At 35.7% G+C, this 288,358-nt stretch overlaps 2 protein-coding genes across 2 annotated transcripts; one reads left to right on the top strand and one right to left on the bottom strand.

Moving 5' to 3' along the window:
- The first annotated feature begins 94,054 nt into the window (after nucleotides 1-94,054).
- LOC149578155 (uncharacterized) lies at nucleotides 94,055-267,237 on the top strand. The gene is made up of 9 exons (XM_089827706.1): nucleotides 94,055-94,708; nucleotides 130,113-130,174; nucleotides 164,846-164,900; nucleotides 184,189-184,287; nucleotides 184,540-184,626; nucleotides 186,465-186,581; nucleotides 264,147-264,239; nucleotides 266,570-266,600; nucleotides 266,860-267,237. The coding sequence occupies exons 1-9, from the start codon at nucleotides 94,613-94,615 to the stop codon at nucleotides 267,096-267,098; spliced, it is 879 nt and encodes a 292-aa protein (XP_089683832.1). The 5' UTR covers nucleotides 94,055-94,612; the 3' UTR covers nucleotides 267,099-267,237.
- LOC149578156 (uncharacterized) lies at nucleotides 190,528-191,702 on the bottom strand. The gene is made up of 3 exons (XM_089815236.1): nucleotides 191,311-191,702; nucleotides 191,041-191,193; nucleotides 190,528-190,955 (listed from the first exon to the last, which is right to left on the bottom strand). Exons 1-3 carry the CDS (start codon nucleotides 191,522-191,524, stop codon nucleotides 190,528-190,530), a joined length of 795 nt encoding a protein of 264 aa, XP_089671362.1. The 5' UTR covers nucleotides 191,525-191,702.
- Nucleotides 267,238-288,358: the final 21,121 nt, after the last annotated feature.

The raw sequence follows: 288,358 nt of genomic DNA, 5'->3' as shown, positions 1-288,358 counted from the left end.
AGAGTGATTTGGAGGTATGTTTGACTTGAGTTGACTTTTAAAGAAAAAAAAGATGATTTGGGGGAAATATTGACATGATGAGATTCTAGTAATAATTTCATGCCAAAAGGATAGATTGCACAAGTGTTCAATCGCATCAGTCCCAAAAATTTAAAATGTGATTTTGAGTTGTTTATGAGTGTCAGATTTCATTTTTTATCCCAAAAATGGAACAATCAAATTAGCTAGTGGGTGAACTTCATGCCAATTAGAGGAATTTGAAAAATTAGGTCAAGCCCCGAGTAAGGCCCCAAAAGGTTATTTTCAAATTGTTTACACTTTTGTCTCTTGTAGAGAGGAGCTTTGAGTCATTATGGTGGTCCTCGAGCATACCCATTGTTTTGAGCGATCCAAACATCACAATCAGCCAACAAAGTACAAACCACCAGTAAGTAATAAAAAATGTCCTTGTTGATTTGAATTTGTCACATTGTAGTCAAAATTTTCATGTTTTTTGCCATTTAAATTTTCTATTTCGTTGGTTTCTCACAGAAAATCTCATTTTCTTGAGTGGACCTATGAGAAAAATCACATGAGACTTTGCTAGAAAGGCAAAGCCTCACCTTAAAAGGGGTCAATTATTGCCTCAGAGACACCCATCAATCATGCTAGATACCCTAGAATAGGGTGTTCACTCACATTGGCCATGAGAAAGCTTACATAAAACTGGTTTCTTGCTCACCTATTTAGGAATTCTCATGCGAGTGTTAAAATTAGTTTTTAAAATGTTATTTTCTCACCTAAAAACATAGGCTTAAATGCAGAGCTTAAATAGAATATTTTCATGTTTCAGATAGGGTTTTAGGGTATCATAGAATGTTTGTAGATGAATGGTGCATTTTTTTTCACTCATTTACATAGCATTTTGATTGATTGAGTACTAATTGTGCTATGTTATTTAATTGGTTGTTATCACATTACTTAGCCATTAGAGGACAAGTGAGACTAATAGATTTCACCAAGGTGGCCCATCTAAATGCATTGGGTTTATCACATCTTTGTGAGGTCCTAGATATTCAAGTGAATCACAACCTATTGATAGCACCGATGAAGTGTTTCCATGGTGAGATGAACACCTTCTACTTTACATAAAGTGACTTGATCATGACACTTGAGGATATCTACCAAATTTTGCAGATTCTTTTTCATGGTTTATAGATTGAGTACAATGTCCAATTAAGACCTAAGGTGTTAACATTGAGGCGTATATTCCAAGATGGCCTTATTATGGGCAGAACCATCTCATGTGATGGAGTTATGGGCGAGTTCATTAGCTAGCTTAAGTTCTAGCAATGTTTATTGATTTCTATTTGATGCTAGATAGAGGACAACATGGATTGGAGTATAGACAGGGTAGGATGCTTCAACAGATGTTGGATTAGCCAGCTTAGTTCAAATGGGGCTAGTGTATGGTGGTGCACATATACCATGAGATGCATGGGATCACCTATAGAGAGGCAAAGAGCATGACAACTAATGATTTTGCTATTGTAAGTTCTTCATGTCATCTGGATGATAATCACAACCAGGAGAAGATTTGTGAGGTAGTCTTGTTGAGCTCTGATGAAATCTTAGATTTGTTGGCTCGTGATTTTGAAAAGCAAGTGTTTCTAAGGATCTTCATATTTTCAGTCATAATGTTTCTTCATTCAGTCAAGTTACTTCCCCAAAGTTTTTTGTGGAAAGTGAGGTAGGATCCAAACAACCCTTATCAGATTTTGGAGGTGTAGATGACAGTACCTCAAATGTCTCTGCACATGAAGATTTGCTAGATGTAGAGAATGTTAATGAAGGGAAGTTTAATGTTGTTTTAGATTCTTTTTATGTTGATCTTGTTGAACATTGTTTTGATGTTTCATATGATGAAGAGGAAAACAATGAATATTGTCAATCAGGTTATAGATTTTCTTCATGTGCTGATAAGTCTTGTAAAGATAGGTTCAAAGTTTATTCCGACATTCAGTTAGATGAAGAAAATGATTGTGATCAGCATAGTTTAGATCAGAACTTTCAGAATGAGTTTTCATGCTTGGTAACTAATCAGTTGTTTAATGAATGTGAAGAGGTCTCAGTGAAAGATAAATTTGATCTAGTGAATGACATTACTGTGAGTAGGCAACAATCAGATTTCAATATTCTTCACATCCGGAGACACAAGGTGAGTTGCAAGTTTTTGGTACATGCAACTTGGTGAATAATGTAGAATATGAAGTTTTTATGTTTTCGATCAGCATGCATGAATCATTGTTGGATTTTGATTCTCAGTTTAGTTTGTTTAATTATGAGCATGCTGATTTTTTTTCTTGTAGTGAGCATGAGGTAGAGGCTAATGTTGATGTATGTATGCATTATGAGAATGAAGGAAGTTGTTTTGTTTTGCCAAGTAATTTCTTTCAATATGTTGATCTGATTGGTGAAACAAAAGAGAATGAGAATCATAGTTTACCTCATGAAGATGTAAATGAAAATCAAGTATATGACAAAGGTAAAAAAATTTGCTAAGTTCGGTGGCCCGGGGGCACCATTTGTACATAGTAGGTGTAGTAGTTTTTCGCTTTCAATAAAGCTATTCAAGAGAAAGTTTTTGAGTTCGAGTGTGTGGTCTACTTCCCCCAAAGATCTAAAATCTTTCCATGCCCGCAAGGGGCATGCATCCCTAGACAGAGCCACTGTTGGCACTCAAAATTGTAGCCATAATTTTGAGCACCATTGAGAAAATCAACCCCTATGAATACTTTTAAGTGCATATGTACCTGGCTGTCCCTTTCAGGCTTAAGAGGTGTTCAATGCTTCTAACACTTTCCATTTAGTGCACTTACCTGTTCCATGAAGCTAAATTGAGATTTCGAGCCATTTTGTGAAGTCTCATTTTGAGCTAGTTGCAAATCTGCATTTTACCCTTAGTGTCAAACAGCAACAGGAGGCCTTGTTTGCATCTGAATATCTCACACCCAGAAATGTTTTGTGACCCACCCCTTTGGGGGTATCTAGTGCCCATACCCAAGAACCTATGTTTCAAATTTTGGGTCATTTTCAGTCTGTTTGACTAGGTTTCGAATCCCTCAAAGTTGGTCATTTATTGTTTTGTGCATTTGTGTAGTTGTTCACATTTCTGGGAAGCCCTGTTTGACGTGCTATAATTTTGACCCAGTTTACCAAAATGTTGAAATGCCTTTTGTGTTGCATTGTAGACATCAGGGACTTGTTTTTTTTTTAGTTTGAACTTATGACGAATCCGTTTGATTAGTTTTCAAACATGATTCCAAACGCAATTTCTAAAGTTTTACTAGTGTCAGCATTTGAAGATTGTTTAGTACCCCTATTCAAGACATCATAACTCAAAACTCGTGATTGGTTAGATCAAATGGATTGTACCACTATGTAGTACTCTAAAAATACTCTAAGTGTGTTATTTTTTATGTCATGATGAATCCATTTGTACACTTTTCCAGGTCAATTCCATTTACAAAAATCAATTTCTTGTCATTCTTTCCAGTTAGCAAATCCAAGTAGCCCACTTTGACCGCTCGCCATTTGCGTCTTGTTATTCATCATGAGCCCAAATCATAGATCCATAATGTCCACATGATAGAGAACCAACATCCCAATTTTCATTTTCCCAATTGCCCATTTGCCTAGTTTTCAAAGCCAAATCCGAACCCAATTTATTGCTTTCTGACATGTTTTCTTGCAGGCAGTTCTAAGAGGTCAACTTTGACAGCGAATATCTTTTGACCCAAAATTCGTCATGAGATGAGATTCAATGTGGTACAAGTATGCAGAAAAAAGATTCAATGTGCTAGATTTTAGAGCTCGATCAGGTGTTTGGATTAGTTTTTAAGGCCAGTTAAAGGACCTCCTGGCACCAAATTCACAATTTGCAAATAAGTGGTAAATCGAGTTTTATTTGAATGATTCGGTGATTGAACTTGATTCTAATCAGCCTGAGGTGATGAATGGATCAGTTTGCTAGTTTAGTTGTTCAGAAACAAACAAAAAAAATTAGCCGGACCCACTTTGGAGCCCGACTAATTCATCCAAAATTGACAGGTTTTGAGGCAAATAGAGGATGTTTTAAAATTGAAAATTTATTCACAGTTAGATAAGAGGAAAGTGCATGTAATCAGAGAAGCAATATAAAACATCTGTGTCCTGAGTATCATGAGATTTTAAGATGCTATAAATGGCAACAAAGGGGCTTCACGACAAAGCAAATATAGAGTTTGTTTGCAAAAACATTGAATAAGATGTACTTTTGAGAACTGGATTTGAGGTTTGAAGAGATTAAGGAATGGTAGGGAGTATGATGAAAGTACTTGAAAACTACGTATCTCCAAGGCATTCCTAAATTTCAGATTCATGATGTAGAAGCAAGTATTATTAATATATTGGGTGAATGCAAAGTATGAAGTTGAGTGACTACAATTGGCCATTGTGTTTCAGAATGCCTCTAAGCATCTATGTTTCCTATTCATATTGAAATTTTAATCACAGAGCTAAAAACTTTTCACGACAATCCATGGCTTGAGCAAGAAGATGCCCACATCAAGCAATTGAAAGGAGATTCCCACGCAGTCAGAAGACAAAGAAGCAACTTATGCATATAGGCCACGGGCAATAGGAGATGTAGAACTTAGAGTTGGAGATTTTATAGCAAGCTCAAAGCAAAAAATGTGTGAATGAAAGGCACAAGAACATGCCAAGCAGAGGAGGCAGCTATGATGAAAAATGCAGGTAAAAGTGTATGAGAAATGAAGGAGATCTACGCCCATAAACAGGTAGCCACATGCCATAAGAGATGTACCATGTAGCAAAATAGGGGATCTAAAGACCCACTATGCATGAAAATGAAGAGGTCAATGCCAGTAAAAAGAAAATCTCCACGCAAAAGTAGAGTAGAGCATGGCTTAGAACAGTCGTAGTTCATCATGCAAAGCGAAGAGTAAGCTGCCAAAGAAGAGTCGGCGTATAAAAAGAAGAACCCGCACGTTCCCACCCCCTACATTCAAATTAAAAAGGCATTCAGATCCAAGGCGATTTCCATTCTTAAGCATGGCAGTAGATTCATCCATGAGCATCACAAAAAAGGGCCACTCATGCAGCCATACAAGAGGCAATCTTAGGCATGAGCAGCAAGTATAAAAAGCATCCCCACACTTTTAAAACAAGGGAAATCCATACAAAGCCTATGTTTTGCATAAAATAGGAATAGTAGTTGGAGGACATTGAACAGGGACAATGAACACAAGCAAATATTGAGTGTAGAGATTGTCTTCCAAAGTAAAACCGTTGCTTTCCAAATAGTACCCCGCTCTCCAATCTCAAGCTTCGAAGTCTCAGGCATTTGGAGCATGAAGTCATTTATCCCACATTTCTTCGTGGGTGGCTCTTTTAGTTTTTTAAATACAACTCCAAGTATAAGCTGAAATGTCTCAAAGACTGGGCCATTTGAAAGGCAAGGCTACCTATTGAGGTGGGCCCCGTGCATTGGATATATGGTAGTTGGCGGTGATGATGTCAAAATTTTAAACGAAGATGGAACCCTGATGACATGGTGCCAAATTCTAAGATGTACTCAGATTGCTCCATGTGGACGATCCAATGATCGTTCCTATCTCTCCAAGCAAAGATGCTCGCAAGATAACCATAGTGAGGTAGCGACAATGACATGGCACGTGGTGAGGTGGCACCGATGTGGATAGGTAAGGTAGTCAAAAAATCTCGTCAAAATTTGGTGGTAACCAAGTCGCCACCGAAAAAATTGAGAAATTTCGGTGCTTGCTTGAAAATTTGAAGAATTCGGTAGCATATGAGGTGGGTCCCACCCAGTCATCCAATGGCTAGTCCAAATATGACATGTGGCATCAGTATAGATCAAAGCCAATGTCAATAAGACAAGTGGCATCACCTGATTGGTTGAGGGAATATGAGGAGAATATTTTAAAATAAAATATCTTTGTGCACGTTCATTCAGATTTGAAAAATTTAATGTTAAAAATTTGATATTCTATAGTTTGAACTATAGAGCTAGTTTAAATTTTTCAAATTTTTGATCTTTAATGTAAACTTGCCACAGAACTATGAACAAGACTCAGAAATTCAGACAGCCATAACAGGGACATTTTTTTATCAAAAATGGTCGCTCCAATATACCATCAAAACTGGCAGAATCCAAATTTTACATTTTTGAGGTCAATTTTTGTACAGGTGTTCACCAGTTCATGCTATAGGTCAATTTGTGATTTCTAGGGCATTAGCAAAAAAATAAGAAAATTTCAACATTGGTCATCAAAATTGGTTAGAGGGCAGTTATGAAGACTATTTGAAGCCAAAATGTGGTAAAAATAAGCTGGAAAAGATTATGTTGCATTCTAAAGGCCATATTCAATTGATTTTTCACTTTTACTGTGAGTTCACCTTGGCATCAAAAATCAGTTATGATGATCAATAAAATATCTCAAATATTTCTGCCTTGTAGAGACCAAATGATGAGATTTGATTTTCAGTTACAAAGAGAAGGTAGAGAGAGGCTTTTTCTACTTCTTGGGAAGGAATTTTGAAGGGACACTTGTCATCTCCTGATCAAATCCAGGATTTTCTTCTTCCTATATCTATCTTTTTCTTTCTCTTTGTATAGGTTCCAATTTTTTGGAGAAAAAATCACTCACTACTGTGATACCAAGTCCTGGTTCCAGTTTTTGATGTGTTCCCATGACTATGACACTGTTCTTTCAACATAATTCTTCTTCTATGAATAGCATTAGGAATGTTAATACAAATAGTTCAGATCTGTTAGGTATTTCCGTGTTTTCATTTTCATACATATGACTGTATAATTTCAAGGAAATAATACAAAGAGCAGAGGAATTTCATTAGTTTCATTCTGATTCTTGTCTCCAGTCTCAGTGAATTTTCAATGTTTTATGATCTTTGAACAAAGAGCTTAGGTCATAGTTGTAGTCCCTTAAGGCTATATGTTGTTTTATTTGTTCTTATGACTCAAGGAGTTATGTAAATGCTTCAGGGAATCAACAGGGTTGCAAGTTTATTGAGAAGGATATCATGTAAGAATGAGATTCAGATTGAACATGGATGTCTATTTACAAGGTGAATGGATAGATCATATATTTGAAGATGCAAATCAGTCTCAGATATCTATATGTGTGTTTTTTTTCATAGATTTGCCCAATGGTTAAGGCACTGATCAGTTTATAGGATCACTAGGTCTTATTGATGCATATTTGAGGATTTGTTGAAAATCAACATCAATAATCAAACGTTCTTTCCCTTTCATGTTGAAGGACCTAAATGTTTAACCCTCACTCAACTTATGAGATCCATAGCTTTGCATTTAGCTACTGTAGATATGTGCCATTTCATGAGTTATTAGGAGATATAAGGGGTTTTCATCTACAGTAAATAGATTCAGGGATATGTTTTGCACTGGTACAATATCAATTGAATCTCAAGTCCACCCACCTAGGTTTTGTAGAGCCTGAAGTAGAAGAAGGGTCTAGCCTTATAGTTGGCCTGATGTTTGAAATGGCATATTGAAAATGGGAGTTAGCTGCCCCTAGATATGTCATATTCTCATTGGGATAATTGAAAACCCTCTAGCATTTTTAAACACCAACACTTCATTCATTGAAGCCTTTGGATTGGATGGAGTCACGAGCCAACCTGTAGATTGGGAAGATTTGCAGAATAAGTTCAAGAGAAATACCAAGGCCTACATTGGGAAGTCTATGTTGTAGCATATTTGTATGAATTTAAAGAGGGTGGGTGATTACCCTAAGAAGGTGGAAAAAATGATGCCTTTGGACAAATTTTAAAATTACTTTGTAAAAACAATATATGGTGTCCACAAGGTGGTTGACAAAGATGGATCAGACATGGTATATGGAGTTGAATTTATTATTTCTAGATATGTGCAAGACTCCTATCATGGGGGGAGTATGATTATGTTGAATAAATTTTGGAGGTAATGAAAGGAAATATTGCCCTGGCTCAAAGTGAAGAGTTAAAAGATTTCAAGTTTCATCATTATTCACTGTTGATGCACTTGATCCTCTACAAGAATATGGGGTATGTGAGCTCTAATTTCATTGATCATATCATTGATGCAAATGGAGAGTTGCTAGTTCAGTTGTAGACATAGGTATGGGATAGTGGTTATCATTTTTTAGATTTTGTTTCACTCTTTAATAATTTTAGTATTGTGATAATGAGAATATTAGATCTAGGTTATTTTAGGGCACCTAAGATTTTGAAAAGTCTATTGAGACCAACCCTACTTCTCGAGGGTAAAAGATTAGACCATAATTGGGGATACATTTTCTTATTTCCAACTTTTTCCTTGATGAGAGTATATGGTTGTCCCCAACCACCCCACATATTACCAAAGTTTATTCCCCCTAGGTTGGTTATAATGGAATTCATATGGTAGTTTTTTATGGTCAATAGGGAGTATCTAGGGCCTAAAGTGCATAAAGGAACTTTATAATGTAGATGTTTCAAGGTGGGGGACTTTTCAATTAGAAAATAGGCCATGGATCAAATCATTCTTTCCTCCACCACTACAATTTGTCAATTGGTCCCTACAGGATGTATGATCCTAACAATTGAATGAAGGGAACCCTTAAAGAAATTAGGAATTATGTGTTACCAAGTACCAAGGAGCTACCACATGAAGATGTTATTCCAAATATAGTTGTAGAGGGTGAGGCAGTTGGTAAACTAGCAAAGTTGGATAATGTTTAGAGGGTAGATAGGGAGATTAAGAGAATCGATCCCAATTTCAAGGGATTTTATTTAGATATTCCTATCCTCAAAGGATTAGGAAGATGTTCATTGACCATGTTGAAATCATGGCCAAGATGCTAGAGGGACCTATCGGAGAAGAAGACAAGGTGTACACAAACAACCTTGAACTTGATGAGACTCTAGAAATAGAGGAAGATGATGCTCACGAGGCATCATGGGACACAAAATGGAATACGAGATACAAAGTGGTCCATATCCCTACAGAGTTGAAATATAGGACCCTACAGATTTTACTAGGCAATAGTTAGTATTTTGCTAACTTAAAGCAAGGTTATCTCTAGGATAGAATTAATGCAGCTAAGAACACACTCACAGACTTGGAACTAGTAGCAACAAGGTTGGATTATAGGATCATTCAAGCCCAATAATTTAGAGAGGATGATGAATTCATCAAATAGACTAAGTTCAAGAGCTTTTTGTATAAGTTAAAATAAAGTGAGTTGGTCCTAAGGATGAAACTAGGAAAATCAGATGAGCAAAAGTTGGAACTGCTTGATAAGCTACAGGCGTATGATCTTGAGAGTGAAATCATGACTCTAGAAGAGGCAAGGGACCTTATATAGAGGAGTGGTATGGTGTTAGTACTTGGATGGGATTTGGAGCAAGCATTTATGCTTGATGAAATAAGAAGACAGGATAATGCCATCTCATATGAGGCACTTGGTGCTAATGGATTGCAAAGGGGAACTAGATTCAACATAGATACAAAATATATGGTAGTTTGGAACATGGATCCATAATCAAATAAACCAAAGCTAATGGATGTGCATAGCACAAAATAGGGTAACATTATTGTGTGGACTTTGTAGGGTACCTCTAGTATAGAAATCTCAAAGGCCATGAAGCATTTCTCGTTCATGAATGAGGCTAAAGTAGAAGAGATTGAGACCAGATATTCAAAGTCCATACATGATTACATTGATGTAAGAAAGCTCTATGAGGATGAGCTTAGAAAGGGCCATGTGTATAAGGAGAAAATTGCAGAGCTTGAGGCTAAGGTCTAAGCACTAGAAGCTGAGGTTGCATCTCTTAGAGAGAAACTTGTAAATGTAGAGTAGGTCATTGCTAAAGAATAGAGACAAGAGCAGAAAGATTAGGAGCAACCAACCAAGGACACAACTGAGGCCCCAACACAAATAGATGGTTTGCAGGTAGAAGATATAGTAGAACCTAACAGAATGAGCATTGATGCTCCACCAACTCAGCAAGGAGATAAGGTAAGGACTAGTCCTTAAAAGTTTGATGATCCATATGGTTGAGACTCTAGATATTATATCACAACAGGCTCACAATTTTTATATTTCTTTATAAAGTGCCAAGCAATTTTGCAATGAACGACTTTCATGGCTATCACCCACATTCAATTTTTGGGTCCCATATACATAGTTTTTAGAGAGTCTCATTGTATTGATGGATAAAAAGCCAGATTTTCCTGATAAGATAATCACAGTGAAGGAGGGCTTAGAGTTAGTCAAAGAATTAATTGGCTTCTTCACTGGTAAATTACAATTTATACAAGGTAAACTGAAATTTTTATCTAAGGGAGTATAGCCCTATATACGACCAATTTTGGATGCCACCAGTACAATGAGGGATTGGCAGGAATGGTCTGATTCCTTTGGTACCATTATGACTCAGGAGGCCATTGTGGAAATTTTTGAAGATAGCTCTGATACCCCATATAATAAATTGATTGACTCCCTATTCGAAGTAGAAATAGACCTAAATAAGATTTATGTTAGGTCTAAAGAAATTATAGATTCCAGGTAGACTAAATCCACAAAGGACCTAGAAGAGGTTAGAACTATAGAGTGGCCGACCAAGTGAGAGATCTATGTGTGGGAAGCGGTGGGAGAAGTAAAGACCTTGCCGACAGCAATTAGCTAAAACATTATTAAGGTTAAAGGAAAATTAGAGATTAAAAGATAAGATCAAATACATTGATCACTTTATCAGAAGGATAAAACTCTCATAAATAGGCCTATCAAATTTTGAAACTTTTGAGGAAGTGGATGATAGAAGAAGGCAAAGTAGAGTAAAGATAAAGTTGCTACAATCAAGTGCCACTTGGTGACTTTTCAACTACCCACCTAATTTTGGATTCAATGTAGGAGAATGTTTTTTGTTATCTTTTTGTTTATGTCTTTCCTTTCTTTTTTCCATTAAGGTGAAGACATGTGTCTTCCCATCTATAGCTTGTCGCAATTAAGGATTTCCAAGATGAGAAGTTGTCGTCAAAAGTTTGTACATTTTTCAATTTATGTTATTTTACAGTTTGTCCAATCTTTTGTGATTGTATGAATATGCTCAAACTTGTGAAATTGAGAGAATAATGAATATGAATGATCAAATGGCCAAGTTTTGAGTTATACTATGAGTCTATATCTAGTGTTGTATGCATTTTCAAAGGAAATTAATACAAGAGAGAATTTATGCATATCTATGTATATGAGTTTTGTCTTCTTTCTTACTTATTTGTGATTTTGAGATTGAAATGGGCAATGTTCTTTCAGTTTATTACAATTTAGATAGATTGAATGTCTCTTGTTGATTGCATTTAGTTCAAAGAATTAACTAATTGCTTTCAATAAGAGGTAAATTTTTTAGTATATGAGAGGGATATGATAAAAATGAAGTTCACAGTTCACAATTGACAAATATAATTACAAGTCAGTTAAATAGGTCCAAGACTACTAGTATTGACTCTATATAATGATGGATAAGGCATTGATCACTTAATTTCAGTTGCAAGTTGATAATTTGTATAACTGCAAGATATATACATCAATCAAAATCAATTTTCCATTTCAAGTAATGAAGAACTAAAGTTGTTGGTCAGCCATTATTTGTAATTACTTTCCTATTGATTAGAAATAGTCATTGTCATCAAGAAGTTTATTACACATCTAAGAAGAAGATTATGACCATTTTTCTCCTATAAGGGATAAATCTTGAAAATAAGAGTATCATAACATTTACCAAACAAATTCCTAAGGTTTTCCCACCTTGGCCCTATAGAGACTAAAGTGAAGGGAGTATTCATATACTCTTTTGAAGTTGGTCTAGAAGCTAGGACTGATCATACTAAATATAGGATTTGGCTAATCCTTAGGTTGGTTTTTGTCTTATGTTTTCCAGTATTGGGTTTAAGGTACCTAGTATTCTAAAAAAGAACAAGATGGGCATGGGAGTATATCCTTGTTACTAGACCCATTTGTGAGGACCTTTGATAGCCCTAGGAGCCATATATAGGGGAGATATGACCCAACCCACTCTGGGTAAGATAGATCTATGGAGAGCACAAATGGACAATTTTATATTAGTGATATGACAACCTTGCAAGGAGATAGAGGTCTAGGATGATGCCAAAGCACAACTTGGATATATATTTATGTCATATCCATTGATCAACTAGTTTATCTCCCACATTGAGAGGTTATCACTGGTGCATGTGTGGAGGTAGTTTGGTTGACCACATGATATCTCATAGGAGTACTATACATATGTCTTCTTCACCAATGAGGTGAAGAAATGGTGGTTGTCAAGATTAGATCATGATAGATGTGTGGGGTCTCACCGTTGCTAAGTGGGATCACTTACCAAGAGTAGAGGATAGTGGGGTCACTTCCAAGTATAGAGAATGTTTTTCCACACATCCTTTTTCCTAGGTTCATAGATCTAGTAGGAATGGGAGTATGATTACATGGAATTCCAATAGTAGTGCTAATATAGCAAGCGATAGGAGCTCAGTAACAACCATACTAGGAGGGACCCCAATAGAGGTTATATAGGTCTCGATTCTTACTTGGGTGATGAGGATAGATCTAGATGCTGGGAATAGTGGGGGATCAGCACAATAGAGGTCTCAAGGAGAGATGGGAACCTTAGGTGAGTTAAGGGAGACGTCTAGAGGTAATGTGTTGAAGATCCTTCTTAGTAGGTAGTGCAAGAGGAGTAGCAGTAGGGGAGAAGTGATGGGGAGATGTCAGACTAGCCTTCATAGGGCCCACTCATAGGGGAGACTTAGGATGCACTTTGGAAAATGTGGGAGAGATTATAGACAACTCAATGTAAGGTGGGAAAGCTACATATACAAATTACAGTTTAGGATTCTCATCTATCAAAGCAAGATAGAGAGATCTAGGAGCTGAAAGAGAAGCTAGAGTGATAATGAGATGAAGTGTGCCATTAGACTACCTAGGTGATATATTGTTTTGCAACATATGATGTAGTGGTTCTCAAGGTAGATAAAATGCCCCAATTTTTGGAGTATGCACATGGTTGTGAGGGTGTGGCCCCTCTAGCAAGAGCACATGTGGCACCACCTCCTCCTCCTCCCAATGATATGTGGGAAGGGTGTAGTTAGCTCACTCTATTCATATCAAATTTTTTGATTTATATCATGTTGTATTTGATGCATAAGCACCATATTTGTATCATTTTGAGACATTGTCATTGATAGTGCTCGAATAACACATATTTTTGTACTAGCCCCCATTTTGAATTTGATATACACTAGAGCTTATTTTGATATCATTGCATGACATGTATCCTAGATGTTAGATGCTCCTTTTTATGCAAATGTTATGGATGTATGGGTTACTGGTGTAGATGATATGAAACATATGTATGTCTATGGATGCAATAGATGAGATAGAAATGTTTGATTTATTATATTTTTCTTATGAGATGGATGCATAATGAGATGATTTACTTTTCCCTATGCATGTGTGTGAGGTGAGATGTAGATGTAAATGTATATGTAAATGTTTATTTGATGTGCATGTTTTTGGAAGGATGTAAATGCAAAATGTATGATACTTATCATATCATGTAAATTGTCTTGTTTGTTTGTTTATGCTAGATGCTCAACCAAAGTTTTTTTAAGATCAAGTGCAAGGATTGGATTCTTGTGCAATCAAGATGAGAATGTAACATGAAATGGGGAGTCTTTTATCTCTCAACTTGGAAAAATGCAATCAAATGAGTCACTAAAATTATGCCATATTGCAAATCTAAGATGAAATGCAATCCTATGCTAGATGCAATCCCTAGGACTTGGTTATTGAACCCATAAGATATAGTTTTCATCACAGAGAATTTTGTTAAAGCCACAAGATATCGTACAACCTTTACTGATATTACTATCATGAGAATATGAATATGCCATTAGTTGCAGGTTTATCAAAATGAGATGTAAGCATTATGGCACAAGAAGCCAGAATGACTAGAACATCAATTCCTATTGATTTAGCAAGAAAACATAAGCATCCAAGCATAGATGTTAGGATGACAAAAATATTTCTTATTTGCAAGCACACCCAACATGCAAGAGATCCATATTTACTATACCCATAGTGACCTATACATTCTCAAGATGAGCATCCATATTTACTATAGCATAGAGAATTAACTCAAATAGACAAGGAGAAGAACCAACCTCACTAAAGTTTCCATATAAAATGAGTCAAGGTAACATGTGATAGAGGTTCTTATAGTGGACATCCCTTTTATGTGGATTCTTCAAATCATTGGAACTAAACTAGAAAATAGAAAACAAAGAAAAGATCATGCCTCTAGTCCTTGCTCCTTTAGTCAAGATATAAATCCTAGAGTTTCTCGAAGGGGAATGAAAAAGTGAAAAAAAAAACCACACAAATAAAACCTTAACGTAGTTCACACAATTTTCAATTTTCATTTTAGTTTTAGTGGATTGATGTTAAGTTGGAAGTTTACAATGTTCATTAGAAATCCCTTTAGTAAACAAACAATAGTAGGTAGACTTAGTTAGGGCAAATGATGATTGACGCACAAGAGACTCTCTAAGAGCATATGACATTTCTCCCTAGACTAGTTAGGTCACCCCTAAAATATGACTAGTTTCAATTCATGTGGGTACAAGCAAGGTTTGAAAGATAACTAAGAGTGTATGCATAAGTGAGAGCAAAAAACTAAAGTAGGAAATGAAAGAAAAGAACAAATATACAAGATCTAGGAGGTGCACCACTAGATGAAACATTGTGAAGAAGAGGTGCCTATTTACTAGGTTTTCACCTTCCTAGTAGAGATTCCATTTTTGCTACCATGATGTTTGTTTGCTACGTTTTCATCAATTACACTTTTTCTTCTTTTTAAATTTTTTTTGGTATTATCAAGGTGCCTATTGCTAGGTTTGCACTAGAATAATAGGATTTTTCAAGACCTTTTCCATTTTTTAAGAATATTTAGACATTTTGTAATATTTAGGATTTTTTTCAGGACATATAACTATGTACAAAGAGCTTTTGAGAATGTCTCAATTGTAGAATATTTTTAGGTGAAGGGTGTTGATGGACTCCTTGAGTAGTTTTGTTTTAGTAGTTGAGAGTTGATAAGCACCTTATCTAAACACTGTAGTGACGATGTACAAACCAAGCTAGTTTGGCTCAAACTTTCCCTTTTGTATAGTATTGTTGATTCTTTGGATTTTCTCTTAGGATGAGATAACCCACTTGGAAGTCCTATGGTTTGATTTTATTGTTGTAACTCTTGGACATCATCTTTTGATAAGATCTCAAATAATTGAATGCCACTTGTTAACATTCATCCAATAGTTTTGGCTCTTGTAGCCAAGATGTTTGATAGTCATCATCAATGATGAGGCCTTTCAGAGAGACTTGCATAGTAGGAATATCGACCTCATTTGGAAGCACACAATTTTCTCTATAAACCAAAGAAAAGGGCATTACCTTAGTAGGTGTTCTAATGCTTGTTGTATAAGCCTAGAGAGTAGGATTGATTTGAAGGTTCCAGTCTCTTCCAGATTTATTGATTATATAATGTAGGATTTTAAGGATCACTTTATTGGATGCTTCTACTTGTCCATTACCTTGAGGATAATAGATGGAAGACCAATATTGTGTGATTTTAAACTTTGAGGATAGCTCTCTCAGACCATTGCTTTTTAATTTCCTCTATTGTTAGTCATGATCAAGGAGGGTATACCATACCCACAAATGATGTAGTTGAGAACGAACATAGCCACAGTTTTACCATTTGCTTCAGTAAGAGGGATTGCCTCTATCCACTTTGTAAAGTAGTCTGTAGAAGAATTAAATATGAACTTATGTCCATTTGAATAAGATAGATGAACTTGACCCACCATATCAAAGGCCCATTGCTGGAATGGACAAAGTGTGACAAATGGAATTAGTTCCCTGGCTGGAGCATGGATCAGATTTTTGTGAAGTTGGCATTGTTTTCAAGACTTTGCATATTGAATTGTCTCTTTCTCCATTTCTAGCTATTAGTAAGAAGCCCTAATAAGTTATTGAGCCAATGTCAGGCCATTTGAGTGGGATCCAAAATGCCTTCATGTACCTTAGGTAATACATGCTTAGACTCGTTAGGTTCTAGACATCTAAGGAGTGTTCTGTCTAAACCTCTTCTACACAAGTTGTTAGCTATGATGATATACTGTGAAGCATTTTGGATAAGGTAACATTTTCATTCCGAGTTAGAGTATCTAAAACAATTTGGTCATGCAGGTAGGATGATATATGATGGTAGCGAGATGATTCATTTCATATGATAAAACAAATCATCTAGGATTCAGGAGAGTCATTACTAGGGTAGGGTAATGTTTCCACCACAAACTCATGTTGGACTTTATTTTATGACATCTAGAGCATGCAAGCTAGAATGTCCATGGCATCAACTTCCTTGTTATCTACTCAAGGAATATGCTGGAAAGTGACATGTGCAAAGTAATTTTTTAGATCATCAACCATTCTTTTGTAGGGCATCAATTTTTCATCCTTTATTTGATAAATGGCATTGACCTAGTTAATTACCAGTTGTGAGTCTCCAAATATATTCAATTCATCCACCCTCTTTTCAATATCAATCTTCATTCCATTAATTAAGGCCATGTATTTAGTGATGTTATTTGTACAAGGGAAAATAATATTGTATGCCTTAGGTAGAGAGTGCTTTTGTGGTGTGATGAACAATATTTTAGTCACCTAATCCTTGTTGAGTGAATGATTAATTGAAGAAAATAGTCCATTTTTGGTGAGTCAAAAGAAGTATGGACTCATCAGGGAATTCAATGTTCATTGGTTGGAAACTTTACAATGGTACCTCTACCAATTGATCAACAATTTCTCACCCTTTGATGAATTTCCTTTCCACATACTCGATGTCAAACTCACTCAATATCATGATCCCTTTTGTGAGACTTCTTATTAGACTAGCTTTTCTCAGTAGATATTTTAATGGACCAATCTTTGCAATTAGTCTTGTAGTGTGAGCAAGAATGTAGTGTCTCAGCTTCTTGGAAGTGAAGACAACTACCAAATAAGCTTTCTCAATAATAATCTAGTTCATCTCATATAAGATCATTGTACAACTAATGTAGTATAACACTCATTCTTGTTATTTTGTTCTTCCTATGGTAATAGGATACCCAGGGATGAGTTAGTTGTAGAGATGTACAAACTAAGTAGCTTACCATGAATGGGAGGCATTAGTATAGGTAGATTGGCAAGAGATTGCTTGATTTGTGTTAATCACCTATCACATTCCTTGTTCCAATTATATTTCATACCCTTTTGCAAAGTATTAATGAATGGTTGTGATTTATCTACTAGCTATGAGATGAACTAGTGAATAGAATGAAGTCTACCATGTAGTCCTCTCATCTGACTGATATTCCATGATGGAGGTATTTCAATATAGCCTAGACCTTTTTAGGATCCACCTCTATGCCTTTTGTAGAACTAATCTATCCTAGCAATTTTCGTAATAAGACTATGAACACACACTTCTTAGGATTTAGCCATAGACTAAAATTTTCCATGTGATCCAACATAGGGCCAAGGTTCTTAAGATGAGTGTTTTATTGCATGCTCTTAGCTAGAGTATCATCAACATAATCTTCCATTTTTTATGCAATATTGTGAAAGATTTTTATGATAACTCGTTGATATGTGGCATCAACATTCTTCAAGAAAAATGGCATCATGTTCTAGTATAATATTCCCTATGTATAGATGAATGTTATCTTTTTTTGATCTTTCAACACAATTTTGATTTTGTTATAGTTAGAGAAACTATTCATCAGCGAGTACATCTCATAGCCAACTATCATATCGACTATCATGTCAATATTAGGTAGTGGAAATTCATGCTTTGGGCATGCTTTTTTGAGATCCCAAAAAATAGTATAGACCTTAATAGGCTTGTCATGTTTAGAAACTGGTACTATGTTAGATATCCATTCAACATAATCGATGGCTTGAATGAATCAAACTTTTAGTAGTTTTTCTAGTTCAACTTTGACCAAAAGTGTGACATGGGGATGCATCTTTTAGAGGTTCTATTTAATAGGTTTTATCCCTGGTGCAATCGACAAGTGATGCATGATAAGATTAGGGTCCAAACCAAGAATATCTAAGTATGTCCATGCAAAGTTGATCATCTTTTCCTGGAAGAAGGAAATGAACTCTTCTTTCTCTTCAGCCAACAATGACTGTCAAGATGTATGATGTGTGGATGCCCTTCATTATCCAAGTTTACTAGTTGTGTTGGTTCTATTAGCAATAATGAGAATTCCAGAAAATGATTTAGAAGTGCATCAAATATCCCATCCTTAGGCACCTCAAAGAGGTTTTCACCTTTGGATACATCTTTTATTTTTACTATTTTAGGCTTTGATACTACCACAATATGGCTTTCACCATCAGAGTGCCTACTTTTTGTATTTTTGATTATATGACCTAGATAATTGATGTCAACTTCAATCATATTTACACTGTGTTCACCAATGGAAGACATTACCAATTCAATAACATTTAGGTAGTAGGCAAGAGCATAGTTGGTCTAGAACACAGGGACTTTTCTATATATGGTGTTTGAATTCTAGACTATTAGATTGGGATAGGTGAGTGCAGGAGAAGTGACTGGTTTGAGTGCATTTACAATATAGTCATCAAAATCACGAATAAGTAGGTTGAGACCTAGCATGATTTTTTCTAGAGGTACATTTGAATTCCTTTGAGTCCTAACATCATTAACAGAAGAACACTGACACTAGTAGAGTTAGACTCATTAGATCAAACCCTAGACTACACCTCTACTTCAAGCTAGTTTTCATATGTGTGTATCATGTCTACATCTTTATTAGAAGTTGCATCTAGGAGAGAGTCAAACTCATATTCTTGAGAATTAGTGCTACATGGAGGGAGATTAAAGTATTATTTGGTAGTCATGGGTACCCATTCTCCACTTTTAGTGTCATCTTGGTATTTTCAACTACCCTATTACTGAGAGTGTGACTAGACTTGCATTGTTCCAATTGATTTAGGGAAGTGACAGTCATAGTTTTAGTGCAATCACTATTAGTTTTAGTAGTACTAACGCATGGTACAAAGTCATCAGGCTCTACAAAGAGTGTAGAAAGCTCTAGTGGAATAGGATAAGGAAAGTTATCCTCATCATTAGAGTTTTCCTCCTAATTTCTAGACTCAGACTAATATTTAGGTTCATGTGGACTATTAGAGCCTAGTATGAATCTATTAATCCCCAAATAAAAGGGTACTTTCTTGAAGCCTAGGCCTACTATATCATGAGGTCATCTAGATGTGGCTTCTATTGGATCAATTAGACCTTTTTCTTACCCTTATAGGACCATTAGTTTGATCCCTTGTCTACTTTTAGGGATAATTTCATGAGATTGAGTTGTGGTGTCAGTTGGGACCTCTTTCCTATATAACCAAACATAAATGGATTTTTTCTCATCTTCATCTTTAAAAGGTGTAGTGGGTTGTACAAAAGTGTCATCGAATATAGTCTTAGGTGGTATAGCAAAGGGTCTCTTCTTGTTAGAAGGTCTTCTATAGTAGCGAGGAGATATAGGAAGAGACATTAGAGATAGTATTGGTTCCATTAGTTACTCTCCCATACTAGTTTCTTTCAACTTGAGAGTCTTTCCCATGTCTTTGAGTTTGTCATTATGGTGTTCAACGGAATCTGATTTTTTTGGAAAAAAGCTATCAATAGGTTTAGTAAGCATGTTGCAAGTGTAGCTAGTATTAGCAGGTATTGTCACTTTCTCTCCTATAGGTCCTACTCTGATAGACAACACAACAAGACCCTTGGATTTTCTCTCTTCCTTATTATAAGATTTCATTGTGATTTTCTTAGGAGGATCAATGGACTCTGCCTCATAGTCTAGTTGAGTAAGAAAACTAGAAAAACATATGTTAATACTAACACCATTATTTTCAAGCACCCAAAAGATACATTTATGATGGACAAGTAGTAAGGTGAAGTCAACTGACCCACCATGGATTAAAATTGATTGAAATCAAGATCCTTAGGTATGCTAGCCTCAGTGAGAGCTTTGCCAAGAATATGCCTCTGAGATGGTGAGATTTTAAGCAATTCAAAGATGGCTATTTGAGCTTTAGTTCATTGTAGCTATTCAAGAATTTAGTTTTGTGTTCTTGTTGATTGGACCAACAATAGTTTTGTCTTTAGGTTGTTTAGTTTCAGATGTAGAAGGCTTAGGGCCTTTGATCATTATCTTGGCACAGGACCATGTAACAACATTTGTGCAAAATTATGACTATCCTTGATCAGATTTGAGGGATGCAAATTCTCTAAGGATGAATGGAGTCTTTGGTTTTGCATTGTCACTTTTCCCTTTGATTGTGATAACATCATAGTATTCAAATTCTATAGGTTCAACCATATTAATCATGTTGTCATCATTGGTATATGTACAGTTGAACTTGTTTTTGTTTTTTAGTTGAGATGTTTCTCCCTTTTCATATGGAGGGAATGGTTCCTTGAATAAGTTATGATCTAAGTTTTTGTTGTGTCCTTCCACAACTACATCATTGTGATCAATGAGGTCTTGAATTTTGTGTATCAATTGGATGCATTTTTTAATCTTGTGACCTTTGTTTTGGTGATACTCATAACATGTGGTTTTGTTCCACCATTTAAGTCTTGGTTATGGGTCATAGAGACAAGGTTCTATAGGACTAATGACCTTGTTAACCACTTCAAGTGGTTCATCCAAGGATGTGTATTCACGTTTGGGTCTGGAAACCCAAGATGCATTTTTAGACCTATTTTGAGAAGCTTTAGTATCTTTGACAACTTTCTCAGTGGCTTTACACACTTGAATGCTATTCATAAGGTGGTTTTATGGTCATAGTGTCCACCACCCCATCATTTACAATGCCCTAATTTTTTGTTAATGTATTTTGTTTTGTCTTTTCTTGAGTGATACCCTTGTTTATTTCCTTTGTGTAGGGTCAACTCTCCTTTCTTGACCATGAAATATTCTACATGGGCACCTTGTTTAATCATTTCATTGAGGTTGTGGGTTCTTATATCTGTAATTTATACCCAAAATTAGGTAGAATATTATCCATGAAGATGTCAAGTTTCTCATTCTTAGGCATCTTTCAAGAGTATTTAGCGTACAACTATCACCATATTTGTAGAAAGTTTAGGAATGGATCTCATGTTCATTGCTTGAGATTGCAAATATCTCTTATGTTGACTACATGTAGTTATGAGAATAATGTCGGATGAACATGTTGATAATTTTATTATGTTAGATTGTGGTGACTGATCAAGAAAATACTGTACATACTTCATAAATAGTGGGGTTCAGGGCATCGCCCCGAAAAAAAAATTTTGGGCAATAGCCAACATGGTAGCCGACATATTATGGCCGACATATGGCTGACATGTTATAACCCTAAAGTGGTTTAATACTTGTATAAAAAGGGCTTAGGGTTGGGTATTTTTAATAATGTTGTGATACGAAATTGGTTCTTGCAACAGTATTGAGCTATAAGGGATTACGGTTTGTAATCAGGTTGTAATCACTGGATTGTAATAAGATCGAACTTGCTATTTGGTGGACGTAGCCCAGGGGTTGGGTGAACCACGTTAAATCTTGGTGCCTTGTGTTCATTTCTGTGTGTTCTATTTTATTTTTTTGTTATTGGTTATATTTGCATGTAGTTTTTATTTTTGTCCGTGGTTTATCCTAACAAGTGGTATCAGAGAAAGGTTGTCTTTCAGTTATCCTCTGCAGGAAAGTCTCACGGTTAAGTGGGAGTCTCACAGTTGAGTGGGAGCGGTGGCAGATGAGGGTAAGTTGAGGGTTGACAGGTTTAATGGGCAGAACTTCCAGTTATGGAAGATGCAAATGGAAGACTATTTATATCAGAAGGATTTATGGAAGCCGTTGGAAGGAAAAGCCAAGAATCAGGGAACTATGTCAGAGGCTGAATGGGATATTTTGGATAGAAAGGCACTCGAAAGCATTCGGTTATGCTTGGCACCATCGGTGGCATTTAATATTACAAAAGCAAAGACGACAGAAGATTTGATGAAAACCCTAGCGACACTGTATGAAAAGCCCTCCGCTTCAAATAAGGTATTTCTCATGAAGCGTTTATTTAATATGAAAATGGCAGAAGGTGGATCTGTTGCAGATCATTTAAATGAGTTTAATACTATTACTAGTCAATTATCTTCTGTGGGTATCAATTTTGATGAAGAAATTAGGGCTCTCTTGATTTTGTGTTCTTTGCCTGAAAGCTGGAATGGCTTGGTAATGGCGGTGAGTAATTCTGTTCCTGGATCTAGTACCCTAAAATATGATGATGTGATCGGTGTTATTTTAAGTGAGGAAACTCGTAGAAAATCCTTAGGTGGATCTACATTAGGAAGTGCTTTAAATGCACAAAGCAGGGGCAGAACGACTGAAAGAGGAAGTAACTCTGGAAATCATGGGAAATCAAGAGGAAAGTCAAAGGGGAGGAGGTCTCAATCGAGAGGACCAAATGATTGCTGGTACTGTGGGAAACCAGGGCACAAAAAGAAAGATTGCTGGAATTGAAAGAAAAATGAAGGAGATAAATCAGATGGAGACAAGGAGGCAAATGTGGTAAGTAACAAATCCGAAGAGGATACTTTGCTTTTGTCTTTAGAGAGTGTTGATGATTCATGGGTTTTAGATTCTGGTGCTTCATTTCATGCTACACCTCATAGAGGTTATTTCATTGATTATGTCCAAGGGGATTTTGGGCTTGTTTATTTGGGGGATAATGAACCCTGTCAAATTGTTGGAAAGGGAAAAATTAAGATTAAGTTGCAGAATGGGAATCATTGGCTACTACATGAGGTAAGACATGTTCCAAAATTAAGTAGAAATTTAATTTCAGCAGGGCAACTTGATGATGAGGGTTGTGTAGTTACTTTTAATGATAAAAATTGGAAGGTTTCAAAAGGTTCCCTTGTAATAGCAAAATGTGTGAAAGAAGGCACCTTATATCTTTGTACAGGTCATATTGTTCCTTCTACTTTGATTGTTTTAGAGAAAAATGAATATTCAGGAACAATTACTGCAGTTGAGTAGAGAGAACAAATAGCTGTTGTAGATTCTAATACAGCGTTGTGGCACAATAGACTTGGGCACATGAGTGAGAAAGGTATGAAAGTACTTCATTCAAGGAAAGTTTTACCAGGTCTAAAATGTGTGAATATGGATTTCTGTGAAAGTTGTGTGTATAGAAAACAAAAGAGAGTGAGTTTTGTAAAGACAGGGAAGGAAAACAAAAAGGAGAAATTAGAGCTTGTGCATACAGATGTATGGGGACCAGCCCAGGTATCTTCCCTTGGTGGCTCTCATTATTATGTTACATTTATTGATGATGCAACTAGAAAAGTATGGGTTTATTTCCTTAGACAAAAATCTGATGTATTTCAAACTTTTAAGAAATGGAAATGCTTGGTTGAAAATGAGACTGGTAAGAAATTAAAATGTCTCAGATCTGATAATGGTGGTGAGTATTGCAGTCATGAATTTGAAGATTATTGCTCCACTAATGGTATTCGTAGACAAAAAACTATTCCAAGGACTCCACAGGAAAATGGAGTGGCTGAACACATGAACAGGACTATAATGGAGCGCGCAAGGAGCATGAGGTTGCATGCTGGGTTGCCCTTACACATGTGGGCGGAGGCTGTCAATATTGCAGTATATTTGATTAATAGAGGTCCCTCTACTCCTTTGGGCTGTGGTATTCTAGAAGAAGCATGGACTGGTAAGAAGGTGAGTTATTCTTTTCTCAAGACCTTCGGTTGTGAAGCTTTTTCTCATATAGACTCTGAAAATAGAACCAAGCTAGAAGCTAAATCAAAGAAATGTGTCTTTGTTGGATATGGCATTAATGAATTTGGTTATAGGCTTTGGGATTTTGAAAATCTTAAAATTATTAGAAGTCGGGATGTCATATTCAACGAGAAAGTGTTGTACAAAGATCTGTTGCAGCAACATGAGAAGAAAGAAGATGATTATGTAGTGTTGGATGATACTCCAAAAGCTGATGTTCCAGCCATTCCTCATGATGTGCAACAACTGCAACAACAAATACCACACACACCAGTGAATGTTAGACAGTCAACAAGGCAAATTAAACCTCCACAAAAGTTTTCTCCCTCTTTGTATTCTATTTTACTTACTAATGCTGGTGAACCTGAAAGTTATGATGAAGCTGTGTAGGTGGATACTAAGATTCAGTGGGAGTCTGCAATGAAAGATGAAATGGACTCTTTGCTGAAAAATAAGACATGGGATTTGTGCAAGTTACCTGCAGGTAAAAAGGCTTTACAGAATAAATGGGTTTACAGGTTGAAAGAAGAGGAAGGAAGTAAGAAAAGATTTAAGGCCAGGTTAGTTGTAAAAGGATTTGCACAAAAAAAGGGAATTGATTTTGATGAGATATTTTCTCCTGTTGTTAAAATGACTTCTATTCGTACTGTTTTAAGTCTTGTGGCTACTGAAGATTTGCATTTAGAGCAGATGGATGTTAAAACAGCCTTTCTTCATGATGATTTGGATGAAGAAATATATATGGCTCAGCCACAGGGTTTTGAGTTCAAAGGTAAGGAGAACTTAGTGTGCAAATTGAAGAAAAGTTTATATGGCTTGAAGCAAGCACCTCGGCAGTGGTATCTGAAATTTGACAGTTTTATGCATAAGCATGGATATAATATGTGTCATTCAGATTACTGTGTTTATTTTAAGAGGTTGGATGATGATAGCTACATTATTTTATGTTTATATGTTGATGATATGCTTGTAGCTGGGTCTAACATGGATCATATTAAGGGGCTAAAACACCAATTAGCACATGCATTTGCTATGAAGGATTTGGGGGCAGCAAAAAAAATCCTTGGTATGAAGATTTGCAGAGATAGGAAGAATAGAACATTGATGCTATCTCAAGTTGATTATGTTGAGAAGGTGTTGCAACGTTTCTCTATGGAGAATGCTAAAGCTGTCAGCACACCTTTACCTAGTCATTTGAAATTGACTAAGGAGATGTGTCCCAAGACACGGGAAGAGGAGGATAAGATGTCCAAGGTACCCTATGCTTCAGCTATAGGAAGTTTGATGTATGCTATGGTATGCACTAGGCCAGATATTGCACATGCAGTGGGAGTCGTTAGCAGGTATATAAGTCATCCAAGATTTGAGCATTGGAATGCTGTCAAGTGGATTCTCAGATATTTGAAAGGAACATCCAATAAGTGTTTACACTTTGGGGGCTCTACTACTAATTTACAGGGCTATGTTGACTCAGATTTGGCTGGGGATATTGATACCAGGTGGAGTACTACAGGCTATGTCTTTACTGTTGGTGGGGCAGCCATGAGCTGGGTTTCTAGGTTACAGAAGATTAATGCTCTCTCCACTACAGAGGCAGAGTATGTTGCTGCTACAGAGGTAGCCAAGGAGATGATATGGCTTTAGTTCTTCTTGGAAGAATTGGGACATCCTCAGAAGGATAATTATTTGTTCACAGATAGTCAGAGTTCCATTCATCTTGCTAAGAATTCAGCTCTTCATTCTAAGACCAAACACATACAGTTGCGGTACCATTTCATTCGGTCAGCTTTGGAGGATGGACAGTTAAAGCTGGAGAAGATACATACCAATGACAATCCAGCAGATATGTTGACAAAGGTTGTAACAAGGGAGAAGCTGAACTCCTCTTCAGCTTTGGTTGGTCTTTTAGACTGAACATGAATAAAAGAACAGTAGAGTCCAGGATGGTTTGATCTAGTGGTAGTGGTATTGCTACAGGATCAGTCTCCAAGTGGGAGATTGTTGTTTAGTGTGGAGCTTGATCAGTCCCTAAGTAGGAGATTGTTAGATTGTGGTGACTGATCAGGAAAGTACTGTACATACTTCATAAATAGTGGGGTTCGGGGCATGCCCCGAAAATTTTTTTTTGGGCAATAGCCGACATGGTAGCCGACATGTTATAACCCTAAAGCGGTTTAATACTTGTATAAAAAGGGCTTAGGGTTGGGTATTTTTAATAATGTTGTGATACGAAATTGGTTCTTGTGGCGGTATTGAGCTGTAAGGGATTACGGTTTGTAATCTTGGTGCCTTGTGTTCATTTCTGTGTGTTCTATTATTTTTTCTGTTATTGGTTATATTTGCATGTAGTTTTTATTTCTGTTTGTGGTTTATCCTAACATATTAAAGGCTTTGATTCTAGTGGTTTACCTTGAGAACCCCTCCATGGTCGGTCCACCCAAACCTCATGGAAATTGGTGCATGAGGTATGTTTGTTCACGCATGAAATATATGGATAAAGTACTAAGCTACCTCAAGTGATCTTGGGGATTGGAAGTACCGAGGCATTTGTTGTATTTTGGGAGTTCAACTCCTTTAGGAAAAGGAGGCATGAATAAATCCTTCTCCAAAGGAAATAGACAAATGGTTTCTAGTGTGAATTATTTTTTAGGTTTATCTTTTTCTGTCATCATTTGGAATAGTTGTTCTTGCATGATTTGGATTTGTTTCTGCAATTTAAATTTTTTAGTTTCTTCCTCTTTAATGACTATAGTTTCTACATCAAACTTTGAGGGCAATTTGACTCCTTTAGCAAGCTCAAGAAGGTATTTCTCTTTCTCCTCTTTCATTAGGATTCCATCATCTTCCTAAAGCCTTTTCTTGTTTGAGCTTGCTCTATGTCTTGTTGGGTATGTTTTCCTCATCATCACCTAAGATGTATTAATATTGATGTTTGTCTTTATCAGTCCTCCTATTTTCATCTTAGTTTTAATCTTTATTGTGTTCTCCCCTCTCTTGGTTTGGATATTCCATATTGTTTCTATGCAAGATGTTAGTGTGTAGATATTCACTATGTGGACATTCAGTATGCTGAGATGTCATGTTCAGATGTTTAATGTTCAGATTTGTAAGTATAGGTATTCTACTCATAGTGGCAATGTAGAGTTTTGGAGATGATTCTCTAGACTTTCTTGGGGGTATTTTCAAAACAAAGGGTTTAGAATCTAACTATAATGTGCCAAAAATGAGTGCTTGATATAAGGTCCAGCAGTAGGTGATGATGATTGAGGTGATCCTACATAGGGAGTGATAGGTAAAGGGAACCAAGAGGACCCTTCATACTCAGACTGAGTGGAAAACTTGGTATGACCTCTACCATGACTCCTACCTCTAACTCTACCTCTACCTCGTCTGGGTATATGCAAAGGAAATGAGTTCCACTTCTAGTTACAATAGACATAGACAATAATGTTCAATAGGTCTAAACCAAGATCACATGTAGAACTTCATCTCAAAGTAGGGGTAAATAATAGAAAAGTGTGATGCAAAGTTAGGTAGAGTAGTCTGCATGTTGGCTAGAATAGCTTAGTGACTATCATGATGACAAGGTATGACAAAACAATAGGATAAGTGAGACAATATGGAACAAGACTAGTTTACACATGGATCACATAGTGTTTAACCAAGTGATTCTTAGTTTTAGACTGTTACAGACACATAGGTAGATGGGTAATCTTGGGTAGAGACTAGACTTAGATGAGAGATTTGATAGAGAGATGAGAAATAACTCACTACTTTGACAACTTCTAGATAGAATCACATGAGAGAATTCTCTCTAATGCAAGATTTTGACAGCCTTGCATGAGTAAACACAAGGACTAGGTGAGGTGTTTCCTTCTCATGTGAGAGAGTGAATCAAAAAGACAAATTTGACTAGATTTTATCTATAGCAAGACAAAATCTCACAGAAGAACATATTGCTTTGTGGGAAAGAGACTAGACCAGGTTGTGTGAGTAAACAAAACATCAAGTCTTAAAATCTTGACTCACACGAGATTTTGTGGAAAAATAGGCAAGACTATGACAAGATTTCTCAGTTTTGACTAGTTTGTGAGGAATTTTGACCAAATATTTTTAAGTTTTGATATGTTATAGATAGAGTTCTCAATTTTTAGACAGTTTTGATTGTGTTTTAGAATAACAAAGTTTTTCAATTTGATAGATTGGTCTAATTGACAAGTATGACAAGTTAGTTTCCATATTTGATCAAACAATAGGGATGTGTTGCATAAAAATGTAATCAAGGAACAAACACTAAGCAACTAATGCACATTCCTACATTATCATGCAAAACCTCAAAATATGAAAGAAAGACATGTAAATGAAAAACATGAAACAAAAAAGAGTATAAACTATCAAAATACCACTATGCAAACCTCATGAAATCATCAAGTGTAGATGATTTCATTGTTGTTGTGGGATGTGGTTGCTCACAAGTCCAGCAGCATAACAATGAGGTAGATAGTAGATTCTTGAAAATGAGGAGAGGGCTCTCCTTTTATAGGAAAATGGATGGCTGAGATCGAATGAAAGATGGAGGGCTAAGATCTCTCAGGATCAATGAGGTGTCAATGAGGTGGAGGACAAGTAGACTCCACATGGATTAGGGTTTTGACCATTCAAAGGGGGCAATATGCTCACACATGTATGAGCAACCTTTGATGGTGACATGTCAATGAGGTGTGAGAAGCATGGCTTCTCACACATGTGTGAGACAACTTGAAAGTGACATGATCAAGGAGGTGTGAGAAGCATGGCTTCTCACACATGTGTGAGACAACTTGATTCTCATGCAAGAGGACAAGTGTGCAAGAGGCATGCAAGATATGAGGGGTGAGGAAAGTATGAACATCTCTCACACATGTGTGAGGATTCCTCACACATGTGTGAGAACATACTTAGGATTAAGAGGACATTAGCTAGGATGATTAGGAAAAGAAAGCATGATTAGGAAGTGGGTAGGTTTAGCAAGATGGGTTAGGTAGGCTAGTGAGGTTAGGTGAGGGTTAAATGTAGGAGTCATGTGCTCAAATAGGATTAAATGCAATATTTAATTCCTAGTGGGATTAGGAGGGAATTAATTAAGTAAATGACATACTTAATTAAAGTGAAAGGGGTTAGCATGCAAGGGGAATAGGTTAGGATTTAAATAAACTTTAGTTTGTTTAAATCAAGAAAAGGTGAACATAATTAAATAAATGTAAAATTTATTTAATTAAGTTAGGGGAATTAAATAAATAATGAATATTTATTTAATTGGCTAGGAATGGGTTTTGGACAAATTTAGGTGTCTACATTTTGCCCCTCTTTGATATAGCATTAGTAATATTATATCAAAGAAGAATAAAATATAGTGGCTGAAAGGATAAGACTAGTAGCATGATGCCCCAGTCATGGAAGGATGAGGAAGGATGATGAGGGTGGAAAGGTATGCCCCCTCAAGAGGACATGAGGGTTAGGAGAACACGGATGTTCTCTCGAAATGGAAGGGAGTTATGCTACAATGGTGTGAACAACCTAAGTTTGATATTGTACTCAACACTATGCACCAAGGTATGAGGAACCAAGATGACAATGTGTTAAGTATGTGAAAAAAAGTGGTCTAATACAACCATATGCCTTATGAAACCATGATATGGAAGATCATGATTCCTGGGACAATAGGATGCGAAGACCATGATACATGCAAAAAATGCTAATGCATACAAGTAATCAAGCAACCATGCACAAAAGACCAAAAAGAAAACCACCATTTAGCCCCTAGTCAAGCTGAAAACCCATTAATGGATCGATTCATGATGATTGATTAAGGATGGCAAAGCTAAAGATACGCGTAATGCACATCCAAGGATTGGGAAGGATGCATCCCATGATAATGATGTTTGAATATGGTCAATGGAATAATTAAATTCAATCATTAGGATAAGGTATTTAATTAAATAAAATACATTTAATTCCTTATGCCATATGTTGGAGTTCTTTCTAGTAAGGAATATATCAAGTGGATTTAAACTTGATACTAGGAAACAAAGACAAGGACAGGCCTAAGGATGAGCTAAATCCTATATTCAGCAAGGCTAAATATTAGTTTTGGGCCAACATTAATAGAGTCAGCAATACTTACTTCACTTTAGGCTTTGCAAGGCCAAGGTAGGAAAACCTAAGGGATTAATCCTATTAACTTGATACTTTTTCTTTCAAAGATTATTCCCTACAGCAAAAATGGTCAATATTTTTCTATAATTTGTTGATAAAAATTATGAGCATAGTAACTAAATACAACCAAAAAAGTAGATGCAAATAAGTGATGGCAGGCACTTAGGTTCTTGATACATTAAATGGTAAACTAATTTGTTGTTGTGAATGTTCTGCAATTAAGTGAATCATCAGTATATTCTTGAACTTTTAAATGGGCCGGTGTCTTATCTAGTGGGATATATAGATTCAAAGATTAGTAGGTTTGAATGTTTTTAATCAACTTGTGATTAAAATTTTCAACATCAACTCTAAGTTTCATTATGATTCTCATCTTTTTCACAAACCCTAAACCTTATCCATTATAGAAAGCAATTACCTAATTCTTTAAGTTAGTAGCAATCAATAAGAGATATACAACTATGTAAATTGCATTAAATTGAATGAAACTTATTCATTCAATCCCAAGATTATGGATATATGAGAAAAGAGACAAAACTCAAAGATAATGATAATTAAGGGAAAATCTTTCTTATTCAGATCTTTATACTACTAATAGAAACTCATGATACAACACAGAGACAAACCATAGGTACCAAATGTTCACCTTTTTTTTGTATTCAAGCATGCAATAACTGAACTCATTCATATAACTATAGAATAAATGGATGGACTACAAAATAATACATGACACATTAGAAATTTTTATAGATAACCAACCTCTACTCTTCATCTTGGAAATCCATATATATGATTACAAGAAGCTACAGATGAGAGAAGGACACATGTCAAAATTTTAATGGATAAAAAAAATTTGGAAGATGGGAACAAAAAGGCATACAGAATTCTTCCAAAAGATCAATTAGTAAAAGAAAAGAAATTGAGATAGTAAAAGAACATTTATATCGTGCCTTTGATTTTTCTCCTCTTTGTCTTTCATTGACCTGTATGCAAAATATCTCAACTACTTCCTACTGACAGAGCTTTAATCTCTCCTACTACCTCCCAAACATAAATTTCCCTTTTTGTGGGCCACTCTATAGTTTTTACCTCTTGCAAATCTTGACTGGCTTTGGTCCACCTAGCATCTATGACTACTTTTGATTCAACAATAAGTTTATTCAAATCTATTTCTGCCTTAAATATGGAATCAATTAGCTTATTATATGGAATATTAGAAGTATCTTCAAAAATTGATACTGTAGCCTCTTGAGTCAAAATGTTATCAAAAGAATTAGACCATTCCTACTATTCTATTTCTGAGCTATTAGCATCCAAAATTGATGGTATGCGGGGTTGTAATCCTGGAGATAAAACCTTCAATTTCCCTTGTATAGTTTGTAACTTCCCAATGAAGAAACCCATCAATTCTTTTACTATTTCCAGGCCTTCCTTCATTGTGATTATTTTATCAAAAAAATCTAGCTTCTTAGCCATGAGCACAATTAGCCTCTCTAGAATTTGAATATATGGCCCCCAAAGATTGAATGTGGGTGATAGCCATGAAAATGTCTCATTGAAAAATTGATCAACACTTTGTAAAGTAACATAAAAACTATGAGCCTATTGTGAAATGTTTTTTAAAACTTCAATTCTATGGCTCATCATATTCCTAAGGACAATTTTCCTTATATCACCTCCTTGGTGAGTAGATTGAGCATCAATGCTCATCCTCCTAGGTTTTGATGCCTCCTCTTCTCCCAAATCCATTTTTTTGTGTTGGGGCTTCAATTGTATCCCTAGCTGGTTGTTGTTGATGTTCCTGTTCATGTTCTGGTCCTACACTAACTACCTGCTCTGCTTGTATAAGTTGCTCTTTGAGAGATGCAACTTCATTTTCTAATGTTTTGACCTTGGCCTCAAGCTCTAAAATTCTCTCCTTATACACATGGCTTCTCCTAAGCTCATTTTCATAGAGCTTCCTCACGTCTATGTAATCGTGTATGGATTTAGAAATTCTAGTTTCTATTTCTTGTACCTTGGCTTCATTCATAAATGAAAAGTGTTTCAATGACTTGGAAATATCTATGCCAGAGGTGCCCTGTAGGGTCCATACAATCATGTTACCTTGCTCAATGCTCTGTACATCCATTAATTTTGGCTTATTGGAAGAAGGAGCTATACTCCAAACTACCAAAGATTTGGTATCAATATTAAAACTAGTTCCTCTTTGTACAGGCTGGCCCATAGCTCCATCGAGTCCAAAAGCCTCAATAAATGATTCTCAATAAAGAGTGCAGAGGATGGTTCCATCATTCCTATGAAAGGATTTAGTGGCTGGATTGTAACAATGAAACAGGGCCTTCATCAATTCTACATCTACAAAGAATTCTGGAAATATCAACTTAGCTAAATTCTTCTTCCATGGGTTACACACAGGATTTTTCTTCTCCCTATTATAATAGAAATACTTGAAAAGATCAGAACCATTAACTCCAAGGTATACAACATCCCTGTAGAGAGCATATGGATCAATGAAGGCTTGATCATCTATGGCATTGGCATTAAAAGAACTAGGGAAAAGTTTTGTCCATTCTTCAACAAACCTATTTGGTTTCTTTTGTCTTATTTTCCCACACTTAGAGGTTGAAGACTCTGTAGCTCCCATGTCTAATGCTTGAATTTCTTCCACTTCTTTATTAGACATCTTGACAATATGCTAGCAAACATAGGATATGGAAACTGGGAATCTGTTCTCAAAGCTCTGAAAATAACAATCTATATTGCACTGAAAACTCTGATACTAGTCAAATTATCTTTCTCTACAAATGGCGAACTCTAATTGTAAAGTAGGAAAATATTTAAAACTTAATATATTCAAATCAACATTCACTTTGCATTGGTTTTAACATGCTTAAAACATAATATCAACTATTTTGTCAACTCAGGGGAGTGTCGCCATTATTGTCCAACCATGCACCTTTTGTACTATGCTTAAAACTCATTGGTTGAGAAGTTCATTGTTGCTTCCAGCTTAGATAAGTGACTTAAAACTTAAATTTCAAAATAGGGTCCAAGATGCTATGATCATGACTAATGAAAAGACCTCTCATATTATCTTACCTTTGAAGAAACAATCTCCCGATGCTATGAAACCCTTTGAAAAACCCTTATCAACTAGTTAGAAACCATGGCAAAACCCTTCTATGATCTTACGATTCCTTTGTTGCCATGGCATCAGCACTAACCTTTTCTTTCTTCATGATCTTATGGAAAACAACTTCATGGCATCTTAGTTTAACCCTATTCATCATTTGATCTTTCGATCGCAGTCACCTTTATTATTTCGTAACATCTCTAGTTAACTTTGAAACCTCTATGATACTCTAATAAATTGTTAACTCTTTCTAATGTTGCATTGCAGACTTTGTAATTTTCATTTGTGGTCTTACGATCGTGGCTTAATCATAGCATCGGAACACATCCTTTATTACCTTGAGATCTTACGATGAACCATGTATCATAGGATTGGAGATAGCCATATGCCATGCAAAAATAGCATAAAATTAATTTTTGGTCCCACTGATCCAACTAAGCATCTAGCCGATGTATACTTCAAGATTTGATTAATCAAAGATGGATACTTGTCGCTTGTTTGATAACGTACTGTTACTTCTACTTTTCTTTTACCACCTTATGATCTCACAACCATAGGAAAATATTTCCTTCATGATCCTATGATGTTCACTACTTAATAACATTGGAACACCTCATTTCATTGTCATCGATGCTACGATGACCTCCCTTGTCATAACTTCAGAGATCGCCGAAAGGAAACCAATTAAATTTTGATACGATCATATGATACAAAGGAAATTCTATGATAAAAAAGATAGACTTTATCATTCATAATACCTCGACAAAACATTTATCTTAAGATCAGGACATTGAAAATTCCTCATCGCAATGCTTCGCTATCCCTCTTATCGTAACATCGTAGAAGACGATGTATAAGACAAAATGAAAACCTGCCTAGTTTTGAAACCTAGGGTTAGGGCTTAGACTATGATTTATGAAGATTTCTTGTAATGTGGGATAAAATTAAAAACCTAGGTCACTAAACCTCACACTTGGGACACTAATGAAAATTATTGGATCAAGGCAAAATATGCTAGGGTTTCCTTTGCAAATGAAAAAAAAAAAAAAAAAACCCTAACAATTACAACGTCAAATTCAATATTTTCACTAGAAATTTTGAAAATTAAGCTTAGTGAAAATAGGAGCTATCACCATGTGTATTAGCTAAAGGGGGTGAATTTATTTAATTAAAGTGCTAGGACTTATAATTAAAAAAAATCAATCAGAAGGTCTATTTAGCCAATTTAAGTCAATACTTAGGAATTAAATAAGATATGATACTATTGTAGATTATTGATTTCTTTTCAATTTGATACTAAGATCAAATAGAGACAAGTGGTTAGAAGTACCTAGTAAAATAGGACTTTGTTAATCAATAAATTTATGATTGTGAGACTACTACACCAAAATTGGTTTAGAATGGCTAGGTGCCAATTTTGGGGTATTATAAGCATGTATTCTCATATAGGTATAGATAGAACAAATTGCCTCTTATTTTCTCTCCTCTTACAATAAATTCACTAGTAGCACCAGAGATTTTTGCCTTTTTGTTTTGAAATTCAACTTGGTAGCCTAAACTATTAAACTGTACCACACTCAAAAGATTCTATTTCAGTCCATCAACCTAATATACATTGTCACATTTGATCTTCTATTTCAATAGAATATATCCTTTACCTTTCACATAACATGGTGCATCATTTCCAAACTTAACACAAATTCCATTATAGTATTCTAACTTTTCAAGCTTACTTGTATCTATTGTGGCTTCACAATGTATGCCCCATTTTGAGCTTGAATTGAGGACCCCCTCTTTGCTTTTAGGGTGAGAGATCCCATTCCTTGGGATGAGGCACTTGGATAGGCATCTCAGAAGAAATGGGTCTCCCTCCGAGACTAGGTTAGTCTAGGATTTCCAATCAATTGGTCCTAAGCTAGATCAGTTTGTTAGAAATTCAAAATTTCCTAAGTTAGGTAGAATGCTTGAAAATGCACAAATAGCACACATTCACCCCATCAAGGGTACACATTGTGTGCCCATAGTTCCTAACTCTGAAAATGTTCACATGTGCACCCTTAAGGACCTTTCACCTATAAATGTTGCATGTCCTCTGACATTTTGATCATTTATCTTTGCTAGAGATCTTGGAGTCACATGTGCACATATTCAGAGGTTCACACCTTGCTCAAACATAGTTTGTGTTGGCTTAGATTTAACACTTAGGGAAAATTTTAGTACACACTCATGCATATGCAACCACAAAGTGGTGTGCATGGTGCCTTATATGCACAACATGTGCCAAGTATGTATGTAAACCCATCATCAAGGACTGACCCAATGAATGTTACAGACATGCACCATGTTTGAAACATGAACTAAATGTGCATAACCTAACCTAGAATAAGGAAAAGGTCTGCACTACATGCACCTTGTGCACGTTCATAATTATGCAAGGTGCACATGTGCTCTTTTTAGGCATTGTATGCCAAATTGGCCAATTTTCACAGTTTTGTCATCCATTTCACATCAATTTGTGTCAATCGAGTCATACTAGTTAGAGTCCTTCATGCTTTCACATCAATATAGTGACATGTATCTTTCATGCAAGTCAAAATAGTATCATCCTCATCATCAATGGCGGGAAAGATAGCATCGAAATTGGTCACCTTCAAATTCCAAGGCACTCCTAAGAAATCATGGTTTGTGGACAAGAACTTAGAGGTATGAGATACAAAGATGGGTCACATCAATTGGAACACATTCCTAGTGTTGTGTAACAAGATGAGGGAAAGGTTAGAGATGATTTTGTCACTTCTTCTAAGTGGGCTAGTGAGCACAACCTCCCATCCTGTAACTGTCCAATCTTCTGAATTGATCATGACACTAGCTCACTATTATGTGCCAACAAAGAAGGTTGTAAGAAGTGTCATAGGGGAGACGGTGTTGGATATACATTTTGATAACAATGAGAAGGTCTTTCACCTACCACCAATGGACCAATTCCAAAAGATCATGTATGCATAGTGGACTGGTGGTTCAAAGAACAAGAACAAGAGGCAAAAGATATAGTGCTAGAAAAGTACCTCATTACCCAACCCCCTACTAATAAAAGAGATAGAAGGGTTGACATGACCAAGGGATACATGATAATGACATCAGCTACAATATGGTGTTATTGAGCAGAGTCATGAGACTCCTAGAGGCCAATCATCTTGAAGCATGGATTGTTCATTTCATTGAAACCATCAAGAGGAGAGGAATACTAATTGATTGGGAAACCATCAACAACAACAATCTAGATGAGCAACTCATTTTGGTGAAGAATGATTAGTGGTTTTATATGACCTCTTATGTTATGTATCTTCTGGTAGCTAGGCTAATGAATTACCTAGGGTTGGTAAAGAGGGGTAGTATGCAAGATGCCAATGCTTGGCCAATACATAGTGTACCTACAGTTGGTACAAAAAAAGCTCCCATTCAAAAGCCCAAAGTATAGGTTGGTGAATGATGACTTCATCTTTTCCATAATATGGTTCATTGAAGGTCATTATGTGAATAGACTGTCCATAGAAGCCACTTCCTAAGTACCACAAGTAGGTGCTTACTATATTCAATTGAACACATTTAAATACATCTAGGTGGTTAAGACTCTCCTACATCTGAAGAAGCTTCCTCCAATCCATCTGATAGGTTGATACCACTGGTAATAACTATGCAATTGGCCTTAACATATGATAGGGTTAGAAAGTAGCATACAAAGACATGGGGTTGGCCCATTACTATCGAAGCTTTCAAGGTAAAGTAGAAGTAAGATATTGCAACATATGAGCTAGAGTGGGATCAATATATGTTTGATGACAACCTAGTAGCCCATCCATACTTTGACAATATCAGGATGGTGTGACACCTCATGGAAAAACAATTCATACCTAATGTGACAATCAAAGATCATTAGATGAATTGTGTCAATCACTATGATGTTTGAATTAGGAAGTATTTTAGGATGAGTCTACAGTTGGTAGAGAAAGCCCTCAATTTGAACATCCCTCTAAAGATATAGAACTAACATACTGAAGATGTGTTGGATCCACTATACAATAGGGACATAATCTTTGAGGGGCCAATAATGAATGTTGAGATTGGCTGAAAGAAGAATGATGATATAAAATATAGGGCCAGGCATGTCATCCACTTAACCCAAGAATGGGTAAAGAAACCCTTTCACTTGGAGCCAATTCCAAATGTGCCAATACTAAAAGTAAAGGCCTGACCCAAGAAACATAAAGGGACCAAATTTACTATCCCAATATACTGGGAGTAGTCTTTAGTATGACTAGAGATGGTCTACAAACATGAGTGAGAAGTGGCTTACTTTTGTAGTGATAAGGCTAAGGGGAAGAAGAAAAGGAAGGTCAAGCAATAAGAAGAGGCCAAACTAGATGAATCCAAAGGTAAATAAGTGCAAGAACTAGAGAAATAATCTTAGGCTCCACCCTTGGAAACCTTGTCCATTGTAGAAGCCTCTCTATTGATGCTTAAGAGGGCTAATACTAAAATGGTGGTAGTAGGGAAGATGAGGAGGAAGTTAAAGAAGAAGAAGAGCACCTCATCCCCTCAAGTTATAAAAACTATACTTGAGGAAGAGGAGGAAAAGCAAGGGGAAGAAATTGAATACCTCTCTCTCAAGAAAAGGACCCAGTTGACTAGGACGATAGAAGAGCAAAGATGAAGGAGTGCAACTCAGACTCCTTCCATCTCAAAACATCTAATCCAACTTGGGGAGTCCATAGATTAGGAAGGGTGGAAAAAATCTATAAAAGGGGATGGATTTGATATCTTCAACCTCTTAGAGTTTTGTTTCATGCCCACTAGGGTACATCTAGTAGGTGGAGTGATAAGGGAAACACCTCAGAGTGAATCCCTAGGTGTAGATTGGAACCAATTGCTACCACTACCACAAGGACTAGTGATATTACCACCACTTCCAATAGGGAAGCCACCTTCACCTCCTTCTCATCCACTAGTGCAAGAATTTGTCCCTATGCCCCTACCATTCACTCTACTAGATAGTCAAGCAATTGGTGGGGACGATTTTCAATAGCTACACACCGATGAGGTTTTAGAGGGACAAATTTCCAGAGAGAGATAAGACATCGTAAAAAGAAGGATCGTAAACCTCTCCTCTAATAAAAATAATGGTCATACCACCAATTGAGCCACCTGGGACAAAGAAGACCTTAGAAAATAGTGATAGGGGTAAGAGGCCAAACTCTAAGAGAACCTCATCTTTAGGTCAGTATATATCCCCCATGGGTACTACTCTAGCATGGATGAAGCAAGAAGTGTTGACGACATAGAGGAGATATGTGGAATACATAGAATCCAAGGGGTTGGAGGCATTGAAGACACCAACACCTATTCAAGGTGATCCAAAATAACTTGTCTTTATCATGAGGAATCTGAGAAATGACCTAATATCACATATAGATATTCCTCCTCTGCATGCACACATAAAAGACACCTCCCCCAAAGACTACCAAATGTAGGAGGTATTACTCGAGAATGCCACCCTTGACACGACCAAATATTTGACAATAATTGGCCTCAAATAGGTATTTCAAAACTTAGATGAACATGAGGCTGAAATTTTGGAACTAAGAAAGAAGAATGCTCTTCTTTGGGAATATGTAAAGGAGATAGTCAATCTATTAGACCCTGACCAACCTTGACCATCCTAATCTTACATTAGCAACTACCCTAAAAAAATAAGCTCTAGCCACAGGACTAGGAGATTCATTTTTTGAACTCATGCCAAAGGTGGTGTTGCAATTTTGAAGATAGAAGCGTCAGAATAATTGAAGTTAATTTGAACCTTACACACAAAATTCAAAAGAATGCTAACGGGTTGGTCACAATTGTAGACCAAGATTTTGGGTTGATGGATGAAGTGAGAACTTGGACCAATAACATAGAAGCACTAAAAAGTATCAAGGATCAAAGGTATCAGGCCTTCGTGGGTGTATATATGGGAGATGAGCTCGATAAAATTGATGATTAGATCAAGAAAGTGTTTAAAAGGAAAAAAAATTATGATAATATTATATGAGGAGATCCAGAATATGGAGAATAAGACTCAGGAATAGTTTTTGGAGGCAGATAAGTATTATAGTTCTACTAGCTTGGAGATTTTGGCAGATAACTCAAGAACACAACTATACTTAATTGAAATAGTGGTACAATAATTCAGAGAAATGTTCAAAAAAATGTCCTCTAAAGATGATGTTAGAAGAATATTCAAAACTAAGGAGTTGTTAACTGAGTTGGACTCTAAGCTAGAAGATTTTGCGGAAACCAAAATAGAAATTAGTAATTACTAGCAAGTAGTGCATGGTAAATACGAGTCCTTGGATCTACCAAAGACTCAAGAGATGATTAATATTATCCAGAAGTTCAAAGAAACACATCCAAACTTCATTTTTGTACAAGGGTCACAAAACCCATATGATGGAAATTACAAATTTGACACTTGGAAAATTTTGCCAGTTTTGGTCCTACTACCTAGAGGTGTACAAAACAAAAAGGTGTGCTTTTTAGAAGGTGCACTTTTCATCGACATGCACCAAAGTCAAGATGTGCCAACAATTTTTATTAGTTACTGTGGCAATAATAGTAAACTACTTCTTATTATTTTTTAGCATCTCATGCGTCCAAATTCATTTTTTAGATAATTTCACTGATAGAGACACCTAATAAAGTCTGAGTTTGCATCTAAAGAAAACCCAAAGAATCATAGATTATCCCAAGTCTTCTATTTTCTCATCTTCTCCTTATTTAGGATTTTTTGAGTCTTGTAAAGGCCCATGCACTGTGTGATTAATAAAATAAAGAGTGCAGGTCTACTTAGCACCTAGTTAGGAGCCTTTTGTACATAATTTGCTTAAAATTATCAATTTTAGCATGTTTTTTGCAAGGAAAAATCTATATATCTGAAAATTGCATTAAGGCTGGAGTTTCTTATAAATACATGAATGTAATATGTATTTGGGGCAGATATTTTGATGCAATAAAGTATGCAATTGGTGCTCTCATTCTATGTGTAGTGTTTCTTGTTGGAATATGCATTTACTTTATGAATTTCATGTTCATGAATAGAAATGGAGCCAATGGTTTTATTGTATGATAATTCTTGTGCAATCTATTAATTATGGTGTTTTCCATTTGCTAACAAATTCCTTCTATTGTGACAAATTGGTGAAATGACCACCTTTAAGTTCTACATAGCAATTTGACTCATGTGCATACACATTTTATGGCTGCATGATTTGATGGAGTGTGAAAAATATTTCAGTTTTCATTATTCCCTTGGATGATTGCATCGATGGAGTTGAGGAAGAATTGATCCTAATTTCATTAGTTTCTACTCGATCCTTTCAAAGATTTGATTTGCATAAGTGTTAATGCTTTGGCTTATCTCCATTAGGAATTTCATTTCAACAATTTCCTTAAAAGAATCTCATTACCATAACTCTATTATTTTCTTTTGAACACTTGGTTAGAATAGGAATTCATATATTTTCATTGCTAGAATTTGCATTCATTAAAAAAATAGAAAATAGAAACAAATACATTCGTCTATGGGTTGCATTTCTCTAGGAATTGTGCAGATTAAAGTATCTGCAAAGGCCTCATTATAAAAAATTCACATTTAGCTTCAATTGAGCTACCTAGCTGATTGAAAAGAAACCATCGAGAGCCTTGGAGTTGACCAATTTAATCTACTTTTCAAGAGAGAAATTTGAAAGGATCTCTATCATTGACATCATGCAAAATGACCGCTCAACAATACCACTAGTCAAATGACGTGAGAAATCACTACTAATTACCCATTTATTATTCTTACTAACATATGAAATAAGAACATTTTCCTCAAACTCTCATCTTCATCAAATTCATATTTCATTGTAACATAAACAACTTCTTCATCATGTTCATCAAAATCACTTTCAAAAACATCTTCTTCAGCAATGTAACACAATTTCTTTCATTTTCCCTTATAGTCTTTGTTACCTTAGTTATCTCTATTGTCTCTCCTTCTTTATTTGTTGTCTTTCCTTTCCTCCTTCTCACCTCCATTAGGAAATCTTACAGCAATATGACCAACTTTGTTACATGTAAAATACATTATAGGAAGTTTGCCTTTGTATTTTTCTTTTCCTCTTAGTAGCTTTCTTGCCAATAATGCTTCTAGATCATCAAGATCATCATCTGATTCACTTTCATTTTCCATAGGCTTACTTTCTGAACTTTTTCTTCTTTTGGATCCATCAAGGGTTAGTTGAGACTTGATAGGACATTCAACACTAGAAGATGTATAATTATTAAAATTTGACAATTCAAGTGTAGTGAGTCTACCAATTAGACTGTCTAGGGTCCGATCATTACCAAGTGTACATCTCAATTCTTGAATTATAGATACTCTAATGGAATAAACATGAATTAAAGTTCTTAATACCTATTTGATCATAGCCTCTTCAAGTATGTCTGCTCTGATACCTCTAATTGCATTCACCACTTCTTTGATTAAACTACAATACTATGTAATAGTTTCTCCTTCTTTCGTTCTCATATCATCAAACTTGCCTCTCAAAATTTCAGCATTAGCCTCTAACACATTTTTGTCTCCTCCATTAATTTTTGCTAACTCATCCCACATTTTCTTTGTAGCAGTAAAATCCTTCACATCATCAAACTTAGCATAACTTAGGAAGGATGCTAGATCTATCAACATTTAGTTGTGCTCCCGCTTCTATTTGATTTGCTCAATTTCCATGGGTATAAATATTGTTGTGTATTTATTATCCTAGTAGTATACTGTAGAATCTCTCACTCTAGATAGATGCAATCTCATCAGACATTTCCATGTTGGGAAGTTCTCTTTATTCAGCATGGGTACCTCTCTCTTGTACATATTTATCTTTAGTTTAAGTACCTTCAAACTTTCCTTGCAAGCACTAAATATTTGATACCAATTTTTAGAATGATTAGAATAACTAAGACAGAGGGGCGGGGGGGTGGGGGGGGGGGGGGAGTAAATCAATTATCCTCAGGTTTAGATGTACCAATTCAACTTATAACAACTTCAAACAAATTAATCAAACACATAAATTTGCTCACCCAATATTACAATTCATCAATAATCCAACTTATTCATCTAATTACTTAGCTCTATGTTTAGTAAATGCCAAATAATAGAAACATATAATAGTAAATGACATGAAACACGAAAACAACATTCACACAAGTATGACACCAATACTTAACATGGAAACCCAATTTGGAAAAAAACACCAAGTAACATGCTACCACTTATTCACTCTTCTAAAGTGATGTCGATTAAAAGTGAACCCTATTAAAGGTTAAAAAACACATTGTTAGGTGTGAACTTGTTAAAGTATTCAATCATCCTTTTAGGAGTGGCCTTGTTATAGGGTTTTAAAATATCCCATCAGAATGTCACCTTGATTAAAGGATTTTTAATACAAATGTTAGGTCAACCTTGATTAAAAGATTTTACTACCACAATGGTTAGAAAGTAATAACTAGGTTGATCTGATAAAATACAACTCATTTTTCATGTTGAGATCTACATTCAACTCATTCCTAGTTCATTGACAGGTCTTCATCATATTCTCCATCTCTGATCTACTTGGCAATAATTTAAGTAATCTCGCTAATACCATCAACTTCTCAATTTTCTTCTCCAACTCTTGTTCTTCACTTCTATTGGCATTATGTTTTATTTGTCATTAGTGACAACACTTATTCAATTATGAATGCTTACTGAGTTCATCACTCAATTCATAGTTTATACCGAGCATTTAGTGGTTACCTTGTCAGTTTAGTAGTTATGCAATTCACATCGAGCATCTCTAAAGCTATTGAGTGAATGGGCAGTTCAGCAGTGTATACCGAGCTTACAGTGATCACTAAATAGATAATGGTTACCGAGCTTCACAATATTTACTGAGTTATCAGTTTGCACAATATGAAGCCAGTTTCTACCAAGTAATGGATATGTAGTGTTTACTGAGTAACAGCAAGGTAAACAAAGGTTTTAGTATTTACCAAGTGACACTATATCTATCGAGTCTCCAATGGTTACTGAGTTCCAAGCTACATTTTGTGATTAGTATGGATCGTGCTTCTACTTCTACCGAGTGCATGGCGATGCCAAGTAATGCAGTGGATGCCGAGTATCAGAATGTCATTGAGTCAGCTTGAAGAGCCTAAGTTTTCTACTAATTGGCTGACTCAGTAATATTTTGTTTACTTGTGTTTTAGCCAACCTTGCAATTGTAATTATTGGAATGGTATATATGTAATGTATTGTATAATTTGCAATGTATCATCAATATTATCATGGAATGTTAAGGAATGGACATGTAATGTTTTCAAAAGAGTTAATGTGAATTAGTAGCAAAGCAGAGTTTTCAACAAGTTCATTAAGGAGCAACAAAGAAAAATTAGTCACATGAGATGATTTGTACTTCAAGATCTATTCAACAATCAAGTTGTAAGTCAGATCTACTATTTCATCCTAACAGGTGATTTAGTTTTCAAATCCTTTAATAGGGTAGACTTAACAGTCTTTGTATAAATCTCCTAACATAGTGCATACTTCATTGTATGTTTGTAAAACCTCTAACAAGGTGGACCTAGTAGTCCAAATTGCTCTTAATAGGGAAAATCATCAGAAGTGGTCAATGTAAGCCCTAACCAACCAACTTTATACTACAGTAGTGAAGTTTTGTGGGTATCATCCCCACCCCAATTTTACTTTCTATTTGAAAGGTTTCTGGGTCACCAAATACTATGTTTATGTGTTATGTATGTTTATCTTTTCTCATGCATGCAATAGATTAGAAGAATGAATGGTGAATGATTCATATGGTTAAGTGTTGAATTAATTTAAAAGTTTTGAGGTTATTGAATCACCCCTCCCCTCTCAGTAACCTAGCTAGTCTTGATTATTTCCAACAATTGGTATTAGAGCTCTGTGGTTCTCAGGATAAAGTTTGACAGCTTGAGAAAAGATCAAGGACAATGGAAATATTCAGACTTGACAAAGCTATTGAGAATGAGAACCTAGATATGGAAATGGCCATAGCTCAACTCAAGGAAGCAAAGGAGCATATTTCCCAATCCTTGAAAAGAAGGAAGGAACTTGCAAGACAAATGAATGACCATCAATATGTTGAAGAAAAGATTGAAGACCTTTTCCCATCAACAAGTTCGGATGAAGCAAATGAGGCAATCAAAGAGCTCCTAGCAAAGAATGGCTCTCTGTAAGAAGAGGTAAGAAAATTGAAAAGAGAACAATAAGTTCAGTCAATAAGAATGTGTGAAATCTTGGAACAAAGGAATAAGGCAAGTGAAGACTTGGAGGTGAGGAACAATGCAAACCAAAATCAATCCCTTCAGCAAGAAATTCTTATCAATCAGCTCTCCAATGCTAATGAGGAAATCAAGAATTTGAGATCTGAAAATGAAAACTTAAGGAATGATCTAATCACTAAAAGACAGATCAATGAAAGATTGAAAGCTGATCTAATCTCTAAAAAGCAACTCAATGAAAGGATGATGAAATCCCATGCATACATGGATCAATTGAATCAACAAAGTGAGTAGAATCTTCATAGACAAAAAGGTAAAGCATTTTCCAAACAAGGTGCCCAAAGGAATCAAAGACCTACTTGCAATCACTGTGGTAAGTTAGGTCATACATCAAACAAATGTTGGAGCAATGGAAAGGAAAAATTCAATGGAAAATGCTACAATTGTAGTAAACATGGTCACAAAGCTAATGAATGCAAGGAGAAACCAAAATTTGAAGGTAAATGTCACAAATGCAAGAAACTAGGTCACAAGGGATCTGAACGCAGATCCAAACCATTCAATCTAGCTGAGAAAATTGTCAAAGCAATATTTGGTTGGGATTACAACACTTGGTGCAAATGTCACTATTGTGGAGAATATTGAAAGCTAAAGCTGATAACATTAGGAAGCAGATGAGATAGCAGTGGATTCCTAAATCTACTAAGAAGAATAATCCAAATGATGGCAATGTCACTCAAAAAGTGGGTGACTCCACCATTTCTAATTAGATTCTTCGAGAAGGGACAGGAACTTCATCTTCAAGCTATATCTTGAACAATTCCAAATGGAAGAAAGTAGAAGATCCAAATTAGTATTTCAGATACAAAAGGATCCCATGAGTTTAGTTCATACCAAGCAAGGTTGGTCACTGACTCAACCAAGCTAGGTCAGGAGCAATGAAAGTTTTGTTTGATCGTTGAGTCACAAGTTTTTACCGAGCTAGTAAGTGGATGATAGTCTGTCATGCACTACATCAGTATGGTACTTAGCATTAATGAAAAATTTTCATCAAAAGGGTATAATTTGGCTCCATTTTCACCACATTTTCAGAGCAAAGAGATTTCTAGGTGCACTCAAGCAATTCCAAGAGATTTCGAGCGAATTTGTAGCTAAGAAATTTGTTCAAAAATTTCCATCACTTACCGAGCAGCAATGGCATTCAAAAGCACCAACAACAGCAAAGGAAAAAGGGGTTCAAAGATGTTGGTTAACAGTATGGAGTGGAAAGCGTCAAATTTCAAGCTAGTTCCAGCAGTAGCGGAGACACTCGACCCTAATGGTGTGCAATCACAAATTCCACCAAAGGTACTTATGATTAACGATATCCACACTCATTTTAAGTGTTCAATTCAAGAGATAGGAACCCTAGAAATGGAAAGTGCTTTAGAAGAAATGTGTGTTGATGGCTCACTAAAATGCGAGTACAAGCACTTAGAAATAAAAGGATTGACACACATATCACACCTACCAAGAAGCTTTCAAATAAAATGGATTAGGTATATTCTTAGCCATGTACACAATGGTCAGTTATCATTTGAGCAGCCCATATTGATAACCAAAAATATGATTCACAAGATTACTAGCCTTCCCATTATGAGTAAAGCAAAATCCACCAAAACCCTAGGTCAGGATGAACTCTAGAAGAAAACCCTAGCTGAGTGGGATGGTAGAGCTTTGAATATTAGCACCATTACTGATGTGGAGTTGAGGTTCAAAATTCATGTAATTTCTCATAAGATTTATAGTTCCAATCGTTTAAATAGCATGCCATGTGAGGCAGTGGACTTAGCATTCAAAGTTGTGAAGAAAAGCATGGAATTTGACCTATCAGAGCTACTACTCAAACAACTAAACAAGAATATGGATAGCATACAGACATCAAAGAACAATCCCTGTAAATTTGCTTCTTTTTTGACGTGTCTTTTCTTTAATGTACAAAAACTCTTTCCATCCAAAGGTTCTATCGTGTGGAGAAAGGATGTTCCCATTTTGTATCAAATAAATTAGTTTATTGCAGAAATGGGTGTAAACTTTGACAATATAATGGATAATTATTTTGAAGATTTCAAAGAAATAATGAACAACAAGTTCAGGATTCCTCCTAAACTTGTTAAGGATTATAAAAATGATGTGTGCTTTATGGTAGACTACGATAGAGTATACATTTAGGTAGTCAGGCCCCGAGTTGCATGGGTAAAACCTCTTCCTTATGAGGTCAATATTGATGAAACTAGGGATATCATTGAAGCATTGGTAAATGAACTCGTAGACCCTAAGAAACCAACATTCAACACATATGATGAGGCAAAAGCCAGAATTGAACTGGAAATCAAGCTACCTCGAGCAATCAGCAAAGGCAAGAGGAAAATTGCTAAGATGAAAACTGCCACTGGTCCCTTAATGCTTATCGAGGGAAAAGGAGGGGATGAAGATGAAGAAGAAGAAGAAGAAGAAGAAGGAGAAGAGTAAGAAGCTAAGAAGGAGGCAGAGCCAGGAAAGAAAAAGGGCAGGATAATTATTACCAAGCCACCAAAGGTCTCCACAGTTGTTTTCACCAAGAGAGGCAAAGGTAAAGGCAAAGGTGAAGTTGTGTTCAACAAGCCCCAACTTACCTTCTAGGAAAGGTTGAAACAGATAGAAGAAGGATTTGGCATCACAAAATTCAAGGCTTTAAAGTTTGAAACTAGAACTAATGCCAAGAAGATGCAAATTAAGGAACTGGTACTCACCAAAATGGGAAAATGGAAGTATTCCTTGAACCAGATTGCTCCTCAGATCTCAAAAGAATTGTTAGTGAGATTGCAGCTAAGGTGGGAGTCAACTACACAGATAGTCAAGGATATTTATGAATAATCCTTGAAGAAATTATTGCCAAATCTTACTGATGTAGAAGTAAAGGTAGCCATAAGAATAATGACGGTAAAATGATGATCAAATTCCACACATGTTTGATTTTAATTAAGGATATTGAGCATGTTGTAAGAGATGCAACAAACATGTGGAAGAATATCTATCATCTGCATAAGTCTAGTGATGATCTAGTTAAGATCAAGGATGATGATGGTGACAGTGATGAAGAAGAAGATGAAAACACTCCATGTGCTACTGTTGATGTTGAATAATATCAAGCACTAAGGGTTGATGATGAAGAGAAAGAGGAAGAAGCTGAAGAGGAAGACAAGGAGGAAGAAAATAAAGAAGATGACCCAATGAAGGTTGTAGTAGAAGTCATTGCTTCCCTTCCTTACTCTCCACCTAAGCTAGCAACATCATCAGGGTTGGAGTCAACTTTAGCAAGATTAATTGCAACTACATCAAAAATATCATCTACTCCTGCCACCTCACAGCTCTAGGTATCTTCAATGGAAGTATCAATAACTTCATCTACCGAGCTACAACTGTCTTCATCAGCACCTGAGCAATCCACCTCACTAGTGTGCACAGCTGCTAGTTTCACAATTGTATCAACTTCTTCTACACCATGTCCAGTAAGTCTACCAGTTTGTTCTACAATTTTGTCTACCATAGCTTTAACTGCACTAATTTTTGTTCTGGTTAGTTCTTCAATTGTAAATATTCTAGCTTGTACATTACCTATTGGTACATCATTTTTGGGAGGCACATCAATTTTGAATATAGTTGGTACTTCTCTCATTTTTCCTCTAGTTGGACCAATTCAAGTCTTTTCTGCTAGTCCATCTACATTAACTATTGTTTCTGTTTCTAAATCCAAGGAAGTAAGCACTGAAGTAAAACCAATGACTCCTCTAAAACTTATGCTTACTAGTAAAGCAATTGATGAAGATATAGACTTCGATAAAGAAATTAGTATTCCTAAGATAGACTTGGACATTGCCATAGCCAATGAAATGAGATTGGTTAGTTAGCTTTTAGAGCAAAAGGCAAGGCAGAAGTAGCTAAGAGAAGAGAGAGATAGAGAATTCACAATAATTGAGAATGCCAAAAACATAATTACTGAGGCTATAGGTGTTGGTGTTGATCCATCTCAACACATTTTGCTACAATTAGAAGAGGCTATAAATAAGTTCAATGAGGACACTTTTGGTTAAGAGAAGCTCATTAAGAAGGCAGAGAATAAATTTGACAATAAGGTGCTTGAGCACATTACAATAAAGTAGGTAGAATTATCCACAATTTTGAGCAACCTTGAACAATCCTTTACAATTGTAACATTACCTTTTGGCAAGCTTTGTGATGTTACCAAGTATACCAAGGACATTAAGGAAAAATTGAATAAGATTGATGTGGACATGAAGGCTAGTGCTCAAAGGTTACAGCTTGACCCTAGTTCAAGCTCAACACATCACATTAAGGTGAAATTTTTGTCAGAAATGCAAGTAGAGCTACTAAGAGAGGAAGCCAGAATTAGGTCTACACTGATTGACATCCAGAATATGATCCTTCCAATTATGGAGCCAATGCAGAAACATATTGCATATTCAAAAACATTGGTCAAAGACAACAATTTTTCAATAGCAGATCATATGATTGAACTTTCTGTAGAAATTCAAGTGGCACTCTCCACTTGCACAATTTTGCAAGATAATTGGGATAAGACATTGGCTCTTATTCTCAAGCTACACTCTGAATTTCTCTCACATTCTAATGTCTCTATTTGAATACATTGTATATACCCTTTGGAATTATTGTCAAAAAAGGGGAGTATGAGATGAACAAGGGGAGTAAAGAGACTTGTGGAGAAATAAGGAAGAAAATAAATTGATATATGTACAGATAAAAGCGATGTGTATATTATGTCATATGTACAGGGGAGATATGTAAGATATGTATATACAACAGCTTTACAAAGATCAATTTTGAAAATCAAAATGTCAGTATACATAAGTTTTGGCTTATCAGTGTTTTTGTCACTAATGCCAAAGGGGGAGATTGTTGGCATTATGTTGTATTTGTCATTAGTGACAACACTTATTCAATTCTGAATGCTTACCGAGTTCATCACTCAATTCACAGTTTATACCAAGCATTCAATGGTTACCTTGTAAGTTCAGCAATTATGCAGTTCACATCAAGCATCTCTAAAGCTACCGAGTTAATGGATAGTTTAGCAGTGTATACTGAGTTACAGTGATCACCGAATAGATAATGATTACCTAGTTTCATAGCATTTACTAAGTTATTAGTTTGCATGATATGAAGCCAATTTCTATCAAGTCATAGATATGTAGTGTTTACCGAGTAACAGCAAGGTAAATGAAGGTTTCAGTATTTACCAAGTGACACTATATCTGTCGAGTCTCCAATGGTTACCGAGTTCCAAGCTATGTTGTGTGATTAGTATGGACCATGCTTCTACTTCTACCAAGTGCATGACAATGCTAAGTAATGCAGTGGATGCTGAGTATCAGAAGGTCACCGAGTTAGCTTGAAGAGTCCAAGTTTTCTACTAATTGGCCAACTCAGTAATATTTTGTTTACTTGTGTTTTAGCTAACCTTGCAATTGTAATTATTGGAATGGTATATATGTAATGTATTGTATCATTTGCAATGTATCATCAATATTATCATGGAATGTTAAGGAATGGACACGTAATGTTTTCAGAAGAGTGAATGCAAATCAGTAGCAGAGTAGAGTTTTCAGCAAGGTCATTAAGGAGCAACAAAGACACATTAGTCACATGAGGTGACCTGTACTTCAAGATCTATTCAGCAATCAAGTTGTAAGCCAGATCTACTATTTCATCCTGACAGGTGATTCAATTTTCAAATCCTTTAATAGGGTAGGCTTAACAGTCTTTGTATAAATCTCCTAACAGAGTGCATACTTCATCGTATGTTTGTAAAACCTCTAACAAGGTGGACCTAGCAGTCCAAATTGCTCATAACAAGGTAGATCATCAAAAGTGGTCAATGTAAGCCCTAACAGGCCAACTTTACACTACAGTAGTGAAGTTTTGTGGGTATCATCCCCACCCTAGTTTTACTTCCTATTTGGAAGGTTTATGGGTCACCAAATACTGTGTTTATGTGTTATGTATGTTTATCTTTTCTCATGCATGCAGTAGATTAGAAGAATGAATGGTGAATGATTCATATGGTTAAGTGCTGAATTAATTTAAAAGTTTTAAGGTTACTGATTCACCCCTCCCCTCTCAATAACCTAGCTAGTCTTGATTATTTCCAACAACTTGTTCTCCATAAATTCACAAATTTGCCAGCCAAAAACATTGTAAAACATATCCTATGCCTCCTTAAATAAACATGTTTAATCTTTTTCCACCTAAACATAACAACAGATCTTAGGGTTTGATTAGATTCATTAAATTTGTTCATCATTTTGTCCTTTTCCTTCTTTCCTTGAAAGTTCTAGAAACTTTTCAATAAATGTTTTCCTTCGATCTCTTAACAAATTTGATTCATGCATTAAATATTCCAGCTCATCAATCCTTATCTTTATGCACTTTGACAATTCTATAGATTCAACTATGTCGACCTCAAATCTTGACTCTTTCATAAACTATTAATTTGTTGACACTCAGTCGTTATTGTGTTCTTCATCTTAGTCACTATTGATCTATCTCTCCTAGCTTATATTGGCTTTCTCAACTATTATTGTGCTTGGTTGTTACTGCATTTTTCTTTTTCTTGCTCGACCATTACCAACACTTGGCTTATACTTAAGTTCCTTAATCTTCTATAGAATTATGCTTAACTTCTTCATTGACCTAGTAATATATTACTCAGTCAAACTAGTGGTTTATTCAACTTTTTGACTTATGTCTACCATCTCTTTTGTACTTCAACTCATCTCTCTTCTTCACTAAACACAACATATTATCTTGTCAAATACCAACTGATCAAGTGCCATTTTTAGTTCCATCATACACATTCTTCTTTATTCAATCACTTTACTAGTTCACCTTGTCACCTCTCTTTTCAAATCTTCTTTATCAATCAAATAATATGGAATTCTACACTGTTAGCAAATGTCTTACTAGTAAGGTTTGAAATCAATGACACCATCAAAATTGGTCCAATTGTAAAACTAAAAATATATATAATGTCATATATATTGTGTTATATGCCAATGTATATTACATTATGTGTATGATGCAAATGCATCTTAGGTACTCTGGTGATGGGGAGTTTCTTCACTTTAGAGCTTTCTTTCTCTACCAAGGCTACTCCTAGCCTACTTAGGGTTAATATTCCAAACCCCAACCTAGAGGAATCCATCACAATCCCCTTTCACCATGAAACTCGCTGAACAATTCAAGTTTCTATCCTCTACCTTTAGTTTACCAATAATGCACTTTCTGACCTAGTGTGCCACAACTCCACCAAATGCACCTAAAGGGCCAAAATCAAGTTTGGACCCTATTTTCATGGTAACTACCACATTTCATGTCATTCTTCATTATTTTGGTAAGTTTACCACACCCACAACTCCAAATTGCCTTGTTTGCCCTTATAGCCCTAAGATCCCCTATTAGCCCTCCTAGAAATAAGGAACTCACCTTAACTCATAAAAAATCTTAACAAGGCTTATTGGTGTCTTTATAAATTTTATTACTAATGACCTAAGCTTGAACATTTTCCAGGTCTTAGGCCCTTGTGGTTTCTATATAGTATGATCCCAGTCTTCCCCTATTTTGAGGGTTTTAAGAGCAATGGCAACCAAACTCTTACAAAATACTCACAACTTTGTATCAAAAATTCTTCCCTAGTATAAGGAAACTTAAAACCATAGGCTACCACTTCCCATTCAATATTGACATGTGTCAATCCACTATTCCATTTAGAACTCACTTACAAGCCTTCATTGCACCTTGTTAAGCCTTTCTTGCTTGCCTAAGGCTCACTTGTAAAATTAGACCCTTGACTACCACCAACTCCAAAAATGGTATTTAAATAGTGTAAAAATTCCATTTATTGATTCCCAAATTCCATGGATTTTCAACCATGGGAAGTCAAGCCTTAGCCATAATTATTCTTGATACACAAAACTAGACAGCAAGAATGTAAAACCTAATTAATTTTCAAGACCCTACAAAAATGAATGTTTGAGACCAAAAAAAGTATTCATAGAATCATTAAATGATCCCAAGTCATTATTCCATCCAAAATGGTAAGCTATTCAATCCAACTTCTTTAATCAATCCTTCAAACCACATTTTTATCACAAAAATGCTCTAATACAGGTGTTGTTTGTATCGGTGTACCTCCAACCCTTGGAAATGAGTTGGAAAGTTTTTAAGTAGGTTCCCTCCTCCATTCTGGCCTTTTCTTCAAGCCATAAATACCCATGTATTTCATTCCTCAAAACTATGCAAAAACTTGCTATGTAGTTTTGCAAAAATTGCAAAGTTATCAATGAGCAACTTTTTGACAACTTTTGCACTTTTGCAAACTAACTCTTCAAACTTGACTAGTTTATTATCAAACCTTCTAAAATGAACCTAAAAACCCTAAGGACCAATTTTAAACACATCTTGCCCCTTTTTAAGCATTTTTTTTCCATATTTTTCCTTATTGAGCGATTTCTATACAATTTTTGTTTATCAGGACCTAATTGTCAAAACTTGACTTGCACTCCAGAGCCTACCAATCCAAACCGCCTAAACTTATCTTGGGAATTTATTTCTAATCCTTATTTCCTTAATGGTTGGTTAGACCATTTACAAACCAAAAATGAGTTAGGGTTTCACCTTTACCCTTAGGTGCTCCTACACCATTCTCCCCCTGCAAGAAGAAGCCTAAGGTACTATTAGAGAGAGGAATTCCTTGTTGATGCCATGCTTCTAGAAATCAATCTCGAAAATCCAAGTGGCTTCAAATTTAGGTGTGTCCAACCATTTCACTAGGTTTTCTTTATAGACCCTATTCCTTGTACTCTTCTTCACTGTAGAATCCATTATCCTCTCCACCTGCAGTTGCTTCTTTTCAGGTACCTATATATCTAAGATTTCCTTGCTTAGCTCTTCTTGATACTCTACTTCATCCACCTTAGGACCCTTATAATGTATTAGGTCTTTGACATTAAATATTGGGAAGATAACCATGTCCTTGGGTAAGCCTATGTTGTAGGCATTGGGTCCATACTTCTCAAGTACCTTGCAAGGCCCAATCCTCTTCATTTGCAACTTACTAGGAATGCACTTCTATAAACTAAACTTGTTCAAATAGACCATCACCAAGTCCCTCACTTGGCATTGTAGTTCTCTTCTCTCCTCATCCTTTTTCTCCTTCAATTTTTGATTTGCCTCCATCAAGGAGTGCTTTACCTAATCATGCATCTCCTTCATAGATTCAAAAATAATAATCAACATGCCCACTAATGTTGTCATGTATTGGTAAGTCTCTTAACTACATTATGCCCCTTGGATGAGTGCCATATACTACTTGAAAAGAGGTTAACCCTATTTTTCTATTCTTACTGTCGTTATAAGCAAATTTTGCCTAAGGGATGACTTGCTTCCAACTTTTCCCATGGTCCTTGGTAAGACACCTTAAGAGGTTACTTAGGACCCTATTGATGACCTCTATCTTCCCATCTATTTGGGGATGGTAGGTAGGACTATGAGCTAGATTTCTTTGAAGCCTCTTCCATAGGGTCCTCCAAAAGTGCCCCATAAATTTGATAGCTCTATCAACAACAATGCTCCTTGGTAAACCATATATTCTGACCACCTCCTTTAAGAATAGATTGGCTATATTGCTTGCATCATGTGTAGTCTTTCATGGGATGAAATGGCTCATCTTGTTGAACCTGTCTACTACCACAAACACACTATCTAACCCTATCCTAGTCCTTGGCAATCTCATTATGAAGTCCATGTTGATGCATTCCCAAGGCCTATTAGGAATTGGTAGAGGTTGGTAGAGTCTTTCATTTGATGAAGTGTCCTTTGCTTTCTGACATATCCCACACTGTTCCACATATCTCCTTACATCCCTTTGCATCTTGGGCTAGTAATATAATCTTTCCACAAGGTCTAATGTCTTGTTAAGGCCAAAGTTTTGACTCATAGTTCCATTGTGCTTCTCTTGTATGAGATTTTCCCTCATACATCCATTTGGGATGCACAATTTTTGACCCTTGAACAACAACCCATTTTACAAGGTATATTCAAAAAAATCACTATGAAAAATGATTCTCAAATTTTTCACATTGCTTGTAGGCCTCTAAAAAATTAGTGTCCTCCTCATATAAGTCCTTGAATCCATCCAATCCTATGGTCTACAGCTTGACCTCTTGTATTGTCAGCAGCCTCCTACTCAAAGCATCTGCCACCTTATTATTGGTGTCCTTCTTGTGTTTGATGGTAAAAGTGTAGGACTAGAAGAACTCCATCCATTTGATGTGCCTCAAACCTAGTTTCTCCTGTGAATTGATAAAGCTTAGGGCTTGGTTTTCTATGAAGACCACAAACTCCTTAGGTAATAGGTAATGCCTCCACTTCTTAAGAGCTTGAATAAGTGCATAGAGCTTCAATTCATATGTTGAATACCTTGTCTTAGCCTCATTCAATCTCTCACTGAAAAATACCATTGGCCTACCCTTTTGGCTTAAAAATTCCCCAACTGTTATGTTACTGGCATCACATTCCACCACAAGTGGCTTCTCAAATCTAGGAAAAACCAATATTGGTTGACTTTCCACTTCCTTCTTCAATCTCTCAAAATTTTCATCTTTTTCCTTGGTCCATGTGAACTTGTTCTTCATGTCTCCTTTGATGGTGTCATTCATTGGTGCACAAATTTCACTAAACCTCCTCACAAACTTCCTATAGAATTGTGCTAGGCCATGAAAAATTATGACCTTAGTATTAGATCTAGGAGTAGGCCAACTCAAGATTTCCTCCACCTTGTCCTTGTCCATTTTTAGGTTCCCTTGGGGTACTACAAAACCCCAAATACACTAGCTCCTCCTTCATGAACTCACTCTTCTCTAGATTTACTATCAACTTTTACTCTTGAAGCTTCCTCAACACCATTTGTAGATGCTCCATATGCTCCTCCTTCATGAACTCACTCTTCTCTAGATTTACTATCAACTTTTCCTCTTGAAGCTTCCTCAACACCATTTCTAGGTGCTCCATATGCTCCTCCTTTGTCTTACTAAAGATGAGGATGTCATCCAAATACACAACAACAAACACTCCTATGATAATCTTTTAGGACCTCATTCATGACTCTCATGAAGGTACTTGGTGCATTGTTAAGATCAAATGGAATTACCAACTACTCATAAAGACCCTCCTTCATCCTAATATGATAATAGCCACTCTTAAGATCAAATTTTGAAAAGTACCTAGACAGTCCATTAGATCCTCTATCCTAGGAATAGGAAATCTGTACCTAATTGTGATTCTATTGATTTCTCTAGAATTAGTGCACATTCTCCACTTACCTTCCTTTTTAGGTGCTAGGAAAATTGTAATTGCACATGGATTGATGGTCTTCCTAATCAACCCCTAATCAAGCAACTCTTGGACTTGTCTTGGAATCTCCTTGTTCTTCTCTAGAGTGATCTTGTATGTAGCTTTGTTAGGTAGTGATGCTCCTAGTATGAAATCAATTTGGTGACTTATGGCTCTCTTTTGAGGTAAGGTTGGTGCTGCTCCATCACTGATTATATCTTTGAACTAATTCAATAGGCTTTGTACCTCTACAAGTATAGGTGCTCATGTAGATGGCTTCTCCTCCTTGGGCTTCACCATAATGGCATACCCTACTCCTTCACCTTCCTTCAAGTCCTTGAGAAAATCTTTCCCACTCATCAACAATGTCTTAATAGTTGCCTTCTCCACCTTATCTTCTTCCACTATGGGTCATATCCTATAGGTGACCCCATCCTTCTTGAAAGAATACTTGTTTTCCTTCCCATAATGCACTACCTCCCTATCATATTTCCAAGGCCTTCCTAATAGAAAATAGAAAGTATCCAGGGGAACCACATCACATAGGATCTTATCTTAATACTTACCAATAGTGATGTCTACCCAAACTTTCTCATTCACTAGTATGTTCTACCCTTTGTTCAACCAAGTCACCCTATAAGGACATACATGGGGAATCTTTGTCAAACCAAGCTTTTGTACTACTGCCTCTGACAATACATTATCAGTAGACCCTAAGTCTATGATTACCTTTCACACCTTACCTAGTATCTTGCAAGTAGTCCTAAATAATGCTCTTCTCCACTTCGGTTCCTCCTTTATTGGATCTTTAACCAAGACTCTCCTCAACATGAGGTTTTCACCCTTCTCTATGTCAAGGTTCACTTCACCTACTTTGAGATTTTCTTCCTCTTTGAAGCATGTGATCTTTTTTCTCTCCATAAGATGATGATGCCTTCTATGGACATATGTAGGTAGGATGCCCTAACTTGCCACAATTGTAACACTTCATATTACTAAAGTGTGAGCCTTTGTTGTTGTTCCCATGTCTACCTCTGCCACCATTGTTGGATCCTCTACCTCTATTGGAGGCTCCCCTTTGAATGGTCTCATTGGTATGCTCATTCCACCTAGAATCCCCATCGCTCATGGGTCCTTCTATTAGAATCTCCTCTTGAACCACCTCTAAAGTCTTTACCTCTACCTTTATTTTTGGAACTTGAGTCCCCTTTCTTCCTCAACTTATCTTCGACTTTCCTAGCCATTTGAAAACATCTATGCAAAGTGGTGAGACTAAAAAAGCTCAACTCATCCTAAATAAACCACTTAAGGCCATTTAAATACCTTTCCACCTTGATGCTTTCTACCTCTTGTACCCTTGACCTTAGAGCCAACTTTTGAAAATCCTCAGTTTAGGTAGCCACGTCAAAATCTTTTTGTTTGAGATTCTGCCTCTACTTGTGGATCTAAATTTCATAGTCTTCTAGAAAATAATTCTATTTTATCTTTTCTACCATAGCCTTCCAATTTGCTATTGGTTTCTTCCCTTCACTCTCTATTTCTTCTTGTACAAACTTCCACCATGCCAATGCTTGACCTTTCAATTTTGATTTTTCAAATCTCACCTTTTGGGCCTTTGTTGCCTCTCACACTCAAAGTAATTCTCAATACTTTTAATCCATTCTAGAACCACCTTTGCATCCACCTTACCATGGAATAATGACACATTTTCAATATTATTTCCTCCAAAGTCCTTGAGTGGTTTGAGGAATGGTTCTTTCTCACCAAGTGGAGGATCTGGTTGAGGTATTTCATCCTCCAAACTCACCTTCTCTTTTCCCCTGCTGAAGTCTTCATCTTGCTTAGCTTGGGTTGCATCTTCCATCTCCTCTAACTTATCTTTCATCTCCTCTATGGCCTCATAAAGAAGCCTGGTCTTCTCTTCCATGAGCTTATTTTTCTCATCTACCTCCTTTTCCAACTTTTCATCAGTAACCATCCTTGAAGATCCACTTGACTCAGTGGAATACAACATACCACCACAAGACACAATCTTATGGCTCTGATACCACTTTGATGGGGAGCTTCTTCACTTTAGAGCTTTCTTACTCTACCAAGGCTACTCCTAGCCTACTTATGGTTAATTTTCCAAACCCCAAGGTAGAGGACTCCTTCCCAACCCCCTTTTCACCAAGAAACTCACTCAACAATTGAAGTTTCTATCCTCTACCTTCAATTTACCAATAATGCACTTTCTGACCTAGTCTGTCACAACTCCACCAAATGCACCTAAAGAGCCAAAATCACGTTTGGACCATCTTTCAATGGTTCCTACCACATTTCATGTCATTCTACATCATTTTGGTAAGTTTACCACACCCACAACTCCAAATTGCCCTATTTGCCCTTATAGCCCTAAGAGCCCTTATTAGCCCTCCTAGAAACAAAGAAATCACCTTAACTCACAAAAAAATATTAAAAAGTCCTATTGGAGTCTTTAGGAATTTGATTCCTAATGACATAAGCTTGAATATTTTTTAGGTCTTAGGCCCCTATGGTGTTCATACAGTACGATCCTAGTTTTCCCTTATTTTGAGGGTTTTAAGGGCAATGGCAACCAAACTCTTACCAAATGATCAAAACTTTGTATCATAACTTCTCCCCTGGTCCAACAACACTTAACACCATATTCTACCACTTCCCATTCAATATTGGCACATGCCAATCCACTGTTCCATTCAGAACTCACTTACAAGCCTTCATTGCACCTTGCCAAGCCTCTCTTGCTTGCCTAGGGCTCGCTTCTAAAATTAGACCCTTGACTACCAACAACTCCAAAAATGCTATTTACATAGTGTACAAATTCCACTCCTTGATTCAAGCCTTAGCCATAATTATTGTTGATACACAAAACTAGATAGCAAGAATGTAAAACCTAATTAATTTTCAAGACCCTACAAAATGAATGATTGAGACCCAAAAAGGTATGCACAGAATCAAAAAATTATCCCAATTCATTATTCCATCCAAAATTGTAAGCTATTAAATCCAACTTCTTTATTCAATCCTTCAAACCATGTTTCTGATCACAAAAATGCTCCATATACAGGTGTTGTCCTTACGGGTGTACCTCCAACCCTTGGAAATGAGTTGGAAAGTGTTTAAGTAGGTTACCTCTTCAATCTTAGCCTTTGGCTTGATCCATAACTACTCATCATTCCTCAAAACTGTGCAAAAAGTTGCTATGTAGTTTTGCAAAAATCACAAAGTTGTCAATGAGCAACTTTTTGACAACTTTAGCAATTTTGCAAACTAAGCCTTCAAACTTGACCAATTTGTTATCAAACCTTCTAAAATGAATCTAAAACACATAAGTACAAATTTTTAACACATCTTCCTCTTTTAAGGCATTTTTCTATATTTTTCCTTATTCATCAATTTCTAAACAGTTTTTGCCTATCAGGACCTAATTGTCAAAACTTGACTCACACTCCAGATCCTACCTATCTAAACCTCCTAAAATTATCTTGGGACTTTATTTCTAGTCCTTATTTCCTCAATGGTTGGCTAGACCATTTACAAACCAAAAATGAGTTAGGGTTTCACCTTTACCCTTAGGTGCTCCTACATCATTTGACAATCTTGCATCAGCCAAAATTATTTCCTTTTATTGTTCACATCTGTTGTTTGAAGAATGTTTGTTGTTGTCTATATTTTCTCTTTCTCCACAGTCATTTCTTTAATGTGGAACTATCGTGGATCATGTGCCTAAGCTACAATAATTCAATTCCATTATTTGTGAAAGTCATCCTGCTCTTTGTTTGAGGCATGTTGTTTCCCTTGTAACTCGAGTAACGTATATGTTTGGTTCCAATGAGTTTTTGTTTGACATTATAGTACTTTTGCATACTTGGGAACCTCTTCTTGGATCATGTTGTTAGAAAATAAAGTCCACCAAGATAGCTGAGAGAGGGGAGAGGATGAATTTTTTATGCAATTAAAATAACTATCAATATATTGATTAATTTTGAAACATGTAAATAGTAGATGCAACAACCATAGAAAGATAACCTCACACAATAACACTAGATTTGTTAACAAGGGAAACCCTTGACCAGAGGGAAAATTTTAGTGGGAATGATGCCCACAAGATGATGTACTAATATAAAAGTTCATTGTTAAAGGATAGACCATGTTAGGAGTCAATAAAATACAATTAGTTATAAGATTCCTTGTTAGGAGACTTTGAATCCCTGTTAGCAGATTTCAACCCTATTACGAGTTGTGTCAACCCTGTTAGGTGTTCAAGGGAAGTCAGATGGACCCACTATCCAAACAACTTCCTTACTATCCTCACTAAATGATATAAGTGTGAATTAACAACTATCTAACAACAACTTATCTTTCCAAATAAAGTTCTATGTAAGCTCACTTGCCTCAACTACACTAATTTCTACACTGATCCAAAATATATTTTCATTCAAGTTGATGCAAATATACATCACATAGATATGACCGCATATCACTATTTACAAAATATTTGCATTAGATACCTATCCTTAAGGAAATTACCTTCCCTTTATACCAAGTCCTAAAACAAGTTATTGAGTTAGCCTTGAGGTTTTCCCAATTTACAATAATAATATAGGACACCCTTAAGATATTATAATATAAATTATATTACAATATTACCTCTTGTCAAGATTACAATCAATATGTCAGCTCACAGTCTTCATAATTTTGCATACAATGAACATTTGATTATTCTTTCTTAACAAAGGCATCTTCAACATGTCTTCAACCTCTATCTCAACTTGTTAAACTAGATTCCATCTTTGTTAGGAGATGAAAATCCAAACAACAATACCCCCTTTCCAAAAACACTATTTGAAAGTTACCTTCACTAAAATCTTCATAACTCTATCTAGCCTTCGTATTTCTTTATGTGCACTTAAATATAGTATCTATAAATAATTTAGAAGATCTCTTCAAGTGCTCATAAGCTAATCTTTAATCATTGAATTTCACAAATCCAATCTCTCTATGTTGTATGCTAGTCTTTACAAAATAATAAGTATGTTGACATCAATGACAAACTATTTCATGAATGCAACACATAACCATTGACTCATGTCTCTATCACTTATAAGATACTCCTTAACATGAATACCATTCCCTTTGGCGTTGATGGAAAAACAAATGAAAAATATCTAAGTTCCATGAATGCCAAATGTATCTCTTCCTCATCTTCCTTTTCTCACCCATTCATGCTTCCCATGAATGTAACCATACAGTAATCAATAAGCACAAATAAGGTGTCAATCTCCCCAATACATAAACATATTTCTTATATCTCCATCATCAATCAAATCCTCTTCATCAATCAATATACATATCTTAGAAAAGTACACATCTCTCCCCCAGAGGATAATCTTTCTCATAGAACGTTTCCCATAGAAGAAGCACCAAGCATCCACTCTAGGTAAAGAAATAGTTCTCTACTACCAACTAGACTGATATAATCTCTACATCAACTACTCAAAAGTAGGTCGAGGCATAATGCCAAGCATACCTCTCAAGTACTCAAATGTGTGCTTAACCAAAGGTTTTGTAAATATGACTTCTATTGGTTCATTTGTGCTAACATACTCCAATCTAATTTTATCTTAACATTTTTTTCTCTCAAAAAGTGATAATAAATATATGCTTTGTCTTTAAATGTAAAACTAGATTCTTTGACATACTTACAATACTTTTGTTATTACGATGTATGATAATAGGTTTAGTAAACTCTATCCCAATGTCTTTCAACATTTGCTTCATCTAGATAATCTAATTACAATTGTTTGTTGTTGATAAATACTTTTCTTATGTTGCAATTTATGAAATGAAATTCTAACTCTTTCTTAGCCAAGAAACTAATCTTCCTTCCAAGAAGAATGCTCCACCATTGGTGCTTTGTCATACCATAATCCATAACCATGGAGTAAAATCATGTGATCTATCATACCATAATCCATAATCGTGTGTGCCTTTCAAAAAGCTAAAATTATTTTTACTACTACATAATGTGTCTTTTTAGGATCTTTTAGAAATCTTTCTATAATTTCAACTACACTAGCTAAATTAGGTCTAGTATGTGTCAAATATTGCAATCCACCAATCATAGATCTATACTTTTTCTATTCAATAGTAGGGGATTCATGTTTTATAGATAACTTACATCTATTGACCATAAGTGTTCTAACAGGTTCACAAGTTTCCAATCCAAATCTATTCAATAAATATTTAAAATACTTATCTTGTGATATAAAAATACCATCTTTTTTTTATACAATATGCAATACCAAGAATTATTTCATATGGCCAATTATACTCATTTCAAATTCTCTCTTCATTTCTTCTAAAAATGTCTTGCTTCATCATTTCCTCCAAAAATTATATCATCCACAAATATTTCAACAATCAGCAGGCCATTGTCTATTATTCTCAAATATCAGTATTAGCTTTCACAAATTTCAAACTTGTCAAATACTTATCCAATATGGCATAACAGGCTTTAGGTGCTTGTTTCAATCCATACAATGCCTTTTTCAATCTGCAAATGCATCTTCTTTATCTATCAAAGGAAAACCATCAAGTTGCTTAATGTATACCTCTTCTTCAAACTCTCAATTTAGAAATGTTGATTTGACATCCTTTTGATAAACTATAAATTTTCTATTAGTTTCATATGCCATAAACATTCTTACTGCCTCTAATCTAGCAATAGGTGCAAAAGTTTCTTCAAAGTCAATTCCTTCTTGCTATAAATAATTTTTACATACCAATCTTGTTTTTTTTCTTACAACTTCATCTTGTTCATTCATCTTGTTTCTAGATAACCATTTAATTCCAACAACATTCTTATCTTTAAGTCTAGGAACCAATTCCCAAGTATTGTTCTTTTCACTCTGTTCTAGTTCTTTTGTCATAGCTTTTATCCAATAATCATCTTTACAAGATTCATCAACATTCTTAGGTTCTGATAGACCTTAGAAAAAATATTTTTCCAAAAGATATTGATTTGATAAATGTTGAAGTTGATGAAAGATCAACACCACAGCTCCCAAGAATCACCTACATGCAAACACCTATCATGGAAAGAGAGAAGCAAAAGCTATGGAGGCTAGAATTCCCAAATCCACAAATGAGACATTCTTGATGAGAAAAAAGAGAAATTGGTATAATCAAAGGTGAATGAATATAAATTAAAAAGAGATCAATCCTTATAAAAGGATATCAAAACCCTGACAGGTAACTAACCTAGGTTACATGATAATAATTAATAAAAGAATTAATTATTATATGTCCAAAGTTTAGCTTAAGTCAACTAGAGATAATAAGTGACTTAATAATTAAATAAGAATGATTTAATTAATAAGAAAGAACTTTATTACTCTGACACCCCACCTTAAGATAAACTTAGGGAGTAGCTAAAAACCTAGAAACTACTATTGAAAGCAAAAAAAAAAGGGTCCTAGAAACAAAGGTCTGATCAAGTACCCAAACACAACCAAATATCTATAAAGAGAAGAAATAGAGAAAAAACATGTGAAAAATCCTGCTCCAAAAAGAGATGGAAATAATGCTAAAAATAACTAATGAAGGAATGAAGAAGCCTCCAAACTAGGGAATATCCTAGAAGATACAAACAAAAGATGATCATGAAGAACACCACTAAAGCATGTAAAAGCTACAAAGCTTTGACAAACTGTTGATATGAAGAGCCTCCACTGTATAGAACATGACCAAATAGAGAAAACTAAGTCTGAAGAGATGATCAGTAGAAAATGGAAGGTATCTTCGTGGCCTCCAAAAATAGGAATGAAAGAATCTCTATATGGTAAATGATCCATCTCACCGAAATGCATAGGTATCCAGCCACTATAATCACCTATTAAATATGATCAAATACTAAATACATAGCTCACTCCATTGAAGCAAGAAAGTAATTGAACCAACATAACCCTCAAATAATGCTGAGAGGTAAGACATGAACACTGAAACTGAATGCAATATCTCCTGCAGAAAGAAGAACCAGGAACATTCAGAGTGCAAAAGAAGTACAAACATCTATAATGGTATGTGTCATCAACACATAATGAGGCTAATGTCATGGAAGGAACACTCACTTGACAAAGGAAGATGATGAATATGGCCAGCATGTAATCCCCCAAGGCTTTTTATAATGTAGTGTGAGTATAATAAAACACAAAAATGTGCAGGATCCTAAAATGCAATAGATAAACACAAAATGATGTCAACAAAGATCAAAAGAGACATAAAGCTGATATAAGAGATAGTACAATGCATGAAAAATCATTTGAAGTAACAAAATTGATCTTTAAACCTGAAACAACCAAGATATCCACTAGAGTGCAAACAAAAAATAAAAAATGAATAGAATGTGCCTAAAGTAGAATCTAGAAAAACAACCAACACCACTAGAAAGATCTCTAAAATACCTTTCAAATTATATAAATAATTCCCAGATCAAAGATCAGATGCTCAAGATATGTCTCTCGAAGTGCAAAATAGAACCCCTTGCTTTGACTACATAAATAGGAAACCAAACAACATCTAAACTCCAAATAACCTGCACCATCATGACAAACTTAGAAAGAGATTTTTGATGATATAAGATTTGTCAAAACATACTCCTATATGACCAAGATACAACCAAAAAACCACATATAGCTTTTTAGGACAAAATAAATCATAGAAGAGACAATTTGAAGGCCGCCAAATTTTGGCTCAAAAAATGATGATGTCAGCACCTGCAACAGGCTTGCAATATGTCAATACTTTTCTGACCTTGTTGTTGTGTCAGTACTTTGCTTATGCAAGTGTCCTTTTTGAAAAGAATAAAAAAGTTTTAAAAAGGAAAACTCTTTGAAGCAAACCTTTAAAAAAAAAAATCGTGAGTTTTTCAACAAAGCCATTTTGGTGATTTATTTTTTAAATATAAAAATAAATTGTCACTTTAGGAAGCACGCCCAGATCTAGGAGCAATTTTTTTTGCCTTACCAGTCAACTGTGTCCAAATCAGACAAATTTTATATGGAAATAGAGGTTTTGGGGTGTTATGAACCCAAGGACGAGGTTTTTTTGGGCTCAAAGTGCACCAAAAAATGTGACCCCTAGATCCAATACAAAAATATCTAAAAAATAACATATTTAAAAACTAAAGCCAAACTCTTATCAAGAGAATAGGGGCATGAAAGTCTAAAGCTCTAATACTATGTTGAAGTTGATGAAAGATCAACCCCGTAGCTCCCAAGAGTCACTTGCATGCAAACACCTATTGCATAAAGAGAGAAGCAAAAGCTATGGAGGATGGAATTCCACATCCATAGATGAGACATTCTTGACGAGCAAAAAGAGAAATTTCTACAATCAAAAGTGAATGAGTATAAATTACAAAGAGAACAATCATTATAAAATTAAATCAAAACCCTAACAGGTAACTAACCTAGGTTGCATGATAATAATTAATAAAAGAGTTAATTATTATATGCCCTAAGTTTAGCTTAAGTAAACTAGAGATAATAAGTGACTTAATAGATAAATCAATATGATTTAATTAATACGAAAAAATTTTATTACTCTAACAATAAAATTTTTCATTTATGAGAAGAGAGATTAAGGTGTCAATGAAAAAGTGAAATATCAACACTTCAAAGAGTTCAAAATTCAACGCTTGCAAAAAGTGACAACTTCTCTATTTTAGAATGTAACTTTTTAAGGGTCTGTGAAATCGTGATTTCACTAATGGCTTGAAAGATGAGCTCCAAAATCACGATTTTGGAAAAGCATTTGAAGAAGCTTTACAAGATTCCAAAAAATCACAACTTTGGATAAGCATTTGAAGAAGCTTTGCAAGGTTCCAAAAAAAATGTGACTTCAAAAGTAATCATGAGACAGAGGTGCGAAAAGGCAAAAAGAGTTTCATCGAGTTTTTAAATGACAAATCATTAGTTAAATAACTTAAAGTACTTGGATCTTATGGCAAATTGGGCAATTTACGAAGTGAGTGTAAGTGTGAAAAGTTATGGATCATAAATGGGGATTAAAATAAAATTAATTGCTTTGGCAAAAATGAGTATTTTCATGATTGAACACACAAGTGAACCTGATATTGAAGTTAGCAGCAAAGGTTTGAAGGCATTCTCAAGAAATTTCAAAAAACAAAGACTTTGAGCTTCTCTTACCCTAGATACAAGTAATTGGAAAAAATGTCTGTAAAGAAAGACCCTGGTGTCAAGGAATTAAATGAAGTGCCCATCGAGAAATTAATTTTGAAAATGTTAGAAATATTTCCTAGTTCTTCTTCCAAGGTCAAATAACTATTTTTGCTAATGAATTTGAAAATTGTAGAGATGTTAATCTTCCATTACATGGTAGACATTCGCTCTAGTATTTCTATGCAAACATAGATAAAAATAACCTAGGGACAACCCATGGAGATTAGATTTAGGTAAAATTGTGGTCCCAAATGTGTTTGTAGATATTGAACTTATAAATAGTGTAGCTAATCATTATGAACCAACTACATGGAATGTAGCCCAGTGATGCTAGTGTCAATTGAGCCACAATATGTGTCAAGAAAATTCAATGTTGATCAAGCATCGGTATCGACTGAGCAAGCTAGTTGGTGTCAAGCAAAGAGTTCTACAGTGACTAAGTGATTAAATGTTGACTGAGTGCTACAATTAAGTAATTGTCGAGTATTAATATTTTGAATGTGTAAGAAGAATCATGATTTCTAGATGACTTAGTTGATTTCTTGGGATATGGAAACCATGTTGAAGATATGATTGATGAGTTGGATAATTTAAGTCAAGGTGAGGATTAGTTATAATACCTAAGATCAAATTTGATGGAAGAGAAGTTTCTAGAAAAGAAGGAGGATGGATAGATACAATTAACTTGATGAAGCAAATCGTAAACCCTAAGATCTACAGTGATCATGAAAAATGACAAAGCCAGAATGACCTATTTAAAAAGGCATAGAGTCAATAAGAAGAGTAAGTGTGAGAGCAAAGCAAGAGAAAGGAAATTCTTGCGCAAATGTTGTTGAAGTTGATAAGTGAATTTGAGCAAGAGGTTTAAGTTTGTTGGAAGGAGAAGATTGACTACTTGAAGGGTTGCCAAGCGAGTTAAGAGACAGAGTTGACAAGGGGAACTTATCAGTGAATCAACACATGAGATAAATAGTGATCTGAACCTGAAAAAAGTGAGATGTAAATAATACAAATCAAAACCCTACTATTATCTTTCTAATCATTATAAATAGTTTGTATTGAAATACTTTTAATAAAAGGTTGACCTAAAAGCCATTAAAGGACTTAAAAATCTATGTAAATCCTTTAGCAAGGTGAAATTCTATTGGAATGTTCTAAAGTCCTCTAACAAGGCCACTCCTAACAGGGTGATTAAGTCTTCTAACTAGGTAACATTTAACAATGTGTATTATAACTTTTAATAGGGTTGGCCCCTAATAAAGCTCACTTCATAAGAGTGAAAAAGTGGTGACATGTTGCTGGTGGTTTTTCCCAAATTGGGTTTCCATGTAAAATCCTAGTGGCAAAATTGTGTTGATTGTTTTATAATATTTTGTATTTTCATGTTTTATAAAGTCTATTATAATAGGACAGTGAACTACTAGTAATTTTATTTATCAGTATTTAGTAGAGAGCCAAGCTATAGCAGGATAAGTAGAACAATAAATGTTTAATGTTTGATTTTTCAAATGGTACTTATGGACCTTGAGGAACTGATTCACCCCCCTCCCTCGAGTTATTGCAAACATTCTAACAGTTGGTATCAGAGCTTCAATTCTTATAGAAAGAAGTTTTAAGGTACTTAAAGCTAAAGATCGTGACTCACAAAAGGGAGGTACCAAAGTTCAATGAGGAGAACTTTCTTGCATGACAAAATTTGATGAGGCTACATATATCCAGTATCAGTGATGTTTCTATAAACTTTCTGGACAATGAGTATGTGAAAATAACAACTACTCCTCTAACAGTTGAACAACTAAAATAAAAGAAAGAACATAATCAGGAAATGTTGGATATTGCCTCATCCCTAAGCTATGTTGAGTTTGATAATATCAAAGAATGTGATGGTGTAAAGAAGATGTGGGATAAACTAAAGACCATATATGGAAGAGATGACAATGTCTTGAGAGATAAATTAGAGAGCCTAAGAGGAAATTTTGATGAAATGAGAATGATGGAAGGTGAGAATATAGTACAATACTGCACAAGAGTCAAAGAAGTTGACAATGCTATTCAAGGTGCAAATAGAGAAATCAAAGATGAAATAGTGATAAGCAAGGTATTGATGATTCTGCTTCCTATGTATGCTATTAGAGTTTCTATAGTACAAGAATTGAGATGTACTCTAAGTAACACTTTTATTTTAGAAGGTGTAATTGGTAGACTTACTATTTTTGAGATGTCTAACTTTGATAACTACGCACGTGCAACTATTGAATCTACTTTTAAGTCACAATTGGTTCTTAGCAAGAGAAAAGACAAACATTTGAAGAGTACAATAACAGTTTTGATGATGAGCTTGATGAACTTGAAGAACTTATTGCAAAAAGATTTCAAAGAGGTAGAGGTAAATATAAAGGTAAATTACCTCTCTTTTTTTCATGCAACAAGGTTGGTCATATTGTTGCTAGATGTCCTGACAAAGAAAACAAGGATGGAAGAAAGGAAAGTAAGTACAAAGGAAGAAGAGATGACCAAGACTACAAGAAGAACAACAATGACAAAGGTAAGAAGTCTTATTATATTGTTGAAACTGACACTGAATTTAAAAGTAATGATGATGAAGTTGTCTATGTTTCTATGAAAGACGATTCTAATGAAGATGAGAAAACTACATTAATTTCTTATGTGAACAAAAGTGATAGATGGATAATTGATAGTGGTTTCTCTAACCATATGAGTGGTGATAAAAACAAAATTGAGGATATTGGGCCATACAAAGGTGGATGTGTTAAATTTGGTAATGATATTCCATGTGTTGTGGAAATTAAAGGTACAATTCAATTGACTGACAAAATCAAGTGTGATAATGTTTATTGGGTGGAAGGACTTAACTATAATTTGTTGAGTTTTTTACAATTGAATAAATCAAGATACAGAGATGAATTTTATTACAAAAAGGCCAAGATATATGATGTTGATGGTAAGTTGATTTGAAGTGGTGATCATACAAGAGGTAACTTGTTCTATCTAGATTTACCCAATGAGGCATGTTTGTTTGCACAACAAGAAGATGTTTGGTTATGGCACAAAAGGTTATGTCATGTGAATTTTGACAATTTGATAAATATTAGTAAAATGAAGAAAGTAAGAGGGCTGCAAAAACTAAAGAATCCTAACAATGCTATGTGTAAACAATGTCAATTGGGAAAAATGACCAAGTCTAGTTTCAAGAGCAAAACATACACATCTAGTGATATTCTAGAATTGGTTCATACTGACCTATGTGAACCTATAGATGTTTAAATCAATTGTGGAGATAAGTATTTCAATATTTTTTTGTTGATGACTATTTTAGAATGGTGGTTGTGATGTTTCTTAAAGCTAAATTTAATGCTTTTCAGTTATTTATGTGGTATTTGTCCAGAGTTGAAAAAGAAACAGGGAAGACTCTGAAGTGTTTGAGATCTAATAGAGGTGGTGAATTCATTTCTAATGAGTTTAATACATTCTAAAATGATAGAGGAAGTAAAAGACAGATGTTAACACCAAGGACCCCTCCTTAGAATGGATAGCTGAAAGGAGGAATAGATAAATAATAGATCGTGCAAGAACATTGATGATGGAGAAGAATGTATCAAATAAAAATTGGAGAGAAGTTGTTAGTACTGTTGTCTATACTCTAGAAAGTGTACGAGTCAGGAAAGGTACAAATGCTACACCTTTTGAACTATGGTATGGATATGTTCCTAATGTAAAATATTTCAAGATCTTTTGAAGTAAATGTTATATATTCAAAGATAATAGGAATGGAAAACTTGATTGAGAGAGTGATGAAGGTATATTCCTAGGATATTCCACTAAGAGTAAAGCTTATTACTATTTAAAATCTAATACTAACAAAGTTTTGGAAAGTGAAAATGTGAAAGTTGATGAATTTGTAGAAATAAATGATCTTGCATGTAAGGAAGAACCTAAAGATTATAGCTCATTCATCTATGTGGATGATGATGCTCCAAACACTCCTACTGAACAAGAAAACAAAGTTGGACTTTCCTAATAGAAAGGGAATACCAAGGTGCAACAACAGGTTGTCAAGCAACAGATAATGGGTGTTGAGCAACAAACTGAAGATGTCGAGTCACAAACAGGCAATTTCAAGAGTGTAGACCTTGGACCAAAACTTGAACAAGAAAGAGTTAACAAGCCTAAGATTATCTTTCAAGATGAACCTATTGAAGAACATAGAAGGAAACCACTTGTGCTAGAAAAGTTTGTAAGAAGACATCACAAACATGAAAAATTCATTGGTGATGTTGAATCAAGTGCTATGACAACAAAAATATTCAAGGATAATACATCCTTACTTTGTGAATTTGAGCCCAAATCAGTAAAGGATGCTCTAGAAAATGAAGATTGAATTCAATAAATGAATGAAGAAATTGAATATATTGAGAAGAACAATACTTGAACCCTAGTGCCAAGACCAAAAGATAAAAATGTTATTGGAACAAAGTGGGTTTTCAGGAATAAGCTGAATGAAAATGGTAAAGTAACAAGGAACAAGGCAAGACTAGTATGCAAAGGATATGCTCAAGAAGGAGTTAACTATGAAGAAACTTTTTCTCCTGTGGAAAGATTTGAAGGAGTTAGAACTCTATTTGCATACTCAACCTAAAATAATTTCAAGGTATATTAGATGAATGCCAAATCTACATTTCTAAATTGTATACTTGAGGAAGAAGTGTACATTGAACAACCTAAAGGATTTGTGGACCCAGAAAAGAAGAATATTGTATGTAAACTAAATGAACCTCTTTATGGATTAAAATGAGCCCCAAGAGCATGGTATGAAAGATTACACAATTATTTGGTGAAGATTGGTTTTGAAAGAACAAATGTAACCTATATTTGAAGATTAGTAAGAACAATGAAGTATTGCTATCTAAAATTTTTGTTGATGACATTACATTTGGAGGAAAAGAAGCACTTTGAAAATTATTTTCTAATGAAATGAAGAAGGAATTTGAAATTTCTATGTTTGGAGGAATCAAATTCTTTGTTGGATTGCAAGTATATCAAATGAAGTTTGGTATTTTTATTATTCAGTCCAAATATATCAAGGAGATATTATAGACTTTTGGAATGGAAAAATCAAGACCAATAAGCACACCTATTTCTACAGGACATAAGTTATCTAAAAATGATGAATCTATTAATGTGAACCAGATACTATACTAATCAATGATTAGAAAACTGCAATATGTTGTTCATAGTAGACCTGATATTGCATTAGCATTTGGGATAGTTGCTCAATTTTTAGCAAATCCTAAAGAAAATCACATCATGGTAGTGAAAAGGATATTAAAATATTTGAAAGGTACATAAGATTATGAATTATATTACAAGAGAAGTAATAGATTTAAACTGAAGATATTCACTAACTTTGATTAGGTACGAAATATTGATGACAGAAAAAACACTAGTGGAGGTGAATTCTTTTTGGGAAAGAGATTGGTTTCTTGGACAAGCAAGAAATAATACTATATTTCCCAATCAAAACATGAAGCTAAATATGTGACTATTGCAGTAAACTACTCAAACATTATGTGGATCAAGCAATTTTTGAAAGGAATTAAAGAAGAAATTATAGATCTAGTGGTTATCTATTGTGATAACAAGTGTTATCAACTATCAAAGAATCCAGTGATGCACACTAAGACCAAGCACATTACTACCAAGTATAACTACTTGAGAGAACTAGTTCAAGACAAACAAGTGAAGTTAGAATATGTGTACACCAAAGAAAAATTTGTAGACATATCTACTAAAGCCTTACCTAAATATGCTTAAGAATATCTTAGAGATAAATTAGGGGTGATTCCCTTCAGCAAAGAAACTTAAGGAGACATTATGCATTGCATAAAATGTGCTAAATAGAATATCATATTCATTGATGCAGACAATTCTACTTTAGGAGATTCATAAGGTAGTAAAGTTAAGAAGAAGACCAACATAACAGATCAATCATAATCAGATGACAAAAATTAGGCAGAGATGCAAATATCTACATAATCTAGATGTATGAAGCAATTGAAGCCAAGAATGTTAAGTATCTTTGGCATTGTTGCCAAAGAGGAAGAGATTTACTACAAAGGGATAAATTCAATAGAGGAATAGAATCATGAAAGAGAGAAGAGAGATATATCAAAAGAAGGAATAATCAAAGAGGTATAGAATTACTAAAGAAAGAGAGAAACCTTAGAGGGAGAGAATAATGACAGAGGAAGAGTTTCTGAAATTACAAAGATGAGAATCAAAATGAAACTAAGGATATTGTTCACTCATGTTAGTGAAATCTTTTGGATTGTATGGCAACAAAGAGGGAGGTTGTATTCTTGTAATGCAACATAATTGATGTATTGAAAGTAATATTATAAGATGTATTAACGTGTTTCTATCAATGCCAAAGAGGCAAATTGTTGGAAACTACAATTGGACCAATTGTTGTTTTGCCTTCGATGTAAAATCTATTGATGAGACATATTGCTATCTAATCTAAATGTCATATCTATTTTGATTGATGAAGAGGATTTGAAAAGTTACTTATAACAATAACACCTACAGGAAAGGTTGAGTTATGAAAAGGAAGCTACAATGGACATATGATTAGTTAGACTTTGATAAGACAAAGTTATCATTTATATCATGATAATGTTATAGTCTTTACAGTATAAATAAAGATATACATTGATGTAAAGCTTGACCGAGAAATAGAGTAAAAGACCAAGGAATTTCGAGTGATGCTAGTGTCAACCAAGCCATAATAAGCGTCAAGCAAATCTAGTGTTGACCTAACATCACTATCGACCGAGCAAGCTAGTTGATGATCAGCCAAGAGTTCAACAGTGACCGAGTGCTAGAATTTAGTAATTTCCAAGTGACACTATTTTCAATGTGTAAGAGGAATCATGATTACCAACTGACTCAATCGATTTCCTAGGATATGGAAACCATGTTGAAGATAAGATTGATGAGTTGGATCATTTAATTCACGGTGAGGATTAGGTATAATACCTAAGATCAAATTTGATGGAAAAGAAGTTTCTAGAAATGAAGGAAGATGGACATATACAATTAACTCGATGAACCAGATCGTAAACCCTAAGATTTACAATGATCATGAAAAATGATAAAACTAGAATGAGCTATTTAAGGAGACATAGAGTCAATAAGAAGAGTAAGCATGAGAGTGAAGCAAGAGAAAGGAAATGCTTGCACAAATGTTGCTAAATTTGATAAGTGAATTTGAGCAGAAGGCTTAAGTTTGTTGGAAGGAGAAGATTGATTGCTTGAAGGTTTGTCAAGCAAGTTAAGAGACAAATTTGACAAGGGGAACTTATCAATGAATCAACACATGAGTCAAAAAATAATCTGAACCTGCAAAAGTGGGTTGCAAATCATACAGATCAAAACCCTGCTATTTTATTTCTAATCACTGGAAACAATTTGTATTGAAATCCTTTTAATCAAAGGTTGACATTATAGTCATCAAAGGACTTAACAATCTATGTAAATCCTTTAGCAAGGTGACATTCTATTGGAATGTTCTAAAGTCCTTTGACAACACCACTCCTAATAGGGTGATTTAATCCTCCAACCAAGTCACATTTAATAGCATGTATTGTAACCTTTAAGAGGGTTGGCTCCTAACAGAGCTCACTTCGAAAGAGTGAAAAATCAGTGACATGTTGCTGGTGGTTTTTTCCAAATTGAGTTTCCACACAAAATCTTAGTGTCAAACTTGTGTTGAATGTTTTATGATTTTTTGCATTTACATGTTTTAAAAAGTTTTTTATAATAGGATAGTGAACTACTAGTAATTTTGTTTATCAGTATTCAGTAGAGACTGAGCTACAATAGGATACGCATAATAGTGAACGTATAATGTTTGATTGTTCAAATGGTACTTATGGACCTTGAGTAACTGAGTCACCCCCACTCTTAGTTTTTCTAAACATTCTAACAATTTTATGTATAGGGGCCACAAAAATAGAATAATATATATTGATCATATGGGTCCTCATCCTATTAAATCCTTTATGGATTCTTTCAAGTATACTTTTTATGCATGGTCACAACTATTTGGAGAAGGCGAGAAATGAATTTTTTTGTTCAATTACATATATATATGCATACAAATTTAAAACCTTCATACCTATCTCGAGTTTGATATTTCCAATAAGATTGAGAAAACCCTTCACAATCAATTGGTTAGATGGAAGACTACTGAGTCTTTCAAGAATTATTCCCTTCATGTTACTTAATTCTCCATCAGAATGTCGGTCAATTTAGGAATTCTATGAAGTTGGATATAATTGATGAGGAAGACATTAGACATCCCATCCATCTCTGGTGCCCACTTTGGGATACACATGCAAGGTATTAGCCCCAAATTGTCTTGTCGATTGTTGATACTAATACCCAAAGTTTTGCTAAATCGAAGTTGAACTTAAACCTAGTACCTATTTATTTCAACTTCCACTACAAGCTAGCATCTTTTGCGCAAATTTAAAATCCTTCTTTCCATTTCCTCGTCAGTCCAATATGTCCATTGCAAGGAAGGAGTTGAAGTTGAAGCAAGAAAGTGTAACTTCAACTTTGACTTTGTCTCTTTTTATTCTAATATTTTCACTTGTTTTCTTCTCGCGGAGATTCAGTTAAGTAAAGCATGCAATATTTTACTAAAAGGAGGCCCCACTTCCTTGCCATGTGTCGAAGATGTAAAAGGTAATAAATGTGATAGTTAAGCGATATGCATCAAAAGTACCAGTTATTTATGGGAAAGTAAAAGTAATGATTATTTGGCATCATTAAAATGAGTTTGCATGTTGATGTGATGGAGATGATTAATGATAAACAATTGGGAAGTCTTGTCAAATAAATTCACATGTCGATATTAATGATTTTGCACACTCCATATTTGTCCTTGATTTTCCAAAATCTCATGCTTTAATTTTTTTCGTTTTCTAGTTTAATTGTCTATCTTACCATGTTGGATCCCAAAACATCAAGTTGGTAAGAAAAAAACTAGAGTGCTTGACTTAGCAAAAATTGGTGAGTGCACATTTCAGCCTCCTCTATATATTTTGTTTTCTTGCTCCTATTTTTCTTGGTTAAAGTTTTTTTATTAAGCATTTAAGTTTGTGATCCCCTATCAAGGCGACTATGACTCTTTTTTGACCTAAGCTCCTTAACCTTGAGAAGCCCTTCTTGTTAAGCTCTCTATTTGAGATACACGACACTTTCTTAATCAATTTAGACCTAACCCAACTAGTAGAAAGAGTAAAGAATGAACCAGTTGGACCCATATACCAGAGACTCACTAGTAGTGGTCTGATGAAGCTGCCACCTTTACGACTACCATAGGATGCCCAGAGTTTATTATTGAGTGTGCGAATCATTATGATCCTCATACCAGATGTGTAAAGAAGGTCACAGGTGAAATTTTGGTCAAAATTGATAGAGTTACAATCAATTCCTCCCTAAGGATACCTCATAAAGAACCCTATGAGTCATGGAATTTTGAAGAATCTAGACGCTTGTATGAAAAGAAAAAGAAGGATTATGATTCTATTGTGGAACAAACCTGGCTTTTAAGATTGATACTAGGAGGCTCAAGGTTACTCAAACCACTAACTATTGAGAATTTTATTAAAAAGATCATCGACATAGTTTTTCTGCTCAACAAAGTAAAAGGAAATGAGAATGCTTTTTATTGGGATGACTGGATGTATTTGTTCATTCAGAAAATCATTGAGGGACAAAAATTCATTAACTAGGTAGATTTGATAGCCGAAGGATTGCACACAGGTCTTGTAGGTTTGAATAACTTCTACCCTTTCTTCATGTCCTCCTTTTTGGTTTACATTTGGCTATGTATAAAGAATGGGAAGGTCTACCACATGATCCTTGGATAGAAGACATGACCATATACCAATATTATAGAAGTTTGCAAGCAAAGGAACCTTACAAAGAGTTCAGGAGGATCAATGATGTGTTTTTAGTGAGACTAGTTTTTGAGCTCCGAGGTGAAGAGAATTGTAGGATCTCTAAAGAATTTATGCAAGCTATTAAGAATTATGGTTGTTATTATATACAATTCTCTAGATTCAACTATATTAGAATTGGGGGTTTCGCTGGTGAACCTCTTAAATTGCCTTGCTATTTCCTTGATGACATTGTCCTTTCTGAAATCTGTCACCAACTCCTTCATGTCATTGATTTGTCTGAAAATATTAAAAAGACTCATGCTGCCCTATTTCCTATAGAAATCGACCACTATAGATGTCCCAATGTCAAATAGGCTATGTTGATATATTCAACAATGTCCAAATTGTGCCTCAAGTCCTACTTTGCTAGAGAGAACTTTGATTATGTAGGTTTTGCTAGGGAGAATCTAAAACATGTGTCCTCCCTTAGGCATGTTCCTCACCTAGAAGGCTACTGGACTAATTGCTCTACTGAGTTTGAAGTGAGAAAAAGATTATGGCCAAGATTGACCATAAGTCAAATACAAGCATTCAAAGTTCAACTTGACATCAACATGATAAAAGAAAATGATAATGAAGAGGTGGTTGATCCCCTATATATTGAACAAATCGAATGTCTCCCTATCCCTGAGCTAGATTGGAACAAGAGGGAAGAAGATGATTTTCTATTCTCGCATGATAGGTGTTTTGAAGAGAATAGAAAATTGGTTGACTAAAAAGATGAATCAAGTGTCAATTCAAGAAAATCCCAAAAAGCACTAAAGAGCTAGGAAATAGAAGCCTTCAAGAAAGCTAACAATGTCCTCTAAAGATGCTTTGGTGATTTTGTTGCAAGTCAAAAGGAGGTTGAAGCTAAAGCATCTATCCCTCTAGTTCAACTTAAAGTTCAACTTCAAACAATAAGCACTAAAAGAGCTACTCGTTCGTACACTCGAAGCAAGGAGGTCGTGAAAAACAAAGTAGAGAGCGGGATCACGATAAACTTGGATTCCCTATAAACTAAAGTAGTAACAGAATAGATCATTTCTCCTAAGATGTTTGACATAATAGGAGGCCAACAAAAAATGGTAGAAGGAGATAGTGCATCAATGAGTACTTTAGCTCTGATCGACAACACTGCCACACGTGGAAAGGAGCCAACGACACCTAAGTGGTTAGAGATTTATGTAGAAGAGAAGTGAAGTATGGTACCACTCTCCATGCCAATGGATGACTTGGTAAGTAAATGCCTTGGAAGGTCTTCTAAAGCTAAGAAATCAAAAATAGAGTCTCGGATTGATTTTGACAAGGACACAAGATGGTGGTTGGTAGAAATTGCCAAATCTCCACAAGGTAAGCTTCAAGAAGTGCTCACACCTCAAGATTATTAGGTATCAAAAGTACACCTGGGTAAAGACAGTAGAGTCATGGACATGAAAATATTTGAGGTGTCTAACAAGAAGATTGCATATTAGGTGTCCAAAGACGTTAAAGATAAGAAAAACATGAAGGAAGTTATGGGAAGCATGGCCCAAATGCAATTCTACATCCTGAACCAAAGCCAATCAATGAAATTTCATCCATTATTGATGTCAAGTCTCCAGCCAATCAGCAGTTATTGGATAATTTACAAAAGTGTAAAGCCATAGCTAAGTCATTTTAAGAATGGGTTCAGATTGTGTAAAATGAAGCAGCAACACAAGTGAATCTCCTTAGTGATACTCAAAAAGAAACTTCAATTGTTACTAAGAAGGTTGAATCAAGCATTGAGGGATATGAGAAAGAGAAAAGTAATTGGATGAAAGTGATATTGTGGATTGATGAAATACAAGGGTATGGCCAATAGAAGTTTCTCTCTGAATGCCTTGCAACTAGTCTTGATGATAAAACTTTCCACATGATTCGAGAATGTATTGAATGGAGAAATGAAGCAATTGCACAAGGTGTAGCTAAGATCAAAGAAACACTATTTGAGCTTGGGGTCATAGATGATATAATTCTCGGTGACCTAAAGTGGTTTTATAAACAATGTACAAAAGGAGAAGGCAATTATGTCTTACCTATAGAATATATCATCAGACAAATATAGAAGAGATTCTTGGAACTTCAAGAGAAGAAATTAGCTATGAGACAAGACTTTTCTAACATCGCCCATGTTGAAGCCATGTTGATGATCAACCAAAAGCACCTAGAGATGCACAAAGGAAAGATAGCAGAGCTAAAGAAAGAAAAAGAAGTCTGGAAACAAATGATTGCTTTTCTCAGTCTGCCACATCAATCAATTATCTCATCCTTTACTATTGTGTATGAAAGCTGTAAAGCCAAAAGGGTTGCTGCTAGCGTAGACAAAGCCCTATGACACTTGAAATCTCATAGTTGTGTGCTTTCTAGTTTTTTATTTTCTCTGCTTTATTTTAGTCGGTTAGCTTCGTTAAGTAACCAAATAACTATCTACTCCTGGCAAGGTAATTTTGGATTTCGTTATACAACCCCAATGGGTATATATATGTAATAACTGATTTCAAAAAGACTCTCTCTTAGTGGATGTAAAACTATAAATACTTTTGATTTGGTATCTACATTTTGAAAAGAAAACTTTGATTCAAATTTTGGTTGTGATAAGGAAATATAAGGTTCTGTAGTTTTATATTTTGAAGCTTTTTCTGGAATAGATATTATTGTCTATTCTATAATGATATGTGTCATTGAGGAGATTGGTCATTTGTGAAAAGGTTTACATTTTCTTATTACAATTTAAAATCTGGTTGTTGAAGTTGAGAGAATTTGAAGGGATAATAGAAAAAGTGAACTTTAAATCATTTTCATCTATAGGGATTAATCATGTGGATGATCTTGGTTATTAAATTTAAATGGGTTTTCAATCTACACATTCTTTTCATTTTTATGAATTGATTGTTTAAACTTTTTCAATATTTTTTGAAAATACTCGTTGGGAAGGTTTTCCCTCAAAGAGGAACTAATGAATATCTTTTCAAATTGGTTTTTGCACCTTATAGTATTGTAAAACGATACTAAGCACAAAATTCCTTACAGATTTTGGGAATTCCAATCTTTTAGTTTATCAAGAATTTTCCCTCTTTAAGGTTTAACATCGAAGGGAAAAATTGTTTACTAACGCAAGGGATGGTTATTTCATAGTATTTAGGGATGTGTTTATGCAATGGATAGTAAGGGTACATGGGGGAACTATCACAAGGTTGCCACAGTTGATTAAGGATATGTTGAGACCAAAAGAGCATCTAGCTAATAAAGGTTATGAGTAAAACTTGGGTGATTGGATTCTCAAACCAAAGTATTCAGTGATAAAGCTATATGGGTGTAGATAACCACCTCATATACTTCCTTTGTTCATTCTTGAAAGATTAGAATTCTTGGAGTTTATATGGAAGTTACTATGCATTGAGAGAGAAGTTATTCATCCAAGAAGAAAGGGCAACATGATGCATCATTTTATAAAGTTTGATGGATATACAGTAGGATACAGTAAGATCCAAGAAGTAATCATGAATAAATTATGGTTGAGTAGTGATAAAAGTAGAGATTATGATCCCTAGGGGCACAATGAAACCATAAAAGTTAGGTATACACCAGTTGAACATTGAAAATGACATTATTAGAAACTATGATGATTTACAAGAAGCATATGAAAGATTAAAGAAGTGAAATGTCTTGAATAAGATAGAGAATCAAAGGTTAAGTAAAGTTCTAACTCATTTCCATTTTGAAGAATTTATTGAAATCCTTCAGATTGAGAAGTGTATCAAAAACTTTGAAAATTTATAACAAGAATATGTTGAATAAGAAAAGGGAAAGAAAGTTGAAGAGGCTCAAGTTCAAGCCCTCCTACTCCCAAACCTCATGAAGAAGGGACTAGTACCCTTTTGTGGCCTATGATGATTCAGACAATGGAGGATAAACATACATTGTTAATATTCTTAGAAACATGAAAAAGAGTAAAAATGCTGAGACATCAATGTCACCTCCCAAGTTTTCTGAGAAATAGCATAACTATTATGCTCAGGCTATGGAGAATGATGAACCAATTGATACTAAAGATGAGAGGGAGGCCATTTCTTCTAGGTTCATTGAACAGGAAAAGTTTACTCAAACACAAGAATTCAAGGACTATTGGATTAAATATAAAATAAAGAACTTTGAGGATAGAAAAAGAAAAAGACTTAAAGGTGTTGACGAGTCTCAATATGCCTCAATTGTTCAACAAATGATGGATGCGATGCATTTAGATGAAATTTCATGTATTGAGGAAGAGGCTAGAGAAATGGTGAAAAATAGTGACATCCTGATACTTCCTAGTTTAACATTAAAAATGTTGTTTCTAATGGATCAAGTGAGGAACCAAGAAGACTCAACATTCATGTCATAATTTGAACCATTGGACAAAGTAGAAGGGATAGCATATGATCCCAAAATATAAACCAAAATGCATGTAAAAAATAGAAGGTAAAACCAAACTATTGGAAGGATGGAGACACATATTCATAGTGTTACCCCATGCATTGATAACCAAGTTAAAGGAGGAAGAAAATTTTCAAATGGAATCATTCCATAGGGTATTGAACAAAATGATTGTTGTGGAAGCTAAATTTACAAAGTTTGTAACATCTGTCAAAATTTCTCGAGGGAAGAGATTTGTGTGGCCCATGCATACCTAGATTTCCAGGTGGATCGAAGTCTATTGAAAGGTTCTTGAAGACACTCTCGAAGAGGTTGTGACTGATGAGGAGATAAAAGAGACATCAAACAATTTTCATATTTTTCATGTATTATTCAGTTATGCTTTTAGTTAGTAGTTAGTTTTATTTGTGAATGGGTATGAAGCTATGTTTCACCTTATCATTTTTATGAGAAAGGTACCAAGACCCTTATTTAAGAAGAAACAATTTAAAGACATAAGATCAATTTTAATATATATGATATATGATATATGATATTGATTTACAAAAGAAACAATATGAAGTAATTTTCCATTTCATGCAATTACTTGTTTTGGATACGCAATGAAACTAATACATTGTATTTCCTTATGAATGAAGTTAATAGAATGATGATTCCTTTATATCTATAATGATTTTTTTTTAAAATTACTCACATTATTCATCGTCCCTTAGGATTATACTATTATTTTGATGGATTAGAGTAATGCATGAACTTGATTAATCAATTATTTACATATTGAGTTATGGTATATGTCTAATTGGTGTCCTTTGATTAGGGTTAAATGCATTTAAACTAGGGATTACATTTATTTCTTATTTGTCCAATGGTTGATAGGGTGCACATTGTCTCTTGAGGTTTAATGATAAGATTATGTGGGGATTGACTTTATACGACCCAAATGGATTAAGGACTAATCTTTGTATACTTATTATAAGTTGATATGTATAGTTGTAGATTGGTGAAATTTTGTCCAATTTTTTTGCATAAGTTCATTTTCCAATATTTAATACTAAAGATATTCATACATTTAATGTCTCCTTGAGAAGATACTTGTCAACTCAAGAGAATCAGTTATAAAGTCTGCATTATTAATCTTCAAACTTTCCTTAAGGAACATTGATATAGTTACAACCACTTAGGTTTTGCACAACCTAAAGTGTGGAGATTGAATAAGTTGTAATTTAGTCTTCTTCATTAGCCAAGATTATGTTGATATCCCCAACATCGAGTAGGAAAGGATCATAGGAATCCAATCAACAATTTTGAGAACCAAAGATTGGTGACTCTATTGGGGATAGTTGCACACAATTCAGATAGTGAATTTACCCAAAAAATTAGTTTCATAGACTAGAAAATAAGTTTTTACACTTTGTTGGAGGGAGGATCCCAAAAGACCCAATATTTTTTTTCTTAAAAAGTGATGACTCTATTCAAAAAATTCAGTAACCCAAAGGAGTAAAAAACCTTGTTATGTATACACAACAAAGAGAACCATTGATAGGTAATGGTATTAGACCATTAGATCTAATAAAATTTATTTATAAACGAGACAGATTATGTTCAACCTCGATTAATAATGTACCAAAGTTTTATGGAAGATGGCAACAATCGACAGTAAACCATCTAAATGAATTTTATGTAGTTATAAATAAGAGTAAGATGCATAATGAAAGTAGCATGATGATGCTTTTTGGTAAATCACTAAAATTTGATGCAATGAATGAATATGAATCTTTGGTCTCGGGAAGTATCTCATCCCAGACGTAGTTGGAAGAATGGTTCCTATATACCTTTTAGAATGATAACATAGAGTATTGGTACCATAAAAAAGATAGCATAGATGATTCTCAATCTGAATAACACAAGAAGAAGATCAATGCATGAGAAGCAAAAATGAGACCTTTGACAAAGATGAGATTTTTGAACTATTGGAAGCAAAGTATAAAAGGAATGTTCTTGAGAATCATGTTATGCTTTCACAAATGAGGGATCTAGTATGTATGATATCTAATAATGAAAAAGATGATAATTTTTTTTACTAATTGGTGATCTAGCCTATGATGAGATTAATTCAGACAATGACAACACAAAAAAGAAGACCTATATTTAGAAGAAGCTAGGCATTCCAATTTCTTGAGGATTAAAGACTAGGACCAAACATAAATCACTACGATAAAAGATCATTGCACCAAGAAAGATAATAGAAATAAAGAATGTGAGATTGTATGAAAGAAACAATCTGAAACTGGTATTAAAAAAGGTGTTATTTCCTACAAACAATACTTAGAATATCTCTCACACCTAAGGTACATTTGTGATAAAGAAAACATTGACACAAGGAGTATATTATCAGAAGGAGATAATAAAATGTTGAAGGTCCTTGAAATATATGAATCATGTCATTCATATGATGAGATGTGCTATAATAATGAAATTTATCTTAGTAACCAAAACCTACTCATAGGATACACTGAAAAAGATGCAAAAGAAACATATTCAAAAAAGGAATGATGTTGAATAGACAACACAAATTTTTTGATAGAGGTAGAAGTTGAAAATTAGGGTTTTCTCATCTAGAAGATAATTGGGATCTCATCATGCCCCAAGTAGACATGTGTCCCCAGAAAGGGCCATTGATAGACCTTATAAAAAATCTTTGTCCAAAAGATATTGATTTGATACATTTTTTCTATTTCAAAGAAGAGAGATTAAGGTGTCAACATAACAGTGAAATATCGACATTTTGGAGAGTTAAAAATTCAAACTGATAACCTTATAAAAAATCTTTGTCCAAAAGATATTGATTTGATACATTTTTTCCAGTTCAGAGAAGAGAGATTAAGGTGTCAACAAAAAAGTGAAATATTGACATTTTGGAGAGTTCAAAATTCAAGGTTTGGGAAAAAGCAATGAGTTCCCTATTTCAAATTGTAACTTTTTAAGATTTAGCAAAACCATGATTTTGCTAACAACTGGAAAGATGAGCTCCGAAGTTGTGATTTTGAAAAACATATTTAAAGAAGCTTTGTAGGGTTTAGAAAAATTGTGACTTTGGAAATAATCTTGAGACAGAGGCACAAAAGGGCAAAAGAGTTTCATCAAGTTTAAAAAGGACAAATCATTAACTTAATAACTCAAAGTACTTGGACGATGTGACAAATTGGGCAATTTAGGTAGTGAATTTATGTGCAAAAAGTTATGGATCATAAATGCAAAATGAAAATAAATTAATTTCTTTGGCAAAATGAGTCTTTTCATGATTGAACATATGAGTGAAGTTGAGATAGAAGTTAGTGGTGAAGGTTTGAAGGCATCCTCAGGAAATTGCAAAAAATGGCAAGTTTGACCTTCTCTTACCTTGGATAAAGTTAATTGGATAAAATGCTTATAAAGAAAGATACTAGTGTTAAGGAATTAAAGGAAGCACCCATTCAAAAATTAATTTAGAAAATATTGTTAGAAATATTCCCTAGTTCTTCTTCCGAGGGTAAAAATGATTGTTTTTGCTAATGAATTTGAGAATTGTAGAGATGCTAATCTTCCATTACATGGTAGATCTTTGTTCTGGTATTTCTATGTAAAAAAGATTTTAAAAAACCTAGGAAAAACCCATGGAGATTATATTTAGGTAAAATTGTGTTGTAATGCCCCACCAGGGAACCCAAAAGAAATTAACCTAAAGTTTCACTAAGTTTGCCAAACATTTTAAAAAGAAGAAGATAATAACAACAAGAGATAATATAGCGGAAGCAATAACTCACATACATAGAACCATCATAAATAGATTACATCTTTTAAGGGCCCTATGACATTGAATCACATTTAAGTTTAATTAATACTAAATCCAATACATAACAAATCCACATCAAATAATAACTTACAAGTACAAATCCACTTAAATAATATACAAATTTCATACAATGCCACTTGGCATAACCAAATTGCATAATCATCCATTGTACAAGTCATAGGGTATGAAAAGCTCAAAGAATATACATCATGACTACAGTGCATCATCTCATAAAATCTTTGATAATCAAGTACAATACAATAAAGAATAACCATCCAACATAAATACAAGATCAGAAAGAAGGGAACGACTACATGGGTACATCCAACAATGACATCCAACGGTTGGATCTCAATGGTATAAGAAAAATGTACTATCACCCGACCTCGTGGAACCTAAATGTCCCACTCCCAATGTGCTGAGGAGATAATCTCAAGTCCCAAACATATATCAACCCACAAGTCATAACCAACATCTAGGTCAATGAAAACCTAATAGAAATCTATCTCAAAGGTACCAAGACACAAGTATCATCTAATCCTAGAGGCAACAAAGACACATAGGAAATCTACTATGTAAGTGGGCAAGTGTCATCGCATGAGCCAACTCTAAGGTAACCTGTGCAACCTCTCTGGACTTCGGCCCCCTAGTGTCTCTATGCGACACCAATATCCTTTCATACAGACAAGGCATACTAACAAAGCAAGGTCACAACCAAGCATCCTCTCTACTCCCATCCTAGCCCATACTAGCACTTGAGGCATGGGCAAGGAAAACAATGACTCTTATTAATTCATTTTACTCTCATTTAGTGAAATGTTATCACTTATTAAAACAACTTACAATGGGTTACCTAGGCAACCACTTAGGGCTCTGACCTCTGTTGCAAGCCACTTCTCAATGTACATATAGATTACCTACCCTAGGCTCATAAAATACAATCCATAAAATCACAATTTTCACCTCAGTCCTTTACAAGGAACTGGAAAACACCTATAGATAAAGCATAGTATTTACCTAGGTCCTTCACAGACAATTGGAAAGCACCTAGAGACCAATCACAATAATCACCTCAGTTCTATACAAGCAACTGGAAAGCACCAAAAGATAACTGATTGGAACTCAAAGGCTACACTAGGAAAATCGCAGTAATCACCTTAGTTCTATACAAGCAACTAGAAAGCACTAACAAGCACTAATCAAAACTCATCATAGAAAACATGTGACACATCACCATGGTCGGGTATAAAAAATCATATACATAACATCATCATAGAACAAAAACCCCCAAGCCTTTAGTAAACATCCTGACTAGTCAAAGTACTAAGTAAAAACCCAATCCCCAACATGAAATACAACATACAACACATCATAATTTTAACAATTGTTTCCATAGTTCATTTATATAAATCAACATTGGGTTCCAAATAAATAGTTCAATTATACTTGGTTGATTTAACACTAAAACTCCATTTCTCGAAACTCATAATTCATTAGATAAAAATGTTATATATATATATATATATATATATAAATTTATTGTTATTTAACTATTAAAATAATAATCGTAAGCCATTAATAAATAATATTAATTTATTAAGAATTACAATTACAATTACTAATAATATATATTTAATATTTAATATTTAATATTTAATACTACTAAAACTTTAAACTAATTTTATTTATTATAAAAATAAACTTTATTACAACATTTATTAAATTTGTACTAAATTAATAACAAGAGCCCTGGGAAGGCTTGAGTCCCTACCTTGTGCTATTGGTGTTCATCTATACAATGCAGTGAAGTTTCCATCAATGATAGAATGCATGATCAATTGGTACATTTTGGCTAACTCCCTCTGAGAAATGCTATTGAGAGTATATTAATAGTTGAATCTCAACTCTCCCAAGACATTTATTACTTTATATTTGTTGAATACAAGCATTAGACAACAAGAACTTGTAATCAAACTTATTCTATGAATACTTAACCAACCATGGGAGAATAATTAATTGATTTGAGAGGGAGACAAAATGGAAGACATTTTTTTGTTAGAGAGAATCCCTAATTTGGATGCAACATTTAGTGATATACTATGAGGATTTTGGAAAACATTATCTACTTTTGACTTCATCTTGAAATTTTCTCTCTGATTATCTCGATTAGACTTGTTGTTACTCAGTTGTTGCTCACATCTTCTAGTAATTCAACCATCTTTCCTATTGAATCTTTGATTTCTTTCATATACTCTAAGGATTTCTCCTGCTCCTTATTCTTCATGGTGGCTCCTTTCATTCTCTTGTGTTGCCAACATTATTCTTGATTACTTATATCTAACCTTCAAGTTGGTGGATTAGAGTGCTTTGATGCCACTATATTGACCTACTCATAAATATTTAAGTTCATCTCAAAAAACAAAAAACATGGAATCAATATTTCAAATCTTCAAAACTCATAATGAGAAAATGAATTCCAGAATCAAGCTTGACATGTTTTATTCATGAATCCAATACTTTAACTATTCCAAAATATGCTTCATCATTTAGTGATCCCAATCTAACAATAATATTTAGTTTTAGGAATCCAGAGCATGCATTCTTATAGAGTAGTATCAACTAATACTTTCAACTGCAACTATAACTTGTTGAGATAATGGGTGTTGCACACATTGCATAATATTGTTATATTTTATTATGTAATGTTGTACCTAGATGGACGTGCAACAAGTAAAGATTCCCATGAAATATTCTTGATGAGTTGTATTGTAACATTGTAATAATATTTTATGTAATTATTTAATATTGGGGAAAGAATTAAATGCCCAATATTAAATGTGGGGTCAGTGAGTTAGGTAGCACATGGTTTATGTAATACCACTTGGTGGTTTTGTGGGACTTGCTACTATATAAGCAGCCACAAGGGTAGTTGTTGTAGGAGAGAGAGTGACAAGGAGAAGACAAAAGGCAAGAGTCGAGCGGGACAAGGCTTGACAGGTTAGCCAAGGGAGCATTTGTGAAGGTTGAAAGCATGGCATGGGATGTGTGGATTCATGCTTGTTCACATAGTTTTCTCGGTTGTGGCTATGGCCATGAAGGCTTCCATGGTTGTATAGCAATGGTATTTTTGCTGAATAATATATGGTGATGGATGCTTTTGGAGGCTGGGTTTTTCTCTCAATGAGGGTTTCTCAGGGTATATCTTGTGTCACAATTTTGTGGGTATGTTGTCTATTCTCTTGCATGTGGATTTTAATTCCATATTTATTTCAGATCTATTACGGGTTATGTGGAAACAGTTATATTCTTTATTGCCAAGTTTCCTTACAATTGGTATCAGAGCCTGGTTTTGGCTTGGTGATGGGTTCAAATCTCCCTGGTGCCTTTCCGACCCGCGTAAGCACCTGGTATGCGCGTCGAGGGGGAGATTGTTGGGTGATGCGATGCGCTCCCCTACCCACAGGTGGTTAATTATGTGGTGTTCCATGCTCACTAACAGTCATGGCTTTTGGTGCAACGACAAATGGGCCCTACAAGTGGTATCAGAGCTATGGTTTTATTGTTTGTAACCCTAGATTGAATCCATGGGAATGCACGAGAGGATAAAAGAAAGGGCAAGATATATGAATGATTTGTTAAAAGATTTGGGCATGTGAAATTTTTTGGACAAAAAGATTATTTTTTTTGGATGTCTCATATTAAATGAGGGTTTTGGGGGGTAGCATGTAGAAATGACCTCCTGGGTAAAAAAAAGACCTCACCATTGGATCCGGGTCGACATTTTCATAAAATTTGATATATAATATGCCCTAGTTAAGAGGAAATGAAAGAGTTTTTTGGTTTCAGCCCATGATGGCTGTCAAATTTAATTCTGTCGAAATTTTTGTCACTGAAAAAAATAAAAAATGAAAAATCGTACTGAAAATGGTAAAAAGACTATCTTAGTAAAACGACCATAACTTTCTCTCAAAATATCAAATTTCAAAGTTCTTACAGGCGTTGGAAAGCTAATTCAGAGCACTACAACATGGTGTAGGTTTGGTTCTATGATTTTGAGATTTTGTCAAGTTTTAAGAGCCCTAAAGATAGATGTTGTTTATTTTGAGCACGAATTGGGGCATAACTTGGGCATACGGAGTCGGATTTTGGACTTCAAGTAGTCAACGAAAAGCTCTTGGAGAGCTCTACACATTGGTTCAAATTTGGTGCAGGTTTGGCATGATTTGTTTGTTGATATATTGATTTGAACAGTTTATAGGTATATTTTGACTATGGTAACTTGTGAGTTTATGGCATTGCAGATTTAAGTTTTGATGTCATTGTATACTCAAGTTTGGTCTCATGATGATATGGTTATCAGTGTTTGATTTGGATATGCATGATGACTTGTTGGGTCTACAAGTTGTGCAGTGTTGTAAGCGGTCTATACTTACAGGTTGCATTTATAGCTTGGTTATGGGTTGTCTTTCCCCATTGATCTTTCATTATTGGTGTATATTCAGATTGGTGGCTTGGATTTGGGTTGTCTATGCCCTAAGTCACATGATTTACCATTTTTCTTCATGTAGAAGGGATGAGATGTTGTTACCAGGTACAGACATGGTGGAGGATTGTGGTTGACTATTTTATGCTGACAGGTTGGACACATTGAGAGCCAGATGCTCGATTCATGGATGTGATCATGGTGCCATGGATTTTGGCATGACATGATTGGTTATACAGGTACATCCTTGATGTTCATTAGCTTGGATTTTCTGATTTGGTTATGGTGGTATATCTTCTTGGTTGAGGATCATGGTTATTTGGTTTCTTTTTAGGAGCTCATGATGTGCACTTTGAGTTCTTTGATAGTTTGATGCCTTGGTTGATTCTCATGGTTAGAGGATGAGTTTTCATCATGATGTCATGGATAGCTTGGATACACGGTTTAGTGGGAGCTTGTGACAGTGATGGGGTGACAGTGCAAGATTAGTTCCTGGTTTGGTTTGGATCTTCTTATAGGAGATGGATTTTATGATGCCATAGGTGACTTGGTACCACAGTTGAGTGGGAGTTGTTGGCATTGATATATTTATTGAGTGTTTGCAGATGTTGGAGGTTTGTCTTAGATCCTGTTGCTGCAGAAGCGTCTTTGACATTTGCACGGTGCACTTGTTATCTTCATGGTGTGTGAAGATGGTTAGATCTTGAGGACTCATGGAGTTCTTGGTTATCTTCATGGTATGTGGAGATGGTTCTTCATGGTATGTGGAGATGGTTTTCTTCATGGTGTGTGGAGATGGTTGCATCTTGAGGACTCACAGGGTTCTTGGCAAAGGTGTGGTTTATGCTTTTATTTGACATGTTATCTTTGGTATGAGGATGGTTTCATTATTATGTCATGGTATACTCTTGATACGCGTTTGGAGTTGTGACATGTTATGGTATGTTCATATGGAGCATGTTATCTCTTTGGTTGAGATGGTAAGATCATGTTGTCATGTTTATGTTCCTGAGGCCATGGTTGGAACTCTGACATTGATCTTGGTTTAGTTTTTTGGTATTGAGTACACTGATCATAAGCTAGATACTTCATGATATTGCTATGTTGCATTTGGAGTTGGCATGGATTGATTGGTTACAGGTGCTCATGGATACTTAGAGACGGTGGTGATGCTAATTTTCTCTTGGATTAGAGAAGTATTTGTTAAGACGATTGATGGTTTCAGTAGGAAGTTCAAGGGGCAGTCACCTGATATGGACTTGAGAGGAGATTGTTCTTAGATGAGTCTTGGTTGGAGACTTGGGTATCTTGATGAGCATTCTCATTCCCCACTCTTGGTCTACTCGACGGTTTGCTACTTGAGAGGTATAGCCCATTGTTTTCTCTCAGTTGCATTATATTTATGCTTGTCTTTCATGGATATGGATCTTGAGCTATGGTACATGAGTTAGTTCTGGAGGGTTCATTTGAGAGATGGTTTAGCATTGGTTATCTCCATGTGCATATGTTGTTATGCTGGTTGAGTTTGGGAGATGGTTTTATATTGGGCATATTCCTTGGATTAGGAATGGTTATTCCTTGGTTTAGGAATGGTTTATTGAGTTTGATCTTCTTGTGAGAGGCTTACATCCATGATTAGTTAAATGGTATGGTTTGGGTGTTGTTGAGGCTTCTTGTTGGGGTTTAATGGGGGAGATCATACTTGCATAGTTTACATCTAGACGTGTGTGTAGAAGGACATGATACAGGTTATGATTTGTATGGTTTCTCTGGTCTTGGTTATCTTCTTGGATGTTCAGTTTTGCCTACATTGGATTTGAGATTGGTTGGAGATTGTGATCACTGGTTTGTGCTCATGTATGTCATGTGAGAGATGACATGGTTATTTCTTTATCTCTTTCCTTTGTTGGTTGTGGAGAATTTGGGAGACTATTGGAGACTTGTTATGAGAGTTTTTCTTGCAGGATATTAGTTTATGTATTGCGGATGTCCTTGATACTACATGGATTCACTTCTTTGAGATGTGTTGAGTGGATTGGTTATAGATTTGACATTATCTTTTGTAGTGGGAGCTTCTTGGTATATATGTGGCAGGTATTGCTCTTGAGGCTTGTGATTGCAGGTTATAGATTGGATATGTCGGTGATATGAGATTCACTTGTTATACCTTTTGAGGTATGGATAGTTGGATGGGTTTGGCACTTGCTGTGGGTGCTATTTCAGCTATGGATATTTTGACAACTACGGATACATGTGATTACCTTTGGATCAGGTTTTTTGTGCTTGGAATTTTAGTTGGTACATGATTTTATGATCTTCTAATGTGACAGGTTGGGTGGTTTTTCTCTTTGGATGGCTTCTATGTATGTCCAGTGGTAGTGGCATAATAGGAGGTGAGATCATTCATGTTTGAGATGCTGGATACTTTGATTTTGTCATGGGTACCAGGATGGAGCACTTGGTGTATTTTGATCCATGATGGTGGATGTGCTGGGAGGGATTGTTCCCTTGTTCATTTATGTGGCTACGGATTGACCCTATGCAATGTATACAACAAGTGGGAGATTGTTGAGATAATGGGTGTTGCACACATTGCATAATATTGTTATATTTTATTATGTAATGTTGTACCTAGATGGATGTGCAACATGTAAAGATTCCCATGGAATATTCTTGATGAGTTGTATTGTAACATTTTAATAATATTTTATGTAATTATTTAATATTGGGGAAAAGAATTAAATGCCCAATATTAAATGTGGGGTCAGTGGGTTAGGTAGCACATGGTTTTAGCACATGGTTTATGTAATACCACTTGGTGGTTTTGTGGGACTTGCTACTATATAAGCAGCCACAAGGGTAGTTGTTGTAGGAGAGAGAGTGACAAGGAGAAGACAAAAGACAAGAGTCGAGCGGGACAAGGCTTGACAGGTTAGCCAAGGGAGCATTTGTGAAGGTTGAAAGCATGGCATGGGATGTGTAGATTCATGCTTGTTCACATAGTTTGCTCGATTGTGGCTATGGCCATGAAGGCTTCCATGGTTGTATGGCAATGGTATTTTTGCTGAATAATATATGGTGATGGATGCTTTTGGAGGCTGGGTTTTTCCCTCAATGAGGGTTTCCCAGGGTATATCTTGTATCACAATTTTGTGGGTATGTTGTCTATTCTCTTGCATGTGGATTTTAATTCCGTATTTATTTCAGATCTATTATGGGTTATGTGGAAACAGTTATATTCTTTATTGCCAAGTTTTCTTACAATTGGTATCAGAGCCTGGTTTTGGCTTGGTCATGGGTTCAAATCTCCTCGGTGCCTTCCTGACCCGCATAAGCACCTGGTATGCGCGTCGAGGGGGAGATTGTTGGGTGATGCGACACGCTCCCCTACCCACAGGTGGTTAATTATGTGGTGTTCCATGTTCACTAACAATCATGGCTTTTGGTGCAACGGCAAATGGGCCCTACATAACTAAGTAGATACCCATTTTTTAGTAAAACTCCATTGTCTGGAATTCATAGAGTTGAGAGGCTGAAGAATCATACAATAATTTGCAAGCCACACTATATCACTATGTGTCAAATGATTTCCCTAATCATCATTCATTACTTTCTTAGTGTCGAGAGAAAATAAACAAAGTATTTGCGTCGTTGACCAAGCAAGTATGGTGACCATCAACTACCTGTCGATTTTTCCTTTGTTGTTCATTCAAATTACATTCTGACCGAAATAGGTTGATTATCTTCTGCACTCTGATGTTCCATTGGTTTTGTTGTAGGAGAGGGGCCCAATGGCCTGTAGATGTTCTAGAATTGATCATTTGACTCTTTTTGTTTTAACATTTATATTTAAAAATAAATAAATAAATATTTTATTACAATATCTTATACTTTAGGCAAAATTTTATTCCGTGATAGAGGAATCAACTCTGCAGGAGGCAAGGAGGAAGTGTCAAAATCTATAGGGGTTGTGGGCATGATATTGACCAACATAATGTGACATGACAAAGATCTCATTATAGATATCCCCACGCTTCCAACTTTAGCAACAAATTTCAACATTGAGAAACTTATAAAGAACTACATCTAACAATATAAAAAATGCAACAACGAGGATTTTGTCTAGGGGAGAGGTCATAGTGGTGAATAACAGGCCCACATCCATGGTAGCAACATTTTTCTCGCGAGACCCTAATTCTTTGACGCCTCAAATTCTAGAAGCAAACATAATCACACTAGGCGTGAACATTCTCGCAACTTGGATGAGCCCCAATTTTTGAATCATTTCAAGAACATCAACGACCTGCCATCATGTAACCGATGTAGCTGCCCTAATCAAAACCACTCACCTAGAATAGAGCCCTATAACAATCAAGCCCATTTGTGCATGGTGCAGGTTACTTGAAGCCCAACAAAGTGCTCACACCTGGTCTTGTTTACGACACGAGTCTACAAGACTACATTCAATTTCTCTTCTAAAACTTACCTGAAACTTAAGCTTTGAAGAAGATTCTGAAAAAATATAAATATTTTTGCACCCACTAAAAATTGATACTAAGAAAAATAGAAAATAATTATACAAAAATATATTTAAAAACTAAAATATTTAATACTTTAAATGTCGCATGCTATTAATCCTAAAAATTAATAAATAAAATCTATTGCAAAGAACATTAATTCCCTATACGCAAGGACTAATAATAATATATAATTTCAATAGATTAATTTTAACATGCCTATTGTGAAAGTCAAAACCCATAATATATCACTTCATTAATTTTATTTAAAATATTTATATAAAGCGTGCTATTATCTCATCCAAAGATGTAAACCAAATGCAGTAATATTTAAAAGTCAGGGAGAAAGGCAGGCTGTCCCAAGTTAGAGCTCAACTTAGTAACACTGCGGCTTCCAGGCCTTCAAAATCCAGCTTTCAAATATGCCCAGGGATCATTGATTTCCCTCTTTCTTTTATCTCCGGGGGCCCATGCAATTCCTGAATCATCAGCTTCCGCTCAATGCCGGGCATTCCAATCCAAGTTAATACAGCCGGGTCTATCGTTCAACTGGGTGAGAAATCATTTAAGGATTTGGCGGGTGAACAACAAACACTAGTCGGTCCCATCCTGCTATTTCCTGCCAAATCCTAATTTGAATCCCCATGTAAAACAGTAGTTTATAAATCCTACAATAATATCATGGGGGTTGCTGCAAACTTAGTCATTCTGTCCAGCTGAAGTCATAAATTGTAAGAATTCTTCTCTAAATTAACTGCTCTAATGCGATCCGGCTCATTGCCATAGCTGAACGGCAGCTTTTATATCGGCGGAGAGTTCAAAGCGGCAGTTTTACACTTTCCCAGAGCCTGATATTCAAATATTGCAATGGCGGTCACAATGGCTTGTGTCATTAAATCAATTGTAGCGTTACTAGCCGTGTCTGCTTTCTTTGTCGCCTGCCTTACTCTTCCGATAGAAAAGGTATGCATCTCTGCATTGAATTGTGGTTTATTTGGTTGATTTTAGTTAACTTTTTCCTTGTGGCTGTTAATCATCTGGGGGCTATCTGCGATGGTAAATCGTTGAGTGCTATGGGCACTGACATGCATTTGCACGGTTGGTATCATGGTTTGTATTCGGTACGTGATATGAAATTGGCTTCCTTCATGGTTAGGTTTAGAAATTGGTGTGGTCTGAAGGTACCTCAGCTGAACGCTGCTGTCCTATAATAGCTAGAGAACAAAAGAAAGTCCCGGGACATGGGATTCGAACTGTGGTGAGCGTGATTCACTTTTTCTCAGCGGAGTATGTATTAAAAGTTAGCCGGGGACTAAATAATATATGCTTATTGACCTGAAGAAGGTTCCCCTGTTTGCAAAAACGAGTGATATTTTACTCCACGTGATCACCAGAACTAAAGAAGTAAGTTGAACATTGCGAAATCTCGCTCTTTGGTGTTTGATTGTCACTTCTGATTTAAAGCACAAAATATCTGGGGATACTTTCAGAAGCAAAAGGGCATTTGGGTGAGGATTTCTTTAAATGCAGCGAGTTGCTTTACACGCATAGTAAGCTTTTCCCTTGATTGGGATTCAAGTCCTTAAGTATCTCCCATGTAAGAGTTTAGTTTATTCATTGAATAAAAACCACATGTTATATGCACATTATAGTATTGGTTAGATTTAGCTAGTCATGATAGAATCTGGTTCTCTGAAGGTGTAATGTCGTAAATTTGACTCTGGCAAAGAAAGACTAGATTCCCTTGAGAACCAAATTCACAACTTACATTCATATAACTTCAAACTGGATAAACTAGTGGAAATATCCTATTATAGATAAAGAGAAGAAATACTTTAATTGCAGAAGTGGGAAGATAGATGATAGAGTCTTCGGTTTAAATCTGAGTGTCTTAGCCACAAATGCTAGTACGGTGTCCTAACTTCTGTGTTGTGTGCCGTATTTCTGTACAAATCAAATAGAAAACACCCAAAATGTGGCGAAAGCTCAGGTTTGTGCTTTGAGTAACTTGCAAAATATAGAACTAGAAATATGACAATAAATACTGTATAACAGAGATAAAATAATTTTAAATAAATGAACAGTATATATTTAAATACAAGAAAACCTCCGTGCGGTTAAGTGTTTTCAATAAACCTACAAACATGCAATAGAGGGAAAATTGTTTCGGACTGTTTAGAGACTTGCCTCAGTCAAGTCCTTGCTTTGGTGTTTCTTGTTGGACAAATTGCCAATGTTCCCTTCGGGATCCATAACATGGCTTAGTCGCCTACTGTGTTCTATAAGTCTAGTGGTTGTATCAGGCATTGGTAGGTCGATCTTTTGGTGCAACAACAACCCTAGCTTGTAACAAGTGGTATCAAAGCTTGGTCACAAGTTCAAATCTCCTCGGGTAATGCTGAGGGGAGGATTGTTGGACTAACCACTTGTTGATGTTTGGTAGCTTCAGTCAGATAAACCTATGAATATATATATGAGATATAATTTATGTATATGGGTGTTCATTACATATGAGATATAAGTTTTGTTATATGAGAGAAATTAATATTATATATATATATTTTGATCGGTAACAAAAAAACTTATATTAATAAAAAAAAAGTACAATTACAAAGGTTCTGCTTGGCATCCATGCCATACCATTTGACAACCCAAAAAACCCATCAACTAATAAGCAAAAAGGATCACAAAAGAACAAAATTTGTGATCAACTACCCCATACAACAGACAAGGAACTATAACTAGCATCGAATACCCACTAAATATACACGTTCAACAATCAAGGTCTTCATTTAAACCGGATAGCAACCTCTTCCCTAGAAAAGTTTGGGATGGCATTGGTTGGCTCTATCAATGACACCATCCTCTATTTACCAGCACGAACATTGTCACACACACCACCATGAGCCCCACCTTGGTGGCCACGAGCATCGTTGTAAACCAGCTCACAGTTGGGAAGGAGTGAGATGGCTACACTGGTTGCAAAGACCTTGCTTGCCGACCCATCAGGCCCAACAAAACTTCGAGGCTCGCAACCACATCGCTATCCATTTGACTAGACACCTCATTATCATGTGATGCCTTGCTACGAGTCCTTTTCCTATGTTGAATTTGACGCCGAATGACGAGAGCCCCATTCGCATCCAATGGAGCTGTCGATCGAATTTTGGTGACCTTCCTTCGTGGTAACACCAATCTGCCACCAATAAAAAATCTCTCCATTTCCAAAGTTTGTTGGAAAACGCCCAATTTCACCCATCCCCATCGAGCACTTGGCATTGTCACCTGATGCCTTGCTACGAGTCCTTTTCCTATGTTGAATTTGACGCCGAATGATGGGATTCCCATTCGCATCTAATGGAGCTGTCGATCGAATTTTGGTGACCTTCCTTCGTGGTAACACCAATTTGCCACCAATAAAAACTCTCTCCATTTCCATAGTTTGCTGGAAAACGCCCAATTTCACCCATCCCCATCGCCATGGACCATTACCCACGCGAATTCCAATCCCCAGCTTTGCTCCGTCGACTACTACCTCCAACTTGACACCCCATTTGGGCTTGATGCATGCCCTAGCAACGGATCACACTTTTGGCTTCGAGTCTGCAACCATTAGGGGCAGTGCTAGAAACACTGAGGAGATATCGAGGTTGGACCTGGACCTCCAACCCATTCCTAGAATTCTTCCCCAAACATCAGTTTCAGGGCTTCCCAAAATTGTTCATGGTCATGCTAAAAAACGTTGCCCATGTGGGTTACAGAGATTGAGCCCTTGAACGCTGGTATCTGCCCATCAGTGCTGAGTAGGAAATTTGCCTCCATTTCTGCCAATTCACAGTGCTTCACTAGCTAAGAGATGGTTCTTGTTTTTGATTGAAGCACTTTAAAAGCTTCAAGCGAAGCCTCTAGATAGTAGGGGTAATCATGAAACTGCGTTGTGCCGTTTCCATGGCTACTCCCACATATGATTCCAAGACATTCTCAAGAGGATGTACTTCCACCTCCAAACGAATAAATGATGGTTATTGATGATCTTGTGGCAAATCCAAATCATTGGATGATATGCTACGAAAATCTTCAAAACGTTCCATGTTGTCACCACACGTCTCAAGTTTTGATAGCTTATTTGCGATGACGCTAGCTTCTCTCCGAACATGTGATACCTTGAAGTCCTCATACTCTCTTCAAAGACACCTGATTTGTTTGATGTATTTATCCAAATGCGATGCCTCCAGTTCTCCTTTCATAATGCCCTGAACTATCACTTGTGAACCGCCTTCTAGGTGGATCTTCCTAACAACCAACTTCTTTCCCATCAAGGTTGCTTCTAATGCTGCGAGACATTCTGCTTGGTTGTTAGTACCATCTGCAATGTGTCTTGCTGTCATTGCTACAATTCTTCCATCTTCGGTTCTTGCCACAACCCCAATACCAGAAGGCCTTGGGTTGCCTTTCGATGCTCTATCAAAATTGATTTTGGTCCAGCATGGCTCTGGCGGTTGCCTCTGAGCCACTTCTTTGCTGCACAATTGGGGTTGAGCCCCCCCAGCTCATTAACAGGCCATGTATATATATATATATATATATATATATATATATATATATATATATATATGTAACTATGATTATATTTGTTATTATATTAATTATCAAATTAACGAATAGACATGTCCCATGTCTCTTCATAGCTTATGATCATTATAAACATAAGAGGTCGCTGCCATTTGGAAAACACATACCAAACATTATGGTAGTGTTATTATATTTGCAACGATCATCAGAAAAACATCATGGTATCAGAGCAGCATTGTGATTGGGATCTAATTTCAGAGCAGACAAATTTTCTTCATAATCAGAAAATTGAAAATTCACAAGAGATTCAATATTCATACTACCCAAATTATTGCTCATGGATTCTACATCATTCTAGTGCTGAATTTTTTTAGAAGTTGCATGTGTGGAGGATTTTGGGGACACGTTTGATCAGATCAGGCAGTCGTTATTGGAACTGAAGTGTCTGAAGTTTGAAACTATCAAGTTTCAGATGAGCTATGTGTAGAAATAGATGAACACATTCAATAATGTGAGGATTAAATCTAAAGTAGGAGTTGCATGTTGGAACAATGACCATGGGATATTCATAGAGATTGGCGATAACAATTATTACAAAACATAGAGGATAAGACCAGTATTCACTAACAGTTTCTCTACGATTAGTAATGGATGAATGGAAGGAAGATATGAAAAGAATATTCCAAGGAGCGATTGCCCCATTGACACATATGATGTGGAATGGTGAAGATAAGCCAAAAAGAGCGAATAAATATAGAATGATGTGGGTGTAAGAGCAACAACATTAATGTATAAAACCCACGAAGAGGTATTGTGACAACTCTTATTACCACAATGACAAATAAGTGGATGCAAAGCATCAAAAGAAGAGGATATTATTTGGGTCCTTCGAAAGAGGAGTTTATTTGTCAAATAGTGAGAAGGTACACTCCGCATGTGACATTGTCATTAGACAACATAATAATACCACTTGATGAACAACTGCACAAGTGGCACTGACAACCGATGACATCAACCAACGTATATATGGGAGAGAATATATTTGAAGGCAGCGAATAAGAAGGGTATTAATGGAAGCTATAAGGGAAAAAGTGCACGCATCATTATCAGACACGTGTGAAAGAATATAATAGGTTAGACCCATCAAACCTAGACAAAGTCAAATTAACAAATGCACATCGTGAAAACAAATAAGAGAGGGAGATATAAATAATAAACAATACCAAATCATAGAGGGTGGAGAATAGATATTAAAAGCAATGGTATATGTAATTGTGCAAATGGTGACCCGATGATCAAAGGCATGCCAAGGTGACAGATAAGTCACCATACAAATTCTTACCTAGCATGGCACGTGGGAAGGTCACCCACTATGAACTAGGCTATAATGTGAAATGAAGGAAGGTAAAGGTGATACGTGAAGGTCAAACAAGTATATATGATGCAACAAATGTGGGGGGACCCACCAACCCAATAAGTCGAATATGATGAGGTAAGAATTATTTGTCTATTTTATTAAATATGTTTTTTAAGTAAATATGGAATATGGAAATTGATTACTAAATATACTTGGTGGTGATAAGAAAATAATATGTTTCAATTGAATATCATATTTATTTAGAATAGTATTCTTTACCATTTTGAATATATATTATAAGGAGATAAGAAATAGTTGTTTATGAAATGTCTATATATATGTATATATATGTATAATGGAATTAATAATTAATGTGACATACAATTATTTTTGATTACAATAGACTTGTAATAGAAGATAAATAAATTCGACATAATGTTTGTTAATCATAAATAGATTCATTATGAGAATATATAAAGTAAAGATGAAGTATAGTTATGTTTTGACTTCTATAGATCATTAAGTATTATGTTATTGAAATACATAAAATAATGAGTTGAGTTATAATCATTTATGTTGTTACCAATAGGCATGAGTTAAATTACTAACATTCTAATTAATGTTAACATTATTATTTGTACTATACAAATTATTTACCTTGATCTTTTGCGAGAATGTTCTTGCAGGAAAAGGAGGATTGATATCAGATTTAGAGGGAGTCTGACATTTCTTTAAAGGTAAAGGAGCTCTGAAGATTGATGTTCAACTTGATCTTTTCCAAGAATGTTCTTGTAGGAAAAGGAGGATTGATATCAGATTCAGAGGGACTCTGACACTTCTTTAAAGGTAGAGGAGCTCAGATAATTGATGTTTAGAGGGAGTTTGACACATTCATCTGAAGGAGCAGATAGAGGATATGTTTTAGTTGATCTTTGAAGATCTTGATCATATCAGATTTAGAGGGAGTATAACAGTTCATCATAGGCAACTTTGGTTGAGGAGCTTAGATGATTGATTTTCAGAGGGAGTTCAAAAGTCCTTGTGTGTGATTGTATGACCTTAATGGGCCTATCCCCTGTGTACATCATGAGGAAGTGATGACTTCCAAATGATTACACTTGTATTTGCAAAAGTTATTGAAAGGTGATCTTACAATAACTTACTTTTTTATTATAATGGATACCTTACGATGTCTATGTAGATCATGATAGATTATACTTTGTATGGTGGATGTTTATATGGTAAGCATTTATGAGATTGCGTGTGTACATACTTTATAAACGTTTTTTAGTACATGGTGAATGTTATGCAAATTGATTTTCTGGAGGCCATTACTTACAGTACTTGGTGAATATCTTGCATCTCGACACTCTGGAGGCCATTACTCAAAGTGTATTTGGTGAATATCATGTGTTGATATTCTGGAAGACCAACACTCATGATATCGGATGTGATATCAAACTTTATTTGAGTACTTGGTGAATACCATGTGTTGATATTTTTAAAAACCAATACTCATGATATCAGATGTGATATCAAACCTTTAGTTCTTGGTGAATATCATGTGTTGATGTTCTGGAAGACCAATACTCATGATATCAAAATGTTACTTATATTTGGTGACTATCATGTGTTGATATTTTGAAAGACCAAAACTTATGATATCAAATGTGATATATCAAAATGGTGGATATCTTCTGATCAAAGATATCCTTAAAATTTGCCATTTCTAATGTGTTACTAATGGTGTAATATCTGTCTTGTGTTTATCCTCCCTAGCTAAGAGGGAGTGTTGATGTTTGGTAGCTTCAGTCGGATAAACCTATGAATTATATATATATAATATGAGATATAATTTATATATATGTGTGTTCATTACATATGAGATATAAGTTTTGTTATATGAGAGAAATTTACACACACACACATATAACTATGATTATATTTGTTATTATATTAATTATCAAATTAACAAAGACATGGTCTCTTCATATCTTATGTTCGTTATAAATATAAGAGGTCGCTACCATTTGGAAAACACATTCCAAACATTATGGTAGTGCTATTACGTGTGCAACGATCTTCAGAAAACCAACACCACCAGCGCTCCCCTTCAATATTCAAGAGATGGCTTAATTGCCTCATGTTTTCTATAAGTCTAGTGGTTGTATCAAATATTGATAGGTCGATCTTTTAATGCAACGACAACCTTAGCTTGTAATATTTCTACCTCTGGAAGAGCCGTGTAACACCCCGCTCGGGAACCCAAGAGAAATAAACCTAACATGTTACAATGTTTACTGAACTATTTTTTTTTGAAGTTTAAACAACATCAAGATAACATTAATGCGGAAGCAATATGAACATACACAACAAATACACATTTGCAATTACAGATATAGTTTCAATTCCTCAAGAGTTCCTTTACGTTGAGTAACATTTAATGTTTTTAAATTAATTAGTTTAAGTTCCAAGTACAATGTCTCAAGATCATAAAGAAATAACAGATACATAATCGCATAAGCAAATGCATAAGTATAAACAATACAATGAAAGTACATCCAATCAATAACATCCACTGCACATGTCGCAGGGTATGTGAGAAAAGATACAATACATCAGAATACATGATAACATATATACATCATCTGAAAAGAAGTCTCTGAGACAAGAAATAAGAATGATAAAGGTACATCTTCTGCAATGAACATCCAACAGCTGGCAATGTGAAGGGGGACCCAAATGGTAAGAAGGCACTACCTCCCGACCACGTGGTTACCTAGTCAGGGTTCCACTCCCACCGTGCAGGGAAGATAATGAACGATCCACATACGGCTAATCAAACATAAAACATTCCTAGGCAAGGTACCCCTAATAGCCAAAACTACCTCAAAGGTAACACATACTACTCAAGAAGATAAAATAAACCAAAAGTAAGAACACTCACTCCAATACCGACACCACATAATCAAACATCATACATGAACCAAGTATAAACCAAATAACAAGGTCATAAGACAAAGTCAACAAAAGATAATCACCTCAGGTCAAAAGCCACATGTCAAAAGTACAATATCATGAATCACCAATCATCATCAATGAAAGTAAGTAACCACAATAAACACATCCAACAATAGATACACCACCAGAGATACACAAAATCTACAGAGGAGACTCAGGCTACATACTAGGGAGTGTCATCACATGGCTGCTTGAGTTACCCTGGACTGATCTCTTAATAGATCCCGGACCCTCAAGCGTTGAGTTACCCTGGACTGGTTACTCTGAACCCCGGACCCTCAACATCACACATATGGAAAACTAGAAAGCCCTCTCAAGAAGACGAGGCACTCATCTCATTCTCATCCTTAGTCTATACAAGCACTCAAGGCAAGGGTGGATCAAAAATCTCTAACTTATCTTTTTAGTGTGGTTTTCCCCCCAAAAGTTTTAATTACTAGATTATCACTTATTACATAACTTGCATTAGGTTACCCTGGCACTGACCACTTTGGGTCCCGGACCCCTATGCAAGCCACTCCCAAGTCACGTACCTAGACAACCTCTCCTAATCACATAAATCCACAGTTGTGTCCCATACCACAACACTCATAAAGAACAAACTCGGTTCCTTAACAGGCAACCCGAAATAAGATGGCAACCCCAAATACACATAATTGCTCCACAAAGATAAACCTCATAAACATAATCTCCAATATAAATCACAAAACACATCATGACAACCAGCCACATAAATGATATAAATAATTTCCACAAAACCCCTGGTGTACATCCTAGACTGGTCAACATCTAATCAACACCAAAACCTCAAAGCATAGAGAGTACAAGCAACACATAACAATCTCACAGATCGGTATGATTTAGAAATGCATCGCTGGATTCAAGTAAGGTTTTAGTTTCAAGTTATTATATGTTTAAAGTATAAAACTTTTCACATTTTACCCTATATGTTAACCTACTTGTCTCTCTAATTAAACTATAACATTGATCCCATTTATATTAAGTCAATTGCTTGAAAATAATCAAGGATAAATATATTTATTTGTTTTAGTTATAAAAATACCCAAAAATAGTTATAATTTTATTGATTCAATATTATCAATAGTTAAGTAAAATAAAGCCACATTGAATAACTTAATTAATAATTAACTTAATTAATTTTAAACTAATTGCATAAATACCTATATTAATATCCAGTCCTAGATAGAATAATTTCATTAAACAATAACTATATTTTAAACATTTTTTTATTTATAATGATTAGCAATTAAATAAATCTTCCAAAATTACTTGTAATTTTCATACAAAATAAAACTTAATTAATTTAATTTAATTAATAATTACAACTAATTACCATTCATTAATAATTTAGTAAAATAGTAATTATTGAATAATTAATAATTAAATTTTAATGAACAAATTTTAAAAAGTAATAATATTAAAACTCTTTTATAAACCCCAAACTCTATATTAAATAGGCCGCCAGTTTAAAAACCGTGCGGCCTGTACAAACTGCCGCTGCTGCATATCGCAGCACAGTACGGCGTGCTTAAGGCCGCCAATCCAAGGAAATGGGTGGGGTACGGTGGGGTACCCACCCCAAATTAATATATTTATTATTATATATTTTTTTCTTTTTCTTAATTTAATTTCATTTAAATTTTAATACAATTGCTATATATATATATATATATTTATAAAATTATTATATATGAAGTTTAAGAGGAGTTTTATAAATTTATAAATTACAATTTTTATTTTATTAAAATATATGATACTCATTTTAAAACAAACTCCACAATTATATATATATATATATATATCACATTATTAATCTAATAGGAAAACTAAGTTTAATTATTCGAATTTCTAATTCAAAATTTTCTTTTTAAATCTTAATTCCTCCCTAGATTAAATTTCTAACTTCCAAATTTAACTCAAACCCAAATCTCGATTTGATACTAATTTCTTTCAATTGTAGAAACAAAGTTTTCTAAATAGTTGTTTCAATCCGGGATTCACAGATGAAATTGAATAGCAAAAGATCCAGAACGAAGGATGGCAAGATTTAGACAACAAAATTTGAGAAACAATTTTCAACAAGCACGAAGAGGACAGAGATCCAAAAGTATTTCTACAATGGTTCACAAACCCTACCTTGATCTGATGCTAACAATCTGGTGAAACCCTTGCTAATCCAAACCCTTCCAAGCTTCCAAAGATTTCTTTGTTCCCGTTTCCAAAAGTGTGTTCCCTGAAACCTGTGTCTGTAATAATGACCCGAAAACCCCTATTATAGAATCTAATTACCTTTTAGGGTTTTTGTCTCCACAACACTAAAATTATAATTATTTTAATTAATTCTTTCATGCACAATTAATTTCTTTTTTAATTAAAATATTCTTTTATTATTCCTTCATGCACTTTAAGTGAATTATTAAATTACTTTATTTAATTTTCCACTTTACTTTACTTCAAATTAATTTATAACTTTAATCTCATGTGCACATTATTAAAATATCTTTATTCAAGTTCACATGTTTTTTTATCTTTTAAATTAATTTCTATATTTTAAACTCATTCATGCGAACTTAAAACATATTCATAATTTAATATCTTTTCACTTCTTAATTTATTTTTGAACGTTTTAATTTGATAAATATTTATTAACTTATATAACAATAATATTTAGCATTTATTTAAAAATGAACTCTAAATATATTATTATTAAATTAAATAAATATTATCATGTTCTAATTTTGATATTTAAAACTTTTATCCTCAATTTAATTCTTTATATTTAATTAATTTCTCAATTAATTAAATATAATTAAATATTCATAATATCATAATAATTTTTCATTAAATTAAATCATTAAGTTAATCCTTTAATTAGACTTAATTAATAGAAATTCATCAAAGACTCACAAAACAACATACGCATAAAATACTCACGGGTTTTTAAAAAAAAAGTAGACAGTCTGTTACGAATCCTCCTTGTAGGACAAGTATTATAGGCTTATGGCTAGGATTGGACCTGATCATTATCTTCCCATTCTCACCATTTGAGTATTTGTAATAGGGCACGCTCATCCTGGCAATTCAGGGAAGTCGATGCTCGGTACCTGCATCCTGCATAAAAGACGAGCATGCACATGTATATAATATATCTAAACTAAACAGACAATGGCGGGGAGTGGTTCATCGTGTAGATCTCGACTAGCAGGTGACTACGACTCCCTCCCCTAACCACATCAAACACGTCAGACAAAAAGATAAAATAAACACGCACACCATGCACATGCAAGTATGGGGTAAGTATAAAAATCACAAATCTAAGATCAAATGCGTACATATAATAATGCATCTCTATCAATACAACATAATCATCATTAAAGACATCATGTTAACATTTTTATGAAAGAAACCACATTTACTAACTAGGAATCATCAAAACATCATTAACATCATGTGAAATGAAATCAACTAAACAATTATAACTGATACATTTGTAATTCAAGACATGAAAAAATATCATAATATTGCAAATCTAGTATCTCTAAAACTAATCAATGCATAAAATCAACCTAAAGCAAATTGACAATGATAACAGAAATGCGAACTCGGGGCAGGCACTACAAGCCGGAAACACAGATAGATCAAAAAGATAGATGATAATGTAATAGAAACCAACCTTGCGTAATGGAGGAAAATGTCTATTACATAAGACAAGTAATATAAACAAACCTCACTCGAGGGAGGAAAGCCTCTATTGGACAAGCTAAATGGTAGATAAGGATGCGATAAGTCCCAAGACGCTCAAAGACACAAGGGGGAGGAAATATATTACAGAATGTGCTTGAGAAAGCCAAGATTGCTATTGAGATCACTACGAGAGAGTAAGAGAGTTGCAATATCCAAGACAGTGCTAGAGCACAAGAGAGATTTCTCAAAAGTGAGAAAGAGATAACTTAGGAGATATTTTAGAGTAGAGAATTTCTAGAGAGCTTGAAAGGAGGTGAAAGCATGAATTTAAAGGCAAGAAAAGGAGGAAAGAGAGGCTTTCGGGTGATTCTAGAAGATTCCCATTGACAAAAGTAAGTGATAAGTGGAAAGCATGCACATGATCAAGATTTGAATGTTGGACTAGCATGTGGTGTGTGGACACCTTCTAGGCATGCTAGTGTCCATATGAATCAGGCTCAAGCATGGTGCGTGGCAAGGAAACACATGGCTAATGCAAAGCTGATTTTAGAAAATAACTGCTGATAAGGATTGTGAGCATCCTAAGAGGTAAAAGGATAATGGACGGGCTCATATGGACCTACACAAATGCTAGGGGAATGAACACTAAATTGCAAATAGGGGTACACAATATTCAACTCTACAGAAGGATGGTTCCTCGAGTTGTGGATCAAGGATCCTTGAGAGCTATGTTAAGAAAATCAGTTTAAATACATCATTCATTAAATTTGTGTTTTTAGCAGACACAAATTCTGTTTCTGCAGGAAAAAACCAAATGATCAAGATCCATGACCCGACAAAATGAAAAAAGCTTCCTCATCAATAAATTAACCATAGAAAATACTTTGCATATTGGAAATAGATTCTAAAAATGTTTGTTAAAATGGATATACAAAATGTTTGTTTGCTCCGGTGGGATTTCAAGTGGGCAAGGTTCAGGGCTCAAATGCTACTCCTTGCTCATTAGGAGGTTCAGATATACACTTAGAGGAAATGGGCAGCAATATCTGACATTTTATCGTGAATAGGTTTGGTAGCAATCACTTTGCCCATAATTTTAAATCTTAGACCTGGCAGCCTGGAAATTTTGACGTGGACTTGGGACTCAGCAACCAATGAGCAAAAAGTTAGCAAAATGAAAACAAAACATAATTATACCTAAAAACTGAATTAATGATTTAGAGAGCATATAAGTCTAGTTCAATTATCAATTTGTTATAATTTAAAGAGGACATATTTCATATGACCCACAATCACTCAAAATTTTTAACTTTCAGAGTTTCAAAATCAAACAATACATTCTACTAATATAAAATCAAGAATAATCCTTTAACTGTTGACATATGTCAAATAAATAGCCAATTGACATCTTCTTCCTCCTAGTATTTTAAACTTCAAACTACAAGGTAAATTGAAATCATTAAAATAAGTGAATGATTTCTCAAATATGTCATTCTTTAGTACCTTTTTTGCCTTTGCTTCTCTTTACAACTAAGTTGCCTGTTTGAATTTGAACCTAGTACGTGGATACATGATTTGTTTTGGGGGGGGGGGGGGTTTGGATGTGTTTGGGTACATCTCTCTCCCTATATATACATATATAGACACACATATGCACGCGCACGCGTGTCTATATATATATATATATATATTTACACAAAAAAATACAAGAAATATATAAAGTTAAAGCATTTGATAGTATGAGACTTCATCATTGATCAATGCCAAATGTCAAAAATAAACGTTAAATGCCAATTGATAGTTCACAAATATTCAAATAAGCCATAACATATATGCCTATGTTCTTGATTCCAATGAAACTAAAAAAATCATTACGATTACAAAATTTTGTTCATGATTCATCAATCACCATAAGGATTATCAAGAAAATCATCATCTATTGGATCTGCTGCAAAATTATTTGAATCAAAAGTGTTTCCACTCCTACTTGATGCACTATGTGTAGGTATGCAATCATCATCATCATCATCATCATAAGCTATAGTGAGTCTAGTAAGATCCTCAATGCTTGCATCGAAGTTGACACAATCAGGGGCTACTTCTTAAAGCTTGATTGCTCCATCTTTGTAGTGTTCCTCTTTGCATGACAAACGGTGCAAGTTGGAATGAATATAAACCAATTCTCGCCTTTTTTTTGTACCCAACCAATTACCCTTCATTGTGTGGATAAAGGAGTATGTACTCCAATTCTATTTAGCGACAGAAGAACTTGCAACTTGGATAGTTTTTACAAAAATAAAAATAAAAATGCAAAGTAAATTCAAGAATAACTTTAGCATTAAGCTAATGAATGTTAAATACTAAATTGTAGAATACAAGTGGTTTAAAAAAGCAGAAAACTTACTTGTGAGAGGATCTCGATTACAAGAGGTTCGAGATACCCAAATTTTTGACCATGGACACAACACCATGTGATAACTTCCATATTGTATTGGTCATTAAAAGTTGTTGGAGTATGACTTTTTTTGGAGCAAATAGGCCAAATTCTTGCCTAACTTCTTGATAGGGAGAATAGGGATGAACCAATCATTGATTCATGCTTCTTGTCTGCCTCTGAGACTTAGGGTGTCTTGCTAGACCACTACATGGACTTATAGGACCTTTTTCAAGCAAAGATCCCCCAATCCAAAACCCTACTCCACTATCTTGATCAATTTTCACTTCTTGCTGTCTGCCAGGCTCTCATATTGGATGAAGAGCATTCAAGGGCTTCAACAAAACTAGGTCTTTTTGACCATTCTTCTCAATCACTTGCAGTATCATGGAGGGAGTCTTAGCACCTTGCAATGTACTCCTTTGGCATGCTAAAACAACTTTCTATGGTTAAGTTTCCACCCAATTTCACCCTTTTTCCTCAAAACAGGGCTACAAGAAAGAGCCCCAATTAGCCCTATTTCACCTACAAAATAGGGATTTGCTCACTTTTCTTCCACTAAACCTTCGAAGGTGTCTTCATGGACCTTTGTTCATTTTGTGAGAGCTTTGAGATTTTCTAGGTTTTAGGTCCTAGAATGGCCGTATAGTCTTTGTGCTGATTTTGAGGGTTTCAGAGGGTTTACAAGGGCAAATTGCTGTTTGGTTTTGTTTGATGGTTAAATGGATTGGTGGAACCTTGTCCTTCCACCCAAAGAACCTCCTCTCACTCCCTTTCAACCTCCAAAAGCACTTTGCAAAAAATCTCCACAATCCTGTATAGGATAAACTCTAATATCAAATTCTTCCCTAGTCAGGCATGTTCTGGCTCGCCTAGGGCAAGAGCTTAAAAATGCTTGCCATGGTTTTGAAGGGCCCTGCTTTCACCACTATATGGTACATCGTGTATGCTCACTATCCCCAAGAGGCCGTACAATTCCAACGGTGGGATAGTGAGTTACACCATTTTAAAATCAAGCTGCTGATAACAGGACAGCAGACTAGTAAAACTGAAAAGGTTTTTAAAACTATGAAACAAAAGACTATCAAAACAAACTTCCCAAAGCAAAGATGTCCTAAACAATCCAATCTATCATGAAAACTAGTACAGTACACAAGAACACTGTTTGAAAGCCTTAAAAACTCAGAAATTCAGTCTTTTTGCAAGCAAAAACCATGCTACAGCATGCTGTCCATACAAATGACAATCACTTCTAGCTATTTTAGGGTTTGGGAAGTATTTATATCTCCTCCTAGGTCTTTCCGCTTCATCCTTAGGGTTTGCATTGGCCTCCTTCAAGTTTTAAAGGACAAATTAGTATTTTCTTGCAAAATCAGCATTTCTTGCAAAAAATTGCAAAATTGCAATATAGCAACTTTTCCAATTTTGCTTGCTATTTAGGCTATTCCTTAGCAATTCCATGCTAGGGACCCTTCCCTAAGCTAGTGACTTATCCCTTAGGTTACTCATTGCCCTATGGCAAGGTATGCCTTGAATTTTTAGGCCAATTAGTGACTCTTCCAAGGACATTTTGACTTCCTGCACCCTAGCTATCACACCTAGGTCCAATGACCCTTATTCTACTTACAAAGGCTCTCTTGGAGCATTAACACAACAAAATTAAAATGGTGAGGACCCCATGTTTCAAGGTGCCCTTGCACCATACTCCCCACCAAAGAAGCTAAGTCCCCTTTGGAGGCAAAAGGTGGAGATCTATGCCTTTAAACTTGAACTGATTCTCAGGAATCCATGTAGCCTATGAGTCTAGTTTACCATGCCATTTGGCAAGGTGCTCTTTGTATGTACCATGTTTGGTCTTTGTATAAATCCAAGAATCCAAAATCCTCTTTGCTTGAAGCTTTGGCTTAGGAGGTAAAGCTGCTGTTTGAGCATCCTTCTGAGCTTCTTCCACATGCTGATCCACCTTTGTAAGAGGGCCTTTATACCTGACTAGGTCTGCTACATTAAAAATGGGAGAAATAGCTAGATCCTTTGGCAACTCAACCCTGTAAGCATTCTGCCCATACTTGGCCAGTATTGGACATGGGCCGATTCTCCTCATTTGAAGCTTTGTAGAGGTTCCCTTGTCCATTCTTGCTTTGTTAAGGTGAACCATGACCAAGTCCCCTACACCAAAATAGACTTCTCTCTTCTTGAGGTCAGCTTTGTCCTTGATCTTCTTGGTGTTATCAATAAGGGACTGTTTTACTTGCTCATGCACTTCTTTCATTGATTGACTGAAATCTTCAGCATAACCACTGTTAGGTACTTGTCCATCTAGGTTTCTCAATTCACATACACCCCTAGGATGTATCCCATATACAATCTCAAAGGGACTCTTACCCGTAGTTCTATTAATGCTATCATTATAAGCAAACTCTGCTTGATGAAGGACCAAATCCTCTGTCAAACCATACTCCTTTGTTAAGCATCTTAACAAGTTGCCAAGTGTCCTGTTGACCACTTTAGTTTGACCATCAGTTTGAGGATGGTAGGCTGAACTAAAAGAGAGATTTGTACCTAGTCTCTGCCACAAGGACCTCCAAAAATGTCCCATAAGCTTGCTATCCCTGTCAGATACAATGCTTGTTGGCAAACCATGAATCCTCACAACTTCCTTGAAAAACAAGTAGGCAATATGACTTGCATCATGAGTGACCTTGCCTGGAATAAAACGACTCATTTTGCTAAATCTGTCCACTACTACATAGATGCTATCAAAACCACTCTTTGTTATAGGTAAACCAACCACAAAATCCATACTTACAACATTCCCATGGTCTGCTTGGTATTGGGAGAGGCTGATAAAGTCCTGCATTTGTAGAAGTCCCCTTTGCTCTTTGACATATGATGCATTGCTCAACATAAGTTCTGACATCTCTTTGCATTTTAGGCCAATAGTAGTACCATTGACCCAATTCCAAGGTCTTATTCAAGCCAAAATGGCCACTCAAACTTCCATTGTGTTTTTCCTGAATAAGGTTCTCCCTCGTGGAACCTTTTGGCACACATAGCTGCCCACCTTTGAAGAGTAATCCATTCTGCAATGTATAGTCTGCAAACTCACCATGAAAGTGATTTAGGTGCTCCTGACACACCTTGTATGCTGCTGCAAAATCTTCATCAGTTTGGTAGAGTTCGTTGAAATTATCCAACCCTATGCTCTTTACTTGAATTTCTTGGACAGTAAGCAGCCTTCTACTCAAAGCATCAGCTACCTTATTGAGCTGCCCCTTCTTGTGTTTTATGGTGAAGGTATAGGACTGTAAATACTCCACCCACTTGACATGTCTATGGCTTAGCTTGTCTTGAGAGTTAAGAAAATTCAAAGCTTGGTTATCAGTGAACACTACAAACTCCTTGGGTAAGAGATAATGCCTCCACTTCCTGAGGGATTGAACAAGTGCATAGAGTTCCAAATCATAGGAAGAGTACTTCTGTTTTGCTGCATTTAGCTTTTCACTAAAGAAAGCCACTGGTCTATTGCTTTGGCTTAATACTCCTCGGTTTGCTATATTACTTGCATCACATTCTACAACAAAAAGGTTCATTGAAAGTAGGCAACTTAAGAATAGGCTTAGTAGCTACCTCCTTCTTTAATGTTTCATATCCCTTGTTTGCTGCTGGTGCCCACATAAACTTGGTCTTTACTCCACCCTTGATAGTATCCATCATAGGAGCACATATCCCATTGAAGTTCTTGATGAACTTTCTACAGTACTGAGCTAGGCAATGGAAACTTCTCACTTCACTGGCATTTATAGGAGTTGGCGAGCTCAATATTGCTGCAACTTTGTCTTCATCCATTTTCAGATCTCCTTGTGATAAAACAAAGTCAAAATAGACTAGTTCCTACTTCATGAAATCACACTTGTCTAGATTGATGGTTAAATGTTCTTCTTCAACTTAGACAATGCAATCCTAATATGTTCTAAGTGCTCTTCTTTACTCATGCTGAAAATCAGTATATCATCTAAATAGACTACCACAAACTTACTTGTGAAGTCTTTCAACACCTCATTCATGAGCCTCATGAATGTACTTGGAGCATTGGAAAGGCCAGATGACATAACTAGCCTTTCATAGAGTCCTTCAGTGGTTTTAAAGGTTGTCTTCCACTCATTTCCCTCTTTTATCCTAATCTGATGATAAACACTCTTAAAGTCTATCTTGGTGTAGTACTAGCCCCTCCTAAGCAATCCATTAAGTCTTCAATCCTAGGTATGGGAAACCTATACCAGATTGTGATCTTGTTTATAGCTCCGGAATCTGTGCATAATCTCCATGTTCCTCCTTTCTTAGGTGCCAAAACATTAGGCACTGCACATGGGCTGATGCTTTTCCTTATTAACCCTTGATCCGTCAACTCTTATACTTGCTTTGCAACTTCTCTATTCTGTTCAGGAGTTAGCTTGTAAGGTGCCTTGATTGGAAGAGATGCCCCTGGAACCAAGTCTATTTGATGGCTGATTGCTCTTTTAGGTGGTAGTACTGCTGGTGTTCCATCTGATATAATGTCTTTAAAGTTATCTAAAATCTGCTGCAGTTCATGAGGTATTGCCTCCTTCTTAGCTTCTCTTTCTTCCTTGGGTTTCACCACAATAGCATAACCCACTCCTTCTTCTCTGTCAAGAGTCTTCATGAACTCTTTCCACTTCAATAGCAGCACATTAGGTCCACTTGGTTTTCAGATTCAAGTAATGACTGAATTTTATAACTTACCACATCCTTCTTGAAAGTGTATGAGTTGAGCTCACCATTATGTATGGCCTTCCTATCAAACTGCCATGGTCTTCCTAATAATATGTGACAGGCATCCATGAGCAAAACATCACATAGGACCTTGTCTTTGTATCCTCCTATGGTGAACTCAATCCATGCTTGCTCATTCACCAAAACATGCTGCTCCTTGTTTAGCTGGGTGACCTTGTAGGGAGTGCTATGAGGTATTTTTGGAATCTTTAGTTTAGCTATGGCTTCCTTTGAAATTATGTTATTAGTAGACCCTGAGTCTATGATAACTTTGCAAACCTTTCCCATTATCTTACATCTCACCCTAAAGAGTGCTCTTCTTTGCTTTGGCTCTCCTTTGACTGGTTCTTTAATCAGGATCCTCTTTATCATCAAGTTATCCCCACTTTCCAAATCCAATTGGATATCAGGTGACTTCACACTTGAAGCATCTTCATGAATGTATGCTATCTTCTTTTCTTCTTGTGATGGTGATCCCTTTTCAGGACACCTATAGGTAGGATGCCCAAGTTGCTGACAATGGTAACACTTCATTGTAGCAAAGTAGGATGGTCCCCTTCCTCCTGGTGATCTACCTTGGCCTCTACCTCTGTTTGAACCACCTCTTTGACTGGTTTCTCCACTTTGTTTAGTCAGCTTGGACTCACCTTGGGATCTATATTCATTGCTTCTACCTCCATAGCTTCTCCTTTGTCCTTTGCCATCTCTACTTCTTCCTTTGTTCTTTGAGGTACGGTCTTGCTTTCTTTTCCCTTTTTCTTCCACCTTTAAAGCCATTTGATAGCATTGATGGACTGTTTTAGGAGTGACAAGGCTCATGTCTTCTTGGATAGACCACTTGAGTCCATTCAAATATCTTGCCAGTCTGACGTTTTCATCTTCTACCACCTTGGACCTTAAGCACAACTTTTGGAACTCTTCAGTGTAAGAGTGCACATCCATATCTTTTTGCCTCAGATTTTGTCTCCTCCTATGCAGCTGTATTTCATAATCCTCAGGAATGTGGGCTTGTCTGATTTTAGCCACCATTCCCCTTCCAAGTAGCAATGGGACTTTTTCCTTCTTTTTCCCTCTCTGTTTGAACAAACTTCCACCAGGTTAGAGTAGTACCTCTTAACCTTGATTTTGCCACCTTGACTTTTTGAGCATCAGAGACACCATCACATTCAAAATGGTTCTCCATTCTCTCAATCCATTCCATGATGAGGTCTGGATCCATCTTGACACTGAATAGAGGAATGCCTTCCAAGGCTTTGCTATTTATTGCCTTTAATGCCTTCAAGAAAGGCTCTTCTGGTATGATTGGGTCTGGTGTTGGAGATTCTTCTTCCAACTCAATCTCTTTCTCTTCTTTCTGCTCTATCTTGTCCTTGACTTTATCTGCTATGTCTTGGACCTCACTCAACAACTGTTCAAGTTGTGCCAATCTTTCTCTCAAAGACTCGTGGTCTTCCTCTTGCTCTTCTACTTTCTTCTCCTGTTCTTCTACCTTCTTGGCCAATTCAGCATTGGTCACCATTGTGCTAGAACCACTGGATTCACTAGGTGACAACATTCACCTTGCTTTGCACTTGCTTTGCCCACACCTGTTGCAGGCTTGGATACCACTTGATAGGGAGAATAGGGATGAACCAATCATTGATTCATGCTTCTTGTCTACCTCTGAGACTTAGGGTGTCTTGCTAGACCACCACATGGACTTATAGGACCTTTTTCAAGCAAAGTTCCCCCAATCCAAAACCCTATTCCACTATCTTGATCAATTTCCACTTCTTGTTGCCTGCCAGGCTCTCATATTGGATGAAGAGCATTCAAGGTCTTCAACAAAACTAGTTCTTTTTGATCATTCTTCTCAACTACTTGCAGGATCATGGAAGGTGTCTCAACACCTTGCAATGTACTCCTTGGGCATGCTAAAACAACTTTCTATGGTAAAGTTTCCACCCGATTTCACCCTTTTTCCTCAAAACAGGGCTACAAGGAAGAGCCCCAATTATCCCTATTTCACCTACAAAATAGTGATTTGCTCACTTTTCTTCCACTAAACCTTCCAAGGTTCATGGACCTCTGTTCATTTTGTGAGAGCTTTGAGATTTTCTAGGTTTTAGGTCCTAGAATGGCCATATAGTCCTTGTGCTGATCTTGAGGGTTTTAGAGGGTTTACAAGGGCAAATTGCTATTTGGTCTAGTTTGATGGCTAAATGGATTGGTGGAACCTTGTCCTTCCACACAAAGAACCTCCTCTCACTCCCTTTCAATCTACAAAAGCACTTTGCAAAAAATCTGCACAGTCCTGCATAGGATAAACTCTCATATCAAATTCTTCCCTAGCTGGGCATGCTTTGGCTCGCCCAGGGCAAGAGCTTAAAAATACTTGCCATGGTTTTCAAGGGCCCTGCTTTTGCCACAATATAGTACATTGTGTATGCTCACTATCCCCAAGAGGCCGTACAATTCCAACAGTGGGATAGTGAGTTACACCATTTAAAAATCAAGCTGCTGATAACAGGACAGCAGACTAGTAAAACTGAATAGATTTTTAAAACTATGAAACAAAAGACTATCAAAACAAACTTCCTACAGCAAAGACGTCCTAAACAATCCAATCTACCATGAAAACTAGTACAATACACAAGAACACTGTTTGAAAGCCTTAAAAACTCAGAAATTCAGTCTTTTTGCAAGCAAAAACCATGCTGCAGCATACTGTCTGTACAAATGACAATCACTTCTAGTTATTTTAGGGTTTGGGAAGTATTTATATCTCCTCCTAGGTCTTTCTCCTTCATCCTTAGGGTTTGCATCGGCCTCCTTTAAGTTTTAAAGGACAAATTAACATTTTCTTGCAAAATCAGCATTTCTTGCAAAAATTGCAAAATTGTAATATGGCAACTTTTCCAATTTTGCTTGCTTGCTATTTTTAACTCTCTTAACTTGCTATTTAGGCTAGCCCTTAGCAATTCCATGCTAGGGACCCTTCCCTAAGCTAGTGACTTATCCCTTAGGTTACTCATTGCCCTATGGCAAGGTATGCCTTGAATTTTTAGGCCAATCAGTGACTCTTCCAAGGACATTTTGACTTCCTACACCCTAGCTATCACACCTAGGTCTGATGACCCTTATTCTACTTACAAAGGCTCTCTTGGAGCATTAACACAACAAAATTAAAATGGTGAGGACCCCATGTTTCAAGGTGCTCTTGCACCACTTCTTCTCCTAGAAAATGCTTACTTTCACCCATTGGCGACTTCTTCATCTCTACATAGTGCTAAACTCCCTAGCATAGAAAGTACTTTCTTGCTATAGTACCTTGAAGATAGGGCATATACAAGGAGATGCAATGGGGTGGTCATCTTTTTGCAACCATGATGAATTATTGAGTCCACCTTATTGCATAAGGTTTCACATTCTATGGAGTCATTCTCATGTTTTTGTACTGCCAATTTTACTGTCTCTGCCGTTGTGTCCATGCCATCATAGACATCTACCAAACAAGGTGCATTTGTATCAGCAAATTGAAGCATAGTTGTGATAGGCTTGGTGAATTCCAATACAAATTCCACATTAGCCTGTTAATTGCCATCCAAACCAATGAATTGACCTTTTGGGTCCTCTCTGAATGTGAAGTCTATTATACACCCCGCTAGCTGCAAATAATCATTTGAGCTAATGCTTCTTTCACCTTGAAAAGTCATCTCATAAGAATAGTATGAGATGCAAATTGGGTCTCAACAACCTAAGCAAGATAATAACAATATCAATATGCAAATAACACATTAAAATAATAATAAGTATTCAGCAAATTTATATAAAATTTGATAAATGAACATGACATAAATAAAATAAAACAAATAAAATATCTGAATATTGATTGTGTAATTTGATGGTTCGTCACAAACATTTGGATCTCCTTGCTCTCTACGTATATTTGTTTCACCCACTTTATCTGAGTGCCAATTTGTTGCGTTACTAACTTGAAGGAGTGTGTGTTACATTGTCTCCTAAAAATGTGCTCGTATCAGTGTTCAACTAATTCCCCTTTCAACCCTACAATTTTTTGCATTGTTGGTGATTACTTGGACCACTTTCTCATTACCCTCCATCTCTATGGACTCAATTAGAATTCTGGAAATGAATTGTGCATCTTTCATTTCCCTTTCATAATCAACTGCCCTAACAAACAGTGCCCCTTTGGGGGACCCTGCAATAACATTAGTCAATGTATGATTTTTGGTATCTTTCCATCCATTGGAAACAATAGAAACACTTTATTCAGTCCAAGAATCTCTAATCGGCTGAAGGGAGGTCTCTATATTATTTTTCTCTTTTTGCAGCAATGTGGTACGCACCTACTCAAATCTAAGACTTGCGTAACCAGATGGTGCACTATTAATTGCCAACACCATTTTTCACCAATGCGATGATCTCACCAAGTTGAAAGGAAGACCATTGGCATAGAGACAACTTGCAATTTTTAATCAACAATGTCTCTTGCCTTCATAATAAAGGTCTTGTCCAATGGACCTCTTTTGGCGGTAATTTATACTTCATCTTCATCTTCCACTTTTGGTAGAGGCAAGAATGGATGTTTGGAGGCCGCAACTGATTTGATGGGTAAATGCATTTTTTTTTCCAGCTCCACTAGTATAAGTAGTTTATTTTGATCTTAGAACCAATCTATTAACCTTTTCTTGTTCTATTACAAATCCCACTATCTGTATAGGAGACAACCCCTTCTTATTTGGGCCTTGACACATTCCCATCTCTGTACTAGCAGGCCCCATAAAGTGAATCTTCCCTGGAGAATATGAGCTATTTTTTTGGTTTACTATAACAATAATTGCACTTCCAAATATATGCCCTTCTTCTTGGAAGTTGTGAAAGTCTTGTGGTATGTCCTTGTAAAGGAGAAGCTATATCAATTTTGAGCTTATTAGTTCATTCACCAACTATTGAACTTTTACTACTGAAAATTTTTGCAATTTGATTTCTTGCTATTAGAAGAAATTAAATAAATTAAAATTTGAAAAAAAAACTTAGAAATACAAGCATACAAGTGCAAAAAATAAAAAAGATCCAAATCTTAGAATAGAGAGATAAATTTGTGTCTTTATTTTAACCCGCTCTTAACATCCTTGTAGACCTTGAATCAAATCCCATAGGGATATCTTCATAGTACCACAAAGTTGCTCACCAAGATCATAATCCTTACTAACTTGTTGTAAACATTGAGGGGTTGGAGGAAGAAAAAGGTTGAGAAGGGGGAAGGACATTTGGACTTCGCTGCTTGTTTTGAGTGTTATCTGTGTGAGCTACTACATGGTAATTTGGTTGTTTAGCACCTTTGACAATGATCACTGGTTTGTTTTGAGGCCGAGGGACATCTTGACAAAAACAACAATTTTAGGCTTCTCATGACCCAAAACATGAATAATGATGCTTGTTCTTGGTTGGGTTCTTCATCCTCTAAAATTTCAACTTTAGAAGGGAGAGAATTGAGAAAAGTAATAGTGATATCACCTTCTTCTTCTAAGGAATCCTTACAAGTAAGATAAAATTTAGGAGAGGGATAAACATATATCATTAAAGCTTCATCCTTGGAGCTGAGGTGATTGAAATGAATAGAAGGTAAAGTGGCAATATCTAATGTACCATTTTTGGGATTGCTCTAATTTTTGTGTTATAATCACAAATTCCATTACAATTAGGAATTGTAAGATGGTTAGAGATATAAGTTCACCACTTAAAATGCCTTTCATCATGTGAACCCTGATTTAGGTCTTGCAATCACCAAATAAGGAACAACTATATGGAAACTGAATATATTGTTAGTGTAGTATAATCTGCCTATATGGTTATGGATTCTCACAATAATTTTTCCATATGGACTATCCTTCACAAATAGTGCCTTTATATGATGTAACTCATGCCCGTTACACTATAGGCTTTATTCCCTTGCCTTTGTATGATGTATCTCACACCCATTCCACTATAGGACGCTTGCCTTTGTATGATGTGGCATGGCCCATTCCACTGCAAACCTTCTTCCCTTGCTTTTTTATGATGAAGCTCATGCCCATTCCACGATAGGATTCTTACCTTTGAATGATGTAGCATGGCCCATTCCACCACATGACTTACCTATCTTATGAGGTATCAATACTACTTTTCATTCTTGCCTTTGAGAACAATATATTATTCTCCCAATTGATTTCCTTTTTTTGTTTCTTCTTCAAATGAAAACCTTCTCCTTAATATTTCCTTTGAGTGAAGGGAGTCACACCATTTCATTTGTCAAAAAAATACATTTGTTTGACAACAACTATTGCCCACTTTATTCATATAATCTTCACTTATCTCTCACTCATCACATCTGTCTTTACTACTTTACAAATCTGCACAAATGCCTTTTAAGATCTGCATATCCTCTTCTTATTTTTAAGTCCTCAATTTTGTTTTAAATTCTTCCTAATACTTCTTCCCTAAATCTGTTCTACATCTCCTCTGCTCCTTTTCCCCCCCTTCCATTTGATCCTTCTCCTTTATATCTTCCCATGTGAGGGAGATGTCACACCTCTTTATCATGTATGCCTTTAACAAGTCATGACCATTCATAATTGACCCTCTTTTGAAGAGTCACAACCTTTCATAATCAAAATCCTTTCAGAGAGTCATAACCTTCATAATTACAACACTTTCCCTTATTGCCTCCTTAGTTCTTATTACTCCCCTCTTTCTTCCTTCTTCCTTGTTTTCCAAATGAAGTTTTCATCTCTCCTTTTTATAGCTCTCATTTGAGGGAGACAACTTTTCCATTCATGCCTTTGGACCTTTTGTTTAACTTAATCTAACTTTTAATTATTTTTAATACTGTTCATTCATATTTTTAATTTAATTATTATTGTTTATTAACTAATACTATTTTCAAGAATGGGACATGACACAATAAGGAAATTGTTAACCATATCAATCTCTTCTGCTACAATATCCTCCTCTTGCACCAAGTTATTTTGATGGGGAAGGTACATATTAGGAGAAGAATCAACATCATTCCTCAATGCTTCATCCTAAAGAGAGAGATTGTTGAGAGAAGTTTTAACAATATCTTCTTGTACCAATATGTCCTCATTAGGGAGAAGCTTTTGGGAGAGGGGTAAGGTGATATAAGAGAGGCTAAAACATCACATGCATTAATTTATTCCTTTTACTGTTCCTCGGAAAGACACAGTTCAAAGACAAGTTGGTTGAAGGTTGACGTTTTATCTCAAAATTGATGGCATGGAATGGGGTTCTGGGCAGCAACGCAATTTTTTTGTAACATGAAAAGATTTTGAAATACCTATTTTTTTGTCTATGATGTCTAATGCAATGCAACAAATGTGATTCCTAACATACATATGCAATTGATGAATCACTGAAATGGAAGTACATATGTAATGAATTTGACTAATGAATGCATCTAAGTCTGAAAATTACATGTAATAATCAAATCTGGAACGCAAAATCAGAAGATACACAAGTGCAAGAAGAGTCAGATTCATAAAAATGCAATGGTGTGGAAATGGATGTTCACTAGTTTATGCATGCAAACTAGGAACTAGGCTTGTTCCCACTTGATTACATTAAGGAGAATGGATCAACTTGGCTCAACGTCAAATCTGATGGAAATGGATTAGGCACAAGGTGCATCCAATATTCATTGACTGAGTTTAAATTGAGCTATGAAAAATATGAGTTGAATGCTAGATGTGGGGTGGAAAGTGTAAATTGAGACTGATTAACATGTGCAGGAAGTCTTAGATCAGATATGCAGACATGGATTACAAATTTGGAAAGAGGAGGAAGAGAGGAACTTTTTCTTGAAATTTGAGTCCAAAAGTGGAGGTCAATGGTGGTTTTGGGCACCCTTGACCCAGAAATGTTGGTTTGTGGATTAGGTTGTGGTTGACAGAGACTGCATTTTGCGGATTAGAATGCTGTTTAGAAAAGTGCTGGACACTAGTGGGAAATAGCACCACTTATCTTTCTTTTTTGCCTCTGCAAAAGCTAATTTTGTAGGTCTCTATTGGATTTTTCTGATTCTAGATTTGTGTCTTTAGATCTTATCATCCACACATACAAAAAGAGAGAAGTTGTTGGGTACATAGGGGCTTGGTTTTGGGATTAACCTTGAAATGAAATTGAAAAGGAAGCTCTGAAGTAGAATTAACTGACTTGATGATGCAATGCTCTATGAATGTGATCAAAAGTGTTGGTACCATAACATTACCTGACAAGATATAAAGGAGACCAATCATGAAAACATGCTTGCATGAAGATTTTTGTAACTTGCTACTCCACAATGTTTAGACCTGAAGAAGACTTGAAGGATACGATGGGATGAAATGTCCCCTTGAATTTTTGATAATTGCTTGATAATGGATGATGATATATGATTGCTTGATTGTGAAAGTGAATTGAAAGAATGTTCTTATATAAGATTCTCAAGGCTTTTTGTGAATTAAACTTACCCTTAATGGTCATATTTTGACATCAGGATTGGGGAACAATTAGTGGGAACTTGATACTGACATTTAAATCTGGGCTCAAGTTGGTGGGTCAATGATGCCCCAAAATGCCATTGACTGGTGAAGGTCGCCCAAGGGTGCCATTGACTTACCAAAACATGGGCAAACAAGTAGGAATTGAGTGCATTCAGTTTGAGACAACAACTCAGATCACCATGCAAACATATGGCATCAAATTTGTGGTAGAATGGCCAGAAATAGGCTTGGATAAGACATAGGATAGGATAAACTAAGGCAAGGGCAAAAAAAGTTGTCTAATTTGTTACATGATTACAATTTACGATGCTACATGATGATAGGTGGAGTTTGTCAAGAGGTATGTTAGATCCACGTTTCAAGAGATTTTAGTTACGACAAAGATATTTGGAGGCATTAGAGTGAAGATTGTGTTATTGGTTCACATGACGGAAGATTGTATAGAAGCTTGGGAGTTTGCGTTAGCAAGAGGAAGCATGTGAAGATGAATTAGGTCTTAGTAGAGAATATGATGTAAGTGAAGAGCACATGATTATACTGAGAGTAGGGGGGGGGGGGGGGGGGGTGTGAATCAGTATAATAATAACTTTGCCAATTTATAACTTTTTATCCAAACAACTGCTTAAATAAATTTTAAAGCTGAAACCAACAATTATGCACATGAACACAATAACACAAGATTTTACGTGGAAACCCAATATAGGAGAAAACCATGGAAAAATAATTGCTTTTATAACTTTGATCATTTACAATAATTTGTAGGCTACAGCCTACTAGAGGCTACAACGTCTGTGATTATGAGCACTGACTCACTGGAAGCTCCAATTCCCACACTTCGTAGGCTCCAACCAACTGGAAGCACCAACTCCTCGCTGTCTTCTTCGTGAGCACCAACCCAGTGCACACAAACTTCCTTTCCACCTTGGCAATGTTGCTTACTCAACTGATGATGGATACTTGAATTGCATAATTTCTCTTCTTCAATATGATAATTATATCTGCATGAATTGTTTTTAAATCTCTGCCTGTACACACTTTTCTTCCCTTTTACTCTTCACTCTCTTTCCATTATAAATATATATATCAGATTAAAAATCTGAATATATATTTGTTTTATTATATTTACTTCTCCAACTTCTGACCTCTTTTTTTTCTTCTTATTCTTATATTTTCTTCATTTCATTCATCACATCTGACTTCTCATTACATTTCACATACTATTATATTTTCTACTTCATACTTATATATTTTCTCTTTCCACTATTCTGCTCTTACGCACTTTTTCTCAACTTCACTACTTCACCCACTGAATTTGATTTATCTTATATACTTTCATATCTTCTATTAGGCACAACTTTTCAAGTAGAAAGGCACATCTTTATAACTTTACTAATAAATGTGATTGTACATTCAAGCCTTATTACATAAAATATTTTTTAGTTAAATCTTGTTTCCTTGTATATGTCGTGTCATATATTTGTTGTATAGGCACCGCTGCTACCTTAGGAGTAATATATAACAAAAGAAAACTTTAGATATCGAAATTTCCCTTTATATCCCATGACATGGAAGCCCATATCACCGTCAGATACAACTTCATTTTGTCGCTGCTAAGATATGATCATTCAATATTTCTTCTAAAAACTCAGCATTTACCATTTGCCAGCGCACATAGTTTAATACTTCCATCTGGGTGCGTGAGTTTGTCCTACATATTCAACCTTATTTTAAATTGCATCCGAGTCTTTTGTATTTTAGTCTCCTCTCATTGGACACTGGAATCTATTATGTATTTGCTTGATAAAAGCTAATGTCATTTCTCTTGATATGCTGATGTCTTCTATAGTCGATTCTCATACACGTCCTGGTATATAGTCTTCCAAGTAGTTGTATCATGACTTTAGTCTTCAAACAAATTAGTTCTTCCTATATATCGCTGCATACATTCATACTGAAAGACATAGAGTCCTCATTGAATATCTGGCTTGACTTTTTACGGTTCCGTCTCATCGTTTTTGGTCTTCTTGTCACTGCTTATTGGGCCTGTACCATCATTAAATATCTTGCTCCGTCGATGGCTCCTATTGTGCTTACGATGATAGAGTAAACTATTTTGTTATTATCTTCCAGCGTTGATGCTTTATTCCAATCAGTTGGTTTAAAAAAACTAGATCTCTGACTTATAGATTATTGGGTTTCTCCAATTCATTGGGCTTTATTGTTTCATGAACTTGGGTAACACACATATTATGGGACTTGAGTATCAATGCAACTTCGTCTGTTCCCTTATTATTTATGGTGACTGCTCCTTAATTTGATGACTGCATTTCTCCAAGTCCACACCTTACGTCAGAAGCTTTCTTGAATACATTCATTCATATTCGATGCAATCTTTGTTTAAATTCTGAATACATAATGTAGCTGTATGTATTGACTGGGGTGAATTACAACTATTTATTTCTTTGAATGCTTCATTCAGTATCACTAAAGCCACTAGTTAGATCAACATCAATCAATGACTTTTCACCTTGGTGCTGTAGCTTGATAGTTCTTCACTCACTGCATAAAGGTCATATGTCTTTTTAGTCAATTCTCTTATACTTTTATAACTAAGATATGCTGCATCATTACTTTATTTTTATCTTTCTCGAAACATAAATGTTGTTGTTATAATTATTAATAATAATGCTGTATTTGCATTCAATCACATGTGTATCCGTTCAAACTCTCTTATCCATGTTTATATTATCTGCCTTACTTTTCCTTAAATCAAACTCCAATCTTCTTTGATATTGACATCAATGACTATTCCATCAGTAAGGCATATGGTGTTATTTTAGTTCTACACTACTGTAGATAGTTGGGGCTAGAGGTATGTGCCTGGCTGACTACACGTCACTTTTGACTTAGAGCTTTAGGCTGACCTATGGCCGACACATATTATCTTGAAGAGTTGCAGATGCTATAAGCATGATTTAGGACTGTTTCAAGGGGGTAATAGCAATAGAACGAGGACTATAGGAAGGAAGACAAATGAAAGAGCCAGTTAACAAAATGAGAGCTGTAGCAATATAAGTAGGTTGAGTGATTAGTGTAGAGGACAAGGACCTATTATGCATAGTTGGTGATGCGTTCTGTATTTCTTGCATGAAGTTATTGTAATCTTGGATTGTGGCCCAAAAAATAAGAAGCCCCAGTGGCAGATTCTAAAGAGTTTTTAAAATCTAATTGAAATGGACAAATCTTTTGAAGGTTGGCTTTTTCCCCTTTTAGGGATTTCCTAGGGTAAATCTCATGTCTTGTGATTGTGATACGTTGGATTCTATTATATTTTGTTGTGGCTGTGTTTTGGATTGTTAAGGTTGTATGGCTGGACTATTGTTACCTCGGACCCTCCATTCCGGACTGTATCACAGATGGTTCCAAAAATTGCTTCGATTTAGTCAAGCAAATATAATTAATCCTCAATGTATATCACTACTATCAACCTATCAGGGAACTTTGAAGTTAAGTTCTATTTGAAGTCAACTAAAGGGCATTTACTAATTTTTTAAAACATATACCTACTTTGGAGGTTGGTGTCCTATTTCAATATTTTCGAAGTCACAACTGAGATGGATAAAGCTAGTGAAACTCTGGTATACATTTGATGTTCTTAATAATAATTTTTTCTGTTCTTTGCCTTTATGCTTCACAGATTTAAATATCATATGGAGGCTTAAGGAAAGAATATTTAAGATGAAGCTAAACAGCTTCCCCTACCTAACACAAAGCCAGTGAACAATTCAGAATAATAGGAATATGTTCATTGTTCATATCCTTTTGATAAAGCAAGTAATAGGAATATGTTCACTTTTCATTTCCTTTTGATAAAGCAACACCCAAGGCCTCAAATTACACATTTCAAAAGGAATTCAGAAGCCATCTATGGGGGTGGGGGGTGATTTTCCCTGTTTGTCAAGATGGTTTAGGGCAACTGAAAAGTTATTAAGTCAAATCTCTCAGCATAATATCATTATGTAAAATTGTATGCATAATCATGACAAAGATAATTATGATTGACTGAGCCCGACCCACACAGATTAGCTTCTTGCAGAAGACAATATATATGGATGAAAGACAAGTTTTCAATGAAATCATATCATAGCAAGTGACAGCTCACTGATTAGCCTTCTCCAAAGTGCTAGCATATTCTTCAAAATCAACTTATTAAAAGGTTTTGATAGTGAAGTTTTATTTTTCATATACTATATTTATAAGCTTATGTTTGATAAGTATTTTTTGCCTATAGAAGGAAAGTCTTGTGTACATTCAGTAGTTAGAGTTACTAATTCACAAATTTAGTAAAAACGGAATTCACATCTTGAAATGTCGCCTTGATGGTCCCTATTTTAGATGTGGAATCAAAGTTGGTAGTTACGTCTTTGGCAAAGATGAAAACTGTTTTCTGTTGGAGTTTTATAAAATTTAGGGAGTAGCAAAAATGATCTACTAGATATTATTGAGGAAGCTCTAAATACCCTTGGAGCTTTGAATTAAAACATCAATTAGCACTAAAATCCAAGATTTGGGCAATTGTTAGATCATATTGTTTGAATCTACATCAATTTGCAAATTTATATACACAGTCATATCAAAGATAGTTATTGGTAGGCTGTAGCCAAATGCAATAGATCATCTTTTTGCAACAAACAAGATATATGGCTAGAAGCTGACTTTTAGAAGGAATCATAATATTTAAAGAAAGTATTTCTCCAAAAAGTATAGTATTTTTATCAAGCTTCAAGTACGTTTAATAAAGTAAATTGGGACTTTACATATATATCCTTTTTGAACTTGGGTTGATAATTGGTTCTTGTCTATATTCTAGGTAATGTTTTCTTACTTATCAATTCTAATAAACTGTTTTGCTATTGAGGTACTCTTAGAATCTTACCTATTTGTAGGGTACTCAGAAGAGTTCAAATTATATTAGTGAGAAAACTCATTTGAACTGTATACATATTTGAACTTAGTCAACTTTTCCATGTTTTGGAAATTTCGCAAGTACTTGCCAAGTCCTCTGTAGATGTTTGAAATAGCAGCCAGGTTCCCCAACTTAAATATCTTCACTGACTAATTCTTCCCCTTTTTCCATGCCATGAACATGTGGTAGCATTGTGTGCATGTTTGGGTTTTCCAATTTTCAAATTCTTTGCAGACCTGCAAGGTGGACACATGGCAGCTTGGCAGAACCTGAAAACCTTACTGTGGAACTATTCTTAAAGGTCTCTGCCCCCATGATGTGTGTCTGAGGCATATCAGCAAGTTTCAAATAGGCACAAACCCAGCCTACAAGTATGAAATGAAAATTCTTTAAAAGGGGACATCATGGCATTGGCCTTAAAAGAGGAATGTGCTTGGTTGCAAAGAATGAGCACTCGCTGTGGGAAAAAAGATAGAAGGTTGCCTTCTCATGATAGCGAGTCAGTTGGGAAAAGTGCAACTATCGTCCACACCATGAGCATAAGAGTTAATAATGAAAATACTTGACATGGGGATGGCTATAACCACCTTCCTGATTAAATGATCATATCGCTAGCATGTAAAAACAAGGGATAATTTTTAAAACTCATTGTTTGTTGCTAAAAGAGGAGTTCAATTTTTTGGAGTACAACACTTTGTTTTCAGTTTAAAAAGAGTCTGGTTTTATCTTTCTGGAAATTCTCTATACCAATCTGGAGATGCATTTTGCAACATTTGCAATTCAGAGATGCATTTTGTAACATTTGTAATATGTGACTTGTTTTCTGGCTTTACCATGTTCGCTTTTAATAAAGTGCCAAGATTATGCAATTATTGCCTTTCTTCTACTTATTGTAAGTGTGTTGTGTGCTGATAATCTTTACAATGGATCCTGTCTACTAATGTTAATGGATCCTTTCTACTAATGTTGGTCTCCTTGTGTTCCATTTATCCTGGAAAGCTGTGGATCATGCATGTTTTTTACTCTTCCATTTGTCTTTATAATAGAAGGCGAATTGTGCTAGTCTCAATAAGCTCCCCAGAATGGTTAATTACTACGAACTTTGGGAGATATGTGTTTTTATCAGGCTCTTGTAGGAACTATTTCTATCTGGGAACTGAGCACTGCACTTTATGCTTGGTTCTAATCCAGTCTTGAAGGAGTTCTACTGCATCCTGTCTTTCTTCTCGAAAAGAGATAAATTCCTAGGGAGATATCCGATATGTGCCTTTATTCGAATCCTTGTAGGTGATGCTCATGGTTGGGATACAAACATTACACTTTATGTCTTTGCACTTCATGTGCTCTGTTTTACTTTGAACAATGAAGGGTCTGTGGCACATTGTATCCGCTTCTAGAAGGGTAACATTCACCTGAAGTTGAAGTGTTGTAAAAGCTTTCCAAGTGATTTTTAAAGTGTTGCAAAAGCTTTGCATTTACACAGCGCCTTCCTTGGCCTAGCTTTTATGTTTGGGATCTTTCCTCTTTTTCCAGTACACACTAAAATGAATAGGGAACTTCTGAAACCTTGGATGTTGTTTCACAGGGTGCAACGAGTCCCATACATGTTAAACTTCTTGACTGCCCTTCTTTAGGCGTGAGCCTCTTAAGGATCAACATTTCCAAAATAGTCAAGAGTCAAGAAGTTAGATCTGGTGTAGAGCATAGCCAACATGCTGATTATGGTATATGGGTTCCACTACTCATGGACAAGAACATTTTGTGATTTTTGCCTTGCTTCAAGCAGGATACATCTGTGAACATGAAATTCTTGGACGTTAATTTTTTTTTTTTAAAGATGCTCTTTGTTAAATCAACTTTCTTTGATGAAAGATTTGATATTCTTGTTTCCTCTTTGTTTTACTGCTAGGAAACGATTAGATAATCATTTTCTGTGGAAGGTTAGCTTGTAGTATTGACTCACTTGTTGAGATTGTATACAAGTCTTGATGGGGATGTTGTAGCACTATACCACTTGTAAACAAAAATACCACTTGTGAAAAACCCTGGCGATGTTGTAGCTCTATACCTAATGAATCTATATGTGTGTATGCATCAACGAATATGAATCAGTTTTTGAATAAACCTAATAAATTGAAGTTCACGGCTGAAATACATAAAGTACCCCTTGATTTCAAAATACTTTAGACATTGGCAAGCCGTGGTTGTTAAAATGCCATTTATGTTGTGCGGTGTCCATGTTTCTATTTGTAGAGCTCTTTTCAACTTTGTGTGATTTTTTAAAAGTTTCATGCAATACCTGCCAAGGATCATTCCACTCAAGCAAAGATGTTATGGCATGATGTCTGATGGTTGTAGCGATAATGAAAATAGTAAGAGTTCTGAATTTCTTTACGTCATGTATTTCTCTTACTGTGAATTTCTTTGTTATGTTATAGTGTTGATTGTGTTGGAGGTGGGTCTGGAAAATGTTGTTCAGATCACAGCAAGTAATTCTTTAAACTTTGTGGCCACTAAAAGGATGCTTAGAGACAGATGGCCCATGTTTTGATCTCTTGTGCCAATTTATTCTTTTGGATCCCTTGTTTAAAAAAATCACAAAGCTTCAGTCCGGAAGCTTATTATTTTGGACCCCTTTGTTGGAAAAATCACAAAACTTCAGTACAGAGGATTTTGCGTAATTTGGAAATACACTCTTTAACTTGTTATGGTCATAATTTTCAAATTCATAAGCTTTTAAATTTTAAATAATGTTAATGTTCAACAGGGTTTTCCATCTCATATTTGATTTCCAAATGCCGTTTTCAACTGTTTAGCTTTGAGAAATCTCTAATCACCACAGGAATGTATTGAAATAGGAAGAATTACATTTTTATGTCTATGTTTCTTTCTTCATCAACGTCCATGCTCATAAAGTTTTTCTTTTTCATTTTTTTGGTTGTAGGGCTGTACATAATAATTATTTTGGCATGTTGCAGATATTAAAGAACTTCTTGGTGTGGATTGACACAAATCTAGGTCACTGGGGGCCTCTCGTATTGTAAGTACCATCATATTTTTCTTTATTTGGGCATATCCATCTTTACAATGTCTCGGTAATATCAAATTTTTTCTAGCTGGTTTTAGATAGAAATCATTCACTTGCATTGAAACTCATGATGATTCAGTGAGATACAAAAGAGCATTTCCAATCACAAAAAGAGTGGATTAATATCATTTGAATGCTCCTATCCAATCAGACAATGTGATCTACAACTTTTTATTACCGTCCTAGAGAACACTTTAAACCCTAAGGCTTGCACAATTCTGGAGTGGAAGGTTTTCTATAATGCCAATGTTTATGAAATTGTATCCTTAGCGATTTTATTCCATACCATACCAGTGAGACTTTTTTGAACTGAGTTTCCCTTTCTAATAATTATAGTGTTGATGTGAGTTTTATATCACTTACATAACACATTAGCAATTGAACATTTGATACGGAGTATCAAACATACAATTGCTAATATGTTATGTAAGTGATACAAAACTCACATCTACATTATCTGGCACTGGAAGGAGGGCTGAATGATTTTCATTTTCGGATCAACTTGGAAATTCAGAGCATGACGAGGGATGAGCTTTCAAGGTTAGATTTGAGATGAGAGATCTCTTTTAAAATAAAAAAATTAAAAAATTCAGAAAATTCAAAAAAGAAAAAGAAAAAGAAAGGTTTCTCAATGGATAGGCGAGTGGACGTTCACCCCATTTGGTTTGATTTGAACAAAAGGTTACATCCATTGAATTTGTCTCAACTTGCAGCACCAAGGAAATGTAGGATACATGGTACTACGGATCATGGGGAGATGGATTGTTTGGTGTTTCTCTTAAGAGTGGACATGGTGTTAAGAGGAAAATTTTCTTTTTCACAAATACATGAGCCTACGGTCTTTGTCAATTCGGAGGAAGATTTTCTTGTTTTCAAAGAAGATATCAATAGGGAACCAAAAAACATATGTGAAAAACGTTATTGGTGCCTTGCACATAGTCTCATATATTCAGACTCTACTTGCCCATCTTGCCAAGACACCATTGACTTGGTCAACTTTCAATTGGGTTGGTATGAGAAAATATCTGTAGGGGGTGGTAAGAATTTCTTTCAGCTTTCAAGTTGGACACCAAAGAATGAAGAAGATAAGATTTATCAAGAGTATATGGTTGATTCTGATATTCAAGATAACCGAGTGGATGAACCTTCCCACATTATATCACGAGGTGGAGAGGTTGACAAGAAAATCGAGAGAACAATTGAATTTATCCAAGAGAGAGAGGAGATGGTAAGCAAAGGAAAGGATTCCACTGAGATCCTGATTGAGTCAGATCCAGATGCTTCATCTGGCGAGGGTGAAGGTATGTTTGAGAGCTTCAAGAACTTTGTGACTAGAACTGTGTAGCAAGGGATTGAGTTGGGTAACCGAACGCTAGTAAGAGACTTATTATTGCCCAATTGGTGTAGAATTCACAATGTGTTCCACTCGGAGTTATCTTGCTCCTTGTGTACAGTGGCCTTAGAACAAGTAGAAAACATAATCCTAGGGGCTCTAAAACGAGAAGATCAACATGGCAGACAAAAGGTTGAGATTCAACAAGTTGATGAAGCAAAAAATCAACAAGTAAAGACACACGAAGAACTACAAATGGAACATCAAAAGGTGGACAAAAAGGAAATCTTTGGTGAGCCTTCATGCATAATTCAAGGGATGACTCTTGAGGATGGGTTGCAAGAAGTTTCAAATATCTTTAAAGAGGAAGATAATCAAGTGAGAAAGTTGAACAAGGAATTACAAGATATCACAAGAGAGTTCAAGTATGAGGAAAATATTGATAAACCAATGCAAGGCGCTATCTCCACTACATTCTTTGGGGGGATGCTTGAAGATCCTATAGAAGAAATACAAAAGGAGTCATTGCCCAAGGCCTTTCAAGGTGATCAAGTTGTTGCAAGTGGCATGATTCACCATCAACTTCGACCTCCAGAAATTTTGCCACTTGAAATGGAAGTTGATGGGCATTTCACAAAGACATATGATGGTTCTCCTATCAATCTCGAAGGTGCTATGCTAGTCTCGAAGGTGCTATGTTTGGCGAGAACCCACATAAAGAATGGCAAGATGTTCCTAAAGACAGTTCAAATGGAAATTACATGCTAGATGATGAAGCTCCTATTGATGAGGATATGCTAGGATTGTTAAGTGGTGATCGAGTCGCTCCTGTGAAAAGGGAAAATAAAGAACAGTTTGGGTTGATGCTACAGTTGGATGTTGTGTTCGAGCAACTTGGAGCGGTGTTTGAGGGGGAGAATATCAAACAATCCTTGATTTTTGAGGATAGACTTGAAGAGATTCACAAGGATTCATGGTTCACTGTTCACAGGGACAAGCCCCCAAAGGCGATATTTCATGAGCTTGATTCCAAGATTGATCCTGCCTGGGCTACCAATAAGTCTGATGTAGATGTTAGAGGGATGGTGCACCACCAACTTCGACCTCCTGAGGCCATGAAGAATTTGCAGGTTTCATTTGAATTTGAGTCATGCCAGGTTGTTTCTTTCCCTGCTCTTAAAGATTTTTTATTTTGATTATGGAAATTTAGGAGAGACAACTTGTATTTGGATTAATCATGGACCCTATGAGTTGCCTCAATTGTTGGTCTTGCATATTAATTTTCTAGAGTTTGAGTTTGAGGTGACCAAATTTTTTTTAGAGTACAAGGATGAGTTTGCAAGATTGAGAACTATCACCCAAACCTTGTTAGTTTTGAACATCTTGAGAAACCATGTTAGATCCAGTGTATATATTAGAGTTAGTGTTGTCCCTTTAGAGTCTTGTACATAGTTAGAGTAGGTTTGCTTTCAGTTGGTAGTTAGTTTGTTTTTCTGTTCTTTAGAGTAGAGTTTGTCTTGGACCATTTGGCCCAAGGGTTTAGAGTAGTTTTCTTTTCAGTTCTTTAGAGTAGTTTACCTTCAGTTGTTTAGTTTAGGTGTTGTGAGAGAGCTCAAGTAAAATTTGCATCAGGTCATTTGACTTGAGATCTTTTACTCGTCCCTTGGAGCAGTTTTGGTTTTGGGTCTTTGCAAGTGCAAAGGGGGGTCCATGTTATCACTCGTGGGCGAGGTGTGTGGATTTTACATTTTTGGTAACAAAACAAAGTTTGCCTTGTTCATTTCTCGAATACATTTAACAAGGTTCAGAGATTAAAGGATGTGTTTAGTCGTTGGTCTATGATAGGACTTGTCCTAGATTTGGGTTAGACCCGATAGAGGTTCCTAAGTTATCTTTGACATGGTTACAACATTCTACTCACACTTAATTGCTTTGAGTTCTTGATGTTTCAAAGTGAAATTGAACTTAGTAAAAATCTTACACCTACTTCAGTGGCACTGTGGTCTTCCAAACCCTCCGCAAGCTTCAATGCCTACAAACCAAATAAAAAGATTGAAAAGAAAAGAAAAAAAGAGAAAATATCATGAGAAAAGAGAGAAAGTAGTATCAAAGTGAAAATAAAGATAAAATTTGGTTCAAGGGTGTGCAATCATCTATATCGGTGCTATAAAAATAATCACTAAAGGTAGAACCATGATTGTGGTGCCACAACGATAACTCCGTCGGGGCTATAAACACTTGACTCGCAGCGGGGCTCTATCCAGGTTGCTTTTGAAGTAAGGATATTATAATAGCTAAGTCTGATGGATCTAAGAGATTATCAAGTTCTTGTCGAGTGGGGAATAAATCATTTGCACACACGTAACTTATGGTCAAAGTGCTTAGGTTCAACTTGAGAGTTCTTTCCTTTGTGGAGTGCTTGTCCTTAAGTGGATTTGCGGATAAGCCATCCTGAGATTTTTGTTCTAAGTTACTTATTTCTTGAAATGTTTAGGAACATTTCTTTGGGTTGACGCTAGATGTTGTGAGGTTTTCACACCATCGCCCCAAAAATTTGGGGACCCCCTTTTTTCGATTGCCTTAGGAATTTTTCTGTCTGGAGGTTTCAAATTTTAAGATTTCACGCCTTGGACACCTTTAGGGCCAGTGGGGAGAGGGTTAGATTTATTTTCACCTGGTTTTAACTTGATTTTCTAGAGCCACCAATTCTATCCTTAAGTCGAACAAATTTCAAAGTTAATTCCAACTTGGTAGGATAAAATTGTGAATTTTGTACTTAGACATTTTCTTTTGAAAATTTGGACATAATTGTATAAATTTGGATAATTTTCAAAAAAATGAAATTTTTGTTAAATTTGGTCTTTTGGAAAATCTTAATTATTTTTTTGGTGAAGAAAATAAATTTTTGTGATGTTGAAGTCAAATTGCAAAATTGATTTTTAGGCTCTAGAGAAATAATTTTATTTGTGTTAAAATGCTAAAATTGCTTAGCTAAATCGATTTGAATTAAAATTGCAAAAAATTGGCTTTAATAGATTAAAATTGCCTTGAAAACTTTTTGAATTCAATGAAATTGATAATTTAATATTGAAAAATGGCTTTTTGTTAGCCAAAAACCAATTTTAATGACTTATTAATCACTAAATCCTCATTAAATGGAAATATTTAACATCTCCAAGGCACCATTTAATTTCCTTTTGCAATTTAGAACTAACTGGCAATTTTAAAAGGCAATTTTCATTTTAGCAAAATTAATATTTAGCTAAGTATTTAATTGTGGGCCATATTTTTTGCATTAATTATTGTTTTTCTTGCTCCTAGGGTCCAAGTTGGCTAGCTTGGGGGGAGTAAGAAAGTTGGGTATAAGAGGAGGCCTCTCTCCCATTTCTTGCTCACTTCTCACTTCTCCTTCTCAAGGCGTCGGTGATTTTGCAAGAGCAGATCTGCACTCTTCTTGCTTGGCGAAATTTGTGGGAGCCAAATTTTGTGGAGGGCGAAATTTGTGGGAGCCAAAATTTGTGGAAGCCGAATTTTGTGGAGGGCGAATTTTGTGGGAGCCGAAATTTGTGGGAGATAAAATTCTGATTTTTGCAAGAGGCTGCAATTTTTGCCCTAGGTTGGGTAATTTTATTTGGAGGTGAATTGCATGATAAAATTCTGATTTGCAAGGGATTTGAAGTTCTTAAGGTGAAGTCCTAATTTCGAAAAGTCACTGTAAGATTAGTGGTTAAGGTGAATTTTCATCATCTAGAGTTGCAAGGGGTCCTTAAGCTGACATCCTTCTTTCGTTCTAGTCTTAGGATTGCTTCCCTTAGTTCTACTTGCCTTCTGGTCCACCACTCTACCATCCCGTAATAGGGCGACGAGCATGGAGGATGTTAGTGCAAGTAAGAATCCCAAGTAGACAAGACTAAGAAAGACAAAGAGGATATGATGCCCAAAACACCCTTCTTCTCGAAAATGAAGAGAATAACCGACACCAATATCGGTATAGTGGACATGATACGGATGAAGGATAGACTAAAGGAAGGACAATCCCCCTTGGCAAAGACGATGTCAACGAGACAGATTTTTGATCGAAGTTGGATGAATTAGGAAAGGTTGCTATCAAGAAAAAGCATTTGGGCACCCTTTCCTCTCTCAATGCTCTTATTGGATTTGCGAAAGAATGTGAGAAGGATCATGAAAAGATGCTACAAGCAGCAAGCAGCGCGGTGAAGTCAGTGGAACTCAGGGCAAAGCACACACCTTGTCTTCCTATGGAAGAAGTTAACGAAAGGCTAGCTAAGTTCATTGCCTTAGCTAAGAAAATGAAAGAAAAGGGAAGATTTATATTAGAAGATCATTTGATGTAAGCCCAAGTGGCAATTTCCCTTTCTTCTAGAATAGGACAAGTGTCTATTTCTAATTGGCCACCATTTTGGCGCCTTCTCATTGGTTGCCACTTTTTGTACTTTTCTCATTGGTCCATTGATGAGGTGGCGTCTTCTCATTGGTCGATGGGGTGGCAACCCTAATTAGGGTTTTGAGGATCCAATTTGGATCGTTGGTCTTGTTTTGATTTGCATCGTCCATTTTATTTTTGGCCCCTATATAAGGCCATTTGCTCTCATTTGTAAAGTGTTGGAGAAATTGTTGTGAAGATAATACCAAAATTGCTCTCTTCTTCATTGTTGCGATTTGCATTTGATTAAGAACATTGGGTATTATTGCATGTTTTCTACTTCCACTTAGTTAGATTTCCTTTCAAGTTGTTAAAGTTCGTTTCATTTCAAGTGGCTAAGTAGGAGTGAAGTAGATGGATAGTTGTATGGTAGCATTGGTAAATGTTTGATAGGAATCAATACTAGACCACTAGCATCCTAGTGGCTGGTTGGGAAGCTTTGTGTGGAAAACTAGTTTATTATTCCTTTGAATCATTGCACCTGTGGAAGTGAGGCCGCTGGTCAGCTCTCATTAGGTTCAATCCCCGTCCATTTGCTAACCTTCCATTCATAGGAGTAGGAGTAGAATAGTGAGTAGCTGGGTAGTTGAAGCTTAGAGAAGGAAGTTAGAGGAGTAAGTTAAGTATCAAAACACATCCATTCACCTTCCACCACCACTGCTTTCCATCAACATCATCACTGGCAGACACATCCTCCATCACCACCACCAACATTATCTGCCTCCGTACATTTCACAAACCGAGCCACCATCACCTTCATCTCACCAAAGTCCAAGTCATCCTTGAATGAATAGTGTAAGGCCGCCTACGTGATTACCAACAAATCACATCGATAAAACTGAGCGAGTATCCAATGGTGTAAGGAACATTGGAGCTATTGCTTATGTCTTCATGAGTAATAACTTTTCAAGAGAGGAGTTGCATGTTTGATATCCCATATTGAATTTTCAAATCCTAATATGTTATGTAAGTGATACAAAACTCGCATCAACATATAGGAAGGATGTGCCTCACTCTAGGAGTGGGTTTTTTTTCCTCACACCTTGTACACAACATTTGTTCTAGTAGCATGCCTTCTTTTGGGTGACAATCTGAGGGTTTTTAGGAATACATTCATGTTTTGATTAGTTTTCCTAAGCACAAATTTCATACAGCTTACTGTTACATCTTGAGTGGAAGAGGTCTGGTGAAGTTTGAATACTCTTTTATAGTTTTCATTGGGAAACCCATGCATTTTTTGAGTTTTCATCAGTTATGGCCAGCGGCTTTGAGTGTTTCTTTTTGTTCATTTATGTAACATGGGAACCCAAGAGAAATTAATCTAAAACATGCTACTAAGTTTACAAAATAGTCTTTTTTTAAGAGTTTACAATCAATAGCGAATACCAATGTAAAACAATTTGGAAGCAATATAACATAAGACAAATGTAACTCAAACATAGATTACATTTACCAAGGGTTCCATGGCATAAAATTATGTACACATTAATTAATTATAAAGATAAATCATAAGTACAAAACTCACATCCATGGATGAACATCAAGTACTTCATAACCTAAGATACAACTGATATCATGAAATATACACAATGAACCAACATCCACAGCACAAGTCGTAGTGTATTTAATAATAACCAAATACAAAGTACAATACTCTATCTCCAAAAGTATCACATATGATACAACAATACACACACTATACAACATAAGAAAGGTAAGAGCAAGTCTCCAAAGTAGATGAACAAGAACTACAAATGCAACAAGGATCACCCAACATTGGTACAGGAAAGTCAAAATTCTCAAATGTTGAAAGAAATCACTACCACCTGACCTCGTGGAACCTAAAAGGCCCACTCCCACCATGATGAGGACATAACAACATACTCCACTCACAAATCAAACACTAAAATCAACCACTAGTACAAACTAAGAAAGGGATCTTGAAAGCTGTCTATCTCAAAGTGCACAACAAAATTGCAAAGGTAGTACACACCAAACTTGAGGCATCCAACACATGTAGGAAAGTATCACACCCCAAATTTTTTCGCCTAATTTAAAATTGCTCATATAGTCCTTGAGTTTTCATTGGAATTCAATTGACATGTAAAATTAGTTATGATCATGGGAAAGGGTAAGATGGTTAATTGTTATAATTATTACGATAATAGATAATTGTCTATTATTAGTTAATGGTAATCTATTGTAAATATCTAGTTCGCTTTAAGTTAGGTTTCACCTTTTTAGCTTTCTTTGTTAGAATAGAATGTTTCTATTCTTTACGATTGTTTCCTAAGGAAACATCGTTTTATTCTTTTGTATATAATGACCTTTCAGTCTCTGTTAATAATAAGTAAGTATTTTACCAATTACTTCTGTAATATGGTATCAGAGCCAATACTTCAATTTTTTTATAATTTTTTTTGAAATTATTTGTGATTATTTTTGAGTTTTCTTGTTTCACAAAAACCCGACTAGGGTTTCCGTTCGAATTTTGGAGAATCATCAAAACATATCATCGAATTTGTTTGAAAATCACACAAGTAAAAGATTTAGCTAGGGTTTTTCATTGAAATAAATCATCGAACTTGTCTGAAAATCTCCAAATCATGATTGTTCATGTGTGCTGAATTGGTGTCTGTTCCTGTGTGTGCCAAACTTTGGTGCCGTTTTTTGCTGATATAAGACAGCTCACGGTTTTGCATTACTGCGATTTTAGGGTGAAGAATCTGTTCGTTTTGTGCTGTCCCTGCAAAAAAAACCTCTTCCAGCACCAACATCGTCCATTTTCGCACATTCTTTACATCATTCTGCCATTATTTTGCAAATCCGAGCTTTCATGGTTGCCGACTGCGGTTTTTTCGAAACCCTAATTTTTGACCTTGAATTTTTTTTGATTACAGATTCTTGGTGGGTTTTTTGAGAGCTCTGTTGGGTTGTCATCCGTTTTTCCTGGGTGTCTTGTCTTTCGTGCCTCATTTTTGAGCTAGCGGATCCAAAAAATGATACCATATTCCTTCTGGGTTTTTCGAGCTTTCTTCTAGGTCACTCTTCGAGTTTTTTGGGTCTTTCATTTTTTTGCCTCAAAGAATGTGCCTTCAAAGATATTCACGATTTTTCATTGAAAAACATGCCATGGCATCTTTGACAAACATTCTGCTCGAGCACGATTTCGAATTCAATGGTGGGAATTATGGCACTTGGAAGCAACAGATCATCGCCATTTTTGAATATCAGAACACCAATCAACTTATACTGGGTGTTACAAAGCGTCCGACTGCTCTTGGTTCTAATTAGGATACATGGGATCTAAATAATCGGGAGGCAGTGATGCTTCTCAAATTATCCATGGCTGATGATCAGCTTTCTTAGATTCCATCTGGCAAGACAGCTGCCGAGATCTGGACACATCTCAAAGGTCTTGATGAGACTTCTGACAAAAGCAGAGCTTTCTTTTTGAAGAACACTCTGTTTTCTATTGTCATGGATGAGCAAACCTCGCTCCAGACACACCTGAATAGGATTCAGGAAATCCGACATCAGTTACTTGCCATAGGTTGCAAGATGGAGAAAGAGGATATTGTGGTTATCACTCTTTGGAGTTTACCAAAGTCCTATGAGCATATTATCGAGATTCTCAACATCACGTCTTCTGGTGTTGATTTGAAGGTCATTGATCTCTACACCCCGCTGCTTCAGCAAGATCGGTGGAAAAAATAGTTCGATAGCAACTCCAATTCCACCTCCACAAAGCAAGCCTTTGCTATGAAATCCTTTCGGAAGGATAAAGGCAAGTTTCAGCAACCATCTTAGTAGAAGTCTTCTGCTCCAGCATCAGATGGTTCTCGAAAGAAGAACATTCAATGCAACTACTGCCACAAGGTTGGACACATGGAGGTTGAATGTCGAAAATGCTTAGCTGCACAATCTAAGCAATTAGGTTTGCAACCCAAAGCAGACATTACAGAGCACACTGAGTAGGCGGAGTCTGCCTTTTACGCCTTCATGGCAAAAAGACCTGCAGATGATGGTAAATCATTTGCCTGGTACATTGATTTAGGTGCCTCTCGTCATTTCACTCACTGTAGAGACTGGTTTACTGACTACCAACCTTATTCAGAGTCTGTTATTTTTTGTGGCGGAGAAGAGTACACGGTTGTTGGCAAAGGCAACATTCAAATTCAGTCTACTAGGAGGAATCTCATATTCCTCGATGTGTACTACATTCCAGGGATGAAACTAAATCTACTCTCAGTTAGTCAATTGTTGGGACATTTTGCACACTTGGATGTCACCTTCAATTCACATCAGTGTACCATCACCGATTGGGTGATTCAGTCTATTGTTGCAGTAGGTCTTGAGGATCATGGTATCTTCAGATTTTCAGATTCTGTTGATTCTTTGGACTTAGCTATGACTACTTGTTAGTCTTCTATCAGCACACTTTGGCATCAATGATATGGGCGCTTAAATGTGCATTATCTCTCACAGCTTGCTCGGGATGAGCTTGTTCTTGGATTGCCAGAGATACAGACCCAATAGCTTGGAGTTTGTGATGCATGCCAGGCTGGAAAACAACATCGCACACCTTTCACCAGTGGTGATTCATGGCACGCTTCTCAAGTACTTCAGCTTGTTTGTTTACCATATGGGTAAAATAAATCAATGCATACAGACAATGGAAATACGAACAACAGAACTCCTTAGGTTATTCGCATATGCCAGAACATTACATTATGCTTCCTAAGATAAGATGATTTACAATGATTCCAGACGGGGTATAAATACTATCCGCCGAACCTTTACGAAGGAGTCCGTCGGCCACAAACATTATGTCTGCTACAAACTATTTACTCGTCGGCTACAAAATCTTTACCGACGATGTTGGCTACAGAATACAAAAACACCGACGACAATCAAGTCGGCTGACATAGTTTCTACTGACGACATCATCCCTCCCAAAAGAAAAAGTCGTCTTCGAATGACAATTACAAAATATCTAAGACAAAATATATTAACGGACTGATTACAACAAGATAAAGCTGCGCCTGACACATCACTTTCACCTTCGTCCCGTGCCTGTAGCCTTCTAAATGAAGCTGACCTTAATAGCCACTTGTGCTGCTTTTTCTGTTTTCAACTCCTCGATACCCTAAGCCAAGTGTCGCTGCACTGCCTCCAATTGGATGATCAGCTCCTCCCCAGCTCTCTATGCATCCACCAAGACAGCCTCTCGGCCAACACCTACTCCTAGTGCCTCTGGTACATAGACACTCCATGCCTACAGCAACTTCAAGTCTTCTCAACTGGTCACACTTCATGACTGATATCTGCAACGACTGGGGGTCCAGGGGGCAATGCCCCTCGCCGCCAAGACCAAATTAACACTTTGAAACCCACACAAAATTGCATGGAACACACTATTTCTGTCATTTTCTTCTGATCTAATACTCTTTCTGGCAACCATCGATGCTTCCCCTTCCCTTTGACATCATTTGCTACTCATTCTGAACAATTTGAATCTATCGTTTTTTTTTTTTTAAATTTTATTTTAGCTCCTTCCTTTGCTCGCCCACTGCTGTGCCTCTTTCCTATCCTGCCGAGTACCTTTCAACAATGAAATTGATATTAACTCCTCCGTGTTGAATTTGTCCTTCAGGGTGAAAGTGCCGCAACCTGTCAAACTCACAAACACCCCCAAAACTCGTAAAAAACCATCTGCGGGAGAGAGAAAGCTAGCCGCGGGACACATCTTCAACGTGGGAAGCTGACCAATAACCCACCAATGTCACACCATGATCCAGATTTATTCCATCGAACACACCATATTTGAAAGATCGAAACTCCCTTCCACGAGCTTAAATCACACAAATGGATGCCACGGTTGAAAAAAGGCAAAAATGTGGTATTAAAACCAAAGTCTGGCCGCCAAAATAATCCGTCTGTTGGGAAAAAAAACCTCTGTAGGTAACTGATGAAAAAGTCTGCGGAAAGGCACGCTTAAATCTGCGAAAGGGAATTAGATAAGCGGAGGAGACTGAGCCCGTGGCCGCCAGTAATGTCTCCTACAGACAGGTGCCCGTGGAGGTTACCGTGGACAGATGCCCGCAGAGCAACCTTCCGTGGACAACATGCCCGCGAACAGGTGCTCGCGGACAAATGCCCGTGGAGCAACCTTCCGCGGACAGGTGCTCGCGAACAGCTTGCCTGCGAACAAGTGCTTGCAGTCAGTTGCCTGTGGATAGATGCCCGAGGAGAAACCTTCCGCTAACAGGTGCTTGTGGCACACACACTCACACTTTTTTTCATTTTATTTTAACAATTAAAAAATTGTAGCATCGTAATTTTGCCTCGAGGCGTTGTCGTTCTGCAACGACAATGACAAGGGAATCATCTGATCATTCTGTGATGGTGATGGCGATGGCATCTTCCTAGCACGGTAGGATCCGTTGATTGTGTGAGGTACCTCTTGCCCGTCCAACGTCCTCAAATTTATCACTCGATTGTTGCCAACCTCCCGGATCTGATATGGTCCAACCCATCTTGCCTTAAACCTTTCCTGTTTGATTTCATTCCGACCATCGTACTTGAGTACCAATTGCCTCGGTTGAAACTTGTTGAGTTTGTGATGCCACGCCTTATGTTTGTTCTGTGTCACCTCCGTCGCCCACTGTGCTTGCGGTCGTCGTGCATCTAGCTTATTTCCTTGTTGTCGGCACCCTTCAAGTAATTTTATGGTGCGATGCATTCTTTTCTTCCTGTGTGGTCCGTTCACCGTGTACCGGACGGTGGAATTTTTCTTTTTTTGGGTTTGTATTGTATGTCCTTACCTTCTTCAGCCGTAACCTCCGTTGTGTCATCTGCTTCTCTGTATTCCTTCGGACACTCATTTTTCTCTTTTTTCTCACCTTCGTCGACCCTTAGCATATTACAACTCGGAAAGAGTTCGTAGTCTTCTATTTGCCAGTGGTAAAGGCCATTCACCGAGTCTAGGTTGTTGTCATTCGATCCTCCTTCTAGTGTCAATACTCCTTCGTCCAATTCCATTCTCCTCTTTCCTTCGTCGTCAATTTCGCTTTCACCTTCTGAATCTGACGATGCTACCTCCTCACCTACCATTTGTGTGTGCAGGTCAATTATGAATCTTTTGCCTCCACGCTCCATTGATAGGGTATTTCATTTCCAATGATGTTTAACTTTTTCTTGCACCAACCAAGTCCGTCCCAGAATAGCATCATATCCTTTTCTTTTCAATGGAATGACCACGAAGTCCAATAAAAATGGCTGTGTTCCAATAGTTACCGGTTGTGCCCTTAAGGTTCCCAACGGTTTGTTCCCGTGTTGGTCTGCCGTGAGCAACTGGAATGTAGGTGGCCACAACGTCGGCTTTCCCAACTTCTTCCAGGTATCCTCTGGTAACACATTCATGTCGGACCCTCCGTCGACAATTGTGTCTGTCAGAACATGTCCCAAAATCCCCATCTCGACAATCGTTGGATGCCTTCCAGTTGTGAGTGCCAGCAGCATTGGTTCTGTTGTCGTCACTTCCCTACTGTCCCTTCCTGTGTCCTCTATTGATTTCGAAAACGGTGTATGATTCAGAATGGCCGTTCGTAACTGGGGCATTGTGAGGTCACTTATCTTGACCGGTACCTCCATTTGTAAGATTTGTCGTACGATGTTTTGTTCCGCAGAGTTCCTTGCCAAGGTGCCAGTGATGTCTTTCAACTGAGATGTCACCGCAGACGATGCCTTTTCAATTTCCGCTCGCGCTTCCCCCAATTTTCTCTTTTCTTTTGCCGGGTCCAGGTACACCTTCGCTTGCCTCTGTGTAATTGCTAGAACCTCCTCTTCATTCGTGCCGATAGTGATCAAATTTACTCTAGACTTTGGGCACTTGGCATCTTCATGGTCGCCAGGTCTGCACCATTTGCATAATAATTCCGGTGTGTGTGCCATTGTACAATCCCGTGCAAAATGACCCCACAAATTACATGCTCGGCATTGAACGATCGGCTATCCGTTTGCATCATATTGGGTTCGACTTCGACTCCCATTATTATTGTTATTGTTCGCATTGTTGTTTTTTTGCCCTTGGCTATTATTCCTGTACCCACCTGAAGTGGCACCATCAATGTTTGCATTTTCGTTTCCTCTTGATGTGGAAGCTGCTTGTGTAATAAGCACCTGCGAAGATCCTCTGGTTTTCATGTTAAAGGGGCATTCCTTTGTCAAATGGCCCATGATCTGACAAATGTCATAAAATTGGTTCTTTGGACAGGATCCTTTAGTTTGACCGTCGGTCTTATAGTCCGTGCACCATAGCTCACTGCCTTTTGGCTCCTTCGGCATGTTTTTAAACTCCATCATGCGGATCATGTCCTTCTGTAAGACGCAGACCTTCTTGCTACTGCCTTCATCGTTGCTGCTATCTTCTCCGGAAGGCTCGTCGTCATCAGAATCAGAGGAGCTAGTCTTCTTCTTCTTCGTCTTTTGCTCGCTTTCCAAGTTCAATGCTTTGTTATAAGCTTCTGTGTATGACGACGGCGGCACAATTTTCATTTTCTTCCGCAACTTTGGGTGTAGACCGTCCACAAACCATCTTTTTTGAAGTTCGTCCGCCGGCTTATTTTCCATTTTGTTTATCAAGTCTTTTAATCTCCTGGCGTAGACGCGGACAGTTTCATTCTTCCCCTGCTTAGTATTGAAGATCTCGCCAACAATTTCATTATCATCGCGCAACAGCTGAAATTCTGTGAGAAACTCCTTTTTAATGTTATTCCAACTGTCTAGCTTCTGTGGATCTTTACTAGTAAACCAGTCAATTGCCACGCCCCGTAGGGTGGCCGAAAATTGCCTCATCCAGTCGTCTTCATCAGTTATGCCATTTGCCCTCTAGATCGTTTCACATGTTTTGCAGTGTCGAATGGGATTGGCCGTACCATCGCCATCGAACTTCAGTAGTTTTTCTTTTGGTCCCGCCATCACAATTGGTTTTTTTAAACAAGCGTTGCTCGGTCCTGCAACACTGACACTGTTCACTCCCACACCGTGGCTTTGCACTGCCACATCAGTGATCGGCAATCCCACACCGGCAGACTGTTCTCCCACACCAACGGTCTGCACTCCCACACCGGCAGACTGTACTCCCACACCGACGGTCTCAACAACTGCGAACTTTGGTGAAGAAGGGTCTTCTGAAGTTGTCCCTTGTGGAAGTATATCCTGGATGAAGAGTTCACTCTACGCTCTTGCTCCGTCGGCACTCCGAGCCGTGCGAGTCGATGCTCTTCCGTCTGGATTCTTTTCCCTCGGCGAACACAAATTCAAAAACTCCTCTCGTGCTTCTTCCACCAATTCCACCCGTTGCCGAGTTTCTTCCAATAATTCCTTCATGCTCCGGTTTCTGTTGACAATCTTCTGGAATCTTTTTCGGCGTTCGGCTTGCTGTGCCAGAATTAAATTTTCTTGTGCAGTACGGATTGCATCTTTTCCCTTGGCCTTATTTCGATCCTTGTTAAACTGATTTGGCATTAATTTTCATTCCTCCCACCTTCCAAGTTCATAAGGCAATGGCGCCAAATGTTTACTGTACGGGTAAAATAAATCAATGCATACAGACAAGGGAAATACGAACAGCAAAACTCCTTAGGTTATTCGCATATGCTAGAACATTAAATTATGCTTCTTAAGATAAGATGATTTACAATGATCCCAGACAGGGTATAAATGCTATCCGCTGGACCTTTTTGAAGGAGTCCGTCGGCCACAAACATTATGTCCGCTGCAAACTATTTACCCGTCCGCTACAAAATCTTTACCGATGACGTCGGCTACAGAATACAAAAACACCGACGATAATCAAGTCGGTTGACACAGTTTCTATCGACGACATTGTTCATGCCGATATCTGTAGCCCTGTGGCCACTCCTATTCTTGGGTCCAAGTATCTTTTGTTGTTTGTTGATGATTCAGTAGAAAAATGTGGGTGTATTTCCTTAAAAAGAAATCAGATGCATTTCTTCTATTTAAGAGGTTTAAACCTTTAGTTGAAAGAGTCTGAGAAATCTATTATTACTCTTAGATCAGACAATGGGGGGGAATTTTGTTCTAATGTTTTGTCCAGCTTCTTGGATACACATGGCATCAAACGCTAATTAACCACACCCTACACCCCACATGCCACAACAGAACAGTGTAGTTGAACGTCAAAACAGGACAATCGTTGAGATGGTTCAATCCATGCTCAAACATAGACATGTTCCGAAGAAGTTTTGGGCAGAAGCAGTCAACACTGCAGTTTATCTATTGAACTGGTCACCCACAATGGCGGTCAAAGGTAAAATTCCAAAAGAGGCTTGGTCAGGTCGTAAGCCCAGAATCAGTCACTTGAAGGTTTTTGGTTCCTTGATGTGTCATGCACCAAGTTGGGTGCCAAGAGTCAGAAACTCATGCTTGTTGGATACAATAGTCTTCACAAAGCCTATTGCTTGATCGATGTTGAGACATCTTGTCTCATTTACAATCGTGATGTAGTCTTTGATGAGTAGTGAGGACTTTTCATGCTTGCTTATCCTATTCCTGATCTAGCAGACTAGCCTATGAAGGCTCATGATTTGGGAGTTCGGCTTCCATTAGGTCCACCTAATGGGAGGGCTCCAGTAGCTCCTGCAGCTCCAGTTATACTAGTGATTCCTGTACAGACACCTCCAGCTTCTCTTGCAGGATCACCTCGCTTTGTAGATGCTTCACCTGAGTTTGATCCAGATTCTTCTGATGAGGAACCTGATCATCAAGCATCTCATGATACTAATATGGTCATTCTGCTATACGGCCTAAGTGGTGGGCTAAGACACTTGCTGATCTGTGTGATGATGAGCTCATTGATGAGAGAACTATTCGAAAAAAGAGCAAAACTATAGATTCTATTAACTTTGTTCTCATGTGAAAGATCCTTGATGGATCTCTTCTGCTGATCTGCTGTACTTTTATTATTTTTAAATTTGTTTTTCGTGTTTATTAAATTTTTCTTGTAGAACTAGACGAAAGTTGTAGAAGAGTTTGATTGTGTTATGTTTTTGATGATTTTTCAATAAGTAATAATAGAAGTACAATAACATGAACCAGTTTTGAAAATATATTCCAAATACAATCAAAGCAATTTCGCTTCAAGCAGATTTTTGAATATAAAACCTAATTTGTAACCAGATGAAGATTTACTATATTATCTAGATGATTACAACCATGGATAAACCCAATCTGAAGGCGTGAAGGAGAAATACGAGCCCGGAAGGAAGCTACGGCCAGGTTCTAGCTCTCTAATGCTGCACGTGGGAAGGAATATGGCTACCAGGTGTTGCCGTACAGCTGCAAATATGGCTGCCAGGTGCTGCCATATAGCTGCAAAGTGCCCGCACGTGGATAGAATGCCCAAACCCCAACTAAAACTTTGACTCAATACTGCGTTCTCCAGAAGAAACAATGCACAATCTCCAAGATGCTTCTGACTGCAACAAATCCAAATCACTGTTTTGGGGCTTACGTCCCAAACAGGCAAAGCAAGTGGGGTTGGCGTCCCAAGTGCTGAAAGCTCAATCAGAGCCCAAATCACAAATCCAAGATGTAATATGTCAATAATGCCTTCGAACTTTGTCTTTACCTCCTTATAACCCACCAAACCTAGCTCGAACCCTAAAAGTGTCCCTATGTGGCGTTGGGTTATAAAATAATATATTTCTCATTTTTAAAGTGGTCAAGTATCCAGAAAATGACCTTTTTCCCAATAGAAAGAAATCCATTCACCGAAATGCTTTGAGTCAAAAGAGAAATATTTAGAAAAGTTCAAGACCTTTCAAACGAGCAATTACACCAAGGGCTATTCACACAGATGAGGCCATAAAACCCCTTATTACTCCAAAATGGCTATAACTTAGCCTTATTTAAATTATTAAAATGCTAACTTAGGAGAATATTTAAATATATTAAATATTTCCCAAATAGCAAACTGATAGCCAAAACACCTCTACAAGGTGAAATTGAACTCATTACCTTCTGTGACTGATGCCGGATAATTTGAATTAACTGACAGTCTCATCCATCAAAATTAGGGATACTCCTAAAAAATAGGAAGTCTCTGAATCTCCCGAAACTGAAACCATAGAATGATCTCGTAGAGACTCAAGAATGTAACCCATCTCCACCTCCTAAAATGTAGGAAACCCCTCCTACAATTAAGGAATTGCTCTCAACTGCTCTCCTACTGTCCGAAACTCCAGATCCGAACATTGTGTACCCTGACTGAGTCCCTAAACACCACTTCCAACCTACGAGACTCTAATGATAGGCCAATTCTATCGTCTCTGATGTCCACTATAGAAAGGGGACATGACATCATGGCCAACATTCACAGTATGTTTGAACCTCAAACATATTTTGAGGCTAAAGGAATTCTAGAGTAGGTACAAGCCATGACATCTGAACACCAGAGCCTGTTAAAGAACAACACTTGGGTCCTTTCTAATCTTCCACCAGGGAAGAAACCCATTCGCTGCAAATGGGTTTACAAAGTCAAATACAAATCGGATGGTACTTTGGATAAGGTCAAAGCTTGTTTAGTGGCTAAGGGCTTTTCTTAGCGTCAAGGCATTGATTATGAGGAGACCTTTGCTCCTACTGCAAAGATGAGCACCATCAGATTAGTCCTAGCCATGGCAACACAGTTTGGTTGGAAGATCCATCAGATGGACGTCAAGAGTGCTTTCCTAAATGGTGATCTCCATGAAGAGGTCTACATGATACAACCACCTGGTTTCAAGGTTGCTGGTAAAGACCATTAGGTTCTTAAATTGGTAAAAGCCCTCTATGGCTTGACATAGACCCCTCGGGCATGGTACATAAAAATTGATAAGTATCTCAGTGATTAAGGCTTCAAGAGGAGATCTTTAGACTCAAATTTGTACATCAAGAATACTAACAGTGACATCATGCTTTTGGTTATTTATGGGGATGATTTGATCATCACTGGCAGCTCGACATCTTTGATTTAGGGAATCAAATAGAATTTATGCTAGTCTTTTGATATGACTGACCTTGGGTTCATGCATTATTGCCTAGGTGTTGAAGTTTGGCAACAGTCTTTTGGTATATTCATCTCTAAGTCCAAATATGTCAGGGCCTTGTTAGACAAATTCCGTATGCAGGATTGCAAGCCTGCATCTACACCTATGGAGAAAGGTCTCAAGTTATCTACAAAGTCCGATTCTCCTTTCGTCTTAGTTACCGGATTCGTGCCCTAGAGGCCAGATCCGGATTCGGGTCCGATCCGGATCCAGATTCGTGCCTGGATTCATGCAGATCCGGGCAGGATCCTTGTTTTACATAGTGGATTCGTCCGGATTCATGGCCCACTAATCCTGACGAATCCACTATGTAAAACAAGGATCCTGCCCGGATCTGCATGAATCCAGGCACGAATCCTCAAGGATCCAGCGTGAATCCTCAAGGATCGACAGGTTTAAGTGAGTCTAAGTTATTTAATATGACTTTTTTTAATATATATTTTTTCTTTCTAGTACTAAAATGACCTTTTAATGCATTATATATACTAATAAATGAGAGAAACAAATAAATAAATAAATATATATATATATATATATATATATATATATATATTTGTTACTAGTTGGGGCTTGGGCAAGATCAGTAATATATATATATATATTCACGAATCCTCCACGAATCCTAATCGGGAAAAAAAAAAATCACGAATCCACGGATCCGATTCACGTGCCCGAATCGGATTCGTATCCCGAATCGGTAACTAAGCCTTTCGTTGATGATACCGCATACAGGCAACTAGTAGGCAGCCTCATCTACCTCTCTGCTACTAGGCCTGATATCAGCTTTGCAGTCACCTATATTTCACGCTTTATGATAGCTCTTAAGGCTGATCATTGGATGACAACAAAGCGTGTGCTTCGTTATGTGAAGGGCACTTCCAATTATGGACTTTTGTACTCTTGAAGTTCTAATCCTAAACTCAGTGGGTTCATAGATTCAGATTGGGCAGGCTCTATTGATGATAAAAAGTAAACTTTTGGATGTGTTCAGTTTGCGATCCTGTGTAGTCACATGGACCAGTAAGAAGCAACAGGTAGTTTCTCTCTCCTCTATGGAGGCCGAATACAGAGGGATTGTTAAGGCAGGATGTGAAGCTGTTTGTCTTCGTTAGATGCTTGGGGATATGCAAATGTCACCAGCAGGATTGACTACTTTGTTTGTTGATAACGAAGGCGTTATCAAGTTAGCACGAAATCCAGTCTTCCATGAATGAACCAAGCATGTGGATGTTCACTGTCATTACATACGACAGCTGGTTGAAGACAAGACTATAGTTTTGCAGTATGTTCTTACCACAGATCAGATTGCAGACATTCTCACCAAGCCTCTTGGTCTTGATAAGTTTGTCAAATTTAGAGGACAGTTTGGTGTTCTAGATAGATTAACCATTAAGGGAGGGTATTACGATAATAGATAATTGTTTATTATTAGTTATTGGTAATCTATTGTAAATATCTAGTTAGCTTTAAGTTAGCTTTCGCTTTTTTAGCTTTCTCTGTTAGAATAGAATGTTTCTATTCTTTACGATCGTTTCCTAAGGAAACATCATTTTATTCTTTTGTATATAATGACCTTTCGGTCTCTATTAATAATAAGCAAGTATTTTGCCAATTATTTCCGAAATAATAATTTCATGTGAAAATGACATGTTTGTTAGTTGTTATAATGTTATTATAATGTTATCTTGAAATCTTGGAAAGTTGGTGATTCATTCATGAGAAGTGGAATAGTAGTTAGCCATTATGATGTTTTATGATCAATAACTTGTTATAGTAATCATGATTATTTGAGGAATATGATATTATCGTGGAGATTTTATTCTTGCATGAGCACGTCGAAGGGGGGAGCCATTGCCAAGAAAGGAATTGGGCAGGGACACCACTTTACCAGTGAGATGACAGGTATGAATTCTAATCACCAAGGCGAAGGAGGTAAACGACTAGGCAAGCAAGAATATATTAGGGACTACCATGAGCTACCCAGTCAATAATGATGTAGTATTAAAAAGAAAGTCAATGGACATTAAATTAAAATGTGTTACCTTATGAATTTGATGATCTCAGAGCTTTATGTGATATTGCCATGCCTTAATACAATGATACCATATTATCTATGAATGCTTGCATATACACATACACACATATGTATGTATGCGTGGATTGGAATAAGACGTTTGTATATGCCCACATAATATAAGACATATATGTTAAATATGTTGCTATAATAACACACACACACACACACACACATATATATATATACACACACAAGTATAGGTAGGAAGTGTTTGATATTATTATATTAAGGTCATTAGCATGGGTTAATATTATTCTTTGGCAATAGTTTTATCATTCATCTTGAGTGATCATATTTTTCATATTCATTTCATTGGCCTTATGTTATTTTTGGTGGCCACATTAATATTATTGCCACATTGAGCTGATGGCCATGTATCTTGTAACTCTTTGCCACCTTTCTCAATCTTGCTCGTAACTGAGCATGCAACCGAGAAGGCAGAGATTTTGATACGAAAGGTCATTTAGATATAACATTCTTACTTACCGGTGAAGTTACCATCTGCGATCAGATTTGCTCTCATTCTTGCTCTCAATCTTGCATCACATTTATTGCTGTGAGTTCCTTTCATTTCTTCCAGTAGACATACCATCCGCTATCATAATTTCTCCATTGAATATTGCTTCCGCCTTCTTTAGGTGTTGAGTTGATCACAACTAGTGTTTTTTGGTGCAAGCTTCCTGCACAAGAACGACAATAGCCGATTGGTACCTTCTCGGTTTCATAAACATCTAGTTATCGGGCATTCCTACATTGATTTGAGCCCGTGGAAGGTCGACCTCAAGACATGTCATGGAATTCACCTCTGCTTAACTTATGTTTTATTTTCTCATGATATAGTGTGGCATAGCTGAAAATCTTCTAGGAGAGTTCAAGTCATATTGTTAGAACCGATTGAGAAATGACCCAAGTTCTCTTTCCTTATGTTTATAATGTAAGAATGCTTCAGAATTGTGGCTTTTGTTCATATAAGAATTCTCTTTTCAAAATCGTGAAAATATGGAGTGGCTTATACAAAGATATTTGAAATATATCGCTTGAGATAAGAAACTGCTTCTTGTAAATCAAGAATATAATTTTCAAAATATATTTGTAATGCCAAGGCCAGATCAACAGATGTATTGGCTGTGAATATAAATGCTTAAACATTCATAATATCTTTTATAATGCCAAGCCCAAATTGGTAGATGTATTGGCTATGAATATAAATGCTTAAACATTTAGAATATCTTTTATAATGCCAATGCCAGATCGATAGAGAGAATGGCTGTGATTTCAAATGCTTATTCACTTGGTGATTCATCTAGGTCGATCAACATGGTCGAGATGAAGGGTGTGAAATGGCAATCATTGAACTGAGGTTATTCCCGCATGATAAAGAAAAGAACCATCATTAATTTAAGCAAGTAATGTGAAATGTTTAAAATCAGTGTCAGCTTATGATAGTCCTTAGTATAGTCTTGTTGTCAAGTCAAGTGGTGGGTGATCGGGTACATAGTGCCCTCACTAATGCTTGGCCAAGGTAGGTTAGTGGATGCTTGTTACTGTGATCACTAGAGGTGAGAGTTGCTAATAGTTGGTAGATAGTGTATGGAAGGTATCCTAAGCCTAGTTGGTTGTTTAGCTGACACTCGAACACTAGGATGCTCAATGGCTGGACAGTGGTGCTCCAAGCCTAATTCCTAGGGTAGGGCCTTACTCAGCAGAGATTGTGTGGGGATACTTAAGGGTCCATGGTCGGGAGGTTAAGCCCATGTCAATGCTTCTCCTCTCCTCTGGTAGCCAAGGCTTGCACAACTTAAGGTCAAGGTCTAAGTGCTTTACTTTTTATTTATGTCTTGCATTGTCAATTAAGTCTTGTAGTTACAGAATATGGTTAAACTCTCCTTATTTGGATTAAAAGCAGTTAAATCAGTTATTTATTTACTTGATAATGTAGAAATGGAAAGGAAATGATAATCCATGCATAGGTAATTATAACTGTCTTTCATTCATGTTACCTTAAAAATGAATGCTATTTTTAGATATTTCCAATTCATTAAATTAGTATGAAATTTTACCATGTTACAGAAACCTAAGATGTATATAGGGAAGTGTTGTTACACATGTCTAACACATGAGTTCTGTCTTGGCAGCCTCTTTGGACCTCGGCACTCAAATGACCATACGTGGCTTCAATAAACCTCTCATACAAACTAGGCTACTAACCATGCAAGATCTCAATCAAACATTTCCTCTCACTCCTATCCTAGTCAAGACCTCAATCAAGAACTCAAGGCATGGGTGAGGAACACATTATCTTATTAATTCATTTAAAAAGGCCCACTTAATGTATCATGTTACCACCTTTTAAAGTTACAATAAGCGAATTTGATAGCCACTTATGGTCCCTAATGCTTATTGTAAGCCACTTCCATCTATACATCTAGATAACCTACCCTATGCTCATATATCACAAAAAAATCTCATAAATCAAGTAAAGAATGATAATCAAATACAATTCCATAAAAGGTGACTGTAATTCACACCAGTCCTCAACCATAATTCTCATAAGTACATATTGGTCCTCAAACCATGATATCACAAATCCAAACTAGTCCTCAAACCATAACATCTGTAAATCCCACCCTGGATATTCTTTCCAATTTACCTTAAGATTATTACAGAAATATAAATAGAGAAATGTATGTAATAAAACTCAACAAATGCACTAACAAATGCTCATTGAAATTCCTCAAAAATATTATTGCATTATAAACCGGTAGTACAATAACTTTGTAAATATTCCAATCTTAGATACAAAAAGTTACAGCTAAATTGGATAATAAGAAAGAACTTGAAACACAAGGTATACTCCGTTGTGAATCCACTTTGAAGATGAACTGGGTTTCCATCCAATCCACCGAGAATCTTGAAGGTTTCTGTCCTCAGGTTTCAGCGAGAAAGCTAGAAGTTTCCCAATTTTCTCCACAAGAAATAAAAAATCTAAACACAAATCCAAGCAACCTGAAAATGAATCAAGTCTTCTTCTTTTAATGCCCAAGTAGTAACTCTTCGACTTCGCTTTTTCTGTCTTTCTTCTTCTTCCCTTTTTGCAACCTTTATCCCTTCTAATATTAAAATGACTTTTTAATAGTTTGCATTCAGCTCCCAATTAATTCACTTCTAATGCTTTTATAGAAGGGGACATTACAGTCCTCCGTCTTTGAGATTGCTTGCCCTTAATCAATCATGAATCTATAAATTAATACCAGGATCCCATATCAATCTGCAAGCCTTTCTAGAGCTCTTATTGGTATCCTTGAGATCAGAAAATGTCTTGCTGTGAAACCAAAATTGCTGTGAAACCAAAATAAGGATGCAACTCTTGTGTCTGTAGTATCCCTGGATCCCAAGTCAACTTGAGAAACCCTGTCACTTCTGCCTATTGCATTACTTTAAACACAATTACTCCATACCTCAAACAGTTAAGCAACCCAACACAATCCATAAAATGCAATGCACTCATCTTGTCAATTCCTGGATCCCAAAGCAGCCTGTTGACATGATCCTGGGAGTAAGAAAAAGTGTCCATCAATCTGTTGTCTTCTTGTATCAGCCAATTGAACAAGTATATCGCCATAAGGTTGTGAAGCTTTAAAAACAACTCATCAATACCCCAAATGTCGCTGTCATAATCCGGATCAGCTATACGAATGATAATACCATTGTCATTGTGCCCCTATACTGGAAAGCTAATCATCTCATAAGGTATGTACCTCAAGTTGAAATTTCTCCACACATCTGCTTGCAACTCACTAACCCATATAGGCCAAGCCAAGTTTGAAAATGTACTAGTGGACCAAGCAGAGCAACCACTAATAACTGTAGCATGGATGAAGAAAAGAACACCAACCAATAGATTAACAACTGCCTAATCATAAGGACTCAATGACAAATCTTTAAATGAATTTTGGAAGTTTTCATTATGCATCAATTACAACTCCGGAATTTTTTATTCACCATAAATGTTATCAATCAAATCTCTCCCTTCATCGAAAAAAAGTTCACCATCAAGTGAAAATTCTGAACTAATTTTACTTGGTTCCTCTTTATCCTCATGGCATAGTGAAGGTATATCACCGCTGATGTCAAAATCAAAATTCTTGTAGACTTCTTGCTATTCCTTTAGGCCTTCTTCCACATAGAGTGTCTCATATAGATAAGGTGAAGTGTAGATATTGTGTTCATCTTCATTCTCATGAAGGGTATGGATCCTTTCTACAATTTGTATGATCTCCTTGGTCTTAGGATCATGACCATCATCTTTGTAAGTGACTGTCATAGAAATGTGATTTTCGGCCTGGTGTAATGAGTGGTACTCAATTGTAGGTAAAACTCATCTATCCTTTTACAACTAAAAATAATCTGATTTGATCTTTGCCACTGCCTTTTTAAGAGTGTGAAGGTATGTGCTATTTATTCCGCTCACTATCCCTTTTTTCTTTTCCTCTATTATAGCTTCTCACAAAGTTTCTTCAATGTTTGTATGGGTATTTTCAAAGTGTACTAGTGACCAAATCATTTGAGACTTTCAGTTTATCCTCCAAATTGTATGCTCCAAATTCCTCAACTAATTTTTTTTTTCTAATTGATTATTCAAATCAGCCCCTATAGTTTCATCCTCATGTTCTAGTTCATGTATAGAAGTATTTCATCATTTGCTGCACCATTTTCAGATCCATTAAAAGTATGTTCCTCCACCTCAACATGCATAAGCTCATCTTCTTTTATGTCGTCATTCTTAAATGATTCATAATCATAGAAAGATTCATCCCTTCATTAGGAGTATCAAAATGCCTGTTAATAACAACTTACAGGTTACCAACTAAGAGGCCAGAGTATCCCTTACCATTATTGACAGCTGATTCTAACTCCTTGCAAGCTTGGGTATCATTATGTTGGAGCTGAACTGTAGGACTCTTAACTTCCTAAATGTTTATCCAAAGTTCTTGGGCCGACTCTTCCTTGTTATACTCACAAATGTGACCAAGTACACTAGCAAGTTAAATAAATATGCTCTTTCCTCATTTGGTTCTTGCTCATCTTTGGCAATCCTACAACTTATACGCCCATAGATATCAACTCATTGTTAGGCATGTGATCTTGAAACTTTTCAATTTTATGCTCAATCAATTTCTTTGTGAGCTCATAAGTTGTAAGATTTTATATTTGCTTCTCCAACAAGCTAACAAAACTGATTGTAACTATTTACTTAGTTCATCATCCTCATCCAGAGTTAGGGACATGATTATTTTTATGCAAGCTCTCACATGATCTGGTTGATGCTTCCTAAACTCACTCAGAAACAATGAAACAACTGAAGAATCATTCCTTCACAACCAAGATCCAACATGATGATATAACTCTGAGTTTTGCCATAAGCTCCAACATTTTTGCTCTCTTAACATAGGTAGGGTGTTTGATATCATGTAGCCCCTTTGGGGAACACATTTTTGCTCTCTTAACATAGGTAGGGTGTTTGATATCATGTAGCCCCTCTAGGTTCCCCAAATTAGTTGCACGACCTTTTCCAAGATGCCATCTTTATAAGGTGTAGTAGGAGCCATTACTTTGATGATTTCACGAAGGCAAGAGGCAATTGCTAATCTTACTCCATTTGGATGTTACATTAACCTATATTGCACTGGCAACCATGGGAGGTTGTAAGGCCCAAATTAATAACCTCCAATCGGACTGATTCATTTTGGTCTAAAATTTAAATAGCTGAATCGGGTACAGGTACATGGGTACGAAACATTGGTATGACATTTTTTTTAAGGTGTTGGGTACGGTTACCGATACGTCCACACACACATATATAAAATATTTATAATATTTATGTATGTCTGCTGCTTAAAAAACATACCAAGTTCATTTAGAATTCACATACCTATACATATGCTACCAGTTAAACAAAAAGCCATTACAAATTTCAGAATTTGAAAAATAACTAATTTAATTTGAAATTCAGTTTTTGATATCAAAAAGATCGAACTAGTGTCATGAAATATAGTAATTGTTTGAAATAGAAATAGTACTAGAAATCACTGATCAGCTCACTAATTAGAACCATATGGATCATCATCAATAGCAAGATTGTCATCAACATTGAGACATTAGATAATTGAATCCTGCAACTACTTGCACTAAAAATATGCTGGCTACTTAAATCCTCCGTTGGTGAAGTTGGTGCACCAATAGGAAGATCCAAGTCAGAAGACTCCGGTTCTACATCCCATAATTTTGCTGCCCCTTCCTTGTACTCATCATATTTGTAAGTAAGAAGGCGCAAGTTTGAATGCACATAGACTAAATCCTTAGCTTTACTTGATGCCAACCGATTGCGCTTCACAGACTGGATGACGGACTATGTACTTCGATTTCGTTCAGCTGAAGATGAACTAGCAACCTAATGAAGCAAAGGAAGATCTCGTTGGAGTCTTTAAAATGTAAGTAAATCAAATGAGTTTGTTAATTTCAAAATGATGACCAGATTTAGAGTGTATACAAATTCATAAACTTACCTGTGATAGAACTTTGATTGCCAGAATTTGGAGGTTTGGTGATTTGTGGCCATTGAGGTACCACCAAGAATGAGCATCCTTCCTAAACTTCTCACAAACAACATCAAGAATATGACCAGTGGATGATACAAAATCAACAAATTCACTTGTAACTGCATCCTCCATTTCAATATCAGGAAGAGTTTAGCAATAGCTTTCCTAAACCCTTCACCTACTTCTGCATCATGATATAGTGGCACCCTTGTTGGCAAAGCAAGAATCTTGAAATATACCAAAACAAATATTTACTCGATTTTTCCTCGAAATATATTCAGAACTAAACATATGCCAAAGTATTACAAAATATAATAAAAATCAGTAGAATCTCCAACCGACATTAAACCGTACTTTCTCAAAATGATACTCAGGATTCAAGCATATAAAAATGCGTTATAGACCCACAATATAAAATCGGAAAGCTCTCATATAATTCCTTAAAACAACGTTATTGCATTATACAACAACAATACAATAACTAGTACTCGAAATCCAATCTTAAACACAAAATTTACAGACCCATACTATCATCATCAATCTAGAGAACCTTTGGGTACATAGGTACTATGAATAAGAATAAAGCTGAAAAACTTTTCCTTGAGATTGAAACATAACTCTCATCAAAACTACACCAATATCTATCCGAAGGCTGAGGTATGAAATCCAACCAGCTCCTGTATGATGTGAAATCGGGAACCCTATTTGGGCTGATCCAATGACGAACAACTGTATTCAATTCATCACTTCCATCCTGTGACCAAGATTTGCTGCTAGGAGTTGTACCAGGATCCAATATTCTGAAATCAAAATCATCCTCTTCATGACAATCAAAAGGAATTCCCTCGTTTATCACAAAAAGGGGATTATCAGAAGTCCAATAAACATCTACTTCAAGCAAGGGGTTGTCTACAGTCTGAATGTGATCTGAAGTTTTGGCACTTGATCATTTGGGGCAGCTATCAAAGTCATATGTTTGTTGAATGCTATCAAGTTCATCAATTACTTCGTGGAAAAACTTCAGCCTTTCTTTATCCTCATGGTCCTCAGAGTGATTCGTGATCCTAATCTGATTTTCTGCTTCTTGAAGGGAAATCCGAGCATCATCTAATGCCTCATGAGTATACTTAAGTTCTCTATTGAGCTCCATAAAATCTCATTCCTTCCTTTATTTAGCTGATCAACATGTATTTCAGCAACCTTAAGAATGTTATCCTTGTCGGAAAGAAAATATAAATAATTTGATTTCATAGTTTCAAAAAATGTTTTGATCACTTGCAAATCAGAAACAAGCCAATCTTCTTCCTCTCCCTTTTGAACCCTCCCGTAGAGATTCTCAATCATCTTGTGAGTGCTATCATAACGTACCAAAGATGCCACAATTATGTCTTCACTATCCTTCAGCTGGTTTTTTAAGGTATGCATTTCATTATTGTCATGTTGAAGCGGTTCATCATCTTGTAGAGCCATCGTAGGTTGTTCCTCTAAATTCATGTCATGGGCATCAGAAATATATGGTTCATCATACAAAAATTTCAACCTGCTATAACTTCGTGTGCAATCGCCCTCATCAATAACTAAATATATGCAAAACTATTATAAAATACAATAAAACCTAGTAGAATCTCCAACCGATATTAAACCGTTCTTTCTCAAAATGATACTTAGGATTCAAGCATATAAAAATGCATTACAGACCCACAATATAAAATCAGAAAACTCTCATAGAATTCCTTAAAACAACGTTATTGCATTATACAACAGTAATACAATAACTAGAACTCAAAATCCAGTCTTAAACACAAAATTTATAGTCAGATTGGAACACTCAGACAAGAACTTGTAAGTGCGTACGAGACACTTGAAATGACATCTCCACGAACAATGGGTTTGCGTCCACTGTCTGCCAGCACGAGGGGTTACGTCCTCACACTGGCTAAAAGATGAAGCTTTCCAAGCATTCCAAATGAATGAGTCTCATCTCCTTTTATCTTCACAGCGGTGACTCTTCAACTCCCTTCTTGGCCCTTCTTCTTATCTCTCTTTGTCCTTTTTAGCCCACTTTATAATATTAAATTGACCTTTTATAATTCGAGTCGATGCTCTCCAAGTCAATTTTAATATTATACAAATATGTCTTTAACTTTTCTAATGTCCCGAAAAGGGGACATTACAAATCTCTTCACTATAATATTTGGGACTCAATGAGAAGGTAAGAAGATGGAGTGGGGTGGTCATTTTGTTCCATCGCTCAACACATATTAATTGCACCTCCTTGAAGAAGGTTTCTTCAGGGTCTTGCTCTTTTGCATTAATGACAGATTTCATATTCTCAATCATTGAGTCTATTCCATCATAAACCTCCCCCAAGCATGGCTTATCTAGGTCAGTAAAATGTATCATACCTAGGATGGGCTTTGTTAAACTAAGAATGTATCTTGCACAACTCCACCAAGATTCATCCAAAATCCTTCTCCTGATTTTTTTTGCCCTCTCACTACTGGATTACCTCCATATGTTCCATTGGTGGCCGATCACCATACTAGAAAGTGCCTCTCGAACATTCACAAGCCGTCTCAAGACAGTTGTATTTGATGTGAATCGAGTCTCAACAACCTATTTGAAAATTAAAAAACAAGTAATTAAAAATAAAGAATATGTACATATATAATTTTGCTGAAATAAATAAGATAATAACTAAAGTAGAACATAAAAATGTAGTATTTGAATTTTGGATTACCTTCAATGGCTCCAGTCGTCAGAATGATTTAAAAATAGCTTGGGAGAAGTGGTGGTTCATTATGAACATTTGGATATCTTGAGCTTCATCATAAACTTGTTTAATCCAAGCTATTTTAGTACCCAACTTTTGTAGCATGAGGTCGAGCGAATGCACGACACAAGGTGTCCAAAATATATGTGGGAATCGTGTCTCAACTAACATACCGGCTGCTCTATAGTTCTTTGCATTGTCTGTTACAACTTGGACAACATTTTGAGGGCCTACTTCATTAATGCATTCTATGAGAATGCTAGCAATGAATTGTGCATCCTTTACTTGGCCCTCACAATCAACAACTTTTAGAAACATTGCCCCTTTAGGGGACGTTGCAATCACGTTAATTAAGGGTCTGTTTTTTGCATCCTTCCACCCATCAGAAATAATGGACACTCCTGTTTCTTTCCATGAGGCTTTAATAGGAGCTAATGACGTTTTTATATGCATGACCTCCATTGTCAATAAAGTGGTATGAACCTTCGTACAACCTGGGCCCGTGTACCTCTTTGGAGCTTCATTTGTTTTTCTTATCATGTCTTGCCAATAGGGTGATCTGGCAACATTGAATGATAAACCATTTGCATAGAGGCACCTAGCAATCTCTTCATCAACAATATCTCCAGTATCTTCATTAAATGCCATCTTTGATGAAAACAATCACAAATCTCTGCAATTTGATACATAAGCCAGTAGTAAAAGAGACTGGAAATCTATTGAAAGATGTGCTTCAGATGGTTCTAGCCAAGCTGGGAAAGCAATGACAAACCCCTAGGGTTTGACTTCTAATCTATACATTGTAAATTAAACAATTGATAGTTAGGAAAGAAAATTAGGAACAAACCCTCGGTTTTGCAAAACTGCCCTAAACCCTTCATCAAAAGATGCATAAACTGGGAAAATCGATGGTTGCAAGCCGTAAAATCTGCACAAGATGATCAGAAATAGAAAAGGGCCCTGCAAACTCTTGTAGGCACCTGAAAAATTCTGCACAATGATTTAAAACATGAAAATAAGGTATGACACCTTTTGGAAATGAAGAAAAACCAATGAAGTTGCAATGACACTGTTGAGATCTTCTAATAACCATTGAAAATGGTAAATGTTGCACCAAAGTCTGCTTTTGAATGCTTCCGTACATGTGGAATGTGGAACAAAGGCCCAAATCAGTCATAGATACAGGAGGAATGACAATAATCCTTGTGTATATTCTTGTTTAAGCATAAAAATAAGTTAGTGGTTTTATGTGTTTATGAATTTGCAAGTTAGCCCATACCTCAAAGGTGTTCTTTTTGACCACTAAAACCCTTCACACTTAACAATACTACATGAGGTGTGCTCTTCCTCTATGTTAACTACTTTATAGCAAACTGAATGCTTCTGTACATGGAATGTTGAACAAGGGCCCAAATCAGTCATAGATACAGGAGGAATGACACTTATCCTTGATATATTCTGGTTAAGCATAAAAGTAAGTTAGTTGTTTTATGTGTTTATGAATTTGTAAGTTAGCCCATATATGAATTTGCAAGTTAGCGCATACCTCAAAGGTGTGCTTTTGGACCACTAAAACCCTTCACACTTTAACAATATTACACGAGGTGTGCACTTCCTCTATGTTAACCACTTAATAGAAACACGTTCTTAGGTGTGTGCTTTAGGGGTTTAGGCCACTTGCGAGGTTCTCACTCATTTGTATGCAGTTGCACTATTTTCACTTACATTTGCCACTTATGTTCATGTATGCAGTCGGGTGCCAGTCCTTCACTTGTGAGTTTATGAGACTCAAAACACGGCAAAACTACCTGGGGCACTTATCAAAATAGCTATGGCCACATAAGGATTGTTATTCCTCTTTGAAGTGTTTCTTTTACATGTTTTTACCACTGAAGATGTGACAACTCTCCCCTGGGTGAACTTCTTCTTTGTTTGTGCCTTTCAAACCTTGGCATCTCCACGTGATAGGTGTGCCTTGGCTTCGTCTTTACCCTTTTATTATAATTTATAACAAGACATCCCTAGGTGCACTTTTTCACCATCATAGTCACACGAGCCATGGCAAACCCTTTAGAAGAGTCTTACAACACGATATTTTGCTTCCACAAATACCTAGCCAATCCTTCCTTTTGTTTCAACTGTCTTGCATCATTTTTTGTCATACATGGCCTGATCATAATATCAAACAACATTTAGGACAATCAACTTTGGATGGATGGGTATGTGATGAAGGGAACAAGGATAAAACACACACTCTCAGCTCTCTAACATAACACCTTGATGGATGCCTTCAGCAAGACACTAGAAAATGACATTCAAAAGACAGGTATTTTAGGGGAGAAGACATCAACTCCTGTTTGAGCCTCGAGCCTTCAATTCCAAAGATGACATAATTGGGGGGCTAACACTCCCAGCTCTCGTACATAATACCTGGATGGACACCTTCAGCAAGACATGAAAAAATGACCTTCAAAAGACAGGTTTTATAGGGGTGAAGACATCAACACTTGTTTGAGCCTTGAGCCCTCAATTCCAAAGATGACATAATTGTGGGGCTCTACCAGTCTTTTAGTCTCATATGATCTTGAATAAGCAATATTTTTTTAATCCCCAACTTCTCATCAATGCAGTTTTTTGCATCTCTCTTCTTAGGTTAACTTACCAGGCTAACATGGGTTGGCTTAACTACTCTTACTTGGGGAAATTTTCTGAGGGATTTTTTGATATAGTTTGTTTGACTCAGAATAACTACTTTAATCACATCTTTGTTGCCTCTTCTTATACTGGATGCAACCTGTTTGTAAAAGAGTTCTTTTGACAACCTAATTTGACTGTTATATCTTGGCTAACTTACTTTTAGATTTGGAAATTCAAATAACTATAAGATTTAAAATGCTATGGCTGCTTTTAATCCGGATGGGCTTGTTGAAAAGTTAGTTTCAGATGAACTGACATTTGGCTTCTAAAATCACATAGCAAGTGGAGAAAACATTGATTTTGTCAACATTATACGTGGCATCCCAGTTTATAGTTCTACATTTTTGGTAAGGACTATTCATACGAAGAACACCTTGAATGGAGCATCATAATTACTAATTGTATTTAACTTTTTCAACTTATTATCTTGCTTGATAATAAGTTTGGAAAGATACATTAGAGTCGACGGGTAACAATTTTTTGTCTCTTGTGATCATAGATGTGACCCGCGGCATTCATCTAGTGTCAAGTAGTTTGAAATTTATATTGAAGTTCAACTGCCTTATTTATGAGGCCATGCCCATTTAACCTTGCAATCTACTTGGACAATGTTATCGAGTTAAGGGGTCAATGTTTACCGTACAGGATAAAAGGATTCTTATCGCATGTAGTATAGTAAGATATAACACAAAACAGATGCTTTATTCATATATGCAATATGCACTCCAATGCTTACAATGATGATTATGATGATTACAATTATGATTCCAAAGTCCCTTCCGGACGGTGTACATATACTTTCCCAAAGGGGTGATTCAACCATCACACGCCTGTTCGGATACTATTCTACCCGTCAGCTACAATATAGAAATTACTGACAACAATCAAGTGCAGTTTTTCATTCATCATCTTAAAAGTAGGAACTACTGCTCCTCAGCCATATGATTTATATTTCTAATTCTAGGAGACAAAATATATATGGAGTGCTAATAGAATATAATGAGAAAGTTGAATATATAATTGTCCAGTATGAAAGATGAACAATTTTCCTTCACCACCACTCGAAAACAGTAGATATTTTGACAAAGCCATATCTTATCAAACTACGAGAGTTTTTTATAGATTTCATATATTACAGATTAGAGGAAGGCTCAAACTGATATATGAGATGGCTAGAGAAGACTGATCTTCTTGGACATGGTTGATCTATAAATGAAAAAAATGAAGAAATTCAGTTTATTTGAGAAAAATGTCATACAAGAACTGTTCCCTATAATCATCTTTTATTATCTACTTTGTGCATTTGCATTGTGTATCATAGGGACCTTTTATATTTTCTTCAATGCTATATAAACAAAAATTAACAATTTTGGTTGTAGAATCAGAGATTCTGATACAATTATGTTTTATTTCATATCTGATTTGATTATGTGAATGAGTAGACAAGCACATGCTGATTGGCTTCTTATAACTAGAGGGGCCTTAAAGTAATCAAAAAGCAAACTTATGCAATTCTGGTAAATTTCATTTGAAAAAAAAATATCCCATGCTGAAATATTGTTGATTTTGTTGACAAAAAATGCAGGGCTTTGTCCTATATCCCATTGACAGTGCTGGGAGTTCCGGCTTTTATCCTTACAGTAAGCACATATCTCATTTTCAATACATTTTTGCCCTGATCAGAAGATCTACTGCCTCCACATTTTATTTATTTTGTGTTCCTTTCTATCATAAGTATTTTCCACCCTATGGCATTTGATTATTTGACTTGTATAATAATGTTTCCTTTACTGCAAGAGTGCTATTATGAAGAATTTATGTTGTTTCCAGCTAGAGTAAAGGCTGGCTTCAATCTAGTAACAAGTATCCTCTGTGGCTATCATGAGAAAATGTTTCTAGGTATTTGAACATGAATTAACTAGACTTTTTAGATTAAGGTGAAGAAAATATCTTGAATATGCACCTCATCTATTCATGGCTAAGTTGCTGGTTCGGGTCGGGGTTCGGGTACGTGGGTACGACAATTTTTCCCACCTTGTGGATTCGGGTTTGTTCATATATGTATGTATTTATGTTCAAACATCAAAGTTACAAATACAAAAAGAAGAGTGATACACAATTCCACATTCTCCACAAAATTATAAATAAATAATTGTATTACTAATATAGTTTCAGAGTACATGCATTACAAATTGACATATATGATATATCCGAACATGATCAATAAACATAACCATTGGCTGGGTTATACAAATCTATCAACAGTAATATACTCAGATCTTCAAATTAAAAAAAAATCAACCCCTGACCTTCAAATGAATCAAAGTAGGTTGCTGTTCACTACCGTCATAAACTTAGGACACTACATAGACCAATTTTAACTTGAATAATATTAGCAAGCTGTTGCAAGACACTATCTAGAGCTGATACAAAGAGCATGCTGATGAACAAATCAGAAATACATACATAAACTGACCTATGATTTGGGGTACTTCCTAGGTGCCCACGTTTGTTGTGTGTCCTTCTATGAAGGACCCATACAGAACCCATGAAGTACCCTGGAAGAACCAGTACCAAAACTGTACCAGTACCAAGACCCGGGCCTAAACAGCAGTACCCGGTAATTGAGATTCATGGACTTCTCTTCTTTGTTTCTTGCAAGATATAGGAAAAATAATTTAAAAATCAATTCTTAGGCTCTTCATGATTTATAAAGTACCAGGACTTTATTAATTGAATGTAAATTTGTTCAGAAAATCTTCGTTACTAATTCATAGACAGTGTTTACCATTTATGTTCCTATTTGTGGCACGGTGAAAGGAATGTAATTGATTTCTACTAGAAATTTGTAGTTTATTTCCAAGATATTTTAACAAACAGTTGCATTCAATCTGAAAACCTTTCATCTATATTTTTTACAGACATATAAAAACAAACCTTACTGAGAAATATAAATTCAGGAATAATATGAAACTGCCCACTTACTTCCACCTCAGAAACAATAATAAAAATATGCTGCTGCTAACAAGACTCTCCGTGTAACAATCTGAAATGCTTATAATTTCAGCAAGTCATGTAGCAGAGATTTGAATGTACCAACATATAATTTTGTTGCATTAGAAGAAAACATCAATTAATAATTGTTCAAACCTTCATAGGCATCTCCAAGAGTACTCTTCTTCCATGCTGACACAACCTTTACCAAGACTTCCGTTATTCAGACCTTTAATCTCCTGATTGCATGCCTTTTGTGCATGAATGCTTCAAACTCAATGATAGAGCTAAGGTTTGGTGTTCAAGGAGATGCTACAGCTTCATTTCCCAAAGTTGCTGAAGGAACTTAATAATATTTTTTTGCTTAGCTGGTAATTTGATCACAATATCCACAAGGCTTTGTGATTATACTTTTAATCAATCTAGCACCAAAGATAATGAAGTTAGTTAAATGATGTATTCACAGCTTCAAAATCCTGCATATGATATGGTTCGATATCCTTTAGAAATAAACTATATTATATATATAACTGAATTTATCTTCGGAAGAAGACTTCACAAACTTTGGCACAAATGTAGACTTCATAACCAATCCACCCCTTGGAAGAACTAGGTTGTCATCCAGCCTCTTTGTCAAACTCTTGAAGGGTTTCCATCTGTAGAAATCATAAATCGTTTATCAAATCCAAAGCTTGCCAATATATCATTAAAAAATCACCTTATAGAAATCTCCAAGAAGCATCTAGAAGATCAGCCAGCTTGGGATTACTTGAGAAATATAATTAATAATTTGAGCTTAAAAAAATACTATTATTATTAATAAAAATTAATCTATATTAAGTCGTCATTTGATTTTTTTTTTGTCAACTTAATAAAAATCAATTCAGTTTTTTGTTGTCTTCAAAGTTGGGGTCATTACACAAGGTTGCTCCACTGCTTCTATCAAAATTTTCTTGGAATGGTTTTGGGAGCTAGTGTTTGGTCATGTCAGCGTGTGCTGATATTTTTTGTACCCTCAGATATCTACAATTGTGTTTTTCTATCCTCCAATCAATAAGCATTGTAGTTTGATTGTAAATCCACAAGAGTTGTCAAACATGGATAAACGTTTGAATGTATGCAATAAATTGTGTATTTCTTATGCAACATTTACACCATATATATAAGTATTTGGCTGTTCTGGAAGTTTCTCAAAATTCTTAAACTCTTGAATATCGAGTCTTTCACATTGTGTTATTTATCAAGAGGTTAAGATCTACGCTGATTTTTCTTTAGGAATCTCCTTTAGAGCTTAAAATGTTAAATAGAATGACAATAGATATTTTCTTGAAGAAAAAACCTTTACTCAAGGTATGCTCGGTCACCAATGCCTCACCTGCTTTATTGAATTTCGCGCTGTCTGAACAAGTGCATTTAGTCATTGTCTAGCGTGAGATGTTTTTTCTATTGAATACAGATATCTGCTCTGTAACATTAGTTTTTGTTTGGTTCATTTCATGTATCATGCATAAGTTGCAAATTTTTACGTAACCTATTAGGCAAGTTTTCCATTAAATTGTATCATATTTGAGGTTACTGCTACCAACCTATAACAGAGAAAATTAATGATAGGTTTTATGCTCTTGTCAGTGCTTTTTTGGATAGCCTGCATTAGAGGCATGAACTATTAACCATAGTTACAAGCATAGACTCGGACTCGGCTAGGACTAGATGGAGGTAATGGAGAACGGAGACTTGAAGATGCTTCTCCACCAAAGTTTGTCATTCATGTTGCTTTTTGTTTAGTTCTTTTTTCTCTTCATGTTCCTCTAAGTGAGCTTCCATTTCACATATAATATCCTGGGCTGCATCTTTACATTAAGCATTTTTAGCATCATGCTTTGGTATATGTGGAAGGTGATATTTCAATTAGTTAATACATCCCCCACTATATTTAACACCACAATGCTAACATACAACTACATACAACTACTTCTTTGGTATGGGGAGGGCATGTTTCCAAGCCTTATCCCTTCATATGCTACTAGGATCTACATCTGGGTTAAGTGGAGGCCTAGATGAACTACCCTCAGGCTGAGACATTATGCTACTGCTGCAATATATCATAAATAAATAAAATTAATCATCTACAACAAAGAAAATCAAACACTAGGGCTTCTCACTTTTCAAGTTTTTCATTAATAGAAAATGGAGCAAATCTAATACAAATGTAAACATTAATATACTTTTTGTAGAAAATAACACAAAAAAAGTAACTCACCTCTGCAAATTTTTTCCAAAAATGAAATCAAATTTGTAGAGGCCTCCTCCAAATACTTCTTTTAGTTCTTCTCAATGTGTGAATGCAAGTTACAAACTTCCACAAACAATTAGCAATCAATATGTGAGAGCTAATCAAACTGCTGATCTATTTTCAAAAACCCCAATACTCTTCTCTCAAGCGTTTTTCTCTCTTCTTTATGTTTACAAATGAAGGAATGACCTTCTTAGGCCTTAGAGAAGGCAAATAAGAAAAAAATTCAATGAGAACAAATACTTTTTTTTTGGTTCATGCGATTAGCCGTGGTAGAGTCGTGTTTGAGGGACTCGGTAAAACAACAGAGTCAGCCATGACTCTGTTGGACTCGGCCGAGTCTGAGCCCATAGCCATGGCTCACCTCGGGATTATCAAAGTCCTGCTAGGACTCACAAAATCCTATGTTACTGTTTGCGAGTCCTAGTGGAGTCATCCTACTACGATGAAGACAAGCAAATCCAAAACAGCAATGTTTTAATGGGCAGCCACATCATAAACATAATAAGATTTGGTTTTATACGAACAACAACTAACAGACGGTTTGTTTAAATAATATGTATATGATATTGAAGAGATAGGTTACAGTTGGACCAGAGTTTATTCTATCAGCAATGGTGATTTGTGTTGTCGCTAAATTCTGTATTGTAGCCAACGGGTAGAATAGTATCCGAATTGGCGCGTGATGGTTGAGTCACCCCTTTGGGAAAGTATATGTACACTATCTGGAAGGGACTTTGGATCATCATCATTGCAATCATCTGAATCATATTGTAAGCATTGGAGTGCATATTGCGTATATGAATAAAGTATTTGTCTTGTGTTATATCTTACTGTACTACATGCAATAAGTATCCTTTTACCTTCTACGGTAAACATTTGGCATCGTTGCCAGTCAAACCTGGAACGAAGGAAGTGTTATGAAGATTATTGCCGAATTTTCTTAACAAGGATAGGAATAAGATAAAAGATAAGGATGAAATACGCACAACACAGGAAGTTTTAATTTTAGCACAACAGGCGGAGCGCAGACAGAAGCTTTAGCAGATTATCAATGGACACTGAGGGGGTGAAGGAGTACAAATGGAGGGAGTGCATTCACCAAGTAGACCGAGGAGTGCCGAAGAATCGCTAGAAGAGACTTGATAGCGATTGAATTTGGTGGAAGAGACAAGGGAGGAGTTTTTAAACTTGTATACGTTGAGGGTAGAGAATCCAAACGGAAGGGAAGTAACTCTCACGGCTCGAAGTGCCGAAGGAGCATGAGCGTGGAGTGAACTCTTCATTCCTGATACACTCGACAAACAGATATAGGCAGAGAATCGAACAACTCCGCTTGAGGAAGATCTTTTCTCACCAGGTAACACGGTTGTTTGAAGTAGGACGGTTGTCCAAAGCAGCGCGATTGTGCAAAACAAAGCAGGTGCTCAGAACAACGCGGGTACTCAGAATAGCGTGGGTGCTTAGAATAGCATGGGTACATAGCAGGTACCATAGAACTAGAGGAAAGTAGCAATGGCAGGACCAAAGGAGAAATTGTCGAAGTTTAATGGTGACGGGACGACATATCTGATCAGACACTGCAAGACGTGTGAAACAATATGGACAACAAATGGTGTAACAGACAAGGATGATTGGGTTCGACAATTTCTAGCAACCATACGGGATGTAGCAATTGATTGGTTTGCAGACGCGGATCCTCAGAAATTGACTACATGGGTAGATGTCAGGAAGGAGTTCATAGCAAAGTTTCGACTGCTAAGGGACGATAATGAAATTGTAGCAGAAATATACAGCACAAAGCAGGGAAAGAACGAAATGATATGTGCCTATGCAAGAAGGTTGAAAGAGTTGGTGGGGAAGATGCAGAGCCAACTGGTTGACGGATTTGAAAAAATGATGGTTTGTTGAGGGGCTACGATTGGCTTTGAAGAAGAAAATGAAGATTGTACCTCCAGCATTTTAGGAAGATGCGTATAATTGGGCGATGGATCTGGAGAGTGAACAAAAAACAAGCAAGAATAAGAAACACAAATCGTTGGATTTAGATGATTCATTGTCCAAAAGTAGTAGCAACGATGAAGAATCGAGTAAGAAAGTTCGAGCGTTGTAGAAGGACATGCTATGGATGATGGAATAATTAAAAAATCTGAAAAAGAATCCTGACTTGGTGAAGGGGGAATTGTGGTGTACGGAGTGTAAGGAGGAAGGCCACACAAAGGTCTCCTACCTGAAAAAACAATTCTGTGATATTTGCTAGGTTGTGGGACATTCCATAAAGGAATGTCCATTTAATATGAAGTCAAAAGGATACCAACAAGTGTTACTAACGCAGGAAGTGTCTGCCAGAACAAACATGAATAATGAACCAACTTCAGGAGGATATCGCAACAATAATTGGTGCAGAAGGGGTGGTAATAATCATAACAATAATGACAATGGAGGCCAGAGTCGGATATAATACGACTCGAGCGGACGATCGATGATATAGTGCCGTGCGTGCAACCTCTGGGGCACTTCGCTAGAGATTGTAACACGAAGGAGACGCCACAACTGTTATGCAAATGGTGTGGTTTGGGAGACCACGAAGATTCAAAATGCCTGAAGCAGGGGGTAAATTTGTTAAGCATCGAAGCATGTGATGAGAAGATACTAGCCATTACACATGACGAAGCTAAGAAGGCAAAGTACCCTCATGCAGAGGAAGAAAAGGAGAGGTTGCAGCGAGTGCAAATAGAGTTGGAAAGACAGATGAAAACAAGAAAGTTGCAAGTAAAAAACACTACCCATACCTCGAAGAGAAACTTGGCTGAATAAAACATAATAAGGCAGGTAATGCAAATAGAAGTTCTTATGAAGTTAGACGACCTTCTTCCAATGCCTCAGTGACGGATGACGATTTTGAATATGACACCACTTCCGAAGGCAACGGAGGAAACAAGAAAGGACGGTAGTGGAATGACTGCAGTGGACCCAATGCTACTAGCACTGACGACAGGAAGACATCCGACAATAGTATAAATGGGTATCTTGGGAACTGTACTTACAGACACAATTGTGGACGGAGGGTCAGGCGTGAATGTGTTACTCGAGGATATATGGAAAAAGTTGGGACAACCTACATTGTGGCCACCTACGTTCTAGTTACTCATGGCGGATCAACACAGAATCAAGCCATTGGAACCTTGATGGCACAATCGGTAACTATTGGAACACAACCATTTGTATTAATTTTGTGGTCGTTCCACTAAAAAGAAAAGGGTATGACACTATCCTTGGACGGGGTTGGTTGGTGCAAGCAAAAGTGAAACATGAATGGAAACGAAATACCCTATCCATGGAATGCAGAGGTAGAAGATTCATAATTGACCTGCACACACAGATGGTAAGTGAGGAGGCAACGTTGTCAGATTTCGAAGGTGAAGGTGAAAGTGACAATGAAGGAAAGAAGAGAATAGAACCAGATGAAGGAGTACTGAGATTAGAAGTAGGGTCGAATGATGATGACCTAGACTCGGTGAATGGCCTACTCCATTGGCAGATGGAGGATTACGAGCTCTTCCCAAGTTGTAATATGTTGGGTGTCAAGAAGGAAAAAGAAGGGAACGAGTTTCTAAAGGAATATAGCAAAATAAAAGAGGGAGAAGCACATGTGGATGAGATGCTGGTCCATATGTTTAGTGAGGACAAACCTATAAAGTATGAAGAGCCTACAGTGAAAACAATGAACTTGGGAGATGAGGCTAATCCGAGAAATATTCTGGTAGGAGATGATTGGAATCTAGTTCTGAAGGCAGCAGCGTTCAAAATATTTATGGAGTGCAAGGACGTCTTTGCTTGGACATATAAAGATTTAAAAGTAGTGCCACCAGAGTTATGTGTCCATCGAATGCTGTTGATAGAAGGTGCAGTACCCGTACAGAAGTGGCCGTACCGAATGAACAAAAATTATGCCGCACGAGTCACGAACGAGATCGATCGGATGTTGGAAGTAGGAATTATTTTTTAGAGTATAAATGAGTGAGTGGGTATCACCACGTAGATAACAATATGCGTAGACTTTCGATGTGTAAATGTGGTAACGATTAAAGATCCGTTTCCGATACCATTCACGGATAGCATTTTGGAGGAAGTTGCGGACATGAGATTTATTCATTCATGGATGGGTTCTCCCGGGGTACAACCAAATATCCATCGCTGAAGAGGATAAATTAAAAATAACACTCATCATGGAAGATGGAGTATACCCCTACAATAGGATGTCGTTTGGACTGTGTAATGCTCTGGCAATGTTCCAGAGAATTATCTTACACATTTGATAAAATGTCTATCATAAATTTTAAAGCATTTTTGGACGACTGGTCAATTTTTAGTGCAGAGGATAAACATACAACAACACTTGGAGAATGCATGGAGAGGTGCAAACGAGAGTGAGACGCACTAGGGATGGTGTACGCAGTACAAAAATTCAAACATTATTTGTTGGTGACACCATTTTTATTCTATGTAGATCATCAGGCACTACTATATCTGGTAAATAAGCTGATTATTCAGGGAAGAATAAGTCAATGGTTATTATTATTGTAGGAGTTCACATTCAAGATTGTGATGCGGCCAGGGAAAAGTCATATAAGCGCAGACCACTTTTCGAGGATAAAATCTGGAGAGCCACTGGAGGGAATCGATGATTTTCCTAATGCGCAACTATTTCATGTTCCAGTACTACCAACCTGGTATGCACGTATTGGGGAGTACCCATCAACGTGACAGTTTCCTAGTGAGATGTTGCTGAATGAGAGAAGGAAATTGGTGCTAAGGAGCCGAACATTTCAGTTGATCAATGGGCTACTGTACAAAATGGGACCTGAACAGATTTTAAGGTGATGCATTCTGGAGGAGGAAATTGCAAAGGTATTGAAGGAAGCGCATCAGGGACCAGTAGGAGGACACATGGGGCTAGACACAACTGCGCGAAAGATACTTCTGGTAGGGTTATGGTGGCCAATCGTGCACAATGACTCTAGAGAGTGGATTGTTGCATGCGACACATGTCAACGAGTTGGAAAACCATTGAAGAAGACTTCATGCCTCTGAACCCTTCGCACATGCAAGAGCTTTTTGAAAGATGGGGATTGGACTTTGTTGGACCCTTGAAGGTAAGCAAAACTAGAAGGTGTAGGTAGTTCGTGGTGGTGACGGAGTACCTGACCAAGTGGGTGGAGGCACGCACACTACCAGACACCTCTGCAATGAGCATAGCGAGATTTATCTATTAGCAAATCATCATCAGGTACAGGATTCCACTGCAGTTGACAAGCGACCGGGGAGGACACTTTGTCAATCATGTCATCCGACTGCTCACTACTGAGTTCAAAATTTATCATTCACTGTCGAGCTCATACTACACGAGAGCCAACGGACAAGCCGTAGCCACGAATAAGATCCTGGTCGGAGTGATTTATAAATCTTGTGCAGTTGAGGGAGAAGATTGGGAAGAAAAGCTACCATCAGCATTGTGGGTGTACTGCACTTCATATAAGGTAACAACCGAACACACTCCCTTTCAGCTGATGTACGAACAGGAGGCCATGGTATCGACGGAATTCATGGTATCGAGTTTAAGGATTGCCATCAAGAACAAACTGGGCGACATGAAAAGCTTGAGGGAGAAATTGTGTAACTTGAATAAACTGGATGAACGACGACTACGGGCACAATGGGCCACGAAATTCACACAAAACAGGCGAAAGGTATGGCATGACAAGCACTTGAAATTGAATAAATTTCAACCGGGCTAGTTAGTTTGAAGTATAATGGACGGAATGAGATCAAACCAGGAAAGTTCAAAGTTAAATGGGTTGGACCATACAAGATACAAGAAGTTGGCGATAATGGGGCAATCAAGTTATGGACGTTAGACGGGAAGGAAGTACTTGATGCGGTGAACGGGTCGAAGTTAAAAGTCTATCATGAAAGAAATGTTCCTACGCCAACGAACAACTGAGGGAGAATAGCAATTCTAAATAATGTATATATGTAAGATAAGTAAATGTAGATAAAATATAAAGTTGAACGTACTTTTTGAGTACGGATCCAGAAGTAATCAAGTATTAAAGAATAGGATTAGTAAATTAAAGGAATATTAAAATGCCATACAACCTTTGAAGACCTGTACAGTAACATAAAGAGAAGAAAATTGAATTGTACGATGATTGGTGGTCTACCGTATGGCTCATGGAAGTGCAAAAAGGGAGCTATTTGAAAAAAGTAACCACCGCATGGTCCTAGGAGTAGGAAAGTGATCGTACAAACATAAATTAAGTCACAGACACGTGTACAAAGAACTCTGGCTGTACGACCATGTGTAGAGAGGAAACTTAGTCGTACGACCGTACAATAAAAGGAAGTACAGTTACCATTGAACAGAGCCGTACGATCGAGGAGGGGATAAATTGCTAAGAGTACGGAAGCAACCATTACACAACAAAGAAGAGGACTGTACAACCACTTGAGAGTAGAGGAAAAACGTTGTACGGCCTGTACGAAATACATAACAAGGGAGACAGTGTAAAGACACCGTGCAACACTCAGAAGGGCGCAGGAGGCGGTGTACTAACATGCCGTATGACACAAGGGAAGAGTAATTACCGTACGACGCACAAGAACAGGCAAGATTACTGTATTGCCCATGACAGGACAATACAACCCACGACAGATCGTACGACTAGTCAAGGTGCTATAAGATACAAAAAAAATCTATAAAACAAAGGAAAAAGGGAATATAAAGCCGTATGGGCAACATAAGAGGGAGAAATAAAGCCGTACGACCCTGTAATAAGGGGTTACAGACTCAGTAAAGGAAAATGGAGGAGCAGCCATACCGGACCTGGGAGAACATTAATTCGTTTGTACGGTCACACTAGACAAAAGAATGCAACCGCACAGCAGTGGAACAAACACAAATTCAGAGTAAAGGAACTGTACGGATCCGTACGAACGCAATTAAGAGGAAAGAGAACTTGGGAACAATATTGTACGGGAGGTAATTGACCTAACGGATTTTTGTTTTTTCTATTGGAAGAAAACTAAGTTGCCGGTTTGGATTTTGGTTCGAATGTGGGTTTGACATTTGGTTTTGAAATTCGATCAAAAAATTTTTGGGCTGGGTTTGGGTTCATCCGTATAAGAATTTAAAAAAATAAAATTATATATATATATGTATGTATGTATGTATGTAAAAATATGTTGCAGGATACCAGGTGTATATATATATATATATATGTATGTATGTATGTATGTAAAAATATGTTGCAGGATACCAGTTCATACACCACTATGCTAATCTAAAGTAATTTAGCAAATTCAACCACCACATATATTAATGATTTGTTCAATTGGCATGACAAAATGTCAAAATATACCACCATAACACCATATGAATGTTTCAATTCAAAACTTTAGTCTTTAAAACAACAATGTCAACATTACTAATCACTGAATCAGTAATCAGTAATCAGTAATCAGTCATAGACTCATATTTGATCAATGACAAATGTCAATGTATCATAAAAAATCATCAAAGAATTCATCATCATTAGGCAGTTGCTGATTAGAAGCAGAATTAGTGCCACTAGCGTCAACAGTCTCAACCGTAGCCTCAAGATCGGCTTCATTAGTACTATGTATCTCAAGATCACCATCTTCAATTGCAAGTGCATCAAAGTGGATTTCCAACTCCGCGGCTTCTAGTTGGACATCCCATTGTTTTGCCTCCCCCTTTTTGTATGTATTCTCTTTGTGAGTTGTGAGCCTCAAGTTTGAATGCACAAACACCGAGTTATTTGCTTTCTTGGAGTTTAGTCGGTTGCGTTTTATCAAGTGAATGAAGGAGTATGCGCTCCAATTCCTCTCAGATGATGATGAACTAGCAACCTATCAAGATTTGCAAATTTACCAACAATGAACTAGAAATTAGAGTTTTGAATATTTACCAACAAGAAACTAGTAATTAGAATGTTAAGCTTAAAAAAGTAATCTGTGATAAAATTTTGATGGCAATCGGCTGCAAGTGTTGGTATTTTTTACCATGGAAGTACCACCATTTATGAGCATTAGCATTGTTCTTGTCTTCAAGAGCCTCAATACCACAATCATTGGTGCTCGCAAAACTCATAAATTCAGACCTCACTGCAGGTCGTAGGTGCTCAGGAAAGAGTCTTCGAAGGGCTGCCTTGTACCCTTGAGCAACTTCAAGATCTTTGTATGGGGGAACTCTAGTGGTACTCGCATTGAGGTCCAATTGGCTATAGAACATGGGCCTCAATGCAAAGGCAAGTAGATGCAAAGGGGTTGTCATTTTGTTCCATCTCTCTATCATGATTAACTGTACCTCCTTGAAGAACTTTTCATCAAGATCTTGCTCTTTCTCATTTATGATATTTCTAATGTCCTCAATCATGGAGTCAATGCCATCATATACTTCACCCAAGCAAGGCCTATCCATGTTAGTGTATTGGATCATGCTCAATAAGGTACTCAACACGATCCCACCAAGATTCATTTAGTATCAATCCCCTTATGGAAGTTGCTTTATCACTATTAGATTGCCTCCATATAGTCCAATTAGCACTAGTTACCATTCTAGTCAATGCGTCTTTAACTTTGATAAGGCGCCTCAAAACAATGGTGTTGGAGGCAAAGCGGGTCTTAGCAACCTATTTTAAAATCAAAATAGTAATAGATTAAAAATTTGAATACATAGAAAGTTTACTGAAGTTGCTAGATTTCTAAAACGTGTTTAAATTTTAAACAATTCAACTTACCTTCAAGAGCTCCAATTTCGAGAATTGTCTGAATATGGCTTGCGGCATATGGTGGTTCATGATAAACATTTGGATCTCTTGTGGTTCTTCATACATTGTTTTTATCCACTTAACCTTAGTGCCAATTTTTTTAAGCATTAGGTTGAGTGAGTGCACCACATAAGGTGTCCAAAAAATGTGTTTATATTGCTCCTCAACCAATAAGCGAGCAGCCCTGCAATTCTTTGCATTGTCGGTTATTACTTGAACAACATTCTAAGGGCCAACTTGCTCGATAGCTTGGATGAGAATGTTTGCAATGAAAGGACCATCCTTTACCTCTCCTTCACAATCCACTTCTTTTAGAAACATTGCACCTATTGTAGACACTGCAAGAACATTCACCAAAGGACGGTTCCTTACATCTGTCTATCCATCTGATACTATTGTCACACCTGTTTCGACCCATGCATCCTTGATGGGCAACATGGCATTCTCTACGCGGGCCACCTCATCATCCAATAAAGTGGTGCGTACCTTCTCATACCCAAGGCCCTTGAACCCATTTGGAGCCACATTAATTGCCCTCACCATATTGCCAATACGGTGAGCAAACAACATTAAATGACAATCCATTTGCATAAATGCATCTGGCTATGGCTTGATCAACAATGTCTCTAGCTTCATTTTGGAAGGATGGTTCCAAGGGTCCCACTACTCTTTTACTTACAATCTGTTGTTGAGGAGGACGCAAGAATGGATGGCGTTCTGCAGGTGGTTCACTAGGAGCGGTAGTTGAAGACATAAATGATGTTTTTCCTTTCTTTAGAAGCCTCCGCTTTCCAATGGATGTGAAGAATTTGCCCTCCCAGCAGCTTCCTTTGCTTGCTTCTATTTGTTTACAATGTGATTTGGAATGAATGTTTTAGGTAGCACTCCATTTACTCTTGGCTTCCCGGTACAAAATTTGATGCCTTTTCGAGGAATAAAGCACAAATGTGCTTTTACTCTACTATAAGAGCTACTAAATTCCTCTTTGCAGTGGCTACAAATCCACACATAACCTTCTATACCTGGCATCTGTCGAATTATTTGCACATGTCTCCAAAGTGGGGAAAATCTGTCAATTTTGAAGTTGGGGTTGTTGACAACAGATGCACTTGCAGCCATGATAGAATTAAAAAAAAAAGAAAAAAAAGAAAAAAGAAAAGAACAACTATTGTCAAGTTGTAATGGATTCTTAGCATCTATTAGTAACTTCAGAATGATAAACTAAGACTAGTTCAAATCCAACAATCTCAAAACAAAAACAATGAACAATTTCTCTTAAATTTCTACTATCTTAGATTCATAGTTAATTTTTCTTAAATTTAATATATATTATATCAATATGCTAAGATTCAAGAACAATTTAAGAGAAATTCAAATAATAAATATCAAATATGAAACTATCATCCATAAACAACTATCAACTATCAACTATCAAACTGAAAGTTTGAAACTATGATGCATAAACAAGTTACCAGCAATGCTAATATATTATATTTGCTTACCTCTGTTTTATTGAGTGACTGGATGAAGGAGATGTAATTACTGTTGGCAGAAGCAGAAGTAATCACCGCAAATCATGGGTCTTCCTCAGCCTCTGATATCAGAAGAAATTGTTGCCTCAATGCTCTTCGCCTCAAATCACGGGTCTTCCTCTTCCTCTCTGTTTCAAAGCATACTGCCTCTTCGTTTCAAAGCAAAAATCTCTCCATACCGGCAACGCAAGCAACATAGGCGTAGCAAGTAAACGCTTTAGGGTTGGGTTGATTACACAAAGAAATGAAGTAAACGCGTTTTTTTATTATTAAAACATTAAAAAAAAGTCAATGTTTTTTGGCGCCTGCCCAAAGTTGCTTCAAAGTCGTCGACATTCTTCTCGGGCTCTTCCATCGACCACGACATTCGTTGTAAATTCTCCAAAATTTATCCAAGGTTCGAAATATAGAACCCACAAGGAATTCGACAGGAAAAGGACGAATTTGATACAAATGAGAACCGACTTCAAATTTTGGTGAATCAAATGTCGATTTTTAGGTTTCCTTAGCGAATATGGTAACTTAAGAAGAAAACAACAAAAAGGTGACAGTTATGCATTCAGCCGGCAAGAGAGCTTGGAAAAAGAAATTGGACGAGGATTCAACAACCATGAACAGGAATATAAAAACTTTGCCATCTGGAGTCCATGTAGCAGGAGGAACCAGTACAAGACCAAGCAAAAAGAAAGTGAAGCAACCAACATAGTCGGCTGTGATGGAGATTCCCACAGCGCAGAATGTGGCATTTGAAAGATTGAACGGAGTAGAATGCCGGAACTGGTGGCATGAGACACCGGATAACCATTCAGTAAAGGCCAGCATTCGGAAGGCATAGGTCGAATGGGTGATACAAATGCTTGTATTCAACATCAAAGATTATAAAGGGTTTCTATGCATCATGATAGAAATGTATGATAGGTTCTCTCGAACTAGTATGTTTGCTTACCTTGGTTGCAACATGGTGGTATTATTCAAACCGACCGACTTGACATGGGTATTCGGGATACCTGGCCATGCATAGGGGGGAAGGAAGATAGATAGCAAACCTAAAAAGTTGAGTTGGGAAGTAAAAATACAGTTGATACAACTCGTATGTGGGGATTTGACGCAGGCTGAACAGGAAGCTCTCACGTACACGTCTAGGGGTAGAGGGTTAAAGAAATCCAATGTGCAGGAAGGTCACTTGCTCTGTCTGATGGACGTTGTGAAGAGTCGCCTCACAAGCTCTAGTCGTGCCTCAGATATTTCATTTCCACATGGGGCGATGGTGAATGAGATTTTGCATGGTAGGGTGTATGATTGGGCTGCATTGTTGGCCGAACGGATGTATGAATTCATGACATTACAACACAAGACATTCTACATGCTGCATTATGTCATCAGCCTATTCTTGGAAGCAACAACGCAAACGATCCCCAACGATGCACTAGAGGCCAAATCGGGACCACTCGCGCCAGGTGAACCCCCGATTATGCAGTGGAGACATCTTGATACACTAGGCACCAAGACCACGGTTGGACATAAACGACTGAGACCAGACGGTGGAAATACTGACAGTGGTCGGGAGGAGACTTCTTCTGAGGAAAGTGGGATCGACGGGGAGGAGGAAGAAGACGAGGAAGTAGAAGTAATTATAGCTACACTGTTGATATTCCCACGGCCTGCACTTTCAACGATGACACATTTGGCTCTTGTAGGTATTCATGGTATTCTGGGATTTGGTTAGTTTAGGTAGCTAGTAATGATGACACCAACTTAGTTGCAATTCAGCTTGCCGCAGAAGCATGAGCAGAGACGGGAAATTCTTGAGGCATTAGCAGAGGCACATATGCCACAAACGGAGACAATCGTTATGGAGGTAACGATGGAGCTTGCTCATGAGGCTTTACCGGAGGTTGGGGCTAAGGTACTTGTACTTGATATAGAGATGGACACTGAGGTAGGAGCAATGAAGATACCAACAGGCAAGGGTTTGAGGGTGCCAGGTGTCCAATTAGATGTAGTGGGTTCAGATGCAGTGGTTAGGGTGGATACGACATTGTTAGCATCACTTGAGCGAGACAGAGAGAGCATAACCTAGAAGTTGAGCACATACTTGAGTACGTGGTTCCACCGTACCCAACCCTTTGAGTGGCATACTTGCACACACCTACATGAGAAGTAATTCCAGAGGAAAACCCTTTGCAGGCACAGGATGGGGGACTACTGCATAACGCTATTGAGTGGATGGCGAAAGCAGTAGAGAGGGCTATGGGTGTGCAGTAGGAGCATCCAGTAGCGCTAGAAGCAGTGATGAGAGAGACATTCTTCGCTGATGTAGGAGCTTTAGCAACTCGGGCTCGCCAGGTAGTAGCCTCTGCAAAGATTCAGGCTTTGGATTTAGTAGTAAAGGAGCTAGAGAGAGTAGTATCCTTCATGAAATTAGGATGCCCGACTACCTTTACAGTTTGTTTTGAGGAACGGGGATGGCTGAGGGTGGAGACTACAAAGATGTGATAGGATTGGGCCATGATGAGAGATCCTGGTATGGAGAGCCGAGTAGAGACTTTAACTCAGGAGATAGTGGAGATACACAGGTAGGCATATTACACCCTTTGGAGGAGCCAGGTAGATCAGGTAGCAGCTGAGAGGGCTCGGGAGGAGTCAGCTACCAGGCTAGCCGTGGAGAGGGCAGCAGCCAGACAGAGTCGGCTACAAAAATTGGCAGTGGAGAAGGAACAAATAGTAGCAGAGAAAGAGAGAGTAGCAGATGAGAAGGAGAAAGAGCTGGGAGAGATCGCTGGGATGATGCAGTCAACTTTGGAGCTCCAGATGGAGGCGGAAGCGGAATTGAAAATTCGAAAGGAGCATGTCTACAGGCTACGGGTGGAGTTGAATGAACTGAGGGTGCAGACGACCACTACGCGAGGGATGCATCCCTCTATTTAGTATCTATATGTTGATGTAATTAGTTGTTTATTTTGAGTTTTGTTGTATTGTCATCCGGAGATGACTTCACTTTTTGGGGGGGATGATGTTAGTAAATTCTATATTGTAGCCGACCGGTAGTATAGTATCCGAACGGGCGCGTGATGGTTAAGTCACCCCTTCGGGAAAGTATATGTACATTGTCCGGAAGGGACTTTGGATCATCATCATTGTAATCATCTGAATCATATTGTAAGCATTGGAGTGCATATTACGTATATGAATAAAGTATCTGTTCTGTGTTATATCTTACTGTACTACATGCGATAAGTATCCTTTTACCCTCTACGGTAAACAATTTGCCTTTACTAATCAAAAGATGGCGATTTTATATCATTTGTCCAATGCAAGAATTTGTTCATGGTAATATGAACAAATTAATTAATGAAGCTTATCTAAGGAAGAATAGTTTGTAAAGGTAGCACATGAAGTTATTTTTGGAGACAAAACTGTCTTTAGGAGTAAACATTCTTAACAAACTAAGCTGAATCTGTTCTCTTCAGATTGGTTCATTTTCTACATATACTCTTGATATATATGGCCGAAATCAATGCAGCTAACAAATTAATCAAAGGCATAGAAACAATACCCTTTATCTGCTTGATTATTCCCCTTGAATTGTGTATTAGTCTCCTTTTCTGTGTGGTTAAGAGGTTCGAGTTAGTAGAAGCAATTATTTGATAAGAACCAAGTGTTCCTTTGCTGCAGCTCTTGTAAAACTCTAGTTTGTTTGATTGATTATGTAAACAAGAAATTCAAGGAGTGGCAGTTTCTACACAAATGAAGGTTGATGGTCCCCCTAAAACTGATTTGTTTATGTCCTGTTAAATTCCTGTTTCCTCATTTTTTGCCTGAACCTGCTGCATTGGCATTGGATTAGTATCAAAGCCAATTTCACTTAGCTTGTTGGTATCTTTATTGGGCTTTGTTTTAGAATATGATTTAGGATTCTGATTAGATAGATTCCTAATCCTCCCGTAACTTTGTGGGTAATTTACAAATTTGTTGTGTCCCTAACTATATAGTGTGTATTGTGTTATGAGTAGTTGGCTTATGGCTACCTTAACTCTTAGATTCGTCACATGATGATTATTATAATCATATATAAGTATTTAGGTCATCCTGGGAGTCATATTAAGTATCCAACTCAGCCTAGGTGGTATTGAAGGCATAATATGCGATACATATAAGAGGTATAGGTTATTTTTTATTATCATGTTGAGCATTGAGTTCTTGAGACTATTGGAGGTATGCCCCTCAAAGTGGATTAGGAGATTCCACATTAAACTGTCATATTATCATCAAGTATTCGAAGCATATTTCCTATTATATTAATCTTGTGTAAGTTATTCCATTACAAATCTGACAACTTTAATATTACTTAGAAATGCGACTATATTCATCTTGTGCAAGTTATTTCATTACAAATTTGACAACCTTAATGTTACTTAGAAATGAGAGTGAACTTACTATCATTTTTACAGAATCAATTAGGGATGGGTGGATTTTGGTTGGATATATCTTAGAAACTTTATGCATGCATCTCAGACATATTTCACTCAGTTTTGAATGACTTCTTGCTAATCCAAATGCAATTTTTATGAATTGTGTGCTGTTATCCTATATTTATCGTATTTAAAAAAAAATTTCAAGTCATCATGTCAAAACAAATTAAACATTATATTTAGCTCACTGTGCTACACTGCATTTATTTGAACATATCAACAAAATGGACCCTGAAACGTAGGCATGATTTGTATTAATTTCTTTTTAAACACTTACATGTTATGGCACAAGAAAGCTGGTTAAGCAATATTTAATAACTACTGGTGGAATTTCAGCAGTTTCTCATAGGTTTTGCTAGATACTTATTACTATTGTCAAACTGGATGCTTAAATGAACATGAAAAGAAGTGTTCACTTAATGACATTAGATTTCCACAATGCATTATGCTGATGTTTTTCTGTTTCTGGATTGGATTGATGCAAAAACTCACACATTGAATCCAGAAATAGAAAAACATTAAATAATTCCCTTGTTATGCCACAGAAGTACAGTTAGCTAGCTAGTTATTTTTTTAGCCTAGAGATTAGAAACTATTTTCAGCAAGATAATATATTGATTCCATGTTTCTCTACCATACATGATCCAGGAAGAATAGAGCCCTTCCTTTTTTCAAGATAGTAAAATAATTCATGGACGTGGCTATGTCTGTTGGATGAAAAATATTTTTAGCCTTATATTGAAGTACTCATTGCAGACCATTATTTTATGATAATTATGTTGCAGTTAGGAGGTGGGTACCTGTTTGGGCTGCCTATTGGATTTATTTCAGATTCCGTTGGATCTATTCTTGGTGCAATAGCAGCATTCCTTATTGGTAAAATGGTCAGTAGCTGATTTATGGTACATATAAATTTTACTTAATATTATTTGAATAATCATTCTCATTCTAGTGTTTACCATAAGAAATCAAAATTAATTTTTAGAATTCAAAATGCCCTTGGTACCATAAATAGTAGGTAAATAGCTAATCTCTTTCATGGCAGTGAACAATATTCATTGTGTCAAAGAATAATCAATTTTCATGTTGAACATTATGTGTTGTACAAAACAGCTTATCCTTGATACTGTTTATAGGTTGGAAGGGAACATGTTATGTGCATGTTGAAGGATTATCCAAAATTACAAGCTATAGATACAGCCATTCGGAGATCAGGCTTTAAGGTCTTCCCATATCCTTTAATTCTTAAATATGCCTGTATGAAATCTTAATATCTTAATGTCTCTGTATACTTCTGATAATATCCTCTCAATTCCCAGGCTCAGGTACATATCTGGCAAGATACTTTTTGGTTTTGTTGGCTAATTGATTATTACAAGCTGCTTATGAGCGCTTACTATTTTTTGGTTGTGTGTGAAATCTCTTTGAAACATCTTTGCTTGAACCTTTGTTTATGTACCCTTTTTGTTGGTGGGATGATTTATAGGTGTTTCCTTAGACTAAACAGGGGCATAAAATGCAAGTTCTTGTTAACTTAATATCTGGTGATGCTCTTGATGAGATTCATTTCTGTTACATGGGTCTACTGAGTCACTGACCTTGTAAGCTGTGCTGTTATGTTTAAGGTGTATTATATGAATTTGTTTTGTTAATGGAAATACATCGGTCAAATCTTCCTTTTATGTAGATTGCACATAATGGAGTCCAGAATAACTATGTAGCCATGTTTAGCAAGTAAAAAGAATTTTTTTGAAAGTTGCTTGAAGTTGATTATGCCTGTCAGGTGGAGCTATATGGTGCAGGTTTGAGGTCTTGGGAAGATGTGGCCTTCATATTTCTGATAGTCAAACAAGATTAGAGTTCTGGATAAATCACTCGATGAATCATTTTAATCCCTAGGTTGTGATTGTACATGATTCGTAAACAAGATCTTGAAATTAAATTTGGTCATAAATCTATGATTCAAAGTTTAATATTAATCATTTTTGTCTTAATCTTCCTGATTAATCCGTTGAATTGACTTTTCAGTTCCAATAGATATTGCTGTACCAGTTACAGCTTGAGTTATACACCATAAAAATAATTCATCCACACAAAATCAGCTTTCTTTGTCCATGATGAATATGATGACTCTAGTGCTCTTCAGACTAGATTGGTCATTAACATCTACCAAATTGACTATACATCGCAGTTTGTAATGTCTCTTTTTGGATCTGATTTTTGCCTTAAAACAATAATATTTACTCAAAACTGATAGTAGTTTTATTGAAGATTAAGAATTTATGAAAATCTTCAAAACAATAAACCACAGCACAGTGTCCAAAGTTGATCAAATTGCAATTTCTCTGGAAATAATTTCTGAATCTGCTGAATTAGAGGGTTTCATCCCTAACTCAACAGTGAATATACGAAGGATTTCATCCTTGGCTAGCGAAAGAGCATGAAATGATTGCTGTCCTTCCAACTCTTAAGTGCTACTTGGAGGGTTCTTCTCCTCCTTGACCAATATTTGGATCAAAACTCAGTATGAACATGACAGGTTTTTTTGTCCTTCCAGTTCTCGTGAGCTCAGAAGGGATTTTGTCCGTCCAGTTTGCAAATATTATTTAGAATCGTAAGGGCATTTATTTTTTAGTTTTGCCAATATATTTGCTAGAAGGTTTTTGCTACTATAGTTTGAACTTTGAAGAATTTCATAGTGCTTTTTTACAGGCAGCTTCTCTAATCAAGCTATGCTTGTGAAGTGTATTATGATCATATTTAACTTGCTCAATACACCAATGATATTTATTATAGGAGGGTAAATTACATGTAATTCTGTTTTGATTTTGTTACACATACATTTCTGAGCCAACTAAATTCATTGATATGGCTTGACTTTGTATCGAAATTGTCCCTCTTTTGTGTTATATTAGATAAAAGTTAACCTGACTTTCCAATTGCTTTCCTGTCTCCTTTCACTTGCTTTCTCTCTAAAGCTTTCTTTAATACATGTTTTTTACTCAAACGAGTGTAACGCAAGGAATAGATATAATTTTTTTTAATCTTATTTCTTTTGCAGATTGTTTTCCTTCTTCGACTTGCACCACTGGTTCCATTCAACATTGTAAATTATCTTCTTTCAGTAACACCTATCAATATTCAAGACTATATATTAGCTTCTTGGATGGGTATGGTGGTAAGTGATGATGCCTATTTAATTTTTTTTGCCTTAGATTAACAAAATTGCTGAGCTGTTTTTGCCATGCTTAATTTTGTTATTTGTCACTTGAATTTTTTGTCTCTCTTTTTGTCTTGAACTTTTTATATAAGAATATTAGTCAAAAGACAGCGATTAAGCAATTTAAAGATATTAAGACTTCAATAATGTGAAAATGCAACTGTTGAATAATAGTGATCAAAGGCATCAGTCATGATAAAAATAATTATCATTTAAAAGACAATATTTAATATAAACAAACAGCTATGACATGACCAGTGATTAGTATTGTTTGTTTAGAGCAGCGATCCATTGGTTAGTAATTATGAAAGGGTGTGTGTAAAACGAGAGTTGTCTCCCTTTTGTAAACATTGCATCCGTTAATGTTGTCACTACAAAAAAATTCTCTCTCTCATAATTGTGCTCATCTATGTGAAAGAAGATTGTGCTTGAATTAAGATAAGATGTAGAAGTAGACAAATATGGCAGAGCTATAAGAAGAGTATATGCAGAAATGAAGCATATCAGACAAAATAATTGACTGGAATTATCAACATACTCTTGAAGGGCTTATAAGCGGTTTTGTTAATTTAGTTTACTCGAAATATGAGAGATTTGTTACAGATTATAGAGAAGAGTAAAAGCAGATTTGATGAGATGATAAAATCATTGAGAGGCATATTTGTATGTAAAGAATTGAGAAGAAAATTGAATTGTCTATTGTTCATTTTAGAAACAACATTTGAGGTGGAAACTTGGGTTGGGGGTTGGTACCTCCTAGAAGCAGAGATTGGAGTTTCTTATTCAGTTGGTGTTCAGCTGTGGGTGTCGGTGCTTCCAGTAGGTTGGTGCCTACAAAATTGTATGGAGGGATTGGTCTCTCCTTTGGGTTGGTGCCTGCAAAATTTGTAAGAAGTTTTTAATACAAAAGCAATATTTTTAATGTGGTTTTCTCTCACAAGGGTTTCTATGTAGATCCTATGTTCTTGCTAGATCTTGCATATGTGGCTTTCATATAGGCTACAGGTAGGGAAATCTCGTGAAAACTTCATAGTATCATCATTTTGCTTTATTGCCAACAAAGAAAACTTCACAATGAACAAGATAATATGATAAGAGCCTAGGTCTTCTCTGAATAGTGCAATTATTTTTCTTATTTTGGTTTTTACTTTTTCTTGCCTTAGTTTTTTCAGATGGATAAATCATTGTCAACAACATCTGTTAAGAATTAGTGATTGATATAGGCTTCTCAAAGTCTTTATCATTTCCATTGCAAAGATGACGTGATTGCTTTGACAATGGGCTGAGAACACTTGCCCATTGTGGAGAACACTCTTCTATGGGTTTGACAGTGAATTTGTAGCACTATTGAGCTATTGTTAGGTAGACAAACATGATTCAAAACAACCCAATGAGTCATCATGAACATAGATTGGAATAATCAACTCCAATCACCTTAATACTTAACAAAAGTCACCAAGATATCAAGCGAATGATCCTTGCGGGCCTGATGGGCGTAGTCCAACGAGTCAAATAGTAGTATGACCCCCTTTAAATCTCTCAAAACTTGCACAGAATAACCGATGCCTGTGCTCAGGACTTGGCATGTTAGCCTAGACTTGATCTAATTTGGTCGAGTCACTTGGGACTACGCGAGTTAGCCCAGAATCAATCTCAATCAAGTCACTCGGGACTCAACGAGTCAACCTAGACTCGATCTAGATAGACAGAGTCTGAGTCCAGGGGCAGAAAATCCAGGTAGAGCTGACTTGGTTCTGTACTCACAAAATTCTAAACACGTGATATAAAATGCATATAATACATCTCATTGTCATGTCCCCTATTGAGACCTTATTTAATTTATTAAAATCTCACAATTAGGGTTTGGTTTGTAATGTCCCCTGATAGGAATAGTCATTTATTTTAATAGATTCAAGTTATTTGCATAAATTATTATCATCCATTACTATTCCAACTTAAAGACACAGGTGTAGGTGCTATCCAAGTTGCCTACAAACCAACAATGGAAATCCTCAAAGTTTATAGGTCCAAGTCCATATCATGAAGGCTTACCAAATGCTAACCCCTACCTTCTCTTGGGATAAGATCCATTGCTGGGACTTATACAAGTCCCTCCTTGGTAACATTATAGGTTCTCTTCTATAAGTCCAATAGTAACAGGTTCTGCATATATCTATTCTCATTTTTTATTATATATACATACAGACCAAAGTAACAAGAATCGGAATCGGATCGGAATAGGCAAGGCGGAATCGGATCGGAATCGGCAAGGCCGAATCGAATCGTGAATCGGCAATGAATCGGCGATGAATCGGCAAATTTGAAAAAACCCTTTAAATTTAAAGATTTTAACAATTTAAAACTTATTTCATGCACCCTTTATTGAATATAACTTAAACACACTATAACATCATCAAATAGAAGTTAAAACTTAACATACATAAACATGGAACATAAAATCCATCACATATGTAACTATGTTATCTAAAATGTAAATTGTAGGCTAGCTGAAGTAAATAGAAATCAAATGATCATAATGATTTAAATCATAGAATGTATGTAAGATGATCCATAAGACATCAAATCATAAATGTATGTAAGAATCTAAGATGAAAATCCATGAAAGTTTGAAACATATGTCTATCAATGATTCAGTATCAATATCTATAAACAAAATATAAAACCAAGGTTCCAGCTCAAGCCTTAGACTCATAGTCATCATCATCATCCTCAACATCATCCTGAAGCTCGGCTGCAGCCTCAGCCTCAGCCTCAGCCTCTGAGTATCCAGTCTGCCTAGTAGCAAGGCGTCTAATGTAGGTCCTAGAGGATTGCCGAGCCATATCTCCCGCATGTAAGATGGGCTCATGAACGTCGCTAGGGCCTGTGCCTGTGCGCGCACGTGTGCGTCTACCAATGCCTAAAGAACGTGCTCTAGTTGCCTCAGCCTCTATATCCACTTGGTCAACCCACACACGGTCTTCCTCAGTGAAGACTGGATCCACAACCTCTGTGAGCCACTCTGATTCTGGATCAATCTCCTCCAGAATGATCGGAGAGGAGTCAGTGCCCAAAATATGTCTGATCCTAAGACGGAGGTTGTAACGAACAAAGACAATATCATTCAACTTCTGCACTGTCAACCTGTTTCTCCTCTTCGAATGGATGTGCTCGAACATGGACCAATTGCGCTCACATCCAGAAGCGCTGCTTGGCTAACTTAGAATACGAATGGCAATTTTTTGAAGTTTTGGGGTTGTGGCCCCAAACATTTGCCACCATCTATCTGCAATAAGGGAAAAATTGGAAATAGAAACAATTAGTCTCATTTACAAATTACAAGTTCACTCTAAAATTACATAATCAACTTTAAGTTTAGAATCTAGATTCATGAACATTGAATATATTATTTAATTTTTACCTGGTTGTAGTGTTGTCTGAGCATTTATGGCCATCCTGCCAGAGAAAAGTGGCCCCTCTTTATTGTTGAACTGGTCTAGCTCAACAATCGCAGCAGCGCTATCTTCATCGCTACTCAATCTCTGAATCACTGTGTATAAGCCAGTGAGAATCTTCGCATCCGCCTTGAACTCAGGACGGAAACGATATGCCGTATTCAGAAAGTAAGCTGCTACATGGATGGGTCGATGGAGCTGATTCTACCATCTCCTATCGATGATGTCCCAAATAGAGCCATACCTCTCCTGCACTCTTGCATATTGGGCTCTGATGGCCTCCTTGGCCCTATCCATGCCCTCATAAATGTAGCCCATAGAGGGCTTCTCCCCATCAGCAGTTCGTAGCAAAGCTACAAGGGGCTCAGTGACCTACATATAAAGTAAAACAAAAAACTTGAGTCAAAACTTAAATATAAAATAATATAACTTAAAGTAAAAGTAAAATACTAAATGTTAAATTGCAATAAATTTACCTGCAGGATTTCTCTAGCTGGTTTCCAAAAACCATCCTCTTCAAATATGCAATCCGCCACATCTATCCCTACAGTGGTCGTAGCATAGGAAGAGGAAATCCACTCCCGCCCAACAAACATGCTCCTCAATTCATCCCTTGATGTCAACAAGGACTGCAAGGTGATGAAATTCGAGGCAAACCTCGTGATACGTGGGCGAGCTAACTCCTTGCCTTCTGTGTACTTCCTCATTGTGCTAAGGACAAATGAATGATTATAAATGAATTTGCATATGTTTTTTGCCCTTTCCACACATGACTTGACAAACTCAAGTTTGCCAATTTCCTCCAACATGAGGTCAATGCAATGTGCCGCACAAGGGGACCAAAATATGGTGGGGTGCCTCTCCATCAAAAGTTTACCTACAACAATTTTAAGTCAATTAGAAATTCAAATTTCAAATTTCAAATAAATTTATTTTCAAAACTTGAAAAGTTAAAAGTTTACCTGCAGCAACATAACTTGCTGCATTATCCGTCACCACCTGGATCACATTTTGTTCTCCCACCTTTGCTATGACTTCCTCAATAGCCTCACATAAGTATGTGGCATTTTTTACATGTGCGGAAGCATCGATGGATTTGATGAACATGGTATATCCTACAAGTAACAAAACAACGAATTAGAATATTAAAATTAAATGGATCATCAACAAATTAGCATTCAACAAATCAAAATTTACAATTATGTATGTAGGAAAGTAGAATGATCAATTACCTCCACAGGATACAAGAAAATTGAGGAGTGTTCTATTCCTCCTATCTGTCCAACCATCAGTTATGATGGTGCAACCCTTTGCAATCCACTCCTTTCGGTTCTCCTCGAGCTCAGCCCTCATGTCCTCTACCATCTCATCCAAGAGGTATCCGCTCAACTCAGCCTCAGTTGGGGCTTTAAACCCTGGACCACAAATAGCAACCGCATCTATCATGTTCTGCCAATAAGGAGCCCTGTCACAAATAAAAATTTAGATGTCAAAGACTCAAATTATAAAACAAGTAGGTATAATTAAAGTTTTACTTTTACTTTTAATTTTAACTTTAAAGAAAACAACGAAAAAAGAATCAATTACCTGGCTGCAATAAATGGAATGTTGCAAAAGTACCAAAATTTGCATATCTCCTTTTTGGCAGCATCATGAATCTCCTTGTTCAAACCCATTCCCTCAAGCGTGGGTTGGGAACCAGGAGTAGTGCAGGGCACAAAGTAACTATCCATTCTGTTTTTCCGCTCTCTAGGCTACAATAGGTTGGTGTGGGACTCTGTCTCAGTATGTGACCGACTAGCACTAGCACGAGCAGAAGAACTAGGATAAAAAAGAGGCCTAGAAGAACCCTCTCCAACACAACCTACAGATGCAGAAGCTGATGCAGATGCAGATGTGGATGCGGCTGCGGATGCGGATGCAAGAATATGGGAGCCACTACCCCTCAACCCTTCAAGTTGCATTTTCCTATTGGCTTTGTCTTTTTCAATTTTTTCTAATGCCATTAAGCAAGTGCGTTTTGCCTCAGGAGTTTGGTGAGTGCAAATTGTAACATCGTGTCCAGTTATAGCAGCAATGTGGTATTTCAATCTATAAATACCCCCAGAAGTTATTTTTTCTTTACAAAAAATACATTTTCTTTGATATTTGGTTCTTTCAGGAAACTCTTCGTTATATTTCCAACATTCATCTTTTCTACCCATTGCGAATTTGCGAAAAATGAAAGCAAAGGCTGCTGCAATAAAAATTTATATGTAAAATATCAAAGTTTGAAGCTAATAAAAGCTACAAAAGAACAAACCCTAGTTTGAAACTTAGTAAAAATAAATAACATTCAAGATCTAAACTAAAAATCTTGAAAACTATAAAAATTTAACAAAAAATGCATATAACGCTAACATGCAAAAAAAAAAAGAGCACTTACCTCTTGCAAATGAGTTGTGGAGTGTTGAGATTGGCTCCTTAATGCTCCCAATGCAATTGATGGCCTCCCCAAATGGATTGCTGATTTCTTTTGTGCTCTTTCTTCTTGCCGGTTAGAAACCTATGGCTTTTTTTTTCTCTTCTTCTCTCTCACTTTTCCTCTCTTCTACTAATGTTAAACAAATAGAAGGCCCTTTAGGGTTATAACAAAGAGAATAGGTCAAAAACAAAGTAAAAAAAAAAGCAATTTTTTAAAATTTTACAAGTCTATACTTTATTGGCCGGGGGCGATTCATGCCGATTTTTTCAGGCGATTCATGCGATTTTTTGGATGAATCGCCCAAATCGGCGATTCACCTGATGAAATCGGCGATGGCGATTTCCGATTGCAAAAAAATCGCCATCGCTGAATCTAATTGCTGAATTGCCGATTCAGGCGATTTTTGGGCGATTCTTGTTACTCTGATACAGACAGACAGATAGACACACACACATACATCTATTCTCAGCTTCTTTTCTATAAGTCAAATAGTAACAGGTCCTACATATATCTATTCTCATTTTTATTATATATAGACACACACGCTCGCGTGCATGTGGGCACGCACACACATGCACACAGGCATGCGCACACACACACACACCATTAATCTAGGATTAATTTCCTTCCTGATCTCTTCCTTCTGAAAAGTAAAAATCTAATTACAATCATTCTTCTAGCTTTATACATCATCCGCTGCAATAATGGATCTGCATCCTATAGATTTCTAGTGTTCAAAAAAATATTAATTAAATATTTTCCATTCCATCTTCTCTTCCTTCTAATGAGTATCAATTATATTTATAATCTCTTACTCTTCTTCTGTAATATTACTGACATCAATATAAGCATGTGTATTTATATATTAGAATCTTACTATTATATAAATATTTATATAAATAATTCTTATTTTGCTATTATTCACATATATAAATGCTTTATTTTTCAGTATATATATATATTTCTAATTTATTTCATATATAAACATAGTAATTATTAACCCATATATACTTCTGAGTTTACCATAATTAATATATAGAGAGCATATATTCTGACATTCTGACAATAGCAATTTGTAGATCAGTATTGATCAGCAGGTAATCATTTCCTGCTGATTACTCCTTTCTGTTGAGTATTAATGCCAAACACTTAATTAAAATTTTCTATTCATTACCCACTACTTCTTTGGAAATATCTGTTGTAACGTACAAACTCCAAGCTTCTACTGAATGATCGATATTAAATCTCCCAATTTCTAATTGCTGCTCACTGTATTGTTTAATTAATGCCTCGTTGATACTTCCTATCATTTCCATATGTAATGATAGTGCTCATTCATTGTTAACTTGCAGATATAGGAGCACTGGGATACTGATGTAAAAGAATGAGGAAATAGAGAAAATGGTTAGAATGAGGAAATATAAAGTCCAGAGAGGAAACAAACTCTTACTGTGGGGTTAGAATGAGGAAATAGTGAAAATTGTTTGTGTGAAATAAGCGAGTTGAATCCCTGCAGCCAGAAATGACGAGCAAGGTTGAAACAGAATTTGAGATGCAAAAGAGCATGGTCTGAGGTGAGTGGATCACTTGGCGACCTGGGGACATTTGCACCAATAGTAATTGCACTCTCTTGTCAATGGCCTTGATCTGGGCACCACCCTAATCTTCGCAGGAATCTACAATATAATCACATGGCTAATATGGGGAATCGCAAATGCCAGTTCAGCCGATGAAATCCATTGCTGCTGGTTATAGGTGAGGGGGAGCACTCACTGTTCCACAGATTATGGCAGCAGGCATCTGAACTGCTGGAACACTCTTTGTACCTATTTTTAAATTTGTGTGTGTGTGGTTAGAGGTATGCAAGTAACACAGGGACTGTCCTTTAGTTAGAGGTGCACAGTTATCACACCTAGAGCACTCTTGTGTTCTTATTTCTTACCGTTTGCTTCCACTGCCTGTAGTTAGAGGTGTGCAGTTATCACAGGGGCTGTCCTTTACCTTCACTGCAGTTAAGTATATTAGGACGAATCAGAATTTTGCTACTGGTAAGTCAGAGGGAACAAAGCTTGGGTTGGGCGGAGTGGGCTTATTTTGGCACTTGTGAGTTTCTGTTCATTGTCATGGTGACAGGTTCTGGTGATGACCTAGATATTAAAAGAATTTCTTTTGCCTTGTCATTGGTGGGAGTCAAACAAGGTCAAGTTGGTGAGAGGAACCGTGCAAACTTAAAAGAAAGAATCAAGTAAGAAAGTTTATTGTAATATCAAGATTCAAGATGGGCTGCACAATTATCAAGTGTTAATCAGTGGTGACATGTAGGTAAACTGGAACATAATCAATTATCTTTCTACTTAATTGTTCCTCATTGTTAATGAATTTGAAAACAAAACATGCAGACTTTAAGGCTTCCAAAAAAACTTCAATAATATCTCCACTTATTTACACACTAGTCAAGCATGTGTTATTTATACACTGTTTTGCATCTCTTGCTCTCTTTCATCCAGATAACGGATCACGTAGTATAATTCAAAATGTTGATGGTAAAAATCTTAACACAATCTAATCTTGAAGCCAATTACTGTAATTATAATGCCTATTCATTTTCCATGCGCACAAAGGTTTTATAGCATCTATGATGAATGCTTTATCAATGTTATAATATGACTATTTAGAAATTTCCTTTTATTTTAAAAAATAACAGGCATTCCCTGACACCCCTAAAAACTGGCCAAGTAAAATTCCTGTATAAAAAGCACATTCCCCTATCCACTCCTGTCACTAACCCAGAATCTTAAGGGAGCATAGGTGAAAAATGCAAAAACCAAAAACCCTTAGAAACATTTTTTAAAATTTATTTTATTAAAAACTGTGCCCTTTATCCATACAAATATTAGATGAACCTCAACATTTTTTTAGTAATGTTTTAAAGCTTGATGAAGTGCAAACTTCGTGGCCGAATTCCCGAAAGACTTTGACTTTGGAAAAAAAGTAAAAGAATGCATTTAAGTTGGTTCAAAGAAATGGAAAGATTTAGTGAGAAAAATAAGTGCCTAAGGCCCCTTAAGGTTGGAAAAAAACACAATTGCTATTCTAAAGTCACATTGGAAGAAAACACCACCATTAACATTCTAAGTCAATGAGACATAAGTTGGTTTTCCATATCTATATTGTATGGAGATGTCATTCCAAAATGAACATATTCAAGCTGCTCTACGAAGAATTAGAATTCACTTTACTTATTTGTCTTCTACAACAAATCATAGAGTATATATTACTATCGGCGCAACCATTGCACCTGCTGTTGGTGCAAGTGCTAGTTATTAATCATTATAATGTTAATTATTAATAATAAGAATATTAGAATTTACATATTTATATTCCATTTCTTTTAATTACATTATTATTCATTTTTAAATACTTGGTTTTAAAGGAAATATTATCATGAGCGTATTCAGTGAGAACATGACATTATCTTGTCTTCAAGCAATGATTGAATGATCATAAATGTTTATCTTAAATGCACCTTCCTATCATACATCATGGCTATGTCCAATAGTCCTTATCATATTCACAAATGGAAACATGCACTTTCTTACTTGGGATGGAATAATGTAGCTATCCAAACACTTATAAAACACTCATAGATTAAGCTTGTTTGGAGATATGTAAGAGCCCTGCTGAATCACTCCGTAGATATGCTGAAGAATATGTTTTTGTGTTTTCGAATGCTTGCAATTTTTTTTGGTTTTTCCAATGTGTGTGTGTGTGTGTGTATATATATATATATATATATATATATATTTATTTATTTTCAAATATATATAAATGCTGAAATGAGCAACAAGTAACAACTACCAACAGTGCGATTACAGATTTATTGTTTTGCAATTATACCACTTGCAAAATATTACAATAATTTTTATAAATAAAAAAATTCAATAACAAACCTGAAAATTAAGTTGGTGTCCAGATCTATGTAGTCGCCAGGATTCCTAGCTCCATACCAACCTCCAAGAAAACTCCCTCATGTTGCTAGCAGTTGCAACGCCAACCACCAGAAGTCAAATGCAGCTCAGAATGTGCAAACGCTGCTCTTGAATAACCTTCAATCACTTCCTCAAACTTGCCGCCCATGACATGTACTTAATTGCAGGCTATAAATGATTAATTGCTGTTCTTTCTGCGCCTTCTGGCAACAGTGATAAACAGTAATGAAGGTGAGGCAGAATGGTGTCCAATTGGTATATAGATCTCAGCCCTGAGAATTCCCAACAGCAGCTAACAATGGCCTTCAAAGCAACAACAAACTCACAGAAATGAAGGCAATACTTGGAGTCAGAATCCTGATTGAAGAGCAGAAAAACAAGGGACAATTCGGAATACAACAGCACCAAATTCCTAATCTGAATAAGCAGAATTGTCTCAGTAAATCAGAGCACAATTTAACATGTTTTCCATGTTGAAACTTCAGCTCAGAAATCAAAGATGATAAACATCAATAAGAAAAGAGCCAACACTGAAACAATAAACACCAGAAATATGCTGGGGAAAGCCCTTCTAGAATGAAGGGAAAAACCTAGCCACAACAAAAATATCATATTATTGATCATAACCGTTCAGGTGTACAATATCTATCACTAGATGTGATATATATAACTTAAAGAGAGAATCTTCACATACCAACCAAAGGTCTCTCCAGTTTCCCAAAACATGACTCTTAATTACAATTATAGCTGTTCAAATTTCCATGCCTCAATGCATGCCAAATGACACATGTCATTACATTTAATATTACAATTTAAACATAAGTGTCCTTTTCAGCTGAAGGTGACAATAACACAAATAACGTCCATATTTCTAGAGATAAAGATCTCTATTGCAGCTACAATCTTCAACACTCCCTCTTAGCCAGAGAGAGATCTTTAGCTGAACAATCACACAAAGCTGCAATGAAAAATGTCAGTGATAAATTCTGATCATATTGAATCAAAACATAATATTACATTTAATATTGCAATTTAAACATAAGCGTCCTTTTCAGCTGAAGGTGACAATAACACTAATAACATCCATATTTCTAGAGATAAAGATCTCTATCGCAGCTACAATCTTCAACACTCCCTCTTAGCCAGAGAGAGATCTTTAGTTGAACAATCACACAAAGCTGCAACAAAAAATGTCAATGATAAATTCTGATCATACCGAATCAAAACATAACTCATGGAATCACTCAACATGAAAACCCTGTAAGAAACATAATTAGTTTGCATCACAGATTCTCTTAATGTGATACGGTAATGGAATCTTTTCAACATGTCATTAAGAGAACAATTTTCTCATTGTTAGTGATCACAGAATCACTCAACATGACAGATTTGTAAGACTCACAACTAAGCCTTTAATCATGGACTCTCTTAACGCGAACTGTCATGAAATCTCTCAATAGGACATCCAACTCCTATCACGGAATTTCTCAACGTGATGACATCATGGAAAGAGTTATCATAGCTGATCTTACAATCTCATTTATTCACACAAGATTAGTAATAGACCAAGAAAACCTCTCAAATCTGATACATTTCACAGAGGCGGCCAATCTAGGTTGGCTTGTATCTTTTCCTGGTGTACCTTAATCCCATCTGCACCAATCACATGTCCAAGATAAAGAATCTTAGTCAATCCGAATTCACATTATGTTTCCTTCGCAAACAATGAATGCTCCCCCATAATGCTAAGTACCTCATCTAGGCGCTGCAAATGCTCCTCCCAAGTCTTGCCAAAAACTAGGATATCATCAAAGAATACCAACACGCTCTTGCGCAATTGCTTTTTAAGGATATGGTTCATACATGAATGAAATGTGGCACGCACATTGGTGAGCTCAAAGGGCATAACTAAAAATTTATAGTGTCCATCGTAGCATTTGCAAGCTGTTTTATGCACGTCCTCCTCACGAACACGTATTTTATGGTATCTCGATCGTGATATAGACTGCCCCATGTAGTTCATCTAATAACTCATCAATGCAAGGAATAGGGTACCTGTTCTTAATGGTCCTCTTGTTGAGAGCACGATAATCGATACACATGCGAAGAGTACCATCCTTCTTCACCAAAACTACTGAAGAAGCAAAAGGGCTGGAGCTGGGTTTGATGTGTCCCATGTTTAAGAGTTCCTGTATCGTCCTTTCCATCTCCTCTTTATGGTGCCTAGGGTGACGATAGGGAGTGGTGATGACGGGTGATGGAGCCTAAAATTTTTGATAAATTTGGGCCTCCATTTAAGCACCTTATTTGACCTTTTTGTCCCACAAATAATATTATACTTACATGTTTCAATGATTTCCCTATGCTAGGTATATAGTGACCCAACAAATTCATGTTCTTTGAAACACTAAATTTTCTGTTCAAACTTCAGATAGTGAGAAAAGTTTAAGTCTATCAGCTTTCCTAGATTAGATATTCTTGATATAGTTTCCAGAACATAACAGTGGTGAAGGATAATTGTTTCCAGGCATCTTATACGCACAGAGGTAGATTTAATTAATAAACCATTGGTGATATATCTTCCCACGTCATGCAATATGCCAAACAAAACATAGTGCTGGAGATGTACAGGCACCATGTCATACAATCTTTGTGGGTTGGAAATGAAACAAGGAGCTATCGTGAGTTTAGTATGTGCGAAGGAAAAAGAACATGGTGGCATCGAGAGTCTTAAATAACATGTATCGCATATAGAGAAGACAACAAGTTTTTTTTGCACAGGGAGAACACAATGAAGACAAAAAATCTCAACAACCTGTCTTAGCCGTGACAACATATTTAAAGGAATACAAGTCATTGCCATATCAAACAAACAATATTATTTTGGGATATGTTAGTGTGAAGCAAGCAAATATCAAAAATGAAAGAAACTGTCAATGCTTTTATTGCAACCATTGGGAAAAATCTTTTTAGTTTTGAATCACATCCATGACGGACTGATGTATTATTGACTATTTCAGAACAAGTTTGGATTATGGGGAGGAATGTTGAGGCAATAATAGGAAGAAGATAACAAAATGACCCGTAAAGGTAGAATGCCCAATTTGCATTCGCCAACGTGATTGCTTCCACATTTTTGTAAGAAATATGGAATAATGGGACATGGAATGACAGAAAAACTAAAGAAGGTATATGACCAAGTCTCCATCTTTATACATCATATGCTTGAGACGACAAGCAGTCAGCGACTGTGGAAGAAAAGACAACAGTAGACTTAGTATGGTAATGTTTTCCAGCAATTGAAGTAGTAACGATGAAAATTTAATCATAGAAATTCAAAGGGCTATTGATTTATAAGTGCGTCACAAGAAAGATGTGACTATCACAAATCACTTACCAGCGGCGTCTTTGAAGTATGACAACATGAAGTCAAGTGACAATAAGAACTTGGTGTTTTCGGCAATAGACAAAGGACTCATCATGTCGGGATGCTACAGATATTGTTTTCAAGTGAGAATTCCAGACAGCAAAAATATAAAAAACAGCGATGCCGTCATATTTCCACAGTACAATTATATTTTAAGACAAGGGGGTCGATGAAGGCAGATAACCTTAAGAGCTTAAAATTTCATCATCTGCTCGCAATTTCAAAATTAATTTTGAAAAGGTGCGATTAGAAATAAGAGGTATAATTTATTTCCAAAGAGACATCACTTTTCTTTTGAAAATTCACCACTATACAAAATGTAAGATATAAATGAGAGATACTTTATTTCTCAAACAGAAGACATATTCAGACATTCACATTCATATTCAGGAGAAATTATTTTATATTGCTTGTATGGAGAGATAAGGAGTTTAATATGACTTGTAAAATAAATTGATTTATTTTATTTTAATAATAAAATAAAGTCTTTTGTTTATTTTTTAAATGGCATGGAGATTTAAACTGCAGGCGAATCGTCCTTTGTAATTATTTTTTGGAATTTTGTATACAATTTAAATGTCGGATAGGTGGACATGGTCATTTAGCATTTTAAATTTGATCATCGCAGATATTGTGAAATAAATAATTGTTTCCCCATTTGTGTCCAGTTTGTCTCCCTGTCAGAGGAGTTAAAATTCAATTTGGACTAATTTAAGATTGCATAAATATTTGATTTGTTGCATCTTGATTATTTAATTGTTGGTAGTATAAGTGCTTAAGAACTTTATAAGGTTGTATGTGAAAATTCACTGAAGTTGACTCTATTGCTCAGATGAGCAGAGGTGCTGGTCTTTTTATTATTTAAGTTAGAAAATCTATAACTTCCTACAAGCATCAAATTAATTATTATTCAATTATACAAAACATTCAACCATTATCCAGCATCCAGTTTTTATTTTAATTGAGTTCGAGGACCTTGCCAGCTGGAGAACTCCAAAAGTTTACATTTGCTATGAAAAAGCCTTAAACTAGACTGTTAGTGTTCGAGGTGAAGGTTAACCCGTCTAGGTGTAGCGGAGCCTGAAGTGCAGGGGAATTGAGAAGTATTCCCGTTCATTGGCTAGAACTGATTGAGAAGTCTTATTGGAGAAGTGGCAGGCTCTTAGATTTCCAATTTGCGGTTTTGGGAACCAACAACGGGCTTAGCGCCCTCTTCTAACTTGATGATATGCTCAAACCCTCTATTTGGGGGAATACCTAGGGTTATGTCTTTAAAGACCCTCTTGTGCTTATCAAACACTGACTGAATGTCACAGTGAAATTGTTGTCCAAAGCCTAGTGTAGTCTTAAGAGGAGATGAAACAATGTGTTGCCCACTCCATGTCATCATGTCTCATAATTGTCTCCATGCTATGAGTTTATATCACTCTGGGCTTACCCTCAAGCATGGCCTTGAGAATCACATATTGACCCTCCTGCATGAATTCCAGCTGCATCTTACCGTGATTAATTGTATACCTGCCGATAGTTTGTAGTCACTGGCTACCCAACATCGCGTCTAACGCATCCAAATCAACAGCAAAAAAGTCTGCCTCTAGGAGATAGTCATCAAAGTGAATTGAAGGCCCTGACACTTTACCTATACACCTTAATCTATCGCCCCCTGCTATCTTAACTTCAAATTCTAGTATATCTTCAACCTGTAACCCTCTCTTCGAAACCAGTGTGTGCTTATGAAGTTATGTGATGCACCTATGTCTAAGAGACACACAATATGTTGCCCTCTAATTACACCCTTCAAACAAAATGGGTGACATGTGGGATCGCTTGAAAGAGAAGCTATAAGAGAAGACTATCCCAAAGTGGATTCCTTCTTCCACTCTTTAAGAGGTTGTTCCTCATTTCCTTCCTCATCCTTGACGTCAACATCGCTGCCTTCCTGCTGCTCATCCTCCTCTTTCAAAAGAACTTTGACATAATGTATTTGCCCCTTGCCCAGGGACCTGTGATTCGGTATCCATGGCTCCCTACAAGTGAAGCATAGCTTCTTCCTCAATTCATTCCGTGTTTCAAAGTCCAACTTTGGGGGGGAAGTCTTTTGCTGATTCTTGTTCTTCTGTATCGAAGTGGACCCCTTATAAGGTTTCTTAGAAGGTTGTAGTATCGAAGAAAGTGAGTCTAGATAGTGTGTGATTTTAATAGCATCATCCAATGTGTTTGGTATAAGGACCTTGAGCAAACCTCTAAATCTTTCCTGTAAGGCCTCAGTAATTAGCATTATAATCATTACATTGTTCTGTCATAGCTGGAACCATAATCGAGATCCGCTGAAACTCATCAATGAAGTCATCTAGAAGTCCACCTTGTCACAACTGCGCTAAATCTTTGTAGTAGACCTCAATGTCCTTCCTGTCAAAATGAGTGATCAACTTAGAGCTGAAAGTCTCCTAAGATGTAATGAGACCATGATCCTGGGTGACTAGTCCATGATGCCACCAATCATATGCTGCTCCCTCTAAATGCATTGTGGCAAATCTAATGGCTTCTTTCTTCGACATGGGCTTAAGTGTCAGGTAGGTGTCTAGCTTGTGAATCCAAGCTCTAGTGGATGTCTTACTACTGCCATCGAAAATGGGGAGGGATAACTTGTTCATGGTGTGCTTCAAGTCCCTATTCTGTGCCTTAGGCCTCTTGTTCTTCTGTGGTCTCTTTGTCTCTGTTTTTTGATTCATGTATTAAATAAAGGACAAATTCTGCTTAATCGGATCAGGGAAAAGATCCCATTCATCATACATAGCCATAACATTATTCGGAAGTAAGCTTGCTACAACAGGTTGAGCTACCTCCTCCTCGGCACTATTCTTAGCAATAATGGGCATCAAAGGCCTGTCAGTGTTCCGTGTGGGGGCTCTAGCAGCTTGGGGTGATCTTGCAACACTACCATCTCCACTGTGATGACTCGGGGCTCTGTTGTGAATTAGAGCTAGCTGCTACATAGTCCCTGTAAGCTGTTGAAGTGCAGTAGCGATATTATTCTGTCCATGTCTAATAGCTCGCAACGTTTCTCGCACATACCATTCCTGTTCATTCACATCATGAGCCATTTGAGTGACCTGTACTTGTTCAACCTGCTCAACCTGCATGCTTGTCTCAAAGGCTAGCTCCTCATTGATTGTGTAACTGTCCTCAATATCAATCTGGTCTGAAAATCCTTCTTGTTTAGGTTGGATGTGACTAAAATTATAAGGCTTCCTATTCATGCCTGTCTGTCATTTTTCTTATTTTATGTAGCTTGATATTGTAATAGTTTACCCACATGTTGCCAAGTCTTGTCACTCTGATACCATTGTAATGATCTAAATTGAGTATATAAGAAGACTTAGCAAAAATAACCAACACAAAGAGGAGAATGCTGTTAGGCCGCACTACAAATTTGAACTCTTTTGTTATGCCAGTGATAGTCGGGGCTAATATAAAGAGGTAGGAAAATAATACATTGAACAAACTGAATGCATCTCATTAATCATTAATTCAATCACATACATTTTATTTAATCCGCATAGGAAGAGAACATATTAGCTAGTACATAAAACTCACAACCACCCAAACTAGAAAGGGAAATGCCATGCAGATCTTCTTTTTCAAACTTAAGACAGTAAGTAGGAGGCACCTGAAGTTAACATTTGATTTTGCGGCGCTCATAACCCCCTACAACATCCTCGTATTTGGGAGTGGTGTTGCCTGCAGTGAACGTGTACTTGATAGTAATGCCAGTTGAATGCCGCCCATGACACTGACTCTTGGTGACCGGTTTGTAAGCATTGTCTATTGTGCAACCAATCATTGCGACGTAACTAGAGAAGATAACAGTCACGACCTTATAACAATCACATCCTTCTAGTTGGTGCTAACGTTGTTGCACATTGTAATCTTTGCTTGGTCTCGTACGTAGTTGACTATATTACTGTCACTGCTTCCTTGCTGATAGTGGCCCGAGCTCCTTGGGTTAGGCTCTATACGTTTACTGTTGTTTCCCTTATGCTTGCTACTGATACCACACTCCTTCCATAACCACAAACGTAGACAATGACCATATGATTTACCCAGCTAGGATAAAGGATTTCCAAATGATTCTACTACCCTTCGATTTTGCTTCTGAAGTAGACACACTTTATAATATATACTATAAACTTGTACCTGAACTTGGAACAATTTTCAAAGAGATACCGGGGCTACGTCCAGTCTCTTAATTCTCCTCAAGGGGTTTAGTCTTTAAGAAAGCTAGTCATATTTAAGCAACCTTGACGTCTTTTGAAATAGTATTGTATTTCATGGTGTCATTCCCAAGGTAGCTCGTTGCTTTCGTTGTCCTGCATTTTGTGGTGACAAAATGCAGGTAACAACATGAAATTTTTTCAAGTTAGTTTCACATTTCTCTAAGTTCAATTTGATATTTAATTTTTTAATGTTGATTGATCGATCAATTTCAATTCATATATCAAATTGTTTCACTGAAGGCTTTTGTCAAGTTTTTTTTGTTTTGCTTTCTGTCGGGCCTTTGCTTGATTTTTGAAGCCTTCATCGTCATTTTCTTTGCTTTTGAGTTTGCATTTGTTGGTTTTTAGTCCTTTGGTTTTGCTGAAGTCATGGCTTTCGGTTTTTCCTTCAATTTGATCTAACCTAGAGCTTAATCGGAGTTGTCAGTCAAGAGATATAGCCGTTTTAGTGCTCAAAAAGTGGACCTTTTTGATGCAATAACACGAATTAATAATATCATGTTATATTTCTAATTTGACATTCATTTTTTGAAAAATATAACTTAAATTCACTTTATGTTATGTCTTTAAGTTACTTTATCTTTTAAATTTTCACTTAAAGTAACTATACTGCACTTTATGTTATATTTTTAAGTTGAGTTACTTTTTGATTTTTCATTTAAGTGACTATATTAACTATATAATTTAATTTAATTTTTAGCATTTAAATCAAATGCTCTAGTAAATATTACTTTTTAAATGGTATTTACATGTTATATAATTAATATGATATATAAATATAATTTATGTCCCACTTGAGTAATATTTTAATGAATTCAAATTGACATGTGCTTATTTAATCACTTAAAGTCATCAAAAGTAAACATTTTATATGTCATTACATGTAAAATTCATCAAAAGTTGACTTTGTACATGTCATTGCATATAATTTTCAACTTATAAGTATTATCCATCAAAAGTGGACCTTTTTCATGTCTCTGCATATTTAAGTTATCAAAAGTGGACATTTTATATGCAATTACATGTAAAATCTATCAAAAGTGGACATTTTACATGCCACTGCATCTAAAGTTTAACTTGAAAACATAAGTGGATCTTTTTGATGTCATTACATCAAAAAACTATCATAAGTGGACCTTTTTGATGTCATTACATCAAAAGTTAAGTTTTTATGTCTTTGCATCCAAAATGTGAAATGTAACTTAAAATATGCTAGTCACCCCAAAAGGTGCGATTTGCCTTGTTGAAAGTTTTTAAAACATTCTAGTCACCCAAAAAGCTCCAATTTTAACTAAAAGCATGTTTTAAAATGTGTATTGCCCTCCAAAAGGTCCGATTTTGAAGGAATGCATGCATTTGCCTTCCAAGAACCCAATTTTGATCATTGAGAGAGATTTTTTTGATGGTTTTCCATGAGATCTTCTCCAATAGGGTCGTTTTTGCTTAGCCATAGATTTTCCAATATTAAAAATGGATTTATCTTGCTAAAAAACATTTTTTCAAACTCTTTCCAAGGGCACATTTTTGGAAAAATCTTCAAATAAATCCATTTAGAGTGATTTAAATCACGTTTTTGCAAGGAAAAGAGGCGTTTCGACATCTTCAATCATTTGCAATACATCTTGGCTCACATTTTTGCACTTAGAGGCCAAAAACGAATTCATTTCATGCCTTTTATGAATCGCGTTTTTGCTAAAAACGCCCAGAAAATTGGGGTTTTTATCTACTTTTTTGCATTTTGATCCATGTATATGTATTTGGGAAAGTTGTTTTTGCATTCACAAGTCAAAAATGACGTAAAAACATGCATTTTTTGGCCACGTTTTTGCAAAAACGGCCCAGATTTTTGCAAAGAAAGGTCGTGTTTTTGTTAAAAAACTCAAAAAGTGGCATTTCAGCCGATACATTTGGATCAAGAGGGGTTCTTTTCGAGTTTTAATGTGTGCTCTTGTCTTTGGAGATCATGTTTTTGGCCTTCTCATGTCAAATTTGGCCATTGAATGTCTATTACATGCAAGTGTGGAAAATGTCAAAAAGTTGTTTGAAAATTTGGATTTGGGGGAGAATTGGTCTTGAAGTCAATAAAACTTGCTATTTTGGCTGTTTAACCTCTAAGTAAGTGGGCATTTTCAAACTTGCTCATGAATTCATGCTTATCTTGCTATTTCCATGCATATTATGGCTTGGTATTTTACACTTGTCCAAATCTATGCCATGAATAGTGCATTTTTCCTTTAAAAATGATGAAATGGTTCATTTTCATATTTTTGGTTTTTCCCCAAATTCCAAATTCGAATTTGCATGTTAAAGTGCTTTGCTTCTTGACATGTTTGAGTCACTTTCCTAAGGTACACTTTTCTTTTGAGTTTTTGTGCTTTGTGTTGTTTGCTGGTTTTCTCCACTTTGGAGAAGTTACAAGTTCTTTTCCAAGAACTTGTTGTTTCACTTCATGCGAGAGCATCATCACATTCCACTTCCATTTTCCATGTCATAACACTTCGCATCTCATCCGACAAAAGCGATTACTTGTTTTCCATTTCATTCACCATTTGCACATGCATGTAATCCCATTTTCCATTTCTATCCCTCCATATGCATTCGTGACTTCATGAACAATTACATGTTTCATATCTTTCCATGCTTTCTACCTCATTTTCCATTTGCACTTACATGTAAAAGCTCATCTACCATCTGCCTTCGCATTCCATCTCATCCTTCATTCCTTGTTACATGTAATCATTTTTCATGTAATAACATCTTGAAAACCCTATGTCACATTTGGGAAATCAACAAGTTCTCATTTGCACACATTCCCATGCGCCAAACACTTTACTTCAAAAAAGAAAAAAAAAAGTTAAAGGTGCTGATGGAAAGTTATTCCGAGTGTACATCTCAACATCGTTAAGAAGGTTTTCAAAGTGTCAAAGAATCCAGAATGTGTCAATCTACAAAGGAGAATTCACGACAACTTGAGCAAAAAAAGCTAGATCACATCAAGTTTTCAAATGACAACAGACAATTCATCAAAGTTAGAGGTTATTAAAAGACGCAACACCATGGTTATCAAGGTGAATGCAGTGGTACAAAGTACAGGAACTTCCGATCTTGTGATCATTTGGGATTGCATCGTCAAGTACAAGGCCCTTCAGAATAATCCCTAGGATTGTTTCCTTCTTTTTTGTCTTCTTTCTTCTTCTTTCATATTTGTAGTTGGAGAGAATGCATTGCATGAAAAAATGTAATTACATGTAATGCGAGTTACATATACTTGAAAGAATGTAATACTAGTTGCACGTGAAGTTGCATGTAACCCTATATTTTCTCTTTTAGTTAGACTAGGTCAAAGTTGGTTAAGTTGCTCCCAGTTTTTCCTCCACCTTTTTCTCAACTGTGCGTATATAAAGTAGTGCCCCCTCATTGTAAAAATCATCTTTTGTTGTATGCAAGAAAACTCTGCCACATTTGTGCAAGCATAACTTTGATTGTGTAGTACAAATTTGGGAGAAAAGCGAATAAAATAAACAATTGGATTTGAAGCTTTCATTGTAATTTGTGCCTATTTTCTCGATTCATGTTATTATTGTGTGTTCAATAAAAGAGCATAGTGATTTAAGAAGCAATCGAAGTCTAAGCTGTTGGTTCCCAAAATTGTAGATTGAAATCCTACAAGCCTTGTCTGCTCGATGCTGGGGTATCAACCAATTAAGGCCAACTTGATGAAATACATATACTTGAAAAGATGTAATACCAGTTGCACATGCAGTTGCATGTAACCCCATATTTTCTCTTTTAGTTAGACTAGGTCAAAGTTGGTTAAGTTGTTTCCACTTTTTCCTCCACCTTTTTCTCAACTCCTGTGCGTATATAAAGTAGTGCCCCCTCATTGTAAAAATCATCTTTTGTTGTATGCAAGAAAACTCTGCCACATTTGTGCAAACATAACTTTGATTGTGTAGTACAAATTTGGGAGAAAAGTGAATAAAATAAACAATTGGATTTGAAGCTTTGACTGTAATTTGTCCCTATTTTCTTGATTCATGTTATTATTGTTTGTTCAATAAAAGAGCATAGTGATTTAAGAAGCAATCAGAGTCTAAGCTGTTGGTTCCCAAAACTGCAGATTGAAATCCTATGAGCCTTGCCTTCTCGATGTTGGGATATCAACCAATTAAGGCCAACTTGACGAAATTGGATAATGTGGTCCGAGTTACTGCACTTCTGGCTTTGCAAAACCAAGGCGGGTTTACCTGATCCTGGACGAAACACTTAGACCAAAGAGGCTTATAGTAGATTGATTAGAACATGAATACAATGAAAGTTTTCTTAATGACAAGAAATATAGAAAACTTCAAACTTGGGATTTATGAATTAAGAATAATAAAAGAATATATGAGAGTTTTTAAAATAAAATTGATTATTATGGATGATTGCAAAAAATAAATATATTATTTCCTCAGTGGAAAGAAATGAAACAGTTGCCAGCATAAGGATTATGAATCAAGAATAAAAGACCAATGCTTAATTAAATGGGCAATCAGAGTCAATATTATTAGTTGAAACGTACAACTTTATAAAGTTCAATATATTTAAACTATAAACAATTTTAACAATTCAGATGCGATAGATCAATTCTATAAATGCAATTTTAAATTAGTCTAGGATGCATTTTAACTCCTGCGGAGACAAACTAGATATAAATATGAAAATAGTTAAATATTTCACAACTATCCAAAGTTAGATATGCTTCAAATCTTTCTCTCAACAAAACTTGTGTCTCTGATCGCAATTTAAAATCTACCCATATGACATTATAGAATGGATTCATGATCTAAGTAAGTTCAATCCTGACTTTGCACAACATATGCTAAAATCTCCTTTGACTAATGAACAGGACGGCTGTTTACCGTACAGGTAAAGTAAATGAACGCATACAGAAAGTAATAGTAGAACAGTAGCATAATATTCGCAATAGTAAGTGAATGATGAATGATTATTTACAATGATCCCGGACGGGATATAAATACTACTGCCGAACCTTCCCGAAGGAGTCCGTCGGCCACAATTATTTTATCCGTTACAAACTATTTACCGCCGGACCGTCGGCTACAGAAACACTGCCAGACCGTCGGCTATAGAACATCGCCGGACCGTCGGCTACAGAAACATCGTCGGACCGTCGGCTACAAAATACAAGATACTGCCGGAACCATCCAGTCGGCTAACAACGGCTACATCAGATTAACATTAGCACTTATCTTTATTACTTCAATATCTGATCAAAGAGCTCTCTATCTTTACATAACTCCATCAGTTTGTGAACACGATCGTCATCATCTTTAGATGCATTGCAGAAATGGATTTTAATCATCGAGGCTGATACTCATAAAATATGCCCAAATGGATGCCTAATTTTTTTGAATTTTAAGGCTCCATCAGTGGCTCTTGCTGAGGACATATGCCCCTTGTGGGCATGATGAGATTCCAACTATCTTTGGAGGAGCAAATCGAGCATCATGCTTAACATGGTGCACGATGAAAATTGGGTGGACCCAGGTCCCCCAAAAAAGTGAACATTAATTCTTCCTCTATCAAACACATAGTTCTGATCATTCAACACTTTGGATCTCCTGAATATGATATCATATTGGCCATTAGTAAAATCTGATCCATTAGTACATATAAAACAATCATCACATGTCATGTGCTTCTCCTGTTCAAGATTAGATTTTGTAAATGCCTTATAAATAGGATCTTTTAAAAATAAATAAATCTGATTATTTAGTTCAAGCATATGATTTCTTGCTTCATTGATTTGATTTGTATACATAAAAGAAAAATCCTCAAAGGAAGGATGATGAAAACTTGAAAGAAATTCCTTAAGCATATTATTAACAAATGTTATCATAGAGTCTTCAGGGGTACTTACCTCGGTATGCTGCTCATATTTCTTACCTGTATCACATGCATCTTTTTTATGGAAAATACTTATTGATTGCGCTTCCTCAATGCAATCCTTGGCATATGACTTTTGTTTTGCTGTTAAGGATTCATTAAGTGTGTTGTGATCTTTGCTGAATGGAAACTTTGTATATATGTAATCAGTCATACTTGAATCAGAATGAGTCACCTTTGCTTGATTTTCCTTTTGCACACAATCTTGATCCTTATACTCCAAATGCTGATTTTTCTCCTCTTTGTACTTGTCTGATTTCATATCGTCTTCATATATCTGGTATAATTCCTGATCATACGATGGGCTGAAAAGTATCTCACCTTCTGATTGCTTGTCATAAGTTGTGTCAACTTCAAAATTATCATTAGGTATGCTATCTTCATCATAGGGCTGATAGGCTTGATTGCATAAAAGATCCTCTCCAAGAAATGAATTTAGGAATATAGAAATCTTGGGAATATCTTCATGAGAATTTTCATCTGAAACCTCGTCATATTCATATGTTATCTCAGATGCACTTTCTTCCTCTTCCTGAATGTTCATGTTCTCCTCAAGAAATGTATAAGAGCTACATTCTTCACTCCTTTTTGCCAGTCCATCATATATAGGATCTGAAAATTCTTTTAAATTATGTCCAGATTGATCTATTTCTATACTTAGACCATAATGCACATCTTCAACAAATGTATTATCCTCCTAAGAGTTGTACACCCCTTGGAGTTCATTGATTTCCATCTCGTGAAAGTAATATGGATTTGTATAAATGGTTGAACTTTCTTGTTCATTGAATATTTCATAGGATACATCTATTATCTGATTAATTTTCTTTTCTTTGTATACAGGAAGAAAAATTTGACCACCCTTTTTAACATACTTTTGATATTCCATGTCCAACAAGATTGAAATCTCATCCACGCTAAGAGAGTCTTCTTCATCAGTTCCATTTTCTTCACGATCTAATTCCTTACCAGTCTCATCATGATTGGATTTTTCTTGGATTTCTTCTACATTTGGATCTGAAACATGATTATGTTCTTGTACTGCTTTAGTATCTTTTGCTTCATCTTTAATAGCTTGATTCCATATTTGAAGAAGAAGCTATACATCAGGGTCCTTTGGTGAGATTCTCAACTTGACAATTTTGTTTAGAAATTCCATGCAAGGAGGTTTGAAGTTTGATGGAATCTCATAATAAGTGTTCATCACTCTCAAAAATAAATGTGCTGAATTCTCGCCTTCATATCTTTCCGAATTGTAAAAGGCATCAAGTAGAGACATGTTAGGATCCTCCTTCATGTTGTAACTTTGGTCTTCATATTGTTCATAATATATGTCGTCTTCATGGCTTGCATCATCAAATTCAGATAGGAACCATTGTTCAAATTGTTTCCAAGATGAGATGCATTGTGTGGGTAATGATTCATGCACTTGTCTTGCATTGTCCTTCAAAGTCTTGGCAAACAATTTCGTTACCTGATTTTCCTCACAAATCTCATAATCTTCTATAAATGTGTAGAATGCATCCAAATGTCGAATTGCCAATTCATCCCATTCTCCATGGAACTTTGGTACCAGTTCTGAAAGCTTTGAAGATAACTTGCTAGGTTCATAATCAAAATTCCTGAAATCCAATGGCCTAATGCCATTTGGAACAAAAGGCTTTCTTTCAAATGATCGATACATTTGAAAGACCATCTACCAATTCTTTTTGAGTCCTCTCCCTCAGTAGAGTCATTGATGATCCGGGCACTCCTTTTGTTAAAGTACCAATCAAAATACAATAGAGTCACCAACTCCGAATGGAGGAAATGAATAATCTTCAAGAATCTGAGTTCTTCCTTCCAGCAGAGTATACCTCACCTGTGGCAAAGATTTAAAGAAGACATACAATGCTCTACAAGATACAATCTCCACAAAGCATTTAGATTTGTAAAATAATTACAAGATTGAAATCTTCAAGGAAATTAAAATGCACAACATTAAATGTAAAAAACTTATTAATTTAGAATTTTAAATATATCAAAATGTTTCAACAAATTAAATAGAATCTAACTCTTACTAATCTACAATTATAAACTCGTAGGGTTTATTTTGCAACTCTCCCTAGTAGAGTCACTAAATCTGTTGGTTCCCAAGACTGCAGATTGAAATCCTACGAGCCTTGCTTGCTCGATGCTGGGATACCAACCGGTTAAGGCCAACTTGATGGAATTGAACAATGCTGTCCCAGTTCCCTGCACTTCTGGCTTTGCAAAACCAAGGCGGGTGTACTTGATCTTGGACGAAACACTTAGACCCAAGACGCTTATAGTAGATTGATTAGAACATGAATACAATGAAAGTTTTCTTAATGACAAGAAATGTAGAAAACTTCAAACTTGGGATTTATGAATTAAGAATAATAAAAGAATATATGAGAGTTTTTAAAATAAAAGTGATTATTATGGATGATTGCAAAAAATAAATATATTATTTCCTCAATGGAAAGAAATGAAACAGTTGCCAGCATAAGGATTATGAATCAAGAATAAAAGACTAGTGCTTAATTAAATGGGCAATCAGAGTCAATATTATTAGTTGAAACGTACAACTTTATAAAGTTCAATATATTTAAACTATAAACAATTTTAACAATTTAGATGTGACAGATCAATTATATAAATGCAATTTTAAATTAGTCTAGGATGCATTTTAACTCCTGCGGAGACAAATTAGACATAAATATGAAAATAGTTAAATATTTTACAATATTTATGTTGATCCAGTTTAAAATGCAATAATGACCCAGTCCACTTATTTAAATATTAAAATATTTATAGAAATAAATAAAAATATTTATAAAGGACACAACTTAATAATAATTTAAAACTCTAATGCAAATAAATTAAAATAAATATTTCTTATTGATCCCAAAATAAAATTGTACTGGACACTCCTTATGAATGATCCATTCAATATAGTTCAACTCAATTAACGATATTAATGAATGATCCATCCAATACAACACATAATGATATTAGACATCAATGATTTAAAAACATCCCTAGCTCTAGCGGTTCTGTAAGATAAAGCCACTCAATTCTTCACAAGCCACAAACCCAAGTGATATTTGCTCCTAAAGGCTTGCATAATCTTCGTAAAGGAAGATTTCCAACTGTTGTAAGAGGTGCAAGATACAACTTTCCTCTAAAATCTATGAACTTCTTCTCCCGTATATTCAATTTGGCAACTTTACTAGTTTCAAATGTATCAAAATCAATCTTTGTTTTAGCATTTTCAGATTGGGATTTGCTTCCATCCTCCATACAATCTGTTTTCCGTTGACAGTCATCTCCTCAGTTATTTGACCAACACCGATATCCTTGACTCGTATTTACATCACTATTACCTTCATATCGACTAGTAGCAAAAGTCAGAAAATATTACTGTTGATGATCAGGATATACAATTATCCAAAGTTAGATATGCTTCAAATCTTTCTCTTAGCAAACTTGTGTCTCTGGTCACCATTTAAAATGTACCCATATGACATTATAGAATGGATTCATGATCTAAGTAAGTCCTTCAATCCTGACTTTGCACAACATATGCTAAATTCTCCTTTGCCTAATGAACAGGCCGACTACATCAGATTAACATTAGCACTTATCTTTATGACTTCAATATCTGATCAAAGAGCTCTCTATCTTTACATAACTCCATTAGTTTGTGAACATGATCGTCATCATCTTCAGATGCATTGCAGAAATGGATTTTAATCATCGAGGCTGATACTCATAAAATATGCCCAAATGGATGCCTAAATTTTTTGAATTTTAAGGCTCCATCATAAGCTTTGACTGGGAGTGGTTGTGGAAACATATAGCTAGAAGCTTTGTCTGTAGCTTATACTTCTTTCTGAAATTCGCAAAATAGTCAAGTTATTCTTACTTTTAAGAGTCTTTGTGCCCTAATTGTAAAGCTTTTCCATATAGAAGTATGACTGGACTTAGAGCCAAATCGGTACATTTTCAGCTAGCCTTTGAGTAAGTGAAGGTTTATCGGTATCATTGTTTCCAGCTCTTGATAGAAGTGTATTTAGAGATTCACCTTGCCCATTATTCGCTCTATGAGTAAGTGGATTCTTTTTTGAAAGATAAGAAGAAAGGATATTGGTAACACCCATTTTATAAAATCTCTCAACTTCTTGTTTACCTTGAGTTGATCTAAGGAACGATGAGAAGGAGGAGCCTTCCCTTTAAGGTAGGAGAGACTTTGTCTCACACGTTGTGGCTGGTCATCCTATTTTGCGACTGGATTTTTACCCAAAACTGTTGGTAGCAAAATATCCACCCAACAACTTTTATAACCTCGATATGAGGGGAAGTACAAACAACTAGGCAAATTGGGATAAAAGCCAATTTTGTCTTTTAGTCATTTAAGTTACTTTTGTTATAAAATGACTTTAAGTGATAAAGTGTAAATTAATTAAACTTCTATCACACTGTATGTTTCTTTGATTTCAATCACAGGTTACTAATAAGTTTTCACTCTTATTCGTAAGTATAAGAGTAGATGTACCTTTATCAAAGCTGAATAATGTTTTCAATCTTTAATATCTCTAGTATATGTAACTTGCCTTGTATGTAAGAGCATGATCTGTAATAGTATCACTGAATGTAAGTGCCCGATCTGCAATAATGTTAGTCTCTGATTCTGAGTCTCGGTCTGCAAGAAGACAGAGGTATGTGAACTGCAATTGCAATATGGATCTGATAGTAAACGGATGATGATAAGCAATATGAATTTATGTCGACCTGCTGAAGGTATTGATCATTTATTGATTTCGATGTCAATACTACAATCATGGTTGCACATATATATTGTATTCAATAGACGCCTTTCAAGATAGGTCATGATCTTTCAATATCAAGAGTCATGATTTGCTTATTAGTTAGTATTAACTAATTAATCTGTTCTTCTACAGGATCTGATTAGTTAGTTAGTACTAACTAATTGTGACTGTTATGCATTCACATAAAGAGGCATATTTAATTGATCTACAAGACCATCAGGTTTGATAGATATATGTATAGTATTTCATCTCAGTTTGATATGAAGTGCATGGTCAATATTAAGACATATTATGAGACTGATATATATATATATATATATATGTGAGTGTATGTAAAACATGCACTCCCATACATATACAATCCACAGACTCAGGAGATTTGACCAACGTTGTTCAATAACGTAAAGTAACTTTATAAATCCACTTTATAAAATAAAGTGAGTTAACTATAGAGAAAGCTCCACAACTTATATATTTCCCCAACGAAACCAAATTAACTCCTGTGACTGGTTGGCATACTCAAGCTTAATGTCGTTAGCCTATCCAGATGGGAAGATAGACCAATAAGGCGCTAGTAAGGCCTAGTGCGGAGAAGGGGATATTATAAATCCTCCTCTAAAGCTCACTAACATCCTCTTCTCATTTTTTTTTGATTGTATCCTACAACAAAGAGATATTCAAAAGCTCAAAAAATCAACAATAGTAAACATCATGCTAAAATCAACTATCCAATGTTACAAAATACTTATCTCTTGTAACTGTACGATCATAGTGAAAGGAAATATCAGACAACCTTTCCAAACTTATCTGATAGATATAATCACAATAAATGAATTCTAGTACCACTTTCCAAGTGGAATTAGATCCAGTGCAGTTGTCATCTTGACCCTAGCCGTTTTACGAGCTAGGAAGTCCAACCTGACAGAAAGCTCAATTATGGTCATAGACTATTGTGATATACGATCCTAGAGGCTAGCAAGTCATATCTAATTCTCTCTCTGCATCGAGTATCAATAGGTATTGCCCATGAATTCTGTCTTTTCTCTTTAATAACACCTTGCGCTCTTGGTGAGGCAAGGAGAACTAATGCCCATGACAAGAGGTTGACATCCGTGTGCATAATGCACAACCACCAATTTCTGGTACATGGATACAAAAATTATTGCATGAAAAACTCAAGTGTAGTGCCGTTTAATGATTCTTGCCCCTCCAAGATGTTGCATTGTGCCTACCTTGAAGTATATGCCTTCATGGAAATCACCTTTAGGCACTTTTCCACCTTTGACTTTGTTTTCCAAATTGACCAACAAATAGGTCAAAAAGTCTTCAGCCATGTGAAGCACCACGAGATGTAACTGACATCGATTTCTCTTCATCTTTCGAATAATTCAAGGTATGAGGATAATGTTTCTTGATTGCCGACGACCTATACAAACAAAATGTCTCTGGCTTGGCAATGGATAATCCATTGTACAACCATTACGCAATAATGACTATCCATGCCATGCCAACACGTTCGCTATGACTGGCAGCAATGTGTGTAACATCCACATCCCTCAATTCATTTCTATTCCTTTTGCAGGTGTCCATTTCCACCCACAACAATCCATCGCTCCAACTCTCTTTTCCAATCCAGAGGATCGAAACTGAGACCCTTGAGTTAATTTACCCACTCAACACAATCCTAGTAAAATATCTGTAACTCAATTTCTCCTTGATGCTTTGGCTTTGGCTTTGGCTGTGTTATTATTTACCCCACACCTCCACCATGAGAATAAAGTAGTTTCGTCCGAAGGTGAAGAAAAAAAAACATTATGAAGTTAAATGAATGGTCACTACAGAAAGCATGATAGCTCAAAGATGACAAGCAATAATGGCTCGACATTATCCAACAATGACATGCCATATGAACAAAAATTGAAATACGAGGGTAGATATAGAGACTAGAAATTCAACAAAGGGCGTGAAATCTTCTTTGCTTAAAAGATGTGCTGCCATGACTTACCAAGACTGAAGCAAATAACAAAAGAATCCAAGATAAAATAATTCACGGATGAAACTCGATTTCTAAATATATGCAAAAATGAAATTAGTGAAGCCAAGAAATTAGAAAGCATGAAATTAAAGAATCAAACGATGCATAAAGTAGATAACACTCCTCATTATGTTCCAAACAAATCATTGCCAATAAAAGCCAACAAAATGAAATATAATTGACAAAATTGATGAGACAAATGATAGCAACCCTGAGAGAAATGTCTAGTTGAGCAAGAGGTTGACAGGTTTCAACTTTTATTGCAAGAAAAGATCAATTTGTAGATGCTAAAATGCCCACCAAAATTTTACAGGCTGAAGATAGTTGAAACGAACAATGATAAAAAGAAATAATAAGAGATCAAAAGAGGCAGGCCGATACTCCAATATCTTTGAATATCATGTACAAGCAGACATGAAGAAATCCATAACCTTACGATTTAAAATAACACCTCAGCTAAAGGTGAGGCTAATAACCTTCAAAAAGACAGAAACATACACTGGAAATAATGAGAAATGTAGATTATAATAGAATAAGTCTCCATACTTAGAGCAACGATATTCTTTTATTGTAGAAATAACCCGGCTCTAATACCATGTTGAAACTTGAGCCCAAAAATCAAATATGGTAAACATCAATAAGAAAATAGTCAACACTAAAACAAGAAACACCAGAAATATCTTGGGATATTTTAAAAAATATCATATCACTTGGAAAACCTCCAGGATACACAAAGGCAATACTTCTAAAAGAAACAATTGTGAACTACTAATGAAAATAAAAACTACGTAATAAACTAAAGACTAACTAAGATGATCATCAAAGAAACATTATAATTTTCTAATACCCTCCCTTAATTGTCATTGTCTAACCGGTGTCTTTTGTCTTTTGGTCACAAATTCTTCAAAACATTTTGCTGGTATTGAGACCCTCCTTGGATCTGTAAAATGTAAATGTACAAGAAGCAAAAATCCATCCAGAAAATTGAAACAGAAAAAGGTTGCACCTTCTTCAGAATGCTCTACAACAAGAGACAAGAGCCTGCCATTGACCCTGCCACTGAGATAAGTTTGCCACTAACCCTCCCAAAATCAACAAAACATCTGGACAGAAATCATCATGAAACATTCAACTTGATGTTGGATAATGGAGCTGCTCTTCTTTGGAGACTAAGACAATCACTGAGAACAAGAAGCATGATTTTGAGGAAAAATTGACAAATCCTCCAAACTTTGTAGATGAGCATGATGCCCTAAGACAGATTGCACAAAGGCACAATTTTTTAGGAGAAAAATTTGACGAAAACCCAACACAATTTTGAGGTGAAAATTTGATCAAAACCCAACATGATTTTCGAGGTGAAAAATCAATCAAAACCAAACAGAATCTGAGACACGGATAATCGAATACAAAAATTCGTATTTAGGACAAAAGATAAAACCAAACAAGTAATTTTTGAGGAAAAATTTATAAATTGACCAAAGAATCCCACACAACTTTGCCAATTACAAAATCAAATATTTTTAAGGGAAAATTTATAGAAGCCTATAAAAACTTATTCAAGGGACAAAATTATGAGAACCCATAAGAAATTTTTTAAGGGTGACAAAACACAAGACTTCACATGGTAAACCAACACATTCAACAAACATGCGACCCTAAAAAGATAGACACTTTTTCTGCAACCAAGAAACCGCGGGATCAAAACCCTCAACAAGTCTTGCGATTTCTAGCAAAAATCTTCGAAGACAAACCACAAAAGTTTCATAAAATATGTTTAATGATTTTTATTTCTAAAAATCAAAAAACAACTTTCTGGAAAAAATTCTAGATCAAAAGAGGCTTGAATTTTTCTTAAAAAATTTGCCAAATTTTATGAAATCCCATTGACCTGCTCTAATACCATGTTATGGTAAATCAATGTTTCTGTAGTTGTATTAAACAAAGGAGATTAAAGCTCTTTATATAGATTTACAAAGACAATGTTTCTAAAAGAATCAATTGTAAACTAAAGACAAAAATTGATATTGCGTAATAAACTAAAGACTACTTAAGATGACCATTAAAGAAATACTAGAATATTCTCATAGATGAAACCCTTAGCATAATTCACCAAAATGAAGAAAATGCAAAATGTCATAGAATAGGTCGAGCATCTCCAAGAGGCCTCTTTATAATTACCAAATGAACTTAGCTTCTTCCTCATAGATTTCACTAAGGACATTTCTCTCACACACGTTCAAATATAAGGATAAAGTTATTTATTAAGATAGTCTTAATAACAACTTATAATATGAAGCTCCATTAATTGACCCAATCAAACACTAAAGATGCCAAACACTAGGTGCCTCAATTGCACTGCTAAAAATAGTAATCACCAAAATTGACTTACTATAAATAGCAAGTCATTGGACAAAGACTCAAAACTAACTGTCATCTCACGAGGGTCGCAATAATGAATTGACCTCGCCCAACTACAAGAACATGCTAAAATGAGGACATTGCAGTGCTTCTTTCCCAAGATTGCTTGCCCCCAAGCAATTTGTAGTTTGGGATGGTGAAGTATATCCTCAGGCTCCCTTGTGCGTCCTCATTTGGAAGACCCCACCACTTCACCAGAAACTCTCCAATGATCTGCTAGTGCAAATGCCTCTCCCTTGTATCCATAATAGCCTCAGAGATCAACTCAAGCCTACCCTCATCATCCAGTTGGGGCAAAATCGAAGATGGGACAACATTTCTGTCTAATTTCTTTTTGAGGTGCAATACATGGAGCACATTATGTACTTTGTTGTTCGTTGGCAGATCGAACTCATAAGCTATCTCACCCACATGTCTCATTATGCGGAATGGACCATGATAACAGGGCTTGTGCTTCTCAGCTCCACTCGTCCTGATGGAAGACTGCCTGTAAGGCTATAGCATCAACTAGACAATATTGCACACCTAAAAGGAACGAGTAGTCCTCTGATCAACATATTGCTTCTGCTGATTATGTGCTTTTTGAATATTGACATTCAGTGTGCTGATAATATCTTGACTATCCTGTCACAAATCACCTACACTATGTACCCTACTATTGATGCATAGCAAGTCCATGAAACTAGGGGGATCATACCCATACAGAGCTCTGAATGGGGGGATCTGAATAGACATGTGGTGAGTGGAATTGTAATAGTTCTTATATAAATATATCCACTTCACATAAGCCCACTGTTGTGTTCATACATAGTTCCATAGATAGCCCTCTACCTATTTATTAATAATCTCAGTCTTACCATCAATTTGAGGGTGGGAACTAGTACTCAAAGTCAACTCTGTCCCACATAATATGAACAACTCTTGCCAGAAGTGATTCGTAAAACGACTATCTTGGTAACTCACGATACTCCAGGGTAAACCATGTAGTCTGAACACCTCTCGAAAAGACAACTTTGCAATCTGTACAGCTAAAAAAGTGTTGGTGATGGGAAAGAAGCTAGCATATTTGGTGAGGTGATCCACCACCACTTAAATGCAATCTATGCCTTGGGCTTTCATCAAGGCCACAATGAAATCCATGGATAAACATTCTCACTTTAGCTTAGGAATTGGAAGTGGTTGTAGCAACCCGATTGAATATGTATGCTCTTGGTTGTTATGTTGATAGACAAAGCACTCTCTAATATACTGTTGCACATCTGACTTTAGGCCCTTCCATGTGAACCTCACTCGAATCTATCTATTGGTCTTAAAGAACTCAGAATGTCCATCCAATGGTGAATCATGAAAGGTTCGTAGTATTATTAGTCTGACACATGATCTTGGGACTAACTAGATCCTCCCCTTGTAAATGATTAACTCATTTGCAAGGGTCTAACTGTTGCCCTATATGCTACAATCAACAATGCCAATTGGCCACTAATCTCTAACATACTCTGCAATAATCAAGTGTTTCCAACCCTCAACTATCTCAGTAGTCACACATAAGTGTGGTCTTCATGAGAGGGCATTAACTACTACATTATGAGTACCATTAATGTATGAGATATCAAAACCATAAGACTGTAACTTACTAATCTACTTATGTTGCCTCATTAAGATTATGCTAACCAAGGAAATGTTTCAGGCCATTGTGATCTGTTTCATTATAAAATTTATTGCTAACTAAGTACTGCTTGAATTTGGCTAGGGCATGCATAATGGCCAATATCTCCTTGTTGTATACATTGGAGAACCTATTAGAACCCATGAGCTTCTTACTCTCAAATGCAATGAGATGGCGCTCCTGGGAAAGAACTGCACGAATGCCTTCACTTGAGGCGTCACAATACAACTCAAATGGCCTTCGAAATCTAGCAACGCTAAAATCGGGCATGATGTCATAATCTCCTTAAACTTCTCAAAGCACTCCTGTACCTGAGAAATCCACTCAAAAGCACCCTTACAGGTCAGATCAATAAGGGGACCCACATCTTGATAGAACCTTGCCACAAATCTGCGGGAGAATGTACACTACTCAATGAAACCTCTAAACTGTGTTAGATTCTGTGATGTAGGTCAATCTAGAATAGCATGAACCTTATTAGGGTCCATGCGAACTCCCTCTGCATTGATGATGTGCCCAAGATAAAGCAACTCAATCATGCCTAATGCACATTTGCACTCCTTGGCATACAAGGGAGCCCTATCAAGAATATCCAATTCTATATCCAGGTGTGCTAGATGATCATCCCATGTCTTACTATAAACAAGTATGTCATCAAAAAACACTAGAATAAATCTCTACAGCTGGCTATGGAAGACTCTATTCATAATAGACTGGAATGTGACTAGGGCATTAGTCAAGCGAAAGGGCATGACTAGAAACTCAAAGTGGCCACAGTGAGACCCAAATTCTGTCTTCTCTACACCTTGCTCTCTGACTTTTATTTGATGATATGCCCCATGCAACTCATCGATCTGTGGAATAAGTGGAATAGGATACCGCTTCTTAATAGTTTTCCTATTCAACGTCCTCTAGTCGATACACATTTTGAGCATTCCATCCTTTTTCTTCACCAAAACAATTGATGAAGCAAAATGAGACTTACTCGGCCTAAAATGTCCCATAGCGAGCAACTCTTGTATAGTCTTCTGTATTTCATCCTTAAGCCACTTATGGTGCCGGTAAGGAGTAATCATAATGGGCTTAGTGCCCTCCTCTAACTCAATAGTGTGCTCAATCCCTCTATTAGGTGGCCTGCCAAGTGGTATCAGACTAAGAGTGTTTAGCTCTCAGCTGCTGAATACCAAGGTGGTAGGCTGACTTATCCATCCAATCCAATGTAGGCAACATCCTACACTCTACTGCCTAATCAACTATATCATCATGCTAGATACGCCTGAAAGAAATCAGTTTTAGATTACTATTCCTAATGGCCTTAAGCATGTGTGTTTTGCAACCCTTAATAAATCTCATCTCCATCTTTTTAGTGCTGATATAAATATCCTCAATCGTATGCAACCAACTCATGCCAAGTACCACATCAATGTTGCCCATGTCAGCCACATAAAAATCTGCCTTAAAAGAATAATTATTTAACTTCATGGGAAGTTTAGAAATCATATTTTTACACTTAAGGGTGTAACCATCAGTCACCTGCACTCTAAGTCCCTCAAAATCTGCTGTCTTAATCCCTCTCTTGGCAACCAAACGCGAATCAATAAAATTATGTGTAGCACCTATATCAGAGAGAGCAATAACATGCTGCCTATCAAGAGTCCATGCATCCTGAAAGAACTTTCCTTTCTCATGCTAAAAAGTTAAACAACCTTGAGCTTAGAATCATCTATCACCTGATAACCATCATCTAAAGCCTCATATGTCACATGCTCATAATCAAATGGCTGTTCAGAAAAATCAGAACTGTCCTCATCATCATAGAACCACTCCATCATCTTATTTTTACCCTTAGACTTCATAGGATAATCATGTTTTTCATCAATGGGCCCTCTACAATAAAAGACATAATATCCTCTTCCTTAGTCTCTTGATCTAAAGAGGTTGCCATAGGATGCCTAAAATCAACTCTATCATCTTTCTTAGGGGCTGTGCTACAATATGATGACGTAGTAGGTTTTGAAGCAAGCTTGTTTTGTGGAGTAAATGACTCAAGGTTCCTTGCTTTCTTCATTGCCTCTTGCAAGTTAGGTGGATCCAAGGACTTAAACCACACTTTTGAGTGGCTCAATGGATCCCTCTATGAATAGTATGACTCATCTCCTCTTTGAAATATCGTATACCATCACTGATAGCTGCTGAAACTCACTAATAAAGGTGTCAAGGCCCCTTGTCTATCTCAACTTTGCCAGCTCTTTGAAGTAAGTCTCTGAGTTCTTCCTATCAAACCTCTCTACCAATCTGCCAACAAATTCTTGATAGGTAAATTGTGTACTCATGATGCAATGAAACTAACCACCAGTCATTAGCTACTTTGTCCAAATGCAACAAAACAAAGCAGATGACGTCCTCCTCAGTCATGGGACACAATGCTATGAAAGTGTCGAGTTTATATACCTAAGTTCATGCTATAATTGTGTCAACTGCCATCAAAGTGCACTGATGTCATCTTGCTGGCTTCCTCTTTGTTGGTTCCCAAAACCGCAGATTGGAAATCCAGGAGCTTGCCACTTCTCCAGTAGAATCTCTCAATCAAATTTTGGCCAACAAATGGAAATTGCCTAGATTCCCTTGCACTTCGGGCTCCGCAACACCCAGGCGGGTAGACCTTCACCATGAACACTGACTATTCAATTCAAGGGTTTTATATAGCAAATTTAAACTTTGTGAGTTCTTCAACTGGCAAGGTCCTCGAACTCGATGAAACTAAAATTGGATGTTGAATGTTTGATAATTTGATGTTTTGTATAAATTTTGTAAATAATGGAATTGATGCTTGTAGAGGGAATATGTAGATTTTTTGATTTCAATAAAAAGACCAGTGCATTTGCTCATCCGGGCGATAGAGTCAACTTCGGTGAACTTTTACGTACAACTTCATAATGCTCAATGCACTTATACTGCCAACAATTTTAATAATCCAGATGTAGCAGACCAATTATAATGTAATCTTAATTTAGTCCAGATTGAATTTTAACTCCGCTAAGAAGGAGACAAACTAGACAGAAGTACAGAAACAATTTAATATTTCACAACACCTATGATGATCAAATCTAAATTGCTAATTGACCATGTCCACTTATCTGATATCAAAATCATATACAGAATTCTAAATTATAATTATGAAGGATGATTTGCCTGTAGTTTAAATCTCCATGCCATTAATGATAAACAAAAAATATTTTTATTTTATTATTAAAATAAAATAATTTTATAATAATAAAATAATGGAATTTCATTATAAAATCATATTGAACCCTTATTCCTCCTTAAAATAAAATATAAATATAAAATGCCTCTTCTCCATATGAATGTAATTGTCAAATGTGAATCTTTCCAAAAAGAGTTCTTAGAATATTTATACATACTTTAATCTATCTAAAAGATATGTCTTTTGGCCAAAACGACTAATATTATGGAAGTCTGCATCTCTTCAGATTAATTAGTTTCTCCTTATAGCCATTTATTGTCTTTAACAATTTGTGTTATTTAGACATTTCTTGACGTTATGTTATTACTTCGTTTAATTTTTACCTTTCTTCTTTTTATTAATCACACCCATTCAATGGCAAACTAATTCAAGTATTTGACTTTATTCGCGATTCCTCCAAGGTCATCAAACGTGCATTTTTATTCATATCTGGCCATTATCGAATAAGGAAAATTGGTTTGAATCCATTGCAAAGCTCTTAAAAGCACGCACTGTACATTTCAACATAAGCATCTCATCTGCTGGCGATAGTTATACGCATATCCTACTTGTGCCAACAAAATGATCGAATGGATGAAATCAAGGCTTCCGCTGTGTTTGGAGAACTTCCAGTCCCGTCAGGTCTGAAGTTTCAGCAATGTCTCAAGTGCGTTGTATGTAGGTAGAAGAAATTTGAGATGATGGACCCTTTAACATATGCGTTCTGAGTGTGACTTTGGTAAATAAGTCATTCACTGCCGATACTTGGTGCCATTTAAAATCTGTAGCTCATTCCAAATTTATGGTTCCTGGGCCCTCTGCAAGTGCTATGCTATTTAAAATCTGGCACATCTTCATGATATGCATATTCCTGAGTTTGCCACTGGTCAATTCCTCCAGATATATGCATACTCATCTTAATGGTTATCATCATTCTTATTAGGAAACATTCAACAAACATAAGGTACTGTCATCACCATGCTACAATAGCTTGTATAGATGCATATTTACAGGACTGAAAGTGAAAGCTTTTTGGACATAGCATATTGTACCAGAATCATCTTCAGTGTGTAACATAGCTTTATGCTTGTGACAGGTTTCTCCTAAATCTGGCAACATGAATTTCCTTAGATAAAATTTCTATTTCCCAAAACTGTTAAGTCTTTCTCAACATTCCATTTGCATTGATGTTGTAGTAGGAAACTGCAATGGGTCAATACGACAACAAAAGTGCAGATATAAACTTTTGAGTACAGTCAGACATGTCTTCCATTTCACCACCTCCATTGATATTACTGAATTGTCCTACTTTTAATGATGAAGACATTATCACACGATTGGCAATGGAAACTGAATAAGATGCCAAATATGAATCAAGCTTCTTTTTCTACAATCTTCTTATCACGACTTGCTTTGGCTTGAAGTATATTGTTTGAACATAAGTATAAGAAATTTGTCAAAGTTCAGATTCTGCTTAATGGCTTGCGGAAGAGCATCCCACTCAGCATAGTGAGAAATAACGTCATCAACAAAGGGTGTGACCTCAGTCTCAGTACTAGCCATGTCAACCTCAAGTCTCAGGAAAGTAGGCCACTACGGCCTATCATAAACACCTGTATGTCCAATCCTGTCAATCCTGTCATCAAGTCTAATCCTGTCCTCAACTCGAATCCTGTCCTCAACTCTAGCCCTATCATTAACTCTGGACATGTGTGAACTGACATAATCACTCCTAGTACCTCTCTCCCTACTCCGGCGTCTAGGTAGTGCAATGTGCTGCAATGTATCAGACAACTACTGCAACACATCGACAACATGGTGCTGACCATGTGCGAGGTCTCTTAGTGTCTCCTTGTCCTCACTGTCAATATCAGAACCAGTGCGAGCATCCCTGTAACATGTACGACTGAACTGCCAAAGCTACTAGCACCCCTATCACTTATACTACCAAATTGTATCTCAACTTCTCCATCTCTAGGTGGAGAATTACAACCTTTGCTGGTGTAGTGCATACTAGGTATGAACCTTTGTGTAATGTTGAACCCCAATTGCCTACAGGCTGGTAGGAAACCACTTTGCTACCACTGTAAGAGCCCTGCTGGCTCACTCTGTAGATATGCTGAAGAATATGTTTTTGTGTTTTGGAATGTTTGCAATTTTTTTTGGTCTTAGCAATATATATATATATTTTCGTATTTTAATATATATATATATAAATGCTGAAATGAACAACAATTAACAACTATGAACAATGCCAGAACAAATTTATTGTCTTGCAATTATAGCACTTGCAAACTATTACAATAACTTTTATAAATAAGAAAATTTAGCAAGGAACCTCAAATTAAGTTGTCATCCAGATATATGTAGCTGCCAGGTTTCCTAACTCCATGCCAACTTCCAAGAAAGTTCCCTCACATCTCAGATCAAACACAACTCAGAATGTGCAAACACTGCTCTTGAATAACCTTCAATCTCTTCCTCAAACTGACCACCCAGGACATGTATTTAATTGCAGGCTATAAATGCCTAATTGCAGCTCTTTCTGCTCCTTCTAGCAACAGTGATAAACAGTAATGAAGGCAAGGGAGAATGGCGTCCAATCGGTATATAGATTGCAGCCCTGAGAATTCCCAACAGCAGCTAACAATGGCCTTCAAAGCAACAACAACTCACACAGAAATGAAGGCAATACTTGACATGAAAACCCTGATCAAATAGCAGCAAAATAATGGACAATTCTGGGAATACAACACTACCTAATTTCCGATCCGTGCACAATTTACCATGTCTTCCTATGGCTCAAAGGGCAAACAGGGAAGAGGAATCAATCCTCACAAACCCATGATGCAACCCTCAGCATAATCCACCAAAATGAAGAAAATACAAAATGTCATAGAATGGGTCGAACATCTCCAAGGGTCCTCTTTATAATTACCAAATGAACTTGGCTTCTTCCTCACACTTTTCACTAAAGACAGTTCTCTCACACACTTTCATATTATAAGGATAAAGCTATTTATTAAGATAGTTTTAACAAACAACTAATAATATGAAGCTGCATTAATTGACCCAATCAAACACTGAATATGCCAAACACCAGGTGCCTCAATGACACTGCTAAAAATAGTAATCACCCAAAATTGACTTACTATAAATAGCAAGTCACTCAATAGAGACCCTCAAAACCAAATGTCAGCTCACGAAAGTTGCAATGATGAACTGACCTTGCCCAACTACAAGAACATGCTAAAATGGGGACATTACAGTCCTCCCTCCCCAAGATGGCTTCCTCCGAAGCAATTGCAATCTGTGGTGCTGAAGTATGTCCCCTGTTGGAACCTTAATTTGTCATAAATTTCCCAATTAGGGTTTGGTTCGTAATGTCCCTTGATAGAGATAGTCATTTGCTTTATTAGATGTAAGTTATGTGCTCTAATTATTATCATCCATCACTATTCCAGCTTAACGACGGAAGGTTTAGCTGCTATCCAAGTTGCCTAGAAACCAACAATGGACTCCCTCAAAGTTTATAGGTCCAAGTCCGTATCACAAAAGGCTTACGAAACGCTGATACCTACCCTCCCTTTGGACAAGATCCATTGTTTGGTTTTATACAAGCCCTTCCTTGGTGACATTATAACTTCTCTTATATAAGTCAAATGGTAACAGGTTTTGCATACATCTATTTTCCCAATCTTTTCCTTGTGAATAGTATAAATCTGTTATAATCATTCTTCTGGATTCATATCATTCGCTGCAATAATAGATCTGCATCCTGTAGATTGCCAGAGTTCCAATAAATATTAAATTAAATAATTTCCATTCCACCTTATCTTCTTTTTGACGAGTATCAATTATATTTATACTTTCTTACATTTATTCCATTATATTACTAACATTAATATAACATTAATATATTTATATATTAGAATCTTACCGATATATATATATATATATATATAAAATTAATTTTGATTTTGCTATTATTCACATATATGAATGCTGTATATATTATTTCATATATATATTTCTAATTTATTACATATATTAACATAGTGAATATTAACCCATACATACATCTGACTTAACCGTTGTTTATATATATATATAGAGAGAGACCATATATTCTAACATATTCTAGCAATGGCAATTTGTAGATCAGTATTGATCTGCAGGTAATTATTTCCTCCCGATTACTCCTTTTTGTAGAGTATAAATGACAAACACATACTATAATCTTCTATTCAGTACCCACTACTTCTTTAGAAATATCTGTTGTAATATACGAACTTTATTCTTCTACCGAATGATCCATATTAAATCTCTGAATTTCTAATTGCTGCTGACTGCATTCTTTTACTAATGCCTTGTAGATACTTTCCATTGTTTCCATATATAATGATAATGCTCATTCATTCTTAACTTGCAGTGATACTGATGTGAAAGAAAATACATATTCACTCTTCCCCTCCGTATCTGAGTTGATGTTTAATATGCTTATATGCTATAAAGAGATGTGAGGGTGGTTGTGATCTTTCATTGTCAGTTACAAATTGCACCTTTTCCTTTAGTTTGGCTATTATGGTTGTTAGATAATTATTTCTTGTTTTATTAATAAAATGATATATTTGCTTTAATATTTTAACAAAATAATACACTTTAGTAAATATTATTACTCTTGATTATTATTTTATTAATCATTTGATTATTGTTAATTATTTAGATAATAGTTAATTAACATTATACGTTGATTTTGTTATAAATAATTGATACAATTGATATTATTATTAATCATTATAGTATTATATTAGTAAATAATAAGAATATTATAATTTACATATTCATCTTCCATTTCTTCTAATTTTATTATTATTCATTTATAAATACTATTTATCAAAGAAGATGTTATCTTTAAGGTATTCGACGGGGACATGACAGTCATGGTGAAAGTGTTATGATAAAACAATGAATGTTTTATTAAACAGAGATCATAAATGATCTATATATACAAGTATACACAAGAATGTTTCTATAACGAACAAAGAGAGGAATAGAAATATTCCGAAGAGAAAATTTTTCAATATTGAACAAAGAGAATATGGAAATAGAGGAAGAGTGATCATTAGAAATAGAAGAGAGAGACAAAAATAGAGAGATTTAACTCTAATACCCTCCCTTAATGGTCATTCTAACTTTAAAACAAAAGTTGCAAGATCCACTATGTATGTTCTGTAATATTGGTCTTTGGTAGCATTGACTATGGTAGGACAAGTGTTAGTACCCAGAACAAGTGCCTTAAGGCGATGGCACCCAAAGGTCGTCATCATTCTCTGCTTCCAGGTGTTGTAGTTATTTTTGTTGAATCGTTGACTGTCGTCTTAGAGAAGAATGGTGAGAGATGCCATGACATGCTTTTAATGCAAAAATTGTGAATATCTGAAAAGGCACAAACTTTGAAAGGACACTCGAAAGAGAGCTCTAAAAACTTAGAAGGAATCTAAAATTAGATTCTGAATCCACTGACTTGAACAATCAAGACACGAAAAATGATGCACCCAAAAGAAATAGAGACCGACCAAAACCAAACAGAATTCGACACACGGGTTAGAGTTTACAAAGCTTCATTTGTTTTAGGAAAAATGGTAAGACCCGACAGACAATTTTTAAGGGAAAATGTATAAACCCACAAATGAACACTACACAACTTTGTGAATTATAGAATTAGTTTTTTTTTGTTGAGAGAAGAAATTCTGAAAACCCATCAAAAAAATCTTCATGTGGCTAAACACGAGACTTTGCATGGTAAAACAACACATGCAAGCAACATGCAAGGGCATGCAAGTACATGTAGACAACATGCAAGAACATGCAACTTGTTCGTTCCCAAAACAACATTGTGAATTTTCCAATAGGATTGCCCAATCAGTTTTGGCCAATGAACGAGAATGACTTCAATTTCCGTACAGTTTAAACTTCGCTACACCTAGGCGGGTGCACCTTCACCTAGATCCCTAGTTATCAGGTTCAAGGCAAAATATTTTAAAACTGTTAAAATAAGGTTATATGAATGCTTTAACATTTGTTTGTGGAATGAATGTTATTTGAATGGAAGGAATATTGTTTATGAATTATGGATATGAGGGAAACATCGAACTTCAAGACTTCAAACTTTAATTCATTTTCTTAACATAAAATGTAGACTAGTCCCTTATTGCACCTTGGGCGAATAGAATCAAACTTCTATAGATTCTTATGCACTACCTTGAGAGACAATATTATACCATCTGCTACTTTATAGGCTAGAACTTCAATTGGCAACACAAATCTTGGTCTAATTGAATTTAATATCTACGGAAAATTAGTTAGCCAAAATTCCTATAGACAACATTTTGTAGGCAAATTTTGATAATTGAAGATATGTATTAATCAAACTTCTTCACTATTAGCAGCAATCAATTTAAAATCAATATTTACAGAGGACAAATCTGAGCAAAATGTCTGAATTTCAAGTTTCAAGATGAATAAGCAATACAGGGTTCTTGCATTAAATTTATAAAATGAGTACAAACGGTCTTTACTTATTTACAATATTTAGCATATCCAAATTACAAATAATATTTTATTTCTCCACTTTTTTTAGTATCTCCTTTACTACACTTATTACAATATTTTCGGACTTGACTTTTCCAATATATCTCCTTTTTCATTATGGCTTGTTCTCGCCTTCCACTCTATATCTATATCATCAAATACTTTCTTCAAAAGTCAAGCCTCAATAGTTACAACTTTAGAATAGGATACACCTCTTCATTAAATTAATTTCATTATTGTAGCTTTGACCAATTTACTTATATTGTGTCGTCAAGAACCAACCCTAATTCAATAATTTCTTTAGAAAAACCTTGGATTATAAACATGCCACATATTTTATTTTATTGCTACTAATATTTCATAGGTATGCGATTTCCTCAGTTTAAACAATTTTATTGTGGACTATTGCACAATGAATTATATCCTTGGTCCTTTTGATTACTTCTGCTACGCCTAGTGACCACAATCACTTTGCATATACTATAAATTTAACACTTTTTTTATTTGTTTTCCCAAAACTCATGGCGGTATTTCTTCATCATGATAGCTATATCACATCCCTCTTGTTGGAGTTTTTGTCGTTTTTGGCAATTTATTGCACTTCAATAAATATGCAATTTAGTAATTTTATAAATGACAAGGATGCTTCTGCTACCGAGGGAATTTGCCAGATATGTCTCCCTTTATGTGCTTATTGTTTTATTGTGGTTTCCTTATAAAATGAAATGCCATCACAGAAGTGTCTAACGCTTCTGGTTTGTATTGGTTGATGACATTCACACGCTAAATGGTGATCGTCTTTTCCGTCATTTGATGTACAGGTATGCCGGATAATACGTTGATTTGATACAAATGCCATCTAGGCTTTGTGATGTAAGTTTGAATATTGCCTATGATATATATTATTTGGATTGAATTTGGAGATTTAATTTTAATAAGAGCCGTCTTTGAATCAATATCATCATTTGTCCATTGCTTCACTGCCGTAGGATGATCGAAAATCGTGATCGATTCTTTTCTTGAAGCATCGCCTTGTGAAAATTGGATATTCTTTTGGCTGGCATCAATATTTAAGACAACAGTATCCTCCTTTGCAATCTCATTAGGATATTGATTGACCCCTTCAAGTACTATATTGTAAGGAGGAGAATTCTCGAGTAATTCCGTCAAATATTCGCTTGTATTGAATTGTCAAGAATAGACCATGCCTGCACTGTAACCTCTAAATCTTGAGCCATCCTTGCCACAATCTCTTGAAGTATTTTCCTTAATGGTTGGTCCATTGTCCTTGCAACTGGAGTACACTTCTTGTCCGGATAATCTTTGATTAATCTATTCGTTGGTCTTCAATTTAGATGATAAGGAATGTCCTTCGAAATTATCCTTCAGTTATATCTCAGTATTGCCTTTTTGTAGGTTAGTGAGTAAGAAATACATTCCATGATCTCTTTGTTAATATCAAATGGATGCTCAAAATTTTGGAATTTTAGGGTTCCATCACAAGTCACATGCAAGCTTCGAAAACCAGAGACTTTTGCCCAAATCAAGAGATCGCCAATGAAAACCCTCAACGAGGTTTGTGATTTTCAGCAAAAATTTTGGAAGATGATCCACAAAAAACTCTAAAATACCTCTTAACAATTTTTATTTCAAAAGGTCGAAAAAACAAATTTTTGGAAAATATTCTAGATCAAAAGAGTTAGCTAAATTTTATGAAACCCCATCGACCTACTCTTATACCATGTTATTGTAAATCGACTTTGCTATAGTTGTATTGAGCATAGGAGATTAAAACTCCTTAAATAGATTTACAAAGATGATGTTTCTAAAAGAAAAAAGAAACAATCGTGAACTAAAGACAAAAGTAGAAACTACTAAAGACTAACTAAGGTGACCATTAAAGAAACATTATAATATTCTCATAGAACACACCAAACACAAACAACAATCTTAACTATATCTATTAAAGAAAATGGAAAATCTCAAACATTTATGAGCATTCAAAGCAACATATACAAGGATGACCAATGCATCCCATGATACGTAGTACGTACTCCAAAACACTATGCTGATAACTTGCAACTTAATGAATAAGTATCATAAATTCGAGGTGTGGAAGTTTAAATTAGCAAACCATTAGATCCATACTCGACACTGAATGTATGTGGAGAAACTCTTTTGGAAAGAAAAGTCTACCACCAAAGAGAATGCTAGTAATGTATTAATTTAAATAATGTGTTACATCGATGCAACAATCTTCTTCTTAGTGTTGCTAGGATAAGGTGATATCAGCCTTGCAATCCTAAGTTATCTCCATGTGTCTCCATGATCCTTGGAAAGCATACTTGGATGCCTAAGGACAAGTATGACAACAATATTTTATCTATAAGAAATTATAATTGATTTCATAATGGAGGATCTAGTAATTGGTTGTACTTAAATGGCATAATGGTTGAATATTCTTTCTGGGAATCCATTTTGGAGATGGGATTACTTAGTCTTATGTGTTGGTGCATGCTATCTTGAGTGGGGCACAAGGCTGTGCATGTCAGTTGTTGGGAGTGATTGAGCTCCAGCATTTGGAGTTACCAATTTCCTACTGATATGGGTTAGGTATACATGTTGAAGGCACGTAATCCTTAGTGATATTTTTCTAACTTTATAGGGTGTCCATGATGTGGGGTTTATGGTTTTTGCAGGTGAATTTGATGTGTGTTTTGAGATACCATTTCCTCTATAAATTAGAGACTTATGTTTGTAGAGGTTAAGTTGTTTTGCAAGTTGGAGAAGTCACTTGTGGTGTGTTTATCTGTTCATATTGTTGTTGAAAGTGCTAAGCAAATAAACATCTATTTGGGTAATCATTGATAAGATCTTCTTTCAGATTTGCATACACTTTGTTGAAGGTTTATTTCTGTAGTTTCATCTTGTCGTTCCAACAAGTTTGACAACATTTTGTTGGTACTTGTTTGCTTGTAAAATAAAGCATAAAACAACTATTCAAAACTTTCAATTTAAAGGGTTTTGGAATACAAAAATGACAAGTAGGTTTCCCGAAACCAACAACCAAGAAACCGTTGTATGGAAAAAATCCAATACATCCCCATTTAACAAATTAGTGCATCCATGAATAATAAATGTATTGTTATTGAAAATATGATTTGGGACTTTTCAAAGGTCATTAAAAATTTAATTTGGTATAGTTGATTGTTAATGTTCAAATTTGTTATAATGATTGAAACATCCGATTTTGGAAATTACAAATGTGCACTAGTGGTTATGTTTTCTGTTTGGAGGTGTTGTTGTGCATTTTGTCACCACAAAATGCAAGTGACAATACAAAACTTTTTCAAACTAATTTCACATTTCTCTAAGTTGAATTTGTTATTTGATTGCTTAAGTTGATCGATCAATCAACTCCAATTTCACGTAGCAAATTGTTTTACGGAAGGCTTTCGTCAAATCTTTTATTTTATTTTAAAATTGTCGAGCCAATGCTTGATTTTTGAAACCTTTATTGTCCTTTTCTTTGATTTTTAGTGAGTGTTTGTTAGTTTTAAGTCCTTTGGTTTTGCTCAAGTCATTGCTTTTGGTTTTCTCTTCGATTTGATCTATCTTAGGGCTTAATCCGAGTTGGCAAGCAAAAGACATGACCATTTTAGTGCCAAAAAAGTGGACCTTTTTGATGCAACTGCATGAATTAAAAATATCATGTAATATTTTTAATTTGACATTCACTGTTTGAAAAATATAACTTAAATTCACTTTATGTTATGTTTTTAAGTTACTTTATCCAATTAAATTTTCATTTAAAGTAACTATAGTGCACTTTATGTTATATTTTTAAGTTGAGTTACTTTTTGATTTTCACTTAACTGACTATATTAAATATATAGTTCAATTTAATTTTTGACATTTAAATCAAATGCTCTAGTAAATATTACTTATTAAATTATATTTGCACATTATATTGCTAATATGATAATGTAAATACAATTTGTGGCCCACTTAAGTAATATTTTATCAAAATTCAATTGACATGTGCTTATTATTGTCACTTAAATGTGTAAAATTACTTAAAAGTGGACTTTTTCATGTCATTACATGTAAAAGTCACTTAAAAGTGGACCTTTTTCATGCCATTGCATGTAAAATTCAACTTCAAATGTAAAATCACTTAGAAGTGGACCTTTTTGGTGCTATTGCATGTAAACTCACTTAAAATGTGCAATGACATTTAAAAGATGAGCTATATGTGTTATACGCATATACACCAAAAAGGTGAGCTTTTGCTTTGAGTTGCATATGCATGTAACTAAACATGCATATGCACCAAAAAGGTGAGCTTTTGCTTCATATAACATTTTTAATATATGCATACACCTCCAAAATGTGCGTTTTGCACTAAAACACATGCTTTTGCCCTTTCAAAACCTGTTTCTGGTGTTTTTGCTTGATTTCTTCCATGAATTTTCTTCAAATCTTCTCATTTAGGGTCGTTTTTGCCAATTTGTGTTTCCAAGCATTAAATGTTGATATTTCATGCAAAAAACGTCATTTTTGACTCCATTCTTAGGGCACGTTTTGACAAAAAATGCCTAAAATTTGTCATTTTAAATCACGTTTTTACTTGTAGAAGGGTCGTTTTTGTTAGAAATTGATGTCACATGGTTGGTTGCTCCTGGAGCCAAACGCCCACCTACTCACTTGACAACATTCAACTCGGTAGGTGAGTTTGAATTCAAAAAGAGAGGGAAACATTCTTTGAAGCCAGACAAAAGGAATGAATCTCATTCATTCGATCAATTAGAAGGAAGCAGTTAAGAAGTGCAAAGCACAGAGCAGAGAAGGAAGAAGATCAGCAGATCAGATCAGAGGAATATTTAGAGTTCAGAGGATAGAAGGAAGGTTCAGTATCACAACATGTGTTTGAATCTCTCTGTCATTCAACAAGTTCATTTTGGTTTGTCCTATGAAGCAGTGATTGTTTCGAGCATTCTTGTATGCAGCCCTTAGTGCTGTAAGTTTAAGTTTAAGTTTTATCATTTTAAGTTTTAATGTTTTCTGCTTGAAGCCGAATGTTCCTAGATTTTGTAATAGTTTAACCTAGTTGAGTAAAAAGCAAGCAAAGAGGCATACTTGGCTCATTGTTGTCTCCCTTCTATTCGCTATTGCATGTTTAGTATTTGAGAAGTTCATACTTGCAAGTTTTATTGTTATCCTCTCTGTGTTTTTATGGTGGAAATGTTTACACTATAAGTTTGTTAAATAACTCACTCGGTTCACTCTTTAACCGAGCTCTTCCTCTGTCAACTTGGTTTGTGTAAGACGTGTTGTCTCTACTGAGTCCACCAAGTTACTATCTATAGTCTCTACCGAGTTCACTTGGTTCCTTCATCGACTGAGTCCTCTCGGTTCGTGGTGTTGGTTGAGTGTTGAGCTTGCCGGGCTGCACCTCCCCTTTGTTGATCGGGCTCACTCGGCAACCACTGTGCCGAGCTCCACCTTCCCGTCAGTGACCGAGCTCACTTGACATCCTCTTGTGCCGAGTTACCCCTTTTGCCGAACTTACTCGGCTTCTTCGTGTGCTGAGTTACTTGACACCATCTGCCTATCACTCGACACCTTATTGTGCCGAGCAGAACTATTACTTGGCATCCTCTTGTGCCAAACGAAATTTGAAGTTGTGAAGTTGAATTCTTTACAATTTTGGCATATACATCCATTTGTATTACACCAAGGGTCACGTTTTTGCATTTGGAAGTGAAAAACTTACATGTAATGCACCTAGAGATTCACCTTTTTTCCCAAAAACGTCCCAAGAGCTTGCATTGAATAAAAACGTTGAAGTTGGGAGCATTCTTAGGGCACATTTTTGACATTATGCATAACAAATGCCTCATTTGCTGCCCACTACGGATTTGTCTTGCAAAGTTTGAAAATGTCTAACATTGTTGAATTTTTCAATATTGGAGCGTTTCCCTCCATTTTTTGCACATAATCATCATCTAAGTGGACATTTTCCTTCTTGCTAATAAATTTTTACTTGCTGATTTTGTGCATGTTTTAGTTTGATGATTTACACTTGTTGATTTTGTTGCCATGGAAAGTGTATTTTTCCTTCAAAAATGATGAAATGGTTCATTTTCATGTTTTTGGTTTTTTCCCAAACTCCAAATTCGAAATTGCATATTGAAATGCTTTGCTTGTTGACATGTTTGAGTCATTTGTTGAAGGTATGTTTTTTTTTTTTGAAGTTTTGTTTTTGTGGGTTTCCTTTTCGGTTTTTCTCCATTTTGGAGCAGTTGCAAGTTCTTTCCCAAGAACTTGGTTATGTCTCACTTCACTTCATCTTCCATTTCATGCAAGAGCATCATCACATTGCATTTCCATCTTTCCATGTCACAACATTTTGTAGCTCATTCGTCAAATTCGATTACATGTATTTGATCTTATTCATCATCGGTTCATATATGTAATTTCATTTTCCACGCATCTCATTTTCTGCATCCAATTGCACGACATGATTACATGATAAGTCTTACGTGTAATTGCATCTCTAAAACCCCTTTTGACTAAAAGTCTCTTTTAAAAGGTCACAAATGTCATGCGCATGTTTTGCCATGTACTTTGACTTCACCTTTCCACAAAGACGACTATAAAGTTCATTTCATCTCTAGTTTCATTCCATTTCCATCTTTCCGTATGCACTTACACTTCCATGAGCAAATACATGTTTTTCCACTTCCTGTGTCATTACACACTTTGCATGTCATCCGTTGTCCGCACTTACATGTAAGCTCATTCTCCGTGCACATCCACATATCATCTCACTTTCCATTCCTCATTACATGTGATCTATTTTCCATGCAATAACATATTGAAAACCTAAGTCACTTTTTGAAAATCAGCAATCGTCATACGCACACATTCTCATGCGTTCCACCTTCACACATCTATTTCCTTCCATTTTCACTTTCATAATGTTTCATTCCATCTTCCATTTTCATCCATTGCATATGTGTGAAGTCTTTTTTTGAGATCATCTCATTGGGTTTGCAAAGCATCTAATCTATACTCAAACCTTTGTTGCTGATCAAGAATCAACCTTTATGGTGATTTCCTCTAATGATGTATTTATGTTTTGAGATTTTTGTGTTGCAACACAAGTGCAAGAGATGCCCTCACCATCTAAATCTAAGGACAAAATGAAATACTTGTTTGATAAAGAGTTGGCTCATGGAACTCTATCTCATGTCACATCTATTCTTGACAATGTGTTAGACACAAAAATCAGACACATGGACATGACTGATTTTCTACAAAGAATAGAAATCCCTATTGGTCATGAGATGAAACATATCAAGAGAAGTCATATTCACTTGGTATCTATGTTTCCCATGGCCGCCATGGAACCCGAGTTTGTTCTCGGATGTGCAAAATGTTTTAGGCCAAAGTCAAAGACAATCAAGGATGTTGATGGTAGGGTTATTATTAGTTTTGATCCAGAAGTTATCAAGCAAATTTTCAAAGTGCCACATAATGCAGAATGCGTAGATATGACCAAAGAGTCATCTTTGGAAATATGGAATGAGAAGAAGGGAGATTATCAGAAGTATGTGAATCAATACTAGTTAGATACCAAGAGGAGAAACTTCTCGAGATGGCCAAAGATCGTTCACAGGTCTAATTTCAAGCAGGAATACAAGATCTTATCATTCTTCTTAGCAAGGTTGTGGTCTTAAAGATTCCATCAATTTTGAACCATGGATGTACAAATTCATCTTCTAAATCATGGATTTTAAAGAACACATCTTTTGGGGAGAACAGATTAGTACTGCAGTCTATCAACAATTGCTCAGTGTAGGAAATTGAGTACCTTTCTACATGAATTCCTGCCTTGTTTATATTTTTGCTGCCATGGGATCTTTCTTTGGACTCTCAATCAAAGGAGATCGTCTATAGATTCCATTTTGGGATTACTATGATCAAATCACTCTGACTAATAGTAAGTTTCATTGCAGAAGAGTTCGGGATGTTTTCTTTGGGCATTTCCAATGTTTGTTTGATAGACAACTATCCATTAAAAGGGTATCTGATGAAACTTGAGAAAAGGTAAATTAGTACGGTTGTATCTTTATTTAATTTCCAACTTTTACTTGATGGTTGGATGCTTTAAAGGTGAGTCGTATACCTTACCTAGGTATGCTACTGAGATCATTCTGATGGAATTAGGTAGACAACTCAGCATGCTTTGAAGTTTAGTTTGATCAGCATGCTTTGCATAGGCTTGGTTTTGTTATTTCTTTTGCTTAACCCTTGGTAATTGACAATTATTTGATCAATTTTGATGGAAACAAAATTATAGCTGATCACTTTGAATAAATTCAAAGCCAAATTTGACTTTGATTATAGAGAGATGAATTCTCAAATCAAGAGGGCTTTCGCAAATGTTCATCGTATCTAGGATGTTTGGATTGACATGCGAACAGAACTAGATATAATGAAGATGGATTATTGCAGATTAACTTTGCAACAAATCATTGATCTTAACATGCTTGAGATCCCATCGGATTTCCAAATTGAAGATGATGGCGATGTTCTTGATCCCAAATTTCATCAGGTAGGTTTTGATAAAAGATGCCCTTTTCCCATTCAATGGCAGTAGAAGGAAGGTACATCCATTCTTGATAGATTTCAATCCATTTTAGCAAACAACACCAAGTGGCTGAAAATTAAAAGCCTCAAAAGGATTAATCCAAAGCTGGGGTTGGATTGTGGAAGCTTTGGTCCTTTTGGAAGGAAGTCACAGCTAGAAATAACAGGTAAATATGGAGCTTCTTCTTCTGATGCAAAGAAGTCTCTTAAATTCAAGTTGAAGGCTGGAAAGGGATCTAAATCATCTCAGATCTCTGAACCAGTTCAGGAATCAGAGGAGGAATTAGAGAGAGAATCAGACGAAGATGATGAGGAAGAAGAAGGGGATGTTATGATCATATCTCCCCTAAGACCTGTACAGACTCATGTACCATCCATGCATGAAGCACCTTTAAAGGATGAGATAGATAATGATGTGGATTCATTTTCCATTGTTTTCACACCTTCTATTCCAGTTTCAGAAGTTAACACGTTGGCTCTTCCTATTTCTTCAACTGCTTCTCTTATTTTAGCAAATGAAGAATATGAAGATTTGGGAAGTGTTTTTGAAGATTTTCCAACTCTTACAAAGGGTCACGTTTCTCAGCTTGATACATCTCTAATAGGTTTTAAGCTTTTCATGACAGAATCCTCTCATCACGCACCTATGAGTTCAGCTGTGTAGACTGAATCTTGCTCAGTCGCAAAGGAGATACAATCAGGATCAATGCCAATGGTCTCCATGGTACCTGTTTTCACAGATGAAAGTTTCATCTTGCCTATGTGGTTGAGCAGGATCACAATGAAGAGAAGGAAAGTGGTTGTACCTCTAGATAACCTCCATGTAAAGAAAACTAACTCCAAATCTTTGAAAGAAGATTGTTTCAAGGATCTTAGTTGATTCGGAGAAAACCAAGTTTGTAGAAGTTGCTGAGGCACTAGTGGACAAACCTGTTGAAGAACTTACCCATTCTGATTACAAGTTCACTAAGGTAGAAATCAGGAAGTAGTCACATTTGAGTTGCTTGCAAGATGCTCAAGATGGAGTAGTAAATTTGTTGAAAAGCAATCATGAATTATGGGAAAAGAAGAATCAGATCAAATAGGAGGTTGCTTGCCTAATTGAAGTCATTCGGCAACAATCTTCTCAAAGTGTTGTTATTGTGTTTCAGACATCCTAGGAAAGAAAGTTGATTGAAGCCGTAAGTTTGGATAGGGGAAGTGATTTTTGAAGGAGTTCGAGCCATTACAAAAACATTTACAGTTCTTAAGCGTATATAAGATATGAATGAAATGGAGCAAGGCTTGATTTCTTCCTTGACTCAAGAAGCGAATGATTTGAAAGAGATTCTCAATGACTAGAATGAGATTGTTAAATTTGATTTAGATGCCATGGTTTCATGTGACATTCTTCCATCCTGTGAAATGTTCTTCAGGTATCAAGGGCTTATGGGATATAAAGTAGAAACATTGAGAAAACTGGTTACAAAGTTGCAGACAACTCTTGGAGATTGTCAGATGATAGAAACAAGAATTACATGTGATTTGGAGGAAATGGGATGTTAAATTCTTGATGAACATGGTAATTTGGTTACAATTGAAAGAGCAAGTTCAGAATGTACAATCAAGATCAATGCTGATTTAGATTATGAGGATTTTGGTTCTCACACGATGAAAAAGTTTGTCCTTTATAAATCTTTGACAAAACACTTGCGAGATTCTTTGTCGACAAATTCTAAGGTTGTGCAATCAGCATATGCAGATTCAATAAGGATTGAGGCAATATCAAGGACAATGGAGATTTCTGATCTTCCTACAGTGCGTGATGTTATCATCAAGTTCAAGGCATTAAAGAACAATCTTTAAGATTATTATTTTGTTTTTATTTCTATTTGTAGATTAAAGAGGATGCATTATTGACAAGGCATAATTACATGTAATGTGAGTTGCATGTGCAACTGCATGTAATCCAATAACTTCTCTTCTAGTTAGACTTGGTCAAAGTTGGTTGAGTTTCTCCCACTTTTCCTCCATCTTTTTCTCAACTCCTGTGCCTATATAAAGTAGTGCTCCCTCATTGTAAAATCATCTTTTACTGTATGCAAGAGAGCTCTGGAGAAATTGTGCTAGCAAAACTTTGTTCGTGTAGCACTATTTTGAGAGAGAAGTGAATACAAAGGAGCAATTGAGAGTTAACTTTGATTGAGTGAGATTGTTACTTGTGTGAATTAGAAGCTTTGTTTGTAATTCACATATGTCATCTTTGATTTGTGTAATGTTATGTTCTTGATAATTGAGTGTGGAAAGAGTTAAGAAGCAACTGGAGCCAGAGCTTTGACTAGGAGCAATTGTGGAGATATATATAGTTAGAAGCTTTGTTTGTAGGTTATATTTCTTCCTTGATTCACAAAATAGTTAAGATATCTTTACTTTTGGAAGTCTTTGTGCCCTATTAGTAAAGCATATTCATCTAGAATTGCGACCAAACTTAGGGCCAAATCGGTACACTTTCAGCTAGCCTTTGAGTTAGTGTCATTTTTGTTGGTTCCCAAAATCACAGATTGGAATCCTACGAGCCTTGCCTGCTCAATGCTGGGATATCCAATTGGTTAAGGCCAACTTGACGAGATCGATCAATGCGATCCAAATCCCCTGCGCTTCTGGCTCTGCAAAACCGAGGCGGGTGTACCTGATCCTGGACAACAACTTTATATCCAAGATGCTTAAAGCAGATCAGTTAGAACGCGAAGATAATAAAAGCTTTCAAAATGGCAAGAATTATTGAAAACTTTAAACTTGCGATTTATGAACTAAGAAGAAAAATGAATGATTGAAGTAATGTTAAAGAATAAATACAGATTAATACAACATATGAATATATTAATTCCTCTAATGGAAAGAAATGAAACAATTGCCAGCATATGGATTATGAATCAGGAGTAAAAGACCAGTGCCTAATTAAACGAGTAATCAAAGTCAACATTATCAGTTGAGACGTACAACTTTATAAAGTCTGATATATTCAAACTATAAATAAATTTAATAATCAGACGCGACGGATCAATTATTTAAATGCAATTTTAAATTAGTCTAAAATGCACTTTAACTCCTGTGGAGACAAATTAGACATAAATACGGAAACAATAAAATTTTTCACAATATTTACGTTTATCAAATTTAAAATGCAATAATGATCCAATCCATTTATTCGAATATTAAAATATTTATAGAAAATAAATTAAAAAACATTTACAAAGGACACAACTTAAGAATAATTTAAAACTCCGAAATTAAAATAAATAAATTTGCCGGAAATAAAATCACAATAAAGACACTCCTTATAGATGATCTATTTACTGCAAATTTATGCAGAATCGCATATGAATTTACTCCGTAACTCAACCCACGGGCTTAGCTCAAAAACTTCATTTCTCCACCAATAAAATAATATAATATATCATCGTGCATAGGTAGGCAAAACAATTTAAAATATGAATAATGAATAATGTATTGTCTCTCTCTTATGTTTTTTACATCTATATTTATAGCCCAAGAAAAGGCACCAAACTCTCCTTGTAACACCGTGAACTTTCATAACAAATAACGGACCATTTGTTATCTATCGTGAACCAAAATTAATATAGTTCGGTTCTCTTTAAGGAATTAAAAAATAAAAAATCTTTGAATGCTTGGAACACACAGATTGGAAATATAAATTCTTCCTTGGCAGCATCAACTTTTAAAGTTCGAACGTAACTTTTCCAACCTAGGAGTAATGTCTGACTTCATATATATTTTTCTTGATTTCCAAGCGGATTCACATGTTTTTTCAGAACATTATCGGGCTTCTGTATATTGGCAATGACCCAGATTTTAACCACGCATGCTTTCCGCTAACAAGCACATCCTTTATGCAGTGGTCTTCACGACTCCCGCAAACCCTCTCGCGAACAGCTTCATCCCATTGGAAAACTGAACAGTACGACAAAATGCCGGTAGAAAATGGGATGAAGAAGCACCATTCTCAGTCTTCATGACTATCACTGCTGGGCCCATCTCTGGTGCATAGATCAATGCATGAGGTTCATCCACGTTACAGATGGTTCCTCGTTATCTGCTTCAACGTGGTGAAGATACAAACATTTTGTAGGCTTGCATATTATTGCCCTTGAATTCTCCTGCGGGTGATGGCTCCCACGCCCGAATGCACACCTGCCAAGACATATACAGAATTAAAATGATTTATATATGCAAATATATTACTCATCTTTAAAAAAAATGCTTTCTTCATCATTTCCTAATTCATCCCTCTTGGGACTAAGTCTGCACAGATGTTAAGTATGCTGCTTTCAAACTCTGCCTTCTTTGCAAATGTGAATTGATATCGTTCCTTCTTTGATAAATGCCGCAAGCTCTTCTCTTACTTGATGCAAACTAAAATATTTTGAGTCAGAATATGGTCCTCATTCAAAACTTACGAGAAGAAGATCTAGCAATTGAACCATTTTTCTGCTTCCATTTTATCTCTGCGCATTTGGAAATCTGAAGATTGTTAGTGTCTCATGTAGTTACGAATCCTTCGCTTTCTCTATCTCATATTACCTCATCTCTGCTTGTCCTCCCTGAAGACATCTCTACCTATTCTCTCATTAATGTGTTCAAAGATATTCTAATCATTCCCAGACTTCATAAGCCGCATGAAATCTCTTCTTAATTCTGATAAAATCTGAAGTGTAAGTCTGCTCAAAGTCTGTAATCAATGTAATGCGATAAATGCCTTTTACAAGTGTTACAAACTCCTAGTCAATCTTTTTCTGAACTTGCAATGATTTTTTCCACATTTTGATGCCTCCTCTAGATCCATGATCTCCGATAACCACTTATTTGTATACATTTTTGTATATTTCTTACCCATGTCTGGACTAAGGCACTCTAGATTTTGTATGAAGATATCGTGAAACATACTCAGGAGACATGCAAGAATCATTGCTCAACACATTTATCTTCAGCCATGCATTCAGAACTCGATATGCTAATTTCTCAGCAAGACTCATGATATGGACCTCTATTACAGCAATATCTTTCTCTACAAACATTATGTTACATTCAAAATATCACTATATAGATGTTGCTGTATAACCTTTGCATATGTATCACATTTGTCTTGATGGGCCGCAACTGTAGCTGAATGTTGCTAATGGATATAGGAACTTTTCCCATACATTGTATGCTCATGTACAGATATCTTAATCTCAACCACTTTGTTGAACCGTACCAAATCATGCCCTACTAGTGCATTGTCTAGCATCCCTTTGAATATAAGGATTCCAGCTTGCGATTTCTTTTGAATGATTGCTGCTAGTTCTGGAGGTAATTTATTTACAGGTAAAACTTCTGATCACTACTTTAGTTCAATTGTTGTTGCCTCTGATTGCAAATATAGATACTCAACATTATTTTGCAAATGGAGATAAATTTTAGGCTCCATCAAGTTTATCGATATCACTGCTTTCAACTTTTAGATAGAAGTTTAATTAGAGATTTCACCCTGCCCATTACTCGCTCCACGAGTAAGTGGATTCTTTCCTAAAAGTTAAGAGGAAAGAATATTGGTGACACCCCTTTACATAATCTCTCAACTTCTTACTTACCTTGAGCTGATCCAAGGAACGGTGAGAAGGGGGAGCCTTCCCTTTAAGGTAGGAGAGACTTTGTCTCACACGTTGTGGCTGGTCATCCTATTTTGTGACTGGATTTTACCCAAAACATCGGTTGCAAAATATCCACCTAACAGGAGGGGTAATGCCTTTGAGTAAAAGTGTTATGACACTTCTGTCCAAAGAGTTGATCAAGTATTTTGCAGTAAAATTATTAGATTAAATATTAATGTTAAGATCAATTGTAAAATTTGTTAAGATTAAATTAGATGTAAATTGCTGAATTACTATCTACTTTTTCCTTATTTGATCTATGAATTTTCCATTTGAAAATAACTTACATGGTGATTGTTTATTGTAACTATTCGTACCACTTTCACACTCCTCCATTGTCTTTCCTACAATTTTCTTTTTCTTCATTTTCTTATTATTGCATTCCTTAAATTACCTCACCATAACTCCTTCAATTCAAACTCAAACCTTTACAACTTCCTCTACCAGTCTTGTATCTGATTCTATCTCTGCTTCATCTGACTTGTTCTTTTATCTTTTTTGATTCATTTTTCCATATCCCAACTGAACTCCTGTCCATCCACAATGAAAACCATTATTGTACTCTTAGGGTCCGTTTGGACCACAGATTTGAGTGGGAATTGGAATTTGAATTCCTCAAAAATTCTTAATCCACTGTTTGGGTCTGCAAAATAGGAATTAGAATTCAGGGAAATGTGGATTTGGTATCCTCATTTGACCCCCAAAACAAGAATTCCGTCTCCCCTCAAAATACTTGTTATTTGGAATTCCCGTTTTAATTCCCATTTTAAATCCCATTTTTCCAAAATGAAGATTCTAAATAAAGTGAAATTTATTTGCATTTGACATCCGGATGCCCTTTTTCATAGTGACTTAGAAAGGGAAGACTATGTGAGGAGCAGGTCTCGAGCAGAGGTGGAGCTTGGGGCTTTAGAGAAGCCACATATGTATAAGATGCAGGGCTCGTAGCTTGGATTGAGCTTCGATGTGGGACTTGCAGAATTGTAGCAGTTAATGTATGGAGCGATTAAATCATAGTGAGCTTGGGAGTGAGATTTCTGATCACATAGACAAGGTGCGAGCAGATATGCGGGACTCTAATCCTCCCCAAGTAGGAAGATTTCGTCGATCTGATGAGAGACTTGCTCTGATCTGATAAGGACTTGTTTTTTATCGTCCGGCTGGGGCTCAAGGCACTTACTACTTGATGAATCAGATTTGATTTTGAAGACCAAGGCTCTTGCTCACTGGGAGATCAAATCCTCTGTAGCATCTAACATATGACTTCTATGGGATCTGAATGGGGCACAGATCTGCTTGAATGGTGCACAGATGTGAGTGCAGGGGCTGTAGACAACACAATGACCGACAATTGTGGAAGAGTTGAAAGGAAAAATCACTGCCAGCTCAACCCACTAACTGTGATCAGATTTCACCGGTTTGACAAAGTATGCATAGAATTTCCAATGTAGATCTTATGTGTCTGATTTGTTGCATTCTTACTGGGCTCGATTCTGTACACGATAACTTTTATATTTATCTTTTGAATCACATATTCTGATCTTGAGCCAAATATTCTTGGAATAACAAATTCCAAATATCAATTTTTTTTGGGTTTGAACCAAACGGTCCCAAAATAAATTCTGTAAATAGTAATCTAGATTTCAAGTTCCAGAATCCCAAATCCAAGATTCCGAATGTCAATTCTTAAATTATATTCCAGCAACCAAACGGGCCCTTAAGTATTAGACATTATTATGATTTCTCTACTTGTATAGTTACACTATTTAAATATCAAATTAATACAAACAATATTTATTATTACAAGTTAGACATTGAAAATAAATATATAAATTCCTTACGTATATGATTTTTGAATTGTTGATATTCTATTAACTTACAATGTTTAAAATTTAATGTAGATCCTTTTTAATTATAATAAAAAATAAACAGATCCAGGTCAAACAAAATAATATAAAAATTTCTTATAAGAACTATAAAAACAAGCGAAATATTCTCTTCTAACAATCAGTTTACTAAAAATCCTCTATTTTTGTATATATAAATAATTTATATTTTTTAATAAAAATATTGTTTGAAATTATTTTGTCAGCTCCCCTTTAATCCTCTGTTCCATCTTTCTCAAACCCACCAATACATATTATAGAACATTTTAATCTTCTAATTTTCTTCCATTATCAATATAATTATCTAACTCAACTATTTCTTTTAGCTTAAATATTTTTGCAATCATATTCAAAAAGGTTTCTTTCTTCTAACAATTCCATTCATTGATCAATCTAACTTTTCTATAATTCTTTTGTATGAAAACAACTTACTCAAATGGTGAATGTCAATTGTGACTATTCTTTCCACCTTCACACCTTCATTGTCTCTTTGCATCTTATTATTATTACATTCCCCAAACTACTTCAATATTCACCATAATTCTTCCAATTCAAATTCTAATTTTTATAACTTTCTTTGTTAGTCTTTTTATTCTGTAATAATCCAAGAAGAATTATATAGTCAATTGTTATACACTAAAAAATAACATAAGGACATAATCATTTTAACTGAAAATATGTTCTCAATATCTTTTATCACCAACTGTTTTTAAATACTCATCTTAATCTTGTGCTATTGGATTAACCATCCTCAATTTAAGAAGATTTTGGTGGCCTTGGGTCTTTTATGCTATAGCACCCCCATGAAGAAATCAGTTCTTACAGAGAACCTAACGAGTCTTTCACAAAACCCACTTTGTTCTGACATTGAACTTGATCCACCTCTTGGCATAACTTGCATATGGTTGCAAAGCTCGCCAGTCAAGTAACATATTAAAAGGTTCAATAGTCCAAAATCATCGGGCTTATGAAGGATCAAAGGCTAGATCTAGGGAAGTAACGGTAATCACCTCAACAAACGAAAGAAAGTTCCCAACAAATTTGGCCAGGAAAAGTCAGGATGGAAAAGCAGAAAATATCAAGAAAAAGAAAAGAAACCCTAGCAAACACTATTGAGGATTCACAAGAGAACATCTGCAGTAACCATTGCAAGATTGATGAGACAATAATTATAAGCAATAACTACATTGAAGATTGTTGGCACAACTGTACTATCCATGGTCTCTACACATTTTGGAACAACCCCAGAACAAAAAATCCTAAACTTGCTATTTGGCTGCACTTAGAGTTGAGTAACTAGGTGATTATTTCTTCCCTTGCTAACAATCTGGTTTATGTTTATTGTAGAAATAGAATTATTAGGAATGAATTACTGTATGGACCTATCTGTTTCTTAAAAGGTTATAGCATTAAATTATTAGAATGGAAGCTTAATTTTAATAAATCTAATGTAAATTCAGAACTAATACAACATGGATAGTGATTAGAAATTTCCCAATCGAATTGATGCATAGTCAAATTATTAAACGAATTGGTAATGAAATAGGTGAATTCCTAGGGCTAGAACCCAATTTCTTGGATTCTAATGAGATCAAAAAATTAGTAAATCTCAGAGCAGATATTTAGGAAGTTAATCCTCTTAAGATTATTACCAACAGATCAATCTATAAGTTATCACCTACACTTTATCAGGGTTATATTCATAGCGTAGCTCTATACGACAGTGAATCTAGATACAACAAGGATTTAGACTCTTACATATGCGCATAGAACATCAAGCCTTAAAAAAGAGATTTCTGCTAACAACTAGAGCACAACACAATGGAAGGGAAACAACAATGGGGAAAATAGAGAAAGTAGACAATGGGATACAAAGGCAAGCAAGGGTACAACAGAAAACAATCCAAGAGACGGGCTGATCAGTCAGGTACAAGTACCAATTAGAGACATAGAAGAGGTTGAAATCGTGGAAGAGGAAAAAAATCAGATCTCAGTAACTAACACATTTCACTTGAGCCAAAAGGCTACAAAACACAATCCCCCAACAAAATTATCAGCAAGAAACATAACTCAAGATGAACCTACAAGAATCAAGGAAAATGGGATCATCACCGAAGAACAAATGAACATTTCTGATAGAAAGACCATATTTGATAGCAGAGACAAGATTGAGCAATGTAGACCTGTGCTAACAACATAAAACTACATCGAAAAAGTGAGAGGAAATATGAGAACACTCAAGAAATTGATGAGTGACATCATTTTATTTCATAATGATTTATGTGGTCAGCTTCAACTATGGTATGAGGCACACAAGGACCACCAAATTCCAACAACTCCAACAATAAATAGAGGTCTAATCGAGGGATATTTATCATCAAATGAAGAAGAACCAAACAATAAGGACACAATATCGTTATTAAGGAAGGAATCAGCAGAAGGCGCAGAAGAGTCCAAACAAGACCCTGCCAATCAGACACAAAGCAACTCCATTATGGATGCCATCAACAGTACAGAAGGATATGAAGTATATGGTAATGATTTGGAGGAAGGATCAGGAATACAAAAGATGATTTATGAGTACTCAGAGACAGAGGATAAAAACCTATCACAGCTAGAACCTTAGCAAGGGAGGGCTCAGGAGGACAGGGATATAGAAGATCAAAAGGAAGATATAATAAATTTCAATAAGACAATAAAAAAATCTCTGAGGGAGGAAGTGGAAGAAGGCAATTTGGTGGAAGAAGTTTTAGATACTACGTGAAAAGATAACACAATATGTCAGCTTGGTTTGGCAACATTAAAAGATGGTCTAGAGCTACCAAGGATTGCTAAAAGACAGAAAAAGAGAGACGGAAAGTCACTTATGGAGCTTAAAAGCATAGCTGAAGATGAAGAAAACCAAGCCAAACTAACAAAACTATTTGATGTAGGGAAGGGGTAGTACCTTGCCAAGGGGCAATGAGGATTACAACGTGGAATGTTAGCAAAGACTAATCAAAAGCTTTTTAAAACTCTTTAGATCAAATCAAATTTTATTCCAAGAAAGTAAACTAAGTACAAAGGAGTCAAACAAAACAGACAAAAGATAGGTATATAGAAGACAAAATAGATGGAATCTATAGGTGCATCAAGGGGCTTAGCAATAATATGGGACCCTAGGAAACTCTCTTATGAGCCCCTAATAAAAAATAATAACTGGATCTTTGGTAGAGTCCGTAGAATTAGCTCTAATTTAAAATTTATATTGACTAATATCTATGGTCCAACACAAAACAGTAACAAGTTATGGTCACAATTAAGTGACCATCTAAATTCATACAATAATGAGAATCACATCATAAGAAGAGATTTTAATGCCGTCCTGAATATAAACGAAAAGCATGGGGGTTCCACTTTCATTTGAGAGTCACAAAAAGATTTTAACCAATGGGTAAACATTAATAACCTGCTCGATATTAAAAACATTAATGACAACTTTACTTGGAACAACAGGAGGGCAAGCTTTAGTCAAATGAAAGAAAAATTAGATAGATTTTTCTTCAAAGGAGATCTAGTGTAATTTAACGACTCATTAGAATCCAAAATGTTAAATTTCTCGAGATCGGACCATTTTCTGGTTAGATTTCATAGAACTTAACAAACCTACAAGGAATCCTTTTAGATTTGAAAATATATGGCTACAAAATAAGGAAGTTATGGAAGTACTAGAAAAATGGTTTAATGAAGAAAAAATTAAAGGCTCCAAGATTTTTATTTTGTGGAAAAATAAAAAATGCTAGAGAACAAACTTCTAATATGGACTAAAGAACACTTAAATAACATTTTTGAAGAAAAGCATAACATAAAACAAGCGATTTTTGAAGAAAAGCATAACATAAAACAAGCGCTTGAAGATCTTAACAATGAAGTAATAAAAAATGGTATGAATAAAGAAAACTATTGTAATGAAAAAGAATTGCTACTCAAACATGAGGACATCCTCTCAAAGGAAGAGATATTTTGTAATAAAAAATCTCAAGAAACTTGGCTGGCAGAAAGAGATTGAAATACAAAGTTTTTTCATAATAGCACGAAATATAGAAGAACCATCAATAGAATAAACCAAATTAAAGGAACAAATAAAAACTTGGTACAAGAATCAGAGGAGATAGCATCTGAATTTGTTAAATATTTTGAGAATATATATAGTGATATCAATGGGTCTAATCTTAAAGCACAACAAGAATTGATATCAACTATACCTAAATTAATATCAAAAAGTGATAAAAAATGACTAACTAGCAAGTCTACATTCAAAGAAATAGAAGAGGCAGTTTTTCAAATGCAACCAGATAAAGCACTAGGCTCAGATGGTTTCAATACAAATTTCTTTCAAAAATGTTGGCATATAATAGGCAAAGAACTATATGAAGCCTTGGAAGCCATGCACAATTCATGAACCTTGTTAACAGAAATTAATAACTCCTTTATCACTGTAATACCCAAAACTTCTAACTATTCAGAACTAGAAGACTTCAGACCCATAGCTTTTTGCAACACCATATATAAAATCCTCTCTGAATCTCTAGCTAACCAACTGAAAATACTACTACAGAAGATCATTTCCAAAGAACAAACAAGACTTTTACCAAATATATCCATTCTAGAAGGCAACATCATATCCCAGGAAATCATTCATATGGCACAAGCCAACAGGGAACCATGTATGTTGGTCAAATTGGATATTCAAAAAACATATGACAAGGTAAGCAAGAGGTTCTTATGCAATTGTGTGGAAGCCTTTGGCTTCTCCAAAAAGTGGATATACCATGGTTACCAGGAGACCCGTCTCCCCCCTAAAAGTGGCGTCTCGGAGACCGAGACGCGTCTCGGAGACTTTTCGCATCTCCGGAGACCTCAAAAAAGGTTGGAGACTTCATGACGAAGTCTCCTGAAGTCTCCCCGTCTCCTAATCCAAAAAGTGAAGTCTCCCCGAAGTCTCCTGATAAAATATAGATGTAAAATATAATATTAAATAATTTTATATATTTTAGCCCTCATTTAAATGTTTTTAATGCAAAAATCTAAGGTACTATATGAATTCCGTAACAACTGCTTGGTGATGTACGTGACCTACAGGAACACGATACAAGTCTAAGACAACATATTGGAAGCTGTACAAGATTGCAGTAAAGATCCCAAATCACATAAATTTATGCGGCTGAGGAATTAGGGTGCAAAAACTGTTGTTAGTGGATTAGAAGATAGTATTACGTATGTTACAGAAATCTGATATGCAAATGCTTGATAATAGTATTATTCCTCATGAAAACCAAGCATCTATTTGCTGATAAAGACTCAACGATAACAGTGATAGACTAGAGGTTTTATGTATGTTAACATGAATGTATTTGGTCCCATATTTCTGTTTTTTCAAGAGGATATCATGTTTCAGTTTGATGTATGTCGTATTTGTTATTCGTACCTGTTTATCTGCTGTTGGCAATATCCTAGTACCAATATAGGAATCTTTGTTAGTTGAATCTGTGTAACTGGAAAAAAAACACTATTACAAAATGATTTACTCCCTTTTAAACTAAGCAATCCTAACTCTTAGTTAGAAAATAGAAATCCTAAGTGTGTCTCTATGCATGCATTGATGTTGAATAATTCAATAATTTTCACAAATTTTTTGTAGCAATGCCAATTTGTCAGGTTTTAAAATCTATTTCAGTAATGTACTTCTGTATCTGACCGCTTATTATTATTATAATCTTTGACAGTTTGACTCTATGAATCTATTTTAATTTTTAATGTGACAACACTAGTATTATTAATTTATTATTTACTTTAGTCTTTTAGTCTTACGGTATTACTATTTTGAAATTTTGAAATTTTGTATTTACTTTTAGTATTAGACTCTTTAAGTTTAAACTATTAAAAATTTATTTAAAAAAAAAAAAAAAAAATTTGCCGTCTCCAAGTACCCCCCGTCTCCTATTTGAAAAATTGCCGTATCGGTACCAGTACCAGTACTGGAGACCTCAAAGTCTCCCCGTCTCCCGGTGACCTTGGGATATACTTGATATTCAGCTATATCTCCACACCCAAGTTATCCGTCCTGGTTACTGGCAATTCAAAAGGATTCTTTCAAATTTCGAGGGTAATCAGACAAGGTGACCTGCTTTCCCCTTTCCTGTTTGTGATCATGGCAGAAGCTTTAGGTAGAGCAATCTACAAATCCCATCAAGAAGGAAATATCCAAGGCATCAAAATCTCAGAAAATATAGACAATATCACACATCAGCAATTTGTTGATGATACTATATTACTAGTTGTTAGTACCAAAAGAGAGGCCCAACAATTCAAAGAAATACTTAAGAAATACATGTCACCATCCAGACAGGTGGTTAATGCCAATAAAACAGAAATATTTTTCCTTAATACCAACCTACCCAGAATTAAAAAGCCAAAATTTGCAAAATAATGGGGTTTAGAATATGGAGCTTCCCATGTAAATATTTAAGTATCCAAATTGATAAAGAAAGAAAGAGTAATGACTTATGGGAACCTGTAATGTCCGAGATACACAATAAAATGGATAGTTGGAAATGAAAATGGCTATCTAATGCAGGCGGGACCTCAAAGATCAAATCGATGCGAGCCTCAATACCTGTATACCAAATTGCTATTCTGCCTATGCCCACAAGCATCTGCAAGAAGATCGTAGCTGAAATCAGGAACTTCTTTTGGCAGGGGACCTAAGATAAAAAGAAACCAATGATAAAATGGGAAATCATATTTAAACCTCAAGGGCAAGGGGGATTGGGCATCAAAACTCTGGCCTTGCAAAACTTAGCCTTAGGAGAAAAACTTTGTTGGAGTATGCTGCTTAAACCCCATAGGAAATGGGCTGCAATTCTTGTAAATAAATATGTTCTAGATGCAGATCCCATAAACATTTTCAGATGTAGAAGCCACCCTAGTGGATCAAGGATTTGGAATTTTATCCTATCATGCAAAGAAATTGTAAATAATAAACAAACTTGGGATATTGTAGCTGGGAGGGATGCCGTCTTCTGGGAAGATTCATGGGCAGGATATACTCCTCTCACTTCAGTTCAGATTGACCCTAATATTCAGAACACATTAGAAAAAGAATGGGGAAACAAATTAAGACACTACATCGAAGTGGATGACAAATCTCCAACTTTAGGATGGAAATGGAGAACCTTGGAGGACACAAACCTTTCAGATGAACAAAAAAGGAGTTATTATAAACATCTAAAGAACAAAACTTTCACTCTAAAAGAAAGAAAAGACAATTTTATGGTGTGGATCCAATTATGGTAAGTATAAGGTTAAAGAAGGATATAAACAAGTTATCTATTTTCTTAATCAACAAAACTCTGACTATCTGTTATAACTGTGCTGCCATAAAGCATGCTTATCAAAAGCAGACAACTTCTTATGGGCAACAATGCAGAAATGTATTCTAACAGCACAATGGTTCTAGAAACCTAGATATGAAGGACCATCAAGATGCATTCTATATAAACAGGAACTAGAATGGTAAATCACATTCTACATAATTGCCCTTGTGAATCCACTTGTTGGAAATTTTTTTGTTATAAATTAAATTGTTCAACAACATTCCCTAATGACCTAAAAGAGTTCTTACACCAATGGCCGATTAGAATGACAAATAATCTATATAAGGACATTTGGAGTCTGGACAATTGCCCCTTCAATAATAGTATGGGAATTATGGAAAGAATGAAATAGAAGGTTATTCCAAGACAAGATGATGATAATGGAATCCTTTGAGAACAAGATTGAAGCAGCTATAGTTGAAACCTTGAATAGTAGATTGAGAAACACATTGTATTTTGAAGGAACCTTTTCTATATGGTATGGCCAAATGTGTAAAAATTGGATAGGACTGATACCCCACCAATATGGAAAAGGGGGAAAGAGTAGCAAATAGGATAGACAAAATTGCAGGTGGGAACCTGCAAAAGCTGGATGGTTTAAAATAAACTTTGGTGGGGTATTGTGGCCATTTTTGCCCCCCATTTAGCCCATTATTAATAACCAATCTGAGAGATCTTCGATGGGCTATTATCTTGTTGTGGTGTAACACGCACTTTTGTAGGGGTTAAGATTGTGTGTTAATTGTTTTTTGCCATTTCAAAAAGTGACTTTGATACTCTTTTTGAAATAGTGAAATTTGCTATTTCGGAAGGCTTACTTTTTTCCTTTCCGAAAGCTTCATTCATTGCTTCTGTGAAGTAGCGACATTGGTATTGTGGCAAATGGGCTTGTGCCATGTGGTGGTGGGCAAACTTGCATGTTATCACCATTTTCGCCATTTCGCAAAGGTCATTTTTGGCGACCTGCGAAATTGTATGTTGCCTCTATTGTGCATTAGGGAATCTGCCAACCAACAAATTTGTGCCACATGGCGGATTCTTCTTTTGCTGGGTTGCTTTTGATCTGATGGCTATCGCATTTTCGCATTGCTGCCGTTTGCTCTTGTGAAGATACGATGGCCGTCAGATTTGGATGCATCTTGTGGGGATTTCTTTTTTGCATCTTAGCGGTCTGCTTGATATGAAGTTGACTTACATCTACGGTTGTGTTTTAATCTTGTGTTGGGGAGATTTCTTGCAATATCTAAGCCGTCCGTTTCAAATGAAGATCTACATCGACGAGTCATCTTTTCTGGGCAAATCAAATTTATTCCACGTGGGTCAACTCTGCATTTTTCACGTCGGGTTAACATGTGTTATCCCACCCCGCATTTTTTGACAGTGGTGCGAATTGATTTTTTGCAGCGATGACACGTTACAAGGACCATTCCTTTATTGCCGAATGGCATCTGGGGCCTTGTTCCATGACGCCAATGCATCTCCATGCCCTTTTAATGCATGTAATGATAAAATCATTTTGATTTGATCCCTTTTACGGCTGGATGCATTGTTTTGTGCTCTTCTTGTCACTTTTAGCAGCAGATTGTGTTTTATGATCAGATTTCATTTTGATTCTTTCAGTTATTGCTTCTCTGCAACTTAACTCCACCTTGGTTGGGGTTTGAACTCCATTGTTAAATCAGAGTTATGCCTAATCTATAATGGCACATTGTAAATATCTTTTCCGGGTTCTTCTCTGGTTCCCTTGCAGCTGCCTATGCTCTGCAATTGTAAATTTCTTGTTTTACCATGCATTAATCAAATCTCTTGTTTTACCTTTTCCTACATTCAGCGATCTTGTGCAAATTTCTACCTTGTGTTGGGTGACTCTTGTCTCTATTCTTATCTTCTATGTTGTGTTCCCTGGCTGGTAGTTGTTGTCTTGTGAATAGTCTTCCTTGCAACATCTGGTAAGTTATAACCTTCATGTATGTATCTGGGATGGCACAAGGTTAGGAAATGTGTATGTTTGGATGTTTTATTGGTGTTATGTGTATGTGTATTAATAGGCAGAGATTGTAACCACATTCTATCTTGGTGCATCAGCTCCCTTTCCCTTTCTACATTTAATTTCTGTTCTCTCTCTCCCTTTTCCTTCCCAGCAGTAGCTTAGGTGCATCCTAATGGTAAGTGAGCCAGCCTTCTCTGGAGATTAACCTCAGAGCACAAGTCCCACACTTGAAAGTTGTTTCCATGTTACACAAGGTCGCTTGAGGGTCATACCTCAAGCAAAGGTGGAAACTTTTGTGTTAACAGACATCAAGAGGCAACCTAGGAGCAGTAGGCATAGGCTGTATAGTACATGATAGCAAAGGTCAGGTTATACCCAAGATTGCAAAGCCCCTAAGCAACACCAACAATAACATGGCAGAGATAACAATACTATCAGAAGGGCTACAACTTAGTAAGGAACTTGGAATCAAACAGTTAATAGTGGAAGGAGATTACCAAATAATTATCAATGCAACAAGGACAGGTAACGCACCAAATTGGAAACTAAATTCTATGTTGGAAACTTGGAACAAACCAAACAACTCCTAAATTACTTTACAGAAGTTGAATTTAACCATATATACAGGGGAGGTAACAGAAAGGCTGATGAACTAGCTAACCTAAGAGCTGATGGCTTAACAATTAGAGTTTGTCCACTCTAAAGAGAAAAGCTCTATAGGCACACAAACATTATTCTGTATAGTTCTAGTTTATAATTTCGGATTTTCTTCACTTTTTGTAATTTTTTGGTTAGTTGTCTGGTGATACTAGTATGATCTGTGGGTTGTTTCTGTCTACCTTTAGTGTATGATCTGTGTATAGATCAATTTGTGTTTGGTATGGATACTTTTTGGGAACAGTACCTTAAAAGGATCGATAGTTATAGTCTTCTGGGTACACCAGTAATTCGTCTCATCAATTTTGTATTACCTGATGAACAGAGTTATATAAAAGGAACTTTGTTTTCTCTGTGTCAGAGCTATCTCTAGTACCTATCATTAGAAAATTGATACCTTTTAATTTCTTCCACAGAATCATGGTGATAAAACATGATCTTGAAAAGGAATTCATGGGGAAAATCAATACATAACCATGGTAATAATATAATAGTACATAAATTTGAACAAAAGAAGCTGAAGAGGATTAGATTTAGGCGAGCAAAAATCCCTGCCAAGACAACACTTCTAACAAAGGGATCAAGTTAACAATGGAGCTCATGCTTATATTAAAATTAATACAATAAGAATGACAGATACAATTCTTTTAAAAAGAGCATTTCCTAATCATATAAATGTTTCTTAGGACAATCCCTATGCAGTGGTGATGACTCGTGATTATCAGGAACCTGTTATGGATGCACCAGGAATTCGGTATCTTAAAATCCCAACTGGATTCATGCTTTCCTGTCATTTAATTACATAAAATGGGCTATTAGAGATTATGTTCTCTCACCTTCAGGATAATTGATTTAAGGTGTTCTTTAATAATGGGCAAGTTGGCAGCCCTGGTCAAAAGAATTCAATTCAACTGCTAGTTAAATTTCCCAATTCCAATCTTGACTGAAAACGCATAAGCATTTTTCATCAATTGAGCAACAAAGGTTTTGAGTATGAATTAAAAAATATGAACCCATTAGATAAGAAGAAGGTTAGTTAAGCCTGATATTTAACATTGTACCTTGAGGTTGGTAAATACGATAAAAGATATACAATATTGTAGTTCTGCATAATCTTTATTCAAAAATTGCTTAATCATAGTCTAACAGTTAATAGTTCACCACTTGTTGGAAATAGCACAGTAAGAATTAATATTACTGAGAAGCTCACAATGTTTTTAACTTGCATTAAATGGTTATATTACTGATGATGATATCTTTAGGCAGAAAGATGCCCGTAGTACTCTCTTCCATGGTTGGCACAAGATTACCATTTTATAACCAAATTAAACCAATCTTTCAATCCATGGTTGAAAAATGGCATAGACCTAAGTATGACTGAGAATTTCTTTGGCATCATAATCACTTTGTTATAAAATTATGAAATAAATAGTGACAATTCCATTCCAATCCATATGTCATTGTTAAGTAATTAACACTTGAGATTTCCCCCTCGTTATTAACTATGGGCTGCCCTGCAATAGTGTTTGGGTGAGATTCCTCCATACCTTGGACATGACTTCCTGTTTTTGATTTGTCACTACTCCCATGTTTCCCATTTACCAGGTATGATAGATTCTCTGACAAAATTAGAAATGCCTACAACTGGCCTATGGCATTAAGTCTATAAAGATAGTTCACATATTAAGCTAGAAGTTTCTTAAACAGTCTTAAAAGTAACTTGATAAGACAGTTGTTTGGAAGATAGACAAAGTCTTAAAATTACACTTCAGATTTATAATGCTCAATATCAATATAAATATGGTCAATAGCAAGTTTATGATGCCTCTCATCAATGTCACGTTGATAAAGAAAATTATAATAAGATATTTTTTACAGATTAATTCTATTAAGATATTTTAAATCTTTATAGAATTCCTGGTCTAACAATGATCTTAGTCAAATGGAAGGATGCAGGGATATCAATCAGCCTCAGAATAGAGTGAATCTACTTAGAAGTGTGCAAAACTTTGCTGCAATTGCTGAAAGAAGTGAAAACCCTACATGTGTTCCTAACTAAATAAGGGCAAGATTTAAAGGATTATTGTAATAAAAGGATAAATATAGAAGGGAGGTACGTCTCCCCAAAGACCAAAACTATAAACAGAGGCAATTGTAAATCTGAAAATTGTCAAAATTATTTTCTAGCAAGACATAAGTTCTACTGCAATAAACCTTATGATTCTGTAAGGAAAGGACTGCCCTTTCAAAGAGAGGGACAATTGTATTTACATGTAAACAGGACGTTTATGTCGCAGGCTAGTGCTTGCACTTTGAATGGGGTAAAATAAGATTATATTTCCAAAAATAAAATAAAATATTGGCAATAGCCTTTACATCAAAAAATATATAAAAAATCAATGTCAAAACTTAAAACCATATCAATTATAATCCAAAAATTAATAATGAAGTCCCTACAATTAGCACCTAATAACAATACTGTCACTTGGAAATAAGCGATGTTAGGCATATATAAATAAGGGGATTTATAACAATGTATAGGAAAAAAGGGCAATAATACACAGCGAGTAGGTCAGATAAAAGGAAATCTTAGAAGAGTTGAAACTATCGATAGGAGACACAAATAACATTGTTGAAGATAGTGGTAAGCGCAATAACCTGAGGAAGATTCATGGGGTCTGTAAACACATCGGCATAGTTAGTATTGCCTTGAACAAATGTTCGAATAAGGACAATAGAATGACCAGATAAAACAGGAAACTTTTGATGATAAGGGAATTACCATTTTGGAAAGGGATCGATGGAGTACGCATCAGAAGAAAAAGAAGAGATCGTAGCCAGTATTTACTTCAGTGTTCCTTCAGCGATCCTTACAGGAGGAATTTAGGCACTGGAATTTCTAGCAGCAATCAGCGAGTAAAGATTGGAAGAATAGTATGTAACGAGAGAGCAGGAAATAAAGACTTAGGGTGAATTTTAAGCAGGAGTAAACAATAGAGAAGGTCATCAGCTCCAATAGACACTTCATATACCGCCAACATACAACTATTGATTCATCAACAACCCTTCCATCATACAATGTAAAATCAATAGCCAGAGAGCATGATACAATCGGCACACTAGAAGCTTGCGAGTCATTTGATATTACTGAGCAATCACTCCATACGGGGATTTCTGATTGGGTACAGCCAAAAAGCAAGTGGGATGACCAATCAGGAGTTATATCGAAACAGTCAGCAGCTACATCGGATCTTTCACACAGACAAAAATTTCATTAAGAAAAAAATCCTCATCATGCATACCTTTACCTCATCCATATTTGGATTTCCTCATTTGAAAGCTACCGATCAACATCAACTTGATTGCAAGAATATAATTGCAAAGCAGAGAATTGGTAGAATGAGAAAAGATATATATCAGGGGGAAGATATTGGCACAAACCACAAGTGAGGACCTAATAGAAGTTCCCATGACAATCACCAATTAAGATATGTCTTGGAACCATTTCCTTGATGTCACTAAGTCCCAACAAGACTTCCTAAACATAATTATCTGATTGAAGTGATAAATTGGAAAATATTCTACAAGGGACATTACATCAGATTTAGAGAACTGAGATAACCATTTTCAATATTACCTTATTAGTCATTACATGCAATCAAGGAATATAATTGGATTGAAAATCTAATCAGTATATAAGTTGATAAGTCCGTTCTCCCTATTATGTCAGACATAAATATTATCATTGAGTTAGAAATAAAGTCCTTTGGAAATATCAATTCTATGTTAGTACTTAAACTAACTACATTCAAAAGTCATCATCCATAGTAGAAAATATAGGTTTTGAGGAAAGACGTTCCCTGTGTTTTAGGGTTTTAGACAATTGCCCCTATTTTCTGACATGATGCAAAACAAAACATTACAGCTGGTTATTTGTCATGAGGAAACTCATGCCACAGATGCCCTTGCCAAATTCCTTATGGGATATGTTTCAGTTATGGCCCATTCTACATCACAATGCTCTTCTCACCTCAATTTGGTAAACTGCTCCAACAATGGCTACATGGGAAATTTGGTGGGAGTGAAATAAAAAGTTTTTTAAGAAAATTGCTCTAATTGTGGACAAAAGTTTTGAATAATATTGAAGGTATGATTTCAGAATGTGTTAACACATCATTACACAAAGAATCTGGGAAGAGAATCTCTCACTTATTGGGACAGCGGTGTTCTAAACTGTTGGTCTCTTATTAATATACCTGTCAATGGCTGTTGGTAATTACAACCTAAGTTAAAGATAGATAGAACCCAAATCAAATGACATCCTCCAGATAATCCAAGCCTTAAACTGAATTTTGATGGTGTTTCTAGAGGTAATCCTGGTATAGCAGGAATAAGTATCTGCACCTGAAAGTCAACACGTTTTCCAAAGGCTACAAACAATGAAGCAGAAGTTCTTGCATTGCTGGTTGTCTATCAGTAGAAAAAAAAACAAACAACAAATCACAAGACTCCACATTGAGGGTGATTCTATGGTTATCATAGAGGCATGTAAGAGGCGACATATAGTTAGTTGGAATCTTAACTTACAAAGAACATGGGGTTTACTAGATTAATTTGAAGACTACAAAATCGCTCATACATATAGAGAGGGAAACCGTCTCGCCGATTATATAGCTAACCTTTGTGGAGATAAAGATAAATACTGTTGGAGATATCCGTTGGAAGATCAACAATTATTCAAACTAATTCAAATTGACTCTCCATGACTTTAGTCAAAAAGTCAAAGGGTGATGATGTCCTAACGGTCATGATGTGGTATTTATTTCACTTTTGGAAAGAATATTACGTGGCATCCACATGGTGTTGGTAATTTGGGTTTCCATTTTCGGTTGGCCAACACATTAAGATTTCAAGGCATTCAATTTGTTTCTCAAATGACAACCTTATTAACTGATCATATTGCTATCGTGGTAGATTTTCTTGCTTTATGTACGATCATGATAGACAACTATGATTAAAAAGCATTGCAATATTTATTAATGGCAATAATGACATGAAATGGTGGGTGATTTTCAAATTTCAATGTGTTGAGAGTTGTCACTTCACTGGTCTCCGTAGATTTAGCTGCATGTTATGCACATGACCATTTGCTAATGGCACGACTTCTCGAAAATCTAACTTTTTCTGCCACATGCAATAAATTTTCAAGTTAGGCCAGTCATTTCAAGGTTCACAGAGGAGTTTTATGAGCTTGCAAGGGATTATGCAGAGATTATTTTGTACTTCTCCATTATGCCCTCTGAGGCCACACACTTTCTAGGTCTATTTTAGGCCTTCTCCAATTTTTTTCCACAATGAGTAGCAGTGATTCTGTAATTGATCTTGACAAAGGGGTGCAGGATACTGAAACTTGGGAGACCTGCTGGAATTGTTGTGTTCATTCCTCCTCTGGTGAGGGAAGTCCTGTTTGACTCCATTGTGACAGATGAGGACATGGGGTCATTATTTGTTACAAAGTGCTACCGGTATAGGAGGAATGTGCACTGAGTCATTGGGGAAGAAATTCTTGCACTAAATGCAAGATGTGTGCTTTATCGTAGTCAAATTGTTTCAATATTTCTTTCTAATGTATTTTATCTGTTGTAGTCTGTGGATGATGTCATGAGCATTTGCAGGAAACTTTTTAGGCAAGGCATTGTTTCAGAGGGCACACTTCAAGTTGGCTTTGAGAACTATGACTTGTGGGATGGTCATACACATGGGATACTTATTTGCTGGACGCCACCTGATGGAGGATACTCCTTTCTCCACTTTGTATGACAATATCAAATTCTTTCTTTAGACCAGGAGCATCAATTACCTCCGTGCTTCATTGCTTTAGTTTCATAGAGCCTTGGGTCAAGATTTGGTGGATTCTATTTGTACTAGATCAAATCCAATTCTCATCCTTCTCTTACATGATCATCTGCTTTTGGATCCAAAATCCCTTGCCCTGGGTGCCACTCATGGCCAGAATTTGCAGCAAGATGACAAAGAAAATGAAAATGCAGAGAATATGATAGTTGGATAGTTTCTCTCGCTTATATCACCTATTTTGTTTCAGGGTGATTTTCATTTTATTCTGATAATGCAAGGTTCCAGCTTTTAGGTTTTATTCTCTTATGTAATGCAAAATTTTGTAGTTTGGTATCATAGAGGCTTTTTGATTAAACTATCATGTACCAGACCTTATATTTAATTAATATATTACAGGCTTATAGCCATTTGCCATAAAAAAAATAATTTCATATTCTATACACACACACAAGTCAATATATTGTTCTTGGAATAATAATATCATTTTCCATTATCAATTGTATCATTTTCAGATTCATAAGTGAAGATGTATAGTAGTAATTAAAGACTTGAAGGAAAGAAGTAACTTGTGATTTGGATTACAAGGTAATTGTCTCTATTTCCAGGCTTAGCCAAAAGGAGACATTGCATCTGCTGCCAAGATGAGTCTTTGTATATTCAGTGAAAGTTGTCCTGACTTTGTTATCATTAAATTCTAATTATTTGGGATTTTATAAGGTCAATCAAAAGGCTATTCTATAGGTGAATACATGAGTGTTCATGCCTGGAAGTCACAATTTTAACACCTACGGATATGACTCATTGTTAGTGCTGTAAAATGTATAAACTACTGGAATGTAGAAAAGATTCTGACACTGAATGAGAGTTGTTTATCTATCTGCAGAATCAGGGTTGCACTGTAGTATTTGTGGCCATATTAATATAATATTGTTGTGTGATCTTGACTGCTTATCTTTATATGTTGCAGTATTCTTTAGCAGCTTCTGATAAAAACTTTTGTTATATTGTGCAGCCAATAACCCTGTTTTTTGTGTATATTGGAACAACAATCAATGATCTATCTCGTGTCACTCATACTTGGAGAGAAATCCTATCAACTCATGGGGTAAGCATAGTATTTTGAGATATTTACATAGATCTATTATATTTAATCTAAACTTTTCTCATTTTACTAAAAAATACCAATAATATCAAGCTCTTGAAGGCCATATTTATCTTGCAACTTACAAACTGGACGTGAGAAAACAAGATCTACATGAACAAGAATTATTAGGTTATCATCATTTTATTACTTCTCTTCGATGCCTGTTGTGTGATTGGCACAAAATATATCCTGAGGGTACCTTACATGTCATTCCTATATCATATATCAATGATGTTTCATCCCTTGCATTTTGATTTACCAAATGGTTGCAATCAGCTATGAAGATTTTTTTTCCCACAATCTGAAAGTTACAACTAATAGTATAGGTATGCGCCCCCAATTGTTGAAACTTGAAAGTATGTTTTATACTTTTCATGATTTTTGGGGGCTTTATTGGGAGATCTATTTATGCCCATTGTTTTAAAACAATTTTAAAACACTTACTAACTTCTTTTGATGTGCCTAAAATATTTTAAATGATGATTGATTGAATGAATAATTACGAAGGAGATGGAGGCTCCTTTAAATAAGGAAATACAAATACGATGTTTTAAACAAAAATAGTTTAATGAGAACTGAAATAGAAATATGCTTAACTTTGTCACTTACTCGGTACATTAAGTGAGTAGATACATTTGAAGAAACACAAGGTGACTAGGTACATTGATTGACTTAGATGACCATTGTGAGATAAATAATACAATATTATTGTAATAACCTCCCGTAATGGTGAACTTATCAACTAACTACCCTACAAAAGGCTTGATCAAATATGCAGGTCATTTGATCATGAATGCGCAGAAGGCTTCCCTCTTCTCTTCAGAACAATCTGTGACTTGAGCCTTCTGTTGAAACCCTCCCTAGTGCTACAAAACTTTTGGATATGACCAAGTGTACCATAATCTTTCCAACATGATGTTTGGTAACAAATCTATCCCTCCCTTTATCCAAAGACATCGAGATCAGCTTCACAAAAACTACAAAAATCTGAAAATCAATGATTTTGCCAAAACCGTCAAAAGCAACAAAATCCACAAACTCCAATGAACTCCAGTACATTTGTGGGAATAGTGTTCACCCTTGAAACTCAACGTATGATCCAAAACACTTTGCAAGAAGCCAGATATTAATTATTGTTTATTCAAAGATGAACGATTTGTGGGAGAATTGTCAAAAACCTTCATTTTGAGGAAAAAGTGAAAAAAATCCATTTGTTTTTTGTAAAATTCATAAAAAAACCAGCAAACCTGTAACAAAGAAACCACGATTTTTTTCAAAAAAATTGAGCAAAACCCACAAACTTAGAAATCTGAAAAAAAAAGCGTTTTTGGTATGATAGAATTTGCACAGGAAAACAAAAAAACCCAACATGACCTTTTTTGGAAAAAAATCAGAAAATATATCGTGTCATTTTGTGGGAAAAAATTAGGAAACCCTCCCTTGATATTTTTTTGTTGAAAAAAAAAATCAAGCGACCCTCCCTCCATGAACAAACACAGGAATGATCGCTAATAAAACCTGCAAAAGCAAGTAGTTCTGAGATAGAAAACTCAAACAGTCAGAAAAATCTTCAAGGTCTGCAAAGAAAACCTTCATATCTTCAGAGATTTGCAATTACAAAAACCCAACCTTTGATTTTTATTATAAAATAAGGAAAAAAAACCTTCTACATATTTCTAGAGTTCTACACAAATTTTCATAAAATATTGTTAAAAACATTTGGAATTGAATTTCAGGTATAGAACTAAAAAAAACTAATCTCTGGACTCTGATACCATGGAATGTAATTGATTGATTGGAAATTTGATGAATAATATTAAAAGAGAATAGGCTTCTTGGATTTGGAAACATTAAGGATGATGTCCCTTAAAGAGAGAATGGTTAGCTAAGAACCGAAGTAGAAATATACTACTGACTAATATATATCAAGTGATCGGATACATCTGAAGATACATAAACTAGCTAGATGCATTAAGTGACTTAATTACCATTGTAAGATAATAATATACTAGCACTATAATATTCTAATAATACTAGATTTTTTTATTGTTTGTGTTTCATGCAGTAGAGAAAAATATTACTGTGAGAGTTTTGCCTAAGTAGAATATTATCTACTATATGTTATAAATTAAACAAATTTATTATTTGCTTCAGATGTTTACAATTTTATTGGACTTTTTTCCCTACATTCTCCATTTTCTTTATGGGCTAGTAAACTCTTTAGAATCTAATTTTCTTTTATCATCGTTCACATGATTCTGATATTTTCTTTTGGTTAATTGACATCACAGATAATATTACCAGCAAGTGTTCTAGCAACAAGTGAGTTTTTCGTTTTTCTTTTTTCATTTTCAGCAGGTCTTTCTGTTCTTGTGTTGGAAATATTTCTTTCATTTTCTTTTTTGGTACTTTTCCTTGTGAAGGGACATAATAGTAACAAGTTTTGATATTTGCAAATGGTTAGACATCCTCAATTCACATGGCCAGTGTCAAGATTGTGTTTACGAATAGCATAAATATAACTGCACAAGTTCTCCCTTATCCTCTTGCATCTAGTTAACAGTTCATTCGTTGAATGTAGTCCTCCTTATGGTTTTGGCAACACGAATTGCAAAAAGGGCAATCAATGAGGCAGTTGAGGAGGATAATGCCAATGCTGAGAGGTATTACATATCGGTAGATTCTGTGCCTGTAGATGAGCCATACTTGGATTTCCAGATCGCTGTTACAGTTAAAGAGCATCCTACCGTAGATGAATCATATGTGGATCTTCAACAAGCACTTTTAAACAAAGAAGATTCTGCTGTAAATGATAAATGACAAAATAGTTTTTTGATTCATTGTATTTGTAGAACATAATCAAACGTTCTTTTTTCTCAGGAAAAATGTATATAGCTGTAATTTATGTATTTATGAAAGTTCCATACGAGGGTTGGCTTATTTATTTATTTATTTTTCAGATCTTTGATTCATGGAGTTGAAAGTAAAGCTAGAAAGCAATGAACGCCTATTCTATTGGCAAGATATGATTTAGTTTCACTATAGAATCTGACTTGTATAATAGGATAGATAGATTTTTAATGTCCACAAGGCTAAGAATAGCCTATGGGACAGCCTTCTGACTAAACCAGCTTTAGTAATTCAGTTCTTTTTTTGTCCAAGTTGACGATGAGCCCCCCTAACTTCTCATTGTACTCCTCGTTGAGTAAGTTGTGCCAAGAGCTTCCAAATATAGTATCCACAAATTTGAAGTTGATGTCCTTGTACGCATCACATTCTAACATAAAGTGTTGTCCCATTTCCACCTTCTCAGAGTTGCAAAACCAAATTCTCTCTTCCCAAGACTCTTTTGGCCTCTTCCATCGACCAGTCTCACATCGGAGTTGATTAGAGTTGGTTCTGAGTTGTGCAATGAGACTTTTAGCTCTCCAAGAAATGTTGGCCCCTATGTATGCCTTTTGGAGTTGATCACATGTGGGGTTGAACTCGCTAATAAGCTGTTTTCCTTCCAAGTCCATTACCCCAATTTTTCTTATAGAATTTCTCCATAACAAAGAGCTTTATTTCTTTATTATTAGTAGGACACATTGAAATGGATATTCCATTTGCACATCCACTTGATGTTTTGTTGCATCCATGTGTTTTTATGTTTACACAATGTATCATTAAAGACCATTTTAGGTTATCCATCTTCACACATTTTTTTTCTGTTCTTTTTAGGTAGCTAATGAGGTGAACCATAGCAATTGCCTCAATAGGTGCAGCCCCCACTTCAGTTAATGTAATATCATATGAGACAATGTTCTTGATTTTAAACTTGTTTGTGATCCAACACTTTTGAATCCTCTCAATTTGTTTCCACTGTAAGGCTGAAGTGCTGCTAGCCCATATTTCACATCCATAATGAACAACCGGTTGCACAAGAAGACCAAACAAAGTTTGACGAGTTTTCCAATCCCAAACCTCTGCCTCTCAACACCTATTTTGAAGTGCATAAAATGCCTTCCACCCACCCAATAATCTTTTCTTTCTACAACCTTCCCAACTTAAATTTTTGTTGAAGTCTATCCAAAGGTATATTGTAAGAAATGAATTCAATCTCTTGTATGCATTAGACATTTTTTTCCCATTTTCCATAAATGAATTTAGGAAAATTCCTAAGATTGCTTATTGGAGACATTTATTCTGAAATATAAATGTTGTAACAAATATATTTCTAGATATTTTACTTAATGCTTTCACATATTTAGATTAGCAACATGATCACCAAGGATTTAATTTTTAGAAATGAAGAAATGTAATATTCATGAAATTCTCTCTTTTAGATCATACTATTAGATATAGTGGATCAGCATGTTTCGATGCAAATTTATAGAGTTTTACATGATTTCCCTTTTTTATGGCAAAGTTTTTATAGTCCCTATTTTTTTCATTGATCCATTTCAAAACTATCAAATTTGTTTTCAAGTGAACACATACAATTCAATAGGAGAATGCCTAATAATAATAATAATAAGTTGAATATATACACATGCATATTTAATGTATACATGCAAAGGATGTAACAAAATTACACATTGGATCTGACTTATATAAACAAAATGCTTGCAAATTTAAAAAAAGATAAAATGTTATGATGATAGATGAATGCAATTGCTCAAAATTTGAGCAATATGATGATTGATCAAAATGATTGAGTTGATGTATGGAAAACATACTAGTAGCATAAGATTGCTTGGATATGAGATTGCTGATACATGATGAGAGATTTATAATTTATAGATTTCAACTTATATTGAATAGTAATGGAAGCTGATAAGAATAAATGTATAAGAATGATTGAAAGAATAAATGTCGCGAGTTAACTGATTGTACAATTCACTTTTATAAATGTACGAGTGATGTAAATTTGACTAATGAGTGGATTAAGTAACATGACTAAATTGATGTGTTGGAAATGTATGGGAATTTATTAATAGAATTGTACATTTTAAATTATTTAACTCATGCTTATGGTGGAAAGTACATAACTATATTTTTAAATTACTTTTAGAAAGAGTAAAAATAGATTATAATAATTAAATTAATTTAGTTTATTTAATTGTGGGTGAAATGCTAAATACACATTTAAAAATTATTTTATAATAGTAGACCAGAAGAATTATGAAGGACATTTGACTTTTGATGTAGAAGATGATCATTGGATTTAGTGGAAAGGATATATTAATCTTGGCAAGGAAGGTACATTTTGATGGGATTATGAGAGATACTTTTGCTAACATGAATGTTGATGGTATTCCTTTGGGGGGGTATCCTAAGCATTGACAAGATTGTTAGCATGATTGACATGTTACATTCATGACTGTGTTTGTCATTGATGTCAACATAGCAATGTTTCTATGAAAATTGACATAGTAGACAGAGAATGAGGTTGTATGGACGTAGAATTGATGATGATGAGAAACACAATTGAGTATGTGTTCTACATTGTGTCCTGATGAAGTGGTTAAGTGCACATACAAAGATTAGAAGACATGCAAAAGATATGCTTGATTTATAGAAGATAGTAAGCAAATAAAGTACCTGAGGAGTGATAGTAAGCAAAAAAAGTACCTGACGAGTGATTTTTGATAATTGATTTGTATCTCTTTGCCGAGACAGAATCATGATACACGCTAATAGACAATGATACTAGACAACAAGATGATGACATCAACGAGTGCGCAAGGTATGAGGTCGTACGTGTGAAACATTGTAAACACTATGAGTTGACAACAATTTGTAATTACAAATAAATGTAATTTTTTGTAATAGGTTAAAGAGGTCCTATTTTAATTAACTGGGAAAGCCTCAAGGTTGACTCAAGGAATTGTTTTGAGGACATGGTATAAAGGAAGGTTATCTTCCTTGTTTGGAAATTTGTATCAAGTGTGTAGTGTGCGAACAAGAGCAAAGTATTTGGTAAAAGTGAGTAAGCAATCCAAGAGATTATTGGATGTGAAGTTGGTGATTATGTATCAAGATAAGAAGAAGTATAGTTGACAGGACAAAGGAAGAGGAAGTTCAACTACAATTTATTTCTATTATTCTGTAAGGAATGATACAAACATTAGTTGGACAGTGGGTTCAGTGGTCTTGTCTCTAAATCTGTTTGGACAATGGGTCCATCTGCCTTCGACAACTCCTAATAGGGATTCAAAGTCTCCTAACAAGTGCTGACATGTACTAATTGTATTTATTGACTCTTAATAAGGACTATCCTCTAACAAGGAGCATTTATATTAGTACATCATTTTGTGGGTACCATCCCCATTGAGGTTTTCCCTCTAATTAAGGGTTTCCCTAGTTAATATATGTGGTGTCATTGTGTATGAGTATATTGTTGTGGTTGTTGGCTATATTGTTCACATGCTTAAAGGTTAATAAGGTTGATAAGTGTTATAATAGTTGGATAACTGATTCACCCCCCATACTCCCTCACTCTCAGTTATATTGGTGGACTTTACTTTCTAACAAATTTTACATAGATGCAGACAAGGATTATTGGATGAAATGTGAAATGATATTTTGACCTTGATAAGGATGAGGATTATGAGAGGGATCATGAGAGACATTGATCTTGACATGGAAGGGGATCATTAGTGGAGTGGAAAGGAGAAGGTCATGAGATAGAAGGGGAGCATTAGATGATATGAATTGGAGGATTTGATCCAAACTTGTTAGGACATCCATGCTAGAACTCTTTGGGTTAAGGGTATCACATAGTTTATGTTATGTGGACGTGCGATGAAAAAGTATGGTTGACTATACTTATCCAATTGGGTTGATGGAGGGATATGGGATTCATGAGGTTTATGAGATTGAGGGTTCTCTTGATTTAGAGGAGATGGAGGTGGATGTATGACATGGGAATTTCACATGACTGTTTTTGAGGTGGAAATTTAGTGTCCTTTTCTAATAGCCATTAGAGACTTTAACGAACAAAGGATTCAAAGAATGGAGATGTTGTGGGTTGTTATAAAACTTAATGGGATGAAGGAACAAAGGGGAGATGTAAGACTATTACAAACAAGCTTCTTTGAGGTGATCTATTATGAAAACATGTGAGGTGAGAATGCAATTATTTTTGGATGCACCATTATGAGACATGGACAAGTTATTTTGATCATGCTTAAAAGATGTGTCTTGATATATGCATATTCTTTATCAGATAAACTATCGATATTATTGATGTGATTATTAGTGAATTATTGGGATGATCTTGCACATTGATGTCTCCTTGATCACTAACACACTTAAAAAAGTCTTGATATATGCATATTCTTTATTAGATAAATTATGGATATTTTTGATGTGATTTTTAGTGAATTATTGGGATGATCTTGCACATTGGCATCTCCTTGATCAATAAGATCCTAAATGGCATTTTCTTAAATTTCACACAACCAAGATTTTTATGATCTTTTCTCCTATAATATTCACAACATTCATTTTGTTTATACCATGAGGATTTGGACTATGTTTCATACTACGTATCTTTAAGTACCATGGATGAGGTTTGATTGGACTAATTTCCCTAACCAATATTTGATTCGTCCTTGTTGAGAAGTGCACTTTTTTCTTGGAACATTGTGTTTTTCTAGGTGCCCTTCTTTGAATGTTAACATTTTTGTTGTTTTGTCACATATTTTATGTGTTGATTGATGACATTTGTTATGTCAAGTAAGAACACCAAATTTTTATGTGGAAAACCCAAAGTGTGAATTTTTTACTTCCAGACAAATCTTTATAGTTTGTAGGACAAATTTCAAGGAAATCAATAGTTCTTTTAAAAAATGAGGCTTAGTGCCTTAGGTGAATTTCTTTTACTATTTGATATACTATCCAAATATATTCATAGAACACAATTAACTAATCATGGTTTATTTGCAAATATCTTTGTTGTATATCTTATATGTTGTATCTTCTTGATTACATTATTCTTCTTCTCATTAATTTATCTTGAAGATATACCCTTATATATATGTCAATAACATATTGAATTTCCACTGTCTACCAAAACAAGGTGTGATTATTAATAACCAGAGTCCACACCTCACAACTGAGGGAGGGGGGATAGAGAGTGTGGAGGTGAATTAATTGTGAGTAATAACTGTGAAATTCAAACATATTAAATTCATCATCAATTATCAATATAACAATGCACAACAACAAGAAGCTCAATACCATAATACAAGGATTGTTGTTCTTGAGGAAAACCATGTTAAGGGAAAAACCTTGATGGGGATGATGCCCACTAGATCATGTACTAATATGCAAATATCCATGTTAAAGGATTTGACCCTATTATGAGGCGATTCAATGCATTTAATGATTTTTTTCTTGTTAAAGGATTATACCCTTGTTAAAGGTTCACAATCATGTTAGGAGTTGATGAGAACAAAAGGCTCATTACCCAAGGGCACTACACATAGAAGAAGGTTAAACCCTCCTTCAAGAGACTCATTGTCTGATAGAGCAAAGGTAAATCCACCTTTGGTGAACTGATTGAATGGCATATCATTTACCTTTATAGTTCCATTGAAGTCTACTAGGAATGATAATAGATTCCATTCATATCTCTTCTCAGAGCATATGACAATCTTTCAGTTCTTCTTCGATATCCAAGTATCAATGATCACATGCATAAGAATCATTTTGTACATTCCTGAGCAATACAAATAAGGAAATTACTTTCCTTTATACAAGTTGCAAACAAGCAATTAGGTCAGCTTGTGAGGACTTCCATAACACATAATTAAATGAATAAACCCACGTTGACACATACACACCTTAAGAAAATAAACAATTACAATACATAAGATACACACCAAGATACATAATCAATGCTTTCCACATTGATTAACACACTAGATCATCCTATCGGGTACCATAAAGATATTCTATACAACATACAGTAGCTTTCAATCCAACATGAATCAAATGCCCAAAAAACTCAAGACATGCTCATCACAAGTCTTTTATCATCCTCTAAGCTTGTAAAACTTAAGTCCATTGCGCAATCATGTTATACCCAAAATACTACAAAAACTTCCGACATAATTCCCTACCACCAACTTGCAACCAATCTTCACCAAATTGACAGTAAGTTACTCAAATAAACACATAAGAAGATGTGAATGTAGACATTAGGTCTACACTCAACCTACAACACAAATCCATGTTCATATACTTAGTTGTACTGTACTGACCAATAACCCACAACATACATAATTTGAATCTATTTTGCAACAACACAACCTATCTTGACATCAATGACAAACCAATCATCATATCATCATGTTGACAACAATTGCAACCCAACAGTCTCCAACAATCCCCCTAATGCTAACAATTATTAAGATGTTTCGTGAACATGATTGTCATTGATGTCAAAAACTTATATCAGTAATATTGCTAAATTAATTAGCTATTGGAAGTATCAACTTGATGTGTCATGACAATTGGTGAGGTATCAAAGTTTTGGTTATATGTATAACATATTTAGAATGTGCGCTTTTTTGGTAATGATGTGGTTTGAACTTGTTTCTACTAATATAATACATCTTTTTGGTACATATACATATGTTTTAGTGGTTACTATTGTAATTCTTTTTTGTCGGTTCTTTTTGACTATTTTGATTACAAAGTCCCTCAAGGTATCCCTACTACCTAGACATTCTTGTAGTTCATTAGGATTTTTTGATATAATGATCATATCTTTCTCTGAATATGTTTCATCTAGTTTTGTTTATTGATGGGTTCAAATGTCTTGATGATCAACTCATGGATTTGGTTGTGATGTCTTGATGGTTCCATTATTTGGTTACCTTTCAATAAATGTAATATGAAATGTATGCATTTTAAGTTTGACCTATATTAAGGTCGTATGGTAATGTGTTCTAAATAACTCTTATTTAAGACATGTACTTAGGATCAATTAAATAGTGTCTTAAATATAAATTTTTTTTTTTGTGGCCAACATATTTTGTAGCTTGGCCCACATATGTAGCTACTTTATTAGATGTATACATATAAAAATATATCTTTTGTATGCAAGGTGTGTGAATGTAAGCAAGAGTGGTGAATGTTATATAGTACATGCATGTTTTGGTCTATGTCTGGTAGCAATATGTAAGAAAAAGGAGGTTGAGTGAATTATTATTGTGGTAAAGAGATAAGACTTTTCGTATAATGTTGTAGAGGTTGGATACATGGTGGAAAAATGTCCGTACTAGGTTTATTTTGCTATCAAATTGAGTTCCATGTGGTTATTCTTTGCACTTTTTCCCATATTTATTTTTCACATAAATTCTAGAATTATGGTGATCATGCTTTCATGTTGATTTCTAATTACATTTCTAAATGCTTTAAGTGATCACTAATGCATAGTTAAATGAACAAACCCATGTTGGTACATGCTTTTTTAAGAAAAGAAACAAAAATTACAGTACATAAGATACACACCAAGATCCATACTAAATGCTTGACACATTGACTAACACACTACATCATTCTGTTGGCTTCCTTAAATATATTCCAAATACCACATGATAACAATAAATTCAACATAAGCCAAATGACCAAAAATCTGAAGATATGTGCGCCACCAAGTCTTCTATCGTCCTCTAAGATTGTAAACCTTAACTCCAACTCACAATCATGTTATACCCAAAATACTACAATATCCTCTGACATAATTTGCTATCATTGACTACAACCAATCCTCACCAAATCAATTATAAATCACTCAAATAAACACATAAGAACTTGCAACCATAGACATATGGTCTACACTCACCTTACAACACAAATCTATGCTCGCATACTAAGGTCTTTCGTACATTGTTCATATTGTATTGATCAACAACTTACAACATTCAAAATTTGAGTGTATCTTGAAACTACAAAACCTATGTTGACATCAATGACAAACAGATGATCATATCATAATGTCAACAACAATCTCCAACAATGCTAGCAATTATTAAGATCCAACAATGCTAACAATTATTAAGATGTTTCTCCAACATAACTTTCATTGATGCCAAAACCTTATATCGGTTATGTTGCTATCTTGGTTGTCGAAAGTATCACCTTAGGGCATATTGGCATTTGGTGAGCTATCAAAGGTTTTGGTTATATGTAGAACATATTTATTATGCATTGTTTTTGGGCATGATGTCAGTTGTACTTGTTTCTACTAATGGAATACATATTTTTGGTACATTTGTATGTTTTAGTGATTTCTATAAAAATTACTTTTTGTTAGTTTTTTTTGACTATTATGATTACAAAGTCTTACAAGGTATCCCTACTACCTAGACATTCTTGCAGTTCATCAATTTTTTTGGTTTACTGATAATATCTTGTTCTAGATATGTTTCATCTAGTTTTGTTTATTGATGGGCTCAAATATCTTGATGATCAAGTCATGGATTTGGTTGTGATGTCATAATGATTCCATAATTTTCTTACCTTTCGTTAAATGTAATATGAAATGTATGCATCTCATGTTTGACCTATATTAAGGTCCTATGGTAACATGTTGTAAATAACTCTTATTTAAGATGTGTGCTTAGGATCAATCCAATAGCATGTTAAATATAAATGTATTCTTTTTGTGGCCAACTTGTTTTGTAGCTTGGCCCACACATGTAGCTACCTTATTAGATGTAAATATAAATAAATATATCTTTTGTATGCAAGGTGTGTGTATGAAAGTAAGAGTATCGAAGGTTATATAGTACACGTATGTTTTGGTTTATATCTGGCAACAATGTGTAAGAAAAGGGAAAATGAGAATTATTTTTGTAGTAAAGAGATAGGTATTTTCATACTATGCTGTAGAGGTTTGATACAAAGTGGCGAAAGATTTGTACCAGGTTTTCTATTAATGGTGGTTATTGTGCTATCAAATGGAATTGTTTCATGCATAGGAAAATTCAATTCTATCATTCACATTTTATCAATAAAACTTTTTGCAATACATTTTATATAAGGGAAATTAGCTAATTTAATATTTCTAGGTGGTTACCCAAGTGGAAATAAGCTAGCTTACAGTGAGAAACTGATAATAAGTGCCTTGTAGATATCACCTTAACCAACATCACCTTAATCAATGTTCATTTTATGAGAATTAACTTCTTCATGATTTTTCTCATCTTTAATTTCCACATAAATTCTAGCATTATGGTGTTCATGCTTTCATGTTGATTTATGATATACAATTCTAAATGCCATAAGTGATACAAATTGAATAAATTTTTATGAAATTTGATTGAATTAATAATTAACTCCCCCTCTTAGTTATCTAGCATGTTCAAAAATTGATAGCAGAGATTGGTCTCTTGCAAATAAAGCTTAACTACTTGAGGGAAATCTAGGATATTTAAATAGATGGAAGAAGAGTACTATTTTGATGAGGATTGCTAGATCATGATGAATTCTATTGATAATGACGAATTAGAGAATGAGGACCTAAAATAAAATCTCAAGGAACAAATGAATGTATTGTATAGTAAGGGATTATATATGGAAAGTTTAAAGAAAGTAACAAGGGAGTTAGTATAGAACTACAAGATTAAAAAGAAAAGGTACTAGATCTAGAAAAGAAGTTGAGTGATAGTAAAAAAATTGAGAAGTTTATGAAGGAAGAATTCAAGACACCACGGAAGAATCGAAGAGGACAGGAATAGATGTAAAAAATACCATGAAAAGGAGTTCTTAACAGAACAAGAAGCTGGATTGCATCTAAAGAAGCTAAGATCTAAAGTAAATATTTGTAAAATCAATACTATTTTGGATAAACTGTTATCCCCGTAAAAGAATCCAATAGATAAGGAAGGCCTAGGGTTTATTGGTGAATTTCCAAATCTGAAGGAAAAAGGAAAAGAGAAGGAAGTTGAAGTTGGTGTAAAGTGTGAAGTAGAAAGCAAGATTATAAATATGAGTACATCTCCAAGAAGACCTCCAATCAGGAAACCAAATCCTGAAAGACACCTTTCTTTCAACAATTACTATTTCCTATGCAATAATTTTTTTCATTATTCTCTTTATTGAAAGATGGGGAAGGGACAAAACATTCAATGCTCTAGTTGTCATAAGTTCAGTCATTAACAAATCAATGCATAAGTCAAGTGTCTAATCTAGTTAAGAAGAATGGAGTGAACAACATATTTCATAGGGATTACTATGCATGCCACAATTATGGTCACATGGCTAATTAGTGTAGATACAAGGTTAGGTTAGTGAGATCAAGACAAAGGAATGCTAACTGTTTCAAATGTGGTTTAACTGGTGATTATGCTAACACATGCAAATCTTGTGGTTCTTTGACAAAAAATGAAAATGATAAGAATGTAACAATTTCAAGTTAATTTCAAAAGACTAACATGGTATGGAAGAAAAATGATGGCAATGGTGAAGATAGTTCTATGGTATTGTATCTTGGTACTATCTCTTTTGATAATCAATATGAAGTCTTTGGCTTAAAAGGAGTATGAAAATCCTATCAGTTACTTGTCCTATTCAGATGAAATATTGGTTGCAATCAAGCTTTCTTTAGTATGTTGGACAAACTAATATTGATTTCAATAAGTTAGTTGATTGAGGTGCACACTATAACTGGTTTTCATCAATGATAATTAATTTTTTAGGAAAAATATCTATTATGATTGATCATGGCTATAAAAGTGTATATTTGAAATCATTTGGTACTATTGTAAGAAGAATAACTAGAACTTTTATTGGCAATTTTGAGAAAGGTTGAAGAAGAATACTAGAGTGCAATAATGGAGTTACAATTAGTGGTACATGATATTGATGCTATCATATCTATGATGCTAAAGAAGGTTGTAAAGAAGAATTTGATCATAAATGGATTAGACATATAGAAGTTGTTTTATTAGTGGATGAGTTGTAGAGGATAAAAAATCCCGGCTTAGACATATGGGAAGAGTTCCCTTGGTGCGATGACACAAAATTCATTATGTGAACTTTTGAATTTTGTTTTGGGGTGAAAACCTAGTGTTGGACAAACACTATAAGACAAAAAATAATTAATATAGGAAATTACATGGTTGTGCAATATTGGTGACTTACCATAGAAGAAGACAATCATATTCAAGAAAGTAGAGGAGTTAACTCGTATTAAAAGTGATTAATGTGAACTTTGAATAAATACCATTGAAGATCTAGTGACGAGGTATGTTGCCCATGACATTTCCTACAAAAATAAGTTTCATAATCACGATGGTGTTACTTTGGATATTGCCATATCTATTTCTCTTTAAAAGGTTAGAGAAGGCGTTAAATTTGATCTGTGTATAAAATTTCTATCTAATAATTTTCTTAAAAAAATGAAGATGATTGTAGAAGATTATTATAGGTTTTGATTCGGTTTATTGGTTGCGATTTTAACATTCTATTTGTAAGGTCTTTTCCCAGTATAGATAATATAGAGCGGATGGCTAACATCCCTTTTGGTAACCAGATCTATAAGCGCATAAGCTTGTTGGAAAATAATGCAAATGCTCACAAAACATATTTATCTCAATGTAGACGAATATTTTCTCTGGTCTAGTAATATCTGGTGATGTTTCAGCGAGTCATTTTGAGGAGGGTTCCTCATTTGGTGAAAAAAGTTTTGATATTTTTGTTAGTGGTCCCCCTTTGAAATCTAAAAGGATAAAGATCAGTAATAAGGGAAAAAATATTGTTACCTTTTCAGAGGATGAAGAAGAAGATTTTAATAAAGAAAAAGAAACACAAGAGAAGGAAGATAAAGAATTGGAAAAGAACGTAGTTTCTCCATCTGAATCAGAGTCTGTAGATTTTAATGGGATTAAGTTTATGCTTTAGGATATTGAATTTGACATTATCAATGATATAAGGATTCCAGTCTCCGATGATTAGAATTGAGATACATGAAATGTTGTTTGGTCAATTGATCAATAAAGACATTATTGCTTTTGATATATTTGGTAAGATTTTTATTGATTTGATAAAAGATGCCGAAGGGAGATTATTTCATCATGGTACACCGTTTTTATCTAGTCAAAGAATTCATTGAGAATAAGTATACTATGAATAACAACATTTATCCAAATTTATTTGTGAGTTAAAGGAATGCATAAAGGAAATTTCAAATATAAAAGTTTTATCTTCAGTGAGTATTATCGTTGACAATATGAGAGGTAGAACTGAAATTCTTTGAGGGAGAATTGAATGAACCAGAAAGAAAAATGATTATTCTAAAGACAAGGAAGAAAAAATAAGGATGAGAGTTGGTCAACTACAAGAGGAATTAAAACAACTGCAGAGACAAATGGAAGACCTAGTGAAAACATTCTAGTTAGAAAAGGACTTGAAATATAGTTAAAGCATGTCTATAGTATTCTGGCTAATGAAAAAACTATAAACGATGGTCTCAATCATTGGATTGGACTTCATATTTTGACATGCTAGTGGAGCAAGATAGCCTGCGTGCTTAGATGGGTATTGTTGTTGATGAGTAGAAGAGGAAGCTTCCAATCATTAAAGATAGGCACAGGAAAGTTTTTACTATGAAGTATGTTGCATTTGTTTGACTTTCTAAGCTCTATTTTTTACCATTTTCCATTGTGATAAAAAGGGAGAGACAAAGATGAAAACAAAAACATTAAAGGAATATCTACTCATGGGACATTTTTGGTATTTTGGAGTGATTGCACTTCTGTATATTTTTTGGATATTTTGTTATTATTTCATCAATGTCAAATGGGTAGATTGTTAAACATATCAAGATTTCACTAATTTCATTATCATTCATGTCAAAACCTTACACCAACTAAATTTCTATATTAGTTGAATGCCTATTGGTGATTAATGAGGTATGAGTAGTTTTAGTTATGTGAAGAACAAATTCAAAATGTATAGATTTGGAGCATAATGAGAGATACTTTTTCTACTAATGGAATACATCTTTTGGTACATCTACTTGTTTCAATGATTACTATTGCAAGGAAGTTTTATTAGTCATTGTTGACTCTTATGACTACAATGTTCTTCTAGGTACCCTTGCTACTTGGATGACATTTTTGTAGTTCATCATAAGTTTTTTCCTATAGAATTCATACGATGTTTTGGACAAGTTTCATCCAATTTTATTTATCAACGAGTCTAGAAATCTTGATGATCATTGTGTGGAGTTAGTTGTGGTATTTTGATGTTACATATTTTTCTTATCTTTTGGTAAACTTAATATGAAATGTATGCATAATAAGTGTGACCTATATCTAGGTCCTATGATAATGTGTTGCAAATAATTCTTATGTAAGACTGTTGATCAATGGTAGTGTGTTTAATATAAATGTAAAATATTTTAATTTGCAGAGATTATTTTTTGTGGTTTGGATGACATTTGTATCCACCCTATTGGATTCATAAATAAAAAAATATTTTTATTTATTTGATGTTATGTATGCATGCAAGTGAGAGTGGTAAAGGTGATAAAGTATGACAATATTTAAGTGTCTATCTGATAGTCGCATAATATTTAAGTGTCTATCTGATAGTCGCATGTGTAATCACCTAAAAATGGTCCTCTAGACTATGACTCCCTTTTTTTAGCAATTTTGGATAATTCATCTATTACTTATCTTTGATAAAATCGTTTCTCAACTATTTATTCAATTATAACCTATGGTTTGACCACTTTATTGTAAGTCTTTTTAAAATTTGAAATAACTTGTGCTCTTTTAATTAAATAAAATTCCCAAATCCCACCTTATTCCTAAGTGCCCACATGAAAAGACATTTTCCTATATTAAAAATTAAAAAAATAGCATTTTTGTCTACACATGAAGGGCAAAATTTTCTATGTGAGAGGAACCTATATTTTCAAAATAACTTTAATTCTCCTCCACACATCTTTTGCATCTTAAACATATGCGTTGATCTTGCTTAGTTGAGATTCTTGTGCACAAATTCAACATGGGACTCATTCTCCACCCTTGATCTTGCTTCTTAATCTCTACCATCCATTTCTCTTTAAAAGAAGGCTCTCTCCTCACTCTCTCATATCTCATTCTTGCACTCTATTGTTATGTTGTAATTTTGTAGTTGCACTCAATTTGTTTACTTGCATTCTTAGCTTAGTTTCCTTTTATGCAATAGCTTAGCTTATCTAGTCTAATTAGGGTTTTTAAAACTCTTTGTTAGCTTAGATCTTGTATCTAATTTAGTTCTTACTTGCATTTGCATTTGATACTTGATTCTTGGATATTGGCACTCTTGCCTCTACTCCTTTCAATCTCTTGTTCTATGGTGCCACCTTGGAAGGTTGCCTAACTAGGTTCATTTGAGAGCCACCAAACTATCATTGCACTCTTGCACATCATAGATAGGAAGCTATAGGCTGCCTCTTGAGATACTCTTCATAATGGGTATTATTGAGAATAATAGTCAATAGAAGTGTGACACTTTTTTTACACACAATTTTGGCCCCAACCGTGGGGCTCGACTCTTTTGTTTAGCTCCATTTTGCTAGTTTTTTTGTTAGATATTGTACTTAGAGGTTTGGATTTTTATTTTGAAAGCATTAGTACTATACTACATTTTCTATAGTGTAATATGATACTTTCTTCTACTACAGTACGATACTCTTCCATTTTTGACTATCGTACTAGTATTATGCACTTTATCGTATTGCCTCCTATAGAGTGTCATACTAGTTTGGAATCTTCTATTGTACTGAACTAAAATATCATATGATTTTTCTAAGGTGTATCATATAATACTCCATTAGCTATTAGAGTCTTGTCCAATTTGGTTTGCTTGCATTATTTGAGCCTAGGATTTTCATTTGCACTTCTAAGCTTTCATTTTTTAGTTTTATGGTTTCTAACAATTCCTAACTATGTGTACAAAAAGTGTCACACTTGTATAAACCCTTATTCTCAAGAATTACCATTGAAGAGAGCATCTCAAGATGTGTTATATATCTCTCTATCTATGATGTGCAAAGGATATGAGATGGTGGCTCTCAAATGAACCAAGCTATGCTACCCTTGCAAGGCACACCATAGAATGAGATATTCAAATATGGGAGAAATAATGCTAGCATCCAAGAACCAATATTCTAATGCAATGCAAGCTAAATTAGAGATGCAAATGCTAGCTATAATAGAAAAATAAGATCTAAGCTAGAGCATAAAAGAAAGTTAAACCACATCAAGTAAGCCATAATGTGAGTATGAGAATGCAAATGCTCCAAGTCTTCAAAATATCCAAAGCACCTAGAAATATTGTAGCAGAACATTAGTAAAAAGCATGAGATATATGAGAGAAATAGGGGGAGAGAGCCCTCCTTATAAAGAAAAATGGATGGTTGTGTTTAAGACACAAATTTCGAGGGTTGGGGATGCATCTTGAGTGATCCATGTGCACAAGAATCTCACCTAATCAAGATCAACGGTGATGTTTAAGAGAAAAAAGATGTGAGGAGGAGAATAAAGGTTCCACCCACCTTAGAAAGTGTGCCCCTCATGTTAGACAAAAATCCTTTTATTTTTATTTTTAAAATAGGAATAATGCTTTTAAGTGCATACTTAAGATAAGAGGAATTTTGGGGACTTTATTTAATTAAAAGGGACCAAGTTCTTCTAATTAAATAAAAGACTTAGGATTAAGTAGTAAAACCATAACTTATAATCAAATAAATATATTTTTGAGGATTTGATCAAGAATAAGAAATGGATAAATTAAGAAAAAATGCTAGAAAGGGGTCTCATACTCTGGATGACTATTTTTGCGTGATTACATGTGCCCCTCTTTTACTAAAATGTGATCGATTTGGGAAAAAAATTCATAAAAAATTGAAGAATCCAAGCAAGCAACAAAGAAATATGACTCTAAAGAACAAAGTATAGAGATATAGAAAATCTTGAATGCATAACCTATTAGTGACAATACTAAACATTAGGAAATAGATAAACAATACCAGTACCCGAGACGAGCACTGATATGTCAAGCTAAGTAGGCAAAGAAAGTAAGCGACGATATAATATTCCCTCCCCCCCCCCTTAGGATTGAAATAAAAATGAGATAGAGGAGATGCAAAAATGAGATGGATCTAAACCAAATCAAGATAAAAAAAAATCAATAATGCCATATTAGTGGTTAAGACCAAAGAGTGACCACCAAGTAATGAAGATATGCCCCAATGCAATTGATTTTAATCAAGAAATATAAAGCATTAGAATTAGGTAAATGAATGAGGAAAGGTGAAATAAAATGAAGTATAATGACCAAGAAGAGAGGAAGAGAGTAGAAATTATAAAGAAATGATGATTGCCTTAGAAAGATTTGGAGATTAAGCCTAAAAAGCTCAACCAACTACGCAGAAGGAGAAAAAAATTTAAAACACAATTTTGACAAACAAGATGAACCTGGATTTTTATTTCAATATTGAAACAGGATCCAAGACGTCAAAATTAGGTAGGAGTGCAATTTTTGTGGAAATCTGACAAGTTCAAAACTTGGTTCAAAATTCTATATAAAGGATCCAAAAGAATAGATAGATGTGATGATAAGATTAACCCTTTGTGATGACAAGTAAAGAAGAGAAGTGGTGAGATGAAAAGATCAAAAGGAGATGAAGACATGGTGGAGAAGAAAAAAGGAGATGAACATAGTTGACTAACATGTCCATGTAAGATAAAGGAGGCTCTCTCAACACACAAGATGAAATGCTAAGCTAGAATTAACCCTAGAATGCAAGCTAGTATGCAAAGGTGAAATTACAAGGGCTATATAAGTAGGTCCTAGTTTTTATCATCGATCCTAATTAAAGACATCGAAAGATCATACAACCATGACTAGTGTAAGTATGAGGATATGAAAATGATCTATATCAAATAGATACATGGGAATCCAGCCAATGCATCAATGATATATAGGTCAAGCTAAATAGTTTATTTAGATTCCCTAAGTTTAATGTATAAATATTATGCTTGCATCGATACAAAAAAATTCAAGATGGCCATAAGCACACACTTGCAGAATAGACAAGGATGATACATTGTAGATCCTAAGTGTCAAGTGGGACAAGAAAGAAGCTCAAGACACCTAAGATTGACAAGGTATACCCAAAGGCATAAATCAATAGAAAATATGCCCCATGCCCCCACTCTTCTAGTCCATGACATCCTCAAGAAACTATTAGGGAGAAAACACTAAGCAAAGAAATCATCATAGAAAAATAAAGAAAAATAAAGCCATCATGTCTTATCTAGTTTTAGAGTTTAAGTGTGTGTGTGAAAGTCACATGACTGTCTCTTTAGGACTCAAGTTCTGCCAATGAAACTTGTATCACAACATCCTAGATTGTAGCCAAAGCATTGGATAAGTGTTGAGAAACACTCAATATCAAGTGAATAGTGTTGAGAATCACCATTGAGTAAGCTACCAAAGAAACAATAATACAACAAGGAGATCCATGATAAGTTTAGACAATTCATACCCCCTAGATCTAGATGAGACCTCCAAGATAGACAAGGAAAAGGAATATCAAATGAAATATTCATGAGTGCAAAGAAAGAAACTAATGGACATAGGTGTAGGGGTCTCAAGTAGTGTATGTTACTAGGTTTTCACCACTTGCTAGGATTGACTAGCTCTTAAGCAAGATAAAATTGTTTTGTTCCAATGTATAGCAAGGTGTAGGTTATGATGGAGTAGAAAACTAGTGGATAAGATGGATAAGCAAGGAGGGTTAGGAAAATAGTATGAAATGAGTGAAAGTGATCCTCAAGGACTGGCTCCTCAAGAGTTCCCAAGCTAGGAAAAAAGTAAAATAGCCATATGAAGTAGGTTTTCGAAAAGCCAAGAAGGAAAAGAAAGGAGATAGCAGATAGGACACACAGTTAAAGCCAATTAGTGAGATATCATATAAGATGAGCAATGGAAGAAAAAAAGAAAGATAACATAGAGGATAAGAAATGAATGCCACTAAGAGAGATATCATATGAGATAAATAGTGGAAGCCAATAAGAAAGATAACATATAGGATAAGAAATAAAAGACAATAACTGAGATAACATATAGGATAATGACCTAATGCCATGAAAGCTTATAGCCCAAAAGGGTGGATATATCAAGATGTCACAAGAACCAATTTTTATTCTTTATTGTGATAAAAAATAAGGGGTTGATTGGATAGGATAGAAATAGGATGGAGCAATACGAATGAAGCTAGATATAAGGGTATGAGTGAATGTTTTGGGATAAGCAAGACCAAAATAGGGTAGCTGGTGGATAAGATAGCCAAAATGCAAGGATAGCACAATATTGTCAAGATTAAAGAGAGAAGAGGGAATAGATAGATGATGGAAGAATTAAACATGATGCTTATTTGCAAGGTTTTCATCATGATACTTATCCAAGGCACCACAAGAAGTGGTTTTCACCATAAGACAAATTTATTTCTCTTTACATTTTCTACCAAGGCGCTTGTTTAATTTTCACCAAGGCAATTTTTCTATTTTTTTTTTCAATTTTTAGAAAGAACTATAGCTTTTTAATTTTGGATTGTGCTCCTGTTAGAAGGATAAGTTAGCATAAGCCAAGACCATAGAAAGGAATGCTCAAAGATTTTGTTAGGGTGATGGAAGGGAGATGATATTAGGAAGAGTATATGGAGGATACAAGTTCATGCCTTGGAAGGATAGGTAAGTGTAGGCTTGAAAATATTGTATGAGTGTAGCTGGGAAAGTGGGCTAGCTCAACACTGACACACACCTTGAAGGGTGGCTGAATGAGAAAGGAATCATGGATGAAATAGATTGAGTTTTAGATGTATGAGATAACAAGATAATTTTGGAAGAAGATGGAGTAGAAGGCTTTGGAATCTTTTGAAGAATATGTTTAGAAGAAGATGGATTGAAAGCCTTTAGAAGCTTGAATGTCGACTTTGATTTATTTTCAATATTCAAGTATTTCAAAAGAGACTTGGGATTCCGTATATCTTTTTTTTTCCCTTATACTTTGGATGCTTTAGAATGCATTTCTTGAATGATGGATTTAGGAACCCATATTTTCTTTGATTTTACTTTTTTGTTAGTGGACCTTTGTGGTCTCTTTAATGTTTTTTCTTTCTTTACATTCACATGTGGATTAGATAGGACATAGTGATCTTTATTTGTAAATGGATTCATGTATTTATTCTTGTGTTGATCATTCAAATTTCTTCCAAAAGACTTGGGATTTGTGGATGTGTAAGGCTGATATGATTGGTTTAGATGGAAAGGTGGATGAAGATCCATCAAGGATGTGCGTATTTTTTGATCTTGAGGTACGGTAGGACAAGTAGAGAATGAGATAGGAGTGAAAGTAGGAAATGAAGGAACATAAGGTCCAAACAAGGATGGAAGGTTTAAAGGATTTAGCTTTGATGGATAGTGGATAGGGATATCAACATCTTTAGAGTGAGCAATGTGTCTAAGTCCATCAATAGACTCACTAGTAGCTTTGATATGAGAAATGTAATACCGCAAAATTGGCACATTTCCATGTTATCCAATTTTGGTCTATTCAATCATTCCTATGCCCTATTTTAGTAGGCAATTCTAATTCTAATAATCACTACTTGACCTAGGTGTCAAATGCAAAAAACACTAAACTGCATTAATCACACTATTTATTTAATTCCTAAGTATCTACTCAAATTAGCTATAATAAACCTTTTGATTTAATTAAATTTAATTATAAGTGTTCATACTTTAATTAAATTAAAATTACCTCTTTAGCTAATATACAAAGGAATTAAATATATTTTATTTAATAAGATATCTCCTCTTTTTAATTATTCAATTAATTAAAGTTTATCCATTTATGAGGTCATATTATATTTTATTAAATTAAATATTCTCTCCAAATCTTCTCTTCAGTTCAAAAATGAAAACTCTGGGTGAACTAAAATCAGAAAAGGAATTAAATTAATTAACTCCTTTTTTTCACTCAAAGGCAAACAATTAACTCCTTTTTCCACACAAAAGCAATTAGTTAACTCCCTTTTCATAAGAAATCTTCCATTATGATTGAGTCTCATATTCAATCTTGATCGTCCATTCTGATTAATCTTGACCCTCGATTGATTCTGGAATTCTATTTAAGAAGCCTTTGATTCCTTATTCTAGAGGTTGAATTGGATTTGCATTGAACTTATGCTGGAATATCTACTCATTTTCTCTTGCATTCTTAGCTTAATCTTCTTGAATATCAATCTCATATAGTTTAATAAGGCATCCATTTAGATTAATTGTTCTTTCTTATTCTTATAACAATCTTGCTTACATCTAGATTAATCTTGCATATCTCATATAGCTTAACATCCTTCATTCTAGAGGTCTGGTTGTTTGCTTCTCATTCTGAGAGCAAAGGTAGAATTCTTCTAGTTAGAAGGCAATAGGTCAAACTATTGGATTACTTGGATAAATAATCTCATATTTTATCTGGGATGATCTCTTAGATAATGACTATGTTGAAGTGTGTGTGAGGATTTGAGGTTCGTATTTCACATATACATTTTTGGTGCTCACTGTAGGGCTGAGAAATAAAATTTTATGGCCTCTTTTACTCTATTTTTTGCATTTTTAATGATTCTTTCATGGTCGTCCGTACCATTTTCTAGATTTTCGTGCAAGAAATCTCATTTTTTCGTGAAGAATTGACAAGTTTTCCCCTTTCATTGCACTTCCTCATGTGAAAAAGTGCATAAATGAATGGTTTCTCACACGGTGCACATCATTTTCTCGTACATGCCTGTTTGTGATTTTGTGCGAAATATTGTAATAGCATATGCAAATACAATTTGTAGAATTCAGATGTATCATTATGTATTTGACTAACGGTGTTTTTTGAAGCATTCTCTTTTTGATTTCTAGTTTTCAAATAGCTTGATAGTGGTTTGTAGAATGCATGTTGAAGACACCTTATCAAAACAATTGAAACAAGTACTAATTGTGTGATTACATGATACTTTGTCAAAGATATGCAAATCG

The sequence above is a fragment of the Cupressus sempervirens genome, chromosome 1 (assembly GCF_028749045.1).
Source record: "Cupressus sempervirens isolate cs-2001-9-10 chromosome 1, ASM2874904v1, whole genome shotgun sequence".
Classification (NCBI taxonomy): domain Eukaryota; kingdom Viridiplantae; phylum Streptophyta; class Pinopsida; order Cupressales; family Cupressaceae; genus Cupressus; species Cupressus sempervirens.
Note: the sequence above shows the minus strand (reverse complement) of the source record. Positions and strands in the feature narration are given on the sequence as shown.

Coding starts and splice junctions, on each gene's coding strand:
- LOC149578155 (XM_089827706.1), top strand. CDS start 94,613: ATGGCGGTCACAATGGCTTGTGTCATTAAATCAATTGTAGCGTTACTA. Junction 164,901..184,188: donor TTCCGGCTTTTATCCTTACA/GTAAGCACATAT, acceptor ATTATGTTGCAG/TTAGGAGGTGGGTACCTGTT. Junction 264,240..266,569: donor AAATCCTATCAACTCATGGG/GTAAGCATAGTA, acceptor TTGACATCACAG/ATAATATTACCAGCAAGTGT.
- LOC149578156 (XM_089815236.1), bottom strand. CDS start 191,524: ATGATAGATGCGGTTGCTATTTGTGGTCCAGGGTTTAAAGCCCCAACT. Junction 191,194..191,310: donor TTTTCTTGTATCCTGTGGAG/GTAATTGATCAT, acceptor TGTTACTTGTAG/GATATACCATGTTCATCAAA. Junction 190,956..191,040: donor AGCAAGTTATGTTGCTGCAG/GTAAACTTTTAA, acceptor AAATTGTTGTAG/GTAAACTTTTGATGGAGAGG.